Raw genomic sequence first — 288,358 nt, forward strand, 5'->3', positions numbered from 1 at the left:
CTTATACTGCTTGTGTGAACTGCTTGGTGTCTGAGCTGGTATCGAGGATAGAATGTCTCATGACTGACTGGTGATGTACAGCTTTGAATGTCACCAGTCCCTCAGAGATGCTCTAATCAGCCTGACAGTTTAGTACGTTTCAAACGTTAAATGTGTGAGCAGTATTTTTGAGATAAGAAGAGGAGAGATTCCTGAGAAATAAAGTAATGTGCATTAAAACATTGTCATCCCATGATAATGCCTTAAAAGTATTAGCTAATTTAAATTAATGAATGTGCGTCTTATACATAAACTCCTGTGACTATGAACTGTCATTCAATATCATTCATAAAGCTGAAAGACTTAAGAAATTAAGAAAGGAATCATGCAACAACCAAACATGTTTTATTCATGTTTTACGTCTGCCAAATATAAAAAGCAATAGGGTTTTGTGACAAGGTCCTCGCACATATTTAATGGTGCCGGATGGTTTTATTTCATAAGGCTTGGGTCCTTACACTAACATTTCTTAAATATTAGACTAAAGTATGCATGTTTGAGAGTGTTATTTGTGCATCAAATTGTTCTTATGAGGGCCTCCTAAAGTTTTACAAGCAGCCAGATGTCATTGTGTTTGCCAAGTTTCAAGCTTCACAGCATCAAATCTTTTTCAGCAAAATTTGAAAGAAAGCTCCAAAGCTTATAAAGCTTCATCTGCCCATCACTGCGAACAGTTTCTGTTGTCTGATGACAGGGCCATTAAAATATGATGTTTAACTTAAAATATTGTCAGCTGTCCCTCCAGATTTTCACTAATGACTGTCCTTTCAGCTGCTGATCAGTATGGAAGCTCTGAAGTGATAAATATATCTGTCAGATTTTTTATATGTACAGCATATTACCTGGAACAGTTTAACATCAGAGAGTTTGTGCTTCCTACCCTGACAGAATGTCAGATGAAAATGACTGCCATGTGAATATGGTCAATAACAATATGAAAAAGAAAGAGTGTGGTTGTTTAGCAGTTGGATTGTGAACAGTGGGAGTCGGAGGAAAAGGTGAGTTATGACGACTCGAGGATCACAGCTGTAATTGGTTCTTCTGGAGAGTGAGAATAGGTAGGGGTTGTGAGGAGGGACATTACCTCTTTTCGACACACACACATGCACAGCACCTCACGAGCTCCCCCACCCATACCAGGAACCCCCCGCAGAGTCTAATCCCACACAGAGCCCGCAGCTCCGCCTGCCTTCGATTGCTGCTAAAAAATCAATGAAATATTTTCCCACCAAAATGAAGAGGAACAATGGATGAGATCCACACGTCAAGGTCTTCCTAATTAGAGAGTTCACACAAAAGGGCTCCTTTGCTTCCCGGCTTGCAGAACAGAGGGGGAGAGAGAGGGCGGTAGATGAGAGGGGAAGAATGGATAGTGAGTGATGAAGGTCATACACTTCCAACTCATTGCTTCCTTCTCTCTAATATCAACTTCATAACTCATAACCTTGGCTGCCAAAGCACATCGGATGAGCTGACATCCCTCCATGTTTCTTGCTGTAGCTGTGCACACAGCATGCCATGCCAGAAGCTACGAGCTTCCCCTCTCTTTGTCTCCCTCCTTGATGTGTAAAGAGACATGTCACTGTGTTTTATCACATCTAACCCTGGAAACGAGATAGGAAAGCCTGCCATATTCTTTTACTTTTGAAAGGCCGCCTGATGTCTTCGCTCTGGGTAAGTGCAGAAGGTATTCTATGTTGTTCCAGGGTAGAACCTCTGTAAACGCCCTTCACACGACACAACCGCCCTCATAGAGTGATGCAAAAGAGCAGATCAAAACAGACAAAGCTGACCTCTCTATAATGAGGGGTTGGGATGTAAAGTATGTAAATTTCCCACCAAGTTTGCCTTCAGCTGTTTGTGTGAAGAAGGATATGCATACTTTGCATCAGTTTCTCCAACACAGCACATAAATGTACCAAAAAATATTCACTAAAACCTCTATAGATTGCATGATACATAAACCGGTTTATCATAAACAGTTTAGGTAACTTATCAAACCCTGTTGGTCTGGCTGAGTATACACAGAAGTAATGCATGGGGAGCAGTATTATGTATTGCAGTGAAACATTGGTTAATGGCAGTGATTACTGCTCTTAACCAGCAGCTGCCATCATAACAGATGCTCATAGCATTGAGAGATAAGGCTCCATGCACTTCAGCTGGTATAATAGTATTCATACTTGGTGAGGAAAGATACACTGCACAGTCATACTTTATGGGACTCTGTTATTTGGCAGTTCCAGAACTCTTTGGGGAATACACAGCACATTCAGTTTTATGATGCACCTGTGTGGGCTATTGACCAAGGAATGCATAAAATGTATACCTTCAGTCTTCAGTTCTTATTGGCTGAGATACCTAATAAAAAAACTATGCAAGTAAAAGAAAAACTCTGAAAAGTGCTTCATAGCAGGACTTAAGATACTGCAGCTTCAGAGGGTTCTCATGTAGAAAAAAACAGTGAGGGCTAAGGTAATGACCATGAATCAGCCTCTGGCTGGGAAACTTTTTTAAAGGAAATTCCCCATCTCCATCTTCCCCTTCAATTTTCCCACCGCCCTACTTGAAATGCAGAATTAATACTAACAAAAACCAACATACAACAGGGACTTTTGCAATGTTTTGCAGTAGGACAGCTGTGTGCTTGCAACACAAATCAAGGTCAAGCTAAATTAAAATGAAAACCTCGCAGTTGAAGAAAGAGAAACAAAATACAAGTAACAATGAAGAAACATGAAAACAATTAGATAAAAGTGCTTTTGCCAGAAGCAAAAAAAATAAAAAATTACAGCAAAATCTCCACTTTGTTCTATAGTAAGTGGCTTCACATAAATATTTGGATCTATTTTTCAGAGATTTCTGCTGCAAGGAAGAAAAGATGACAGAGGGGAGAAAATTCTAATTGTTTTTCAAGAACACAAAATCTACAGAAAATCATCACGACACTGATAATTGCCCTTAAAGGAGTATATTATGTCAATCTGTATCCTCGTACAGTCCACCAAAAGCCTTCCAAGAGAAAAGAAACAACAGGTGTATGATGGAAACATCCCTGCCATTTTTACCCACTTCACTTAACGAATGCCACTAGATTCTGCAGATTGCTGTGATTACTGTGAAGAGTCAGAGAAAACCATTTGTATCTCATAGCCGCAGGACCCGGAGAAGCTGTTTCTGACCTCTTAGGGTCAACAAAGTGCTGCATGCATTGTTATGTTCTGACTACACATTTAAGTGTCAATTTTTGAGTGTTTCCATGTGTGTGTTACAGTTTGTGTGTGAACGTGTTTGTGTATGAATGTGCGCCCAGATGGCAGCTCCTCTGATGGGCGCATGTGTGTTGCTGTGCTGTAACTCAAGAGGCTGCATGTAGGACAGACTAAGTGGCTCTCTGGGGAGAGTCGATCGGTTGTTAAAGACAGTGGAGAGGGACACAACGGCCTAAGCGTACGCTAACAGCCAAAACAGACACACAGTCCTGGTTTGTGTAATTGCTATAGACAGGCAGCCATCTGAATCACCTCTACCAGTCACTCTCTCGCTCTCTCTGATGGGCTCATAGAAGCCTTTCACCTTCATCCACCCCTGCCTTTAAAGCCAAATGAACAGATGATACAAGTATACAGATTATCAACTAAAATATATTTCCAGAGTCTTTGCTACTAACAGAGATTCATTTATAAAGCATGGTTCTTAAATTAAAAAAAACATATATATGTACTCACAGCTAACGCACACCGTAATTAAACCACTCTTCAAGGATTATAGCCTCTGTAAACGGGGGGCTAACTACCCTGACCCTGACTACTGAGCTAAACTGGCGCACCTTGTGGCAGGCTTTTTGCCCCCTGCATAACAATTAAAACGTGCTCACCAGTTAGCCTACTCAGCCCATAATCATGTATAACTCTTAGCCTCTGTAGAAATGAGCTACATACACAAATAATTTTTTGGCAAGCCAAGTTTATTTATATAGCACATTTCAGGAACAAGTCAATTCAAAGTGCTTCATATACAGCAGTAAAAGAGTTCTCAGCGCAGGGGTCGCTGGTTCGATTCCCGGCGGATCGACCATTTCCTGCATGTCTTCCCCCGCTCTCTACTCCTCCCATTTCCTGTCTCTCTTCAGCTGTCATATCAAATAAAGGCAAAAAGGCCAAAAATTTAACTTAAAAAAAAAGAAAAAAAGAATCATAACAGGGGTCAGAATTTTGTTTTAAATGAAGGCACTTAAAAATGATGAAAAGAAGATATCTAAAAGTCATTATAAGAAGCCAGAGCAGATAGAATATAAAAGGAGCTAAAACAGAGTTAAATTGTAATGAGACATATTTGAAATACAAGCATACAAGTTACAGTGCAGTGTTGTATAATAAGAACAGGTATGCAAAAAAGTTGTCAAGAAAAGTTAATGAAAGACTGCTGTTAACAGGTGAGTCTTCCACCTGGATTTAATAGAACTAAGAGTTTCAGTGGACCTGGTATTTTCTGGGAGTTTGTTCCAGATACTTGGAGCATAAAATATGAATGCTACTTCTCCATTTTTTGGTTCTGACTCTGGGGACGGATAGCAGACCAGTCCCAGACAATCTGAGCAGTCTGGATGGTTCTACTGTGTGAGATTGTCACTAATGTATTTTGACCCTGAACCATTCACTGCTATACAGACCAGCAATGATATTTTATAATGTATTCTCTGACAGACAGGAAGCCAGTGTTAAGACCTCAGAACTGGAGTAATGTGATCCACTTTCTTGGTCTTGGTGACCAGTGGAGCAGCAGAGTTCAGAATCAGCTGCAGTTGTCTGTTTTTTTTAGGGATCCTGGGGATAAATGCTTTTACAAAATAATCCAGGTCCTGCTGAGACATAAGCCCTTTAATCCTTGAAATATTCTTAAGTTTATAGTGGGCCAACTTTTGAATCTCCTTACATGTAGGCATGTTCATTTCTGCCATAAAGTTTGTCATTTTAACATTGGACCTGATGGGGATTCCTTGGCTTTTGCAGCCAGCCTCAAGTGGACACTCAAGAAACTACCATTTTTTGTCCTTTCGCAAAGGCATCCTTTTTGAACTCTGAAGTTTGACGCAAGTATTGACTGGTTGGGTAACAATACCCATGCAAGATTAAGATTTAAAAATATGTGTCTTGTACCTTGTGTTTTTTTTCTAACTTCTTTTTTGATGTAGGCTTTAATATAATTTATTGCCTTGTTTGCATGTGTCTCAACCACAGGGAGAATAGACCGGGTCAATGGGGAAACTACATGCATATAATAAGTCTTTGCCATTATTCTACACTAAATCTCGTGCTGAAATTTTGGTGGAGCTAAGGCGCTATTAGCAGGATATTCTGTTAGATTAACTGCCTGAGAAAAAAAAAAAAAATTCCTCTTCCTGGCTTTACCTCTGGTTTGTCTCCCCTCAACAACGGCGTCTTTGTCACCAATTCATCCCACTGAGGAACATGCATATGTTTGGTGAAGTCGCACTGCAAAAAGCCTGGAGCAACAAGGGTAGCAAGGGAGTAGGAGGAGTACTGCTTTCAAGACTTCAATGCCATCCAACCAATCAAATTCCACCAAGACCAAAGCCCCTTGTCTTCCTTCACACCCACAATACCTCAGCTATTCCCCCTACACTCACATGTGAGCCATTATCCAAGTGATGAAAGCAGAAGAGGAATTCCAAATGATAACTAAGTCCCGCTAGACATCTCCATCCCATTCCCAGCCCTGGCTCCCTTTCTACTGTCCACTCCACTTACCTTCTCCGCCACCACCACCACCACCACTACCACCATCACCATCCTCACTGGGCTGGGAAATGCAGCTGCTGTCAGCTGTTGAAGGCCTCCAGGCTGAGCTCTCACTTTCTGGAATGTGTGGTTCCATAATGAGCTCAGCCCCCTCCTCCTCCTCCATGTACCGTGCTTGTTTCTGAGCTCCCTGTTTCTCCTGCGGTGCAGCAGAGGTGAACAGCAAACGCGAGCTGATAAATGGTGAAACAATGAAGTTAATGGAAAGTATTATTTTTCCAATTTCATGAAGTGCAGCTTGGCAGAATTATATATATATATATTTTTTTTTTTTTAAATAAAAAAAATCTGAAATAATCCTGCAGTCCTCCAGTGAACTGATTATAATGACAAAAACTGCAGCAAAATCATATAAATAAATTAATTGCTCTTTAGAAATAGTAATCTGTTATTATTAATTACCATCTTTTGTTCACAAGTGCTACATCTGCAGAAATTCCCCTAAATGATGGAAACTCTCACTAAATGCCGGAATCCTCAGAGAGGGTGGAAGGTCTGCATGCAGCTGTGCTTGGCCTGTGTGCTTATGTTGACTCGTGACCCTTGACCTTGAGTCATTACTTACACCTGTCAGTCAGCAGAGGCCCGGCCTCTGGAGGGGATTTGTGACAGCTGAAGGGTGAATGAGACATGCCCAGCACCCTAAATCCAACACTTGGGTCACCCCAGCGGTTTTAATAATCATAACTCAAGAGCTGATCTCTAACACGTAACCTATTATACTGGGGATATGAGGGCCTATATAAAGGGCACATTGTGGGATAGTATATCTAGTGAGGAACATGGCTATGGTGTTTCATTGTTGGTGGCAGCCATTTTGATGTATTCTCTGGTCTGGACATAAATATTTGAGACTTTATCCATTCTCAAAGGGAATTCAAAGCATTCCTTGCTCACTCATTCAATGGGATTAGCTTGCTTTACATATTTCCTAGTGCAGCGTTTCTCATTTCAACCTGTAGTACTGGTAGCCAGGATTAAGGTTTGATTTCAGTGTGGCCCACAGACAACAAAGAGCTGTATTGTTCAGGGAGGTAGAGACCTACCATGGCTATAACTTCATGCATTTGCAGAGCTCCGTATTTCTGGGACAAATTGCCAAACACAACACAGCAGGCGTTGTCTAACTTGCCATTTTTTCCCAGGCTTGAACTCAACCTTATCTTTGTTTTGTTCTGCAACATTGGACTCCATTAGCTGTGCTGATTTCCTTATTTCTCTGTTTGTTTATCTGTCCATGCAACTGTATGTATTCTCTATGCATTACATTCTGTCATCCCATTAGCATATTTGTTCATTCCACTCCCAACCCATCACTCGGCCCAATCTGTTGTCCATGGAAAGTAATATTAGCTAAAATGAGCCCCTGAAGCAGCCCCATAGTGTTGATAATAATGATAAAAATCTAGTTCTACTTTTGATGCATGAAAGCCTTTTAGATTTAATAGCCATATGCTGGAGCTGTTGTTGTCTCTGCCGCAGTTATTGTTGTTGATTGTTTTTAATCTTGCAGAGTGTTGGACATCAAACACAACATTCAAAGCTGCCCCTGACTGGGTGATGTGGGAGATAAGAGAAACAAGAGAGTCTTAAGGCAGTGTTTGTGCATGTGCATGTGTGCGTTTGAAGCATGTCAGTGAAAACACATAATAAATATGTGACAGAATGAAAAAGCTTTAAATGTGAGATAATGTGTGACTTTTACTAACAAATACATACATAATCTTGTCTGTGAGTGTTTATGAAATATGTCTTAATTTTGTGTTTGCTGCAGAACTTGCTATCAGATATTAGACAAGCTGCAGTCTTGCTGGATCAGGCCCTCTGTGAAGGTAACCCATGGCAATCTGTAACCCCAGTCAGGCTAAAACATCATGGCTGACATAATGTTGGATCATACATGTGCCTTTTATATGAAACTAGATTTCTATACAAAAATATCTGTGTCCATTCTTCCCTGGCCTTGTGTGCACAGGAGAAAGAGGACACAGTATAAAGTTGCTCAGCATGCTTGTAAACCCAACATTCTTTTTTTTGCCTCGGGCATGTTCAGAAACTTGCTGTTATAGCCTTCCACATAAAAACTAACAATTTCTCTGTATTCAGTGCCTGCTGTGCAACAGTTGATCTGTCTGGTCTTGAATGCTCTGTCCTCTAAGCGCAGCAGCGTTGAAGCTGTACTCTGTTGGATTAAATCTCAGTAATTAGTCAAGTTTCCTGTTGTTATAGCAGACATGTCTTTGCTTTGGTTCTCACTTGGGTTGCTACATGAATATGTTTGAGTGTAAGGGTTGATTCTGATCCACTAAGCAGTCCACAAATCCTGAATATCACTTTTTCTGCTGTTCAAGTCACATCCCATCTTTGCAGCCTTTTCTTCACCAGTAAGCAATCAATCGAGAAAAGGAAATAGAGAATTTGATGGAATACAAACCAGGCATCATACTATCCAATGAAGTTGTTCCTCAAATTTACTCTACTCAGAGGAGTATGTGTTTTAAGGTATAACCTTTATTTACATGCATCTAGAGCATTCAACTCTAAAGGTATTTTTTTTTTTACATTTGAGGCAAAATGCTGCTCAGTGCAGAGGAACTCAAGGTTTAACCAAACCAGTTATGATTTCACACTCAGCACTCATTTCAAGTAATCACCAGGGCTGAGATGTGTGTTTAGTCAACTAAATGATTGAACGCTGTATTGGACAAAACATTATTGCAGTATCAGAACATTTTTGTGTTGGTGGTCTAAGCTGTGAACTCATCACTCCTTCTTGATTTGTTTACCATGCAGAAAAACTGAAGGGTGATAAGATGATATTTGAAACCCTGAGCCTACAGGGCATCTTGCAGCTTATATAGACCGCCACATTGGAAGGATACGTTTGTAAGGTGATTGTAAGAACGACACATGTTAAATGTGAAATCAGTGAAACTCAAGGTGCCTGCCGGAACTAGCTTGCAGGCATCGCTCTTTTTGCAATGTTTTGATGTAGAAAATGAAGATAAAGTTGTATGTTGGCTGTGTCTAGATAAAATAACTGTCGTGGAATTTTCATAGTCTAATATATATGTATGTAGGAATGTTTAACACTTGTATCTTTCCAGTCTAAGTGTCAGGTGCAGAGTTACTTCCTTCCAATGTCAGCCGAGACTACTGGGTGATAGGCGAGACAGGGTCACTGTAGTAATCAAGGTCTTTCTCTCTGTTCCTGTCTTTATCTGTATGTTTAGACTGACGTAGTGTCTCCAGACTAGAGCACCACTCTTCTTCCCAGTTGTTTTGTTTCCTATTGTCCAAATATGTGTATCTAACTGTAGTGTCGTCTTTGGGGATAAAATAGCACGCCTGAGGAATTGTTTGGCAGAACTGACTTGGCATTGCACCCGTGCTCTCCTGCCTGTGTACTGTTATGTTATTTATCCTTCATCAAATTCTACATAAACTATTTCAAGCCGTCAGAGTCTCCAGAGTCTTCTGTGTCCAGTTTATTGATGAATTCCACCACAAAGACTGAATTGGAGCAATGCAACAAGCACAGAAATGTGGACGCTAACATGCAAAAAGAACTAAAAGCTGATGGTGCTAGCTCTGCTAATGTTAGCCACACTTGGCAAACCAATTGGATATTGTTTATCCACAGACACGCTGATTTCATGTTTAATTAGATAAATTGTGCTAAATATTTTCTTACCCTCTAGACTGGTCAGTTAGTCGGAATATAAATTTTGATTTTTTTAAATAAGTCACTTCCTTTCATCCCTTGTTATTACTTAAATCATGTCTGAGTCAATTTGTATTGTTCTAAGAAGTGAGTAGTGCTGTCTTGTATTAGCAGAGAATGATCATGCCAGTCACCAACAAAACACCTGATTTAAAGTCAATGCTGTTTTTTTTTCTAACAAAAGGAGGCGTTATTAATTGAGTAACATTGCTTGTATAGGCAGGTTCACAACACTCTGAGAATAGGTTTATTCACATGGGCAGAGTTTGCTGATACTAAACTACTTCTTGCTTTCTGTGGCTGCTCTGATGATTCCAGAAAATAAAGTTTATTCTTCCTCCTTCCATACCTGCTACAACTCAGGGAGTTCTGGTGGATTTATGCTTCCTGTGGATGGCCTGATAATGAATTTAAATGCATATCACTTTCCCTTGGACAAAAAAAAGATATGTGTATGTAAATATCATAGTGCCAGAGGTAGACACACCTGGCTTTTAAAGGGAATGCAGCATGATGCATAATTGGCTAGATTTATGATGCTCTGATGCAGCCAAACAGAGATTATTTTTCTTTTTTTTCCCAATATGCAACTTGAGCACCAACAGTATACTGGAGAGTTTTATGTTTTTTTAGTCTATGGTCTCAACCCACACTGACTCCAGTGACAGATGATGTGCATCAGTGATCAGATTTACATAGCTCCCTCCGGAGCCATAAAGGCTTTATACATTCACCCTTTTTTTTTTTACCTGGGGAGATTTCTAACCAAGTACCTCTTTTGTCAATTCACCTCCTTCACATGTGCAACACATTTGTGATGGAAAAAATAAAAATGATAGACTTTATACCAATAATATATATATATATATATATATATATATATATATATATATATATATATATATATATATATATATATATATATATATATATATATAGGGATAAATCATTTTTCTACGATAAAGACATGAATCTGTGTTATCTGTGGTAATCTCCCAGAGCACAGATTGTCATAATCTAGGTGTCAGGGAAAAATCTAGTTAATGAAGCTGTCATATATAAAAGCAGATGTGTCAAATTACTTTGTCGGATCTGTTCTGATTTAATGAAGAAGTTGATCCCTGAAGCACAAGAGCCTTAAAATAAAAGAATAGAGCTGTCAATTACTGTAATCCATTATATTGGAAAACAGTGATCTTATCACTTAAGGATGAGTACGGCATCTGATCAGACTTATAATGAGTGGATGTAAAGTTTGTAACTTTGAAATTGCAGAGGAAGTGTGAGATATTTTGTTACTCTATTAGTTAAATTCAATCCAGGACACCATGTTCCACTGGAATGATTTCCCTGGAACCAATCAGGGGTGCTGTGCATAATCATGCAGATGGCGAAGGGCTGACTGGATTTGCTAAAACAAAATACGACTCCAACATGCTTGAATGAGAGGAGAGGAGACAGCAGAGAAGGACAGGAAGAGAGTAAGAAAGGAAAAAGGAGGAAACCAATGAAAATAATACGACAGAAAAAAAAGAAAGATGAAGGGGGTCAAGACTGTAAGGCAAGGAAAGCAGAGGAGAGGAGAGTTAAAGTAATGACCTGTCTGAAATGGATGGAGAGAAGAGTGGAGTGAGCGTGAAAATTTAACAGACCAAATCCTAAAAGCAAGGGAACAGAAGAGTGGCAAAACAGAGAGAACAAACAGAATATGAGAGGAAAATAAATGTGGTGTGTGTGCAGGAGGGGAAAGCGCAGGAACAAGAGATAATAGCAGAGCAAAGCTAAATAGATCTCTAGCATCTGTACCCTGGGAGGGAGATATATGTGTCTGCACAGCCCCGCCACAGAGATAGGACAGCACAAGATGAATGAGATGGGTAAATATGCTCATGCTCATCTTATAACCATCATGAGCATTCTGATGATAACAGCAGGTGTGTTATCATCTGTGTGTGTATGTGTGTGTTCTTTTATAGGTTCTCTTTTTTATCTATGTGTCTGTCTGCAACTTTGATTCACTAAGAATAAGGTGTGGGTATGAAGTTTGTATAAAACACTACTCAACAGTACGAACTCTGTATAGTAGCTGAAATCTTTGCTTATTTTGATTTCTTTATTTAAATAATACAAATAAAAAGACAATGCTTTAAAAAAAAGTATGTAAGCATATTCTTATTTTTCTGACCTTATTGTACCTCATATGATAATCAAATGTTGTTTTATTATTATTACAACTGTGGAGGCAGCTAAATGTGAGCAGCACTCAAGTCCAAGAAAAACTTCCCTACAGGGACAATAAAGTGAATGGATTCGTATCAACCATATTGTATTGTATTGTACTTTATTGTATTGCATCACATTGCATCTTATCCCATCATATTGTATTGTATCGTATCATATTCTACTGTACCAAAATCTTATCATACATATCAGAGCAGATGCTATTGTATGGATATTATCGTCATCAGTGTGGATGTTATTGATGGTATTATATTAAATTGAAAACATATTGTATTAAAGTGTTTTGTTTCAGAGCTGATGTTATCATATGACAGTGTACTGTATTGTATCATGCTGTGTCGTATCCAAGCGGCAACCTCCGGTCTCAAACTATGAAGCCCATGCAGAAGTGTTATAAACTGCAATTCATCGAGAATCCGCTAGAGGCTGGCTGCAGAAACACCGGAAACCACATAGACACCAATTAAAAAAAGACGATCTTTGCAGCATTAATAAACATGTTTACAGCCTGGTTCAAAAAATGGCTTGTTTCTACGTAGCTAATCTCTCTTTCGGCACACACTGTACGGGGGGTGAATTTTTTTCTAACGCAACGGTTCAGAAGATATTAAGATTACGAGTTTTTGCCCAAAAAGGACATGACTGACTGGACTCCGATAGCTGTTGGCTACGAGGCTCAAACTCCACCCCTTTACGTCACGCTATGCCTGGTTGAGTTCCACATTCCCAATATGGCTGCTGCCATCGATTGGCTTCAAAACAGCGCTCAGAATCAGATGGGTGACTTCAAGGATACTACGTCCATATTTTATACAGTCTATGGTCGTATTGTATCGTACTGTCTCATATTGTATCGTACCATAGTGTACCGTATTGTATTGTATCATACCTTATCAGAGTTTTGGGGGTTTTTTTAAGTTATATTTTTGGCCTTTTTGCCTTTATTTGATACGACAGCTGAAGAGAGACAGGAAATGTGGGGAGCAGAGAGTGGGGGAGGACATGCTGGAGATGGTCGACTGGCCGGGAATCGAACCGGTGACCCCCGCGACGAGGACTGCAGCCTCTGCACGTGGGGCGCTCAGACCGCTAGGCCACCAGCACCCCCATACCTTGTCAGAGTTGACAGTATCATAACGTTTACTATCGGTATTATATGGTATGGTATAATTTTGAAATTGATGATAGCATTATGCATTATATGATATTTTATTGAAACATTCAGTAAAATTAAACTATTTTCAAGCTAAATTCTTACATTTGTATCGCTGTACTTTGTAACTTGAAACTTTGGAGTGATAAGTATAAGAATTGAAGTCATACGCTTCTGTGGATGTCAGCTGTTGTAGTCTTTACACTCCATGTTACCAATTCTTGTTTTAGTGACATACATGCTTATATCTTACATTTGAAACAAAGACTACTCTTATATGTATGCAAATAAAGTGGGATGTGGTTCATTTCATGAGGAAATTGTTAAACCAGTTTATGTCTGTTTTGATTTTTCAATGAATTTTTAACTGTGAATTTATTAGATTAAAAATGACACAACTAGAGGTTGGGCAAGTTATGGATCATTTGTGATTTACTGCCATTTTTAGAAGACAATAAAAGAGCTGAAGCGCAGACTGAGATGTATATACAATATTTGGCATTTGACAATCTGGAAAAGAAGAGTTGTATCACAAATACTATACTCAAACACAACAGCTGTTGTATGCTCAGAGCATACGCCTAAAAATGTAGCAATGCTTTTTAAAAATATGCTGTATTTCTTGCAACTACACCAAATATTTCTTTATTTTTTTTAATGTCCTTTTTATATTATTTTATATTTCCTACATAAAGTGTGTTGGAAAAGTTTACAGTCACACTCTCATCTTCAGAGTCTTCTTTTTTTGTTGGCTGAGTAACATTTATCATCAATCCATCTTTACTCTCTCAACAAGTTGCCTGTTGTTATTTTGTGCCTGTATATGCGGGCATGTGCTTGTTATGCTTGAAAAATAAAAAAAATAAAAAATGCTCCATCAAAGTTAGCCTTTGCCGTTTGCCTCACTTCTATGTATAGATCACAGGCAGCTTCTAAGACTGTTTGTAGCCTACATCTGAGCAGCGCAGGTACGCAGCAGGGGGCAGGGACTCATGTCTGCGCATCTCTACAGAGGTCTGTTTGTGAATAAAAATGTGTTGCTTACTTCTATATCAGTCACACCCAAGAGTGAATGACATGTACACCTCAACTCTAGGTGAAAAAGTTACATTCCATTGTTTTGAGTTTATAATTCAGATTTCCTTGAGAGCTGGGAAAAGTAATGTTTGCACTAATGCATATAATTCTTGCAGCTGCTATAACAATCACAAGAGTAGAGGCTTGTTTTTCTTACAATCTGTCTGTCAGTAGCAGAGAGATTATCACTCTTACCACATTGGTGTCATTGAGCTCTATGGATGTTGAGTGAAAAAAACAAACTCTTATCGACGGCTTTATCTCCTTCAAGAATGTACCCCCAGGTGACTTAAAAGAGACTGACTTCAAAAGCTGGAGGAGTCAGCCTGGAGTGTCGAACACTGAGCTGACCAGCCAGATGCTGGTCTCCTTGAATCTATCTCCAGCACCTCTACTATCTACACACCTCTGACTTTTGATGTTTAGGCTACAAGGGGGGGGAACCATCTTAAACTGCTCACTCTCACTTTATTTGCAAAGAGCTCAAGTTTTTTAGAAAACAAAAAGTCTTGATAAGAGAAGACTAATGTTATCTTTTTGTTACAATGTGGTAGGTAATTATCAACACATGTCTGTGTATAACACTTAAATTAAGGACTGTAATTCAAATGCTTCTCAATGAAAACTGTTCCTTACTGTGATGATGCTAGAGCTACATTTTGTTTCAAACAATTCATGTGATCAAAACCCTAACTGTATGCTCCATGGTAGATGTGTACAGAGATGTGGTAGCTGTTGTAGCTCCTAGATATGCTTAGAACATAGCTAGTAAAAGATGTCATAGCCTTTTAAATCTCAGAAAAGGTCATTTATATTTTCCTTTTACTGTTAGTTATCACACATGGTATGACGAACTGCTCTGTTAAGTTTGTAATACTCTTGAAAAGTTTGAGCTAGCGAGCTCAAGTACCAAGCTCCCACCAAGGAAGAGGGGGCTAGTTAGCCTACCTTGCTACTAGGGTTGCCAACTGTCCGGTGTTAGCCGGGACATCCCGTATATTGGGCTTAATTGGTTTGTTTCATATGGGACCACAATTGTCCTGAATATTGACTGTTAACTCTTGTAAAAACAGCAGACTGCACTCTACAGATCCTAGATCAGATAAAACCACAGTGGATCATGTGCCAAGCACACCTGCAAAAAAGTGTGGAGAGGATTTTCTCTCTGATGGCCATTAAATGGTCAGACTCAAGAAACAGATGCAGCACAGAGCTGATCAAAAATTAACTTCAGATATCTGTAAACTGTGACTTGTCATGTAAGCACTTCTCTCTGGCTGTGCAAAAGGACAAAAGATTGTTTGAGTCAGTCAAGAGCAGCAAAAAGTATTCATGGAAAAAGTACATTTGTTGAGTCATACTCCTCTTTTTCATTTAATATTTCTTTTGTCTGTTTTTTTATGTAAAGAGCCAAATTGTGGTTTCTTTGAGGTTTATTTATATGAGGTTACATAATGATAAAGTAAGGATTAAAGGGAATATACACACTTTATGTATTACCAGTTGAATCAGAATATTCTATATGTTGAATTCACACATCATGCTCACACCACCATGGCTCCATGCACCTGTCCCTTATTTAGTAGTGAGAAAGTTGGCAACCCTACTTGCTACCTACCTTTCTTTTTCCAACAAGCTTGCATATTATAGTTTTAGGTTAGGCACCGGATACAGTATGACCCACTGCTCTGTTAAGTATAATACACTTGAAAAGTTGGAGCTTGCTAGCTCAAGTATGTAGCCTACACAAAGTAAGAGAGAGCTAGTTAGCTTTCTTGGCTTGTGCCATGGCTGAGCAATCTCATTACAGTTACTTTGTGCCATATCATTGTCCTTCAGGTATTCTTTTAATATTGTGTGAAGAAAGTGAGTCTTGCTAGTGACACCTCTACCAGCTTTTCTATTTGTAAAAATAGTAGGGGTTTAAATTCACTGTAATAATTTATCTGTTTTTATTTAATGAAGGCTAATAGTTATGCATAATTAAGGCTATGACTAGTTTCACTAACAGGTGGAAGCATTGTAGCTGTTTGCCTGTAGGCTAAAGGCCAATCTTCTGTCCTCTTCCTTGCTGGTCTCTAAACTAGCCAAAAGTTAGCTGGAGTATCTAATTCAGCAACCACCCTCCTCGGGTCTTCTCAGGTGTTAACCAATGGGGGACATCACTGAGACCACTTCCCTGTTTTATAGAATCTGTTATGATGGTCACCAGACCAGACTATCATTACTTACAGCAGCAAGTAGTCTGGTAACTTAGACTCTTTTGGTCTCTATGATTTGAAGCAGAAAGCTTAGTATGTTAAGACGTTTGAAGTTGCAAAAGAGATCAATCAGTTGCTAATGACTGCAACCCTGCAGCTTGTTAACTCACTTTATGGATATAAAGATTTGAATGATGGTCTATTAACAAATTGTTTGAGCCTGTCAACATGCATTTTGCTGTTGTTCTTTTTTTAGCACTACAATTGGTGGAATTCACGTTGTCTAGAAACAGAGGCATCCCTAGCTGGTGATTGTAAACAAGAGTGCAAGGTGAAGGTGAATAACAAATTAACTAGAGATCAAACCCTGAATGAGAAAAAGAAAAGAGAAAATAACACAAGGACAAAGCAATAATAGATGTTTCACAAACCTCTTCAGACTCCTAACTTAAATTGGATTTTAACTCCACAGAGTGCAGGTTGTAGATGTTTATTTTCATTCAATCGTCAAGCGCCACTGATGACAAGTTAACAGCCCTGCCTCAGAATGCAAATCATGTTGGCTTTCTCATTTTGCTGCCAGGTGGGGTTCTCAATGTGTCGTTCAAGCGAGTCTTGCTTTCACCACAGAGCCTAAAAATGTATAATTGAAAAGTGAAATGGTTCCATTGTCAGACTCTGTTGTTAAATCTTGGCTTCAATGCCCGTCATCGTGACAAGCTACCAAATACGTATTTTTAATACCTCAGGCACTTCAACAAATGAAACAAGATATTTCTTTTGAAGTTTTTCAGAATGAAAAAAAAAATCTGCTGTCACCATCAAGCATGTTATTCTAACTATTGTACGCCATCATTAAGAGCTCCAACTCCTTTTAAATAACCAAATGTTTCATACATGACAAAATTACACCGCAAACCTTAGTGTAATCTGATGTAAAGCATTTGAAGCGACAAAATCGCATTACAAGTGAGAAAAATGGACAAAAGGCCTCGGACAAGGTTTCTTTATGAGATAATCTTAGGAGAAAACATAAAATGAGATATTCTATCCTGGTATTTTTTCCCGGTACTAAAGAAATTCGGACCACTCATATGTACCCTGCCTGCAGCCATAGATATAAATGGCTCCCCTGATGACAGTTCTGTGCATTATAATCCCATAAACTGTCATGTAAATCATGCCTTACAAGAGGAGACACAGAAATCCAGCATGGAGTGCTGAGTACAAGGTGTAATTCTTCAGAAAAGAGAGGAGTATGGTATTGTAAGTTTGACAGCTCAGAGTGTTCTCTTTGCAGATACACTTGTGTCTTGAGCACAGACAAAACCTTTCTCCTATTAAAGAAGAACAAACTGATAACTGAGTCACTGTTGATAATTTTATTATTGTAAATCCTCAAAAACATTAGGCAAGGTTAGTATTTTTTAAGAGGTAGAAAAAGCATCTGGAGAAACACGAATTTACCAAAGTGAAGAAATCACGTCTTCTGATGCAGATCATGCTGTAATATGCTTAAGGATATATCTTTATGTGTTGGAGTTAGCTGCCATTTCGGATCACACTGCGTTTTATTTAAATAAAAGCAGAGAGAGAATGATAGCCAGCAGCGCTTATGTAAATGTATGCTTTTATTCAACAGCCCATAGCCTCTTCAGCATGTGTGCTTGGAATTTCCAGCTTACAAATTTGATTTAGACAAGTGTTGAATAGTATCATAATACATGTATGGTTTGTGGACATGTATACATATGTATGTCTGTGCTTCCAGTGAAACAAAAAAACATATGGCAATAGGCCATGTTCTAAATTGTTCATGTTACCCTACAAGAACTGCTCTGAGCACACTGTGTTTTATTGCAATATTTGTTCTCTCAGAATGGATGATATCTGTTTCCAGGATGAGGCACTCTCCCTGAACAGCAAATCAACATCTGTAATAACAAAAACACACACTCATCAATAAACTACATGTGCGGTAAGCCAGAGGCAATGACATATTTCCCTCCCGTCGTGGACCACACAAGATTACTGCAAGGTAAGACACATCTACACATACCCCTGCCTCAAGCCATGAGTCAGAATCTAGCTCCAAAGCACTGAAACAGGATTAAAAAGGGTAACATCCTGTACAAAACCCATGTATGTGTCTAAACATATCCTGCAAAAAACCTTGGCGGTATATTTAGACAGAGACTGAAAACAGCTGATGGGTCATACCTATCACTGGACACTGCAAGCAAATGATACACAGTCCACAAGAGGATGGTTTGATGCTGCAGGCTATTTTACATGAACGCCCACTTACAGGGTGACCTCAAAATGTAGGAATAGAGAAAAGAGTAATAGTCTTTGTGTGTTAGTATAAATGGATCCAACAGCAGCAGAAGAACAAATAGAAATACATTACTAAGTGAGGAGGGGAACTGGAGCTCACTTCACAGAGGGTTCAAACCTAAAGTGAAGTAAGTATCCGCCTGGTAATACTTTTACAAGTTTGAGCACTTGATCATTAAAGTGTGTTAACCAAAAACAATGATCTGTATGTGACCAAAAAACAAGAAAATACTTTTCATTTCTTGGTTAATAAAATCAAATTAGAGAGATTTATTTTGTTTCCAATTACAAGCATTCTAGTTCAGCTGTGGAGTCTCAGTTTCAATGGCCACGGTTACATGATGTTTTTTTAATTCGGAATGAATTATTCAGAATTTGATAATTCCAATTTAAAGGATTCTCCTTCGCGTTTACATGGAAATAGTAATTTCGAGTTGAGGTTTACATGGAAAACACATTTAATCGTCTTTATTCAATTCCACTTAAGGTCTGTGGGTTGGGAAGGGTTCTGATTGGACAGGGGTGCGCGTGACGTATTTACGTCTACCGGAAGAAAACAGACTCCAGTTCCTGCTTCTTTTATTTTCGGTTACAACATGAAAGACCACACAAGTGACAAGTCCCTGGATTAACTTGGACACTACAGCTTTAAAAAGGTCCACATTTTTATGCTTCCGTGCACCAACTCTTTTCATGATCTCCATTTCTTCTAAGGCTCTAATAAATGGTCTTGGCTCGATTCCAACGCTTGCTTCGGGCATCCATCCTGTAATATGTGCCCGCCAGCCGGAATATGTGCGTCATCCTGACAGGACAAGGGAACGAGCATGCGCAGAACGACTGGAATTAATTTAAAGCGGAATGAACGTATACATGATCGAGGAATTATTCAATTCAGATTTAAGATCAGAATAAACCAGCCACTTACTTCGGATTTAAGTTTAATTCGGAATGGTAATTTTCATTCGGAATAAGGTGTTTACAAGGTCATTTTTAATCTTTTTAAAGAGGATTTAATTTTATTCTGAAATTAACATAGCCACTGTAAATAACATGTCACACAGCTGAACTCTGGTTTAAAGAAAAAAATAAAGATTCCTTGTGTTGTAATTGATCCAGATCTAAAGTCTGCCAAAATAACAGCATCATGATCCAAGTTTGAAAAAGGTAAAAACAGGGACTGGATGGAGGGGTAAGAAAATAACTTTTGAAATGCTAGGTTGATGAATGGAGGTGGGATTGATCATTTCTGATGTGGGAAGTAAGAAAAAACTTAGGGTTTAATTTCTTCCCCACTCTCTCCCTAGTGTCCTACTCTATCCTCTGTCCTATCTCACAATGGAGAAATACAAACCCCAAAATAAAATCTGGAAAAAAACAATTGAAAAATTGAAAAATAAATAAACAGATTATGTGTAACTAGCCATTTTGTTGTTTGAGTTAAAATCTTTGAACACACAGAATTAGGGGACTCAAACTTGTTAAATTTGTGTCATTCGCGTCATCTGTTGCATATTTGCATCTTGCCAGTGCAAATTTGCATGCTGCCATTGACTTTCTATGTTATTTATTGAAGCAGCAGCATGTGACAGAACAAACCAGTTTGGCTAAAGATGACCTGTCTAATAACGGCCCTTGTAGGGGCCACCATAATGATGCATCTAAGAGAAGTAAATCAGAAAGTGAGGAAAGCAATCTTTAGCAATAGCATGTCAATCAAACACACACTTGTGGTTATGGTGTGTGGGTGTTAGTGTGTATGTGGCAATCTTTTTCTTTATTATTCCATGTGTGTCAGGCCTCTGGGAGGGACATTATGGTGTCACCATGGGGTAGTGGGCTTAGTCATTACAGCATCACGTGGCCTTGTCTAATTGTGTCTTACAGCATCTTTCTTACTATTCATTGCTCCTGGATAAAAGAGAGGAGAAGGTACAGTTGATGCTTCATTATGTCTGTGTGAGGGATTCAAAATTCAAGGTGGGTGCAGTGAGGAAGAACAAAAGATGCCACAAAAGGCTGAGGTATGGAGAACATAAAGGGACATGGAGAGGGGGGAGGGGAGGCACACATTCATAAGAGCAGATTAAAAAACAGGGTGCTGTAACAAAGATGCTAAAACAGTCGCACATGTGAGGGTCAGCGTATTCACACTCCAGATTTTAATGAGAGACAGATGTGTGTGGCACTACTGTAGACTGCGCCTCTAGTGTGATCACAGACTGTCGCTCAGATATTACACAAAAGAGAGACGGCAGAGAAAAAAAAAGAGCAGACACACGGAGTTATGTTTCCTTTTTTGCTCTGAGAGCTTGTGGGCAGACAGACACGGGTAGAAGTCCCCCCCTCTTCATTTCCCTCTTTGTTTGAACTCCTCATTTCTCAAATTTCTTTTTCTTCTGTGATTAGCAGTGTCCTGTCAACACCTGCCATATTTCTCTGACAAGGTGTCATTAAGTGCAGGGAGAAATTTGTTTTAAATTGAACACAGAGAGCTCTCTGGGAGTGTTTTTTGCAGCACTGTCAAGCTTTTTTAATTAAGGTGGCTTAACAAACATGTTTTCCTGCAGAGTAAAAACAATGCAGGTCCTTTCAGAGTGTCTGACTGTGAACTGTTGATAATGGCTTTACTGTACTGCCAGCCATTCACATTGGACAGCCTCAACATAAAGGGTATACATAAAAAAAACTGGTGTTACAGTCTTTATTCCTGGAAACTCTGCAATGCTCATGTCATGATTGAGAGTTCATATACAATTCTTGGCAAGAAATGAATCTCTTTCTTTTTTCAGGGTGAATCTGAATTTCTGAATGTGGGCACAGCCATAAAAGATTAAATTAACTTTTTAATAAATGCTTCACTAATTGTAACTTCTGACTCTGAACACTCCACTTTGAGAAACAAACACTCTTAAACAGCCATATTTAATACTTTAGATTCTAGTGGGAGTGCATAACACCAAAATAACGCATATTAAAAAGTCTCTATTACAGTTTTTCATTAGCATGCAGTGCACTCAGCAAGCTTTCATGAATTCTTCATTCACTCGGAGATGTAATGAAGTCTTTTCTTGTAATTTGGCCCATCAATAATTAGCAGACCTCACTGAATGGTCCCGGGGAATGGTGGCTGTGAGAAATCCTATACCATTAATATTGCATTGAACTCTTTCCGGCTTATTAGCGAGGCTTGGTCCTTAATGAGCCAATAGTCCTTAGTATTGACAGTATTTTATCTTTATGTACCTCTGTTGATTGAGATTTGGACATTAGGCATTAAGGTTAATGACCCCGAACATGAGGGTCACAGAGGTGATAGTGGGATTTTTTTTACTTGAAAAGTACTGAGTTGAAGAGGAAAATGTTTAAAAGATGATCTTGATGAAAGTTTGATATCAGGTGACTTTAACTATGCACATTTTCCTAACTTTCATTGTCCCCCGTATTGCTGGACCTTTTTCTCTGATAGATAATATAGAATGTTTGGGGCCCAGTTTGGGGTCCAGTCAACCTGTATTTGCATGAATCAGAATTTGTAATTCAGTCTATGCAAACCATTTTTTGATACACAGACTTTTGACTGATTGAATGATTCTGGAATCTGGATTACCAGTGATTTATACTAGACTACATAATACATACTTTGTCCACAATGGCTGCTAAAATCCACACAAAATAAACTTCCTTACAGTTGCTTTAATTTGTATTATTTTGTTACATTCTGACAGCTGTTTGGTGGATATTTTATGAAGATAAAATCGTTTTCCTTATGTCTTCACTATCTTTGTCACTGCAATACAACACTCCAACTGCAAAACTTACAAAATGTCTTCAATAGATTAAACATGTTGCGTTGTTTGACCAATTTCAATGTTTTATCACGTTTCGTTCCTGAAATCCAGTCTGAATCTAATCCACCTGCTACCATCAGGATGAGCAGGATTTCTTTCTGTAAATAGCGAAACAGCTGCTGTCAGTCTGCATTTTGATATAGTACACAGTAGTATGTCTAGTATAAAGGGATGCACTGATTTTTTTGCCAGTTTGTTCACAGCCAGTCCTTGCCCAATTTGAAGTTCTCCACTTAGGTCAAAGATTCAGACTGCCTGAGGCCACAAAACAATGTTTATAAAATGTTTTTGTCCGAAGCACAATTAAACTATTAAATTAACAAAATGATTGCCCCCTACCCTTCCAACCCACTGAATATAACTGTCATGTTCCACTTTTAACTGCAGTTTATGAAATTACAATGTTTTCCAAATCAAACTTTTTAAATCATGTTTTTATTTATTTATGAACTTTGTCGACTGAGGAGAATTCAAAGATTTCAAGCTCTCTTACTCCTTACTTAGTGACTGTTAATGAGATAATTATTACTTTTTTCATTCCAATTTTGTAATTTTTTAAATCTGTTTTTTATTCTTAAACCTTGTGAACTGTGATGATACCAAGAACTCCAAGTACTCTCCTCATCTCTGGCTGATTTAAAATGTTGTCTTTTTTGTTATCCATGTCATTGGTTTTTTTTTTGTGACAAATTACCACATAGTCAAGTTGTATTATTTTATTCTTAATCTGGCAGCAGAGGTGGGTGATCTAAAGCCTGGAAGGCCCATCATGCACTAACACAGACACGCAAACACATAAACACATTCACAGAACACCCCATGGGTTAATCAACCACACAGGAGAGTGAGTGTGGCCATGGCTGTAACAAGCCATGTTTTCTTTGAACAACCAATTTTCAAGATCTGACCCAACCCTTGAGATGTAACCCAGTCAGATTACATTTGAAAAACTGCGCCCTGGTGTGGTGCCTTTAAGTTTTTCTTTTTAAGAACCTTCACTTTCAAGTGCACCCAACTCATTTCTCCTCCACTTTTATTTGATTCTGATCACAATCCATATGAGCGCCTGTTTTCTGTCTTTCATTTCCCCACAGCATTCTAATCAAAACTCTCCCTGTAATTACTGGCTAAGGAGCATCCAGGTACTAGCAACACAGTCAGGGGCATTCTTGAGCTCTTTAATGGCACCACATGTTTATTAGCCAGAGTCCACCTACACACATCACTAATGGGCTGAACATAGGCCAGTTATGAATATGCATTCTCACATTGGCTGATAGATTCAAAAACTAGAGCACAGAATGAAAAGGAACAACAAATAGTGTCTCTCTGTAATTGGCTGTCAGCAAAGGTAATATGCAAATTCGGAGCCTTTCTTCCCATGGTATTGTATGAATAGAGAGCTGCTTTTTGATGTGTGTGAATAGGCCTTGATCAGATGCAGTCACTTGGATAGACTTCCGTACAAACAAATCAGTTTCATGGCTTGTTATGTGTTTTATTTTGTAGTCTGGACTCATAAACATAAGTTTTGTTTCTTTATCAGTGTTCTTCATTCTAATCCTTTTTAGTCCAAAGTCACGACTGAGTTTTACAGCTACTAGATGAAAAAAGGACATTTAAAGAAGGCAAATGGAAACTTTGTGGTGGTATCAAAGACAATTAAGGTTTTGGGGGACACAAAAAGCAACCACAATTATGAATAACATTGTCCATTAATCGTACATCAAACACACCCAGAAAGAAACTTTTTTCATTGTAAGTCAACACTCTGTCAGCATACAATGATGGAAAACAATAAAGATGTTATCCTCTACACAGCACCCTGACAGCTATTGAGCTGTCATTATACCGTTGTGAAGTCATTTCCATGCCTAACTTGAAAGCATATTATTATGATTAAAAACAACAGTGAAGTGTCAATCAATGCCATGCCATTATTGCCTCGTATTTTGTCTCTGGAGATACCCGCATGCTCTGGTTTCATTTTTCGGTCCATTCTCTATTATGATCCTATTATGATCACAGTGGGGGGCACATTATTGCATGGAATCCTGAAAACCTTTGGAAGAGTGTTTTCTTAAACTTATGCTGCGGTAATTCCCAGAGAGAACGGAATGATTTGTGAAATGAAATAGTCATTTATCACCCGAACTAGACAAGTGTGATGATGGTAGAGGCAAAAGTAAGAAATTTGATATAAAGCGTGCCAAGTTTCCACAGATAGTACCGTACCATGACTGGTTTGAAATTGGTTTTGAATACAGACCACAATATTGTCTTGTAATGACACTAGAGCATTCACTATTTCCCATCTAGAATTTAAACTAAACAGTCATCAACAAAACATCACCCCTAGAACCTTTTTTAAACATCTTAATATCTTAATCCCAATACATATACAAAAGGCTGAGTTGAAGTTTGGATGGAACAATCTATTTTTTTTAGTACCAGTCCATGACTCAGCAGATTCCCTTTCTTTTCCCCTTGTCTGAATTGATGGAACAGCCCGTTCTGACTCCCAGGGCTTGGTCGGTGGCCTAACAAGTCAAAATATGAAGCTGTTAGTACCCTTGTAGCGTTATTTCTTGACCCTGCCCTGTAATATTTAAGTGCTGTGTTAGACAGATGACATAGATAGCATGACAGTTTCATTGGGGTAGAGGTCAGGGGAGAGGGACTGAACAAGCATAAGCAGGACAGCATTCAGGACTCAAGTAATGTACTTTTCTTACATAACATACATGATGAAAAATACATCCAACAGATGCACTGGGACACATCATCAGTGATGTCTCCTACAGGGTTCATTGAGTGTTTTGGGTCTTGCAACATCATACACGCACAGAGGATGGAGGTGGCAGTGAGGTCATCCATATAGGCTCTGGTGTGTGGACTGTTGCATACTGGACTTAGTCAAAGGGCCTATGCACTCCACCTCTGCAGCATGTGTACTACCATACTCATTGTAAAGAGGGTGCCTAATATTGTGCACCCCTCTCCAGCCGATGCCAACTTGATGTCACTGACCCAGAAGTGACTCTGGATCTGAAGTTGTCAGAGCAATCCAGGAAGAAGTCCTTGATCTTACTGGGAAACATGATGCCGGTTTAGTGCAGTGTCCACCAACTTGTGCACGTAAGCCAAGTCCAGCCAAAATAAAATCCAATCTCCTTTTCCTTTCGCGTTTCTCTGATTAACCATGACTACCTCTGTATATTCAACATAGCCTGACATCCCTAGAGTTCCACTTTTGTCAGCTGCTGGGACACGTTGCTGAAGAAACATATTGCCTTGGTCACAGAGCAGCAAGATTATTCTGAATTGCTCAACACTTATGGAATTATTTTCCTTGGGAATCCAGACCCTTTCAGCAAACATCCATTGCTTGGTAACAACTCCTCTGCAACAGAGTTGGAGTATCTCTGGACAGCACTTGTAGACTTTGAATGGTACACCGCTTGGTCCAGAGGCTAAGCTGGATCTGACTGCTCTCACTACCTCTTGAATCCCTCTTAGGCTGGGCTCCTGCATGTCAAAGTTGACAGTCTGAGGCTGGTTGGTGAATATGGGCCCTCTGATGATCAAGTTTCTGGTCTCTCAATGGATCATGCAGGGAGGTGTGGAGAAACAGATCGACTTCCTCCTTAGGGCATGTGAGGGGTATTGAGTGCCTGCTACCAAGCAACTCCCTTGTGAAGCCAAAAGGGTATGACAGGCTACGAAAGGAGCCTGTTTCCAGGCTCTTTCCCTGCCCTCCTGTACCACTCTGCCCTCCACAGGGTGATGAGTTTCCTCCTTAGGATGTTCCAAGCTAAGCAAGTGGGGGTCTCTCCTCCAACCCTGCACTCTTGTACTCCTTATTGAGGGCATGAAGCTCTTGTTGTAGCCAGTGGATCTTTCCTGCTTCGCATTTCATGATGTATGGGGCTTTGTTAAGCTCTCTCTCCCCTGGGCCAATTCGCTCTGCTCCATAGCTCACAATGACAGCAGACATAGCTAGTGAGTGACTGTCAGCATCCCCCTTCCACATATTTGAGATGATTGTGGCTGTGTCCTCCCCACATTGATGCCACTCTCTGCTTGCTGGCTGGGGGTCATTTCCCATACCCTTTTTGGACTACTGTGGCTTGTAGTGGGGCTTCTGGTGCTTGGAGATGTTGGGCTCTGAGGCATGATTCCTGGCCAGGCTCCTCCTGCATCTCACCAGGGTTGGACCATGTGGGCTGCACTGTAGACTCCTGCACCAGGCACTTCATCTTGTTCTGACATATCTTTAGACTGTGCTGTTTTTTGCAGACCTCAACACAGCTGCATTTTATGGTCTTGATTCCATTTGGATTTGTCATCATAATTAGATCTGTCCTTGTGGAGTTTGCCTTTATTCTTGTTATTTTTTTAGCTCTTCATTTTTGTAAAGTTATGGCTGTATTCTCCTAAAATTATGACGTGTTCTCAAAATTTCATATGTTTTCCAGCCTTAATGTTGACCCTTATCTTCTGTTGTAGCTCCAAAGTTTAACTGGTACTGCATAATTATTATTGCTACCCTGCCTGAAGAGCAATACGTGTCAAATAAACAAACTGACAAAAGAGTGTTGCATTGAGCTTCATATTCTAAAACTTAGGGCCAGGGACCATACTGCCATATTTGACAAGTTGGAAGTCACTTCACCCCACAACTGTTATTACTTTGATTCCATTTCTTGTAGTGATAATTTGAGCAAAAAAACATGACATCACCTTTTTTCCAAAATGCCGGCCCTGAATCAGTGTGACGAGCAAAAATGAAACACAGATTTCTAATATAATATTCTCAACAGTGTAAGTATAAAAAGATTCAGTACATTTTTAAGATTTCAAGACCTTGTGGATCATAAAAGAAAATTGATTGATAAAATGTGTTTTCAGGGCCTTAGAGCAGAAGTTAGCTGTCCAAAAAAAGCAAAATAAAAAGACACCCTTGAGCAATGTTTTTGAAGTGCACCTATAATTCTGAAACTAATAATCCTTTTAAAATCTCTTTCACTGATAGGACAAGACACTGCGTTCGCTGAAACATTGCTGACTACATGAGCTTTGCTATGTGACAGCGTAGATCTTGACTGGAACTCCTGAGTGCTTTGAGCTGCCTAGGGTGAATTCCTTATCTGCATATTCGTGGCTCTGCATTTCTCCTCCTTTTTTACATAAAAGCATGGGAGTTGGCTAATCAGACTTCCTGGGTCAAAGTTCACCGTGCTGGAGGAGAGAAGGATCCTCCTGGGAAGGGCATGTCCAGATGTGGTTTTCCATTACCTCACATCTCCTCTATTTTCCATTTTTACCTGCTAGTCAAGCAGAACAGCATGCAGACAGCTGCGCATTAGACCTACGAGAAGGGTTAAGTAATGTATTCACGGATGCATGGATTCTGTATTTTCCTCTATTATGTTGAGGTGCAGATGCAGAGGCTATTTGTGGGGTATACTGTATGTTACATTCATACACCACCATTCTGACAATTGTTTCTGACAAAAAGTTTGTCAGAGTTGTTGCTATGCTGTCAATCAAAAGACATGGAACTGACACAGAGGCAAGCTCATATACATCTCTGGTTGCAGTTAGTTTATTGTATGGAGTGAAATTGCAAACATCCTGTATAAAAGTACTGTTCAATTTGGTGTACAAGATGCACTTTTAATACCTTTTTTTAATCCAAAAAGTAGGCTGCATCCTATGTATACCAGTGGAATTCCTACACCAGCAAAAAAAATTACATGGGATGTATTTTACCCAGAAGATCACGCTATGATCTAGCTTAAACTTTACCATGAACATGCATCATTATAGCCACAAGGGAAGGCACCAACATCATCCACTGCACACTACCTGACTTGGTAAAAGTTTTGCCCTGACACATTGTGTATTGCAAGCAGCCGTTTAGCTGCAACAGCTGCATAGAATGTATAAGCAACAAAGCTTCTACCGTCTAAATTGATCTGTAGTTCAAATTTTGGCATAGACACTTGCTGTAATGGAAGACTTGGCCCGTGTCAGAATTGACCTGTACCATGCTGGGAACCTTATGAAAGGCTTAAGCGTGTGACCAGCAGAGTTGGGTGGCACGAGTTTCTGCATATTGGTCACAGGTGATGCAACCTCACAGCTATCAACATGACCATAGGCTGAGCTCAACATCCGCACTGGTACATAGCAGGATGCAAACTACATGGCAAAAACAGATGGTAATAAAGTACCTTGCTGCACAGAAACTGCAGGTTGTGGACTTTTCTGAAGGCAATGAGAATCATCATGCAGGAGGAACACAGTTTAAAGCTATTATCCCTCTTTTAGAACCCCCAAAACAGATTTTGTCTTATACACCAGTGTGACTTTTGTCCTGTAACTACGTACATCAACAATTGCTCAATTTTTTCTCTGAATTATAAGTTGCCCAGTAGCAAAATCCTAACAAATGGGTGGCTTCTTCATGTGCATTTATAGAGAGAAGACATCAGAGCCAAAAAAACACAAGCTGAGTTTGCCTGCTATCAAACATTAGTGGCATAAAGCCGAGCGTACAAATATTGATACATAGTGTTTTGTATAAGCTTGAAAGATACATCTTTGCTGAAAAGTACCACAAGGCAAATGGGTCCAATGATCATGACTTTACAGAGGCCTGGCAGGCATAAGGAAAGAACTGAGGAAGCTAGTCCTCACTCGAGACATACTGCACAGAGTGAAATATACTCCCAATCCTGACCAAACTGCTTTATCAATTCCCATCTATAGCAGCAAGAGATAATAAAACAAGGCAATGTGAATGTTAACACTTTGCCACATGCTGCATAATTGCCCTATTAATTGCTTGTTTGCTGCAAAAACTGTTGCAGGGCTTTGGTACAATATCTCAGAGCGTGTCCCAGTGGGGTGATTCTCTCCTCTTCCTCTGCCCAGCCTTGGTCGCTCTTCTGTCCTCCGTCTTCCTTCCGGTGGCCTGTGTTTATGTACTGAGGCAGAGAGCGGCGGTCTCATCACCATCATTTGGATGAGAGATGGAGTCATCATCAGCCAAGTCCCATCGCTGTGGCCCCTTCACAATTGAAGAGAAGGGGGGTGGGGAAAGGCTGAGTTGCCATGACGACCACATCATATTGGTCAAAGTGAGACCAGTCAGGCCAAAAACTTTGAGTTGTATTTAATTGTGTCTTTTTTCTTTCTATGACCGTTCTGTTATTGCTAGCAGTGGGAGCTGCAGTTGTGGGTGAAAGGGGGGAATAAAATTGTAATGAGGCAGCTGTGAGGGATGCCAATCTGCAGGGAAAGCTACTTTATGCAGAAATCCAATTTAAGAGATTGGCTTAGCGACTGAGTCATTGAAGGTAAATCCAACGGTAATTACAGGTAAATCAAAGGTGAAAGCATGCAAAACACTCCTGTACACAGCTCTCTTTCTCTCTCTCCTTCACACTCTCCATCCCCCTGCTATACTCATTACCACACATCACTATGCTGCTTACCAAACAGAGGCACAGGCAGGGTGCATAGGGTAAAATATAAACAGAAACGTGTATTCAAGCTTTCATGGCTTAAAGGGACTTGACACAAATGCACTCTGTTCATTTTGCATCATGCTGGGGAAAAACTGTTAATATGCTGAATTTTGCGATAATTAATTTGGATGGATGTCAAATCAACATTGGTGGTAAATGCAGCCAATTCAGGCAATAAATTCTTCATTTGGTGCCGAATTGCTCCAGAAATCTGAGTTGCTTTGACTGCAGAGTCCTGCTAGCGGTGTCTACGCCTACAGGGATGCATTACATGCATGTGCTACAGCATCTGCTTCAGTATGCTGCATTTCTCCAGCTCCAACTTCTCACTTTATTATATATGGTGGAAATCAGAGTCGGACAAAACTCCAAATATATCTTTACCATAACACTCTTTACCATTACATTTTAGAAGGCCATTTTTTGTTGTCAGTAGCATAGTTGTGTTGCTTTTTTCAATTCAGAGAAAAAGGAACCTGCAGATCCCCGCTGAAATAGCCAGTGAGTCTCTATACATCTGTACATACACATGTCAAATAATAGCTTTGCTTCAAGAAGAACAGAATATTTTGTGGCTTCACCATGCCACACCCACACAAAAAACCTGCAGGTGTTTTTCATGGGTTTTTGAAAAACTCCTGAACAACATCCTTTCTTTTAAATGCCCCAAAAAAGTAATTATGATATTTTAAACCTGTATTCCTGCTAGCCAAATACAGTATATCCAGTATCATGGACATTATATTCTTTTGATTGTGTTGGCATCTGACCCAAGAATATCCCCATGCCTTTTCTAATCACCTCCAGGCTATATCATTAGCTACTGCTAAAACAGGGATGATAATGATAGCAGAAGTGTGCCAACTCCCGCATCTCCTGCTGGGCTAGCGCCAACTTCCCACTGGAAGAGGAAGCTTGTGCGTGGGAGGCAACAAAAACAGTTGATCTTCATAGCCAAAGAAATGATTTATCAGACAATTGCAATATATATATATATATTAAGAACATTACAACAGGGTTTTTCTGAGACTTTGACATATAATCCATGGTTTGACATTATGGAATGACATTTTAGAAGTTGCTTCCCTGCTTCCTATTTGCTCTGCCCTATGAGACGCACAGGAGCAGTAATGTGACGATTGTAGATAGAGAGCTATAATAAATAGGTGAGCTAGCATCTCACAAGTCATTTATCCTGACCTTTTATTTCAGGCAAATCAATTTTCTGTTAATATGCCCCTAATATGGAGACACCTTTTATTTGTTGGGCTCTCAAACTGAATTGATGTTTTTTAGTAGGGATGAGGCCATTGAATTTTGATTTGTTGAATCCGGGTAGTTTACAACTGTAAAATGGTTCATAGAAAGTAAGGTGAATGCTAATGTGACAGCTGCCATGAGACTGGTGTACAGCATCGGAGTGCAAAAACAAGGAAGGAGAGCATGGAAATTCACAGCAGACTGCAGGGCTAAGTGTTTGTATCCTCTGAAAGCAGCAATGCATGGGATTTACAAGGCCCTGTTATGGCCTTGTTTAGAGGTAAAATAAGCCCATCTGTAGAACTTCAATTTATACAATTCACTACTATACTATCATTCAGCAACATTTTCTGTCAGGATGTTTGAGTTGTGCTATGAATCTTGCTTTCAAAGATTTTACAGTAAATACAAGCAAGAGCAATTCAACATCTTCAATTTGAAAATAACCATCAAGAAGAATAAGGTTACACACTCAAACTATAACAGACATCTGCTGAGGATGCACCTAGAACAGTGAGATGCTTAAGTTACTTGGACTGCACCTACCCTTGCCTTCATACACGAGGGCAACTCAATGTGCTTTACATTAAAACATTAAAAGCATTGGTAACATTCAGACAAGCATACAAGAGCATAATTAAAATGTCAAACATAATAAAACAGAAAAGAAAAGGAAAATTAGAATATATTAAAAAATAAATTTAAATCTGCATTTAAAGCAAGTTAAAATAAGCTAAGATAGAAAGGCAGTGGCAAATAAAAAGGTCTTGATCTTTGATTTAAAAGAGGTGAGAGCTGGAGCGGACCTGCAGCTTTCAGGGACTTTGTTCCAGATATGTGGTGCATAATGACTAAACGCTGCTTCACCATGTTTCGTTCTGACTCTAGGGACTGAAAGCAGACCAGTACCTGATGACCTCAGAAGTCGAGATGGTTAATACAGTAGCAGCAGATCAGCAATGTATTTTGGGCCTAAACCATTCAGTGCTTTATAAACCGTCAGCAGGATTTTAAAGTATATTCTCTGACAGACAGGAAGCCAGTGTAGAGATCTAAGAACCTACAGTGATCCCATTGCATGATGAGTGTGTTTTCCAATTAAGAGAGCAGGGGTGCATATTTATGCAAGGCGCACAGTGCTATCATTGATAATCTAAATATCCAGACATGCTGACAGGATTTATAAGAAACTGATGTTAATAAATGAAATGTATTTTCTACACATCCAAAAGTTTGAACACAGTCCAGTTTCATAAAGTGATTTGTAATTATAAAAATGTGATCCTCCTTGTAAATCCTCAAGAAATGGGAACTTGACTTGGACTCAACTCAGGTATCAGAGACTCGATTCTGGGGTAATGGGCACTTAACTCTGACTCTGTAATGGGGTCTCAGGTAAGCTGTGAACAGTTGTATTCTTAGACTTCTATACTGATGTGGTTGTAAGTCAAATAGTTAATGCATATAACAACATAATGACGGTGACATTTTTGTGATTATAAAAATGTAGGACTGCCATGCCACTGTACCTTACTCACTCCTTGGAAAAGTAATAACCATGGCCCACAGTCCTGATTAGGCAATGCTTCATTTGTACGTGACTCCATCATTCATTTATATCTGGAAATAGAAAAGGTAATGCATCAAAGGCCTGAGGCGCTGCTTTTGTATGTTTGTACTGCCACAGTTTAGTGTCTCGAACAACAATGATTCAGTAACAGCCTAACCCAGAGGGTACTCCACTGCCTTCGTATCTGTTAAGTGTGTATTATCTGTTCATATTTGAATGTCTCTGTTCCTGGATTCATCCTCAGCTGATGCTGTATTCGCTTACACCTCATGGTAAGTAGAGTCAACCTTGTTATAAAAAAGGGGGAACCCTGTGACAGAATCATTTATTTACGCTGTCAACATGACATTTATGCTTATTTCAGCCTATTTCCTTAGCTTGGGTTGTGTAAATAGCAGGAGAGTCACGCTAAAAAGTCAATCAGATAACAAATCTGATGATAGTTAACATTTGGTACAACATCCGCTTGCCCGCTGTTGCTATAGGGAAATCTACACAGGTGGGCCGATTGTTATCTACCATGAGGGATGCTGGGAGTGTTGCCTATGCACAGATCAGCCAATGCTGTAACCAATAGCTTGGGTCAGTGAATGCCGATAACATACAGTCTAAGTCTAAATTTCTCAGAACAAACTAACATGTTGAACCAAAATGCAAGGAAGCCAGTCATGTATCCATAAAAAAGGCGTATTATTCATTGATTTGGTTATACCACATGATTATTCTGCAAGGTCTAGGGCTAAATACTCTCTATTAACAGATTCATCATAACAAACTGCTGTATGAGACAACACTTTTGGCATTGATTTTCTGTTTTTATTCAGAGAAGTATTACCAGCATTCTGCAGGCTTTAGTCTATTATTGCCAACCACTCACTGCAACGGAAGCCCACAAAGTTGTCCATTACTCTCTGAGGCTTTATCATCCTCAGATTATAACCAATGGGCTTCAAGATTTGGGCTTGAAGACATGTCAGCAGATCTGTTGTTAACTATTGTCTCCATGTATTTATTCTCATCCTTATCTTACTGAACATAAAGAGACTTTGAGGGATATATAGGAAGACCACCAGCTGCATTATAGAGATTTCAGCCTCAGAAAACATTTCTGCATACAAGCGTTTGGATCACAAATGCTGGCCTTGCTCATAGCTTAACAACCTCACATTGTCAGTGGCTCCCTCCATGTCTGCATTTTTTACCCTTCTCACTTACCTCCACTTCCCAATTTATATGTAAATTCTCTCTTCCTTAAACAATGCATTATGCACGTCTATCCTTTAGTGGCAGAGACCCAAAAAACCTACAATAAATAGCCTGAGCCCTCACATGGAAAGCAGCCATGTGAGTCATTGCAATTTAGTACCTTAACTGTGGCCTTGTGAAAACACCTAATAGCACCTAGAGTGTGCATTTTCTACCATCTGTGGCTGTTTGTTACAAAAAATATGAGATTGTACATGCTGCAACAAAGCTGGCAATAAAGAAGAAATAGTGACAAGCCGTCAGATTAACAAGTGTGTGTGTGTGTGTGTGTGTGTGTGTGTGTGTGTGTGTGTGTGTGTGTGTGTGTGAAAACAGAAAACCCATCTTCCCTATTCACAAGTACAATCTATCTATCTATCTATCTATCTATCTATCTATCTATCTATCTATCTATCTATCTATCTATCTATCTATCTATCTATCTATCTACTCATCCATCCATCCAAATATCACTGAGAAGGCTAAAATCCTGCCCCAACTTCACCTCTTTGCCTCTTGTTATGTTGTCTGAAAGTTAGGTTGAGTCAGCATTTTGGATATGATGACTGTCGACATAGGCTTCAAAAGTCCATTTCAGAAACAAATTGGCGACGAGCTCTATCTATTAGACCAGTCTATGGTCCCAATCAAGAGGCTGCAATCTTCAGGGGACGGTAGGGTCATAACAAGGATCATAGCCTGTATTGACTGCTAAGGCCAAACTGAAATGGGATGATCTGATCTATAGGGGATTTTCTTGTAGCATCACTAACTGTTCCTGCATTTACTCTTGCTTCACAAAGCTACTTGTAAATGGTAAATGGACTTGTACTTATGTAGCGCTTTTCTAGTCTTTCTGACCACTCAAAGCACTTTTACACTACTCGTCACATTCACCCATTCATACCCATTCACTCACTGCTGGAACAGGCTGCTACAGTAAGGGACCATCAGTGTTGGCTAATCTCATTCGTTCACATTCACACACCTCTGAACAACAGAGGGAGCAATTTGGGATTCATTTTCTTGCTCAAGGACACTTCGGCATGTAACTGCTGGAGCTGGGATCGAGCCGCCAATTGATAGATGACCGACTCTTCCCACTGAGCCACAGTCACCCTAGCAACAGAGAGCTGGCTAGTCAAGAATCCTATAATCACATGACTTAACTTATCCTTATACACATGAGTTTGGGTTTCAAGGCCCCAGTTATTTTTTCAAACATTTGTGTCACTAGCTATACCAATGAATTCAACCCAAATACATACATATAAAAATACATCCTCTGCCACCTCCAAAATGAGACAGCCTTGGACAACCACTGTCCGGCTTGAACCAGTCCTTCAAAGGATCTAGCCCCATAATAAGGAGACAGCTAGCGTCTACCCAGACACATAGCTGTCGAGCTAGCTTGTAGCTATTTAGTTGTCTTGCTAGGTCTTGACTGGTAAAACTAACATCTAGATTATATTTCCATATGTCCAATGCGGATATCAGCTGTTAGTAAGTAAACTGATTGGATACGAGGTAGGTCTGATTCTAAAACACCCTGCTTTTATCTATAAGTATCAACACATCTTCAGTTGTTTCGAAAAACAGTTTATACACATAGGGCCTGATCTACTAAGATCCCAAATAACGAGCGCTAATTTGCATGTGCAAATAATAATTTCGCACGTGCTATTTCTGGGCGATCTACTAAGACTGCGTGTGCAAATGATAACGAGTGCAAAAGTGGTGCGGACCGCCCTATTTTACGAGGATTTTGCGTGTGCTATCGGCTGTCACCATGGAGAGTTTGAGAGAACAGAGTGGCCTTAAGCGATAAATGAAGTTTGAAGCCATGGAGTTGGAGCACTTTGTGGAGGAGGGAATAAACTCATCGGTGAACTCCAGCAGAGACATCTCAGCGTTAGAAACGCAATTTGGAAGGCCATCTGTGAAAAGGTGAATGATGTGAGAAAAAAACAAAAGATCTGCCGATGAAATAAACGCATCTTCTCTACTCCAAAACGCAATCAGTGTTTTGATGGAGTTTAGAGAGCGATTTGATGAGGCTTGGTCTGCCACTCTTGCTCTAGAAAAGTTAGGCGTCACTTGGATGAAGACAGTTGCCTCACTGTCCCAGGGAGCAACTTTTGGGTGAACGTTTTTAATGCCTGATATCATCATCCAGCAACTGTCCCAAAGATTCACCACCTTAAATGTAACTGTGAACATGTTTGAGTCAATTCACCCCAACACACTGCTGCAAGCACAAGATGAGGAGTTACGCAGAGCTGCCTGGCGCAGTTCAGTGAGCGATCATTCTCTAAGTTAAAACTAACTAAAAACCCCTTGATGAGCACAATGGGACAGAATAGACTGAGTGGACATGTCATGTTATCTATTGAGAATGACAGATCAAAGAAAATTGACAAATAGTGCATCGTGGACAAGTCCACGGAGCTTCAGGCTCGTCCAAACAGTGGTGAGTAGGCCTAGTTCATATTGTTTTTTTGTTTGTATGTGAACATGTGGGCCGCTGTGCCAATTTGACTAAACTTTATAGCTGTTGATACAGTGACCTACTGTGCCCTCATTATATGAAAAAGTTAAAGTGGGTGTCAGAATGATGCGGTCGCTATCCGTGGTGCTGAACTGCTTTGAATTTGTGTTGTTTTATTATTATTTTGTTCTCTTGGTTTGATTGACTAAAACATGTAGTAATGCTTGTAAGCCCAGCTTTTGCGGGCATGTTGTAAAGCAATGTTATGATAAGATTTACAGTGACCGCAGCCATGTGTGCATAACGCTGTGCCAGTTTGCACCTGTCTTTCAAACGTGCTAAATATAGGTGCAAATACAGCAAATATCTGCTTCAGGTTTGATAGATCACATTACGTGTGCTAACTGATGACATTTGCATCTCCTCCTCCCAGTATTTTGCGCGTTCTGATGATCTACATGTATTCTGCATAATCATGAAGGCAAACACGCTAAATGATTTGCGAGTGCTATTTTGCTCATTTGACAGACGCAATCCCATTTGCTCCCGGTTAGTACGTCAGCTTTGCACGCGCTATCAAGTTTGCACGTGTTTTTATACACGCAAACCTTTAGTAGATCGGGCCCATAGTATTACTGGTCAAACTGGAACCTCTGATTCACATGTAATTAAAGAAACTGTCAACATTCTCTATTTCACTAGGTGTTAAGTGGAAACACAGAGTATTGTATGAAATGCAGAGTAGTTTCTCTTATTGGGAGCAAGATGCAGGAAAATACTTGGGCTGTGCTTGGCAACAGTCCATCTAGTCAAGTTGTGAAAGGCAGAGACATAGTAATGATGAAATACCCCAAATCTGTACATTCTAAGTACATTTATTTAATATATGCCCTAGAAGACTATTGCATAAAAGCAGTATTCCACTCTGAGTTGTTTAATAACAGCACAATTTGATTATGTAACAAAATCCAAGACATGTCAATATTCAGTACAACATTCCCCCTTTTTAAATGACAATACTTCATCAGCCCAATGACATTATGGTAGTACACTTGAGGTACAAACTTCCAAAAGCAGAAGACACAAGAAACTTCACCTAAGGCTATATTCCCACACAAATGCATTCACATCGGATCGGCAATTCCAAGATCCCATTATTTGCTTCCTCCAAGGAGCGCTCTAGCCTAATGATCATTTATTGATACATTCATTAAACATTTATCAACATTAACTAATTGCCATTTGCTGGCTCTTAATGATTAATGACCCCAAATTAAAGTGGAATTCTTTGTTTGATCACACAATATTGGAGGCTTTGTAACTGCACCTGTTAAAATGTAACACTAAAGTGCACCCTAACAAATTTTGTTTGTCTCCTTTATTTCTGAACTCAGTGGGAAAAACGGAGGAGGAATACTTCTAATGGGACCATACAAAAAAGACATTGTGTTTATTTTGTGAGATAACCCCATGCTGTGCTTCTAGAATATTACATGAAGAGAAATTCTGAGAGCTTGCAAGCTTTACTTGATACCCCACCGCTGGGTGGTGAATGGCCAAATAATAATATTTTGATTGATGTGTTTCTAAATTCTATCACTTCAGCTCAGACTGCAGTTCACTGCTGTTTGTCAGAAGATGGTAGTCAAAGAGGGTTAGGTTTATCAAATATTTATTTTTCACCACTTGCACATAACAAGCTTGTTTTCAAAGCAAGAAGTGTTGAAATAGGGGAAATTCATCTGAATGTTGATTCTGTGATTTTAGGTATTTTATTCCCACAGTCACCTTGATAAACAAATCCATCCAAAGTATAATTCCAAATGATTAAGCACAGAAGAAGTCCTCTTCACTTGTAGAATATGTGAGTTATTTGGCGGAGAGCGGGGACTTGTGTGGTCTGGATGCTGCAGAGCGTTAAACGATGTTGAGAGGCTCTGCTGTGGCGTGCAGCTAATACAATTTGTTTCCTGTGCCTCTGCTGCTCTGCTATGCTGGATTAATTTTCTGCTTTCACTGCGCTCCCTCTGTATCCATCTGAAAAGGGGTAAGCCACCAACCACCAACACAAACGCAGAGACCAGCGTAGAGCCAGACCCAGCACTGTGTCTTCTTACACACACACACAAACAAACACGCACACACAGAAATTTGCTAAACACTCTATTGCTCAAGCCCAGAAAAGGATTAATGTGTTGGCATCTGGCCCTCTAGATCTGTGTTTACAACGCCCACCTCACGTACTCTTGTTTCAATACGAAAGCACATCCTCAGCATCATCTCATCTACACTGGTCTCTTTGTCAGCATTCGTCTTAAGGGCAGACAATGAATCCTGCAGCTACGATGGAGAGACGAGCCAAAAGAGAATGCAGGCTGAGACGTCAGATAGAGAATGGAGAGTTGAAAAGGATGTAGAGAGAAAGAGAGAAATTCAAAAGAATGCAGGCAGGAAAAGTAGGAGGGAGATGGAAAAGGAACGAAGTAAGTTTATGAATAAGGTGAGAAAGCAGAAAGAGGTGAAGATGGAGTCAGATGCAGAGCTGAGGTGGACCTATGGGAAGTAGGGCTGTGGAAACAAGGTGGGTGTGTGGGGAACAACCTTGGTGGGTGGATTAAACCTGTTTACCTCTGTGTGCCACCTAGAGAAGGCAGAGGGCATTCCAAGTTTCACATGTATGTAAGTGGTCTTAGATTTAAAGTAATAGCAGCAGTTATTAATGATACTTTTTTAACACAACTAATTAATCAGATCATTAATTTTGACGCTTTTATGTTTTACAGTGCAGGTGTATCATTCCTATTCCTATATTCACATATCTACAATTCAGACAGGTATTCCAAGAACAATTTGTCTGTGAGAGAAGGGAAATACTATTGACAGCACCAAAAACTCCCTCCCATTGAGAACTGATTTAAAAAGTCTCTGCAGATCAGCATTTGCTGTTTCACTTTCAAATATTCCCAGGGAGATTTATCACTGCATATTTATTGTTGTAATATCTCGCAAAAGTATTTATTGAAGATAACAGCAGAGATCAGGGGCTTTTATTGTGTGCATGTCTTACCAACACTTAAATTATGCAGTAGCTCCCCCTGTGGTTATAGCAGCTCATACAGCTAGATCACTGTGTAAAGTGCAGCAAATCCATACACAATGCAAGACAGCAAGTTAACTGCTGCTGCTCAAGACAATAACATGTACCTTTACATCACGGTGCAATAAATACAATAATAATATTTATGTTTGAAAGGTCCTAATTCAGCACAGATCTGTATGTAGGTGTATAATGCCCCTTTCTTGCCCTTACTCGTCACAGAGCAAAACACAAGTATCTTTCCCTGATTGCTGCTCATTATCATACACTTGAGAGCTGCATGAAGGATGCAGAGAGAAATGGAGAATAATTTCATGCTGGAGGAGACCTCTACCTTTAAAGGGTTGCTTATGTGAGGCCATGCTTTTGGAGTGTTTTGATACCTCGTTCAAGCAGCTGGATCTATTTTTTCTTCTTCAGCTATACTCTCTACAATACATTTCCCCACTGCTATCCCACACTGTGTGCAGCTGTCTACACAAGCTGGACAGAAACACACAGAAAGTGTCCCTCTTTCGTATAAATTACATAAATTCACTCCTATTTGCCTGTAAGGCTTGAACTTGAAATTCAATGCAGGCGTACAAAGACACTTAACTTGTAGATAAGAGCAATTTGCTGGGACCACAGAGGCTTTTATCAGGGCTTTCGTTTGCGGTTCGCTGTAATAATGTAGTGTTTTCTATAATTTACTTATGTTCCAGTTACTTTGTTTATTTTAATGAGTGTAATACATGGTCATGCCACTCTGAAAATCAGTTGTCATACTTACACTTCTCTTGGTAATTAGTCTAAGTTTGGGATTTCCTACACCTGTTAGCACTAGTTTCCTCTTCACACATGTATCCATCATACTCCAAAAGAAGATTCAAAGCTGATTTACACTTACATTTTTGCACTTTGCTCCTACATTTCACAGGCACTCAACCTTTTAGTTAAGACTCACATTATTAATGTGCTATGCTCAGCTGGTCTCACACACACACATACACTCTTGTGTGAAGGGCAGTGCATTATTGTTATTAGAGCACGGGCGCAGTGCCCAGTTGCGAGTGCGGCGTTGAGCGGAAGCAGTCATTAAATTTAAATTGAGCAATATATTTTTCTGAAGCTTTGGAAGCTCTTGCACAGTGGATTCATATTGACTTGCCAATACTTGTTTATTTGTTCCATAAACTCATCTTTATTTGCTCCACCTTAATGGATATGTATGTTCATCACTGAGACACTTTAATATACCGGATGCATGATGCTAAATTGCTAGCTTATTAGCATCCCAGTGCTAATGAAGTTTAATAGTTGTATGTAATTTTTTGGAATGGTTAATCAAAGGTGCAACTGTGTAATTCAATCCAGCAATGGTTTGAGGAATGTAGTTTCGAAGGAAAATGACATCTTTCATTTTAATACGCACTCCCACAGTAAAACAAATTGACTCAGGGACATACACAGGTACTGTATGTATGAAAACAGCTTCATCTTTCATATTCAGGCAGCTCGCACAATGCTCAGCATGTATTATTAGTGATGCCCTCCTCCTCTTCAGTTGGTCAGGTTCACCCTCCAATGCTTGCCAATCATCCTGCTGTCTACTTTGAAAAAGTCTCTGTAGCCTGAGGCTGAAGTAACTGCTGTATCTGAAGCCACCGCAGACTTTGACAAAGCAGAAAGTCAGCTAAATCAACAACAGTAAAAAAAATAAAATATAAAATATATATATATATGTGTGTGTGTGTGTGTGTGTGTGTGTGCATGTGTATATATGTATATACTAGTGCTCATGCAAGTTTTTGACAAACATTGTCTGTGATGCATTCTGCTGCAGAATCTGTCTATCACTGCTTTCCCACAGTTTGGAGAAATGCGGGGCCTGTCCATAGCGCAAGGCAAAGGTAGTATCTTTGAAACATACAAATCAATTCTTATACTTCTACTACAATTTCTTAACAACTTAATGTAAAAGAAATTTCAGCTACATAACATTCAGAGGTCATGGATGTTAGCAGAAATGTTATTAGATTGAAAAAGCTAATTAGATCCCCAATCAAACATTAATGTTTCAATACCTGGCATCCTAATGACTCTGACATCATTTTTTTTGTCATTCACCCACAATGAAATATGACATGTTTCAAAACATGAAGCACAGCACCAGTGAAAAGGTTACACGCATTGCTAGTAGTGAACCAGACTCTGGGTTTCATGATGTTGTACCTTTTAACTCTCCAAAACGTTTTCCTTGAAGGGTTCTCCAGACTTTAGTTTTTAAGGCTCATATGTCCAGCCTTTTTAGAGCTGAACTAAAGAAAACAACTAGAAAAAAAACCACTAAATATAGGCTCTTACTGTGCTTACAATGAAGCATCATCCATCCATCTATTTTCAACACTACTTCTACTCTTCATGGTTGCAGGTTCCTGGAGGCAATCCCAGAAGCCGTTGGGCCAAAGACTAGCCAATCAGAGGGTTGACATAAATGGGTAGATAACCATTCACACTTGCACCTAAAGACAATTTAAAGTTCTCCTTCAACCTAAAGAGCATGTGTTTGGACTGTGGGAGGAAGTCGGAGGGAACATAAGAGTGCACAGGGATATCATGCAAACTCCACACAGAAAGGCTTCAGCAGACCCTGGAACCTGAAACCTTCTTACTATGCAGCAACCACATTAACTACGGCACCACCATGCAGCTGCTAGAATTATGCAATACTAAAATAGTTAAATATAACAGTCTTTGTGTATTTACCACTATGTTCATGTTTTTACTGTGTAATACTTTTGTTGTTGCTATTTATTTTATTAATTTTTTTGGGCCAAGTTCAGCGGCATGTGGAAATTTAATGGATTAATTAATTGTGTTTGGAGTAGGTACAGCTCACAAGCACTTTAGGCCACTTAGGGGTCTTTTTGATTTACAGTGCGCACCAAAGATGTCAGGCAATATCAAGCCATCTTAAAATGAAGTGCCTGTGTTTCTGTAATCTCAGAAATGGAGTTGAATCACGATAAACCAATGCACACCTGGGGGTCTCTATTTGTGTGAAATTGCAGAACGCATGGGAATGTATGTCCTATTCGTCTTTGCTCATTTTGTTGAATAACATTGTGTACAGCAGGTTAAATTGTGCTTTAATTCCACATGGTGTTCTGGAGTCTTATCTTAGATGCCAGCAGAATGACAGAGCTCCTCTCTCATTATCCATTCAGGCAAAGACTGGCAAAGCAGTTAACTGCTTGGCGCCTCTGCCCCTCATGCTTTGATCTTCTCTTGGCATTCTCTCAGCTCAACCCCGTTTTCATCGGTGTGCTTTAGCTAACAAAAGAGAGCAGGAGAGGATAGATATCTCCCTGAGAATGCAGAGATCTCCACCTAGGGACTTCAAAGCAGGCTTTGAAGTTGGGCAGGAGACTGCAGCATCCACAGAAGAGGGGAGCCGCTCCACTGTCCTACTACGCTGCGTCATTAACTCTTCACTGCCACTCATTTTAACTACACTGAACAAGGTGCGACTCCTCTCTAGTGTTTTCTTTAGACTGATAACATCTCCATAGGAAGACATTTCCAAAACAGTGCCATTTTGAATTTCAGCTTCTTTAAAATATTCAAGGGCAAGATCAAGGAACAAACTTCTGTTTATAAAAGACTGAATAATGAGTCCAAAAAGGGGACTCATCCACAGCATCCCCACACACTTTTGTTCTACACACTCTCTCTTTTCAAACAATAGATGAAAGTTGGTCTCACCCTTACTGTCAACTGAGGGCATTCTATATGCTACCACATCATAGCCCGGAAAGTGCTTTGGCTTTGTTGGCCTGAGTGTATTGGAGTTGTCCCACCATTTAGTCAAGCAAACATATTCCAAAAGCTTTGGGGACAATTCCAGTTGAATTTTGTCTGAATTTTCAAGGTCCTCAGAGGATGAATCCACATGGTGATCACCTGACTTATCCTTTTAGTTTCATCTATCATCTATACCACTTATTCTGATCCAGGATAGGGAGCAGGCTGGGGCCCATCCCAGCTGTCATTGGACAACAGGCAGGGTAGACCCTGGACAGGTTGCTAGCCTATCACAGGGCAAACATCTAGAGACAAACAACCATTTATGCACTCATATGGGCAATTTATAGAGACCAATTGACCCAACAAGCATGTTTTTAGACTGTGGGAGTACCCAGAGAGAACATGCACAGAAAGGGTCCTGCACGGCCGGGGATTAAAACCAAGAACATCAACAGTGCTAACCACTGCATTACAATGGAAACATTATTGTGAGCATGTTAGCATGCTAACAATAGCATTTAGCTTAGAGCAGAACTACACATATACATACAGGACAGCCGAAAGTGTGGCAGTTCTCTAATAGACCAGACAATTCACTTATTTACTGACTTAAATGGGTAGAATAAGCAGAGGGAAAAATCAGCTCTCAGTACTCTTTGGTGACATAATGCATGTTGCCAGTCTCTTCTCTTATCTTCTTATTCCTGTACTTCCTGTTATGGGTTGCAAATTGAATTGATTTATTAGAAACAGGACACCCCGTATATTTATATCATTTCTCTGTAATCACTTAGCGAAACTTTACTGAACATAGATCAGATCTGACAGCCAGTGGCCTGTCATGCACTGATCACACCTATCAAGGGACACCTGTCATCCAATCACAGCCTGTCTCATGTGCATCGGATAGGGCATCAAAAGCGCTTTGTTCATGGATGGTGTTGTAAAACTGACAAGTGGTGCACAAGTGTGGATAAAAGTATGGATAAACCTGCAAGTAGGAAAAGGCTCGAGGCTTGAAGCAACGTGGGTCATGCTGCTGGTCAGTGGCAACACAACAAAATTTGTCTGCACTAAAAGTAGTGCTAGGCAATACCACACTTGTATGATTCAATATGATACCGAATACTTTTTTGGCAATTTATTCGATACCTAATACCGACATTTTTAGTGATTTAAAAATAATAATAAAATGCAACTCTTGAAAGACAACTCCCATGACAAATACTGTTCATTTACCAACTTTAATATGCAAATCCTTTGGTGGCCTTTTTTGAAACAATGAAATAAATTTATAAAAACACAAAAATAATTAACATCCTTTACTTAAATTATCTGAGTGGAAAGCTTAAAACAGCCTCTTGAGTACAAAACTTTGGAGTAAGTTACCCTAAAAGAATCACAAGTGACGCATGCGCTTTTATTTAGCATTAATTAATTAGTATCGATATTTTATTAGAGTGATCGATACTCAAATGAGTAGCGTGTGAGAATCGATATATCAATACCACAGAATCGATATGCCCACCACTAACTTAAAGCTTTCTGGACTTTTTTAAAAGGCTACTTTGGTGAACAAGACAGAACAGAGCATGCTGCTATAAAGATGCTCAAGAATATATTGCTAGTAAAAGGTGCAAGTAAAATCTATGAGTGATGGTGTTATTCACTTTCTGTAGTACAAATATCTAGATTTATTCTATTATGGAGGTCTGTGGTATAATTTATCAGTTAAGGGGTACTTTTTGGGGGAAAGGAGAGGTTTATTAATGCAAACTTACATAATAATACAGTTTAAGTAAAACGGCAGATCAAATGCACAGTTTCTTGTTTAAACACTAAGACTTCATGCCCATGCTGCTGTGGCACTGACCTCTAAACAAAATGTTAAGTCCCCTATTTAGTACTGAATAAGTTGGCACCCCTACTCTTCACTCCTATTCCTGATTTCTCCCTTCCAGAAGATTTTATTTTTGTGTGGTATGATCTGCTTCTGGATCTCAATCATTCAACGGAGCTTTCAGACTGTTTCTCAAGCATTTTATTTCATTCTCACTCGGGTTAAGATCCCAGGGTCATTTTTCCTATCGTTTGTACAAGTATTTGCTCTTTCACAATGTGGGTTTTGCCAGTTGGTTTTAAAGATGCATTGTGTTGGTGGTGCCTTTATTTTCTCTGACACCAAACAGAAAAATCGGTCTAATCTAACCTTTGGGCCATACACTAAAAACAGATCCAGCACCCAGGTACCGCTGGGTTTTCAATAACCTTTGCCGTTACTTCGTGAGTGTTTCAGGGTTCTGTTTGAAGTGAAGCAGGAAAAACAGCTGAGGTGCCTCCATAAACTGATCTCAGAGGACTTCTTTCTTTGTCTCTGGCAATGGTTCCACCTCCACCTTTCTCCCTCCTTCCTCTCTACCTTCCTTCCTCTTCCTGTCAAAGCAATAGGGCAGATATTGATTACCTCTGAGTGTTTGCTGTACCTGGGAGTCATATGCATCTTACCATCCTCTCTCTGAGTTTCCACACATCCCTGTTTTATCATCAGTTTCCCACGGGGCAAAGTATCTCAGGCAGAGAGGCTTTCTTTTACAGGAAGGCAGTACAGTTTTGTTATTACTAATACACATAACTGCCAGTCTAATGTAAGATACCAATATATGAGTCTCAGCTATGTTTTAACCTTTTGATATTGATAGTTTATTTTTGGTGGTTCAATCTAACAAGAAAATACTGAACAGTTATGCAAAAGGCGTGCACCAAAAAATGGCAGCCATACAAAATTCTAATCACATGATGGTTTAGTGTTTTGCTTTCTAAATATGCCAGGAAACATATATTTGATACACTGATTTTGTTAAATGTACTCTCTTTATTTAGATTCTGCATCTAAAAAATAAAGAATATATTTAAGCTAGGGAAAAGATTGTGTAGCCTGTTAAAATGCACTCAACAAACAATTTTACAACTGTTGCGCTTATTTCATTTAAATGGTAAAATGCATATTTCTGTTCAAAACCAGTCCCGGACTGTATTGTTCATTTTACTCTCACGTTAATATTAGTAAATGTAAAGTAAGTGTAAAAGCCTTGAATATTGAGCTGTCTTTGAACCTGTCATGCACTGTTAAGGATTGTTTATTAGTTTAGTCATGTGTCAATCATAGAAAAAGAGTCGGTCACTTACCCTTTTTCTTGACCTATACCGTGTGGAGGGGAGGGACAGCAGAGTGGCATGGATACTAGACTGGAGAAGAGAGAGAAACACTGCAGGTTAAGCCTGATTAGTTTGTTTGTGTACAGTTACTGAAGTTTTGTATCCACAAAATTTTAGTTTTTATTTGTGCTACATGACAGTGTGGGCTGTTCTGTATCCGTGTCAGACAGTGAAATGTCGGCTTGGTGCTAATACGGTCACAACGTAACAAGCCACTGCTAATTAGCGGAAGGAGTCGCTAGCATAAGAAGAAAAATATGTATATGGGAGAAACCACGTTTACGTTTCTGGGTAAGTAAAGTTTTTTTTTGTGGGGGGGCATTTTTGCCTTTATTGATAGGACAGCTGAAGATAGACAGGAAATGTGGGCCACAGAGAGAGGGGGAGGATATGCAGTAAATGGTCGAGGTTGGAATCGAACCTGCAACCTCTGCAACAAGGACTATTGCCTCTGCATGTGGGGCGCTTAGACCGCAAAGCCACCAGCGCCCAGTAAGTAAAGTTTCTTATCTAAAAACTATAATCATATGGAAATTCAAACCAAGAAGAACACACAGTTTTTTGTCGACTGTGACCATTAAATACAGTGCTTTTGGCCTGCCGCCCAGCCAATGAACAGGATGTGAGGTGCTTCATGAGAGGTTTACTTCACAGAAAATTAAACAGTGCAGGACATGAGAGTGTCAACTAGTTAATTGTTTAAGTGTTAAAGAAATTGTGTCCACTGACAAACAGTGAAAATCAAGAATTAAAAAGAGGCTTCTACATGTGTGCCTACTTAAACCTTTAGACTAAGCATAGAAATTTTGAGTATCAAGTTTAATTACATTTTCTTTTCTTTGTTCAAGAATAAATGTGTTATTCTTTTGAAATTGTTGTAGTTGAACTTTGTGAAACAGTAATCTCTTGGTTGACACTTATAGTGCGTGAGGGGTTATAATGCGGTTGTGACAATGCATGACAGTTTTCTTTTGCTCCTGTTCTTAGGTTAGCGAAAAAGATAAGCTACCTCTGTCCCTCTTCACTCTTGGCAGAGTCTTATAGTTGACCAATTTTATTTCTAGATGAAAGATGACATAGGCATATAACCGCAGTCCACTATATGTTGCTGCGCTCAACTTCCACAGCATTTTTGTTCCTGCAGTTGCTAGAGAGACTGTAAAATACACTGAAAAAGAGGTCCATCCATCCATCCATCCATCTTCTTCCGCTTATCTGGGTCCGGGTCGTGGGGGCAAGTTGGTGTTGGTATGAAGAAGCAAAGATACCTAAAAAAAGATGTATGAAAGAAAGCTGTTTATGTCTTGTTTACCTTCCATATAGTTTGCATCCAGCATCCAGCATGGTTTCATGGTGTGCGTTTGAAGGGACCTATCAAAGAAAAAAGAGCTAATAAAACCAGGTTGTCCCTCTTAACCACCAATGAGCCCAGAGAATTAGTAAAGATTTTCTCTCTCGTTTGTTCTGAGGCTTATTCCCGCTCTGACCCAACAGACATGGTTGGTGCAGCCAAGGTGTTGATGAGCCATGTCATCCCAATTAGAGGAGCACCAAAAAGCAATCTATTCGCAATTGTTGTCTGAAGAAAATAAGGGTGGAAAGGTGAGACAAAGCAAAGAGCAAAGCAGAAAGGGGTGTTGACAAGCCTTGGACCACTGAACAGAAAATCATTGCTTGAACGCATGCTACCACATTGTGATCAGGTGTATTCAAGCAGGGAGTTTGTTTCACGTTTGAACAATGGGTTGAAAAGTATTTTTGTTTTACACATTCAAAAAAAATTGACTGTTGTTGGGTGATTTAGAAAATATATGCTTTAATAATATTGCTATATTGTAATTAGTGGCTGTATTGTCAGTCATTACATGGGTAAAGTACACAGGTTGAAATATTTATATAGTGCTATTTTTACTCCTGCATTAATCATTACTTCATCACGATTGCTTGAAATACTATGTGATTCGTAAAGGTGTCAACCTAGTAAACAAACATCTGTGTCTGTTGCACTGTCTTGGTTTTTAGATGCCAGTAGTGATGGGCGGATCGATACTGAAATATCGATACTTCCGATACCAGATCTTTGTGCTCTAAAATCGATTCTCAAATCAAAATATCGATACTTTTGATACTTCAGTCATTTGAGGTAATGTATATCATTAACAGGAACACAGTGGAAATAAAGTGGTAACTAAGCCATTAAGATCTTGTCCAAATGATACGCGGTTGGTGGGAACTACTAGTTCTAGTTCTTAATAATTAAACAATAATTTATTTTAGTGGTTTTGTTGTTTTACTTGTTTTCTTTTTTTTGTGTTTTAAAACACCATTTTCACATATTTTGTATGATTGTGTCCTCTGTTTGGTTTTTCTGTTGTCGTATTAGTTTGGCTATATTGTAAATGAGGTCGCTACCTCGATATACTTAGAAGTTTAAAATAAATAAATAATAAATAAACAGTTTACTCAGAAATACTCTACTTTTTTTTAGATTTACCAGACACATTAGGTGTATTTGCAAAAAGTATCGGATCGGATCGTTATCACCGCCTGAATTTTACTCGGTGTCAGAACAAAAAGGAAATCAGTGGTATTTTAGCAAAAAACTAAACCAAAACACTAAAACAACAATACACTAGCATACAAAATGTCATGACTAGTGACCATGTCAACATAATTGATCTGATGACTTGTTTCTTTTTCTTAAATGGTATTGAATTATTTAATTCAACATTTAAAAGGTTTATTAAGCAGAGTGGGGACAAAAATGTTCTTCAAAATATGTTTGTCCTGGGCGCTGTTGGCCTAGCGGTCATACAGAGGCTACAGTCCTCGTCGCAGGGGTCGACGGTTTCGATTCCTGGTCGACCATTTCCTGCATGTCTTCCCCGACTCTCTACTCCCCACATTTCCTGTCTCTCTTCAGCTGTCCTGTCAAATAAAGGCGAAAAAGGCCAAAAATGATATCTCTAAAAATATATGTATGTCCAAGGTTACAATTGTGGGCACCAACAGATGAGAAGGTGCTGCACTTAAATACATAGAGGGCTCCTGCCAGCCTACTACAACAATGAATTGCATAATACATGTCACCCATAGGTTTTTGAAGAGTTTTGAAGCCTATTATCAGTCGTACCCATATTGACAATGCTGCCTCAACCTAACTTTTGGACAACAAGAAGCAAAAAGGCAGAGTTGAGGTGGGCTTTTAGCCTCCTCACTAACAGGTATAGTGTGGCTGCCTGCCAGTCACGTCAACAGTGCCCCTAATTATGCAAAACTTGTAATTGTAATATCTTTAAAACAGATGAGTTATAAAATAATTCACCTCCCAGTGTACACCAATAGAGAAATTAGCTATTCAGATCAGACTTGTTTTTGTGTCTGCAGCCAGTCTCAAGCAGACACTCGAGGAACGGTAGTTATTAGCTCTTCTGCATGGGCTTCATTTCTCAAGAGTGGAGGTTGCTGCTTGGCTCCAACCCAGCCCAAATAATTGATTTTAATATAAGTCCAGTCTCTGACATGGCGTATAGTTAAACATTGTTTAAGATTAGAGCTTCAAGGGGGGCCGGTGTCACCTTGGCCACTCCTCTCGAGTAATACTCATTTTTATTATAACATGAGACTTATACATTTTCATTTCTTAAAGAAAAAGAACATTTATTGTGACACGTTTTGTAACATCCTTCAGTTTAACTTAGGTTTGTTTTCTGTTTAAATTCCCTCACTATTTGACTTTTTATTCAAATCACCCGGCAGACAGTTGGGGCTTCAAGGTTTCCATTCAGTCCAAAAACTGGAACAGCTTCATCCATCAACACACTTATCTGATGAAAGTCATCAATCATAACATTACTTATTATTTTATTATTTAAGCGGTTGTGTTACCTAGAAAATAGCTTCTTAGTTATCTTTCAGACAAAACTTTGATGCTTCAGATGAATAATTCCTATCAAGGGATACTGACAAATAATACTTGCATTCATAATATCTGAAAATATTTTCATCCAATAATATTCCTTGTAAAAGATGACTAGTTTTCTTTTACTCTAACAGACTCATAATATTGCATTGGACTACTTTTAAAAGTGTTCTTCCCAGAAAGACAGAACTGACAGCTGTATCCTGGTCTCATTCCTTTGTGTGTGCGCACTCTGCTGTATTTGGCTGTATTTGACTGTATAAATATTTCTCTCTTCCAAATAACGTCCTTGTTGTAAAGTTTCAACCTTGGAATCTTTTCACAAACACAGAAATAGACCAGATGGGGACTGGCAGGATTAGGTTTCATTTATGTATCTGGGTAAAATGAAACATTTCCACTTTGGCCTTGACTAAGGTCTCAAAAGATTATAAAACTTGGGGAATAGACAAAAAAAGAGGCACGGAAAATAATGAGATAGTTATTCTGGATGGATGCCATTGCACTTCTGTGATTGTGCTTTTTAATTTTTCCTGACCTCTCAGTGGAGTGGAATAACAAATAGACCATTTTGCATTCACAGCTTTGCTTCCTGTCACATTACAGCCACAAATGCACATTTTAATAAGGCAGAGGACAGGGTAAAGGATTGTATGCAAAAAAACATGAAGCATGTATAAAGAAACAAGATACACCCAGTATCTTAAGTGGAAAACTACCTAAACAAAATGCATTATATTTTAAACATGTCCTGAACTCCGTAGGCTGTTAATTGATTGTTAATAAAACAACATATAGGTTGTGTGACGACACCTCCCACTTTGCCTGCATGTCTTGTTTGTTTCAGTCTCCATGTGTTTCCTCAGGCTTGCAGGTATCTGGAGATGGCAAGTGGGTGGAGCTGGGAGGGGTAGTCTGAGCTACCTGCCCAGCTGGGCAGGGCCTTCAGAAGGGATACAATCCCTGCATCTCTGAGCTCTCACTGGGTGCATCTCAAAGCTCTAAACTGCAGTCTCGTCTCTCCTCGGCCGAACTGGAAGTAGTTACTGACGCGCCATTTTAACTTGCATCCCAAAGCTCTAAACGCTGCTGGAGGAGAGAGGAGCGAGGAGCGAGGAGACTCGGAGGAGGGATAATCGAGGAAACACGAGAGCAGACTTTGCGGAAGTCTTTTCTCTGACAGACACGCCCCCTTATCGAATATCACTCACTGATTGGATGCTGCAGCGGCTCGGACTTAACCGAAACTTACCATCAGCTGCGTTTAATAATAGAGAAAAGACGCAAGGAAGAGACGCGAGGAAACGATGTGAGGATGAACATTTAGAACTTTGAGATGCACCCACTCTCTCTCAGCTGGGCCTGCTACTCCTTCCTCATCCTCTGTTTGGTTTGGAGCATGCATCACCACCATCACACAACACTTTTATTCATCCACACATAACAGACTTGACTGATCACTCACACACTGATACATCACATGAGTTATTTGATTAGTTGGTTATTTAGGTTAAATAGGTAATACTTTGAAAGCTTTATCTGTGACTGAAAACATATTTATTTTCTCAAGCGTATGAATGATATAATGACTGTTGTGACTGGATGCATGTGCAGCAACAATTGCTGTTTGTTTGATTGCTGTGTCTGATGTATGTTGGGTGTATCTATTATTTTTCTGTTTTTATTTATCCTATTTGGAAAAATGTTTTTATGTTTCTGATTCTCCATGTAAAGCACATTAAACTTACGTGTAATGAAATGTGCTTTATAGATAAAATTGCTATTGCTATTGCTATTTTGGCCTCCCTTCTTGTTAGCAGCCAGGTGGTAACAGTTGTTATTGTATTTTTGTGACATACCTCTATATGTTTTGCTGGATGTGTCTCCTCCCCACTGGATCATCCAGAGAGTGAATCACTAGTTTTCTATGCATAAATAAAGTCTATATTTACACAAATAAATCTTTGATGTCATGTTGCAGCATCGCTACAGTTAACACTTTTTCTGATGTGCACTTAGTGAAAACCTCAGAGAGCCAGCACCTTGAATATACAATCAAGGTGTAAACACAGAGGCACTGTGTAGCAACGCTGAAGCCTGAACAACCCTTGCCACCTTCCTTTCAGCCTAAGCAATCGGTCTGTTTTTGAATGATACAGCAGCCTTTAGAAAACGCTTCAGGTGTCACCTCTTTCCTGGACAGTTTTAGCTCATATTTTTGGTCTGCCATGAATAAATAATGCAGGGCTTTTACGACAGTGACAGTGAGGAGTCCAGTTATGGCTGACTGCGAGAATGGAAAGGGTGTATGCATGTGTGCGATACAGAGCATGCATGTTTGTGTCCATGAGTGTGTGTGCGCATATGCAGTGTTTAGTGGATGCAGCTGGACTGGATGTATTATTGATGTGCTGTTAGCACTCCCAGGGAGTTGCAGTCTCATCAGAGTTTGCCAGGGGATTAACAGACTCGAAAAAGCAAACCAGGGAAACAGAGAAAAGGCACGGAGCATATCCCTCATCCCACCCTCCTCCTCCTCCTCCTCCTTCTCCTCTCCTTTACTGAGACCAGCCATCATTTAAAGGCAGACGGCATCATCTTCATATGAGACATCTGGCTGGGTCTGACACAGTAGCATTATTGATTACTTTTGATTTCTTTTCTTTTAATGGCCTGCTACTGCGGTACAATTTTCTCATGGAGCCACATTTTAATGACTTTTCACATTACACTTGGCGCAGCTAAGAGATGGTTAACCAGTTTTCTGGTAATGTATCTGTCTCTCTTGTTTACTGAATGTCTTGACCTTCCAGCAACAGTGCATACACACACGTGTATACACACACAAAAAGCAAGCTGTGATCTACAGTACAGGCCTTGCTCGTGTATCAGTGAAGGCCACGCTTCGGCCTGCGTCCTGTCATCTTCTATTATGGTTTTATTATTAGCGGGGAACGAAGAACAGCCAGTGAGGATAAATGGATGGATGGAGGAGCAACATTTCTTTACCAACTCACCAATCACAGCCAGACAGAGCACCACAGAGACTCATCCACCTGGGTTCCCTTAAGGAGGCGCAACTGCTTTCAACATCTCTTCGTTTTCCTGCCTGTTCCATGCTCTCAAAACCACCTGAGCTGTAATGTACATGTGTGTAGCTGTATTTACAGTTGTTTATTGTGATTTTAATGATCAAAGTTTTTTTTTGTGTGTGTAAAATCTTATGATAATGTTAATGGACATGCTCTAGTGATGTATGAGCTAGAGCAGTGTTTTTCAACCTTTTTTGAGCCAAGGCACATTTCTTACATTAAAAAAATCCTGAGTCACACCACCAACCAAAGGTTTTACAAAATGACACATTTAGTCTCTCAATTTATAAATCTATTTATCCGAGAGAGGGACTTTGGCTACTTCTTTAACTGTGTTGGGCGAAGCATCTCATTTACAATGGCTTTTGCAGGTAGTAATAATGTCTCTGCCACAGTGTGTGGCTCTTTTGATTTGGCTACAGGTTCAGCTACTAAGCAGCTAGCTTTGAGAGCTCTCGCAGACACCATTGTAGTTTTTCTCATAAAAGTTACCTTTTCCACCGCCCATATTACGCTCTTCATCCAGGTTAGATTTTTGTCCAGGGCCCTGTTTGGAGTTATCATTTTTCCTTTTTGAATATTTATCCATCAGTGTTGTACACCCACGTCTTGTCACATACACCTGACGCGGGCAGCATTCATTTCTTAAATTAACAAGGTCATAAGTGTGCTTTATTGTCACCCAGTGGGTGGGTAGCGCAGGTCAGTACAGGGACTATTTAATTACTCCGCCAGTCACTACATTGCAGGCACAGACGCACTACATGGCAAATTATTTGCAGTATATGAATAACATTTTTTGGGACTAATTATGTGAAATTTGATAATGTCCCACGGCACACCTGACAATCTGTCACGGCACACTAGTGTGTCACGGCACAGTGGTTGAAAATCACTGAGCTAGAGTACTGCTGTATTTCTGTTGCTGTATCAGTAATGTGAAGTCCAAGGCAAAGTTATCACATGGACAATAAAGTCTTACTCTTATTAATCTTATTTGGGTAATTTGTACTGAGCCCCTAAAGTGACATGGGCAGAAATTTTTTTTTTTATTTGTTCTCATGCGAACCAGAAACTATCCCGTGCTCACGAGAAAATTTCATGAGATCACAAAATATTACTGAAAACTCATGAGAAACTTTCCCGTGAACACAAGAAACTTTTTCAGGAGCACATAATATTTTCCCATGGGCAATTCAAGGTATTACGTGCGCACATGAAACAAACTGCATATCCAAGGGCAGAGCATCCTCAAGGGGCCCTTCTTATAGTCAAATTCACAACTGCAATAACAGCTGATATATCCATCCATCCATCCATCCATCCATTATCTTGACCGCTTGTCCTGTTAGGGGTCACGGGGGGCTGGAACCTATCCCAGCTGGCTTCGGGCGGAAGGCAGGGTACACCCTGGACAGGTCGCCAACCTATCACAGGGCTAACACAGAGAGACAGACAACCATTCATGCACACACTCACACCTATGGGCAATTTAGAGTGATCAATCAACCTGGTAAGCATGTTTTTGGATTGTGGGAGGAAGCCGGAGAGAACCCACGCATGCACCCACGCATGCAAACTCCACACAGAAAGGCACCCGCCCGGCCGGGGATTTGAACCAGTAACCTTCTAGCTGTGAGGCAACAGCGCTACCCACTGCACCACCGTGCAGCCTACAGCTGATATATTTTATCCTAAATATTATCAATACAAACACAAATTCTCACTTAGTGATCCAAGACAGCCCGTGTGTAAGAACACATACAGTGGAGCAACTTTTACAGACAAATCTGTCATGGAGAACAATGAAAAGGCAACAGTCCTGTCAAAAAGTAGCTCAGTAGGGGACCCCTACTGCAAAACACACTTCAGGGAGGCAGAATGTACGTTTCAGGTGCTGTTCTGAGACAATAAAGGCGTGACAATGTGCAAGCAAAGCCGTAATATCCTTATAATGAAGCCCAAGGTCCAAATAAAGCTCAACTAACTGCCATCATTTTTAGATCGAAACTGGAAGAAAATGATGCACTAGTTGATCTCCAGTGCGTACCTGGTACCTTATGCACATGGGAATCTTTGTCGTGAGCACAGAAAACGTTCTCCTCCACATCGGGAATTACCTATCTGCCTATGTCACTTTAGGGGCTCCATATAATTTGTCTTCTGATATTGTCTGGATTTAATATTTCTTTTATTTACTTTCTTTTATTTAAATCTTCCCTGGAAAGGTTTTATACTTGGTGCCAAGGCTTTCATGCACCAGCACTTCTATCCTGTTTCCTTCCCTCTGTAACTTGTGCTGGACAATGTGATCCCAGGAGGGGATTCGCCACTAATAGCACCAAAAATTGTGCATCAGTTGCTCCCCCTAGCTGCCCTGTTCAAGGTCTGATTCACAAAGCATATTGCACTAATGATATTCAGGAGCAAACACACCAATTAAGGTCTGAAAAGTTTGCTGTTGTTTTGCATCTAATTGTCAGAGATGAACCTTCGGTATCTTCACCATATGCTGGACAAAGCTGCGCTGTGCATTCTGGTCCTGGCAGTGGCTGAAAATGTCCCCTTTGAGAAGACGCCTCTTACGTCTTAGTGTATTGTGAAGCCAATTCATGATAGATGTGATACACATTTAACGATTTGTGACAAAGCTTCTACCCTAGAGTCAGCAAGGGAAGCTAGAACAAACTAACAAAAAACTATGCATGTGGACAAAGTGTGGGGTTATTTAAACAGACTTTATTTACTGATATCGTTTTTACTGGACATCCAAAGGCAGAATTTATGAAAGTTTGCACCTGAAATCACTTGAAAATACTGAGGGCAGTTACTACCAACTTTCAGCACAGAGTAAAATTTGACTCTAACTGCTCTCAGATGCTAGAATTGGTGTTTTTGATGGACACATTTTTTGTATTGAGGCATATTTGCACAGAAATGGGTGAATTTTTCCCCCTAATCAATGCATACTCTATTTGCTCTGCAGCACAGTCTAGGTAGCATTAAACCCTTTGCTTTCACTTTACAAATAAGAGGATGTCTGTTTGGCTCATTTGCACACATTTAGGGTGCAAAGGCTACACAAACCTTTCGTGAATTAAGCCCTCCAAGTGCAGATGAGAAAGTAAGGCAGAGACATAGTGAGGGTGTCAGCGCAGAGCAGGCAGAAAGGCTTGCTGTGCAGTTTTGTATTATTTACTTTGTAATTAAAATGGCAGAACAAATCTGCACTTATTCATTGCCTAAAACAGCTACTGTAATTATCTTTATTACCTTTTCTTCACAACCTTTGCAAATTACACCAAGACTGGAGGTCCAAAAGGTGTCTCTGCAAGCTGTACTTCCAGGCGTTCAACTAATTGTTTAACATTGTCGTGTTCTCACTTTAAAAATGATCATCTAAATGTGCTGAGAAAAATGTTTACAATGTTTACCATCTTAGCTAACATTTCCCAATAAGCACAGAACACAAATAACAGCTAGGGCTTAAAAAGAAAAATCAGCACCATTTCACAAAGGTGGTAAAGAAAGAATCAATCACAAAGGCCAAAGACTTTATTCAAAGAGGAAAAATAATGACTTTACACTATTTCATGGCAATCTCCTTTTTTGTTTGTTTTTTCCATCATGATGACCTTGAAAGAGAGTTCAGGTATCTGAAAAAGAATGATTCTGTGCTACCAAAGGGTTCACATTGCCCCCCCCCCCAAAGTGGTATTAAGCTTTGCGAGCAGTAGTTTCCTCTCGGATAATAGCCTGTTTGAAATGTGTGTTCTGTTGTGTCAGTGTGTGTGTGAAGGCATATATATGTTTTGAATCCTAGAATCCTTGAATGTGCACACAGAGGCAAAAACAAACTAACGTTTTATCCATGGGTGTATTTGTGTGTAAAGCTCCAAGGTGCCTCGGCACAGCGGGAGAAATACATTCAGCGTGGGGGCACCTTCAGAGACTTGACGCAGATCTCAGCCTCCTGCCAGGCCTGACTCCAGTGAGCCAGGGAGATGGAGAGACATTAGAGAACGGGGTTCAGTCCTGGGAAATCCAGCTTGAACCCACATTAAAGAGTGACGATGGCAGACCGCACCAGCCTTGAAGATCAAATAGAGTGAATATGCAAGCTGTGAACCAAGATGGTTCTGCCACGCCGGTGTTTAATTATTGACATTTCCAGCGCTGCAAGTCAGTTTTGTCAACTCAGCATGAGAAAACGCACTTATATTTTGCTTTAACCCAATTAGTTTCATCAGACCGAGGCTTGTCTGAGCTGCAGTATGATGAGCTAGCAGTAAATAAAGTAAAACTCCAACCAAACGAGCACTGGATTTACATACACTTTGAAACTGTGAATAAACAAAACAGAGGAAATCAGTGTTTCATCACAGGAATGGATGCATATATTTTTGTCTATGCACAGGCTAACATTTGTGGGCTGTACAGTAGAGCATGAATTATTCATCAAATACAATGCTTTTTAAACATCACACCCCCTACACATGCTTGTAAATGTGAACAATCATATTAGCTGCTAATATATTGTGTTTTGTTAATAGTAACCCTTGAGGCAGCTTCTGTGATATAACCTGCTCATGATGATTGAATAAGCCATATAGGATCCTCCATAGAAACAATATCTAAGCCTTAGTTCTCTTGACTGTCAGCTGACAAGGGTTTCCTCACAGTGTAGTGTCTAAGAAGCCCACATCCCTGAGCGCCATAATCCTAATATAATTCTCTGTGCAGTGTAAAAGCCTGTTGCACTCCAAAGCAAATCATATTAAGGTGCTATGGGTTTTTAGACATGTGCCTTTATCCCACCAAGCAGGCACAGCATGTGGCCAGCCCATGTGTCATCTTGTATAGACCGCAACCTGACTGACACCAAGAAGATAGCAGCTCCCTGAAACTGCTGATTTTACAGCTGAGAGCAATGGGAAACGGAGGCATGGTACTGTAATTCGCACCATGACTGAGGCTGCAGCAGCACGCAGGAGATGGAAAATGTATTACTTTAAAGAAAGTTTAAAGACTGCGGCTGATGGAGGACTAAAAGGAAAGGTCAAGTAGCAGATAAATGTATTGTGCTCTAATGATAAATGTGTTCCAGCCTCTAAAGCCTATGCAAGGGATAATGTATAGTGAAAAGGTGCAAATTGGAATCCCTGAAGGGATTTTCTGCAAAGTTATTTGGTATGTTGTGTGATCAGGTTGTCCCTGGCATTGCTTTTGCTATTGACAATTAATTAGCGTTGTTATGGGTTTTTTGACCAATCAGAATCAAGTATTTAACAAAGCTGGGTAATAATTTGCCTCAAACTTCCACCAAAGCCGTTAGCTGATTAAAGTCTAACAATCTGGATAAAAGCAGATGTTTCTTTTGAGTGGTTCAGGAACACTAAAGTCAATTATAGTGATTAAAAAACCATGGAAAAACAGTCACTTTAGTTATTCACAGCAGAGAAGCAATACATAGGACTTCAACACCTTTGGTCTGGTGGCTGTTGGTTAACTACTTCCAAAGCACTTTATGAGCTTAAATCACTCATTGAAAAAGTATATGCATAACTCATCCTGGAAAGGAAATCACCTGTAATAAACTATCAGTGGATCAAAGAAGCCTCTCTAAGCTGTTCATAGTTGAACATCTGGCTCTCTTGCTGTTTGCACACAGGGACAGGAGCAACAAATCTCTCACAAGTCCTGCCACTTGTTTTTAGTTGAGAGATTCTGAGAATTGTTTAAACCCATGAAGGAACAATTCATCTCTCAATTTATCAGAAAAAAATTAATGAGATGTTAGATGCTGGGTGTGTTGTTGTGTTCTCCCTCTTTCTCTCTTGCTCCCTTTCAGGTGCTGCTCTCTACCCCACTGCAGCAGGTGATTGGGCACAGGTGAGCTCAATCAGCAATCAACGCAGAGTATAAGAGCAAGAAAGAGCCGATAGACAGGGCCAGTGCACCTTCGTTTACATGTCTTTCTACATAGTGCTACTCCTTCTCTTGAAGTGAGGTACTCTTCTTCACAGCCTTAGAGTTACTTATTTATTTTTGGTTATTGTTGTAATTTTAGTCAATACTGTTTGGATGTTGTTTAAGGTAGGTTAGCTACTCTTATGTTAGTAATGTTTGACAGAATATTGTTTTAAATTGTTAATTTTTCATAGTTTGTTAATAAAGCCCTTAAATTTGATTATACGTTGTTCCTCTTTTTTTTTTATCTGGGTTTATATTACACTGGTATCCCTCTAATCCTCTAACTATCTTTGGGGAATGTCATAATATTTCCCAAATTTGGGAGTAGAAGGTAATCAGTTGCAAAAAGGGTATTTTTTTCATGGAGGGATGGGGGTGATGCCTTTGTTTAGAACAGGGGTGTCCAAACTTTTTTCAAAGAGGGCCATATTTGATGTTGTCAGAATACCTCAGCGCCAGTGGATCCTACTGAGACTAGGAATCATAAAAGTTATATATGAAATCTCTATTTAAGAACAATTATTTTACTTTTTTTTTTCTCAATAAAACAGTAACTAGGTAGTCCTCAGTTCTCCACAAGCCATGTAAACATTAGAAATGTCTTTATTTTCTTCTGGAGAAGAATGTTTCTCATTAGGGTCGGGCAATGTGGGAAAAATATTGTCTCGTTATTTTTCTATGGCAGGATCACAATCTGGATTTCATCACACTTCTTTTTCATGTTGTTTTTAAGACTTTTCTGACCAATATTTTTAGAACAAAATAATTATTTTCCTGCATTCCAAACATTTTCTATACACCAAATTTAGCCTTTTCTGCACAATTTCATAATTTTGATCTTGTCTTGTGTCCTCTCTTGTGTCTTCTGAACTTTTAGTGTTCATCAAGAACCTTTTCACATCATGATACAAACATCAATTTGAGATCCTGTCAACTTTTCTTGTTGGTTTTTGTGTTTCTTCTTTATTGCCATCTTGCAGAATTCCCAGAGTTTTGGTTTTATACAAGTAGTCCATGTAAAGCTTTTTGAGACGTTTCTGGATGTACTTTAGTTTTGTTTGTGTGCTTGAAAGGAACTACAAATGTACAGATGATTCAGAATGTGATTAATTTCTGTGCTATGAGTAACACAATTTAAGATGAAAGCTTGGGGCCCTAAATAAATGGACCACGATTGCCCCCCAGGCCGTACTTTGGACATGCCTGGTTTAGAAGATTGGGCAGAGGAGAAAGTAAGAAGCTTGGGAAAGAGTGGGGGATGACATGAAGCAAAAGGCAGTGGGTTGGATTTAAACCCAGGCTGCCCTTTGCAAGGACTATCAACACTGTACATGGGGGGTGCAGTAAGCTTAACCAAAGGTTGAAATGTTCAAGAAAGGTGAAAATGACCCAACAGTTGTTCTGTATTTTCCTGATCAGAAGCTTTCATCCACTGGTATTGTTTGCATCCTGCTTTTTCACCTCTTCATTTTGCAGTTTACTCACATGAACTCAACATTTTTAATCGTATGGTGCTATTTGTACATTTCTTCTCTTTTTTGTTTGTTGGTTTGTGTTTTGGTTTCTCCTCTACCTTCTTATTTCGATCTTATTTTACTATATTTTATCTTTGTTTAATCTTGATCTTTTTAGGGAGCTGTTTTAACATCTGGCAAGGGACTACGGATGTAAACTTACTTTTTGGCTAATTCTGGCATATTTACAGAAGTGTTAATTAATAGGCACAGTCCTTTTAAATAATAAATAAAACATGAGCATTTCTATGACAATGAGGAAACAATCTCAACAGGTTTTTCTGACAAAGTAAGACAGGGTAGCCCATCTTCAGGGGGTAGACTGCTCAGTTTTATCAACATTCAATCATTACAGGGATTTACAATTACTACAGGTTTTATTTATACAAAGAAATAAGAATCAATGTCCCTGTCAGAGTTACAGCTGTATTACAAAGAGTCTATGTTGGTCTAGCAGACAGCTTTCAGACATTGATTCTCAATATCTGCTCATGGTTTAGTAACGGCAGCAGACAAGTTTCTTGGACTGGTAACAGAAAACATTTTTGAAGTACTGGTAAAAATCTGAGATGAACAGAAAAACTGCTGTCTGACCATCACAATGTGACATTTCACAACAGGCCTCAGTTTCAGGTAGTGAGTGACAGCTGTCATTCCCTCAATAAGAGCAACCTGTAAGATACCATTTACCCTCACAGCAGTCAATCATCACAGTTACTTTAACCCTGTGTGTGCGAATAAAGAATATACCGGTATGTATGGATGCATGCAGGTGTCTGGTGTGTTTTTTCCTGTTTTCATACACATTCTGGTAGACTTAAAGTGAAAATGGGGCCAGATTTACAGCAGTGGTAAAACCTTTTAGTTGTATTTTGTGCTGCATTTTAGTGTTATTAAAAATTTCACAGCATCCCTGGGTATAATAAAATGTACAAAACACAGTGTGCTGTGAGATGTAAACAATGTAACAGTACATAACAGTCCCATTCACTTGATAGAATACCATGTGTCCTTTCAACGGTAGGACTAAGTTACTAAGTGCTGACAAGTTTCCTTCATTGTCTGTGGATGAATATAAAAGAAGAAGTAAGATAAGTATAATACAGATACAGTACCAAGGTAAGACCTGGTCTGCCTCACTATGCTTCTTCTTCTTCTCCTTCTTCTTCTTCTTCTTTTTCTTCCTCCGGGTAAGGTGTTTGGCTGCCACAGCGCGACTGGTACGTTATTGTGAATGCTCATAGCTGGCTAATGCTAGTGTGGTCGCAGGTTAGATGCCGGTAGCTGCCCGGGTCTCTCTCTACTTCCCTCCTCTCTTGTGTGTGTGTGCGTGTGTGTGTGCGCTGCTGCTGAGAGGTGTGTAGAGCGATCAACGTAGGTCGCCATCACAACATTGTCAGCTAGATTGATAATGCTAATATTTCTGACAGGTGATATTTGACCAAGTGACTGTAAATACCGCCACTAAGTGTGAAATCACCATCAGCTGACTGGGAATGCTGCTGCTTTGTCTCGAGGCTTCGACTGGCTGTCAATCTGCTGCTTCTTAACTTCGTTTGGTTGTCCGTCTCCTGCTCTGCTCGCTGCTTGTCTGGCTACCAGCTAGAGCTCGCTGCTTCGCCTAGCCGTCTGCCGGTACTGGCTGTTGGCCTCTTCATTCAGAGAGACGGACGGCCCTCAGAACTCTTTGTTGGAACTTAATGTACATTTTAATAGTGTGGTCAGGATATATATATATGTCCCTTTTTGTTTGGATTAATTTGTATAAGTTTACCCCTTTTGTTTATGATTATTTTGATTTAGTTATACCACCTGTCCCTTAGTTTCTTTACTTGATTTCGGGTAGTGTGTGGGTTTTTCTTTGGGTGTGTAGTTAGTTTCCTTTTTGTTTGAACTTAAGTTGTTTTGTTCTGTTTCATTTGGGCAGTTAATTTGAATAGTTTGTTTAATTATTAACCTGCAGATTAGTTAGTATATTTTTGTTATGTTTCTTTATTTGCCTTATTATTTTGACCCCACTAAATGTTTTATTGCTTTTCAGTTGCAGAGGGCTGTGTGCTGTGCTCCCCCGGGATTTGGTTACTTCACAATCGTAGTATAGAGTTTATATTGTTATTATGGGACCACGTCTCTGGGCTCTGAGTAAAACGAACGTGTGTGTCCTAAGTGTTGGGAAAATAAATATATCTCTGAGTGAAACTCCCAAAGTGGAGTGTCTGGCAACTTAAAATCTCATTTAATTTGATAATTGTAACATTATTGGACAGATATTGTACCAATGCTCCTCCACTCGCTGCCACATAGGGTTGGCCTATTTATTAATCGTGCTTTGTTCTCTCTTTATTACAACAAAACCAAGCTGAGGAAGCCACTGTGCAACGTTTAGGACATGATGACAGATAAAGCAACAGAGACCTACACTACGATGACAGCAAAAGCAATGTCAATGCTATGTAAACAGGTGGAAGTGCAGACATCTTCACTGTTCTTATCTTGAAAAAGATTCTCCTTCTTGAACCTCGGATGCTTTTATTCATCATGTTACGTGTCACTCTTCTGGGTTCACACTGGTCATTTGATATGAATGTCATCATCCTGCATGCTTACTTGCCTGTGTTGATCTTTCCAGTATATTTTCCCCTGTGTTCTCACATTGGCTCACATCAACTTCATATAAATGTAACCAGGGCGCTGGCAGGAAAAAGTCCATGTGAAGCCGGGGTGAATATTTTGGCTCAATGCGTTCACACATGTATGTATCTTTTTCCCCTTTTCAGAATTGTATACATGTGTGATTACAGCTTATTTGGATAGGCTTTTTATGTGTTTTTAAAATTTGTAAGACATCTCATCTGCAGTATCCACAATCTTCTTTTCAAAATGTCTCTTTTAACAATAACTTCATGCTTGCTGCAAGAATTAGTGCCCTCATTTTTTACATCCAGCTTTTGCAGCATATTGTTGACATTCATTTGGTTATCTGTCACTTGTATATTTTTTAAATGAATTGCAAATGTTCTAATAATCATAACATTTATTATTATGACATTTACCATTACAGTCCTCCATAGCCTAAACCATAAAATACGTACCGTCATGGCAGCTGAGTATTTGACTTTATTTTTCTGCCTTTGCCCATTTTTCTATCCCTCTGGAAGAAAAAACCAACAAACTTACAAGAACCTTTCAAACTGTCAGACCTTAGTGACCTCTGTCCATGCCAAACTGTTTATCCTGCATCTGCATCAGCTTAACCTTGTCAGTCTGCAGCCTTATTACCAACGCTGCTTATTCCATACATTACTAGCGCATGCAGATGGAGAATGTTCAGCAAAATCAGTCGGGCATAACTAATCACTCTTGCAGATTGGTTCCTGGTTTTGACAGGTAGCTGTGGTGGCTTGAGTGTCTGATTATGTGCATAAATATGAGTGTGTGAACAGGTTGCCATTGTCCTCTCTGGTTCTCTAAAAAAAACAGACTCAGAGGCAAGGTCACAACATTAACCCTCGTTTTTTTCTACCTGCAGGACATGTGTTTCAAGTGTCTGAAAAACGCTCTGAGAAGTATTTTGGAATAACTTTTTCCCCTTGGGCAAATTTACCCAATCTCTTCGTGTGAGGTTTACAAAGATGTCTACTGTTTTATGTTTGAGAAGCAGCACAGTCATTTCATTTGAGCTGCAGCCCAACTAGCAATAACTCTTGATTCTGAAATTTCCCAAATGGAAAAGAAGATTTCAAGCTAAAAGCATCTAATCATTTTTCATTGGAGGATTGATTTGATTACTCTCACAAAGTGATTGTTGAGGGACTATTTTTCCAGTTTTGTGTCAAACATCCAAATCCAGACACAGACAGAGTACACAAGATGCAGACTGTAGCTGTATCATTGCATGCAAAAAGAAACGATTCCAAAGGGAGACATTAGTCTGCAAGTCAGTTTTTCACTGCAGAGTGGCTCCTCTTAGTACAGCTCCAGCCTGACAATTCAATCCCCTGTTTCGTTTTCATTGCAGCAAAAAAAAAAAAAAAAACCCACATCTGAATGCACAGAGCAGTCTCAGCAGCCCTGACTGTAAATGAGGCCCAGGCATTGTTGTACATCACATAAAGACCAATGGGAGAAACCTCACGGTTTTCATTTATTAAAATGCATGAGGATTTTGTGAGGTCTGGTCTTGTTGTTTGTGGGTGTTTTGACTTATGAGAGAACGTGGTCTGCCAAGATTTTTCATATATATGATACATGCTGTCTGATCCTTCTGTTGTGTTCAAAATCATTGACCCATTCTGATGTATGTCAATCATGAAGTGTTACTATTTTGCCATCTTTTGTAGTTGCTTTATTTCATGAGCTTTTAAGAAATAATTTAACAGGGCACTGGTGGCCTAGTGGTCTAAGAGCCCCACATACAGAGTCCGCATTCCTCGTCGCAGGGGTCGCCGGTTCGATTCCTGGCCGCGACTGTTTTCTGCGTGTCTTCCCCCGCTCTCTGCTCCCCATGTTTCCTGTCTCTCTTCGGCTGTCCTATCAAATAAAGGCAAAAAACATAACAAAAAAAGAAAAAGAAACAATTTAACATCCTCAGTCCATGTGCCATAACATCATAGAGATGATCTTGTGTTAGTCTGACCTTGCTGTACAACATCAGAAGACATCTTTATTTCCTGACTTTTATTTCTTTCTCCCCTCTCTTTTGCCAAATTTGAATCTCTATCAAACAATAGCAGGGATATTCCAATAAGACTTTCTCTTTTTCTTTGTAGGGATAGATCCTAATTTGGGGGGAGTAGGGGGGTCTCAGCATCATTAAAAGTAATTGACAAACTGCAAGCTATTGTTGGTCAGCTGACAATAAAGGGCCGTAATAGAGTGGGTTGGTCATTTGCGAGTGAGATTACACAGTAATTTTCAACATGTTTTTCACTGTTAATCAAGGATGATTTGCAGTATCCAGCAAGCTGATCATTTTCTGAAGCATAGTTGTCTTTTGTGATTACTATCACGCTGTAAATGAATTATTTAACAAGGGTGTAGCAGCATCTATGCTTGGAAAAATGCCAGACATCATCCTCATATTATCATGAAACCTTATCAAATACATATTCTCCTCACTATCAGCCAACTAATTGTAGCTGCCGTGTGATTTTTTAGTGGTTGCACTTTGACTACATACTGCACATTGGATATCAAATGTTCTTGTGCCAGAACACATCAAGCTGACATATACATACTGCAAAGATCACTATTGCAGCTAGTTTACATGCACATTCTTGTGCTGCGTGAGTGAACAAAACAATAAATACGCTTTCAAAAGGCACAAATTGTTTTTGTGCAAAGGAGATAACAGAATCCAGACAGCCAAATTTAATAACAAGGTAAATCTAATTTAACATTTGGTCCTAAAAGTAAAAGAAAAGTTTTTCACTGACTCACTGTAAATGGATTTTGTCAGGCCAAAATCTTCTGCTTGTGGGGGAAGGAAAGAAAGAGCAGGGGCAACAAATAAGAAGAGACAGCATCAAATGATGAAATCACTGATTCACTGACAGGCAGAGGGAGTGATTCCTCTGTGCCTCTCTCTGTATCTCCCTCTTTGTGTCTTTCTCAAAAAACACCCTGAAAACTATTCAACAAGTTGAATCATCTGAACCGCAGTCAAAAGACCAAGTGATCAGTTTTAGACAACATAGAAAAACTACAGAAATTGGCTGGCCACAAATGGCCCAATGGCGTCAATGGCTGTCTGTAGTTTTCTTTGCCTAGGCCATGGAAGTATTAAAAGAAATCTGAATACCATGTTCCACATTCATTCCCATTAAAGGTATCTCATTTTTTCAGGCTTTAGCAGGTTCTGCCTTTATTCCTAATCCAACCAAACCATTTGAGAGCACTTTTTTTCTTTCTACACAGCTTCAAGGAATTTTAGGCCTTTTATTTCAAGCATCAAATAACTAATTACTGCTAAACTTTTCAGAAAAATAAACACATGGACATAAACCAGCATGAGAACTATAATGACAGAAACTATGCTTACAAATAACTTATATAATATATGTTTTGATTGTAAAGTTTGCCATCCATCTTTTATACAATCTACAGTTTACAACAAGCCAGTGAGTGGCTGTGGCCGCTGACCTCCAGTCCAGCTCCCTGCATACATACAGTATGTCACAGAACAGAGTATTGCTCAGGCTTTTAAAGACTTTTAGATTTTTATTCTCTCAGCAATTTCTGTTCATACAAAATGTCATATTTGTATGTCTGTGATGATAAGAAAATACACTTTACTTTTAGTAATGATAGTTTATGAAACAAATATTAAAGGTACAGTGAGGAGTTTATAACTGATTTTGAAATAGTCTCATTCTCTAACTAATGCCTCTTCATGATGAAATCAGATTATCGGCAACAAGATGAGAAATTTCTTTACACTGCACTTTAGGGTCTTTGTTCAGGTTGGATTGTCCGTAAAGAAAGTTGAGTCGTTATTTGGCTCTAACCTGGAAATGGTAATGTTTCAGGATAAGGACAAACTTTATTGTTCCCTAAGGGAAATTTGTCTTGGACCACAGTCACACATAAGGTTGCAGTCACAATCTATACATCTCTACGGGTAAAGTTTGGCAATGAGATGTGAGTTAGCAAGCAGGAGGGTCTGTATTCCATTCATTTGCCTCCACAACAAATGCAGCTCTGGCAAGAGCTACAGCCTTTTGACAGTAGGTGGTGATGCTCATGGGAATTGTAGTCCTCATCCTGGGAAACTCGTCCAAAAGGATCACCAGAATAAACACTGCATGAAGACTCCTCACAGAGCCTTCAAAAAATGAAAACTTAAAAACGTAATGGGGATCTTTAGGCTACATGGTGGGAATGAAAGTAGGTCTTCACTTAGAGAGCTAGTGTTACAATGTTACAATGTCATTTAGCAGACGCTTTTATCCAAAGCGACGTACATACACATACATACATAGTGTCGTGTGTGTGTGTGTGTGTGTGTGTGTGTGTGTGTGTGTGTGCGTGCGTGCGTGTGCGTGTGTGTGTGCGTGCGTGTGTGTGCATTTATGGGAAATCTATAAAAGCAATGCATGGCATTCGGGAGAAACCTGATTAGCTTGGAGTTGAGCTCAGAAATCAAAATTAATTTGGGAGATGCTCCGGCTCTCTACTATTACCTGGAGGCAGCGCTATTTAGTTAAGAAATTGCTGCCCAGACCCGGTACATGCACTGTTAATCTAAACCAAGCTAAAACAGGCTTTCTAACGGTCTCTACAGTGCAGCAGCACTATGAGCTCTGGTATGTGAGGTCATTAACATTGTAGCTGTGCCATGAGGCACATGCCTCATTGATACGGTCTCTGAATGCAGGTTATATGCTGTACAGCTAAATAAGACATTACTTATGCCATAGTGACATGGCACAAACAAGAAGATTCATTCTAAAGACTTTAACTCTTAGAAGAAATCAATAATTTGCTGCATTACAGTCTGAGGTTATATGTTTTAAAAGTTAGTCATTAGAGACTAAAGGGGATTTGTGTCTCTCTGCCAATCATTCATTAGCTAAACCCTTATGGGAGCTGTGTGTTTCTGAGCGTTTGCACGCATGCATTCACATATGCTCAGTATCTAAGCATGTATGCTTTTGTGCTTTGGCATGCAGTGACATATTTACATTATTCCATTCCCCCACAGGAATGGAGTTTGAGAAGACATGCTTCTTTGTACTTGCAGACAAACTCCAATGGGACTTGTGCTTTTAGCAATTCTCTCTCATCTTCTTTTAGCCTTTGTGATGGCACGTAGGCTGACATTTTCATTTGCTAAACTTACCCGAGTGGTACAACCAGGCAGCTGAACTGTTTTAAAACGAGACGGATCCATAAAAAGGGGTTACAGCTTTCTTGGAAAAGGTGACATTGTATTTTTTTTTTTTTATCAAGTTATATTTGTGAGCAACTCCATTTAATAAAGGATACGTCTCAGCCATAGTTCAACAAAGGAGAACACACCTAATTTCTCCCCACTCTTGGGCTTAAGCATGGCCAAAGACTGAGGATGTTCAGAAGCTAAGAATGTATTAGTTTTTAAACTTCTTTTAAATACAATTGTGTTTGTGATGTCTTAAACCTCAATTGTCACATTTAAATGAAATAAGAAAAAAGGATGAGGTGTGTAAACGATACACTCAAGTGATGATATTTAAACACCATTATAGTTACAAGAACATGCAGTCTATCGGATGGACAGCAGGTCTGCTAATTAGCATACCTTTGACCCATTTTTTAAGCAACATACCAACATGTGAGACAATCTTTAAGCACACTTATCTTGGGACGTTGCACCGTATTTCTTGGCTGGTCTCAGTCATGAGGGAATCATGCATACTTAACAGATAAGTGGAGCCATCCACTGTATTGGCATTTAATTACTACTACTGCATAAGATGATCCCACTTTTTTTCAGTTGTTTCATTACCAGGTCAATATGGTAGCATAGCATAAAAGCACTAAACACAACAAAAAACTCACATCACGACTAAGGACAGTACGCCCTTGGAGTGGGCTTTAGAAATAACCTGTGATGATATTGTTGTAGATATAAAATGTTTTATTTTTTACAAGGTTTCTTCAAGATACATCCTGTGATTACTTTTACTAAAAGCAGATGTAAGTTACATACATTTTCAGCAGGTTGGTCACATATCCCTCTAAGCTCATTAAGCCAGCCATTACTCCAAAGATTCATGATTTTCAGAATCATTCTGCTGAACTGCTCCCATGGGTCTAAAATCTAGTTATTGATGGATGAAAGATTGTCACGGGTATGATTTAGAGGAATATTTAGCAAATCCCAGGACTCTTTTTTATTTTATTCCAACATGAACAAGACACCCATCCCTCAAAATATAAATCCCGATGGGCTTTGCACTCCGGCTGTATCATGGTCCTTGGTTCTCAAATCAGCACCAGTGTTCAGCCCTGAGAGATCGGTCATATCCATTCAGGAATATTTATAAATCTCCACTGCTGGATGGACTAGATGTGGACATTAATTAAAGAAATGAACCCTTTCAAATGGAAATGTAATAAGAACAATAAAACAAGGAAGCAGAAGTGTTATTAGGATCTATTTTTTGCAGAATACATTTCTTCAACAGAGGCAACAGTTATCAAGCAATTCATTTTTTCAACAGGGAGTTGATGAATGTGATGGTAAATTCAGTAAGTCAAGTCAAGTCCCTTTTTAATCCTGATTCTAAAGGTACTTGCTACTGTTAATTTTCTGAAAGCGTCGTTTCTGAAAGATCAATTACTTGAAAAGTATAAATGCTGTCATGTTGAGTCCACAAAGAATAAAATTACCCTTTGTTTTAAAGTATACAAGTGGTATTTACTTGATTCAAATTGAAGTGTTATCTGTTTATCACTATGGTACAGGTCTGAAGTATTAACATTGATACGTTTTACAATACAAATAGTTCCTAGGGCAACTAAGAGTGCAAATGGTAGTAAGCATGTGCTTTAGTGATGGGAAGTTGGGCTCTTTTCAGAGAGCCGGCTCTTTTGACTCGGCCCCCAAAGAAGAGCCAGCTCTTTCGACTCCCGAACGGCTCTTCATTTAGGATCTTTTGTAGCCGTGTATTTTACCTTAACTTTGCAAAAACTAATGGTTTGTGTGTTGAAAACCCTTTTACGTACGGTGTTTTTATGAGAAGACTTATAATTGCCCAATTGTGTGCATTTATTCTGTTACAAAATCATTCTCACCCTGATCCTAGGGTTATGATTAGGGTTAGGGTTGTGATTAGGGTTAGGGTTGTGATTAGGGTTAGGGTTGGGGTTTTGATTAGGGTTAGGGTTGTGATAAGGGTTAGGGTTAGGGTTGTGATTAGGGTTAGGGTTGGGGTTAGGGTTGTGATTAGGGTTAGGGTTGGGGTTAGGGTTAAGGTTCTGATTAGGGTTAGGGTTATGATTAGGGTTAGGGTTGGGGTTAGGGTTCTGATTAGGGTTAAGGTTATGATTAGGGTTAGGGTTGTGATTAGGGTTAGGGTTATGATTAGCGTTAGGGTTATGATTAGGGTTAGGGTTGTGATTAGGGTTAGGGTTATGATTAGCGTTAGGGTTAGGGTTGGGGTTAGGGTTAGGGTTAGGGTTAGCGTTAGGGTTAGGGTTATGATTAGGGTTAGGGTTAGGATTAGGGTTATGATTAGGGTTAGGGTTGTGATTAGGGTTAGGGTTATGATTAGGGTTAGGGTTATGATTAGGGTTAGGGTTAGGGTTAGGATTAGGGATAGGGGTAGGATTAGGGTTAGGATTAGGGTTATGATTAGGGTTAGGGTTGTGATTAGGGTTAGGGTTATGATTAGGGTTAGGGTTATGATTAGCGTTAGGGTTATGATTAGGGTTAGGGCTGTGATTAGGGTTAGGGTTATGATTAGCGTTAGGGTTAGGGTTGTGATTAGGGTTAGGGTTGTGATTAGGGTTAGGGTTGGGGTTTTGATTAGGGTTAGGGTTGTGATAAGGGTTAGGGTTAGGGTTGTGATTAGGGTTAGGGTTGGGGTTAGGGTTGTGATTAGGGTTAGGGTTGGGGTTAGGGTTAGGGTTCTGATTAGGGTTAGGGTTATGATTAGGGTTAGGGTTGGGGTTAGGGTTCTGATTAGGGTTAGGGTTATGATTAGGGTTAGGGTTGTGATTAGGGTTAGGGTTATGATTAGCGTTAGGGTTATGATTAGGGTTAGGGTTCTGATTAGGGTTAGGGTTATGATTAGGGTTAGGGTTGGGGTTAGGGTTCTGATTAGGGTTAGGGTTATGATTAGGGTTAGGGTTGTGATTAGGGTTAGGGTTATGATTAGCGTTAGGGTTATGATTAGGGTTAGGGTTGTGATTAGGGTTAGGGTTATGATTAGCGTTAGGGTTATGATTAGGGTTAGGGTTGTGATTAGGGTTAGGGTTGTGATTAGGGTTAGGGTTATGATTAGCGTTAGGGTTAGGATTAGGGTTAGGATTAGGGTTATGATTAGGGTTAGGGTTAGGGTTAGGATTAGGGATAGGGTTAGGATTAGGGTTAGGATTAGGGTTGTGATTAGGGTTAGGGTTAGGATTAGGGTTAGGGTTAGGGTTGTGATTAGGGTTAGGATTAGGGTTATGATTAGGGTTATGATAAGGGTTAGGGTTGTGATTAGGGTTAGGGTTAGGGTTATGATTAGGGTTAGGGTTAGGATTAGGGTTAGGGTTAGGGTTGCGATTAGGGTTAGGGTTAGGATTAGGGTTAGGATTAGGGTTATGATTAGGGTTAGGGTTGTGATTAGGGTTAGGGTTAGGGTTATGATTAGGGTTAGGGTTATGATTAGGGTTAGGGTTAGGATTAGGGTTAGGGTTAGGGTTGTGATTAGGGTTAGGATTAAGGTTAGGGTTATGATTAGGGTTAGGGTTAGGATTAGGGTTAGGGTTAGGGTTGTGATTAGGGTTAGGATTAGGGTTAGGGTTAGGGTTGTGATTAGGGTTAGGATTAGGGTTAGGGTTAGGATAGGGTAAGGGTTAGGATTAGGGTTAGGTTTAGAACCAGAACTAAACTTAAGCATACAGAACCAGAACCAAACTCAACCAGAACCGAACCCGAACCGAACCAGACCCAAACCAGAACCGAACCGTACCAGAACCGTACCAGAACCGAACCAGACCCAAACCAGAACCGAACCGTACCGGAACCGAACCAGAACCGAACCAGAACCGTACCAGAACCGAACCAGACTTGAACCAGAACCGAACCAGAACCGTACCAGAACCGAACCAGAACGGAACCGAACAAGAACCGTACCAGAACCCGTACCAGAACCGAACCAGACTTGAGCCAGACTTGAACCAGAACTGAACCAGAACCGTACCAGAACTGAACCAGAACCGAACCGGAACCGAACCAGAACCATACCAGAATCGAACCAGAACCGAACCAGAACCGTACCAGAACCGAACCAGAACTTAACCAGACTTGAACCAGAACCGAACCAGAACTGAACCAGAACCGAACCGGAACCGAACCAGAACCATACCAGAATCGAACCAGAACCGAACCAGAACCGTACCAGAACGGTACCAGAACCATACCAGAATCGAACCAGAACCGAACCAGAACCGTACCAAAACCGTACCAGAACCAAACCGAACCAGACTTGAACCAGAACAGAACTGAACCAGAACCATACCAGAACCGAACCAGAACCGAACTCAAGCAAACTGAACTAAAACAAGAACCAAACTCAAGCAAACAGAACCAGAACCAAACTCGAGCAAACAACCAGAACCAGAACCAAACTCAAGTAAACATTATTTATGTCCTCAGTTGGCATTGAGGAAAATCAGATGCCTCAGCTTGGATGGGCTGATCGGATTTCTCCTCTCAGTGAGTATTTGCCCGGTCTTCAAGAAGACTCTCTCTGAAGGAACAGATGAAGCCAGGATACACTGCCTCCCCTCCATCACCTGTATCCTATATCCTCACATATGATTGGCCGCATGGCCGCCGTGCTGACCAATCAAAACACAGTACTGCTGTGAGCAGAGCTAGGACTGAGCACTGTGAGAGCTAAGCAGCGAAAGGAAAAAACTGTGAGCCAGCTCTCTCTTCATGCGAGCCGGCTCTTCTGATTCACTATAAAGCATCGGCTCTCAAAGCTTTTGATCATGACACATCACTAATGTGCTTAATCTGTGTTACAATTATGTGGGGGCCATGGACAATCTTCTCACCTGTAAGGGGTCCCTAGCTCCAAAAAGTTTGAGAACCCCTGCTCTAGCTAGCAGGAGTGCAAACTCCCGATAGTGAAAACAAACAGAACAAAAAGAGCGACACAGCTTCACAGAAACTCCACATTGTAAACATCACTGATCATAATAGACATCGCCATGCAGGAAGACAGTTTACATTTTTTTAAATCTCTGAGAGATCTTCAAATACAGAGTGCGTCTTTACACCGGTGAGATTTTTTCAGAGTTTACGGTAACTCAAATAAAAAAACGTGACATTTGCTTTGTTTTATATCGACCACTTAGCAGGATGAATATCATGATGAAGCAGGTATATTTTGAGTCTGAGTTGAGATGAGAAACATTTGTGGCCATTTTTGTCATTCAGATCTATTTAGGTCATTAAAGCACTGATCCTCTTATCATTATTATTATTTAATTATTTCAATAAGGCAGCTTCCAGATTCCTTTGCAGGCTCTTTTGTTTTTTTCTTAGCTCATTTTATATTTTTTGAGAAAAGAGAAAGCTGAGATGTTGCCCATCATTGTTACTTGGTTGTACTAATAAAGTGAAGTGCTGTACATCTGTGGTTGCATTATTCTATTATCAATTTGCCATACTTTTTAAGCATGTAAGAGATGATTTCATTGATAGCCATAGACTACATGTCTTTCAATGTAGACTTCCGCTGAGAGGAACATATTAGACTATTTAGGAACTAAATTAGGAACTAAATTTAGACGGTCATACCAGCTTGATCATCAATGAAAATGTCCTGGAAAATGATCTCTGGAAAAGAGTGGGAACCCTGAACTTGTATTCTGCATAAAACTATATGTCAAATTTCTCTGACATGCTTGATTTCAATATCAAAAATGATCACAAGATCTCTTGTTTTTGACTGGATAGAAATGTTTGTTTTTAACCTGTTAAAAACTATTCAAAGCAGAGACATCCTCATTGTGCTGATCTCTCATGACAGAGTGAAAGACAGACTGTGACAGAGGAAATTTTGAGATAAACAAAGCTGGATGAATGGGAGTAAATGTGTGTTTCACTGTGTGTGACGTATGTGTAGTAGGGGGTTGTCAACGTGGTAAGAAAGCTGAGTGCGATGGAGTGAAATGGTGAGAGCGAGAAAAGTTTTGGAACAGCGAATTTGCAGTAAGCTAATGAGCGTACCAAGGGGCACATTAGTTATTTATTTCCTGAGCTTGTTTCGTTAAGAGAAGGGCACAGCAATTAGCTTTGAGGAGATGACATCCCTAAGCGCCCTTGTGCTTGGCTGCGAGGCAACACGAGAGCCCTGTCTGAAATGCTAAACAACCTGTGGGGCCTGATGCAAGGGGAGGGGGGGTATATTGCCACGCATATGACCTGGTGTGACCTCTCTCTGGCGGTGTGGCCACCTGGAGCTATATATTTTGTGGGAGTAAGAGACAGAGTCGGTGGCTGTCTTGAAATCCTCCATACCTGAAAAAGAGAATTAACCCTTCCCTGGACTGAGGGGAGGTAGCTTTGCATTTGAAACAGAGTCTGTTTTATTTCCCTCCTCTACTGTCTTCATTCTCTCCAAAAATCTGTAAATCAATCTGACATTGTAATATCAGGTCAGTTCAGAAGAAATGTGATCATTTTCTCTATTAGCCTGTGTCAACAGTTTGAATCAATATTGTATTACAAATTGTATTCCAAATAAAGGCATTGTAATAATATATTTTAAAGATGTTATTCAACTAAAGTTTTAGAAATGTGTTAGGGTGTCCTCCAGGGTTAAATTCTTGTTCCCTTCATATTGTATTTTATCTCTAAACAATGTTGGAAAGGACTTGCAAACTGCTAAATCACACCTCTGTACAGAAGACACTCATGTACTCAGTTGCTCCTACTCTTTTGGCATCTACGAATTCCTATTCAACAGCTTCAAATGTCACTACAAGACCTCAAAGTATCTCTAAACGTATAGAAGATCAAATGTATTAGCTTTTCTAGGGCTCAATCCATAACCAAAGGTAACACATACATTTAACCAGGTTTTACTGCAACAAAATCTTAATCTGAAATCTCTGTCTGGTTAAATAAATCCGATAAATTAAGAAAATCAAAGTGCAGCATATCAGTTTGTGATTTCTGGCTCAAGAAAAGAATAGTTTTGAAACCAGTTAGGTGTCAAAGGAAAAGATGAGGGTTAAGAAATTAAAGTAATAAAACATTGGCTGCAAATGTGTGTGTCTAGCGACACCCAATTTGAAGCTAATCCTAAGACACTGTTGCACACACATGATCACACACATGTAATTTCCCCTTAATGTTTCCTAATGAAGTCACACCTGTCAATCTAATAACCTGTCAGAGGTCCCCCCAAAAATTGCATGTTCTAAGAGAATTTTCAAAAAGGAACATGTTCAGTACACCTGTTGATATGCCAGAATATGCCAACATTAAAAAAGATCAAAGCAAAACACCTCTTGTCTCCCACACCAGAAATTCCTATTTGTGCACCTTCATTAAAGGAGACGATGTGCTCCAAACAAGAGAGGATGGAGCCTCATTTGAAATGTCAGCCTTCTAAGATATTAATTGGAGCTGAGGCCCTCCAATCAAGGGAACAAAACAGTATGTCCACAGAGGTGAGTGGTAATGAGGTGCGCTTTGTATGTGGGGGATGTTTGGCTGATTGAAATTACACAGCAGTCTCTGACCAGACCATAAATATAGTCATTTAGTCTGCAATAAATACAGCGTCCCTCTAGTTTTTATACTCTATAATTTCAAGATAGGAGGGTAAAATAGTTAATAATAATAATAATAATACTTAATATTTACACCATCCCTCCCAGTGTAGTATGAATGTATCGAAACATATTGATCTGTATTGTTCTGTCTGTCTGTCTGTCTGTCTGTCTGTCTGTCTGTCTGTCTGTCTGTCTGTCTGTCTGTCTGTCTATCTGTCTGTCTGTCTGTTCATCTGTAATCACAGTTTCTTTAAGAGAGCTGAATGGTGAATTTATATAAAAGCTTCCAAAGAAAGCTTGATGTTTCATAACACCGTAGCAATGATTCAGGCAGCATATTGCAATCAAAATCAAGTTTCAGTTCCATTAAAAAACTGTTGATATTTACATCAGCCCTCCCAATATGATATAAATGTATTGAAACTGATGTGTCCAAATTGGTTCGTTTGTCTGCTGCCATAATCACAAATATTTTCCCACAGCTAAATCTTGTAAGCAGTAAATTTTAAAGAATCCACCAACAAAAATTTGCTGTTTCATTCGAGTACAACTCCCACCGTTCTACCAACTGTATGTAGGAAATATTTTACCTTTTAAAACTAGCCCCCTATCTGTGAAGCATTAACATTACCGGCCATTGGGATCCACGTGAAAACCAAGTCCCTACCAACCCAAAAACTGACCCTTGCTGGTAATACATCTTTAAATGAATAGCCAGTTGTCCCTTGGGTTCTTTGCATTTTCCTCTTGGTTTGACTTTCAAAGATTTCAAATAAATTCCTGCCCAAGCAATCATAGTTCGAACCCTGGTCTCATTTCTTACTTTACCAAGTTCACAGCATGCAACAGTACCTTGACGTAGTGGGTGGAAACTGAAATTTAACAGACCAAAACATAATGAAATTATTACCAGGACAAAAAGAGTAAAATATGCTGTGATATGTTTGTTGAATGTTTATGGTTCATGTCTTTACAAGTTTGATTTTAGTGATTCCTAATACAGTAAAATTACCAGTGTTAGTGTAGTCTTGATATTTGCAAATTTGGCCCCAATAAGATATGACACACTCACTCTAAGATGACAAAGTTGCTCTCATATTTCTGTAATTAATTAAATAGTTGTATTTCAGTATTTTTTTCATTAAATCCTCTGGGAACGTGACTTGAAATATTAAACATTGGTATAGGATATCAAAATTCAATCTCTCATGAAAAATCAACAAAAGCTGAGTGAAAATAAACATCCATAACTTTCTGAAGCTCTGTTCAAAAACTGCTTATTTTCCAGTTAAGACCTTGTGGTGGAAATCTGGAAATGATAAACTCAAACTACAACGGTTTGTCTTTGTGAGCTTTATTCCGGCCTTCAGTGAGCTTTGCAAAGCGGTCAGCTGGCAGAGTGATCTTACAACTGAGACAAGGTCTGCTCAACTGACCCAGAGTGAAGATTCAACACCTTACTTATTCTCTTCAGAGAATAAGATTAACACATCATTAAACATCTTCAAAGAACCGTAAGACAAACAAGATAACTTTAACGACCTCTTGCTTCCTGGTCACCTTCCTGACTTATCACCTTCTGGTCAGCACCTCAACCATGGGAGCAGATAAAAGTATGCAAATCACAGAAGGTCTGATATGTGTGAATGTTTCTAGCTTCTAATCAACAGAACAACATACTATCATGTCTGTATTTTTCTCATCATTACCTTTTCCTAGGTCTGTGTGGGTGTAGAAGCCAACGTTTTGACAAAAGTCAATCACACCATGCCACAGCAACAGTTGGACCACAACATAACTGTGAGTGTATTATAAGCCTACATGTTTAAATTGTCTGACAAACCAGATGATAAAAAAAACCTCAGCATCTGAAAATTATTACTTTCAAATGGTCGCTGAGTGCTGAGTTACAAAACACTTCTATAAATGTATTACTGTTATTACTACGTGGTCCAGGTTAGGGTTATCAGGAACATGTGATGCCCAGAGCAGCCGTTTGGCCAAGTTCTAAGTTTTCTGGGCACAGTTGGTGAACCGCTGCTGGGTATAATAAGCCGAGCATTCACTCAGAACTCAGAACATTTAAAAAAATGGATAAAAGTTCAGCTCTAATATTTTTAGATATACTGTATAATATGTACATATGTCCATAAATATCATAGTTAGAATGTTTTTCTTGGTTTAGGTTCCCAGAGGCTTTAAGTGCTCTATATCTTAAAGTTAAAGCTCCAACTCTAACTATTCCAAAATTTTCAAGTGCTCAGTATGTCAGAAAGTTCCAGACACCCACTCAGCCTAACAACTTGGAATATAGTGCACCAAAACAGGAAGGAAAGAATAAGAAACATATTCTCACAAAAACTTTTTTAAAATAAATTGGCTATTACAAAGTCACGATACTGTTGTATTGTTTGCAATTCCCTTTGCAGTGAGCAGCAACAACAGAGGGTTCTTGGCATCATCAAATGTGTGACAGTTCCAAAAAGATTTTAGGTTTACTTATAAAATGATTTCTGGTACAATCTCTGGTTATATCTTTAATTGGGTAATGCTTTTTTTTTCATTTGGCAAAGATAATATGTAAATATCTGACAGTTTTCCTTGTTTTCCAGGAGAACAGCTTATAAATGTTCTCCTGTGATGAGGGTTTAAGTGCTTTTTCAAAAGGATTATTATTTGGCCTACATTTGATGCTATGAGACTCCTTAGGTTGGTGTGTCCATGCTTCTCATAACATCATGTTATCTATCACTTCTTTCGTACTGACCGTAAAATAGGGCAGGGATTCCCAATGTGTGGGTCAGGACCCCCTGGGGGGTCGTGAGACACAAATGAATGGGGGGTCGTGAGATGTCTTCCAAAATGTTTTTTTTTTTTTTTAAGTCTAAAATTTTTACTTTTTACCCATTATGGTAAAAAATATCAACAAAAATAATAGCTAAACTTGAAATAAAACCTTGAAAATAGAAAATGTAATGAGTTTTCTGCCTTTCTTTTTGCCAGATGACTCCTAAGTTTAGGGTTAGTGAACAGTTCATTATCAAAAGCATCAGTAGCAGTATTTTAATTCATAAAGCCACAGGAAACACAGACACATGCTCCTATAGGTAAGCTAATTTTCTGCAGACCAGCTAAATGAAAACACATTATATCACTTAGAGGGACAGTGGGGGTCGCAAGTCTTTGGCACCTTTATTTTAGGGGTCGTGGGCTGAAAAGTTTGGGAACCCCTGAACTAGGGTATGTATAGTTTTTCTCTGTGATTTAAGACCAGTTCAGACATGTCAGTGCCATCAGTTGCTGCTTTCAAAAGTCTCACAGTCAGCCAATCAGTGCAAACATGTCTTGAATGTCTAACACTGAAACAGTGCAGCAGCATTTTGTAAGTATTTCACTGCTTTGGAATATTTTCTAATATATATTTTTGTTTATTCCTTATCCATGTTAAGACGCAAATCCTGTTACAAGCCAAGACCTGCACATATATTTGGTCCATTTGATTCTATCTGCATTCATGTCTTTATGTGTGTACATCTGCACCTGTTAGATAAACACCTCCGATGAAAATGTTTGCCGCATTTTATTCTGTTTGACAGGGTCATAATGACACCTCTGCTATGCTGGAGAAAAAAGGAATTATCCATACGCTCTCAGCTCATCCATTTCTTTGTGTTTGATCCATCTAACAGAGAGATTCAGGTGTCAGGGAGAATTTGATCACAAACACATACACCTGAATGTAGCACAATAAGTCAGCTGTACTGGTAAAACCATTATACACAACTGACACACAGCACCAAACAAAGGATTGTATCCTTGCAATTACATGTGTCGGTCCTCTGGGGCTATAATTTATGCTAGTTACTTTGTAATTTAGATGCTAAGAGGCACAGAGGATAAATTTTAAGAGGAACACACAACAAGTTTGATTATCTTTATAATTACACCTGCAGGCCTCTGCCCCTGGTTAGAGATGATGGACAGAAGAGGAAAAATAAACAAAGTATGACAGACGGTGCTCTATTGTGCAGGGATAGCTGTGTGGCCTTAAATCTGTTACGCCTTCTATATAACACCAAAAATATCAAAATGTTTTATCATACATTTTTGCTGGAGACTCAACTGCTCTTTCCTTCTTTTTCTTTGGTTTGACTGTTTGACACTGCAGCAATACATGAAGAGGCTGAGGTAAGTAATGGACAGAATTACAAAGCTATTTAGGTCAGGACTTTGGAGTTTTCATCATTAAAGAGATTTTTTAAAGTTTGTCAAATTATTGCCAGAGGTCTCCTCCTTTCTACAAAAAAACAGAGCTGGTAATTAAAACCAGTCAAAACAATAAAGCATAGAAATAAAGAGAGAACATTGCTCCTCATCTGGGCTCCCAAGGCAAATAAAGGCTGATTTATACTTCTGCGTCGAATCAACGGTGAAGCCTACGCCGGGGGTCCACGTAGCTTTCGTACCTACGCAGAGGCCTACACACGTAGCTAACGTGCACCTCCTCCAAAATGTAACTACACGTAGGATCGACGCGGACCGCAAGCCCTGTGATTGGTCCGCTCGGCGGCTTGTATTTCCCGCATTTACAGCACTTCCGGGATCGCCGCACATCGGCCGTGTATTTCATCTCCTCCTCTCTATTCTTCATGTAATCATGTCTGTATGATAAACAGCAACATGTATCAGCCGTAGATTAACATAACACGCTCTGAATCGCTGTGGAAAAGTAAACAGAGATCGTAGCAGGACCTAGGATATGTTTATAAAGGCAAGTGCTTACATACATTGGGGTCCACAAAAGGGTGAGCACCAGACCCTCTGCAAAGAAGATCCTATATATGATGGCCTTTTTGTCAGTCTTTTATTTTTAAAGCCCCGAAAGAGCTCAGACTTTTTTTTTTACCTCAGCAGCAGCAGAGTGGAGCAAGTTCAAAATGTAAGGAAGAAAATTCAAATACGATGGGCCTCATTCACTAATAAATGCGTAGAAATGTTCTTACTCTGCGCATAAAATAGGTGCACACGCAAAATCACTGTCGCATTCATGACGTGTGTATCATGTTTTAAATGAATGTCTTCAAGCAAGGCTAGATCTGCTATCGTTTACTTTCTTTGACATAAACTGAAATCAATTTTGTTCACTGCATGCCCTTAAATATACGAAGCCCCTAAAGTGACATGTGCAGAATTTTTTTTTTGTACAGTATCTCGTGCGCACGGGATCAAACATAGTCCTCATTAAATAACTGCCTATAATGTGGGATGATATCGACTAGTCTTGGTCTCGGTGCGCTCTGGTCTCAGTGCGCTCTGGTCTCAGTGCGCTCTGGTCTCAGTGCGCTCTGGTCTCAGTGCGCTCTGGTCTCAGTGCGCTCTGGTCTCGGGCATGGCTAAAGGGATCGCTTCACAACCACATACCCTGGAATCTACACTATGATTGGCTGCATAGGAGTGAGACATCTGATTGGTTACAGACATTGCCCTGCAGTCTCAAAAATTCCATTCACAAATGCAGTGAGGTTCACAAATTACAAACAGTTCGTAAATACAGACTGAACAGTCCGTATATAAATGTAACAAGATACAAGGCAGCCCAAGGTTGAAATAAAGCTCAACTAACTGCTGTACTGTCATTTTTAGATCGAAACTGGTTGATCTCCAGTGTTAACTTGGTATCTCGTGCGCACGTGAAACTTTCTCGTGCTCACGTGAAAGTATCTCGTGCGCACGAGAAAGTATCTTGTGCGCACGAGATACTTTCCAAAAAAAAATTTCTGCACATGTCACTTTAGGGGCTCCGTATAAATAGGCTCAAACTAATCGACTGGTTTTGGCAACAGATGCGCTAATTCATGGCACTGTTAGTGGTCAAAGATTGAATTAACATAAAAAACTTGACATTTCAATATGTACATTGTCATAATTTTAATTGTAAACAAAGTATTTAATTTAAGATTCAATATTTTAAGTTTATAAAGGGTGAAAAGGCGTCAATGTCATGGTTATTTGATACATTTAGTCAATTCACAGTTTTTATTATTGAACTCTATTAAAGGCTTTTTTCTTTTACTGAAGGTAGTTTAAATATGTCGTGCATTTAGTTAAAAGAGTATGTGCTTACATTTTCTGAGAAAGTTTGTTGTCATCATTTGTGTGTACGCATGGTCTGAGGAAGTTCTATTTTTGTTTGCAGTGTAAGAATAAATTCAAGTAAGAATATATTGATTAATCCCAGATTTGTGCTTCAAACGTTCGTATGCACGGTTTAAGCACATATTTGTGCGTGCACAATGTTAGTGAATGAGGCCCAAAGTGTTTACCTCACAGATTAAAGGTGCAGCTGTAAATGTATAGGACTCTCTTTGACTGTGGTGATTCATTATTGTATAGGAGGTGATATAATGTTCCTCACTGGACTTACCAGGAGTTGCACCATACGCCTGCAGGGACTGACTGCAAGAGTACTTAGTCATCAAGTCTACAGTACACAGGCAGCTCTTCATATCATTAACCTCTAGGTGTTAGAAACACAGCTAATTCATATTCTGCAGGGATTACACATGCACTTTATTCCTGTGCAGAGGGAAAACGGAGAGAATAATTGGATTCAGTATTACTGGCTCAAATTAAGTCTTATTGTTTTGATGTTCAGCCCTTTCTGTGTGGTTATTCATTTACTTTTGTCCTCTGCTTGAAATACTTGGGTTGAAATTGCAATTTTTCCTCAAACACCATTGTCCTCGAACCATCCTCTTGTCATGAAAACACAGCTTATCATCGTCTATGCGAATCAATTACACAAAAATACTTTGGCAAATTTACACAGCAGGGCATTAGCTTTGATGAGGGAGCTGCATATTCTAACTATTTACCTCTGTTTACATTTTCTGTTGGTCCTCAAAAATACATTATCCTGTTTTTTTTTTCTCCATGCTGCCCATCTCCAATTCTTTATCACTAGAGCGTTACAAAGACATTTGCCACACTGTATACGTTTTCATTAAAACACTCTTTCCCTTTTCAAAATGCATGAATGTCTTTAATTTAAGTGAAGGGGCAGTGAAGCGCTGCAAAGCTTTAATTTCAGTTTCTTATGACCCCCCCCCCCTCCATCCTCTATCTTCACACACTCGTTACTCCTGAGGGACAGCCACAGAGAGGAGGAGGAGAGAGAGAGATTTGGGTGTTCAAGGCAAGACCTCACCCAGCCAGGAAAAAATCTAACAAACTCCAGGCACAGAGCATTAATAGGAAAGAAAAGCTTACATTTGTATAAATTAGCATTCAGCATAAAACAGCAAGGTCATAAAATGTTGGCATTCACATTAGGTGAATGAAAATTCAAGGCGGGGAGATGGCGGTGGTATATGTGAATTTAAATCAGATCTCCTTTTTCCCCACTCTGTGGCTTCACAATCAAAATGTGTCCCATCCTGTCCCCTACTCCTGTCCTTTAAAAACCCTCCACCTGCCAAGTACTTGTCAAATTATTTCTACTCTGCCTCTTCTAATGTTATGAATATACGGTAAAACAAGGGGACCTCGAGCGGAAACGTACAAAGTGCTCTCAGACGTATTTTAGGCATAATTTACACAGTGTCTGCTGGTTTGCATGAGACGGGTAGCAATAGCAACCCATTAATCATAGTCAGGTCTGGCGTTCTTATCTCCCCTCCTCCTATCAGCCCAGCCAAGAGGAACTAAGACCATCTCCACGGACCCTTCAATCAACCGCTTCAAGATGGCTCTTTGAATTAAATATTGGTGGAATTTCTTTGAAATAAAATCAGAGCCAGGTTTGACCATCTTATTTCAAAACAAAACAGAAAACAGTGACCTCTCCTACATGAAAATAGCCCTGAGGTGATAAAAAAACGCCACTGTGGCTTTGGATCTCTTGAAAACAGATGGTTTTCATGGTTTTAAATGGGATTTAAATAATTGTCCGAAATGAATAATCCTGATACAACTGGCCAGTGGATTGCTTTGGCATCCGATTAAAATCCACATACAGTATATCTGCGTTAAAGGGACATGTTTATGGCACTGGCATTTATTAGCAGGACACAGCCTTGAGGGAATTGGATGAGGTTTTATAACTCTGGTTCAATAATTCAGTGATTTTAAAAAATGATTTCCCCTTAAAGTAGCAATGGATAAGATGTTTGCTTAAAAATATATTTTATGAAGTAATTGCTGATTGAGAAAGTGTAATGGTTGTAAAATGTGACACCATCAGCAGCAACAGCAGCATCTAAATTGGTTTCCAATGAGCCTTTCTTTTACTTCATAATTCTAACAGCCAGGATACAGGATATACTAGAGGATGGCAGACAGAAGAGATAAAGAAAATGGAAAAAAAGAGTGAGGTGAAAAGAGGTTAAACAGGGAGAGTGAGTCATGTAATGGAGGGAGGAGTTTGGATGTTTCAAAAACAACAGTAAACGAGCATGATTTTTACAGGATTAATAGGTAAGAAAAAAAACCCTGCTACATTGCCGATATATATTCTTACTATGCTTTTATGTTTTCTATTTGTGTTTCACATTCAAATTAGAAATCTTGTGGTCAGTTCCTGTTTTAGTGTCTGCAGGTATTCTGAGTAATATGTCCATAAAGGGCTTTGCACCGATAACAGCTCTGGGAAAAATGTTTCAGTCCCCTCCACTGTCAGAACATTTTATAGAATTTTACAAATTTTTATTTTACAAAAAACAAAGTACAAAAGTTCCTGTTACACAAGGGGTCACACATGGAATTTCATGGCCATATTTTTAGTTTTCTGGTTATCATATGTTACAAAAAGGAACATTGAATTTCATCCATGGGGAAACTTGAGTAGTGACTTCTTAAGTGGCATGTGAAGTAGCACTTTGGTGAACTGCAGTTTTGCTCTCACACATGGCTTTGTTTTACAGCTAGCAACCTAACTGTAATGGATGCCTTTGTCTTTTTGTCATTTATAAATACTGTATATCGTATAAATAGTACATATATGGTGATACGTATAGTGTGTTAGTTTTAGAAGTGCTGAACGACATGTTTTGTTACTTGTGGACAAAGCAAATAGCTTTCTAACTCTACTTAATGTGGTTTTGCTGCGTTAAAATAAGCTAACCAGCTGCTTGCTGTAGTTACATATTGGTCTTACAGTCTAGTCAAATTTAAATCAAATTTATTTATAAAGCAGAAGCTGACCAAAGTGCTGTACAATACATAAAAAACACAATGTGAGACCAAACAAGCAATCATTTAAAAAGAGACCAACAAACAACAAGGAAAGCACTGCATTGGAAATGAGAACCTATTCAGGACTCAAATGCTTAAATATAAAAGTGTGTTTTGAGGAGAGTCTTAAAAGAGTCGACAGAGGAGGCGGCCCTGATTGAGGAGGGGAGGCTGTTCCAAAGACGTGGGGTCTTTGCATTAAAAGCGCGGTCGCCCTTCAGCTTATATTTTGACCGGGGAACTGCCAGGAGACCCATGTCAGAGGATCTCAGAGGCCTGGAGGTTTTGTAAGGGCTCAGGAGGTCAGTTATATAGAATTAGAATCAGAATCAGCTTTATTGGCCAGGTATGCTTGAACACACAAGGAATTTGACTTGGTAAGCTGTGCTCTCTTAGTAAAAGAATAAAAATAAAAATAAAAATATAATAATGATAATATCAACTATAAACACAAATATAGGGAGGGGCCAGACCATTCAGAGCTTTAAAAACAAAAAGCAAAATCTTAAAATCAATTCTGAATCGAATTAGAAGCCAGTGGTACAGAGTGGTGTCAACATATTTTTCAAGTCAGCAAGTGTTTTTCTAAAAATGTCAAAGATATACAACACTGCTGACAAGATGTTATTGACCTAAATGAGACAGGGTTTTTCAGCTTGCAATTAATTGACCTTACAAATATCAGCACAGCAGCGTCGTGGACTCTGTCACTTTAACCTGCCAAGCAGAGTTAACATCAGATCATGTTGGATTTCTGTCAGCACCAGTAACCTCAACTCTTGATCGCTGCAAACTGTTTTCCCTTTGGCACTCCTGCTAAGTCTGTCCCCCACTTGACCCGTAACACTGTTTGGGAATGTGCAGTCATAACATGTTATGTCCCAATCATAACATCTGTAGACAGAAGCATATGGGAAAGCTCTTATTATGTACACTAATGACAGCTGGAGCCTTGAACTGAAGAGGACGACAGCCTCAGAAGAGTCATAATAAGCACGTTGTGATTTTTATTTCTCTTCGCCACTCAGGTCAGCTGTTGTGGAGTTTTAGAGGTTTGATTTGGCCAACGTAAATCTGTCGCCTCATGTGGGCAGCTGTTCAGCATAGTCGTGTTTGTCTCACGCCAAGGTCGTGTGGGAACTAAATGGCTGGGTTGGGAGCCCGACACTCACTTAAATGCTAAGTTGGCTCTGAAAAGCTGGCATGTAGACACACAATGGAGATGGGAGGAGTGCTTGCCCTCACAGAATCAATGGATGAGGAAGCTTTTATTGGCAGCCATTCAGTGTCTTACCAATTCATGCAACACTTGGATGATGAAGCTTAAGTTCACCAGATTTCACTTTTATCGTAAGATTGTTAACATCTTAATAGTACTACTCATTTCTGCTTGTCAAAACTAACCATTTTTAAGGTAGATATAATGACTTTCACTGAATAGGGCTTTTAATACAGTCTGTATTTGATCTGCTGGTGTTCAATATAATCAACATGTTTTGCTGTTGGAAGGCCACGGTTCACAAAAAATGGGCTGGACCAAACTGTCCGGCGATGGTAATGTTACATTTATATACAGATGAATCATAAGAGCCTAATTCATCACCATGACAGCTGTGAAAACATCCTGCCAAGCCCCGAAACCACTCCTTCCCCCTCTTCGTCCCCTCCGGTCTTTTCAGCCTCCCTCTTTAAAAAAGGACCACTTTTTGAAATCCCCATGCATGGCTTCAGAATATGTATGGCTATGAGGATATTCATATGCTAATAGCTGTGGAGCTGAGAGTGCAAAATTAACCAAGCTTGACAGAGGCCCATGTGACCCCTAGAAGATGTCGGGAGGCCGGGGGAAAACATCGATCATGTGACACCAGCACAGTTGAGGCTAGTGAGGGTTTGCGGTCAAGATGGATGCTCTCTCAGGCAGCCCAAATAAATCTCTGGGAAGGTTTGAAAATATTGAAATTAGAGCTGAATTATAACAAATAACTTTGGCTGCCGCTGCTCAGGAAATGTGTCATCTATCCTCCCCACTCTCACTATCTGCCTGTGTCAGAATTTGTGCGTGACATAAGGAAGGAAACAGGAAAAAAAGGTGTTTTGTGAGACCAAGAGTAAGAGAAAAAGAGTACATGTGGGTCTCAGCTTGTGTGTTCTGTAATGTGACACTTAAATGGATTGCGGACCCTGCAACTGATTCATAACCTCAGCCAAAGAGAAAACTTTGAGGAATGTGTGTGGGAGAGGAAGACAAAGAGAGCAGGAGCCTCTTGTTGTGCAACCTCACCAGAGCAAGGCTGCATGTGACCTCAGTTTCCCCTCTCTAAATGCTTTCAGGTAATGTTATCTATGTAGCGTGAGAGGTAAAACTACAGACTCAGAGCCACAGTATCTGCTCTGTACAAGTGCTGTACATCAGCAGCAGACCGGACATAGCACCCCCGAGGAGTGAAAGCTACTTTCCTATAAGTACTCCATTCACACGCGGGGAAAATGGATTCATGAATCATTCAAATCTTTCAGCACCTAGCATGACAGCGAGGTCTGAAATTGGCCGTCTTTAAGATCAACTCTGCCGTTAAAAGGGTACAATGCTTTTGATGTAAAATAAAGTGTGTTTCATTATGCGACCATGCTGGAGCAATAAAGCGTTCTGACTTGAAACTTTTTGGTTTTATTCCAAGAGTGTAGTCGACAATTTGCAAAACATCAAGACAGAATAATGGCTGTTTTCAAAAGACTGCAGAGTGCAAATGATCCCCTGCAGTTGGAGAATGTAATGTCACAACAGAATATTGGTCTGTTAAGTGCTAACACAGGCTAATAACATCTTCTCTTATTGAAGATAAGGCCAGGCAGGAACTCTTCTTCTATTTTTATTGTCACTTCCTGGAAATTAATAATTGCACTCGGTGTGGGCAATAGAATGTAAACAAAGAGTTGTAACATTTCCAGCTCTTTTGGAAGTGTGGGTGAGAGACTACTTTTATGAGGCACATGTGAGATCTCTGTACACATGGGTCTATGTGTGTAAGAGAGATGTTTGTAGGATTTAGAGAGCAGCATAGCGCCGAGACAGAACTGGTGAAAGATGTTCTGCTAATTATAGGTTCTTGGGATAGTTATTAATGCCAACATTAGTCATATCCTTTTTATTCCTTTTGGCATTGCTACTTTACGTTTCAACTATCTGTTGATTTTCTTGTTGCTGTCAGTCTCTCTCTGTCTCTATTTTATTTTCCCTTTCTTTCTATCTAACCCTCTATGCCATTTTCTCAGCCCTAGCGATTGCTGCTGACAGCTGTTCACCACTCTGTCTGAAACTGATCAGGGTTTCTGCCTGTGAAAAGTATGTTTTTCCTTACCACTGTGGCCAAATGCCAGCCCACTGGTGTTCAACAGCTCACCTCTGTCCAGGAGAAAAGTGTTAGATTAATTCTCTAGCTTTTCAGCGGCACTCTGTTCTGCTTCTGCTGGACTTGGCTCATGATTTACCTTTGACCATTCAATAACACCTGATTGGTGTATTTGCACTAGGGCTGCCACAAATAATTATTTTGATAATCGACTAGTCACTGATTATTTCTGTGATTAGTCGACTAATCGGATCATATGTAAATTGCAGCTTATTGCACCAGAATGCAGCTGCTCTTATAAAACCAGGTATGTGCTATCTAAAAATAAAGACAATTAAGATGATAGTTCATTCAACTTTTAATGAACTTTGCAGCTTGTAGCAGCATTTCTGACATTTTTTAATGTGATAGTGCAAAATAAAATGAAGGCACAATGGTAACAAAGTTGTCCATTGAAGAGGAACATATTTTTTAGCACTGTAACTTAGCGTTATAAAATATTAGCGTCATTTCCTATTCAAACATGACATCGCTGTTAAGTAAATAGCTCACTGTTGACGTTAATGTTAGCAGCTGACTAGCCAATTAGCTTACCGAGACAACTGTCCCACTTCGTCAGAAATTGAATCCGCCAAGACGTGCTTTCTTTTCAGATGCTCGTGCATTGCCGTCATACTACCATGGAAGGCAAGTTCTTTGCATTGCACATTCTTCTCTTTTATTTTGGAAAAATGCTCCCAAACTTTCGAGCTCCTTAGCTGGCTAGTCATGATACTGTTTGGGCATAACATTCCGGTGACATCAAGGCTGACCCCGATTACCACTACTGCACATGTGCGTCAAGGACAGAAAGGCAGACGAGACAGCGGAAGTTACAGCAGGAGTTTCGAGAGATAAACAAAGCTTCAAAAAGTAAACGATGACGTTGACGACTAGTCGACTAATCTTGGCAGCCCTAATTTGCACATTACCACTTCTCCAAGATAACAGTTGGCTTTTGGTGTTAAAACACATTCAAGAAAATATGAAGTTCCTAGGTATGCAAATCATCATGTTTTAAGAAAAGCAGGTGTAGATACTGCATCTGACATTCAAGATTGCAGTTTTTTATGTTTTTCAAGATACTGTAAATGCAGGTGTTTCATTTTTCTTGTTTCGCAGCACTTGGGAAAAAATCCAGATTTGACTGTGCAGGTCAAGACTTCCCTGTAGCATTATGGCAAAGATGGCAGCAACAATTTATTTCCTGAACAAAAGGTTTTACTCAGCTGCTGCCTCTGCTCTCCTGATATTTCACCTCTGAAATGGCAAGACAAAACCTGATATAAACCAATATCTAAATCTGAACAGTGCTGAGAGTGCAGTGCTGTCAGTTTGACCACTTGTGTTTAATACTAGATGTTTTTGTGGGATTTATATCTATTTCAGCTCCAGGTGTGTCCCCAGGCATGTGCAGCCTCCTGACTTCATTAAGTGAAAACTTCCTGGAACTCGTATCAAGAATTTAAAGACTGTCCCACTAACTAACTGGGTGTAAGAATAGGTTTTTTGAATGTGACTTGTAAGGAAGCAGGGTTGGGGGTTACAATATGGCGCTTTGTGTGTGTTTGTTAGATTTAGAGAAAGAGTGGGGAGTTGATTCTGTACCTCACCGTGTTTCCAGGAACCACCAGATGCAGCCTTTTGAAAAATCAATAAAATCACCCAAGGCAGGTTTGTGCTTTCTTTTCCCTCTTCTTTTTTTTTAACAATACAACAACTTTCCCAGTGGCTACTGCAGTCTAAGAAAGCCTAAATTTACTTCAAATAATCCCTCACACCAAAGGTTTACATAGGGGAGTTGTTCTGTAGGTTTACAGCTTTATCTCTCAACCCCTACAGATGAGCACAAAAGTAAAAGTGGGAACTTAGATACTACTCCCCAGTGTAGAACAGTGGCATGAAGATGTACAAACACTAAATCTACGAAACCTGACTACTGTATTGTGGCCTTTTCAGTTTGCCTTTCACAACCTCATTACATCAACTATGTGACAGAGCTGTCCAGACAGGTGAAAACTAGATAAATCTCTATAAATACATCAGCGTCATTGCAGTCAGAAAGAATAAGAGAAGTGAGGCATTACCTGTGTCTTTGTCTCTGCATTCACGCATAGTCGGGTTCCAAACGAAGCGCCAGCTCTGATGTTAGTGAGCTGACCTTTTGCTGTAATTTGAGGGTGTTTACACATACATTTGAAAGGACTGGGTATAAATCGTAGCCACCCCTGCAGTTTACTTAGAGTGAATTTGAACACCCCTAAAGCTAAAGGTCTAACCTCCTAGTCAGTTTTTTATTTGAAATTCAACATGAGGAAGGAAAAACTGAATGATACAAAGACGTATCATAGTTTTATAGCCGTGGTTTTCCTGATAAGAGTAAAAATCAATTTTTTGATTTTTCCTCTTAGCCAGACAAAGACCCATTTCATAACAAAAGATGAGCTGAGGTCATAGGGTGTCACACAGCGTGCACCTAGTGGTAATTGATGTAAAAAGGGGCATTAAGCCCTGCTTCAGAGCAAACCTCTCACTGCCTTACCATCGCACTGCCTGCCATGCAGCCTGCTCAGTATTTATTGAGACACCTCCAAAGCAATCTGGGATGGCAGGCACAGATGGCTCCTCTAATCCAGGTAAATTATCTTTGAACCTTTCAGAGTAAACAGACGTGCCTTTCTCCTGAAGTCTGGGCTCTTATCGGCATGAAAAGGGTGGCGAATGCGGTCGTGTACGTGCGTGTGCTTGTGTATAACATAAGAAACTGTACAGCTACAAACATTGACCGAGGCTGTGTCAGTGTAGGACTGTGTATGTACCACGGTTATTGATGGAAAATTTTGGCAAGTCATTCTGAGAGAAGCTCAAAGCATCTCCTGTTTGCTGCTGGCAAATGTTCAGCAGCACAAAAGGATGAAGCTGAAATTTTCCAGGTCTGTTTGTGGATAACAGCTGAAACTGCTCCAGTTTAGATGAATAATCTAGCAAATCTTTTCAAGTCTGAGCTTAAAGAGATGTATAACGAAGCTACTGCCTGTATCCTTTAGCTGGAATACTGAACAAATTGTGCTTCACTCATGCGCTACACTAACAGGATCATTCATCTGGTGTTTGGCTTAATTTGACCCATTAAAACAAAATGTTGCTGTACAAGCTGCCATTAAAGCCCTCCAATGTTTTTTACTATGCTGAAAAAACAATGTTGACTCAGTTTGCCACTTGGGTCCTTTCCTTAACCAAAGTTTTTGCCATTTCTTTTTTGAAAAAGATTTAATAAATATATATTGTTTGAGAGCTTTCTCCGATAGGTCCATTTGTTAGCATAAGTGTCTCTGACTGGGATAAAGTGTTTTTAAACTATGTTAAAATGCTAAATATAAGTGGGAATACATTTAAGAAATAGAATGAACATAGACTGGAATCTTAATGTTGTATTTTTAAAATATTTCTGTTGTCATTCATCCAAGATTTTGGGCATTCAGCAAGTGTAATTTCGATTATGCATAAAGTTTCTAAAGTAGCTGTGCAAAAGTAGTACAAAAAGGAGATGCAAGTAAGTGCCTTAATGCCAATATAATAAAGAACTGAAGGAAACTTGTATGTGTTCACACTGAATTGTCTTTAGGACTAAGGTTAGGTCAAAGACATGCTTACAGAGAGAGAGGGACAGAATGAGAGTAAGAGGCAGCACTCTTTTGTGAGAAAGTTGAGCATAATTATTCAAAAGGAATGTACAGATACATGGCCAGAGAAAACAGTACAGCTAATATCTTTATTTACAGAACGAAGAGAGCAGGATGTGGAAGCTTATAAAGCAACCACAGTACAACACAGTCCTCTGCTTTGGCTCTCTTTGGCAAGATCCATTTGAAACAGGAAGAAGCTGAAAAAATAAAATCAGTGTTTCTGTGTTGCACCTCGGAGGTACGAGGCAGAAGATACACGATAGAAGGGGGCAGGACGAAAGGGGCTGTCTGAGATGGAGTTCAGTACAGTCCTCCTCCTCCTCTCCTGAGCATCGGCCTCTGGGGTGTTCAGACTCAGCCCTGCAACAAAGCAAACCTTTATCGCCAGCTTGTTTGTCCTGCCTGCATCCCCAGCATTGATGTTCTCTCCCCAGCACACCACTGTGTGCAAGCCAACACAGATGAGTATGTCTGAAATATCTGAGCCTCTTCGAGAAGACACACACAGAGCACACAGTGCCTCCATGTTATCTGTGCAGGCCAGAAATGGAGTGAAATAAATGGAGGAAATGTTCCAAGGCATCAGCACTTTGTATTGGGGTTGTGTTGAATATGGATGACTGGGAGTTTTGGTAAAGTTTGATCTGAAGAATGCTAAAATGTAACTTTTAAGGAGCTATGCTCAAGAACAAAGAAGTCAGAGAACACTTATATAGATAGAGAAATAATGTGCAAATCAAATTATAATCGTTGCCTAGTGTCTACTCGCATAAAACTACTGTATGTCTGTTTCTATGTCAGTCAAGCATTCTGACTAATCAAAAAATGTGTAATGTCCTGTTTGCATTTTTGGTTTTTATAGTATGAAAATGTAATACTGCTCTGTTCTGTAGAAATTAAAAATATCGTAAGAATTTCATTAAGTGAGTGAAGCTCAGAAATTCTGCATATTTAGGTCAAGAATAAGTGTCCTCGCTCCAGTGTTAAAGTGATTCATTTTATTCCAAATAATCTGATGCTGTGATGTATCTGACAACCTTAGAAAATGTGGTTGCAATGTAAATACGTACACTTGCTCACGATCTGTACTCATATGCTTTTCCTGTGACTTTTATTTATTTGACAGCTTTAGTTATTAATTATGTATAACATAGCAGTTTGTCATGTATTTCTAGTCCAATAGTTTTATAGTGGTTATTCACCCAAATTAAGCATCTACATGATCTTGACCAAATCAGACCATTAGCAATAACATAATATTTCTATAAATCTATTCTAAATGCATGCAAGTACTGCCATTATATTGGTTTCCCTAATACAAATCTACAGCACATTGGCTAAGCACAGATAAGTTCCTCAATCAGTAGTATATTATTGTGGCAAAATGAGTTTTTTCTTTAAAGAATACTCTGCTGAACACATAGTTATAGAAACAGGGTCAACAGCAAGATAAAGGAAGCAAATTGACTCAAGAACAAAGACATAGAAGAAGAGAAAGTGACAGAGCCACAAGCTCAAGAGCAAGTCAACCTTGTTTTGAAAGCAGCCCTGAATTTACCCTCCTTCTCCTTGACAGGTATGTAATACGTCTACTTTTAAACTAAATGAAGCATGAGACAACACTGTGTTCAGTTCATGGAGTACATGGTAGACAATGCTGACGCATCTCACATTCAATAATCTTGGGAAATTGTAGTTTCATCAACAACATCTGTTTATTTCAGCTACCAAATCAATCAGTTCTTTCCAGAACTAGATGTTAAATCTTCATAATAACCATACCATTATTCATCTCACAAACAAAGCCACAGAGAAATTACCTCATGGTTAAATATCCTGCAGACAGTTGGTGTTTGCAAACACTATCCACATCAAGATCTTGATGACAGCTTTTGTTTACAGGATTCAAAATGAAAGTTTCACAAACTTTGTGTCAAAGTTTCGGTGAAGAGCTTGCAGAGCTCTGTCTGACTCTAACATGTATGCGTTATTAAAAGTTACAATTTACAAACGTTTCTGATCGGTCAAAAACACATAACATAAGGCTAATTTAATCTCAAGAGCAAAAGCAACTCCATGAAGGGACACCTTTACCACACAAGTCATATCAATCAGCAGAGAGGAGTTTGGCACATTTTTAACTCTGTCTGTTGACACTGTGGCAAAAGTGTTAGTTTCTGTCTTGGGCTGGTCAGGAAATAATGACGCATCTGAAGCTACTGGGCCTGAACCATCTCATATGGCCCTTTTCCACTACACAGTTCCAGCCCTACAACCCTACTCTACCCGGCTTGGGTACGCAAAACTGCGTTCACGTCATTTTGAACGCGACACAAACACAACAATCACAGACAATGGAGGACGTGGAGGCAATGGTGTACTTGCTAACCCTAAACTCATCAACGGAGCAGGAAGAAACTTTGTGTGCGGACATTGTACAGTACCGATGTTGTTTTTTTTAAATGGCGGGTTTGATTCCTGTGTTGGGCGTCGCGCTCACCTTTAAGAATCGGCTCAGCTCTCTTGGAACCAGAGCAGAGCAGGTACGAAAAACTGGTATCTGACACGAGGTACCACGCCCGTGGAAACGCAAGTAGAGTCGAGTCAAGTCAAATAGAGTAGGACTAAGACGGGCCCCCGGTGGAAAAGGGCCATAATAGAGACAAGTGGAGTAAGAGTTCATCTCTAAATTGCTGTTAACAAAGTAACTTGTACCAATGCAGAAGTGATAATAACAACCATGTCACCTAATTATAAGAGGTGTGTTGACACATCTCTGAGAAGAATGAGAGTTGAAAGAGGGCAGAAATGTCAACATTAATAATCCTGCAGTAGTCCCATTTGCCTTCTCTAATATCAACTATAATGGAAACATTCAGTATAATGTGAACTTCTCACTAAAGAAGGCTGTAAAGAATCCATTGCCATGGAGGCTTTACTGACCATGGAGTTGAGGAGACTATTTTTAAGCTGTATAAATAAATCGTTTTTGAATCAATAACATCCTCTTCAAATCTCAATCATGGGTCAGCTTGTCTGTGCCTTTAGTTAGTAGCCAGAAAAGACAAGATCCCTCCCCTTTGCATTCTGGACTTGCTTACCCTCTTGGGATTCTAATATGTATGACCACTTGCTCACGATCCAGTATCCTTTACTTGTTCTGACCACGTCTTATCACAAGCACTTTTTTTTTTTAAGTGTAATCCTAGTGCAGTACTTTTATCCTTGACAGTGCTCTCCATAAGTAGGCTGTCTTATTAGTAACCCATGCATCTATTATTCAGCCATAGATCTAGTCTGAGCTCAGAATGACTGATAGGCACACAAAGGGTTAGGTCACCATTCATAGGAATGCAATTTAAGTGACACCTGACAATATTTCTCATTTGAAAGATCATTACTGATGCCATTTCAGTGCTGTTAAGGGGCCTTGTCTAGCGTGTTACTGTGTTCTTCTGTCATCATTAAATGGATGTGTAATTGTTATAATTGGCTACATTCAGCAGGGATGGATGTTAATGGAGCCCCTCCATAAATTATTCTTTTAAAAATTGTATTATAGATATTACATGCACGTCTTCTTTTTTTGGCCATCTTATATTCCCATCTCTTTCACTTTGCAATACAAATGGCTCTTTGAACTGCTAAAAAAAGCTAAGTCATTCATCTTTTATTAAATGCTGGACCTACTCTGTTTACAATGTGTTAAAAGATGAGGGCAGAGTTCACGGTAAAAGATGGCTGTCCTGGTATGTGTTGTGTAACTAACGGCTGTAGAGATGAGTGGTCCTGTGATGAATGGCGCCGTCATGCGCAGCTATAATCACGCCTACGCATGGCTTCCTGCATAATTGATTTTTAATCCCCTAATAGAAAGTAAATCACACGAGCAAAGCCTGCTTCAGTGCTGCCCTGGAATGAAGTGAATAATAGCAGATAGAGAGAGAGAGAGCGAGAGAGAGAGAGAGAGAGAGAGAGAGAGAGAGAGAGAGAGAGAGAGGAGTGGAGAATGAGTTGAAAATGAAAAGTAAACACATAAGAGTGTGAAATAGAATTAAATATCTTTTAAAGTTGCTGCATTAGAAAAAACAGATTTACTTGTGTGTGCTTGCAGCTCAGCTAAAGTAGCTTTACATGAAATCAGTGGAATTGAATGTATTATGATGCATCATGATTGTAGGCTAAGATGATATGTTTGGAAAGAGTAATGAGATATAGATTGACCCGTCAGCTGATGCCAGGCTAGATTGCATCTGTCATCTAAAATAAACATGGCTGACACACCACTCATGGGCTGGACTGTACACTGCCAAAGAAGTGACACTTAAACAGAGAAAACAGGCCTGGAAATATATTTCACTCAATACACAAAGGTGAGGCTGAAAGTGGATTATGTTGGTAAAATATTTCTTTGTATGTCAGGCGGGAGATTTCTTGGCTAATATTTGGAATTTGCAGGTGTCTCAGGGGTGTTTCAGTCAACATATGTTTTTTCTTTAAGGGTTAGACCGACCACTTCAGAAATGGATTTACATCTAGCTCCCTTGTTTGCTGAGTCTTAGCGCTATCACAGAGCTGATGGCTTATATTGACCCAGAACTCATACTGTAAGCAAGAAGTGGGGGGGGGGAAATGGCAGGACGGAAAGAAGGGCAAATAGTGTCAGAACCAGGAGTCAGTGCAGGCAGAGTTCTGATAATTGTCCGCAAACGCTCCATTTTATACAAAAGGAAGAGCCAAGGACTTGCTGTCACCAGACGTGCCAGCCACCCAGCCTGAGGAAGATGGAGGAGAGAGGGGGAGAGAAAGACAGAGAGGAAGAGGAGAGGGAGCACAAGAGATAAGAGTGAAACAGTCCAACAGCTGTCTCTCTGCCTGTCTCCCTGACTGATGAGATTAGGGCAGCCGTGTAATTGCCTCCAAAAGGTAGAGAATCAAAATGGTGTTACTCTACGGGGAATGGAAGGGCAAGTGAAAGAGGCTCTAATGACTTAATATTTTGATAATAAGTTATGACTATAAATGTATTACTATAAATGTAATCAACATTTTAGCTGTCAAAACTCACACATTGTCACTGAAGTAACTTAAATTCTGATTTATTTTTTAAACTAAGTTAGTAAAATTAACAAGCATGTTTTAAGTTAAAACACCTCATGGCTGAAGATGTATTTGATCTATAATGTTTTCATTTAAAATTTAAATTTTTGTTTTTAGTATTAGAATCTAGAAATTTCAAGAATCAGAGCAGAACTTGCACCACTGAATTTAACAAGTACTACTTACAGGTTGTACACTACCTGTGAAATACATTTTATATGGTTGACTGATCAATAAAAACAATATTAATTGCAACCATATTCTGCCCCTACCTTTGGTTATGAATGTGCATGTTCAGTCAACTCAACCAATACACGTCAACGCCCTCATTAGTCGGGACTACAATTACTTGTCAGTTAAACTAATTATTGGTGTTATCACTATTGTAGGACTCTAAATGGCAGTCATATGTTGTGACTAAGCTGTAGCTCAGCCAACCAGCACTTACAGTTAATGGCTGCTCCCTTGTTCCTACAATGCTCTGCTATCCAGATGACAGATGATATCTCATAGCATGGCATGGTTTGACCTAGAAAATGGAGACTGACTCGGTCTGGTTAAACTTACATTTAACCACTTGACTGGAGTCAACCTGCATAGGCATGTGGATGATGACCTGCAAGGAGAACCAAAGGCTGGTGGTGCTAGCTCAGCTAACGTTAGCCATACTCAGCAAACAAATGTACATTGTTTAACTGCAGACTGTGATCTGGTGTTGCCACGTTGAATAAATTGTCAGGTCTCCACGTGCGCTTTTTAAAGAGGATCAATACGCAACTGCTGCAAACAACGTCACGGACACGAAGGTTGACAACTTTAAACAGGACATTTTAACCTTTGGATACAAAGCCAACAGACTGGTTGGAATTGCTATGTTGGAATTGTACGCTACTTTTGCAGAGCAGCAACATCAGAGCCGTCTGAGCTTTTCTGCCGCTGAACTGATTATGACCCGGTTGTGCTCCCCGCTGACACCTGACTGAATACACATGTTTATTTTTCTCAATAAGAACGAGTAGACAGAAAGCTGGACACTGTGAGTCTGAAGTACTTTTCTGTTAGTATTATGAGCCTTCACTTTACAAGATTATGTCCACGGAGAATATTTTTATGAGCCTGATCGTTGATGTTCAGCGTGTTAAACCCGTATTCACTACCATCAGTTATATGCATTTTGTTGCTGTAGAAAACATAATTTAGGGGGGAAAAACGTATTTGGTCTTGTTTTTCACATAAGAATAATAATGTTTTTTTTATTGATTAATCGAAAATTGATCATTAACATTTCCAAAAATTGATCACGGAAAATACTTAAAATGTACCTCCCTAGTTTAGAGGATAACTGCTTTGACTTAGTCATTCAAACATGAATACCATGTCCATATACTTGGTACTTATTTTTTTTCCCTTTTAGTTTTTTATGGCCAGACTCACCTGATCTAGCTGTTGCTCACTGTGGGTTCACAAAAAATACATTCCCTCACATTATAGTATGGTAGTGTCAGAGGCTTTCAGAGTCATCGACAATGACATTCTTCACATACATTTTTCTTTTAACACAGAACTCTGACGGTGTAGACAAAGAGAATGTTTGGGAATCCAGCGGGGAGTTGTGGAAACTTAGTGGAAACTCTTGTTTTTTATCCACAGGAAATAGTAACTACTATTGAAGCCTAAATGTTTAAATGTTGTGGCCAATGTGTCTGATTATAGCAATAAGTAACACAACAAAGTAGGGGTGACCCCAAATAGTCGAATATTCGATGATTCGTTCTAACGAGCCTTAGTCGACTGCCAACCCATAGTCGAATATTTGCATATGAAACGTGGATCATTCCATTCAAACCATGGGGGTGCTCAATGTCTAATTTTACATTATTTTCCTGCTTCCCGTAAAAATAGTATCTCATTGAGCCTATTTTTATATAAATATAAACTTATTTAATGTAATTCTGAGAACATCTCTTGAAGTGTTAAATCTCCTTAAAGTGGTAATTAAATCTCCCCTGGTAATTAAAGCGGGGACCTGTGGAGCAGACGTACCTCAGCTGGCCTTTAAATCTTTCTACGTTCATGGTAGCTCAAAATGTCAGAAATAAAACTTCAGTTGATCCTAAAAGATAGTAATGAAGATGAGGAGCAGCTTCATGAAGAGGGCTGTGAGATCAAGGATTACCGGACCACACAAAAACTGTACGGGGCCAAACGAACGAGGAGGGATACCCAAAGCTGCGCAAAGCCTCAAAAACAATCCACAGCATCCCATCCACCTCCACGCCATCAGAGAGGATATTCTCTATGACAGGATTTACAGTCAACAAAGCAAGGAGCGCACTTCTGCCCGTAAACACGATGGTTTTCCTCACGTACAGTTTGAAAAGACTCACGCGGACAAAGACGCGATGAATGACTCTTTTAAAAGGTACTGTTAAGAGATATAAAAACCCTTTAGCTGGTTCAGGTTTGATTTTGAGCATTATAAACATGTTTAGCCTTAAGTTGGACAAACTACCCTCCGCAGCGCTGCTCTCCGTTGTGTGAACACTGTTTAAATATCTCCTGATTCCTTATTCTATAGTGGCGCGTTGTTCCATGTTTAACGGATGGTGGCCTTATTTGAGTTTTCTCTCCATCATCACTTTGTTGTTTTTGCAATATAGATTTAAAAAATCTAAGTTTTATGCTTATAATATTCTGTTGTCCCTTTTACTTTGAGCCACGAGTCTCTTAATTGTAAATGGTTATGCGTAATATTGTCATGCGGTCACCATCATGCAGACTTTGGGTCAATAAGGAAAAACAACAAACATTCGACTATTCGTCGACTATGGGCAAAATCTGATGAATCAGATTCGACTAAGCAAATCCTTAGTCGGGCTCACCCCTACAACAAAGTGCTCTTAAAAAACATATGACACATGTATTGTTAAAAGTGTGTTCCTCTTGACTATTCTCTTTCATACCTGATACAAAGACAACAAAGCAGGGCCCTATAACCCTGTTGTTATCTGATGGAAGAAAGATGCTGGAGAGGCTTATGAAATGGGCCTATGGGTTATATTAACAGAGAGAAACAATGTGTTGATAATTCTCAATAGAACTGTATGAAAGGCTCTGAACTACATGCAAACTTCATGTGGTACATGATGTCTTTTCTTCACGCAGAGTCTTCAAGGCTATTTGGTATTATCTGTTCTTTCCCATATTATTAAACATCTCTTCACAAGGCTCCTATATACACACAAGTGCAGATATGCAGTCACTTAGCCCCTGCTACACTTTCTGAACAGTAAATATCTCTGACCTTGGTGGCAAAGAGACAACTCCACTTAGCTTCTTAGAACTGTCTCACATCCCACATAATGTTTAGTGATTGCCTGCCTCATGACGTTCACCACTCTGCCATTGTGTACAAAGACACTGAATCTATTCACTTAGAATGCCTCACATAATACAAATAATTCAAGAAACAGGAAAAAGGTTACAGACAAAAAACCCACTTGCCATTCATGCACGCAAAGCTTGGGTATCATTGTAAAAATAAGGACAGACACATGCTATAATCCGTGCAAGTCATACTAATATAACACTAAAATGTGTTTTACTCACTGGTGTCTTGAAGGAAACTGATGGGCTCTGACAACATTCGTAGACAGTAAATTAACAGCACCATTCCACAGACTAGATCAAAGACGTTAGATCCAAATGTAGATGTCATAAAGTTACAGAGCATACAGTAAGCCCTTTGTGTTCAGGGATGCTGAGGAGATTTCCATCTGTCTTCTTTGGGTTTAATCCTGATGGTGACACTTTGTGTTCAACAGCCAGATTAGAATAAATAGCCCTCTGAACCAATTTGCTTCAAAAATAGCAGCGGGGAACTGGGTCTGTCGGATCAATTTTAATATTATGTTAATTATTCCTCATGTGCACAGAGCTGTCTGAAAGTTTACCAGTGAAAGTATTAACACTCTCAGCTCCCAGGGTCTGTCAGAATGAAAGCTTGTGTTTTATTGTGAGTCTTTTTTAGTCACAGTTTCTGCTCAAGAAAGTGGTTTTCTTTTAACCTGGCTTGACCTGATTTAAATCACTTCAAACTGATGTGAAGTACTGTACTTGTATTAATTACAGAACCTTAGCTGAAGTAATATGTACAAAGAAATGTTTAGAGTCATAATTACATTGATAAATCCACAGAGGTAAGGACTGCAGGCACATTAGAACATGCCACTTGCATCCCATCATGGCAGCCTCTGCATTCAGCTGAATACCCTTCAGTCACCTTCCTCTTGTTTTTCCCCATTTGAAACAGATGAAATCCCCATACATGCAGTAAAAGAAAAATCACAGCATCTACAGACAGTGGATTGCGCTATTATGCTTTTAGCTACAATCTTGACAAGCCTGTTTTACACTGATAGGTTTGCAATGTAAACACAAATTACACAAATGATAGGTCTTTAAATACTTATCACATATTTAATCAAATCAATAAACTTGATCTCTGTTTGACCACTGTCTTGTGTGTGTGGCTCATGCTGCTAGCTACTCAGATGTATATAGCGGTGGTGATGAAGACAACTGTTTTGCACATTTGAAAGAGTTTTATGAACGGATCAGGACAGATTCCAATAGCCTAAAAGGACGTTTTAAGGATGTGTAGCTTTTTGAGGGAGAACAACTAACTTTTATGTTTGTTCAGTGATTCCTTGCCGACAGCCCTTTTATCTTAGGGATGTGAAAACCGTCATATCCACATGATCTTCTACAAAGCAGATTGTCTGTGTATATTTGGGTGTTAAATTTAGAACCTTCAGCTAAATATTCAGCCAACTAATTACAGTTATGTGTCTACATTTTATTTTATTTTATAAAATATTGTCCATGATGTGGATATTTTTCTGTTTAATTGGGATTCTCTTGGCTTGTTATCTTAATATCTGTCTAGGGTTGTATAGCATAATACAGTCATTTATTTAGGTTAGGAAATTTCCATGACTTAGGGCTAGGGATTGAAGGGTAGAGGGCTCTACTGAAAGAAAATTGAGGTGCAGCTAAAACTGAACTATCTTACTTTTGGATTGTTTCTGTATTCTTTGTATTATTTTCTATTTCCTCTTAGATATTTGTTTTCCCTTTTCTCAGTGTTGCTATGGCTTATTTCATATTCAGCAATATTTTATTATATATTTTAAGATGTTTTGAATTGTGATTGTAAATTACAGTTTTTTATTGTTATGTGTGGACCCAAGACTAGTGACCACGTCGGGGAAGCTAATTGGGATCCGAAGAAAGAATAAAGAATAAACTTAGTTCATAATTTAAAACAATGAAATATGAGGGTGAACTAGTTCATTTTAACTTGTGTGAACTGTGAACAAATACACAAATAGGAGGCACTAGTGGTTTATAATCAATACGCTGACACAAGACTGACAAATTAACGCAATTATTTTCAGCTGCATACCTCCCTTCTTTTACAATTCAATTACAGCAGCAGTTCTTCACCACAATCATTTTTATATATTCGTCATCTCTTCTCATTATGTCACTCTGACTGAGGCAGACTGCTGACGGTGGTTCTTTTTATGTGGAAAAAGTGTCGAATGACGTAAAGAATGCCCTTTTTTGTATAAGTCCTCCAAACCTGAAGCCTAAGTTAGTTGATTTCTGATAGGTGAGGCTTCAGGCTTTGTGGAGCCATCTTACTCAAAGAAAGCCAGGGTATGTCGAAATCATTTCATAGTACACCATTCGGGATGTTCCTGTGCATATTTGCTGATATAAACCAATGTTTTTGACATTTTTTTTCCCAGACAGGATGCTTGCCCATTAAAAAATGGGAAAGGAACGAGAGGTACTAGTGGGGCACATTTTCATCTATTTTCCTCATGAGCTTCCTTAATCAGGGTAAGGCATTAAAGAGTAGCTAACAAGCTCTGCTTTCACTGAAAAAAAGAATACCTGAACCATGCGAATATTTTGAACAAGGCCTTTGAAGACTTTTTATTTTGGTTTGTTTACAAGTGTGGAATTATTTTTTGATTACAAGTATGTATGTGCTTGACAAAGACTTCAAAAAATGAATTTCTGCTTTGACATGGGAAGTAACATCAGGTAAGGTTAAAAGTAAGACTGAACAACAATGAACTGAAACTCAAATAAGCCATCTACAAATAAATCATCTCTGAAACCTGGTGGGAGTGTGTAGGTGTGCTTGAAAAATTAGGGTACTTAAATAAATTGCTCTGGATGAGGTATCCTTGTTCAAACACAGAGAGTCTTGCATTAAATGTTGTTTCTGGCTATGTTGGCAGCTATAATTAGGGAAAGTAATTTGTTGAATATTTTTGTTTACCTACTAACTCAATTTCCACCACTCCTGATATTATCACAGCAAGTGCACTTTGTTCTCTCTCAATATTTCCAACACAAAAACACTCTTATTATTTAAAATTATCCACAGGATTGGCAAATATCAAAGGAGAGGACAGAACACAATAATGTATATTTGTATTTATAAATACTTATACAGCCTTTAAAACCCTGTAGAAAGTCAAACTCAGGTGATCATTTACCAAGTACAGGAAACTCCAGTTAAAGGAAAATAAGGGTTTGCAATATGCTCTGGTGATGTATTATATTATGCAAGACTTCTATCCTCTCCTAAAGACACCTAATTAGTGTGAATCATCCCCTTTCTATATAATTTTCTACAGGCTGTACTAAAATGTTGCTAGCCTAGCTTGTTACAAAACAGAGAGTAATTCCTTGTTATCATTTGCAGAATGAGGGCTGTCTTTTGGCACCTTCAGTCTCAAAAGTAGTATGGGAGGTAGAGCCTCCAGTTATCATGCGTTTCTCCTTTCTCTTTACTTGTAAATGCAGGGATAAAACGTTTCTTTAATAAAGAATAGTCAGGTCTGGCTGAGATTTTCCTTGGATCAGTCCATAGGACTTGTTACACAGATATCACGTCTAACTCTTTCTCTTAAATGCATTAATGTCCCATATATGTTTAATGCTTGTTACTAAAATAAGACCATGCTGGGAAGTTTTGTGCTCTTTTGCCTCACAGGTCTTTTATGGATCATTGCTATGACTGCTTGCTGCCTTAGACATGCCCAGCGTGGACCTATTTAGCTTCAACTAGGTTAACTGTTATTATTAGTCTTACCTAAATGTTCATTACTAAGGTTTTTATCAATACTTTAAGTTTATATTGACCTTGTGTTATAAAGTTGTATTATTTGTCATGGTTTTTGTTGCTTTGTGTCTGTCTAACAGACTGTTCTTTCTTCCTCTCCGTTTCCTTGATTTTCTTTTAATTTCTTGCCACTATCGCTAAGTGCTTGCACATTAATGTATAATGTGAATAACATAATGGAAGAGTATGGTCTACACCTGCTCTATATCAAAAGTGTTGTAAGATAACTTTTATTTTATTTGGTGCTGTGTGAATAAAATTGATTGAATGACTGATTATTTAACTAACAAGTAGTCATCTACAATTGTTTACAGATTAGTTTTTATTATTTTAAGTAAACCGATTCTCTTCATGTTAACAGTGAATCCCTTTGTTGGCAACCTTGGTTCATAGAGCAGTGGTGAAAGGTAAAGCAACCAGACATGAAGGCTGTTTATTGAAACTGACATAAACCCAATGTAACATAGCTCGAGTAGCTCCATCCCCCTTGCTGCTGAGCCTGGTTAGTCATGCATGCTGTGGGACTGATACAGAATGCAATCACCCCCTCTTTTTTCTAATGGAGCTGTCAAGTCAATCACAAACCTCTGCCGGCCACTACATGCAGCTGAGGGGGGATGAAGAGGCCCTAAGCCTGCTGATGAGCCCTGGAGGCCTGATCACTTTCCTTTTAAATTCAGCAAGTGTTGTACGCCATGTATGGGGAGAGAGGATGCCGAATACAGGAATGTGCATTTTTCTTTTTTATGTTCTAAGACAGTTTTTAAATGTTAGTTCTGTTTACTGCCTGTGAGCTTTAGTAATACTTGAATGCGTGAATTAATTTGCATATAAAAAGCTGTCAGTCAAATCCCTGTCTAGTCACTGATGATGGTCCAAAGATGGAGTGTCTAAAGGGGATTGTAATAAGATCCTAGAAGAGCAACATCTCCAACATCAGCCTTTCAAGTGGAGGGCGGCTGGGTCAGACAATGGAAATTAGACTGGGAACATGAGAGCTTGGGCATGACGTGACTGATATGAGCTGACATTACTGGACTGCATGCAGGGGCAGAGCCATCACCCAGGGTTCTCAACTCAATATATCATGGGTCAGATTATGAAGCTGGGTTTGAATGTATAAAATCATACCAGAATCATGTATCTTATGATGAGTTTGAGTGCTCTTGAAGTGGTATGGGGTCATCTCTTTTATGATATAGGCATCAAAAACAGATATACAAGATGTAAACGTGCTGGAGGTAGCAATAATGCTCATTTGCATCTGTAGTCCCTCGGCAGGTAACAGCCAGAAACATTGAAATTAAAATATATACAAATCCAAATTTAGAAAGAAAAAAAGAATTGTGCAAAACATCTAGGTAAATAAAGTAAAAAAAAAAAAAAAAGTTTCATTTTGGAAAAGGTTTGTTTGTGGTGCTTGTCAACACCGATAGTATATGCTGGTCAGCTTGGCCCCTTTGTTGAAAAACTTAGAACTGACATGGAAGCTAAGCTATCAACAGCTACAGACGGAGTCAACTGAAATATGTAATTATGAAACTAATTTTTGGAAGATTTCAATCCAAACATTGAAGTTGGTGAAAGTGACTGCTCTATTTAATATTTTTCAACACTTTGTCATTAGAAAGCAGGTGAAAGTCGTACATGTTCCTCTGCCTGCAGCACACTGCACAGGTCTGCAGACTTTAACAGAGACAACAACACTATAAAAAAGTGATTTGGACAGTGACATGCTGTTTACTGAGGACACCAGAGGACACCTTTATGAACTTGAGTACAGAGAGAAGGAACGAGACTGAAGGAGAAAGGGAAGCAGGAGAGATTCAAGTAACCTGGAGTTGCAAGTGTGTAAACTGTAAGCCAATAAAGAGAGCTTCCACTGTCACAAGTGGGACTTTGTAACAAGAGTACTTCTGGACTTTTCTGAATCAGAGGATACCAACAGCTAAAATAGCAAAGGTCACCATCCAGAGTTTCCTTCAACATTTAAGGTGTTTCCTCAATTTCCAGAATTTGAATTTAAAAAACAGAAAAGCTCAATGTAAGTACATCTTCAAAGTAAGTTTTGTACTGCATAGTGACACCACCAATGGTACGCACAATATGTTTACCTTAAAACACACGCTGTTCGCTGTTGAAGAGGAAGACTGAGCTGAAATAACAAACCTAATATAGCTGTTACTGTGTGAGTCAAACCATGTTTGGAGTTTATTGCTTTAAATGATGTCCTCCTGAGATGCAAAAATTTTAAAATTCACAATATATCACTTTACAGTGCAAAAGTCAATATGTCAGAGGGTTGATGCCAAGCGGCAACCTCCTGTCTAAAAATATGAGTCCAATGCGGAAGTGCTAAAAACTGTAGTTCATCAAGGATCCGCTTGAGGCTGGCTCCAGAAGTACCGGAAACCACATACACACCAATTCAAAAAAGACGATCTTTACAGCAGAAATAAACATGTTTACAGCCTGGTACAAAAGACGAGTGTAGTCTGGATATCTCATTTCTTGATCGACACAAACTATACGAAGATATTGAGATTACGAGTCCTCCAATGAGAGGCACAGCTAACTTTGGGAACACTGTAGCTGTTGGCTAGGAAGCTCAAAGTCCGCCTCTTTATGTCACAATCACTCCACAGCAGCAATTTGGCTGCCGTCGACGATTGGCCTCAAAACAGCGCTTCAGAAACAGATGGGTGACGTCACGGATACTACGTCCATATTTTATACAGTCTATGGTTGATGCATACGCCACATTACGTAAGGCGAATTATCAATAATTAAAATCACAGCTATTCTATCATGTAGTTAGATAAGAGGAGTAAAGCCATACAATCTTGGTGAAAATGTATTATTATATCTAAGCATGTGATGGGAAATTATCTGGTTTGATTATCTGCATTTTTTGTATCTTTTCAGGGCACTGGAATTCTATCAGTATTTTTTTTCTTTTTGTGCATGTGGATCTTGATGGATGCAAAACACAGAAGTTACACCAGCTCATTATTTCCTAAATCATGGCGATGATGCCAAGAAGATAGCACTTTAATTTGGTTGACTGGTTTCTGCATTGAATGTTGCAACACATTGACTCATCCATTTTAAAGACAAGACCAGACAAGACTTGTGCTTCTTCTTTTCACCAGCTTAATTTACATTATCACACAATTTCCACTTATATCCCATTGGAATGATCGATAAAGCTACACATGATCATTAACTGAGATTGGAGCTGCTGGACTGCAACATTCTTGTATGCTTTTAGTCAGTGCGGAACGTCAACATGCATTTTCATACATGTACTCCCTCAGATGATTATACTCAGACTCTTCCCAACAGAGAATTGGCTGATCTGAATTTCAAAGCACAGAGTTTTTCAAATGTATTCAGCACGTGTTGTCTCCCAGTGCAGCTTTGACCCTGCACTCTGAGCCTTATGTTGGGTTTCACACAGACTCATCGAACAAATCAAGCTTATGCCGCCCATGGGGGACACTATCAAAGATTTCAGTTTCCATCACCAGATTGCATGTTTGTGCTGTGCTTCCGACCCTCTGCGCTGAGGCTCACCATATGACAGAAGAAAACACCAATCAGCCACATTACTCTCTAATTGAAAGACTTTCAAAAACAACAACACACATCACCAAAGGTTACAATAATGTAGTTACATCTCTTTCATGTGATGTTTGGTGTCCCCTCGATGAAGACGGAGTAATCTGCAAAGGATTGGACATAATAACACTAAAGATTATACGCTTAAATACCTAAGGGTCCAGTTTTATGATTGTGTTCACTGTTTTGTGAATGTATTGGTGCACTTGTCTGAGAATGCCCAGTTTCTGTTGACACAATTAAAAATTGTTCTGATTTGAAAAAGACTGTCTAGTGCTTTATTTTGAACAAGTTCTATTTATACAGATCAGATTTTTAACATTATGATTCTCTTAAAACAAACATTAGACAATTCTATAAGACCACTAGACCACACACTGAACGATTGTGGTAAGGATTTCACGATAGTGATTCCACAGACACGAGATTCATCAGAAACTGACGTAATCAAAGGTGAGTTTGGGAGACAAACAAGCACATATAGAGAACAATGTCATCAGCTGGCTGTCCTGGCTTGTGTTCTGTTTTTTCAGCAAGAAACAAAAATGAGAAAAAGAATGTGTGTAATCCTGGCTGAAAAGACAGTATAGGGGTGCGTCTCAAAGCTCTTAACTTCTATCCTCCTGTCGTCTGTTTCAGAGCCACCCCTTAGTGACTGTTTTAAGGTCCATCTTTTCTCTATTATTAAACTCAGCTGGTGTTAAGTTTCAGAGAAGTCGGAGTTGTTGCAGCGTCCAATCAGTGAGAGGTATTCAACAAGGGGGCGTGTCTGTCTGAGAAAAGACTTCCGCAAAGCCTGCTCTCAGGTTTCCTCGATTATCGCTCCTCCAATCAGTCTCCTCCGTCCTCTCTCGTCTCTCCTCCAGCAGAGTTAAGAGCTTTGGGACGCAACTTAAAATGGCGGGTCAGTAACTACTTCTGGTTCGGCGGAGGAGCGAGGAGAGAGGAGACCGATGTTAAGAGCTTTGAGACACACCCTAGGTATGGCTTTTGCATCCTTGCCATGTTTGTGAGCTGTAAAAGTTTGTTAGATCTGCTTGGTGATGCTTCCCAGTCAGCTCCTCTCCTTGGTCACTACTGGTATTCAATCGACCTGGAATGTTAAATATTAAACATGTTTGATATTTGTGATCCCAGGTAAAGGAGGCTCTGACGTGGTGCTGTAAAATAGTTGTAAAGACACAACACATTTGAGGATTATTTGGACAAATAATCAGTTTCGACCAACCTTGAATCAGGCCACTCTCTTGATCATTGGGGTGGGAAATCCGGCCTAAAACCGTGTCTCGTGTGTGAGCAGTTTTACAGTGATGAAGAGAAAGTGTTGTCAGTGATTTAAGCAGAAAGGCAGAGCAAGTCCATCTTGGGTGGCAATATAGGCCAAACCATTTTAATCATAAAGTTTGTTTAAGTAACAACATTGGGTATGGGGTTTAAAATGAAGTGGACATTTAGAGGTCAAGATGAAATATGATATCCCACTGCACAATGGGAATTGTGAATAGTAAATTGACTGTATTTATACAGCACCTCTCTGTTCTCCTGACCACTTAACATGCCTTACACTACTCCTACATTCACCCTGCCATGCACTGGAAGCTGGGACTTCCATGCAAGGTGCCTGCATATTGAGATGCAATCTAATTCACATCACACACTTTCACATACTTATAGCTATCTTTTCAGGAGCAAAAGTATCTCTCCATGTGGACAAGCTAGTTGGAGGACACAGAAATAAAACACCTTGATCTTCAGAGTAGTGGACATTCCACTAAACCTCCTGTGGTCAAGGGACCAGAATTTCAGCTTAATACAAGAGAAGGTCAGGACATTTTTAAATCTGTGGAATCATTTTTGACTATCCTTTTTTTAAATCATATTAACACTGTCCCTTTAAGAGACCCTTACACTATTTGAGTTTAGTAGTTCTAAAGGATTTGACCCCTTATTTTTGTCTATCACAAAACATTTAACTTTCCTTTCATAACTCTCTCATAACACAGATTCAACCAATCCAAGGTTCACATTTTGCACATACCAGCAGTAAGCTGAACGTCCTTCACTCAAACCCACTCCACTTATATAATTCATTATAGTACTGTACTCTGCTGCTCCTCTGGTGCTGGACCTCAAGTTGAAGAAGCGATTAGTCTTTCTCCCCATAGAATAGTACAACATTGTGATGCATGTCTACTCGTCTCTTCTTCTTCCAAAACTTTTTGGCCTTGCTCAGCAGAAAGTGTTTCGTTACCTGCCAAAATGACTTTTGCAGAAGTCGCTCCCATGACTACCTTCCCTCTGTGGCTTTGCCTCTTATTCACCTGATAACCGGGAGCAGAACTCTACACTTTAAACTCTGCTGGCACAGACCTGTGCTCCTGCTATCAGCAGCTTTTTTTCCCTTTGAACAAGATCCACAGCAAGCTGCATTTTTTAATCATAGTGTGGCTTGTGGTTAAAAAACCATAGTTGGATTAAATAATGAAAAAGTTAGCTTAAGTGTGGAAGTACAATAGACAATCCACTAATTGGATGGCAATTTCTGTGCATTTTTTCTTAGGGGTACTTCTATGTATCATTTTTCTAATTAAACTAAGATAGAAATGCCTTATTTTCCTCTAATGAACTGCACCTGCTTTCCATCACAGCCCCCATTGTTTTCCCATTATTTTTACATTTGCATTATCTGATGATTTAGCAGCTTTTCTTCAGCATTTGCCCCTCAGTGCCCCCTCCTCTGTGTCAGAGGTGCAAAGAGACATTTTTGCACATTATTTGACAGTCGCAAACCAGTGAATTCCCCTGCTTCTTGGCACCATGTGTATTCAGTTTTTTTCCACCCTGGAGATGCAGCAGAACATATGCTATCCATCATAGTGATCAGAGGGAAATGTTAGCTGTTGCCTTAGCAGTGGTGTATTTGAAAATATTTTTTCGAGCTACAATATAAACTGTAGGAATTCATACTGTATATATTTGTACTATACCAACTCTGATAACTATAACAGTCGAAGTCAATGGGTTTGTTTTGTTCAAGAACCAGCTGGGCCATTCTTAAGCTAGGCTGCATGCAGTGTAGTAACTTTGTGTCTTCAAGGCTGCACTAATATCTCGGATGTGAGAAGGTTCACTGAATCAAAAGTCATTGAAAGATGACTATTATCTTCACCAGTAGACTACTGCCAAGAGTCACAGGAAAGCATGTGCCTGTAAACCTCTACTATGCAACAACCATGCCAAATTAGTTAGAAGGTAGAGCTAAAGTCAAGGGTTTTTTTTTTGGATATGAAAACAAGGCAGATTTTAAGATAGGCTATTAGCAGCATGTAACAGCAGCTTTTTTAAATCTGTACTAACATCTCAGATGTGAGCAGATTCACTTTACTAAATGTCATTTAGAGATGACCAACACCCTCGCTTATTTGGCAAACTACTGTGAAGACTCACAGGAAAGCACGCACTTTTAAAATCCTACTGAACAATGACGTTAAACTTTATTAGCATTAGAACAAGTAATGAAACATGGTTGAGGTATTTACTTGGTTCAATTAAAGTAAAGGTACTGTCATACCATAATAGTTTTCAGAGTATGAACAGTGTCAATGTTCAAATAGATTTTTTTTTACAAGAAGGTAATTATACAGGATCCACTTTAAGGCTATGGAGTGAAATTGAGATAACAAAAAACAGCTTATATTGAATAATTTCAGTCCCTGTAGGCAGTTACCCATACTTCCTGGTTAAAGGTACAGTGTGTAAAAATGGGAACATCTAGTAGTTAGATTCTATATTGGATGCTGCCTTGCACACCCCTCCCATCAGTGTAGCAACAGTGACCTTCAAGAACAAGAAGCTATTGTGATGCTCGTATGATCCTCGTTTTGTGAAGTTTTTAACATCAGTAACATCTATCAATACAAGTTATTTTGCACACAACAACAACAACAATCACTATATATTTTTCTTCTTCTCCACTTACTGAATATGAAAATGTATATGTTACTGGGTTATCTGTTTTGTGCTATAGAATAAACATGGCAGTGCAGGGTGTTGGCCTCCATTGAAGGAAATCCTCATGTCGATGCTCATTGACAAAAAAAAAAAAATTGTATCAAGATGTAGAGTAATTTAAACAAGCCATTTCTGCTAAGTCTGTTCTGCTAAATGCCACTAAGTACTGCACACTGTACCTTAAACACTGCCTTGAAATGATCACTTTATTCTGCAGGAAACTAGAAAAAGTAATCAAAAGTTAAAAAAAAAGACAGTTTCTCATTTTCTTCATCAGCCAAGGCTATATAAGTCAGCATTATGATTACATACCAGGCTTCCCACCCACAGTAATGTGTCCTTCATGTTGTACTCTGAATTACATTACTGATGGGACTAATAAAATGTAGCCTACAGCAGAGGCAAGTGACAGGGAGATTCCTTGGAATAACAACAGACACGATTTTTATTTCTTGATGCTATAAACATTGACCTACACACATTTGGAGGTGACCGTCAAAGAGTGAGCTAGTGTGTGAAGGGAGAAAAAAACAGGTGTGCTTTATGACTTGTTTGGTCTTTAGTCTGCTGGCTACATCCCAAGTGTAGAGTATTTAAACATACAGTATATTTTTGCATGGTGGTGAGTTTACTTTTTAAGAGTGTAAATAGTGCTGATAATTTCAGGCTGGTGGTCTATTAGTCTTGTAAGGAAATTGGAGTAATGAAGAAATCCAGAGAAAAAAAACCCCACTGCAACTCATGGGAAACAATTAATTGCTAATACAATTTTGAGTCCAGCTGAAACCAGAAATAACTTTTTACTTTTGTTAGCACTTTTCAAACTTAATAGTTTTTTTTTCATATTATGATGAATGGTAAGGAAAAGGTATTTGGGGGAAGTGTCCAGTGTTTCTAATTTATTTCCCAGACTGTGGCAGACCACCACAGGTTAATAATGAACCAATATGCAGTGTTGTTACACCAGGTAAGAATTTAACATTATGTGTTCAGTATTTTTCACAATTTATCACTTCCTCACAAGACAGACACTTAAATTAAAATTCAAGGAATTAAATCCAAACCCACAGCTCCATCATGAAACTAAAATATATATAAACTCCTACAACTTGGTTTCCTACCGTTTCCCCTAAGGTTAACACAGGGTAGATAGGTATGTTTTGGCAGGAAATAAAATGCTATTTAATTTCAGTCTGACTGAATGCCTATTGAGTTAGGCGTTCCAACCCTTCTTCATTTCTAGCCAAGACACTCATACTTCCTATCATCCCCAGAACCTCGTTTCTCCTCCTCACACTCCCTTTTTCTTTTACTCTACTTCCTCCGTCACACATGAACATAAACAAAAATTTCCAATCTATCTACCATCCCATTGATTTTTAATTTTGTATAAAACTATTCATCCACCAGTCTCCAATCTAAACCTGAGCTGCATATCACCTCTCTGGCAGCTGTGAGGCTGATTCGTGCCGGCAGCCATGTCATTGATTCTTTGGCGGAGGCAGAACTATGACATCAATCTAGGCTGCAATATCATCACCTGTAACGAGACTCCTCTGCTTTGACTATATTCATATGCACCGACTCACCAATCCCCCCCCACTCCAACACACACACACACACACACACGTACACACTCATACACACACACACACACACACACACACACACACACACACACACACACACAGGCGCACACAGGCATGCACACAGGCATGCACACTCACAGTTACGTTTGCCTGTCATTCAAAGAAGTCTCACTAAGAAGGTATGCGAAGAGGATAGATTCATGCATGCTTGAATTATTGATTAGAAGTTCAGATGAAGATTTTTGCTGTAGGTAATGTGAGCCAATTTATGACAGGAGCCACTTTTTCTGCACTGGAGAAAGTCTCTTCTTGCCCATCTTTCATAGTGTTCCAATCATTTTCTGTTGTGAATGAGCAATCAGTGCTAGCTCTTCAACCACTGTGAATCAGGCACTTACAGGAAAATTGCATCCTATGTGATTATGGCTGTAACCTACACAGTAAAAGCTATTCTAGTGTTGTGGGAAATTTAATTATACCATAAATCTCAGGCTTGTTGAGTCCTCTGATTTCTTGTAACAGTCCAAGTACAGGTTAAGTTAGGTGAACAGTCTGCACTTATGTCTTTCGACATAGAACTGTTGACTTTTCTGGTGGATTGGCAAGCGATCCTGATCTGTTCAAGATTCAAGGGATCTCATCAGAGTACCTAATAATATACAGTAAATACATCTCTGATCTGATCCCAGGTATGTTAAAGATATAAAAAGAAGTACAAATTGTATGGAATACTTATTATATTTTGAAGTTTGAAGTTTTCATTGTATTATTGTGTCATGCATACAATTATATGCCTAGCCCGCATGGGCTTACAAGACACCATAAATTTGTACAGTCCAGGGCCAGAGCGCACAGCACGATCATTCCTTGTTAGGAAACTGAGGGAGAAAATTATAACAGAATAAAATAAAATAATAGAAATAAAAATAAAAATGCACACTACTTAAAAGACTATCTTGTCCTCTTTTCCAGGCTTTTGATACAAAATTAGCAAGTTTAAACACTTAAAAATTAAACAACCAATTTAGTTTTTTCACTACTTCTTATACCTTTCTTTCTAAAGTTCATAACTTTTGTTTTGTTCAGATTTAACTTCTAATCTCCACAGGAGTTTGAAACCAGTCATTAGACATATTATTTATCTCAGCACAGGCCCTGGATTGCTCTTTAGAATCTACCGTCCAGAAGCTTGAATTCAAATAAATATCTATTAATCCATTCAGAGGCTTTCTATTATAAGAAACACATGTGTAACATAAGAAATAGTAAAACAAAATGTAATTAAAGTATGCAAAGGTATGAACATCTAAAACCTAATTTCAACCAGGTTTCAACCCTGCTAAATTTCAGTTGAAACAAAAACTTTTTACCTTTTTTTAAGTTTGGTCATTTCCTCGTTTTCACTGAGTATTGAAAGGATTTGCAAATATTGCCTGTCAAAGAATTTCTCTGAAATCATTTGTCAGTGTGAGGTAAAATACATAGGCGTACTATCAACAGGTTTTTTCTTTCATACAAAAGTTATAAATATGACAATTTCTAGGCTGTTTCATTTTAACAACAGGGGTTAAGAGACATCATAAAGAGAGCAGTTATTAACATTCTCCACAGGAGAATAAAAGAAAAAAGTGCATGCAGTGGAGCTTTTACTGTGCAGCTCAGACCCCTGGATGCTGACGTCATTGATTAATACCTGATGGGCATCAACGTAAAACAACACTTGATGGCTGACAGCACAGAGCGGCAGATCTCTATACTGAAAGTTGTAAAATCGAAGTCCAGCAATAGCCTCTTGGTTTTTTTTCTGGTGATGTATTGTAATACGATCATTCTAACCACATGTGAAATTTGAAAATCTACATTAACATGTGTGTGAATGTGGGACGAATCTTGTGATAGAAGCAGATGTTGCAGTAAAATCTGGTGAAAACATTAACATTTAATCAAATACTACTAACTTTAATCAAAAGGCTGTGAAACTCATATGGTGGCCATATATGTTTAGATGTTCAAAGGAAAAATAAATGTGAACTGGGATAAACATAACTATAAATAACATATAAAAACAGAGGCATCAGTGTTCAGTTTTCAGAGTATGAACAGTGTCAATGTTCAAATAGAATGTTTTTTACAAGAAGGTAATTATACAGTATCCACTTTAAGGCTATGGAGTGAAATTGAGATAACAAAAAACAGCTTATATTGAATAATACAGTGTTTCAGGGATCCCTGTTGGCAGTTGCCCATATTTCCTGGTTAGTCAGAAAGCCTTGATCAGCATAAAATGGGAGGATACAGGGGAGTTGGATTATTAAAACCTTAAGAGCATCAAATTTTAAGAGTTCATCATTTACATATGACGATAACTCATAGAAAGTAGTCCCGTAAAACTTAAATATTTTCATTTGAAATGAAGTAGGGAAATTATATCCTCTTAAAACGGAAAGTAATGCACGCTTTCATTCAAAAATACTCATTCTGTTACCAAATGTCAATCATTAGAAAAATAAAAACAGGAAATCATGTTCAATAAGGTTATACATTTAACAAAGTGGTTGGAAAAACATGATTCGATGATGTTTTGTGCTCTTTAAGAGATTTAACAGGATTTAATACTTTCTCTTACTGATACTCCAGATGTGATGGCAGTGATTCTAAGAGACAAAATCACCAGTGAGTTTAATAAGAGATGAAAACAGCACAAGTGAACACCACATGTGAAATTAAATGTCATTCCTAGAATGTGACAATTGGCTGGATTTTTTGAAGTGGCGTCTGCTCTCAGAAACATGCTAATCCAGCCTGGTAGCAGCATCAGTGTCCATGAAAATCGAAGCCATCAAGTGTTTTTGGAGTACTTTTGAAAGGGAAGCAACACCAGGCAAGAGGAAGGAAAAAACACCACTGGATGAAATGGAGGGCTACATTTTGTCTCCCTTTGAAATGATTCATTCTATATCTGTTAATTAGCAGCCCCACTTGTAAAATGACCTCTGAATCCTGCCTGTGTCTGAACCTCCTACTGCTTAGCGACACCGGTCTATAAAAAGAGAGAGGATCAGAGTGAGAAAGAGAAAGAGGCAGGATTAGACAAAGGGTAGAGAGCAGAAAGAAGGGAACAGGGTGGTTGAAACAGAGAAGAGTGAAAACAAGTGATAACAAACGTGAGGGAGAGAGAGAGAGAGACAGAAACAAAAGAACACAGCAAACAAAATGAGATCTCTGTGTTCAATCTCAGGCGGCGAGTCCAACAATCCAATTATGTTCGGCACTTGGTGACAGGATGCATGACTGTACCGTTGCTTTGTCCATTTGGCAAGAACAGAGATAAGGTCAGGAGACAAGCGGATGATGCAGAACAATGAGCCTCTCTGCGCAAAGACAATACAAAAAAGTTCCCTGAGCGTGCATTTTTGCATTTTAGCCGTTGGTGTGGAAAAATTATGAGACAACACAGAGACCATGTCTGCAAGAAACTGTGGGTAGGTATCAAAGAACAATACTCAAGGCTAGGGCATACACTGTACTATCGTAAAAATGTTGTGGAATGTCAAATGACACTGTAGCAGGACCTGCAGTGGGAATGGCATTAGTTAATACTGATGGGTGCTTTATACAGCAACCTCTGCCATCAGTGTATGACTGTGGTATTAATGGGTGACATGTAATGTGAGGCACTTTGAGTGGACCGAGGAGCCATTTACTGTGCTTGTGAATTGTTTACTGAGGGTCAGGTTGTCAGGCTACCTGATCACTCAGTGTTTGTGTTAAATCAGCACGAAGCATTGACAGTTATCAATAAAGTTTCTAAAAAAAATCCTCACAATAAAATGACTCTGTAATACCTGGTTTTTACTTATCAGCTGTAACATTATGAACAACCATGCAATCTGGTGGTTGTACTTTCTATTAGGGATGCAAAGATATCAAAATCTCACAGTACAATATCATCATAGTATTAAGGCCACGATACGGGATTATTGCGGTATTGTCAAAAAAATTAGATGACTTTGGAAAAATGTCATAGTGTGGAAAATTAAAGATGACATATCATGCAAAATTGACTTTTTAATGGTTCTTTACCTGTAATATGTGTCCCTGGCATGTCTACAAACCCCCAGAGAATGAAAAAAATCCATTCTGCCCCTGTTTTGATTTCTACACCTTTCTGTAAATGTGTGTGAAACGAGCCGTTTCAGACTTCCGTGTTTTTGTTACGTAACAACAATATCCGGTCTGTCACGGAGTCAGAGCTCGGAGCTTGTTCAGCCCATAGACTGTATAAAATAATACTGAATCCCCCCTCCGTTTTTCATTACCTGCACAAATGTGTGGTAACAAGGAGCTTAGGAGGGAGGCATGCTAGTTGTAGGCTGTCTTAATAAGCACAAAGGTTGGTTTTACTCCCCACGTCTGCAGATTTGAAGATCTAATGGATGATTTTTATTTATCATGGATAAGTGCTAGCGCTAGTTAGCATAGCTACATAGCTACATGTCGTAGCTGTAGCTGTGTAGCAAGACACACATCTACATACTGACAAATAAAACAACAAGAAACACAGAATCTGTGACCAATCCTTCAGAAAAGGTCCCGCTGCCTTTCTGGCAGAGGTCGGTTTTACTCCCCACGTCTGCAGATTTGAAGATCTAGTGGATGATTTCTATTTGTCATGGATAAGTGCTAGCCCTAGTTAGCATAGCCACATAGCTACATGTTCGTAGCTGTGTACCAAGACACACGTCTACATACTGATAAATAAAACAACAAGAAACACTAAATCTATGACCAATCCTTCAGAAAGGTCCTGCTACAGGCGCCTCTCCGTCAGGATCAGATTCTGGATCAGATTCAGAGGGTTGAAGTAACGTGATCTCTGAGCAGCCGTGTATATTCAGCCAACATGTAAACATTAGATCAACGTGCTGGAGAGCCGAGGCACATCCACTTCCTGAGGGGGCGTGGTCAGAGGGAAAACAGAGTGTTCTGAGGACTGCTGAAGAAGAGGGATTTTCAGGCAGACCAAAATCTGATTTCAAAGTGTTTTTTTGAGCATAAACTTTAAAGACATGTTTTGGGGACCTCTTAGACCAATATATATTGATGAAAAAAGCGTGATATGTCACCTTTAAGTGCCAGCAATGATCAGGGTAAACACACTTACTGTAATTGAACATAATGCTCAAATGTTCTAATCACATTTATTACTACCAACAGGTATTTTCAAGTGCAAAGAACAGGGTAGGCACATCCAGTGTTTCAAGTAACAAGCAAATAAAAAAAAACTTTCAGTTGAGTGTCTTTAAACTGACAATGTAAACATCCAGTGTATCAACTGGAAAACAATAATGTTCAGTTTAGTGTCTTTCAACTTTTACCTGACAATGTAAACAAGTGTTTTAACAAGAATAAAAACAATCATTTTGAAATGCCTCACAAATTGATGTTTGGCCTCGCTTACTTCTTGGTTCACATCAAGAATCTTTTCCAGGTGATGATTCATTAAATGGCTTCTAATATTACTTGTGTTCCCCGACTTGTAGACGATCGCGGTCTGGCAGTGTCTGCAAACAGTTTTTTTTGCATGTCCGTCATGTTTTCTCCTCGATCATTTTTGTTTACTGCAAAACCAAAATGCGTCCATACTTCTGATTTAAACTTTGCAGGAAGTTCCATTAGTTTAAGTTTTCTGCTCTGCTCCCCCTCTATGCTTTCCACTATCTCTTCCTGCACTGCACAGGAGATCATGGGAGATGATGTTTGCTTCTCAGACCGGCCCATTCAATAGCGCCAGAAAAAAACTAGACTAGCGGGAGTACTCCGAGTTCCTGTTTGATATCGTCACATGCCACGGCATTATTCTGAGAATTTTGAAACCAAGATACCACGATATTTACAATACCGTTACATCCCTACTTTCTATTTATTACTAAAGTTCTAGTGGGTGGTTGAAAGGTGGTCCTGATATTCTTCTCTCGTCATTGACATGCATGAGGTCTACCATGGTGCTTTCGGAGGCTGTCTGCCATTCTGCACAGACACAGTCAGTAGAAAACAACCAAAACAAAACCCTTAGATTGGGGAATTGACCCAACATTTTAGACTTGCATCAGCCTTCATGCCTCTCTGTTAGCTGCACAGCAAATAACCTGCTATGGAGCTCAAATACAGCCTGACTTTGGAATCAGTTGTCCAGCCCAAAAAATCAGTTCAGAATTGGCCTCAGTTGGTACAGTGTATTCCTTGCCCAAGTATTCTGATTAGTAGACACCAAAGTATTGAAGCACAAACAGTGATGCTATCCTTTTTGTGACATAGCTGGATGTAGTTGGTATTTTCAGAACTATCCCACATTTGCAGCAAGCCATGCACATTTTGATGTGGATCCTTTTACCCAGTGGCAGATGGTTTTCTGCCAGTGAGTCTAATGCTACTCAATGTTTCTGAATATGAAGTTTTTCATAGTCACTGTTGCCAGCTGCTTGCTCAAGGTGGATAGGTCTCAGTGAGCAATATATCAAAGACTACACTACAAGCTAAGTATTATGAGGTAACTTTTTAATGATTTAGCACTATAAAAAAAAAATTATGGATTGAATGATTGGCTGAATGATTAGTTGACTGATTGATTTGTTGAGTGATTTACTGATTAAATGGGCTTCATGGCACACAGAGCAAAGCATTCAGCTACGTTGGCTCACTTTACTTAATATAATTAAAATGCAGATTAATTAAATCAAAGGCATCTGCAAGGTAACGAGAGCAACCTCGTGAAACACATAACTCTTTAAATATAATACAGTAATGTATTATATTCTGCAGTTTAAAGTCTTTCATGCTCCTGTATCATGTTATAACCAGTGCAGCAATTTGACTGCTTCACACATTTGTAACATCAGTTATCAGAAGTTTGCAGCATTATTTTTCTAAATAATCACATAGACGCTGTAGTCGACAAACAGGACCCTAATTTTTTGCTAGTTTCGAAAAATTCTATTGAATGTTTTCACATCTTTTCATGTCTATTTATGAAACAATTATGGAGTGTAATTTTGTAAATGTTTTAATACGTTTTGTTGTATCACAGTCCAAGATCAATCTGAAAAAGCAAGTATGTGTAGAAGTTTAAAACTGCAGTCTCACTTAGCATGCAGGCAGTGGCCCATAAATTCACAGGATGATACAAAGAGATCAGTGAATGATAGATGGGGGATTGGTAGCACAGATCCAGTCCCAGATTTACTATTGATTAGATATCAGAGTCGGAGGGTGAAGCAGCAGGTGTCTTTAACTGACCTCAATATGGACAAGGAATAAATTGCTCACACAGGGAATCAGACAGTAGTTTGATCTCCTTAACATATAAACTGTTTTTCTACCTCAGATCCAATGCTGTATCAACCCTCCATCAATTTATCCAACTCACTCCTCATTTTTAGGGCCAGAAGAACTAGATTTAGTATTCGTTGTTAAAAGAGCTGAGAGACTGTTAAGTAGCTTTAATGTTTATAAACAATTTCTGTATAAGAATGCAGGGTCTGCAGGCAGATGACATCGTAAATGTCATGAATGTCTAGCTTACAATACGATACGATACGATACAATATAATACATTACAATACAATATGATACAATATGATACAATAACATACGATACAATACAATGTAAGACGATGCAATACGATACGATATGATATGACACGATACGATACAATATGACACGATACACTTTCCTCCCCTTGGTAAAGTACTGGACTTAAGTACTGTGGATGCTCAACTGCCTCCACAGTGGTATCAATGATAAATAAAAACATTAAAAAACAAACAGCAAATCACATCTGAACAGAGAAACACAGAGAAACACATACCAAAGGAAACCACAAACAACATATGTTGCACAAGATCTTCACAAAACTACATGAATGAGAGAAAAAGATACGATACGATCATCATGACACCATTGCACAAGCCATAAAGCATTAAGAAACATGAGCAAAAGAGACTAATTGCACCAATGTAATGCTAAACAGGAATCTATCAGCAGACATCTGGCAAAGATTTAGCTAAGATATATCTGTAGGCTGTAGGCTAAGTTCAAGCTAGCACCAGCTAACAAGCTAGTCAGCTAACATCTTGTGACTCCCGTTTTTGCCTCTTAAATTGCTACTTCCAATGTAAACAGGGTAAAAAGGGTACTTTATTACTACCTGATGCTTGCAGCCAAAAAGTAAGGAATCACTCCCAGAAGCTTTAAGGTTGTCAGGCGATACCTGATGGATTCTGAGATTGGGTAAACTGTAACAAAATTAATATTTAAGAGTTAGAAACTCAATTGACACCTCAGTGTCTTCATGGCTGCGTATGTAAGGCCCATCATCAGCTTTAAAAATAACTATGTGGTCAAGAACTGAGGCCTCGTCAATTACGCCTGCTAATAAATTGACTTGTGTGTTTAGAGACTGATAGCTATTCACAGTCCATCCTTTCATCCCATCACAGTACACGGCAGATAATGACCTCTTTAGCTAGGAGACCTTCCCTCCCTGCATCCATAATCATCGACCTCTTTCAATCATACTACACACATATTAATCTTGTCTTGTGCAGCCTGCAGTGCACAGAATAACTTGTGAAGAGGAAAGTATGTGCAATGTATTCTGTTATTATCAAATTACTGTCTCCAGTATTAATGAATAATGAAGATTTGCATCACCCCCCGATGCGAACGAAGAGTTCCAACACCATCTGCTATTTGTTCTCTTCCCTGTTACCATCGCTGCGCTGCTTTGAAGAGGTCCTTTTAAAGGCATTCAAATATAATGCTAAATAGCTGTCACTGCCGGCATTCACACGCAAACTGAATACAAATGTACAGTGAGAGAGGAAAGAGAAAATCATACAGGATGAGTTAAAGAAGGGCTAAGGTCTTACAGAGTGAATCCCTAGGGCTCAGGGAGCAAAAAGGTTGAGAGGACACTCTGCCAACCTGTGGCTCTGTAACACCTGAACAACATAACGCACTTTTAAACAATGCATGCATTAGGACAAAGGAAAACAAAGGTACAAAAAGCTGTTAGAGTCTGAAAATGATCTGACAGAGATCTGATTAAATAAACAGAAAAAAGTGTTGAACATATTTTTATTGACAGAGAGCTGATTGTCAAAATAATTCACTCCTCAACAAAACATGACTGATTTTCAAAGACCGATATTGGAGTCATGTGGGTTTGCCGAGCAAGATGGCTGCCTAGCAGGACACATCCCGACATACCCACCAAATCACCCCAAAATTTGGGAGTTAAACTTTCGTTGTGTTGCTACAAGTTTAAGGGGAACTGATAGTTAAAGACTTTGTTGAGCTCTGCTGTATAATACTTGTAGTATGGCAACTAGAGCGTTGAAGAAAAGCGCTAATGCTAGCACAACAGGTGCGGCTAGTGCCAGGCTGGCTGACACTCAGATCACCGGCAAAGCAGAGAGCAGTGAACTAGTGTTCTGTCAGCTATGCAACAGTCTTTGGTGAAAGCTACAGAAGAAATGGCCCAAGTTGGGAAGCTCTTGGTGGTTCTTCAAGCAGACATGGCTGAAATTAAAAAGTCTAATGCTGAGCTAAGAGCTGATGCTGACAGAATTACTCAATGATTAGATGAGACGGAACGCCGAATCTCCCAATTAGAGGATGAGAACTACCAACTTCGTCAAACAGCGGAAAAATAGCGCTAAAAAGAGCGAGGAACCACACCAGGCGGTTGAAGACGCGGCTAATAGAGACAGATGCCAGAACCTGAGACTAATAGGGTTACAGGAGAAGCTCGAGAACGCTAGACAATCTGAATGTGTGCGAAGGATCATTTCTGAGGCAATGGGGATCGAACTGGATGGAACGCAGCTGCAACGGGTGCACCGAGCACAAATTCCTGAGGAAGGTCGGTCACGCAGACCGGTCATCATACACTTTCTGAGCTTCTTGGAGCGTGAAAGGGTGCTGGCCGCTGTCAGAGAGAAATATAGAACTAAAGAAGTGATAACTTGGGAAGGATGCAAGCTCTTTTTCCCTGACATGATGAGAGAAACGGCGCAGAAAAGGAAGAAGTTCAAAGACGTCAGACATCGGCTTTACACTCTGGATGTGTGCTTCACCCTTGCATATCCAGCGGAATTACGCTTCACTTGGAAAGGGAAAATATGGAGAATTTAAACCAGAATTTAAAGAGTGGTTTAGACTCATAGCTGAAACCACTGCATTTGAAAGCATGATTGCTAGACTAAATAGACACACAAAGCAAAACTCGCCAAATATGGAAAGGTTTTCTGACTTCAATAGGGGACGAAACATCCTAGAGAGGACACAATGCACTAAGGGGGGCGGGGCTTATCGACCCAAGGTTTGTATATACTGTCAGAGAATGTGTGTACAGGTGTGTACATTAATTTACAAATATATAAATTATTGTACAATGTGTATTCACTTATTGCGGGGCTGCCTTTTATTGTTCTTTGTTTGTTGTTTCGTTTTTGGGGTTGGGGGGGGTTATCTCTCTTTTTTATTTTTGTAAAAAAAAAATGTGTCTGTTTTCTTGTTTTTGTTTTTCCAGAAAGGGTCTTTCTGCCTAAGACTGGCTGTGTTGTCTATTGACAGTATATGCCCTTCAATACGTATGTATCATTTATATTGTTGGCGTTTCTTGTGATGAAGTCAATAAATAACAAAGACATGGGCTGATATTATCTGAAGACTGTGGCTTGCTCTGCATGGAAAAGAGCAAAAGATTCTGTTATGTTCATTGTTCACTTTCTCATCGATTAAATATAAACCTAAAAAAACAGAATATTATTGCACATGATATTTGAATCAATTCACAGTCAACCCCATTCTTGCTTCTTGATTAAAAATAATTTTTCGGTGATATAACCATACCTCTGATTCAAATCAGTGAGGGGAGACATGAATCCTGACACCTTATTTAAACAGTGGAAGGTGTTATCTGCCTTTGACTGCTCTTTTTTCTGACATCATTACATCTGCAGCTGAATAAAGGTGGACAGACATTACCACAGCAGGTGAAGACTGACAAAATGTATTTGCCGACCATTTAAGATTTTCTCTCTCTCTCTCTCTCTCTCTCTCTCTCTCTCTCTCTCTCTCTCTCTCTCTCTCTCTCTCTCTCTCTCTCTCTCTACTCTCTCTCTCTCTCTCTCTCTCTCATCTCTCCTCATCTCGTCTCTCTCTCCTCATCTCCTCCTCTCTCCTCTCTCTCTCTCTCTCTCTCTCTCTCTCTCTCTCTCTCTCCTCTCTCTCCTCCTCACTTGTATGCCCTGAGTAGTGTCCCCACACCTAGTCTGCAGGTGACAGAGAATGAGAGCGAGTCTTAACAGACAATGTCAAAACAGTGAAAGAGCTTATGCCTCCTCAGGGGATGCTATAACACTGAACTTCTTTGACTGCTGATTGTTCTTTGGGCTATTTAATGTCCTCCTATAACTTCTCAATCTAGTCAAAGTACTTTTTGGGTCTTTTCAGAATCATAGCACGCTTGTTATAAAAACAGGAAATAGTAACACAGCAGTAAAAGGGACAAATAAAACATCACAAATAACAGTTTTATAAGGCAATGGCTCCTTTAAAGTGTGTGTTACTTACACCTTTAAAAACTTTTTTAAAGTATTATAAACCTACCATTGTGAATCATATAGCATCTTAAGTTGAGTGTAACCTAACATCCGTAGGTCTTCGACAAATGTTTGGCAACGTGTTAACATGAAAGTATAAGCAGCCTCAAGGCCATTTTGATCCTTGATGAATGAAATGGATTATAACTTTTTCTATCAAAACAAGTATGAGAGGAAAACTATTATACCTGTGTTTTTATATGATGTGAAGGAATTCTTTTTTTATTAGCCCACACATACGGGTGTCAACAGGACGGGTAATGTAGCTGAAAAATTTATTAATTAACCCATATATCCACAGTACTGTGATATGTTGCATTTTCTAAATGCTTGTACAGTTTAGAGGGCCTGTGTCGATTAATGTTGGCTCTTGCTCTGGCAGTGTCCATGACCTCAATGCGAGAGCACTCCTCCAAGGTGCTTACCCTTACTAGGTTTATGAAAGGATTCTCCATCCCTTTGTAGTGACTTATAAAGCTGTTTTAAAATTCTCTGTACACAACATTTTAAATTATTTTCAAAACAGTTTTTAACAGTTGATTGAAATCATGTTGTAGCATTAGCCGCAGCTAACTGTAAGGCAAGGCAAGACAACTCTATTTGTATAGAGCATTTCATACACGAGAGCAACTCAATGTGCTTTACATTAAGAGATTTAAAGCATTGGTAACATTCAGACAGGCATAAAAGAACACAATTAAAATGACAAATATAATAAAACAGAAAAGGAAAATTAGAATATATTAAAAGTTAAATAAAATTTGCATTTGAAGCGAGCTAAAATAAGCTAAGATAGGAAGATAGGAACTGTACCCTCAAATAAACAAATGCGGTGAGTGTCTCCTCCACACAGACCACAGCCATTGTTGTCCACTAAGTTAAAATCGGAAGTCCCATCCTTTCTTGATTTTGATAGGTCGGTGATGGAAATGTGACATTGTAAAGCTCAGCTGTGTTCCAAAAGTTGATTACTTTCAAAAAACAGCTGAAGCCAAGGGTGTTTTCCACTTAGGAAACTGAGCGCTGTGTTATAGAAAACAGCAGCTGCCAGTGCAAAAAATCACAGTTCAGTACGACAACTCACGTTCACGTAAGATAAAGTTTATTGCAGCATACAGTATTGTGTTTGGCGTATGGGCTCCGAACCTCATTACTCAGCATACATTATTTAAATGCAGACATTTAGGAGCAATGAGATAGGACTAACCCCCCTGGGAGCCCGCAGGTGGATGCCGGGGAGGAGGTGGGTACAAAGTTTGCACACAGCACTGAGCAGGACAGCAGGAGCACTTGCAAAGCAGAGGCAGAGACAGAGACGGGGAGACATGCAGCTTAAATAGACCGCCAAATGAGGATGTTGAGATCAGCTGATAGGGAGGATGATGACATGTCAGTATGACTGAGCGCAGCTCGAGTTGTCTGCCTGAACTAGCTTGCAGGCGGCGCTCCATTTAGTGGACATAAGCCCTTACATGGTCAATAGGCAGGATCAGATAAATTTCCTCACAGTGAGTTAGATATTTTATAACAATTTTTAAGGGAAGAGTTCAGAAAGACGGTAAATAATCTTGCAATTATAGTATATATCGACAGCAGCGTCCCCTGTGTATTATATTCATAATTATCAGTGGAAAATAGGTCAATCTGAGGCATTAATATATTTAATTGACCAAGGCCCTACTTAGATTTTTCACCATCTTCAGTGATTAAAACTATCATCTTCATCACTCCCGTGTCTTAATTTAGCTTTTACATAGTGAAGAGAGTCATCAGAACACATCACTGTTAAATTTAACATGCATTGAACATGTATACAAAATACTAACTTTTACTTAGTATCTGCTGTGTATTCTTACATGACCTGTGGTATCGAGTAAACAAGGTGATTTGTACACAATCTGCTTCTCAGGGACAATGAAGCTTGATAGAGGGCCAGGCCAACCGTGACATTTGTAATTGGGACTAGCTGTCATTGTCACAGTGATTTATGATATAATTAATGAACAATTAGGTGACATATTAGGAAAGTCCTCTTTGTTTTGCTCAGAATTTGCTTCTAAGTTTTTCTTGCTGACTTTATCGATGAAAGCCTTGGTTGTTTAAGGCTAAACTAAGGCCATAGACTCTGTTAATACTAATTAAAATATAACAAATACATCTCATATATCCATGTGTTCTTTTTGGTTAAAGAGAGCAAAAATGTGTGAAATACAAATATGTATTTATTTTTCAAACAGTTGTTATTTATTGTAATGCATTGTTTGACTGGAGTGTATGTTGTTCCTAATGAACTGAAGCCTATGGGACTAAGGGAGCTTACATATAATCCTATTGGTAATCAAACACCACGGCAACAAATAATCTGAATGCATTTTCCTCTCTGGCTTTAGTTGCACAGCTAATTATTTGAGATCCTATCATTGATTACCTTTTCTTTAATTTAGTAATTGTATTAATTAGAATGCACACTTGAATGTTGATTTGAACATGATTTAATTTTCTCACGCTATACTTAATTAAATGTGTAATTTTTCATCCTTCCAAAAATAAATTGTGGCTATGACGGTGGGTGTGTGTGTGTGTGTGTGTGTGTGTGTGTGTGTGTGTGTGTGTGTGTGTTATTTCAAAGTAATTAAAACACAAATAACCTCTGCCCTTGGAATTTATCCATTTTTGCCCCTTCAAAGCCCAGCCAAAGCCCTTTGTTTCTTTGAACCTGTGATAAGCAGGGCTGGAGCTGCATATTTCCTCCACCCGGCTTTCTTAGACTTGACAGAAACAGCGGGAGACAATCGATAAGCTTTCCCACCACCCTCAACAAGATGAACTCAGAGCAAACCTCAGAATGTGCAGCCTTAATTTCTCTCACGAGGACCAGCGGGCTACTCATTAGACTAATACACCTTTGTTAATTACTCCCACTACAACCAGCTATATAAAACCAGCATGAAAAAAAACAGTTGTTGTGTTCTTTACTAATGACCAGATCAGCTCAGGTTTGTTAACCAATCTATTACCAAAGTACCAAATCTAATAGACCCCACACAGCCAAATACAAGGCCACAGTCTCCAAGCAGTGCTAGCCTCAACACAGAGCTTTACTGGACTCTATTTAATGAGGATTTATTTATTATACTGTGCTATTAGAGATTGGGAGTAGGGTGTAAGTATTGGTTCCATTACACAACCAACCCTTGCTACAGTCTGCAGTATTGGGTATCAGCATCAGGTAATCAGTATTGAGTTTTGTGGGTATTGGATATTGGTGAAAATGCCAGTCATTGCAGCATTCTGATACTACAAACAAGAACTCTAACAAAAAAATCATCTGATTCAGTGTTTTGAATAGAATGACACCGTAACTCTGGCGGGGGAGATGGCAACCCTCATCCTTTAAATGACATAATGTCATCTACCTTTCAATTCATTATATTAATAATTAGGCTTTGCTTTTCAGTGTCTTATACCTGCTTGTCTTACTTTGTGTCACTTACTTTTATAACATCAATATAAGAGGGTCATATTTAACATGACACGTTGTATTTAAATCATTGCATTAAAACAAGGGACAGACTGAAGGGACTCTCATTCACTGATCACATGAAGAACACGTGCCAGGTGCTGAGGTGATCAGATGTGAGGGGTAGCAAGCATAGTTCATTGTTCGTGGATGGTGATCTTAAAGGGATGCATTAAAAAAAGCCTAATCTAAAAGTGGGTGGCAAATATTGGGAAGATTGGGCCGCCAACCCTGGTATCGTCTAAGTGAAGAAAACTCTGTGATTTAATTTGAACACCAGCACAAACAGTGCAGTGCTAGCACAGCATGTAATGTGAGTCAAAGCAGCAATTAGTCTTTTAATAATAAGATGCAGTCTGTTCTGGGGGCCCAGAGGTTAAAACTGAAACTAAAGTTTCTGTGCAGCTGTGTGACTCTTGATAGTACAATCTGTTTTCACTATGTGGAGTTTACATCTGTTAAACTCCCCGACAGTAGCTTCAGTAGTTGTGAAGTAAGAACCCACAGACTGCAACCAATTTTCAGAGTTTAGAAAAGCTGTTAAAAAGTGGCACTGTTAGCCTGGTCAGCATATCACACTAAATATCTCAGCATATAAAGTGTCTTGCTTCTTAACCCTCCTGTTATGTTTGTTTCTCTGGAACAGCAATAATAATGTTATAATGTTCCTGCGTCAATTTGACCCAGGAACATTATTATATATATTCAATTATATTCAATTATCCAAAAGTGTCAGAACCCAAAAAAAAATCCCAATACACATTTTTTTAAATCTAATTTTTAACTCCATTACTAACCATTTAAAATCAAGATTTGGTCCATTGGTGTTCTTTAATTCTCAAAGAGCATGGTTCAATGAGGATAACTCACTCATTTTGCATTTAAATTAAAGTGAAAACTTTTTTAAATGTACATTGAAAATCCCTAAATATAAACACAATAGTTTTTATGACATAGATTTTTGTTTATTTTATTTATGTTTTTTTTTTCTTTATAGAGTGATGTTGATAAATCAAAAGGACACCTCTTCTGTCACATAATGCCCAGATTTGTATGCTGCATTTAGCTGGTTTGAAAGGCATATATTGCCTAAAATAGACTTTTAAAAGGGTCAATTTTACCCGCAACATAACAGGAAGCACCATCTTCCAGGTAAAATTCGGTAATATAATAAGACATCACTCCGCTTTTTATCCAGGTTTATTGGTAACATGGGTAAGATAGGACACAGCTGACTTTTAGATAAAGACAATGTGTTAAAAATGTGTCTTATACACCAAATTTGACAGTATATATTCAGAAGCAGCCTTATAATCACACCGGTATCATAAGGGTACTTGATGTTGGTCAAGTATCAGAAATTGATATCAAGAAGTAATAAAATAGTATCTGTAAGAATCTGCTTCAGGGTTTTTTTTTACAAGTAGTGACAGTGCAGCTGCTGCTGTGAATATAAGAGGGCAACTGTTAACATATGCTGCATGTGCTTAACTCAGCGACAAAAAGTACCATGTGAAAAAACCCTTGGAGGATAAAATATCAGCCTTCCTCCTCAGTGATTCTCACTGCAGCTCTGAGATATCCATCTGAGACATCCCCATGCTACACTGTAGGTTGAGTGTCAGAGTGCTGGAGAGATTAATCGCCGGTCACCTGCTGTGGGTTGTCAATGGAACGCCTCAGGATGAGCCATATCAGCATAACTGGAACCCATTTTCAGACATATGTCATATTTTATGAACAAAAGCTGCCCTTGTTTTCTCTTTGAAAGCGGTCCTCAGCCTCTTTCTTTGCAGTGTCTAAGGATTAGAGCTGGTGTCAAGGCGAACTATGCAGCACAGTGTCAACCTGGCCCTGTAGGCTGCAGGGGGTGGATGAGGTGTGTTTGAAAGGGAAACTATCAATACAGAATAAGGCACAGCGGGAAACAACAGCTACCCGCTGGCTATCGGCTCATTACATGTGAAGAAAGAACTCTGCAGAATGCATTTGGGTTCCTCTCATCCTGAGGGAGTTTAATGATGGACTCACCTGGAGAACAACATATTACAGACACCTTTATGTTTGACACTTTGGTTAAAATAATTAATTACCCTTGAAAATGTTTATGATTGGAAGCTTTTTTAGGGCTTGTGTAATTTTCAACAGCATCTAAATGGCATCACTAGCTACTTGTTTTTCTAAGAACAATTCAAAGGTTCAAAATAGATCTTACTGAGCTTGCATTTGCTGCAGGAAATGCCTAAGGATGTGCCGGCAGCATTTCACTGGTGCTTATTAGATAAGCTTAATAGGGTAAGAAAAATCCAGGTTAGCAGTTTCCTAACAAGGCCTGATACATATACAGTCGTTCTACATGACACACTGTCCATTACTCTACAATGAAGTCCAGCTGTTTTCAATAGAGACCTGCTGCTAAGTCAGACTCCCTGGAGATCTGAGAAGATGTATCATCCATAGGAAGTTTGATCTTGTATAACAGACAGGATGTGGGAGAGCTTTATGGTACTATTTAATCATTCTTCCCTTGTTTAATTATCATAAGTGGAGTTGCCTTGTGTCATTAACCTTTTTTTCTTTTACATAATCATCTGTCTTCTCTAAGATGTGTGCTTTTGTATCCAGTATTCTCTCTGTGATGCTTATGAAATCAAATTATCATACTACGTGATAATCTATTGTAGAACTTAATTGAGCGAGAGGTCATGATCACATGCCATCATAGTAACTCTGATGATACAACCTGTGATGTGAGTGTCACTGTGATGTGTTGTAGTCAAAGCTTTTTGATGTCCAGTCAACGGAATAATTCCTTGATGGATACAACTTATTGTTCAAAGACCCTCAGGGTAAAGAAACAATTTCACATAGGAAAATATTGTTTGAATATCCTAGAAGAAGAAAAAAGACCACACTGATGCAATGTTCAATGTCTGCTTGGTTATTCTGGAATCATACTCTTTTTGTTCAAAGAAAGAGAAAAAACTTGAAAGGAATGTATCTGACGCATATCAAGCTCCTGTCTTTTATGTTCCTATTTATCTTTCACAATTCTGAGTTTCATGATTACTTTCCTGTGTGAAAAATTCTAAAACATAATATTTCATACAAAATCACAAACTGTGTCTTTTTAATTTTCTTTTCTTCAGATTTGTGATTGGCTGCAGGTTGCAGGGACTTAATCTATATATTAACAGTTTGCCAGTGTGCATTCCCTGATGTATATGTGTTTCCTAGAAGGATAAATCTTGCAAATCCAGAGGGCATTTTTAACATCTTTGACCAAAAAAACAAATAAAGTTTATTATGTATCTGCTGGTTCATTCGTTTATATACCCTTTAAAAATGCTGCTGCATCAAGCAGCATGGTTGGCTCAGCTAACCCAGCGTAAAAACAAGTAACTGTCTCCAGCAATCAACAGAGATTCCAGGAACTTTCTTTTCCTGATAAAGAAACAGTGTCACATATAACCTTGCAAAAAGCACCAAACATGCCTCCGCTCTTTGTTGCTTTGTACATATTAATGACAATGTAACGATACATAATTAAATGGAAACAGAATGTACAATCCCTGCAGTCCTGATATTCAAACTTGCGCTGTCAGCATTAACGCATTACTGGCAATGTGATTAATTTTTATTCTTAATTCAATCATTTGTTATTTTGTCCTTTTCAGCACACCATAGTAAGCTGCTGCAACTTCTACCTGCTTCCTGCTGCTGCTGTTATGGAACATGACACCATTGTACTTTTAAATGGCACATTCCATGTGCCATCATTGAAGTACTTCAAGTTTGAGCTGCAACTTATGAGCTTAGCATACAGCCATGCGGCAACCTCCAGTCTCAAACTATGAAGCCCATGCGGTAGTGTTATAAAATGCAATTCATCGAGAATCCACTTGAGGCTGGCTGCAGAAACACCGGAAATCACATACACACCAATTCAAAAAAGACGATCTTTGCAGCATTAATAAACATGTTTACAGCCTGGTTCAAAAAACGTCTTGGCTCTACATAGCTGATCTCTCTATCGGCACACACTGTACTGGGGGTGAATTTTTTTTCTAACGCGACGGTTCAGAAGATATTAAGATTACAAGTTTTTGCCCAAATAAGGACATGACTGACATGACTCCCGGACGGGAACACATAGCTGTTGGCTAGTAGGCTCAAACTCTACCTCTTTACATCACACTATGCCTGGTTGAGTTCTGCATTTCCAATATGGCTGCTGCCAGCGATTGGCTTCAAGACGGCGCTCAGGAACAGATGGGTGACGTCACGGATACTACGTCCATATTTCATGCATACAGCTCTAATTTTAGCATCATCCAAATCGTTTAATTTCAATACAAAGTGGTTGTTTTTTTGTGTTTAATTTTTGGCCCTGGTGATTTTAGTGGAGAATTAACTTGACAAGAACAATTCCATGGAGACAGCATATTTTTTTTCCAATTTTACTTCTGTTCTACAGTATATTCAGTCACTTGTGTGGTTGAAATTTTTTCCACTGAAAAAAAAGTCGAAAAGACAAAAATAGTGTTTTCACAGTACCTGTCCCAGTTGCTCAGTGCATAAAGAGAAGAGTGCACAAAGTGCTTCTAGGAATAAAGAGATGTTCACTTTGACCGCCGCCACCAGCCTGTGTCCCTGTGTCACACACACACACACACACACACACACACACACACACACACACACACACACACACACACACACACACACACACACTGTGGATTATACATGGGGCTGTCTTAGGAGATGCAGTATGGGATGTTGTTGCGTCAATGTGAGCCAGCACCGGAGAGCGATAAAAGTGAGATATCACATGAAGGAGATACATATTTAATCTGAAGCAATGGTGTATTATCAGCCTTCTAATGTTTTATTTCCTTTGAGTTTCCCCCTGAAGCTTATTTCAAACTCACTCTGTCATACAGGAAAGGTTTGATGCTATATTTTTAAGCCACAAAGAAAAGTTCAAGAGTATGCGATGCAGAAAATGCTGATTTTATATCTTTTCTCTGACTTTATCATTCATTTTATAGATTTTTTCCCTTTATGGCTGGGGGAAATTAGATAAAGGCGACATCTTAAGTCCCATCTTACTCCAGCATGTTAGTGGAACTGTTGGGTTGTTCTTGGATGATGTGATGAATGCCGACATCCAGCTGAACAGAAAATGAGTCCTTATTCTATGATGGAGGAAGACCAAAAAAGAGGAAGAGGAAAACAAACTATACAAGAGTCAGATAGGGACATATCATACAAAGGAAATCTAGTTAGAATGTAATTACTATCAAAAGAAGACAGTGAAGAAGATGTGTCATTAATAATAACTGAGATGTTGAGGTTGCTGAGCTTTGTGCTTTGCTGTGACTGCAATAATTGCATGAAGCTCTACAATAAACAAAACGTCAGGAGCAATAAATGTGCGCTACAGTAGATTAAAATGATATTTGTTGGCATGTTTGTGAAGCAAAAGGGCTTTCAGTTCACTCTGTGCGCCTTTGTGCATGTTGGAGGGAAAACTCAGTAAACGGCTAAACGTCCATGTTCTGAGGTTTATTCCAGCGTAACCTTGGTGAATTACCTGAAAAAAAACGATTTCACCAAGATTGACTCTGCAGAGAGAGATTGGGAAGAGGGAGGAAAAAAGGCTATTTTATCATTGTGAGTGTGAATATGAGGGGAGCACACGTACAGGAGAGCAAGAAATGGAAAAGTCAGATATTTCTAAAACGTCTTTCACTCTCAAAAGGCACATTGCCACACACAAAGCTTGCAAGACGTCTTTCATTTTCTTGCTTTTTTTTCCCCCAGGAGTTTCTTTTCGTCCCTATGACTGAGACCAAAGGCTGTGTCTTTATCTGCCCCCTCTGTGCACCGCATCGCTGTACTGAACACCATATTTGATCAGTGTCTCCACAGGAGGCTCTTTCGCCCCCTCCCACAGCTCCGTCTCTGGCCCCGCTGGCTCAGCAGAGAACCCACATCAAGAGAGAGCTCATCATAACTGTCATTGTTTTCACTCTGTCACTCCGGCTCTGACTTCCAAGGACTCGCCCCCCACCTCAATCACCACCTATCCCCCTCATAAACAATATGTCCTAACTGCTGTAATCACGGGGTATCCGTCTTTCTGCCTCTTCTCCAGCATTTCATTTTTTTATTCCTTTGTTCCCGTGTCCGGACACAGGTCCTGGTGTGCTAAAGCAGGACGGTAATAAGTAAGACCAGTGCTTCCACGCTGAGCTAATGACAAGGACACGCTGTCCTCTTAGGCTTTGTAGTCGCCGCGGAACAACTGTCCAAGAACCAGGAGGTAACAGAGTGTTATCAGCAGAAAATGGAACAATCGTGATGCTATTTCATGCCTTTGAGGAAAACACACCAAAGACAACGCTTCAATCTGGTGTGCAACAGGATAGTGTCAAAGGTACACATCAAATATCAGGCTTTGTCTCAGCTGACTGAAAACTGTTTGGAGAAGACTATATGCTGAACGGCCAATTCTAAAATGGTACCCAGTGAAATGTTGGAGGTCCTTGACTTGTGCAGTATGCAGTTTAAAACAGTCCTGTTCAGAGATGTTCAATATTTGGAGGGAGCGGGTATTTATTGGTATAAAAATTCAAACAAACTTCTTACTTCTACTACTGGATTTCATTGCAGTAGCCTGGCCTTAGCAGATAACAAAATTCTGAGGTCTAAACTATGGCTGTGTGTTTAGTTGAGTAAACAAATAAATGTTGTCTCTCTTGCTAGTCAGCTCCAGAATTATTGTGATCGTCATATATTGTGTCTATCCTGAGGCACAGCGACCCACCACTAGCTGGGGCTGTGGCTCCGGTTAATGGCTATTACCACATGGATGTAAACAGGCAATATGGATGGATGGCATCTCCTAGTGTGGTAGTATTTCAATCTAGAAAATGGAGATTAAGTTGTGTGTGGGCTGTGTCTGGTCAAAGTGGCATATAACTACTCAACCGGTGCAATCCGTAACCAGCACAGGCATGATGCAAATAAACAGCACAAATCCATGTTATTAAGGCTTTGGACTCAAGGAGACAAAAAAATGTTTTCACGTTTTCTTAAAAAAATAAAAACCTACTCATACTGAGTCACTGATCTTTTTTGGGGGCTGACAAGTGAAACTTTTTAAAATTATACTGCAGTTCCAAGAATGTCTCATCTTCAGCCAATAACACAGATGTTACATGAAAACAGGAAACAGTAACACTACGCATAACAGCCCATATCAGATTATATTAAGTGGCCTTTGGTGTAAATGAGAAAAAATGCACCTTAGTTTATTTACATCATAAAAAAAAAAAACAAGTCTTTTTTTATTTCAATATGGTGTTGTAAAATATCCGCCTGTTACGGTGATAGTAATTCAGTTAATAAGCAAATATCTTACTGTGTGTGATAGGGCCTTCCTACATAGTGTCATCAAGCCACTCCAGTTGCAGAGAGTCCAGCTTGCTTCTGGATAAAACCTCCAGTATGTATTATATTGTCAAGGGATTCAATTAAAATTAGATCTGTGTTTCATGCTGCAATTTTTCTATCGGGTCTCTGCACCATTAAGTCATTAAACCCACTAGACAGTAAATCTGTGTGCCTTTGCCCCTTTCGATAGTCTGCTGACACTAAACGTTTTATGGTCTCTTCTGTATCTGCTATCTGTCAGAACTGTGCTGCTCTATCAAGAAAACACATCACAGCGAAAACACTAATCGTGCGTGTGCTAACCTCGAGGGATTGTCACCGCTGTTATCATGTTTATATACATGAACAAACACACACATAATATACTTTCTTTTTATCTGAAGCTTCTGATTCCCCACGGCTAGGTCATACAATATTAAAAACAGCATGAGGGTGTATTGGGGGGGACCTCAGTCAGGGCTGCCTCAGTGTCATGTCTGGTACTGCCTGAGACTACAATCCAATCAGACAGATGGAGGGCTGTTTGAGGAGCAGAGAGAGTCCAACCCCCCCTTTGCCAGTAAATACTGGCAGCTCTTGGATTTAATTACAATCACAGTATGGTAAACGGAACAGTGCCACAGGCCCCCAGAATACACCTCTGCTCCGCACAGCAAAAGCCGAGACATGTAGTGAGTGAATTTGTTTCAGAGAACTGTGAAGGAGACTAATGGAGAGTCATGCATGGCTGAAAAACAAGGCCACTCTTCAGATTTATCAGTCCCTCCAGGAAGCAGCTACTCCAAAACATAATGCAAATTAAACTAATCCCTGTGAATTCTGTGTGACCTTGGGAGATTGTCCATCACTGTCCTGCAAATGTGACCAATCACCCTATTTTCCTTGTCTGTGTTGTCACACAAGTTACCGGCTCACTTCTTTGTTATACAAAATATTAATCCCCATATGTCAACCATGTCATAAAGAACATTAAATAGCTACTGCTAGAACATTTGTATCTCATATAACTTTGAAAAGCTGCATGCTGGAGAATTACCTTTCTCTCTCGAGCAGACTGCTGCACTGTTTTGACAAGTGCTTCAGTTCAATCGTCTCTCCTTCAGGAGCTTACTAATGCAGTTTAAAACTACACTGGCTTTTCAGAGGTCCTAAATTAGTCAATCATAATAATCCAAAATTAATTAATTAATCAATTAATTTTGTATTGAAAAATATTAGCCATCCACTTAGCCATGGGGTCTTCAGAAGTATCCGATAGGGACCATTTGGCTAGAAGAGCTATCACTTCCATGGTTGCTGAATCAAAAACTTTGGTGAGAGCAAAGTTCTGAGAGGCTTTAGTGAGGGACCTCTGGTTGGCCTCAAAGAAGTTCTGACAAACTGTTAAATGACTCGGGAGGGGAGAGCAGGGCTTGGCTCAGGCTGTTCTCAGCAGGGAAGAAGACCAGAGAACCCAGACGTGGGATATCATTGGGCAGTGGGAGGAACAGTCTGGGGATTCTCCTGCACTTGATGTTGAGGGAGAGTTAGAAGATCGAGGTGAAGCCTCACACAGGGCTTCCACCAGATCCATGTCCGGTCCATCTCCGATCCGCTGTGGTCCGGCTCCGTGCTCTCTCGTCCGTCAACACCCACCAGTTGCTTTTTCGGAATGCAGCACGGAGCAGGACTACCGGACATCTGGAGTCACGTGGCCGAGGTTTTCCCACGGTAATCACTGAATCAAGGATTCTCCTCCTCCTCTCCTCATCCATGTTGTCTTTATCAGCCTCTGAAAACCTCTGACTTGATGACTCCAGGCCTGCCTCCGCTCAAAGTGACATTTTGTTGTCATAGTTAAGTTAAAAATGATCTAACGATAACACAGAGTGTTTTATTCTGAAAAATAACAGGATGTTTTAATTTTGTTTTGGTGCCTGACTTCCTGTCCTGCTCCATCTGCTCTGTACTGAATTGATGCATCATGCTCCGGCATCCAGCAAAAATAGAAGTCTTGCGTATCTGTTCCGTTGTGTTTCCACCTGCCGGATCAGATACGCAGCCGGAACGCAACGGAGCGGATCCAGTGGGAATTAACACATTGACTAGAATAGAAACCTATCAGATCCAGTGCCGTGACAGATTGGAGACGGACCGGACACGGATCTGGTGGAATTTGGCCTTTACCTATGTCCTCAGTGGCAGCACAGCAGATGCTTGGCCAGAGATGCTGAAGCCCCGAACAGTGCTGGGCTGTCTTCACTGAAATATCTCTTTAATGTTACTTGGAGGTCTGGGACAGAACCTGTAGAATGGCAGACCAGGGGTCTCATTTATGAAACAGTATGGATAATCCCTACTTAAAGTGTACATACGTCAAATATCCTGAAATGGTGTGCATCCAAAATAATTGTGCACACACACACATTTACGCAATGTTCCATTTATCAATCACAAACCACCTAGGTATATGTGGATGTGGTTCAGCCTCATGCACGCGCCCACATTCTTCTATAAATGGTCAATGCAAAGCACCTTATGAAGGAATATGTATACGAACGAGCCAACATATTAAAGGTTCTCACGGTGAATCATAGAAACAACACAGAGAAAGGCAGGTAAAAAGTTTCCGACACAGAAATAGCAGTCCTTGTGAATGAAGTAGAGGTCAGAGAGCAGCAGTACCTGTGCATCCACCAGTGTCACTGGTGTGTTTTTCTGTCCACACTGATCTTTTTCACATTAAGACTGAGTGCTCAGGTTAATTAGCGGCCTCCCTCTCTCTGATATTATTTGACAAGTTTGATCCATGAATGTAACTTTTAATGTGTTGGTTTTATCATCGGTAGCTTGGCCTGCACTTTGACTGATTATGAGGATATGAAGGGTAATAATTGTGTAAGAGCAGCTCGTGGATTAACTCCCACACTCTTCTTATTAACATAGTTAATACATGCAGGTAATGGAGATATGATGAGAGTGCTTAGAGCTGCCGTCACCATGTCTCTGTACGCTCTGTGTGGGTTGCATAGCAGTCTTTAATAAAAGTAGCTATAATTAAACTTGGTAACGATGAACAGTACTAGAAATAAAATCAAAAACTACTGTCACTATGCGCTACAGTTTTTTCATCTCTTCTGATGTTACTTTGGCTTTTACCAGCCAACAAATATGTCAGGATACGATATGTTTTTTTTCCTGTACACTTTGAAGAAATGTAAGACAAGGTAAGACAAAGCTGATTAAGTATTTGGCAGATTTAAAGACACGCTTTTATCTTTTGTTGATATAGCCAATTAGAAATGGCTTACATGTTTGTTTTTAGAGATCAAAAGTGTTTTTATGATTTTCATTACCAGGATCGAAGGTGCAGTCTTGGGAAGGATCCTGTTCAGTTTGGCTGCCTCAAAAATTGCATATCTGTTATTTGCAGATGATGTGGTTCTGTTGGTTTCATGAACCTGTGACCTTCAGCAGGCGCTGGGACCTTCTGTAGCCAATTTGGGAAGCAGCTACAATAAGTGTCAGCACCTCAAAGTCTGGGCCCATGGTTCTCTGACTGAAAATACAAGTGTGCTGCCTCTGGACTGGAGTATCCCACTTCTTGAGTGACAGTCAAATGTATCATTACATTGACTGACATGTTGGTGCAATGTCAACAGTAAAGATGGAATTGTGCTAGACGGTAGTGGGGAAGGGGGAGCTAGCTTATAAGACACCGCTCTCAGTTTACTAGTTTTTGAGCATCTGATTAGAACGTCTCCTTGGTGCTTCCTATTGGAGGCCTTCACAGTGGGATTCCCAAGGAAGAGCAGGAAAACGTTGTCGGATTAAGGCATGTCTGGGCTGACTTTTTCCGCCTGTTGCTACCATGACCAAACCCTGGTTAAGTGGAAGAAAACGGTGGGACGTAAAACCTTTTAAGTAGCAACAATCAAAAGTAAAGCCAGCAAACCCCTAGAGGGACTGATAATTGTAGGACTGTCCACTACAGGCTGACACCAGTGACACTTTTCAGCAAGGGTCAGTGATTGACTCCAGGGAGAGAGTGAGAGACTCTGTTTTGCTATTAATGAGCCAAATTCAGAGTTCAGCATGAATAATTTCCACCATGCTCTGTGACTTTATGCTCCAGTGGTGGTACAGCCTCATCATGTGCTGTTAGTACACACTATGCCCTTACCCCCACACAACCCTGACACTGCTCGGCAGGCTCACACTCAGACAAATTACTGTGTCTCCAAGCTGCTCTCTCCTCGGCACCAAACATTTCCTCCTATTTCCAACCCCAATCCCCTAAGAGGTGTACGTCTGTCTGTCTGCTAATACCAGTGTAGCAGGAGCAGCTTTCCACCCATGGGGTCACGGGATGGGTTTCCATGAAGGTCGCAGCTGTCAGATCATTACGTGAGAGGATAGGGCCCAGGTTTACATCACAGCCAAACAAACAGCATGTCTACTGGGAAAAATGTGAAGGCGCCACATGAACATCTTCAACATCGGATCTTCTGAGAGAGCAGGAAATGTTGGAAAGACAATCACGGACTTGCACTGGCTCTATGGTGGGCTGACATGGCTGCACCTCACTCTTCATTAGGGTGGCCCCCCTGTGTGTTTTTCTTCAGTGGGGGAGAATTAGAGCTGTATCTGATAAGGAGGGTGAGAGCAGAGCCCTTGAAAGCCTAATTGATTAGACTGTCTTTTTTTATCCCTCTGCTTCCCTCTCCACACACCTCCTCTTAAATAAAGTGAGATGAATACAAATACAGGCAATGCAAGACCACACACCTGTCACCTCTGAGCTACCAATTTAAACCTTACACTCCACCACTAACAAGCACAATTGTTGGCAAAGCTTTAACACTGGATTTCTAAAACTTTTGCCTTTTTGTCAGAAAGTTAAAGCCACATAAAGAAACTGCTGTGAAAAGACGTTGCTGAAATAACTTTGGGAAAAGAAGACTGGTACTTTTTTTTTTGGCTTGAATTCAAAATAAAAGACTTTTAAATGGAAGGCTGTGAGAGAAAGGCAATCCAAGGCCAGCTGAGTTGAAGTTGTTGTTGTTTTGGTGGAGGAGGACATTGATTCTGGGCAGATGGGAGTGTTGAGAGCAGCAGCTACAGTGCAGCTAGCTAATTCAGCGATGCTCACATGCCTGCACAGAACTGAATAAGCCAGCGGCTTATCAGGACAAACAGACGGCACATTTTTAATGAATAATTAAAGCTACTGAAAACATTGGCGTGCGTCTTCAGCTATTCTGCTGATGTCATAGCACTCTTAGGGAAACTTGACACTTCTGCAAAAACAAGTCTGCTGATTGGAAGTTTACAACATGATGGCTGTCAGCACAAAGTTATAGTGCCAGCATTAAGACAATATGACCAGGGAGAATAAATGTCAGTATTAGCAAGCATTTACAGTCAGTTAAAACAGTTTGTTAATGCTCAGCTGGACAGTAAAGTTTAGATCGATTAGTTGCCTTGTCTCTTTCTTTAACTAACAACTCCAACTCAAGAAGCAATTCACAACTATCCCAGCCAAGAAAAAGTTTTATCACAATAAGTAGCCTTGGAGTCTTAAGGCTCTCTCCTTGCATCCATCAGCAATACTCCAGAACATTTGGTTCGACTACTGACAAATAAATATGAGATATTTATCATGTTGCAGTAGAATGTACTGTGATTTATATGGCACTATTTCAAGTGTATTTGAAGAGAGTGAGAAGTTTCTTGAGAAAATCCATGGTAAAATCCACGGTATCGCTTTTTTTTATAATGATACAATTGTGTTTTTCTTTTTGGTGTTTTCAAAGACCACAAAGTCAACCTGACTCAGAGCATCCTTAACACATGAGTAGGCAACTCAGTGAACACGGTACAGTGGAAAATAATGCTGCTCAGCTGTGAAATGTCAGCTGAGCCCTGAGTCACAAAAGTGGAAAGTGAAAACACAATAGTGTACATACAAAGTGTGGTACTAGTATATTTTACAGTAACCTGCAAAAATATTCAGCCCCTTGAACTTTTACACATTTTGTCACGTTACAAGCACAAACTTAAATTAATTTTATTGGGATTTTATGTGATAGACCAACACAAAGTAGTACATAATTGTGAAGTGGAAGGAAAATTATAAATGGTGTTAAAGATATTTTTTAAATAAAAATCTGAAAAGTGTGGCGTGCATAAGTATTCAGCACCCCTTATTCTGATACCCCTAAGTCTACCTGTGTGTACTTCACTCTCAGTATGAACACAGCTGTTCTGTGAAGGCCTCAGAGGTTTGTTAGAGAACATTAATGAGCAAACAGCATCATGAAGACTTAGGAACACACTAGACAGGTCAGGGGGAAAGTTGTGGAGAAGTTTAAAGCAGGGTTAGGTTATAAAACCATATCCCAAGCTTTGAACATCTCACAGAGCACTCTTCAATCCATCATCTGAAAATGGAAAGCGTATGGCAAAACTGCAAACCTACCAAGACATGGCTGTCCTCCTTAACTGATCAGAGAAGCAGCCAAGAGGCCCATGGTAACTCTGGAGGAGCTGCAGAGATCCACAGCTGAGGTGGGAGAATCTGTCCACAGGACAACTGTTAGTCGTGCACTCCTCAAATCTGGCTGTTATGAAAGAGTGTCATTATTGAAAGAAAGCAATAAGAAGTCCCATTTAAAGTTTGCCACAAGCCATGTAGGGGACACAGCAAACATGTGGAAGAAGGTGCTCTGGTCAGATGAGACCAGAATTGAACTTCGACCTGCATTGAAACGGTATATGTGCCATGAAACATGGTGGTGGCAGCATCATGCTGTGAGGAGGCTTTTCTCCAGCAGGGACAGGGAAACCAGTCAGAGTTGATAGAAAAATGGATGGAGCTAAATGCAAGGCCATCCTGGAAGAAAACCAGTTAGAGGTTCCAAAAAACTTGAGACTGGGGCGGAGGTTTACCTTCCAGAAGGACAGGCGGAGCGACCCTATCCATTTTATATACAGTCTATGGTCTATCACATAGAATCCCAAAAAAATAATTTAATTTTGTGCTTGTAACGTGACAAAATGTGTAAAAGTTCAAGGGGGTGAGTACTTTTGCAAGGCACTGTTTATGGGTGGCTGTGGCTCAGTGGTAGAGTCGGTTGTCTCTTGATTGGATGGTTGGTGGTTTGATCCAAACGTCTGCAGTCTACATGTTGAAGTGTCCTTGGGCAAGATAATAAACCTTGAATTGCTCCCAATAACATAGTCAGTGATGTGTGCATGAATGTGGTGTAAATGGGTGAGAGTGACCAGCAGTGTAGAAGTGCTACAAGTACAAGTCCATTTACCATAATTCTTCTTTTAGTGAGGCATATGCCAGTAAATATTTCATCTTTCCAGCCGTTCAAACATGTATTACTTAACACTTTCAACTTTGTGTAGTGTGTAAATCAATAAGATAGGAAACTGTTCAAACTTTGCTGTTCCTTCAGACTCTCATAAAACAAAAGTATATGTATAAATTGGATGACTCATCATTGCAGCCTCATGATACAACTCCAGATACTGATCGTTAATGCATATATACTAATCATTCCTTTGACCTACGCTGAATGTCTATTAAAACTGTCAATACAACTCACAAAATCTACTCCATAGAAAGTGAATATTTTGCAATATGCTTCCTTTTTTCTGAGAAAGATCCAACCATCAGAGCTTGAAATTGTATTGATTTTTTTGTTCTAGTTTTGAACATTGACATTCTACAATTTCTGTTTTCCAGCTTGCACCATGAAGCATCTTTGGGAGTTAAACAGCACTATATAAATGATGGAATCAATGAAACAACTTAAATTATTTACATTAAATATACCAGTGGATTGTTGATATTGTGTTTAACATGCTGTTTCTTCAAGGTTAATGTATAAGCAGTAAAGAAGCATTATTATGGACAATTTGTAAATTGAGGAATTTTGTCAGAAATGAGAAAAGCTGAGGATTTTATCTTTCTGGATTGAGGTAATACAAGAAGTCTAACAATACATAGTGTTTGTTTTCAGCTTACAGTACAGACCATAATATATCACTTATACGGTCTACTTTATGGGTAAAATATATTCTCATGTAATTACAAATCAGTCAATACAAATTTGGTTAAAAATATCTCATCACCCTTATAACATTCAACATTTACCATCCCTGTTAATTTGCATCACAAACAATTCTTTTTGTATTTCTGTCTCTGTGGCAGTGTGTGTGAGTGTGTGCGTGCATGTGGATGTGCATGTAGATGTGCATGCATTTGTGCGTGGCTGCATGTGTGTGTGTGTGTGTGTGTGTGACTGTGTGTGTGAGAGAGAGAGAGAGAGACAGTGTGGGGTTTAGGTGTAAAGGATTTTATGGTTTGTTGTGTAACACTATCTACATTTCAGTCTGGGAAATGACTGGTGACACAGAGATTGCAAATGGTGATAAAAAACAATCTGCATGACACTGTATGCAGGCTTAGAGTAGATTAACTGAAACCCGTATTTTAGAGGTTATGTTCAGTCCTGTCCTACATATTTGACATTACATCACTCTCACGTAAAATATCCACAATGCACGGTAACACGTCTTGAGGGATTGCATCCATAAATGTGATATACTGTTGCTCTGTGTACAGCGTGAACATCCAAGGACTCCTAGTCTGACTGCAGAAAGCTGCTTTATTCAGTAGTAGGAAGCAGTTATGACAGACTTCAGACACATTCCAAAAACACTGATCCTCTTCCTCCTTGTTTCTAATTCTATTGCAGAATTCTCAGAAGAGGGCAGGTCAAACCTCGTTGAAGGATAATCAATAACAGGTAAGGACCTTGTATTACGGGGCACAGGCTTTTAAGTTGAAAAGATGCACTGTGACAAGAACAAAGACGATGAAGGAAAGTGGTAATGAAAAGTGAATAAATAATGTTTTATGTTTCATACGGATTGACCACAGGAGACTGAACTGTTTCATAATTCAAAAGATTAAAACTCACTGCCATGTGATAAAGCATTTCATTACTGGGCATGCAAATCCTTGAGTCAAAAGCCTGTCACAAATACTTACTCTGCACTTTGAGCTAATAAACATGTTGAAATGAATTCCAAACTAATCACAACAACTTATTAAAGGCCTTCTACAAAAAAAAACTTTAAGATTCTGCATATAAACTATTCATTAAAATTCTCTCAACCTGTCCTTCCACCCACCGTTATGGGGAATAAAAGATATATCTACGATAAGGTGGACGAGCTAACCCAGCACCAAAGGGAATACTGGCAGAGTAGCATCATGCTAACAGAGCTAACACCGGACACCAACGCCACATTGGAAGGATTTCACCTGCTGTGGGCGGACAGGATACAGGAGAGCGAGACTGAACTAACTGGTAAAGAAGGCCAGCTCAGTCCTGGACCCTGTGGAGGTGGTGGCTGACAGGAGAATTATGACCAATCTCTCGTCTTTGATGAACATTTCTTTTCTATATATATTCTTGCTGAAAATCTTGTTCTATATACATTCTTGTTTGCTGCTGTAACTCATGAATTTCCCCGTTGTGGGACGAATAAAGGAGTATCGTATCTTATCTTATCTTATCTTATCTTATCTTATCTTATCTTATCTTATACCTTTACCGAGTACCGTAGCTGAATTTGCATACAGGACAATACTTAGTGCCTATACCTGCTACCAGTGTTATTGTCAAGTCACCAAACCTCAAGTCTCAGGTCCTTAGCATTAAAGTCTGAGTCAAGTCCAAGTCACCTAAGAGGAACCCCATAACATCGTCTTTGACACTGATGGCATAATAATGACCTTTGGTTAAGTGTCACAGAATGATCGTAACACAATGGAAGGTCAGCTTTTGACGTTGTCTCCCTTTAAATTTGTAATATATATACAACCCCCCCCTGTGCAGCACTTTATCTGTGCTGGAGCAGCTGATAGCAAGTCTCTTTCATCGCTATTTACAGACGCTCGCTTTCCTTCTCTTTAGCCAGTCAGCAAACACAAAGTCTACAAGCTAATCTTATCATCATTACATTATGTATTTGTGCTGCTGAGATTACCCACATATCCCCTATAGCTTGTAGAGGATATCTCGGATTGAAGTAAACAGTCCTTGGACACACAAACACATGCATTTAAAGTAGCAAAAGGAATATGCTTGTGCTCGTGTGGGCATGCCCACACACAAAACATATAACGTAAGCCAGAGCTATTTAATGCAATATAAATGAGATAGCTGTTTACATGGCACGGACCAGGATATTGTGTTGGGTTATGTTGAGTTCAGACAGTTGATGTTGTCTAATATCACTCTAATACTCCGGCTCTCAGCGTGCAGGGGCTGTGAATGCATGGGGAACACACACACTGCACAGTGTTTCTCTGAGATAAGCATGACACAGCTTAAAGGAGTCACTAGAAAAATCAAATACACTGATATAGTCAAATAGGATAAAGGAAATCAAACCGAGACCTTTAACGTTCGGTATCATACTGCATTCAAATATGGCTGCATGATGGCTAAGCATAATTTCATTGGCAAATATTGCATTCTCAATTCCATTTTAGAAATTGCTGTAATTTTTTGTGCTACTGTTCAGCCCTTCAAAAGCCATAGAGCTTCTCATTGCTTCTTTAAACAACACACACACACACGGTTTACCCCAATCAACACAATGTCATTGTAATCCTCAATGTCCTCCAAAACTTATACACACCACTGCTTTCTAAATGCATTGCTTAAGGTTGTGTATGGTAAGGGCACAAAGAGTAGGTCAAGGTTGGGGAAGGTAAGCAGAAAAAGGTTTTGGTCACAGTAACAAAAAAAGTCATATGGGGTTAAATCAACAGAGGGTATGCAGGTGAGGTTACAGTCACTGTGGCCTCATTCACTGAGTGACAGAAAGCACTAAAAGCTCTGAGTAGCAGCATCAGCGTTCAACTTGAATACTGCAAAAACACACACAAAAAAAACTCTAAATAAAGTGCAGAGACAAGTACAACAAAGCAGGATTAAAGGGAAATACTGAGTCTGTTGTTTCAGTGTCACATAGCTGGCTCTATTTTAATCCGGCTAGATCACTATGCTAACTGGCTTTACAAAGCTAACCTGGTCAGGAAATTCTGAATAGATCTGACTGTTTTTAGCATGCAAGACACAGAACGAAATACTATGCTTTTTTTTTTTAATCAGAGGAGACAACACACAGCTCACTACCCCTATACAACAACAAAAAAAGAATACTTCAGACTCCAATGAGAAAAAAAAAAGACATAAAGAAAACGTTTTATCACTGACACTGTGAAAGATTCTGTACAAGCTGAAACTACACATATTGTCCCAGGATGCACTAGGCTATGATTCAAACTGTTATTGACAGAGCAGCAAATGAATAAACATACAGTCTCAGTGTTATTGCTTTCTTTTATTAAAAGGAGCACCAAATCTTTAAAAACGTTGATATAAAATTTGCTTATATTGCCTAAAAAAATTAGAAATCCGGGCAGGAATTTAGCCCAATGGTTAAATTGCGCACTCATGTAGTGGGGGGCCCAGGTTCAATTCCCCTTCTACATGTCATCCCCCCACTCTCTCCCAGTTTCCTGCTCTGTCTACTGTCCTTGCCTCTCTGAATTAAGGTGTAAGAGCCCAAAAATAAAACTTTAAAATAAAAAAAAGAAATCCTCTTGATACCACAGGTTTGAAATACTCTTGATGATTTCTAGGGGTGTGAAATTCCAAGTAATACTGGGCCAGAATCACCGATATTGATACCGATACCAATACTTTCTATTATTAAAAGTATCTTATATACTTTGATGTATTACATGCGTGTTAAAACGGGACAGTTATTAAAAGCAAACAACAAATACTCTGCCTGAAGGATTTCCCTCCTCCTGCCTTCTTTTCTCTTGAAACTCAAAGAGTTCTCTTTGACGTGGATTTTTATATGTTTTAACAAATTGGTGGTGTTACCACAGTAGCAAACAGCCTTTCTACACACGTTGCAGTTCGCTACATTTTCAGTGACAGCTGTAAAATAGCTCCAAAAGATGCTCCTCTTACTTTCAGCCATCACGGCGTGCAATGCATGTCTGATTGGCACCGTTAGTCAGGGTGCGCGCACTGTGGCGCGCTGCGAGATGCATGATGCATGATGCGTTTGTTTGTTGTTTGAGCACACAGAACAGCAGCAATGGAGAGGCAAAGAGTGTATGCACTAATGGCCCTTTTCCACTATACAGTTCCAGCCCTACTGGACTCGACTCGGCTCTACACGACTCGACTCTACTAGGTTTGGGTACCTTTTCCACCAGCCTGAGTACAGACTCATGGTGGGCGGGGTCGTCATAACACAGCTGTGCAAAAAACGCGTTCACGTCATTTTGAACGCTACACAAACACAACAATCACAAACAATGGAGGACATGGAGGCAATGGTGTACTTGCTGCTCGGTCTGTGGACTTCTTTGTTGCAGGCCGAGCGAGAGAGGAAAGCAAAAGAAGAACAAAAGAGTACTGATGCCGTTTTTTAAAAATGGCGAGTTTGATTCCTGTGTTGGGCGTGATTGGCTCATGACACTTCGGTGACGACATTCTCTGACCAATCAGTGGCCGGCAGTCCGTCGACGTCACCTTTTAGTATTGGTTCAGCTTGTTTGGAACCAGAGCAGAGCAGGTACGGAAAACTGGTATCTGACACGAGGTACCGCGCCCAAATCGAGTTAAGTCGAGTAGAGTAGGGCCAAGACGGGTCGGTGGAAAAGGCCCATAAGTGTGTTCAAGAGAACAGAACATTGTTTGCACAGACAGCCCTACTCTTTGATGAAATGGATAAAACCTAGAAGAGACAAACTGAAACTAGTATCGATCCTATTGACGCTAGAATCGATCTTCAAAAACGAGGCTTAGGATCTGTAGTATCGATATTTTGGGATCGATACGCCCACCCTTAATGAATTCTCTATTTGCTGATTTTTCCCATGAAGTTACATGTTTTTTTAATCTTTCACTGTCCCTGACCCTTGCTTTAACAGGATTTTATCCTGCTGAATTTAATCCAGGGTTTAATAATAATTTCATATCTACGTTGTGTTTGACAATAGGACGGGACTGCATGTATGGTCATGGTTTCTCTGCAAAATAACATTTATACAACACGCATTTAATACAGAGAGTCTTTTGAAGGATCAACACATCAGTTGTGCATAGTGTTATGTTCTCTGAGAACAATTTGTCTGCAAACATGTCGCATAATAACCTACGTTTTATGGTGAAGGGCATACTTTTTGTGGTTCCAGGTGTTAATGTGATAATGCCTGAGTGTCTATCAGTCATTCCCCTTGGACAGTTGGCTGTTCTTTTTTTACAAGGCTGTATTATCCCTACTTTAATGTGTTCCCACAAAGGACTCACACTGCAATGCTATAGCATTGTACGGGGAAAATTGCAGGCTGCACTTCACTCCTGTGTAACAACTTTATTCAGCCGCCCATGAAGCACCGTACCTGGTTTTCAAACAATGCTTACAGCAGATGGATTCAATGAGCCAAGTGAACAACATGGAGCACACGAAGTACTGCAGCAGACGAGCTGTATGAATGATGGGAACAAACTGTGAGGCATCTATATCCTCAGGTAATGTCACATCTTTTATTCCATTGAGATACGTCTTGATTAACTCTAAGTGTTAGTGTACATTTGTATTTTTGTAACTTACTATCTTATAAAAGTGCAATAGTTATTGTATCCTAAAACTAGAAATATTGACTGGAAGAAAAAGCAGTAACAGCAAATGATAGACCTGACAGTGAGTGATAATTTGCGAATTTGCAATAGTGATCAGAGAGTTCTTACTCCAGCAAGTTTTGACTTCAATTAACATTTTTCTTCCTAAGTAAAAAATAAAAATGTTCAGCAACAGCTTCAAAATGAAGGGCTTGGCAACATGGCCTAAAATTTAGATCATTGTATTTTATTTTCCTTTTGTGAAAAGGATCTTATATCATGTTGTTACAAACTGAAGGGATAAATGAAATGCATGCTCACTTGCTACGACCCCATCTCCCCCTCAAACTGTCCGGCAATGTGATTTATCAACTCATGTCTGTGCCTGCAACCAGAGAGGGATGATTTCTTCAGTTCTCAGTATCCTGTAGCTTCTAACTGAACCAATGTGGTCTGAATTGCATTTCTCTCTTTCCCCCCTGTTAATATTTTTATAAATCTAACTTTGTTTTAATGTTTGAGTTGTGCTAAACTTACTCAGAAATAAAATGAGCTTGTCATCGTATTGACTGAGCTTTAGCAGAGCTGCAATAAGCGAACATTTTCAGGAGCTACAGTATTTACAGTCGTTCCTTTGACCATGCGCCAGATAACTGGATTCTTCTAATCATCTTTGACTAAAGACAACCAAATCATCAGTTGAAACACACTTCCCAGCAGGAAGAGTCATGGTAACTGAGATTCATATTGGTTGAAAGAATGTCAGCACTCGCAATAAGTTCAAAACTTTTATAGTAGAAATAGACAGCGGCTCAAAGAAACGAACGCGTTTCAGCCCTAGGCTTTCATCAGCATCTCCAAAGTTTTTAACTTATTGCGAGTGCTGACATTTTTTCTACTTGTTGTCCTTTTGGGTCAGCACCGAATTACTTTTTGAGTACTTTCGAGTGAGCACGCCATTTCTTTGTCTTATTACTGAGATTCATATGCCTGCCATACTGTCACTCACTTGGTGAGAAAAGAGCACAAGCTTACCTGAATGTTGAGCCACGGTCACTTTCATTGTAAACACTCACAGCTGCTTTGACACGAGAAGGCGCTGCCCTTTGGTTGCTGAGTGTGGATTTGCTCTGCAGTGTCAGAGTGGAACAAGGAGAAGACAAAGATTCAATCTATGTGCGTCACAAATCACTCTGTTACACAACTTTTATTTCCCATCGGTGTTGGGAGAAGTAAATCTATGTTATGTGTGCGTTAAAACTAAAACATGTGTCCCAAAACCAAAACACTTTTTTGAAACGGACGATGACGGTATGGCAGAATCCATGTCATGGCAGAACGACATGTGACGACATTGAAACTAGCACACTGCCCACCCCTTTCTTCATTGTAGACTCAGCTTATTGGATTGGAGTACACAACTCAAAGTAAAAAGGAGTGAATTAGCAGACCATAAGAAATTACAGTTGGTTAAAAGGTTTAAGCAAAGCTGTTCTAGTTAAAAGCAATTCATATTGCATTCAGATGCCAGCCTCCACTTCACTTTAGTCCTAGAGACACAAAGCAGGGACCAGTGTAGTTATTATGAGCAATAATTAGTCTCACACACACACAGAGACAGTACGTGACTGCAGCAGATGAATAAGCTCCTGGAATTGTCCCTGTTGGAATTGCAAAGCAGGTGATTGAGGAAGATTTGGTTTGGTGTATTATATTCATCAAAGTATGCAGAACTGTCCATACAGTACATAGGGAATAAGGTAACTAGACAGAGGAAGAAGCGTAAGTAGGGAGAGAAAAAGGAAAGTATATGAACAATCAGTCAAGGAGAATGTGTATTAAGTGAAGAAAAAGTAAACAATAACTGCAGGCAGCTGCACTATTCACAAAGTATAGGAGCCACTTACAGTTTTACTGCTTTAATTAAAATGTCAATATGGCTTGCTATTTATCAGGATGGGCTAACAGTCAGCTGGTAAATTATGACTTAAAGCTCCTGTGAGGAATTTTTAGCTGTTTATATAAAAGTCTGGACTGATGATGTTAGGACGACAAAGCCAAACAAGCCATTGGCGACAAGAACGACCATTTCTCTGCCCCAGGGGTAGTTATCAGATCAAGTGATTAACAGCAGCTGTAGAGAAAGCCTCTGTTTATATTTTCCATTGTATAGATTCTCAGCGAGTGATCCATTTGACGGTTAAAGGAGCACAAAATGAGATTTTTATAGTTAAAAAATACAACTTACACATGCACAGCACAAAATCAACGAAGAAATAATAAGCATCATTTTGTCCAAAGGGGGTGCCAAAATCAACACAAACGAAAAGTTTGTCACAGGAGCTTTAAGCTTGTTGTCAAACATTTAATAAGCTAGTAATCTAATTTAACAGTGTAAAACAGCTGAACCCCATGAGTTAATTAATTATTTTTATAATAATAATAATAATAATACATTTTATTTAAAGGCGCCTTTCTCTGCACTCAAGGACGCCACACACACATATATATATATATACATACATAAACAAATTTAAATTATAGGAAACAAAATCAAAGTCAAAATGAAAAGAATATAAACTAACAAAGTGGTAAGAAAAAATAGAAACAATATCAAATGACAGTGCAATTGGAGTCACACGGAGTAGGCGGTTTTGAACAGATATGTTTTGAGTTGTGATTTGAAATGGGGGAAAGAATCTGTGTTTCTGAGTTGAGGTGGCAATGAGTTCCAGAGACGGGGAGCAGAGCGGCTGAATGCTGGGCTCCCCATAGTGGTGAGACGGGCGGAGGGGACAGACAGGTGTATGGAGGAAGAGGATCTGAGGGAGCGGAAGGGAGTGGGAACATGGAGGAGATCAGACAGATATGGGGGGGCGAGGTTGTGGATGGTCTTGAATGTTAACAGGAGGGCTTTGAACTGAATACGGAACTGAACAGGGAGCCAGTGGAGCTGTTGGAGGACAGGAGTGATGTGGTGGATGGAGGGGGTTCGGGTAATGATACGGGCAGCTGAATTCTGGACCAGTTGGAGTTTATGGAGGGATTTGTGAGGGAGGCCGAAGAGGAGAGAGTTGCAGTAGTCCAGACGGGAAGTGACAAGGCAGAATATTGTGTACATGTATATTATTATATATTATATAAATATATGACGTGCTGGTACTGAGGTGCAAGCTAAAAAAGACAACATCGACCTGTCCTTCCACCCAGCGTTATGGGGAATAAAAGATCTATCTACGATAAGGTGGACGAGCTAACCCAGCACCAAAGGGAATACTGGCAGAGTAGCATCATGCTAACAGAGCTAACACCGGACACCAACGCCACATTGGAAGGATTTCACCTGCTGTGGGTGGACAGGATACAGGAGAGTAAGACTGAACTAACTGGTAAAGAAGGCCAGCTCAGTCCTGGACCCTGTGGAGGTGGTGGCTGACAGGAGAATTATGGCCAAGCTGTCGTCTCTGATGGACATTTTTTTTATATATATATTCTTGTACTGTACACCTTCTTGTTTGCTGCTGTAACTCCATGAATTTCCCCATTGTGGGACGAATAAAGGAGTATCTTATCTTATCTTATGTTATCTTATGTTATCTTATCTTATCTTATCTTATCTTATCTTATCTTATCTTATCTTATCTTATCTTATCTTATCTTATCTTACCTTACCTTACCTTACCTTACCTTACCTTACCTTACCTTACCTTACCTTACCTTACCTTATCTTATCTTATCTTATATATGTAAGAGTACAAGCGTATTTCTTTTGCTACTTTAAATGCATGTGTTTGTGTGTCCAAGGTGTGGGATTTATGACAGCACAGCCTGATACTTGGGTAAATGTTTAAAAAAAAGTGATCTTTGAAAATTCAGTTGAAAATAATACATTTTGATGAGAGCCCAACCTCATAAAGTGTTCTGCAGAATGTGAATTCCATTGCTCTAGGAAAAATAATAGAAAAAAAAACCGAACAGTGATGGTGTGAATAAACTTTGGCTGGATTTAGGAGAGTAATGTGTTGTTGTTTTTTTAAATTATTCTTCTTGCTTTAAAGCAAGAGCAAAGGACATTTATAAAATACTGATAAGAGTTTATGATCTGGTTGTTATTCATATTTAGATCTTTCTAAAATCCCGCATTACTGGTTTAGGAATCCTATTTACACACATTCTTCTATGGTTTTGTTTGTCATATCTGACTCTGTGTGGTATAAAACAGCATGTTTTTCTTCTTCTTCTGGTTCTTTGTTCTCATGACATTTCCCTCTGTTAATGAATAATGTTTAAGTCTAACCATTCTTTAATTGGTGAGCATTTAAGCTAACAGCCTGAGAGCAGACAGCAATGTGGTTATAAAAAAAAGAGCCAGAGACTTTGAAGGTAATCCACATTAGCTTCTTAGCTATTTTTTCCCTCTTATCTACAAGCACATATATATTTTGTTTGATGCTAAATGAACTACTAAATAAATATCCATGTGGGGATATGCAAATATTATTAGTTACCTTTTCTATGGCTGTAGAGCGTTGCTGTTTTAGAGCTGGCAAATCTGATCAGTCAGTTCAGGAGCCAAATAGTGTCATCCTTGGTTTTCAATGAAACTGCTCATGAAACACCACCAGTCCTTGGCATCTCAGCTATTGATCCACAGAACAGGACTCAGCTGCCAGGCTTTTAACCTGAACTTAAACACAGGATTACAACCCTCCTGTAGGCTTTTTACGGTGGATACCAGTGTGTTTAGTTCACATTTTAAGGTCTTACCAATTTTTAAGCTTTCTTTGGCTTTCCTTCCTGATAAAACCCTGAGCTCTTAGCACCATACAAGATGTGTGTACTTTGAGATCCTAGGGTAAAGGTCTTCATTTTTTTTGTAGCTGAAAACTAAAATGGGACAGGGAGTGTGCTTTCAGGGCTCTAAGGCTTTGGAAAAATATTTCCCTGGTTGAGCCAGTGATCACTTTAAACAAACTGTTATCAAGTCTTTATTTATCTTATAGATACATTTACTTATATTAGTATTTTATCCATTAGCATGATTGCAGTTACAGTTTAGTAAAAAAAAACAACAAAGTACAAATAAGACAGAGCAGATGCAAGCTTTTTTTTTTAGAGAATTAGACGCTTACACGAGGGCATGAGAAGCTCCAGGCTGCAAAGCTTTTATTTTGAAAATTAGAAGCTTGGGGACGTGGTTTCAGGGCACCAGGCAAGAGAGCATGAGAAGAGTGGTCCATACAGTCTGGGTAGTGTTTTACCTTCACACCCCTGTTACTAACTCCAATGTTGACTTGGCCCCACCCTATAGCCTTCATGACATTTACACTGAAGGTTAACCATTACCTTACATATCACCTTTAACTGGCAATAGAAATGAAGTTGGTGTTACCTGTTTGTGTATTAGTAGACAAGTGTGAACCATGAAGTAGTGTACACCACACTGTGAATAAAAAATCACAGTGTAACAATCCACGGTGACCTCATGCCATGTGCCATGAAACATATCTGCACCCTGTATGTAAGTGAATAAAAAAAGGACCACCTCATTCACCTGGGGCTCTTCTATTTCTGTGTGCCACTACGAGAAAAACCTCCACTGACTTTCTGAAAGTGACTTTCAATGCCTAACCATGTAGGCCATGATAATGTTGGCCATTTTCATGGGGGGAGAGCGAGGGGTACTTGGCTTTTTCAATAAACCTCTGATGTGTTTTGTAATGCATTGGTTATACTTCACAGTAAAAACCCATTCTGCTCCTTCGCCAGCCAGTGCACTTCTCCCTAAATTGCCTTTTCTCCAACTGCCATTCGTTATGCTTTCCACTCGGCTGCGCAGATATCATTTATTTATTTTATGAAACAACAACCCCCCGTCAAAACAAAACAACCTCATCCCCCTTACCCACCTACAGGCTGACAGCTTGAACGGATGGAGGGACAGACAGACAGCTGATTTAATGGATGAGCAAAGTCATTATTGGTCTGGATAATGGGGACAAATGAATGGAAGAATGAAAAAAGATCAATGGCAAGAGGTAAGAAATTAACATCCAGCCTGTTGTGTTCGCCAAATACTTCAGAGAAAAGATGGTGGAAGATGAAAAAAAACGGAGTGGCGAAAAGAAGTGGTCCCGAGTTAGTGATTCCCCCCATTATGTGAAACTCAATTTTCCCTCCTGCTTCTCTTTTATCTGCTGCCATTATGGAGACTGTGTTTGTCTGGTGGCAGGGAAATAGGCCTGCTTTGTTTAGACTAGTGTCAGCTATAATGAAAAAGCACCATCAACTCAGAATGGGGGCTGTGTGTGGCGTCTATCGCGACACTCAGCAGATAATAACTATTGATTGCTATCCAGGGACGAGAAAACAGACAGAGTGGAAGAAAGAGCAAAAGAAGATAGACAGGGAGAGGGAGGACGTTGTTCATCCTTTTTTTCCCCCACCAATTGTATCTTAGCGGAATTAAATTGCATTTAGAAAGGTGCAATAAAATAACTCAAGATTCTGGGGAAATAACATTCACACTCCTCTAACTGATAATCAAACTCATAATCATGCCACTTTTTTTATACAATTCCATCCATAATCTTCAATTTCTCCAAGAAAATGTGTACTGCCTCAGCTTTAATCCCACTTCCCTTTATTCCTCCACCCCTCCAATTTCTCTGTGTTCCAACCTCTGCCCTGTATTTTAAGAGCTGTCAGATTCCTGCTGAGGTGCACACAGCTAACGTTAAAACTCGTTTAATATTTCATACCTGGGGGGAAAATAGATCTGTAGTGTTTGCATCTCCTGCTGCCTTTGCCTTGGCCAGTCCTTTTTTTTTTTTTTACAACAGTGAACCCTACATTAAAGGCACATTGCTGTAGATAAAGGTGACACTCCAATAACTCCTCCTAAAACGTCAGAGGTGGACTCTTTGACTCTGCAATGCATCGACCTGACCCTCCAGGCAGTAAAAAGCGCAACCCTGTGGTGCTGTTTTTCCCATAATGAATGTTTGTGGCCATTGATTTTCCATTCTAAGGAGCCTCCATGCCTCTGTATCGATCCCAGAGGTTTTCATATGCAGATACAAGGTGAAGGTGTAAAAACTTACACAAGTATGACAGCTGAATCTGTCAGTCATGAAAAAATGAACACTCATTTCACGTCACTTCAGCATCACACCTCTTTAAATCAAGAGCAATCAAGCATTTTTGTACAAAGGTTCAACTAACTGCATGCAGTGCGCTCTCTGTGATTGATTAACTGGCCTTACAGCAGTGACTTTCTCATCAGAATTTTCATCTTTTATTACACTGTTTTATTACAGAGTGTACCGTTGGTGCCTGACATCGCATCACCTCAAACAGTTGAAAGGAAAAAAAAATTCCACCCCAAATAAAGCTGCTTTTGCTGGAGCTTGTTTTGTAATCATATAAACAGCAGTGAGCTCAGCTACAGCAAAGCTGTAGGTGCTTTTCAGCATGCATCTGCATGTGTATGATGCTATTTCGCTGTGCCACAAATCCAGACACTAAATCCTGCAGATTACATTTAAGCAGCGTGTGAGCTACCTGGCATGTCCATCTAAGAAATACACAGTGTATCCTTTTTTATATAGATATATATTAAAATGAAACGGCAACCAAGGGATTTTGTGAAGCAATGCACAGAAGACAATTTACATAATCACAGTTTTACGACATTAGAATAAATACAGGAACGGGAAAATATTGGCGAGCTTAACAAAATGTAGTCATCCTAATCTTTTCTTGAATATGTTTGTCCAATTTATGTTGTTTTTGTACAGCTGAGAGGGTTACCTTGCAACTGTTTAAAGTGTTTTGTTTGCACTGATGTTCTGGAACTAAAAGTAACAATTATCTAGTTGTGATAGACACATTCATACATTAGAAGTTTGTAGGCTTTCACACTCACCTCATCCCTTTATATTTCCATTTGCAGCTACTATACATAAAATAACACAAAGTCCATTTGTTTAGTTTGGTATTTTTTGTATTACTGCTTTTAACAATATTTTGATTTATTACACACACTACATTTATAGTGCTTGAATCTATCTATCCAGTCCTCCTTTCCCTTGAGTTACAAGGCTGCTTTGTCTCCTTCCTTGGACAAAAGATGGAGCTGAGGGTGGAGCCTGGCTGTCTGGATAACAACCTTATCAAGTGTTCATTCAGCATGGGGGGGATCAGGATTCCTTTATTTAGATTTTTGTAATTTTGTATGTAGTCCCCTATGTTGACTTCTAGGTTCAGTCAGCTGTTTTAGAGGCCTGTGTCCACTGACAGTGATGTTTTTTTGCACTGGCAGCACCCTCAATCTTAAGTTCACAGCATTTCTTTCTTAGCTGACAGCCAAGACTTCCTGTTTCGTGTGGCATATGCGTCTGCATTTCTTGGTTAATTACATTGTATCACACAAATGCAAACTTTTTGATTCCATCTGCCAAATGAAAAAGAAAACAACTTATGAAGTGCTTATTCCTGTAACAGAAGTTGTTTCTTTAATTTCTGTTGCATTCTACAATCTCAAGACATCTAACCAAATCAGGATACAAAGCCAATTGGCTTTATAATACAGCATCAAGTTGATTTTTTTTATCTGGGATACACTGTTAGCTGCATTTGAATAAAGTAATCTGTTTATGGAGTTCTATAAATCATCATCACGTTGCCAGCAATGGGGGCCGACATGTATGTCATTTAGTTGGGTTGCAACCCGCTTTTGCTCTCCATGTGGACTGTTTTTCCTGCTTACACCAAAGCTAATTTGTGATTGGACCATACTACTTGAACTACAAATTAACTGTACATGTTCTATAAATAGAAATTAGAACACTTTGTAAAACCACAAGTCTAGATTTTACATGTTTGTGTAAAATGGAATTCAATAGAGAAAAAACACAAGTAATTGATACAAAACATGTCATAGCATTAGCAGCAGCTCTCAAGCTGGAAAATGTGCCCTTCAAGAAGAAAGGGTGATTTGTTTCTCCTTTGTAGTGGCCTTCACCATTAATGTTAACGGAGTTGATATCAGAAATCTTTCTTGATATTGATTGGTTAGTGATGCAGAGGTGACATTGACTAGCCCGGCGGTATTTTCATAGTTGAACTGCTTTCAAATAATAGTGCGTAAGTGCAGCGGCTAAAAACAGCTGAGAGCTGTGTGTGCTTAGGACGCTGAGCACTGAACATACTGAGCAGAATAGGTTTTATATAAAAAAAATAGGAACTGCCAACACAGAAAATGCTGTTAGTAGACACAGGCCCTAAACGTCCCCCTCATTTTTTAGGTAATCAAGTCAACTATAAAATAACACTAACAGAACTAGATGTAGAGCTAAAAGGAGACCTCCTTTAGGGGCCCTATGACTAGTCTAAATTGATTTAGTCATTTACTTTTGTCAAACACCTTTTTGTTTTTTATATAAAATGCCTGATTAAAATTATATTTATATTTATTTATTAAACCTGTGTTCTTTTGCGACTGTTTGGTCCTCAACATTAATAAATAATGATATCCATTCCCCAAACTGAAAAACTGGATATAGTGTACTTCATACAGTTTTAATAAACCAGCCTACTTCAAAACTGCTGCGAAGAAGAAGAAGAAGAAGAAGAAGAAGAAGAAGAAGAAGAAGAAGAAGAAGAAGAAGAAGAAGAAGAAGAAGAAGAAGAAGAAGAAGAAGAAGAAGAAGAAGAAGAAGAAGAAGAAGAAGAAGAAGAAGAAGAAGAAGAAGAAGAAGAAGAAGAAGAAGAAGTCTCATATTTGTGGTCAGTTGCATTACCTGTTTGCTGCCACAGGCCATGTTGTAGCCTTGATCACTATCTGCACAGGCAGGTCTGGCTAAATATCAACACCCTGAAGGTGAAAGATATGTACTCTTCTCTCTCATGGTTCTTTCTCCTTCAACCTTTTGTATGATCTGCTCTGAGGATAAGGTTTTTCCAACATAGAGAATCTTACTGAGTTCAGTTTTTGGTCCTACATCCCAGTAACCCTTACGATCCCATCCAATGACACACAACAACAAAAAAGAATTTGAAGGCAAAAAGACCAAATTGCATCTAAATGTGTTTTCTTCGGCTCATGCTACCAAAATTGCAGAAGTACCCTCCAAAACAAAAGCTTATTAAGATCTCTTTATTCTGTCTGGCCTTAGTGATCCTCCACCAGATATGCAGATGTCCATCTTCACTGTCCCTCTTCATCTAACTAATTAAAAGAAGAGACTGACTGATGGTGGACACTTCAGTTCAGCAGACTGGTACAGAGGAAATAAACCAAGTCATTCCTACTCTTTTTGCCACCCTCTGTATGATGCTTACACTGACCCCACGTCACAGGGTATTGGTTGGAGGAAAATTGATGATAGGTGGGTTGTTTTATAACAATATAAGTTATGTTTGATGAATCTGCAGCTTTTCAAATCACTGACATCACAGATAATAAAGTGATGTTTTCAAGCAGTGAATTGATATAACTTATGAATGTTTTGTATGCCTTGATGAAAAATGACATCAAATGTACATTGTAGATATGACATGCCAAAAGTGCAGGAACTTAAGTAAAACTAAATCTAAGATTACAATGAAATATGTCACCTCCTGCCATAACCTAGGGATAACCAGTGAAATCTATGAGGGACTCACACACACACACACACACACACACATACACACACACACACACAAGCACACGTGCAAACTAAAGAGTAATAGATGTACCCACAAACACACATAAAAATCACACAAAAACACTCACTGTTGAACACACACAGCAAGACTTCGAACCGTCTTTCAGACACTAACACACTCACTGAGATACGAAAACATAAAGACATACACTACATTCAACAGTCTTTTATAATACACATAAAGACCTGTTAATTGCACTCTTGTCTTTGTTTTGTTGTTGTTTTTAAATGATTTGCATTATTTCTTTCGATTTTAATCTGATTATCTTTTGTTCTTTGTCAGCACTAGTTGTTCTGCGCTAGTGCCTATAAGGTCTTTTGACTTATTCAATTATTACCTAAGAATGGCTCATTATCGTGTACATTGACTTTATTCAGATTTATCTCCGTTAATCTGAGTTTCATAAATATTTGAAATGGCCATGGAATCTTTATTCAATATTTTTTCAAGCATTTGTGTCACAGTATCTTTCTCCAGAGTCCTCTCCCGCCCATGTGCCTGGCCCCAGGCCAAGGTTACACAAACAGGCCACCTGTCCTTCTGCTTGAAGTAGTCACAGGTCACACGGTTCAGCGGGGACCAAGCGCTTGTTAAGGAGCCTTCTGTCAGAACCAGAAACCTTCAGAGTGCAAAAAAGGAACCAATGCTCTCTATCCTTCGTTTTTGTCTGTGGAAATGTATTCTTCCTCTTTCCCACTGTGGACAGCGATAGGCCGGTGCAGAAAAGCTGCTCAGGTGCTCATTTGTGACCACATCCTTGACTATGTTTTTTTTTTTATATCCTCAGGTGGACACAGACTGTCCTCACTGCTTGCAGAGCCACAGCCTGGTTCAAAGACAGGGGGCACTCAGTGGATTTCAAAGTCAGCCTTTTCTGCAGTCTGGAAGTAAGTACATGAAAATAAGATTGTCGATCCAGACTCAGGGTAAAGACCCAGCATGAGCAGACATTCTTGGCAAGAATGAAAAGAGTAAGCTGAGAGGCTGACACAGGGTCAGAGCTTCCTGCAGCTCTCATTCATTGGACAGTATGTATTTCTATAATCAGGGAACACTGGAGGCTCATGGTTACTTATGGGGTGCCATTTTCTGGAATGAATTGCATACAGTGCGAATCCCAGTCAGGACTGCAGGGCACAGGCACACAGGGCATTCCAACTTGATGTGTTAATCTTTTGCCAGAGGCATGTTGTGCAGTTGTTTCACAATCATATGTTTAAATGTGATACTGTACAATATGTAAGGGACAATGTACAGTGAATGGACTGTTAAGGCAGGGAGAGCAGAGGCCCTCGATCCATCATAGCAACCCGCTCAATGTATTTTATTATGCTTATCAAATGGCTACTTTCTAAACACTAATTTAACACAGAATTTAGACTACGAAATGATTTTAGAGATTAACAAGGTATTACATTTTTTAGCATTATGACTCACAATAAACCAATAATTATTTATGATGAAGTATGGCAATGGAAACAGAAGTTTCAGCTTGGATTCAGACAGGTATGACGGATTTGCAGCACTTCTCAGAAAAAGAAACACATGGCTTTTATTTCATTTCATATAGCACACAGGTCTAACATCTGCTTTTTACTCAAATGGAATATTTACATTTTGGATTTTGTTTTATCCTCTTGGAGAAAAATGCATGATGCAGCTGTCACTGGGTCTGCTTTCGAGAAATAGCAGACTGTAGAATGATGTATTTAACCAATCAGAATCAAGTATTTAACAAGGCTGTAAAACAAATAATTGAAGGTGTGATCTTCATAGGGATTGGCAGCAAATTATCTGAACAGCTAATCAAATAAATTATTTCAAGGCCTTAAAAAAGCCCTCTTTGAAACATGTTCAGAAAGATCTACAAAGCTGAGGTACAAAACCAGCATAGCAGCACATACTGTACGGCACTGACTGGAGAGGAGGCAACATATTTGTTCATCTTGTTGTCCCTGCTCCTGGAAATCCATAACTCAGTGTCACCAAACAAGCCCTATATTCAGTGGTGTTATAAAAAAGGCCACAACAAAACCAGTCGCAGTCCACAGAGACCTGAGGGCATCCGCTACATGAGGCTGCCTTCACAATTCTCACTCTGCGTGTCCCACTGCACAGTGACAGCTCTATGTTGGCTGACAGCACACCACATGTTTTCACCAAATCTGATGTCATGCTGATTCAATCAGAGATGCTGGGAGACATTTCTAAATATGGAGACACACACAAGCACACATCAGCTGAAGAGCTGTGTCTAGACAGTAAAGTGTTCCTATTTCCTCTTTCTGAAGATTTCTTCCAGTCTCTGTTTTTCAGATAGTAGTACATTTTTGATTCCCTAATTAGCTATTTTTCTAACTCTTAAAGAGATGTAATAATACAATGTGGAAAATAGCTTTAACACATTCTTATTAAGCCAGCTTACAGTCAAAGCCAACAACTGTGTGACATGAAAAATCTTTTTTATGCTGAGCAATGTTTTTTCCTTTGGAGCTGGTTTTTATATAAATGACACTTGTGAGGTTTGGCCAGTCACATCTGTCAGTACTAAGTGAGGGATGAACTTGTGAAGTTTTTGTTTTTCAAATTTCTGTCCCTGTGCTTGGCAAGCACTTTTTTGATTACAAAATGTAAGTGTTCTGTTTTTTGAGTTATAAAAATATTCAAAGATTACTTGAAAAAGAAAGTTGTTTTTTTAATTAAAGCTCCAGTGAGGAGCTGTCAGTCCATGTAAATTACGGCACCCTCTGTATACAAAGCACTACCTTTTGATCTCTTTCATTAATATGACCTGTGCACCCACAAGTAGTGCTTTTAACCAAAAAATCTCATCCTGCTTTATTCTCACTGTAAAGTTTATCACTTGCGGAGAATCACTGCCATGGAGAACTTAGCGGTTTTGGCAGCAAGCAGTTAGTTACTCACTTTGTCTGACCCCTACCCCTGGCAGCAGTTTCAGAAATCCAAAATAACTCAACAGTAATAGTCGACCTTCATGCTGATGGTCTTGTTTCAAGATTCAAGATTCAAGATTCAAGATTCAAGATTCAAGATTCAAGATTCAAGAAAGCTTTTTTGCCAAGTGAGCTCGCACAGACCAGGAATTTGACATGGTGAATGGAACACTGGTAATTAACAACAAGACAGTAAGGACACAAGACAGTAAGGACAATAAATACATAAACTTTGTGTTACATACGTAACACAAATCCAAATATTCTAAATAAGAATAAAAATACTATCTGTACAAAGAAAGGTATAGAAGTACTTTTAAAGACATGCTTTCTGTTTAATATGTCACAAAGAGGCATCAGTATTATTTTAGTCTGTTTCATAACCTGTTGAAAACTCTTCATAGGAGCTTTAAGTATGAGCTATAGGATAACAAACAATGCTGTAATGCTGCATCATTACTGTAGCTCTCTAATGTGGTTTATTTAACTAAAATGAAGCATTATTAATATTTAAAGCTTATCATTTTATGTTCAGTTTATATGATTGAAATGAAAAAGACAATTAAAGAATAGCTTTATTCTAACTTATTACTATGCTAATTATTTTAGCCTGATAATAGCGAAGGGAACATCAGCAAAAATATCAGTGTCTGTGTAAGATGTAAATGACTATACCTAAATACTTAATCTGCATGACTCTTTTTGTTATTAAAGCGCATCACTGAAAGATCTATTTCATGATGTTGTTATATCGAACAAGTACTGTACTAGAGAGAGTGTAATTTTATAATTTGGATTTTTCTTGGAAAACTTCCCTGGCCTCCTTTCAAAAGAAGAAATAATGGAAGATTAGCTCTAAAACGTATTACTCTTAAGCTTGAGTGCACATGAGCACCGCTGAGTCAGCACTGTTCTTTTGCTGAGGTAACAGGGAACAACACTTCAGCAATATAAACATCAAAATAAGTAATGTTGTATCATACTCCCCAGACAAGCTTAGAAGATAATAGCACTGAAGATAGCCGTTCCATTTTTCAGTAAGAAGTTTCAATGGTCTCCAAAAAATGACCCTGAATGATTACACTGAGATCCAATTAAAAACTCATTTCAAATCCAGATTTTATAGAGGAGATAAAATAAGTTCCTGATGGAGTAAAGTTCACCAACTAGAAGACATTTATTTAGAAAATGTGTAAATGGTGCATTGTAGTGGTTTCTGGTTCAATTCCCAGCCAGAACCTTTTGCTGCAGACCCCCCTCTACTCCCAATTCGGTCTCTCTTCGGCTGTCCCATCAATAAAGGCAAAAAGTCCCCCCAAAAAAATAAATTCAAAATAGGGAGCAAAAATAAATGATCTTCCTATTCCCCTTCCAACCTGTCTTTCCTGTTTTTATAAGCACTTATTGCCGTAGAGGTAGATATAAAGAGGAAGAGAGATTGGGTGATGCATGCAGTTTTGATGGAAACCAGTGGGGTGCAGGCCACAGTGTTTAGCTTCCACACAGCAGAGCAGCAGGAGAGAGGGGAGAGAGGATAGAAAGGACATGGAGGGAGGAAACCTAATCTCTGTTGAGAGCAGAGGGAGCCGAGGGGATGCGGGCAGTAGGGAAGACTGTGTTTGAAGATCATCCATGTGGACTGTTGAAAAGTGACACTACTACTATGTACTTCTTATTTTAAATAAATTAGTGGTCAAGACTGAATAAGGATAGCTCTTTTAAGAGAAAATACTTGCTACTTTTGAGCTTTCTCGTTTTTGAAATTGCTGATGGTGCTAGCTCTGCTAATGTCAGCCACACCAATTTGTCATTTTTTACCCACAGACTCTGTTATCACGAGTTTAGCTGTTTTTTTATTAAATCGTGCACAATTGTGACTTTCTTAGTGTCTAGTTTACCTTTAGACATTTGTTTATGAGATGGAATCTAGATTTCCCTGTATTTTTTTTTTCTTTTAAAGTTATACTTTTAGGCATTTTCACCCCCAATGTATAGGACATCTGAAGAGAGACATGTGGGGAGTGGAGAGTGGGGGAGGACATGCAGCAAAGGCTACAACAAGGGCTACAGCCGCTGTATAGGGGGGCGCACACTTAGACCGCTAGGCCAACGGTACCCCTAAATTTCCCTTTACATGACTAAGGAACTAGCAGCTGTAGAACATCCCATAAGTAGCATCTAACAATGCTAGCTAACATCTCTGTACTTGGAAAATATCAAAGCCCTTTATTGTCTTGAGGAAAACTTTGCATTTCCATAATAATGCTGAGTCACAAAGATAAGATGCATCCCACACCAACGCAAGAGCAGCACTGGACATAGCTAAAGGCTAGTGCTAACAATAAAATTTACTGTCCTGTTTTTATGTGTTTCAGCAGCCCTTCGATGAATGAACCAAGAGTCGGGACGCCCACATCATGTCTCTTGACGCAGTTATCCTGTTTAGCCAAAGGCCTCTGACATCCCTGTTTCAGCAGGGTTCAGCAAATGTTACAAACTTTGAAGGCCAACCCAGCTTATAAATTGTTAATGTACATCAATGTCTCTCACCTGTGGCCAGAAGGCTTACAATTGACTGTCTCTGAGAACAATAAAGGACAGTGAAAATCAAGACATTACTCCTGCAGATCCATTTTTGTTTATCATTGTGCAGTTTCTACAAAGCCTGAAGTTAAAAAATATGCACTTAATGTAGAGTCTAGTGAAAACCAAAATAAAGTATTGGTGTACATGACAAAACAAAGTCATGTCTCACCACCTTAAGAAGGCAATCCAGCATGCAGTTAATGCATGCATCAAGTCTTATCTGTCTTTGAATTCAACGACTGAAGGCATGAAACAATTTATTTGAACTTAAGAGAGGACTAAGTGTCAGAACATTCACGTGGAAAAAGTTTAGAGGACAGACGAGCAAGCAAAGAAACAGATTAATACGAGTTAAAAAATATATACTTATAAACATCAGCCTGTGACAGCACCAGACACAAAACAAGTCAAACTTGAGGCAGTGTGTCTACACCTCCACAGCTGATCGCCCGAGAGGCTGCTGAGTATCTCCAACACACTCTGATCATCAAACAGTGCCACAGCACAGTGTGACAGGTCACAGACCCATGGAGCTGCATCCTGACAGGAGAGATCGGAGGCAGGAAGTATTGTTCAGGCAGATGGAGCATGATGTCACAGCACAGTCACACACATACATCTTACCCTGAAAACATAAAGTATTTATGATAAGAAGTAAGTTAAGATAGAGTTAAAATACTTTTTAGACTATTACTCCTTTTTAACAGATATTAATAGAAAGTCTTCCTTCATGCAACACATTCCTGCTTTAAGGGTTTCAGATAGTGATAGCAAGGATTCCTACAGCCTAGGAGTGATTTAAGGACAATCTCAGAACAACTCTGAGCAAAGAACAGACAGCAACTTAACGAGGGGGCGTGGTTGACCCCATCGCAGGACACATTCTTTCTGGAGCTGTGATTAGTTGAGCCAGAAGCAGAGGGGAAAAGCTCTATTAGTGATAATGGGCATAAAATACTTGCACAGTAGCTTCTTCACATGAAGATAGTTACAGTATAGAACAGTGTATCCACACACAGAATACACCTAAGCATGCTGCCCCGGTACCCGCATACTTTACCCATTCAACCATATTACTGCCATCTAAATCCTGGCACACATCTTAGTAGATTTTGAAAACATGAGAGACCCCACACATGATGACAAATAAAGAATGATTTAACACTTTTGTTCTTGAAGTATGTGGTATGACTGTTGAAACTGAAAATCTTGCTAAGTTTCTTGCAGTCAAATATGACTCTCTCTTACGTCCATTCTTCTTTAAGCTTCGCATTTATTTGTGTTACCATGGCTATATTTGTTCTGCTTTCTTCTACTGTCAGCCTGATTGGCTATCGTTTAGTTCCATTTCACAATCCACAGAATGCATACTCAGCCCCACACAACAGGATTTCTGATTGTACATAGTGATAATGTTTAATATTCACAATTTCAAGCCGGGGCAGCCCCGATCGTCTTGCACTCACATCTCAGGACAGAAAATCCCTCTTAACACACCTCACACCACAGGATAATCTGGTAGAATAATCTCAAGAAGCATCCAATAATCAGGATTTTGCTGACTTTTGTCAGGAAAGGGAAATCCAGCTAACTTTTTTTGGACAGTGCGGGAGGTCCAGAAAGAGAACCAAATTTTGAACCAACCAGGACACATACTTGGCAGTGAATTCTCAATCATGCCCTCAGGTCGGCGGTACTGTGTTCCGGTGCGGAAAACAAACTGCTATGCTAATTATTTTATTCCTTCCGCCATAAGGCTGCTAAATGCACAACAGGCAGAATAAATCGAGAACTACCAAGTATCCTGCTTTGCTGTACGGTCACTGGTTGCAGTAGTTGCTGATGTCACAACGTGTTATTTATTTCCATGACTATATATTTTGTACTATGGACAGGTTGACTGTAAAACTGATTTGCCCTTCTGGGACTAATAAAGTATTCTGAATCTGAATCTGAATCTGAAGCTCAAACCAGCCAGTTTATTTTGTAGAGTGTACCACCCTTAAGATTGATAAACTAGTGTGTGATCTGCACTTGCTCAGCGCTCCTCTGTAAAGGATCAAAGTGAGGTGGAAATTGTTGAGTTTCTCTTTAAACTAATTGATTGCAGTGTGACTTCTAATGTTAATATGAACCTTCTAATGTTGTTATTTCAATCATTTAGTACAGCTTGTTGCTGCCAATGTTATCTGAACTCTCTACATATACTACGTTATGAATAGGAAGCCTGCCTACTTGTGTCTCACCTGTCGTAAGAGCAGAATTGAGAGTGAAAGTGATGCATTTCTTGAATTGTAATATATCAAAATGTTAAGATAACTGAATATCTAGTTATACTGTCTTGTTGAGTTGGCTTGGAGATATGAGCCTGAACATGATCGCTGCATGATCCAATCTGTAGTGTGTAATTAACTTGCCGTCAGTGTTTGAAGAATATTTCTCCTATCTTACCGTCTTTACTCTGTTTTCTCCTCTGCTTGAGAAACTCTCAAGTCTATTAAAAGTCCTCCTCACTGCTCCCAACACTTTTCCCTTTAGGAGCTTGTGATATGAAAAACTTGAATCTTTCTCCTATCTAGCCTTATATTTTAGGGGATATTCTCTCAAGAATTTTCTTTGAATTCTGTGACTGTGAGCAACTCTTTGAACAAGAAAGCTTCATGAATATGGCAACTGCTTGGTTTTCATTCTTATAGAGGGACCTTTAATTAAATTAAAGGGTTGAAACTCCAGCAACACTTATAGTTTTAAGAACAACTTTATTCTTAGACCTTTATTCTTAGGTCTAAAAATAAAGTTGTTTTCTATACTACAAGTGTTGTTGGAGTTTTGACCATTTTAGACTTTAACTCAACTCTCTCAACTCAACTTTATTTATATAGCACCTTTCATACATAAAAACATGCAGCCCAAAGTGCTTCACAGAATAACAGAGAGACAGAAAACAACATCAATGGTAAAATGATGAAAGGCAAGATTATAAATAAAATACTTAAAAATAAAAGAAAATCAATACAGTAAAATTAATAAAAGAAGTAATAGTGGAAAGAAAAGTGAAAATAAGGTAGAGTTAACAAGATCAGATGAACACAAGAAATAAATAGATAAATAAATAATTACATTTTATAAATAAATAAATACATTTTATAAATAAGATAAATAAATGTTAAAATAATGATAAAAATAATAATGATTAAAATAATAATAAAAATAATAGAAATAATAAAAATAATAATGCAGTCCAGGGCTAAAAATCAACTACTCCAAATTAAAAACTAGATAAAAAAGGTAAGTCATAAGTTTACTTTTAAAAACACCCAGAGAGCTCACCGTTTTGATGTCCATAGGCAGAGTTCTACAGCTTAGGGGCGTAAAAACAGAAAGCTCTCTGGCTTGTGTGAGACACACACACACACCCACACACACACACACACACACTCCCTCTATGTGCACCTTGTAAGTCTGTAAAGTTGTGCCAGAATCCTCCACTCTAACCATAATTCAAGTTTAAAAATCACAATTTCCCATTCAACTCATACTTTCTTTCACTTTTTTTTTTTTATCACTTTGGCAGCTTTTCCCATCATCACGTCCACTGAAATGTTTTGCTTCCACATTTTTTTTCTACAAACACAGTCAACAGTGTTTAGGGGTCTAAAAGTATAAACTATAATGGCTGTATCAGCCATCATTGATTTATAAAATGGGAAGTTTAAAAAATGAAAGAGAAAGTGAAGCATCTTTAGCGCTAAAATTCAAACCCTCTGTCAGTTGCCTCCGTCTGGCACTTACAGTGTTAATTCATAATCCCCCTTGTTAAATCGGATTGTCAGCATCTTGTTAATTATGCAGGAAAATGTTGTTTAATGAGTTCATCCACCTAATCAACCATCTCAGCAAACAATAAGAAAATGTGTCCTTGCACTTGTGTTATAATTAGAGTTTCCTGTTTGTTAATCCTGAGCGGCACATCCATATAAGCCTCAAATCACAGATAATTGAGTCATGAGTGAAAAAAGGAAACTTTTAGAACTGTTAAGGGAATATGGACACACTGGTAATTTAAGCTTTTTCTTGTATTTCCTCTTCATTTCCTGGTAGATGTATGCAACATTTTGATACTTCTTTGATAACAACAGTGTTGTCCCTTGTGTCGCACTGAAGTTTAATAATCTGGAGCCTTTAATTTTCTTTCTTTTCAATATACAGTTCGAGCAACACCATGGACTTTTCTTGATGTAATTGTCGAGATATGGTGCAGAGACCAAATCAGAAACAGACATCAGCAGGGTTTATTATTAGTCTTCTATCGCAGCAAAAACACAAGAGGCTTTTACTCTGAATAAAGTATGACCTCAGCGTTTCATCTTTATTATTTTATAGACAGCAGTGCAAGTTTGGTGTTGCACGTTGTCAGCATGCACTTGGCTTTCCCATTTCCTTTCATTTTCTCATCGTCTCAATTTCAGCCTCAGGAGAGTTATTTTGAGAAATAGCTATTTGGCCGAGAACAAACTCTCGTTCATTGTTGCTGTTGACTTTTTGGGTATTCGACCATGTGGCAGAGAGAGACACCATCGGCTCAAATGGAACATTCAGCTTTCAATGATTCATTTTCAAAAGCCAAAAGAAGCAAATACTTGAAAGAATCAGCAGGAAACTTAAGAGGAAACGCTTTTTAGACCAAATAAAATTGCTCTTTTAAGGAAATTCAAACAGAAAATAAACCCAACCTGCTCAAACCAACAGTGGCCTAGTCCAATTTTGACTTAGACCTCATGGCAAGAGAAATTCCCTCATTAGCCAGTTATTGAATACTCTGAGTGAATGTTGACTGCTCTACATATTTAAGGAGGGATCAAAATAAGGATGAATAATCCATACTGCTTTGCACTCACATATTGTGCATACTGTCTTCAGCATCTTAAATAATTCAGAGTATTTTAAATACCTGGGTTAATGAGATTATGTTAGCTGTGTTTCACTGCAGCTCTGTGTCAACAGCAGCTCTGCACCACACATATATGAGAAGATACTGTAATGACGCAAACTGACTATTACACACGGTCAGATTGTAATGTCGGTGCTTAGGGTGCTTTCACAGACTGTAGCTTTTTTCGCTTTGCTCTGATTCACATGGTAAAATGATATTCAGGTCTTTTTGTGTTCACACTGCAATATTACAAAGTGGGCCAAAGCACATGTTATCACAGGGCTGTCTTGACGCCATTACATCATAGTCTCTCACAGTTTCCTTTTCCCAAGTGCTGGTTGTATTACTTTGCATTGTGGGAAGCTGGCCTTAAGTTGGCAACTAACATTAGCTAGTTAATCTACCAACAACGTGAGTTTTGGTTGACTTGGAGCAGCAAGGAGGTCAATGCATCATCAATCTTTGAGCAGATGGGCATATTTTTTAAATGTTGGTCAACACTCACAAAAATTCATAAGTGTACAAACTACTGAGTCAGTTCAGGAACGAGAGGGGCTTTCACTGCTTTCACTAAACTCCGACAGTAGTATAGGAAGGTACAAGGCCATGTTGGCAAAAGTAGCAGATCCAGTGATGAGAGGGAGAAATTCCTCAGACTCTACAAAAAAATTATCAGAATTAAACCACTTGTTGAAGCACTGATTGTTGACTCCTGTGACATTGATATGGCGAGCTCCATCTCTTCTGGTGATGTTGAATTGAATGGGGACTAGGGATGTGTGTGGTTGGACAACTTAAATTCAAGCTTATGTTTTTTTCTGATGGGTTTTTTTCTGAGGTTTATCACTACTTATCATAAAAAGTGAGGAAACAATCTACTGCCTTGTATAAAGTGTAGAACTGTGCAGAACCAAAGAAAGAGGCTTTAAAGTGGAGGGTGAAACGTGTGTTTTAAAGCATATATGGCGTGTTCATTTGTCTAAACCTTATATAATATAGCCATATTAATATATGTCAATATATATATATATCTTAATATCATGCATGCTTACTTAATAACAGTCTAACCTGCATGTTATTTATTCTCTCTAATAACAATTCTGTTATGTACAAGTCAGTTTGCAGAAACCATCTGCAACTGCATACTCATTGAGTAGTTAATACTAGTGTGAGCATTTTGTATCTGCTGTGACTAGTTCCTGTGCACTCCTGGCTCGAGGTGTTGTGGTAAAATCTGGCACCGGCACACAGAGCGATGCGGGGGAATCGACCCGCTCCAGTGCCACCAACCACGCCAGGCTGCAGCATTTCCAATGCATCAGCCAGAGCAGCGAGTGGAACCAATGCTGGTGTGATTAGTCTGGCTGGGGGGTAAATGAAAACCATTATCATGTTTTTTTTCTCTCTGTAGCATCCTCATGCAAAGCACAGGAGAGGTGATTTGAATTGCTAAAGCCTCGATGGTGATGCTCATTTGCCGCTGGACAATCTCTACCGGTGGAAGCGCTCTGCATGCTGACTTTGTTTTTGTTTTGGTTTGTGTCCTGAAATCATCATTTTCAACTGTGACACTCTCAGTGGGCTTGTGTTTTTTACTGGTTAGGTCCTGTAGTGTAGCAGCCTTGTCATTTTGGTTAAAATTTGTCAGCTATGAACAATTTCATAGCTTTGTCACCAAAGAATTAGTAAATAATCCTAAAATAAAAACAACATATCTGCACATTTAAAATACCCTAGCTTATGCATTGGTTGTATTCTTGCAGATATTCACAAACTAAGTCTTGAAACTTTTGTTCAGGGACTAATGTCTGCACATACTCAATGATCTACTATCTGAGGAATGGGTTGTTAACAAACCTATATCTGATAGTACTGTACTGAGAAGATTTCTGGAAGAAAGTCAAAGTTTGAACTTCTGTGAACATTTCCTTTTCTGCAAGCATCTGCCAACTTTTAATGAGCTCCGTATCTGAAACTTCATTCTATTTCCTTGATATGCAAGGCTAGATTGCAATTACAGCCTCCAATATGTGTTAACTCGAAGTGAATTATAATGTTTGAATATAGTCCTGAGTCTGCAGCCTCAGGGTCTGCAAATACAGGACTCAGATTTGAGGTGTCTAACATAACCATTATTAGGGTCTAACCCTAACCCTAACTATTGCAACAACACAAGGGTCCTAGAGATGTGGTCCCAGAATTGTGGTCCTGAAATTGCAGCCTCTGGGCCTGCAGGAACATAATAATGAAGCCTGCTGATATGTGATTGGTCAATGCTGCACGCTCTGTAACCTTCTATGCTGAAAATACAGAACTAAAGAGCGATTCTACATTTTTTTAAGTAGAATTTGAAGTTAAAGACAAACTTTGGCCTCCTGAGGCACCAGCGTGATACTTTTCTGGTTTGTTGTTAGTGTTCCATCAGATGAAGTGAGGGAGGTTAACAAGGGGGAGGACTTTTCGATTTATAGAATTTATTGCCTTCCAGAATTTTGATAAATTTGAGTGAGGGTTGGGGATTAAAGCAAATACAATTTGTTTTAGATGGTAAGTTATGTCAGAAGTCAAACTGCCAGCATGGCCAACAGATGTCTTTTGTCGGACCATTAGTCCCTGTCGCTCACAGTGGATGAGTCATGTGTTTCACAAGATGTTAGCATTTCATTAGTAACATTTCAGCTTACATTGCAAATTTTCAAAAAGTTGCGCCAGGTTCCTCTAAATCCTGAAAGAACTGACTGTATGTTCTGTAATTGCTCGAGATAGCTTATTCCAGAAAACAGAATACTAGATTTAATGACAAGGAATTTTGCTCTGAAAATTCAATCAGCTATCAATACAATATGCTCTGCTATTTTTAATGGAAATAAAAATGTAAGTATAAATTCAAACTTAGAAAAGCAAGTACAATATGAAATATTGTGCTGGTGCAACATTCTTAATGGAACATTTGCTATTGTCCAATTTCTGTCTCCCCTAGGACCCCTCAAAAAAGGCAACAAATGTAGTCTGCCTGGTGCAATCTTTACTTGTAAGCAAGCTTTGCCTGCCAGGGATGGCAGAGGCTTGATTAAAAAAAGGACAGTTATGGAAAAGTGAACACTCTATTTATGAACAATATTCTGGCTTACATACAGGGTATGTGAGATGTGAGTTATTATTCTCTTTTAATGAGCAGCGAGGAAAAGCTTAATAGTCCAAAAGGGACCTGTTTACAATGATGAAAGAGACTTATCCTAAAGACGACACACTTCCAAAAAGGGAACAAAAGCTTGTGCCGAAGAAGCCTTTCTTTGGCAAAAATGATAAGCAACGGTTTGGACAACATGCAAAACAAGCTCATTGTTTGCAGGAGAAGACAAAAAAGCAACAATGCGTTGCAAACAATGCAAAATGGCAGACGCTGCTGGAGCACCCTGTTTTTAGAAAAAATTCCGGCTGGCTTCCTGGTGTTTGGCTACACCTGTTTTCTGTTTAATTGTTGTGGAGAAAGGCCTCTCCCTCTTTCTTTTTCAGTCTTCCCCCTATTACTCCCCCACCCATTCTCTTGTTTTCTCCTCTCTCCCCATTTCATGGCTGGGCATCCTCCCATGTATAATTCATGAGTGACATGCTTGTTTTACACACCACGTACCAACAGCCATGTTGTGCCGCCCTGAGGGGGTCTCAACTATGCCAGCCTGTAATCTGCTTACATACAGAGCAACCAGCTCACAGCTCTCCTCGCCAATTACACTCAATTCCTGGAATGGCCCTCTCCCTGACACAAGGTTGGTTGTGATCATCATGTCCTTCAACACGGCAAAGACAGAGAGTGTAGCAGCAGCACAGAATATGTGTTTACGTCTCAGGGGTTTGTAATTGGTAGAGTGCTCAATGTTTGGGGCGCCAGAACAAGCAGATAAAAGCACCTTTTTCAATTTGATAGTTGGTCTACTGAACGCAAGGTTAAAGGGCCTCACTATCGGACCACAGAGCTCATTCCCCAAGTTGAAGACTGAATGCTATGTAGCTAAGTGCTCACATTTCATTCTCCACAAACAAAATCATCATAAAATGCAACACACGCACTCCGCACCGGCACAAACGCTACACATAGCAGGTAAATGGGGTAGAATGTAGTGCTGTGTAGTGGGTAATGAGTGCTGATTGTTTGTGACGGGGCTGTAGTAAGGCTGATTTCCCAGCTGAGGAATGGGGGCTTTGTACACATCACAGGGCTGTCAGGGAAAAAGACAGAAAATGGGCGCATGCTTCAGCGCTCTTCAGAAATAGACAGCCAGAACCACTTCACTGTTTAGCTTTAGACAGCAGACACTGGCAGGGAGTGATGATGTGAGTGTTTTAAATATTTTGTGATGCATTTCGAGCCCTATTTGCATAGAAATGTGCACCCGGGTGTTATACATTTGAGATGTAGAAAAAAAACATGGCGGCTATCAAATGGCACAATCAATTACTGACTCATAGGCAGTATTTATACTGAAATTTGCATGACACGTAGGTAGAAATTTATGTGGATTTTATTTTTTATTTTTACTGTGTTATTATCACCCCAGGGATTAAGTATTGATTTTTTTAAAACCATCCAAGGGCTTTAGAGGAGCACAAATGTAAGGATGCTTCAAAAGAATGTAGGCACTTTTCTTAGAATCTAGAAGGCTGCTGTGAAATGTAATGATAATGGAGCAGAGTGTTGCTGGGTCTCTGTAGTGATCACAAACAGATGCTTTTTGGATACCAAAGATGTGCTTAGCGTATTCCATCTTATAAAGACCTCATTGCATTGGTAAAATATGATCTCTGTCAAAAATGTATAACACTAATTCCACAAAATGTTGGGATGTTGTGTAGGATGTTGGTAAAAACAGATTTTGATGCTTTTTAAAAATCATTCAAGCTCCATATTAAATTGAGAGTAAGGCAAAGACAATGTATCAAATGTTGAAACTGAAAAATTATATTGTTTGTGAAAAATATATGCTCAGTATAAATTAAGTGCATGAAACACATTTCAAGATAGTTTGGAGACACTAACAAATCGATGTCATTTCTACAGTAAAGTTTAACAATAACTTCTTGTTCTGTCATTTTACAAAGTATAGCTGTAAGTCGCAATGCATTATAGGGTCTGAAATAACTGCAGCTGCTGACAGCATTTTCCACTGTAATATATTGTAAAAGTATAGGAAAGTTGTGTTCTAACTGTAGATGATGCAAAATACAATTATATACTGTTGGTATCGTACCACGCTTCATTTGAGATGAGAGCTGCTGATGAAGAAAGAAGAGGGGCTACAGCGGACGCCATACATCCATAATACGCAAGTTGAATATAACATTAATGTTCCAAATGTGACTAGACATTGTTAGGTTTTAATTTGTTTGAGTCATTTGCAATTATTTAAACTAAGTCATGGTTTGAACGTAGGCAGATTCTATCCTCAGTTAAGCTGAAGCTAGCTAACGTGACATGCATTAAAGTCAGCCTTATTGCCTGCCGAACAGGGGGACTTTCCCTTCAGTGTTATTTTTGTCACCCGACTAAAATCTAACGATGACTACATTAGCCTGTAGCTCTGCCATATTCAATTAGCGGCCCGTCGACATCATGCGGCCCGAATGCAACCCTCGAGTGATTGTGACCTGGGTCCGGCAAGAAAAACATCTTTTACTAACACTGACAAGTTCTTAAAAAATTCCAACATTATTAAAAACATTGAATGCAACATTTATCGTAACCTATCAACTAACCCATAATGCATTGTGTTGTTGAGGAGGCGCCTTTTGAAAAGTTAACATTAGCAGTTCTGTACAGGTGAAAATAGCATGTCTTTATCTATGGTCTTTATCTACACTAAAACGAAAAATCGGCAAGGAACATCGTCTATTTAATCCTGCGTGGACTGACAGGCACCTTTGATTAACAAGTGAAATGTTTGGCAGTTGAATACATAATAATTTCTAGTAGAGATGATCGATAGCTCTGCCACTGCCGAAACCGCCCGGTTGTCTGTGGATCAGCTGTGACCGCTGACTGGCTGATCAGCTGAGAGAGGGTAGCTGTGGGGACACAGACGGAGCTACAAATTAACCACTGCCAGTGTGTGCGCCAAGTTAATGTGCGTCCACTAGAAGTGCGTTTATGTCACTGGCAGCCTCAGATTGTTATTATAAGTGTCTGACAATATTATCAAAAGGAGCTGCAGAGCTGACAGCTGATGTTAACGGAGGTTGTGTTGAGTTACATTATGGTGCGTTCATGTTCTAATCAGTAAAATGAATTTTGGGCAATGTGAGACTAATCCAATATGATGTGTGTGTTTAATACTAGTCTCAATGGTGGATAAATTAATTACTATTTAAGTGTTGTGTAGATTATAACATTTGTTTGGAAATCAAGCAAAATTATTTTTAGCTTTGATCTGTGGGTTCATAACTCTGCCTGACTCATCGGAGTTGCAATGAACACCAAAAGCACCTGAAACCTACAAAACCGAGACATACCACAAATAAATACATAATTACTACTGACTTCAGCTCTATTGTAGTTTTTGTTAATGTTCTGACACAGATTTATGTTTGACATCAGGTATACATTTTCACTACAGAGTATAACTTTATATGCATTTTTTATTTTTATTGTTGCCAAAGTCATGGCTCAGTTTTATGTTGGAGCTGCTGAGAGCTCAACTCTCAGGCGTAGGGCGTCCTGTTCGGCCCTCAGGTGGGAGATGTGCTTTTGGCTTTGTGTCAGCTTGTCAGAGTAAGACTGGATCTCTGTTTCAAACTTCTGCTTCTGGTTCTCAGCCTGCTGTCGGAAACTAAGTACTTCAGATGTGTACTTGTCATTCAGCTCCTGGTGTTTCGCTTCGTACCTCTCCAGGTATTCTAGGAGTTGGCTGACTTTGTTCCTCTCCTCCAGAATTGCTGCTCTGAAAACACCCACGCCCGTGGTCTTCAGCTCTTTGAGCTCCTCGTAGTCTTTCTGGGCATTGAGCTTAGTGTTGACTCTCTCCAGTTCTTTCACCATCATCTGCTTTTCTTGGAGGGCACTCTTCTGCAGGTCAGCCATCTCCTGTGCCATCTTCTGGCATGTGGCATGGTGTTCAGCCTTTAAGGCCATGATGACGGACTGGTCTCGGGACACTTTGTCAGCTTGAGTCTGCCTATGTTCTTGAAGCTCAAGCTGAAGGGCTTCCACCATTTGCCTGGCACTGATCATGTCGTTTTCGTAGCTCTGTTTCACCTCTACCATTTCCTGACAGATTGCATTGTGCTCCACCGTCAAAGCTGCGAGGGCATCCTTGTAATGTGACACGTTGTCAGAGTGAGTCTGGATCTTCTGAAGCTCATGCTGAAGGGTCTCAATCTGCTGCCTGGTACTTTGGATCTCAGCGTGAAGCCCCTTGTTTTCCTCTAACATCTCTTGACAGATAGTATTGTCCAATGTTAGAGATGTTAAGTCAGCATGGTCTTGCACCAGGTCAGCGTGCACCTCCATTTGTAACTGAATTTCACATTTGAGGGTCTTCATCATCTGCATGGCACTGAGCATGTCATCTTTGTACCTGACACCCATCTCATTGTGAGCAGCTTTGACCTTGTCCAGTTCTTCTTGCAGTAGTTTGTTCTTGTTCACCTCTGCCTTGAGATCTGCTAAGACCTTGTTACTGGTCGTGGGGTCTTCTTGCGTTGCTTCAAAGCCATTAGAGGTCTTCTTTATTTTGTCGGTGCTCCCTAAGTGCATGAGATAATTCTCTCCTGTGCTGTCACCCAGGAGTCCCTCCAGATATTTGCACCTGTTGATGAATGTCATTTTGAGTTGTCTCTCTTTCTTCAGTTGTTTCTTGGTGATATCCAAGTCTTTACTCTGCAGCATTCTCGCCATCTTCTCTCTATAGCATTGGTCCTTCTCTCTAATCAGCATCTGATTGAGCTGGTGCACATCTTGTTGGAGTTTGGATGTGGACAAACTCCAACAACACCTCCTATGCAGGTTGGTGGCCTTTATCATGTTGCTCTGCGCAGCTCCTCCTCTAAAGGACCTCTTGTTCCTGTTGAGGTTTCTTGCGTGCGTTTTCACATTCATGTTGTACGGCTCTGTCAGTTTTCTCAATCAGTCTCTCTTGGAAAGGTTTGAAATGATCCAGTTGTCTGGTCAGTTGCCCTCATATATAGAAAAGACCTGTCCTTTGGTCTTTGAGTCACAATGACACATTCTAAGCTGCAGGTTCCGTCCATGTGACACTGTGACACTGTGACACTGCTTGTTTACATTCAAATCGTACTCTGTGATTAAAATGGAGGATAGAGCAATCTGAACATGACCAGAACCCAGATTAAAATGGAGGCCCCACAAACTATTTGCTTGTTTTTTTTTGTTTTTGAAATTTCACTAGACTTGTTTTTAATATTTTTTGATAGGTATTTAGTAGTGATGGGCAAATGAAGCTTCATGAACCATTAGTTGTATTTTTTGACTCCTCTAGATGGCGCTCTTGGTTTAAAAATAAAGGCTCAATGAATGGCAATATTGTGTGCTTTCAACCCTTTGTTGAACAGAGAGCGCCATCTAGAGGGCTCAACAAACACAAGAAAACGTTCATGAAGCTTCATTTGCCCACCACTAGTATTTACAGTTAAGCAGGAAATTTTTCATACCCCTGGCAGATTTTGACTTAAAATTCTTTTAATACAACCAGTACATTTTTTCTTGACTGGAAATGACAGGCATTTCCCAGGCGGTAATAAGACAATATACAAGAAGCATCATTGTGGAAAAAAAAATTTCTCAGCTTTTATTTATATTTGAACAAAAAGTGGCACGTCCAAAATGATTCATACCCTTCTCAATAATCAACAGAAAAGCCTTTATTGGCTATTTACAGCAATCAAACACTTCCTATAATTGTTGACCAGCATTTTGCATGTCTCCACTGGTATTTTTGCCCATTCATCTTTAGCGATGAGCTCCAAATCTTTCAGGTTGGAGGGTCTCCTTGCCATCCCCCTGATCTTTAGCTCCCTCCACAGATTGTCAATTGGATTCAAGTCAGGACTCTGGCTGGGCCACTGCAAAACGTTCATGCTAACCTTTTCTTCACCATTTTTGCTGTGTGTTTTGGGTCGTTGTCGTGCTGAAATGTCCTCTGGTGCCAAAGGCCAAGTTTCTCTACAGACTGATTTATGTTGTTGGTGAGGATCTTGATGTAGAGTGCTTTTTTCATGGTGCCGTTTACTGTGATTAGGTTCCCTGGTCCATTGGCTGATAAGTACCCCCAAAGCATTAGGTTCCCACCACCATGTTTGACAGTGGGGATGGTGTTCTTAACAACAAAACACGGAAAAAGTTGTGTAATGCTAAAAATATAAACACCTGGAGGAACATATCCCAACAAGGTTAAATTGCAATAAGTTAGTGACATGACTGGGAATAAGAAGGTTATTCTAGAGGCTGAGTCTCTCAGTTGTAACGATAGGAAGAGGTTCACCACTCTGAGAGACTGTTAGAGTAAAAAGATGAACACTTCAGAATAATGTTCCTCCATGTACAATTAGAAAGAATTTTAGGGATTTTCATTATCAGCATACAATATCAACGAAAGATTCAGAGAATCTGGAGAAATGTCTGTACAATAGGGCAAGGCTGAAGAACAATAGTTAATGGCCATGATCTTTAGGGCCCTAAAGCAGCACTACATTAAAACAGACATGACTCTGTAGTGGAAATCACTGCATGGTCCCAAAATCACTCCCAAAATCCATTGTCTGTGAACAGATTTCATTGCTGCATCCACAATTTCAGGTTAAAACTGTACTTTGCAAAGAGGAAACCTTATATAAACATGATACTAACCTGTGGTCCTGTGGTCTGATGAGTTAAAATTTGACACTTTGAAATCATGAATCTGTTCTCGAGAGGAAAGGGACCACTCAGCTTGTTTTCAAGCCCATGTCATGGGTAGGTTACACATCTGGGCACCTTTAATATACACAGGTATGTCTTTTTTAGGAAATGCCGTGCATTATTCATCAAGACAATGCCAAACCACATTCAGCTCATACTACAAACAGCACGGTTGCAACACAGTGGTAAACATTCGCCTGTGCCAACTTTTTGGCATCTCATTTGAAATTTAAAAATGTCAGTTTTAACATTTGATATGTTGTCTTTGTTTTTAATCAAATACAGGCTTAAAATGATTTTCAACCATCAAAATCTGTTTTCATCAACACTTTACACAGCGTCCCAGTATTTTGGGAATTGGGGTTGTATAATGCTTGGGTCCTAATTTAAGCCCAAGTCCAAGGTTTCTGCAAAATGAAGTCCTCTTTTTTTTTTTGTAGAGTAGTAGCTTAAACACCAAAGATAGTTTTAGAGTGGGTTGGTAGGACGGTTATTTTTCAACATGCAAACCTACCTGCAATGATAGATATTTTCCTTATGCACTGATAGGTTCCAGGGTTGTAAACCAAATAGATAAATTGTATCAGACAACTGTCATTAAATCAACACTTCCAGATTGGCTTCCAGATTCCTGAACTGAAAAGATCATCAACAATGACAGCTCAAATAGAAATCTGACCATATTTCAAGTAAAAATAACATATTTCACATTCATTGGGCTGTGGGGACACAGACGGAGCTACAAATTAACCACTGCCAGTGTGTGAGCCAAGTTAATGTGCGTCCACTAGAAGTGCGTTTATGTCACTGGCAGCCTCAGATTGTTATTATAAGTGTCTGACAATATTATCAAAAGGAGCTGCAGAGCTGACAGCTGATGTTAACGGAGGTTGTATTGAGTTACATTATGGTGCGTTCATGTTCTAATCAGTAAAATGAATTTTGGGCAATGTGAGACTAATCCAATATGATGTGTGTGTTTAATACTAGTCTCAATGGTGGATCAATTAATTGCTATTTAAGTGTTGTCTAGATTATAACATTTGTTTGGAAATCAAGCAAATTTATTTTTAGCTTTGATCTGTGGGTTCATAACTCTGCCTGACTCATCAGAGTTGCAATGAACACCAAAAGCACCTGAAACCTACAAAACCAAGACATACCACAAATAAATACATAATTACTACTGACTTCAGCTCTATTGTAGTTTTTGTTAATGTTGTGACACAGATTTATGTTTGACATCAGGTATAAATTTCCACTACAGAGTATAACTTTATATCCATTTTTTATTTTTATTGTTGCCAAAGTCATGGCTCAGTTTTAAGTTGGAGCTGCTGAGAGCTCAACTCTCAGGCGTAGGGCGTCCTGTTCGGCCCTCAGGTGGGAGATGTGCTGTTGGCTTTGTTTCAGCTTGTCAGAGTAAGACTTGATCTCTGTTTCAAACTTCTGCTTCTGGTTCTCAGCCTGCTGTCGGAAACTAAGTACTTCAGATGTGTACTTGTTATTCAGCTCCTGGTGTGTCGCTTCGTACCTCTCCAGGTATTCTAGGAGTTGGCTGACTTTGTTCCTCTCCTCCAGAATTGCTGCTCTGAAAACCCCCACGCCCGTGGTCTTCAGCTCTTTGAGCTCCTCGTAGTCTTTCTGGGCATTGAGCTTAGTGTTGACTCTCTCCAGCTCTTTCACCATCATCTGCTTTTCTTGGAGGGCACTCTTCTGCAGGTCAGCCATCTCCTGTGCCATCTTCTGGCATGTGGCATGGTGTTCAGCCTTTAAGGCCATGATGAAGGACTGGTCTCGGGACACTTTGTCAGCTTGAGTCTGCCTATGTTCTTGAACCTCAAGCTGAAGGGCTTCCACCATTTGCCTGGCACTGATCATGTCGTTTTCGTAGCTCTGTTTCACCTCTACCATTTCCTGACAGATTGCTTTGTGCTCCACCGTCAAAGCTGCGAGGGCATCCTTGTCATGAGACACGGTGTCAGCTTGAGTCTGCCTATGTTCTTGAAGCTCAAGCTGAAGGGCTTCCACCATTTGCCTGGTACTTTTGATCTCAGCGTGAAGCCCCTTGTTTTCCTCTAACATCTCTTGACAGATAGTATTGTCCAATGTTAGAGATGTTAAGTCAGCATGGTCTTGCACCAGGTCAGCGTGCACCTCCATTTGTAACTGAATTTCACATTTGAGGGTCTTCATCATCTGCATGGCACTGAGCATGTCATCTTTGTACCTGACACCCATCTCATGGTGAGCAGCTTTGACCTTGTCCAGTTCTTCTTGCAGTGGTTTGTTCTTGTTCACCTCTGCCTGGAGATCTGCTAAGACCTTGTCCAGTTCTTCTTGCAGTAGTTTGTTCTTGTTCACCTCTGCCTTGAGATCTGCTAAGACCTTGTTACTGGTCGTGGGGTCTTCTTGCGTTGCTTCAAAGCCATTAGAGGTCTGCTTTATTTTGTCGGGGCTCCCTAAGTGCATGAGATAATTCTCTCCTGTGCTGTCACCCAGGAGTCCCTCCAGATATTTGCACCTGTTGATGAATGTCATTTTGAGTTGTCTCTCTTTCTTCAGTTGTTTCTTGGTGATATCCAAGTCTTTACTCTGCACCATCCTCGCCATCTTCTCTCTATAGCATTGGTCCTTCTCTCTAATCAGCATCTGATTGAGCTGGTGCACATCTTGTTGGAGTTTGGATGTGGACAAACTCCAACAACACCTCCTATGCAGGTTGGTGGCCTTTATCATGGTGCTCTGCGCAGCTCCTCCTCTAAAGGACCTCTTGTTCCTGTTGAGGTTTCTTGCGTGCGTTTTCACATTCATGTTGTACGGCTCTGTCAGTTTTCTCTCTCAGTCTCTCTTGGAAAGGTTTGAAATGATCCAGTTGTCTGGTCAGTTGCCCTCATATATAGAAAAGACCTGTCCTTTGGTCTTTGAGTCACAATGACACATTCTAAGCTGCAGGTTCCGTCCATGTGACACTGTGACACTGTGACACTGTGACACTGCTTGTTTACATTCAAATCTTATTCTATGATTAAAATGGAGGATAGAGCAATCTGAACATGACCAGAGCCAGGATTAAAAGGGAGGCCCCACAAACTATTTGCTTGTTTTTTTTTGTTTTTGAAATTTCACTAGACTTGTTTTTAATATTTTTGATAGGTATTTAGTAGTGATGGGCAAATGAAGCCAAGTTTCTCTACAGACTGATTGATGTTGTTGGTGAGAATCTTGATGTATAGTGCTTTTTTCATGGTGCCGTTTACTGTGATTAGGTTCCCTTGTCCATTGGCTGATAAGTACCCCAAAAGCATTAGGTTCCCACCACCATGTTTGAAAGTGGGGATGGTGTTCTTAACAACAAAACACGAAAAAAGTTGTGTAATGCTTAAAATATAAACACCTGGAGGAACATATCCCAACAAGGTTTAATTGCAATAAGTTAGTGACATGACTGGGAATAAGAAGGTTATTCTAGAGGCTGAGTCTCTCAGATGTAAAGATAGGAAGAGGTTCACCACTCTGAGAGACTGTTAGAGTAAAAAGATGAACATTTCAGAATAATGTTCCTCCGTGTACAATTACAAAGAATTTTAGGGATTTTCATTATCAGCATACAATATCAACGAAAGATTCAGAGAATCTGGAGAAATGTCTGTACAATAGAGCAAGGCTGAAGAACAATAGTTAATGGCCATGATCTTTAGGGCCCTTTTTTTTAGGAAATGCCGTGCATTATTCATCAAGACAATGCCAAACCACATTCAGCTCATACTACAAACAGCACGGCTGCAACACAGTGGTAAACATTCGCCTGTGCCAACTTTTTGGTATCTCATTTGAAATTTAAAAATGTCAGTTTTAACATTTGATATGTTGTCTTTGTTTTTAATCAAATACAGGCTTAAAAGGATTTTCAACCATCAAAATCTGTTTTCATCAACACTTTACACAGCGTCCCAGTATTTTGGGAATTGGGGTTGTATAATGCTTGGGTCCTAATTTAAGCCCAAGTCCAAGGTTTCTGCAAAATGAAGTCCTCTTTTTTTTTTTGTAGAGTAGTAGCTTAAACACCAAAGATAGTTTTAGAGTTGGATGGTAGGACGGTTATTTTTCAACATGCAAACCTACCTGCAATGATAGATATTTTCCTTATGCACTGATAGGTTCCAGGGTTGTAAACCAAATAGATAAATTGTATCAGACAACTGTCATTAAATCAACACTTCCAGATTGGCTTCCAGATTCCTGAACTGAAAAGATCATCAACAATGACAGCTCAGATAGAAATCTGACCATATTTCAAGTAAAAATAACATATTTCACATTCATTGGGAAATGTCTGACAACAGCAGATGCTAGAACCCAGCCACTTATAAGGATATTTTATCAATACTAATTTGACAGTTTTCTAGCGAGTCCCTCCAGGCAATGTTGAAATTCAGTTCATGCAAATAAAACCAATTCCTGCATCTACCTGAAAACCTCACAATTTTAGAAAATCTCTGCAACTTTAACACAAATTTGACTTATCAGCCTGTTTACCCAGTAGGCTCCACCACGTTCACTTTTTCAATATTTAATGTATTGCATAAACATCAGAGGATATTGTTCCTAGTGTCTTTGAAAGCTGGGCACCAGAGACCAGTTTTTCCTGCTGCACTGTTCTAACAAGGCTCTACTGAGTGTTTCTAAATCAGATCTCAGTCTTTATGGAGACTCTAAACAATACATTTATAATAGAAAATATTAATTCATCTTTTTATCACTTATCTTTTCGTCATTTTTCCATCCATTTCTTCCTGATGTCCTGTGTTGAGTCTTTTGTCCTATCAGAGGCTGTATTCTAAACCAACCGGAGACTGTGTTTGAATGTGAGTCAGCACTGATCCTAAAGCAGGGGTGTCAAACTCATTTCAGTTCAGGGGCCACATACAGCCCAAGTTGATCTAAAGTGGGCCGAACCAGTAAAATCACAACATAACAACCTATAAATAATGACTCTAAATTTTCCCTTTGTTTTAGTGCAAAAAAGAACAAGCACATTCAGAAAATGTTCACATTTAATGAACTATCTTTCTACAAAAACTCTTATTTTCTGTCATGATGAGTCTCATAGTGGGGCCAAATATTTAACTCTTTAAGCCCTGAAACCTGCTGCCAACACACCAAACACACAGGTTACCCATTCACCTGACACAGAGTGTAATGTTTACTGCAAAAGAACAGATAGATTATAATAATGAAGAAGGTAAAGTTGACTATTTAGTAGATCATCTTCTAGTGCTCTAAAAAGTCTTTATGAATCTCAACTGGATTATGCAAACAGCAAGTAGCCTAATCTATTTCCTCACTTTAAGAAAAAAATCCCAGAAAAAAAAGCGCCTTTCAGGTGCGCTCTGTCAACAATATAATTTAATGCGACCCCTAGAGGACAAATCCGAAATCGCAGTTACTTTTATTGAAAAATTGAAGTCTTAATGTCTTCTATGTAACCCTTTAATTTTGCAAAGTTATTCCACGGGCCGGAGTGGAACCTCTGGCGGGCCGGTTTTGGCCCTCGGGCCGCATGTTTGACACCCCTGTCCTAAAGGGTGTTTGTGCAGTGAGATTGCAATTCCCCTGTCTCTAGCTGTCTCTAGCCAGTGGTTTCATAACATTGTAGCAAACAAAATAATGACCTGAACTGCATAAATGTAATGTAAAATAAATAGATAATTACCTTTTTCACTTTCTTACTTGACATTTTGACTTGGAGGTAAAAGACAAACTGATTGCATGTGGCCCAGTGAATGTGTTGTTCTTACACACATTTCATTAAAAAGCCTCCAAATATTGCAATTTTAAGGGCAACGTTTCTAAAAAGTTGCCTTTCATTTCGGTCAACAATCAACAGAAAAAGTTGTTAAAATCCTGGAAGGACTAGTTACTTTTAATTGAAAAAAAAAGGAAAGGCATACATTCCTGGAAAATGTAGCTCTAGCAAAAGTTCAGACAGGAAGAGTATAAAAGCAATCAGCGGCAGTTGTTTAATTCTCCTCTCCCTCGTTAGCTCAATAGCTCACCCGCTTCCAGCTGCGTGCTCCGGAACTGTCACTGGTTAATCAGCGGCAGCTGTCATCCAATAGCTCAGTGGCACACCCTTATCGTCAGCCTATCAACTTTTTGCTGTCTTTTTAAATGTGTCTCTCTTTCCAGCTAGTTCCCTCTTGCATTGATGGCGTGCACCCCTCCACCTCCCCATCTCCACCTGGTCTCTGCAAGTCTTCAATTCCTAGAATTCATCAACCACCACCAATGTCTGGACTCTAGGGGGATTTCTTCTACTGCCAAATTCACACATCCTACGCTCACAAAATTATCCCCATAGAGTCCTTACGCCATAGATTTCTGTCAAGTTTCATTATTCATTAAGTTGTAATAAATAACCTTTAATCTTCAAACTGTGTCTCTTCTGATTGAAATGTTGTGTTAGCTAGGAATAGTAAATTTACAGTTAAGCTAACATTTGGCTAGATATGAAGTAGCTGAATGCTAACATAAGCTGTTGCATTATGGTAGTAGGTGACTTATAATTTATGTGATAATAAAGAGTGTCAGATATGCTTAATTTATTCAACTTGCAGCATTCAGAACAGCAGCACAGAAATTCAACATCATACAAACGTTGCATCCTTCGTGTCACATCGGAGAAAAATGAACAGTGTTTGAATGTGAAAGATTGTTTAAAACCAAGGAAGTGATACACTGTTTAAAAAAGGAAGAAAGAAAGCAGAGGAGAAAGAGGGCTGCTGAGAAATGCGTTGAAGAATTAGTAGACTGTAAAGAAGATTTCTTTGTTTCCACTTTTATTGTGCACGAGTTACATTTACACTCTGACAGGGTTGTAATTCTTCTGATTATTGACCATATAAAGCTAATGGATTTTGTTTGCATACACCGCATCTTGGCCTGGATTGATATCACGTTTTCATTAGGGGTTTCCTTGCTTGATGACACATGATCAATAATTCATTGATCTCGGTGTGTTTTATTCATAAGTCTTAAAGTACATGGAGGGGTCATTAGAGACTTTTTGCAAGCTTTGACGACCACTCAATGGAGGCAAATGATTCCTTCTTAATATGTGATAAGAGCAGCAGCCTGTAGTAATAAAGCAGTCTATCTCTATACTGATAACCTGCACAAAGCTTTGACTTGACAAAAAAGTTACAGGCTAATCCACTCTACAAAAGTCAACAACAGTAAAACAATAAATCTCTGTTGATGCTTGATCTTATCACTCCTGAGGTGCATGCAAACAGTTCATGCAAGCATCTCTGCCAAAGGAATATATTGCAACACAGATAAGTATAATGGACCATTTGTTCACTAAAAGTGGGCCAAAATACAAACACTTTTTCTCAGTGACATGATAATGCTCAGTAATTTTAAAACGAATATCTAACTGCACGCAATAACATATTTTTCATAACGCTGCAAACAGACTGAAGTAGGTGTACATAAATATCACTCAGTAAAATAAAAATGTAAAATCAGAGGACAAATACAGCCTTAACGTTTATGAAACTACGGGTCACTAATTGACCAAATGATATATCTATTAAAATCAACTGGGGCTTAAATGAATCAGATATAGGATCAAAGAGATTAGTGGTGCAACGGATCATCGTTGATCCGTGATCCGTACGGATGCCTCTCCACGGTTCGGTACGGATGTGGTCCGCGGATCGGTTGATGAAAAAAAAAAAAGAGTTTCGCGTGTTCACGTGATGACCGCATGTTCAATCCACACTCACTACGCAGACAGGCTGTTGCTGGGTCAGTTAGAGTCCAATGCTGCGAGTGCAATTTTTAACGTTCACTTTCGTTTATGGAGCAGTTCCCATATTGGCACTTTGCCAGCTGTAAGACCCTAGAATGCATGAAAACGCTGTGTTTACAGTTTATAGCTCAAAGAGGTGTGGACGGTGAAAATCAGCGATTGAAAGAAAAATAGAGTGAAACTTTTGAAGTTCCTCTGCTCCTTCACATGACATGGCATGCCATGAAATGCAGTGAATGAGGCAGGACTGAGCCCACAGATAGGGTGCTTTGCACATGCAGTAAATTTTGAGTTGAATGTTGTTTTTATTTAATGGGCAAAAGTTTAAAAGTGTTTTACAAAATAAACGGAGGACAAAGTTATGTTTGTCTTGTCTTCTTTCTGTTTTTCTTTTTTTTTTTTGCTGATCTGAAAAATGATTTGATCCGTGACTCAAAACCGTGATCCGATCCGAACTGTGAGTTTTTTGATCTGTTGCACCCCTAAAAGAGATACAACTTTTTTTGTGCCTTCTCTGTATTGTTGTTGGTGTACATCTACAATCAGCGCCTATGATCAATGTCAGCACCAAAAGGTTGTGCTCTTGGGTCTTTAACGGAGGCAATTGTTAGCTATGAAAACCATACACAAATATAACAATGTTAGTAAGAAGCAAACTAGTATACTGAAGATTTGCAGAGACTAGATATTCAGCTAGCTATATTTTCTAGCATGTGATGTAATGAATTTTGCAGTAATCAGTGATAGATCAATTTTCAGACCTCAATATAATACAATATTGTACACAGGGTGCACAAGAGTTAAGTAAAAAGTTAAAATATGCAACGGCTGTGGTGGTAGGATGAGCTTGGTACTTAACTACAATCGCTATTACGATATGTTGTTGCTGAGAATCTCTGGTTCATGTGTTGTGTAACAACCTGCTGTCTGACTCAGTAGCTCAATCTCGATGTTCACCCTAAAGCTTAAGCACTGAACCCCCTCAGACTTTAATGGCATCAGACGTGCAGTGGAGAGTGTGCGAGTCTGACATTAACCATATATTAATGTGGACACCACAACGTCATGCTCCTCCCATCTAGAGATGTGAAGCCAAAACACGGCCTCAGTGAGCACTGACATATTGCCCAAGTGGATACAAGATATGCACAGAAGGGATCTGGCAGGTGGAGCCACGTGACTGACATTACACCCGTTTCGCTAACCAAAACACAGATTTAACTTACAGATAAAACATCAAAGATCCCTAAAGTGTGTACAGTCCACAGCAGTACAGATTCTTGTGCCATCAAAGTGAAATGACTCTGGTGTTGGTGTTGGTGTTTCTTACGTTTTCTCTTCTATTTCCTCCCCTACTTTGTTAATCAGGTAAAGAACACTGTGCGAGGCCACCAATTTGTCAACAGAGCAGTCAAATAGTCATCTTTTTAACATCAAACAACCAATTAACGGTATGCTTATTTAACACTTGGAAATAAATCAGCATGACATAAACTAAATACAATGATAAAAAGCATGTTTGCGCAAAAATTGACTTAGCAGTTTGATTGCTGCCGCCCTTTTTACAGAGGCTGTCGTCCTAAAGGCGGGTGGGCCCAGGTTTTATTCCAGCTGCAGCCCTTTGCCTCATGTTTTTCCTCACTCTCTCTTTCGTCAGTTTTCCATTCTATCCACCTTCCTGTTCTCTCTATGGAGTCTTAAAAAGGCCCTCCAAAAAGAGATGCAGACTCATGGACAGTGCATTATGTGCCGTAGTGATGTGACAGTGGGACAGCACAAAGCATTAGAGGTGTTAAAAAATATCGATACAGCAATACATCGTACTTTGACCTCCAATGTGATACTGATATTTCAACTCTTAATATCGATATTTTTGTAATAATAAAAATTCACATTTTAGCCGAGTTGGAACTTAAAGGGGACATATCACGCTTTTTTCATCAATATATATTGGTCTAAGAGGTCCCCAAAACATGTCTTTAAAGTTTATGCTCAAAAAAACACTTTGAAATCAGATTTTGGCATGCCTGAAAAGTCCTCTTCTTCATTCCTCATCAGAACACTCTGTTTTCCCTCTGACCACGCCCCCTCAGGAAGTGGATGTGCCTCGGCTCTCCAGCACGTTGATCTAATGTTTACATGTTGGCTGAATATATACGGCTGCTCAGAGATCACGTTACTTCAACCCTCTGAATCTGATCCAGAATCTGATCCTGACGGAGAGGCGCCTGTAGCAGGACCTTTCTGAAGGATTGGTCACAGATTTAGTGTTTCTTGTTGTTTTATTTATCAGTATGTTGACGTGTGTCTTGGTACACAGCTACGAACATGTAGCTATGTGGCTATGCTAACTAGCGCTAGCACTTATCCATGATAAATAAAAATCATCCACTAGATCTTCAAATCTGCAGACGTGGGGAGTAAAACCGACCTTTGTGTTTATTAAGACAGCCTACAACTAGCATGCCTCCCTCCTAAGCTCCTTGTTAGCACACATTTGTGCAGGTAATGAAAAACGGGGGAGGGATTCAGTATTATTTTATACAGTCTATGGGCTGAACAAGCTCCGAGCTCTGACTCCGTGACAGACCGGATATTGTTGTTACGTAACAAAAACACGGAAGTCTGAAACAGCTCGTTTCACACACATTTACAGAAAGATGTAGAAATCAAAACAGGGGCAGAATGGATTTTTTTCATTCTCGGGGGGTTTGTAGACATGCCAGGGACACATATTGCAGGTAAAGAACCATTAAAAAGTCAATTTTGCATGATATGTCACCTTTAAATAAAACTTCAGTATTTCAAATACAATAAAGTGGAAAATTTGTTTTCAATAAAACAGTTTTGACTTAATTTGTCCTTTCAATTTTGAGTAATGTTGTGTGATTTACATAAACACCATCCCTATTTTTTCTTAGTTTACTGTGTAGAATATCGCAATATATCACAATACTGCGATATCGTGATACTATAGTATCATGGCCCAAGTATCGTGATGCGTATCGTATCGTGAGGTTCTTAGCAATACTCACCCCTACAAAGCATAAGAAAACTAAAGGAATTATTCTTTTATTTTTACATATTAATGTGCTTAAATGATTAAAGGGATGAATCAAGTCATTGCAGAAATGCTGTGAACAAACATCCACTGCTTCAAAGTGTCTCTCTATTTTTGATTCCAGGAGTGGCATCTTTTTTGGGCTGATACACTAGAATGAGAGGCACTTTCTCTTGCAGTGTTTTGTGCCTGCTGTGAAGAAACTCCCATGTGCCCTCTTGTCTGGCTCCCTGCTTGGATGCCTGGATGCTGCAGGATGATGAGGTGAAATCGTCTGGTAATTGTGTGTGCGTGTTTGGTGTGTGTGTGTGTGCGTGCGAGTGTGTGTGTGTGTGTGGGGGGGGGGGGGGGGGGGGGGGGGGGGAATTCATGCAAGCCTTTGAAAGTGTGTGAAAAAGAGAGAGAGAGAGAGAGAGAGAGAGAGAACTCTGAAATCAAAAATCTGCCTACAGCACAGGATGGGAAATCAAGAAAGATAACCATAACACCAATGTCAAAATGTGGAATTTCACAGAACTTCACTGAATGAATATTCAAATGTATTCTTGTAAAGTGTGTCCCTGTGCAATTCCAATTGCAATAAATTTGGAAAGTGCTCCTCCACAGGATATAGACACTGAGCATCCACGGACCATATTTAAAGTAATATCCATTACAAATCAAGTGTGGCATCTGTTGATTACACCCCCAAAGTTGAATAAAAGAATAAATTAAACTTTTAGCCACACTGAATCTTAAGGACTACAAGCATTCACTTCTGATTTTGGAAATAAAGGTGCCCTTTTCTTAATTTGTTACTATTGTTGTCTTTTAAGCTATTCATTGACAGTCTTCATTTGAATCTGTAATTCAAATGAGATGTTTAAAGAACACATTGATTTTTCAAAAAGAAGACAAAGCCAAAATGTAACCACTGCATTTGTTTTTCAGGAGATGCCTGACTGTATATTGTACCTAATAAAACTTAAATTACTGGCAATTGTACAATTATTTTCTAACTGAAAAGTTATTTCTCATGGGACTCGTGCCATTATGCATTATGATATGTTGAATTGATACATTTGTACTTATTGGAGAGTCTCAACAACACAGGACAAATTTCCTAAACGTGTTACTGAATGGTGCCCACGTTGGCAATAGATTTGCCATATTTCAACATTTCTGAAATATGTTTTCGGGGGATTGATTCGTGCCCATAACAGAAAAAAACTCAACCCCCAGTGATTCACCTGTTTTAACGTTAACCTCAGTGTATTTGATACGGTTCTGCCTGATACTGAGCCATCATATGACGATTCCCTTCAAAAGACAAAAGCGATAAAGATAGACTTGTTGACAAGTTGGATTACCGCCATGTGTGTGGGCTCAGATTGCAAAACAAAAGAACCTGGCAGAGTTGAGCTCCTCTCTGAGGTAGAGTGCATTGCCTGCTGGCTGGTGAATAGCTGTATACCTATTGTGGGTCCCAACCTGGTGCAGTGTCAACCAAGCTGTGTGGAACATGACCAACTTTAAAGAGCCAACCACTGTGATGCAGTCGTTTAAGCAGAGGAAACCTGTCTATCTTAATCTCTTAAAGCTCTGAAGTGCCTTTTTTTAGTCATCTGGGAACAATATGTAGGCTGCCAGGATAGCAATCACTTTTAAAATGCTACCCCATAAAGGCTGTTTTATGCTCTAAGTGGCATTAATTTCAAACATGTTTTTGCACTTGTTCTGGAAGCTAGACTAAACATTGCAGTACCACTGGAAATCATAGAGGAAATGTCAACAGTGTAGCCAAAAGTTCTAAACAGACAAAACACAATGAAGAAGAATACTTAAATTGTTAGAGTTGATACGAAACCATAAACTTATATATGATGTTGCCTTGACTGGGCACAGGTACACACAACTACGACAAAACAACTGGGCAGAGATCATGTTACTGCGTAAGCCACCGGATAATTAAATCCATATTTTCTATGTTGATAATGGTAAAGCCAAACTTTTTTCTACTAGTTCTAAGAGCTGTTTTTGGTCAAAACTATCCAAAAGACAATTTTGTCCACCTCTATTAGTCACTCTCAGGATAGACAAAAAACATGGCGTTGAGTAGATGCTGCTCAGAATGACAAAGCTAGAACTCCTCTGACATGTTGTTGCACTTGGTTGGACAATAGATCTGTATCCATTGGTTGAATTAACGGATGCTAATTTGAAGTATTCTCCATGATCGATCTTTGGAAATGTGATAACAATGATCACTTATCGATTGCACTTAAAAATAATATTTTCATAAAGACAATACCAAATGTGTTTCCTCCATATATTCTATATTTTCCACAGCAACGTAATGGATATAACTAACTGTACTGCATAGCTAAGGAACATATAGAGGTGTACAAATAGTTAAACATGATGGATATCAACATGTGGAGCAGGCTCATGAGAATAATCTCCATGGGCAGACAGTATAGTCACACAGAGTGAGGCTCAAACTACTACATGTGGATTTGCTGCAGCAAGAGAACTGAACAGAAAAACACTTCAAACTTACAGTGTTCAGTTTTCTGCCTACTTGTTCTTATTGAGAAAAATAAGAATGTCCATGGGTGTTAGACAAGAGCACAGCCGGGTCACACTCAGTCCAACGGCAGAAAAAAACTTTCACAAGGCACAGATGCTGCTGGTATGCAGATTTACTGACGTTCTAGCTTTGCCAGTCTGAGAAATCTCTGCATGTCCTGTAAAAAGTTATCATCCTTTGTAAGTGGTAGGTGTTGTTTATCTTTCACCCCCCCCCCCAAAAAAAAGCTTGCTGGAGACATGGTACATGGCTGCAGCCCGTGGCTGAGCGTCACTATTGTGCACAACACCTTTAGCCACATTGAAACATGCTCTAAACTTAAAACACCACCCTGATAGCTGAAAGTGATATGAGACAAAGTGTTGTTTTTCTCTACCTGATTGAAAACTGATAAAAAATGTGGGTTTGAGTACATTCTTTACAATCAATTACTCGATACTGGATTAAATGCTACATCATCGGTCAAAATGTATCCTCACTTTAGCTTGATTGCCTGATTGTCCCCAGCAAGGCCTAGATGACATCAGCCAAACTAGCAATCAAGAAAAATATAAAATGAAAGTACGATAAAGCAACATATCAGATCAGAGAGCCATTTACAAATAACAAAACCAACAATTCTCTCCAATCATTCCGTGTTCTTTATCAAATCCCATGGGTACATTTTACACACAGAAGGGTAACAGATGTGTACTCAATTATTTAGCTTGGATTGTATGATATCAGTCTTTCCAGTCATCAAAGGCTCTACATTTTCATAACAACTCTACTATGCAGTCTTTGCTCTCACATGACTTATTATTTCAAATAATGGTGCTATCTAAGTGGCTTTAATTTTAGCCATTCACATTGTAATCTCAGTCCTTTTTTGTAGTCCATGCCATGAGTCAAAGTGTCCTTGGGGAGGCGACGGGGCAAACCAGAATGGCCCTGACCTTTGTCACCATATGCCTCTCAAAAATATCAGTGATCTGCATTCATTCAGTGTAATTTTCCATATGGCATCAACAGCAGGCCAACAGAAAGTTGCAGAACCCTCTGACTACTTACTCACCTTTTCTATTTATTTTGCTCCCAGGTGTAGTACCTTCTTCTGACCTACATCTGGCTGTTTGGTCTCTTGACCTTGGCTCCATGCCTGTCGACAGTGTCTAATGATTCTTTGGCGATAGATCGGCTCCACTCTTCCTCTATCTCACCTTCTGCCCATTGATTGTGGTCATTTTACACCTGAACACAGTCATTAATCTGCTTATGACTGCGTCTGGGTTTAGTTCATTAGTCTGGCCCAGCTGTAATACAGGCAGATGTCTGCAGGGTTATAAGGATTCATCATGGAGCCACTGAGGCCTGAAGAACACACCAGGTAGGACACCAAACATACGTACACACATACGGACAAATACAGATGTAGAAATACAGACCAGACAAGGGGGGCTGTGGCTCAGTGGTAGAGTCTTTTGTCTCTCAATCGGGATTTGGGGATTGGTCCCGCTGTCCTAAGTACCCAAATGTCCTTGGGCGCTTAACCCCAAAGTGCCCCCAGTGGCTGTGCCAGTGGTGTGTGAATTTAGTTAATACTGATGGCAATGAACATAGCAGCCTCTGCCATCAGTGTATGAATGTGGTGTGAATGTGACATGTAATGTAAAAGCATAGAAGACTTAGAAGACATTCCATTTAATCTATTTAGCATGATGGCAATGATAAAAAGGTACATTTAAAATATCAAAAGATAAAATCTGAACTGATTCTGCCTCAAGGTGTTTTAGTACCTATGCTACACAAGGGTCCATTGGAGATCCTTCAGTACTGTTCCTTTATTCGTGAAGCAAAGTAAATGGGAATTCTGTACACTTCATCACTTAAATTTTTAACCTCTGAACTCTTGCTCTTTTACCAAATATAGATCTGCACAATGGTTAAAAATGTAACTCTTTTTGTGACTTGGTTATGTCCAGCCTTGTGAAATTTAGTTGAACTTTTTATGAAAATGATCTGAGGAAATCAGAGGGGATCAGGTCTGCAGAGTCAGTGAGCTCTTTTAAATCCCTTCTTAAAACATACTTTTATCGCAGAGCATTCCACGATTTATCTGAATTTTATTTGACTTTATCTTATTTTAACCTTCTTAAGAAATATATTTTAAAATAAATTGTATTCCTTTAGAGTTATTTTAGGGGAATTTTATGTCTTTTAAAATATGTTTTATTTATTTATCTTGACTTGTGTGTTTTTATGATCTGCCTGTTTTATTTTGCTGCCCATGTAAAGCACTTTGTAAACTGTTTTTTGAAAAGTGCTCTACAAATAAAATTATTATTATTATTATTATTACTATTATTATTACTATTATTATTATTATACTACTAAGATCTATTCAACATTTTGCCAACAGAGAGAAAAGTTAGATTATGGAGTCCACCATAATCTTTTCTAATGTTACTTTTTATTTCTCTACAATCCATACCTCTATAAGAGCTAAAAATGAACAGTGATAGAGCACTGAAGAAAACTTAAAGCTTAGTAGGATACCAACCCTTAATTAAGTCTCCAAGCATTCCTCTGTCACTGGTATGATACTTGTCTGTTGTATAAATAAAACACATGGAGAGATACAATATTGTGTAAAGTCCAAAGAGTTCACAGCGGAACCAACTGTAATTCAACCAGCTTATAACAATACTTCCATGTCTGCTTACAGGTTTTAGTATATTGCTGTTGGCATTTTATTATGAGGTTATGATAAAGTTAATACCTTCTGAAGCAACAAACTCCATGCACTATCCAGATCAAGTACCACACCAAGATTGCCACTGATGTCCAAATAAGCCACTATAATCATTGCCAAGTATAAGTTCCTCAAAGCGGCTTTATATGTCAGCCCCTTTTTTTGTGGTAAAATAAAAATCTGCTTTGCAATGGTGAAGATTTAGATTGTGGTATGATTTACAGGTTGTGTTTGTTCCAACAAATCAGCAGCATTTCTGACGTCCATCAGACTGTATGCTCCATGTTCACTTTTGTAGCTATGGCTGCATTTGTTGTGCTTGACTGGCTACAGTTTTGTTCCAAAGAGTGCATGCTCTGTGGTCCTTAGGGTTGCCCCCATATAACAGGAAATCTGATCCTAGACATCAAACATGTACGGCTCTGATCCTCTCCCCGAGTACATCAGGAGAAGTAAAATCACTCAGGACAATTCCTCGTATCTCAGGAAAATTTGCCAAGATCATTTTGGAACCATCAAAAAATATAGACTTTGCAAACGGAAGGAAGGAATCATACTAAAAGAGAGTATCTTTTGGTGTGTACTCCACTTTATCGATACTGCTATTGAGTCCTGCAACATTATGACATAATGTTGCATGCTGAGGGCCAAGCACATCTGCATTGTGTATCAAATTAAACCAAAATGTCATACCTTTAGTTGTCTTCAGGTTTATAAAACTGCTGCTTCTGCAGAACAGCCATCCTCCAACTCCACTCATAGCAGCCGTGGTAAATGAAGCCAAGCTTAGTCACAAGTCCTGTTGGTGAGAAAGAGTGATCAGGTGTTGAAAACTATGTTGAAATTGCCTGTTTAAAAGCTAGCTAGCTAACTGAACGAAGCGACATATGGTTGCATTATGATGTACTGTGGCCCTGAAGTGCAAAATATACAATGAATAAGAAAACACAACAGCAAAGAAGACAATACTACAGACAAATAAAAAAAACATAGACAAGACATAATCAACTTCTGAAAGGCATGTGTTCATCCAATCAGCAAGGATCCATATTGAAGCATATACCGACCTTTTCGGTTAGAAGTTTATGATCTTGAGTTTTCTCATTTTTAATGTGTTTTCTGTTGATTTTGTTATTTTGTTTTCTGCTTTTTGTTGTGTTTTCTGATTTGACATTGTTTTTATCTATTTAGTTGTTGTGTGTTCTGATTTGCCGTTGTGTTTTCTTTTTTGTATTTGTGTTTGTTTCTGTTTTGTTATTTTGTTTTGGTAATCTGTTTTTCTTTTTTGTTGTGTTTTCTTTTTTGTTGTTGTATTCTCTGATTTTCCATTGTATTTGTTTTTTTTGGGGTTTTTTTTTTCTTATTTGTTGTTGTGTTTGCAATTCCAGGCCTTTGTAATGACGTCTTCAAGGTCAGGTCAGAAAATGACTGTCAGGTAAATGTAGACAACACATGACCCCGATGTGTTTAAATGTAACATCACAAGAAGGAAAATAAAGGTTTTTGATTCAGTTGTTTGGAGGAGAAATTGTCAACCTAATAAAATAAATAGAGATGTATTCAAAACCTGTTTAACACAAGCTTCAATCAGGTTACAATGTAACACTAAAAGTCATGCAGATATTTTTTTGAAACAAATATTTAATTAGAGATAAAATAATTTACTTCCAGCTGACTAAGAACTGACTGACTGAAAATGAAAGCAAACAACATAAAAGAGCAACAACAACTCAGATCATTAAGGAGTCTGTATAATGGTATAAATATCATTAAAAATGCATGAGACCTGTTACTTGCCTCCAAGATTCTGTATTTTTACAGTCCAGATAGGCCAATGAAAGGATCCACAACCAGAATATCCCATGCCTCTGCAAGGTAAATGGACCCTCTACTAGAATATTCCATCACTGTCTCTTTATCAGAAAGCATGTCAGTTGGGGTTAAAAGCTCTTCAAAATGCTCCCTCCATCTTCCAACAATAGCCTCTCCAAATGGGATTAGTAATGCAGGACAATGGTGGTAATGCAATTTAGTACATTTGCACGTGAGTGATTTTATTGAATGATCTGGACAGCATATGAAGTATGCAGTGCTTCACTACTCTAATAAATTACTGAGAGGTTATACCACTCCTGCCAGGCTTTATAATATGTCTGTAATACAAAGTATATGCCTTTAGAAATCATTTTTACATTGATGTAGATGACAGTGTTTGGAAAGTAGTGACAAGTGTCCCTACCCCCTCAGTCTCTCCTTGAAAGGCTTGCAGGGGGAGAGAGCTCCTTTTTTTCTGACTAGTCTGAAGTAAAGGTGGTTATTAAGATCAGGAGTAGAGAAGATAGGACAGTTATTTAACAACTATCCTTAATCAGACCTTAAATAACGCAGTATCCAGGCTTTTATCTCAGGATTTCCTGGTCAGGGGATATAGAATCTCTGTTCAATATCCAATACTTACATTTCCTGGCTAAAAAAGCTCCACAGTGCAGACTATCAGATTCATTTTATGCTCTGATTGACAACAGAGCTTCTCTGCAATGAATGTGTCATCCTTTGCAAATAACAAACTTTAAAATAACACAACATTCTATTATTATTTTTGACCCAGGGAATTTCTATATTCTTTTAAAAGTAACTCTCTGTGTTTAAAGCTTTGGTGCTGAATTTTCCTTGGTTCCCCGAATGCACTTCTTCCTCTGACATCCATTTTGATGTCTGTACATTTTTAAAGTGTTACATAAACTTTAAAAAAGCTTTTGTTAAACTTGTAGCAGTGTGGTGAATCTGGTAGTTGTTTGCTTGCTGCTATGAAATGCCATGCCACCTTATGACAGCAAACACAACAGCATCTCACCCAGCCGAAATGAAACAAGTGCACATGCATTAGGTAAATAACAGAAATAAACAGGGTTTATACTGCATTCTGCTGTCATTTATAGTGTTTGGTGTTTTGCTGCTGCAGAGCTCAGGCACTGCTCAAACACACAGAAGGATTGGAGCGGTCAGAGAAGACTGCTGCAGAGGTACAAAGGCCTTGTGTAGTCAGACAAGAGTCAAGCTGGCTCCAAGATTCATGGAAGGAGAAATGTATGTGCGTTTTATTGTACTATAAACAAGTCAACATAGCTTCTGGGAACAAAAAACGAATAGTAATAGTGAATACGGAGTTGCCTTTAGCCTGTTTCTTTTTTTAAGTACTCTCCATTACCCTACTTTTAAACTGCAACTATATTAACTTCAAGAAGATCTTCTCAAAAGTCATTATTTTAGCGACTAATATAATGTATTGCACGATACGAGCCAATACAAGTAACTAGATCCATGATGTTCACTCCTTAATTATGAGCCCGTTTATATGAAAATCGATGATAAAGTTGGGCATTCTTTAGAGAGTGGTGACTGTCAAAACCACTGAGATCTGTTACTTATTCTAAAGCTGTAATACCGATTTTCCTTTCAGCTACACCCTCTAACCCACATATTGGTGATGCACAATATTCTGTATATCAGGCCAATTGGAGTACTTTACCATTTAATATTCTAGTAACACAATTGTATCCGATCAAAAAAACTGATAAAACATGCTTCCATTCACTTGCAAGCCTACAGATTCTGAAAAAGTGTTGTTACTGGTGTGGACATGTATCATTGTTCCAGAGAAGGATAACACAATTGCATTTTGCAAAGCATGTGCCACAAGTATTCAGAGAGCAGCAGAAGTGGCAGCTAGCAATAGCACAAACAGAAAACTGCGTGCTATAGTGTGCACTGATTCAGCAGACATTTGAGAACTTCAGAAAGTTTACCCGAGTCAACTCAAAGCTAAATTTATTAATGACATAATCACTGAATTTATCGCACTTGATGATCCAACTTTTTCCGAGGTAGAAGACCAGGAATTTCCTCAGCTAACGATGTATTCAGAGAAGTATCCCAAACCTCTGTTGCTTTGCAAATGTATCCAGGTCTGCCCTGTATGATGTGATCCCTACATACAGTTGTGCTCATAATTTTACATACCCTGGCAGAATTTGTGATTTCTTTGGCCATTTTTCAGAGAATATGAATGATAAGAGAAAAACTTGTTTTTCACTCATGGTTAGTGGTCGGGCAAAGCCATTTATTGTCAAACAACTGTTTACTCTTTTTATATCATAATGACAACAGAAACTACCCAAGAAATCATCAATTCTGCCAGGGTATGTAAACTTGTGAGCACAACTGTATATCCACAGTCTGACAGAAGTTATATCTTGGACTTCTTAAGTTGGTCTCGTAAGTATGCTTACAGTGGTTTGAAGACCCATTGGGTGGATGAAGACTTGAACATGAAAAAGCACATGAGTGCTCCAGCTTACTAGAAAAAAAATACATTTAAAGAGATAAAACTGTTCTTTGTATTTTGTTTGATAACACAAGTTATTTCAGATAGATTTGTATCTATAGAATATTAATATATTTACATCTTTACTCACTAAATCTGACCCTTTCTTACCCTAAAGGTGTGCATAAGAATTTCAAAATACAAACAAGTAAAACAAAAAATATCTCTATTCTTATCACATCAGTCAAAAGAAGCGGGATATTATCTGTTGTCGGTACTGGCTCAAAATGAATCCATGTATTCCTATCAAAAATTGTCATTTCAACCTCCAGAAAAACACGATAACTTCATAATGCTTCAAAACAGAAGTACCAACACCAATTTCCAATTTCCATCCAGTTTGACGCATCCTGTTTGTGTCACTTGTTTACATTGCTATTTGTGACTCCTCGTGATTGTTGATTGAGATTATCGCCAGGATTTTGCGGCAAATAAGAAACTGAGTGTTTCACTTAAGCCCATCTCTTTCTCTGCAGTTTGTCACAAACATTTCAAAGTGTTATTCTAGTTTCCGATTATACTTTTCACCCACTTCACGGGAAATTCAAAGATTTTATGTGTTTTGCAGCAATTTTCTTAATAGCCCTAGTTCTTACACTACCACTTTGTATCCAAGATAGAGGGAGTCTATAAATTGGGCATAGTGGTCAAATGATGAGCCCATTTTGAATCAATAGAACACTGCACCCTTGCAACAGCTTTTTCTTTTGACATTTTAAGAGGACGTGTTTGCTTGCACGGCAAGAGAAGGAGGGCTATTGTTCCTTTGTGGTGCTCAGATTGTTTATCGACTAGGCGAGCGTGCACCCATAGCCCTCCGTCAGTGTTTAAGTCCTCTGGAGACAACGGCACACGCCTGTTCATCTGCAAATCAATACACCAGTTGCATCGGAAATGTGAGGCTTAAACTACTTTTTCTTAAAATGCAAACACGTACATGGTGCATGTCCGGCAAACAGAGTCAACACAAACTCCACACACACACACACACACACACAAGCACACACACACACACACACACACACACACACACACACACACACACACACACACACACACACACACACACACACACACACACACACACACACAGAGTTTTACCTCAATAAAAGCAATCGGACCTCCAAGGAAGGAACAATCTTTCACAGCCTGTGTAGTCAACCTGATGCAAGCACTGAGCAAACCATTGTAACAACCTTGAATTGTGTTTCCACGACAGTCGACCAAAGATGAGAATTGTTCTACTCAGATTCACACTGAGTATTCAAAAACGTTGCTTTCTATTTCTTTATATCAGTTCTAGCTGCAAATTAACGAATGAACGTGCCTCACAGAAATCTACTGTAGGACCCCTGAAATGTCTCAATAACACACATCAGCATGCTTTAGTGCAAAATCTGAATGTTCTGTATTGGTGAAGAGGACTTTTTGAGATTAATTTTAGGTGAAATCATTTTTTTTTCAAATTAAATACAATTTAACCCTCCTGTTAGGTTGCAGGTCAAATTGACCCTTTTAAAAGTCTACTTTAGGTAATATATGCCTTCCAAACCAGCTAAAACATACAAATCTGGGTTGTGTTAATTTATCAACATCACTTCATAAAAATAAAAATAATTCAAAATGTAAAATAAAATAAACAAAAATCTATGTCATGTAAAACTATTGTATTTATATTAAGGTCTTTCCAATGTACATTAAAAAAAGTTTTAACATACATTTTTAATGCCAAACGAGTGAGTTATCCTCATTGAACCATGATCTGTGCGAATTAAAGAACACCAATGGACTAAATCTTGATTTAAATGGTTAGTAATGGAGTTAAAATTAGAAAAAAAAAATGTGCATTGGGATTTTTTGGGGTTCTGACACTTTTGGATAATTGAACATGACCAGGGTCAAATTGACCCAGGACCATTATTGCTGTTCAAGAGAAACGAACGTAACAGGAGGGTTAAAATGAAAACTTTTCTTTTAAATGTTCACCACTAAAGGCTCTAACCATCATCTTTTAGATTTCCATGTCTATCTTCTTTGTTTTCCTGAAATCACACTAAGAGGTCCCTTCCTAAATCTGAGGCAGGGAGATAAAACTTAGAAAGAAGACTTCATTTCTTTTCAAACTTCATCTCTCTCTGAAGCTAAATATGTTAACATTTAGCATATTTTTGGGAGGCATAGTAATCATTTACTCATTACACAAGTACTTGATCTATACTTTTGGCTAGTAGGTGAGTACAAATATATGAAAAAACACTATGAATTTTAGATACATTTTAATGCACTTAAAGCTGCTGTTGGTAGGAATGGTGAAAAAAATGTTACTTTTTTTCTGCTGGGTTTGGAGAAAAGGTCATAATGCCCATCGGTACCCATCTGCATGTGAAGTAATTTGAGATTATGGCGAACTCTCTGGGTTTTCCCATGCCTTTGTATCCAGCAATGTTATTATTCCCCTCTTTCCCGTTATCAGGGACCAATCAGAGCTACTCCCCAACCCTCTGTCCTGATTGGTCAAGTAGCAGCCCCACTACATAGCCCTGATTGGCTGGGAAGCCACTACTTCCTCATAGAACGCGCACAACAATTTGTGGGCGGGGTTACGACAGCAGAGAGGGGAGGGGTAGTGTTGACATTCCAAATCTCTCTCAGAAATGATGTTTATATCACAACTACCAACAGCAGCTTTAAGTATACTTTTTTCCACCTGACCTGCTTGAATCATTGCATTCAAACATGTCAACCCTCAATAAAAGATAGTGAAGCTTTTTCAGGTGTGCTTCAAGGGGCAAAAAAAAACCTCTTCTTATCCAGGTCAATAAAGTACTATCTAGTTACCTCATTACCATCATCAGCAATGGATAAGTTATACAGTGCGCAGTTGGTTATACACCAAGGAGATGATTAAAGAAGATTCCAAACATGCACTCACTCACATTATTACAAATTATCTAGCATTTGCATAAATGAAGCAGAGCATCGATTATTAAAACATACCTCCTACCATGCCTATTCTTTATGCATCGCCTATAAAATGTGTTTATTTTGCATTCAGAGCAGAATTAGGCGACTACAAATGAATGCCATTCAATTCCATAGTCTAATCCCCAATATCATGATTAATACTTCCATGGCTTTTATTCGCCTTATCAGCACAGCTCCATGTTGAGATAATTTGAGTCTTTTAACAACTCCGACAAAGTTGCTGAGCCATTTGTAGCTTTCTCTTGTGATATTTGACAGTTGACATTCAAACGTGGGACTTTCTACCAGGTTGTGGCTGCTGACTGTTATCTGTTTCAGCTAGGCTGCGCGAAGGAGGTGCAAAGGTTGGGTGCTGCAGGCGAAGACAGATCTTCAAAACATAATGAGGGTTTGGCACGGCGTCTCTGTGCCTCGTCCCTCAACAGAAAGGAGAAAAAATCTTTTTTTTCCTCTTTCTGTCAGGTCTTTGAGGCACTGCTTTTGGCTAATACGCTGTGGTTTGAATATAAGAGGATCATTCAGTAATTAGAAAAGCAAATACTTTGTCCTTTTGTTTTTCTTTTTTCACTCCCAAAATGAAGCGAAGGTGCTACTAAGTTCTGTTAGCTGACCATTGTGGATCACAACTGCAATTTTTGAGAAGTGGAAGAGACAAAAAAGGACTGAGACACTACTAAGAAGCTGTACCAGGAATGTGTGTGTGTGTGTATGTCTGCGTGCATGTGTGTGTTTGAAAGCTTTGATTGTTCTTACATGCTCGACTGCACAGGATTTTGGGCAGGCAACCTTTCTGCTTCAAGTTCCAAGACTTCTCTCCCCTTATCTTTCTCTCTCTCTCTCTCTCCTCTCTCTCTCTCTCTCTCTCTCTCTCCTCTCTCTCTCTCTCTCTCTCTCTCTCTCTCTCTCTCTCTCTCTCCTCTCTCTCTCTCTCTCTCTCTCTCTCTCTCCTCTCTCTCTCTCTCTCTCTCTCTCTCTCTCTCTCTCTCTCTCTCTCTCTCTCTCTCTCTCTCTCTCTCTCTCTCTCTCTCTCTCTCTCTGCCAGTTTTTCATTCTTTTTTTTTCATCCTCTTCCTCCCTCAGTGTAGAAGCAGTATGCCTCAGCTAAGGTGAAACAGCGTGGATGTGATTTCTATAGCTCAGTTGGAGACCAGCATCTCATCACAAACCGGTCTCGGCTGGTTGGGTCAGCGAATCAAATCCTGGATACCACGACCGAAACGATTTCAGTTTGGAGACCGGGGACCCTGCCTCACATCTCAGTCATTGGGGCACGTTCAATTGGATGCATTCGATTCAATCCAGCTCATATGTGGGAAGGAACAGAGAGATTGGTGATGAAAGGCGGCAGAGGATATGAAGAAAAAAAACAGCTTGAAGGGCATGAAAACATATGGAATGTAACCTGGAAATCACAGATGTTTTCCACACATTGTTTTCATCTGAAACTATCAAAGAATATACAATTTGCATCTAATTCTCCATTTGCGATCATGCTCAGAAATCTCAAGAGGGTGCGCATGCTCTCGGAAAAACGTACACAACAGTCTAAAAATATGACATTTTTGCAGACTTTTTAACTGTGATTTAAGGGTTAGTAAGACAGAGTGAGTCACTCTGAGGGTCTAACGAATGCAGCAAGCCTGCTGTGTATGACATCACCACATGCTCCTCATATGCACCACTTTGTGCATTATTAATTAAGTGACTTCTTTCCTCTGAGTAGGAGGCAGTGAAGTGCTCCTTGCTTCTTGGGCCTCAGTTTTACCTCTCTTCAGTCGAACCTTCTGATTTTAAATATCACACAACACAAGCTCTCCTCTCTAAAAAGGTATTCACAGTACACTTTGGCAATACAATTTCTCACAAGTTTGACAAAAACAGTGATTAAATTAGTGTTTTGGGGCTGCTATGGTCAATACTTTGCAATGAACTATGTATCAAATCACCTGTGTCTTACTTGCATTTCTATTTTCAGTGAAGTGCAGCATCTTTGAGATCATTGTTTTGTTTATACAGCTTTTGACATTACCATTTTAGCTCCATACTCAATGCATTGTTTCCAGCTGGTAACCCTGTTTTAACCAACAGCAAAAGTTAGCAACTGAACATTGATAGTAGTACTTTACAGCTAAAGAGCAAGTAGTCTGGTTTGGCATATCAACTTCAGAAGCTATACCATGACTAAACCGCTTTGTCAGGGTTACAGGTAGGAGCAGATCCAAGCTGTCATGTGGGTGAGCGGCAGGGCACACCACTGACAGTCAATCACAGGGATGACATTTAGAGACAGCCTTTTACACACACACTCACACCTGTGGGCAATTTCGAATCACCTGTTCACCAAACAGACATGTCTTTGACTGTGGGGAAGAAGGTGTAATACCTGGAGGGGACCACTCATGCATAGCTCAGAGGATCAATCAGAGAACCTTCCTGCAGTGTCAAGCAGCCCTTGTTTGGTTATAGTAAATAATAAAATAATAAAAATCTGACGGCCTTTTAAACATGAAATCACCCAACATAAGCTGAGATTGAGGAGTTTAACAGTGCTCGGTCTCAAGTTATTTGGTTAGCCGTAACATTGACACTAAATGTGTTTTAAGCTTCAGCACACTTAGCTAACTAACTGGAGGAAACAAGCAATTTTACATCAGGATACTCTAAGATGGAAAAAACGAAAAGGTACAGGCAGAGAGGCTCAAGAAATTCAGAGGAACAGTTTGAATTCTATTTTATTATTGATTATTAATAGTTTAATTTGATGGCTATTATAATTTAACAATGACTATTACTAATCCTGTTTCGCCACAGTACGTGAAATTAAGTTTGTTACAGTACATCAGAGAGGCTGGGGACCCCAAGCATCTCCCATATGCCATCAGTTTTAATGAACTTTTACTTCTTTTTTTTTTTTAAACTTAATTTATTAAGTTTGGGGTTTTTACAACATATAAACATGAACATACACGAATCGACAAACTGAACTCGTACAGACAATACCCACATTAACCCCACCCACCCCCCTGGCCAAGAACACATCCTAAATACAGAGTCACAAAGGAGATTCAGGAAGAGGAATAAACAGAAATAAACAAAATGACAAGGCAACAAATGGTAATAAAAAAAAAAGAGATAAACAAACAAACAAACATATAAATAAATAAATAAAGATCCAACGCATAAGCATCGTTACCAGCAACAAATAGGCCAACCAAGTGGGCATCAGTCAGCAGGCATCAGAGTCAACTCCTTTACAAATTCAACAAATGAGGACCATACTTTAGTAAATTTGTCTGGGAAACCTCTCAGTGTATGTCTCATTTTCTAGAGTTGGAGCAGAGATAGCAACTCGTGTACTCATCTTCTAAAGGGAGGGGGTTTATTAGATTTCCAATTCATCAGAATGAGTCTGCGTGGGATGAGGCGACTAAATGCTACTGCTTTCTTCTGTGCATTTGTGGCATGAGTTTCTATAGGTATCACCCCAAAAATGGCTGTGAGTGGGTTGGGCTTAAGAGGCGTATCACACAGAGCAGAAAGGCAGTCAAAAACCGAGGACCACAAATTGACCAGGGAGGGACAAGACCAGAACGAACTTTTACTTTGACCAAATAGAAACACCAAGTGATGAGAGCATCCGAACAAAATTAGAGCATGACGTACGACATGCTGCCTCAGCCACGCTCTTATGTCATTGTACAGTTTTAGCAGCAGCTTAAAAGTTTAAACACTTAGCACAAAATGAAGATGCTTGTCAGTGCATAATTATAGTAAAGAATGCTTTACTAAGCTATTTTCAGTTCATGATAAAAAATGAGTCAGCGATCTGTTGTCCATGTGTGTGACGCAAGAACATTTTTTATTTTAGATTCAGACTTCAGTGAAAATACTAAAATCTAAGGACGTCTATTTGTCTCATTTCTGGTCAGAAATACCTCGTTGGACTTAATTTGAGTTACATTTACATGAAAAGTCCAGGTATAAATCTTATTTGTGCAAGAAAAAAGGCCTGAATTGCTTGTTATCTGTAAAATTTCTTCCAATGTGGCAGGCTAAATGTATTTGTTTCTTGAGATAAGACATTATTCTGAAAACAAGAAACGTACTGTACGTCAAACTGCTTACTGCATTGTCAGATATTTTCATTCATTACAAGCAATTAAGGCTTTGTTTTCTGCTTGTAATATCTTGACATAGGATTTCTATCTAGGCTTGTCACATGCATGTGGTTTATATTGAGTCTAATGAGATACCTTTGACTAGAAATAAGATAAATACACCCCCAAAGATTTGAGCTAGGATTGATAGTTCCAGTGTTATTTAGTCCATTTTAGTCATGTGTATAGTAGGAAATGTGTTGTTCTCTCACACACGGGTACCTAACATTGCATGAGGTGCAACAGAATAACTCCTAAATTCTGTCACAGCACAGCTAATGATTTGTTGTGTTTGGAGGACAGAGAGTTGGGCCACACTGACATTGGCCAGTTAGCTCAGTACACCACAGCTTCCCTCTGTATATGTGCCCGTGTCTGAGTTGACCTTTTGCTGATTGAGAATTAAGTGTTGGTGAGTGCTTCGAGTCCCTGGCCTTTGAAGGTTATACGGACTTACTTCCCAGCTCTGCTCACTACCGCACCGATAAACAGCAAGTACACAGGACGGCTGGAATCTGTCTCATGCGCTTTTCCTCTTTTTTTTTTTTTTTGTATCCCCGACCTCCTGCACCCTTCTATCTTTGTGAACATGGGATATCTCCACAGCCACTCCCTGGGAGATGGAGGGATTCTGAAAATGAAAAGAAAAACAATTAGTAGTGCTGATGGGCCTGTGTGAGGTAATGAAATTGCGTGTCTCATTGTAGCGTGTAATGGAGAGCAGTTTGAAGTTAATTGAGGGGAGATAGGACACTGGGCCACTGTCTGCCGGAGTATTGTAGTCAGAGACGAGGTTTATCAGTGAGAGAATCACTGAACCCAGAGAAAAAGCAATTCCTTATCAGACCTCACAAATGAGAATTATCTTGCTTTAACAGACTAGATAGCGCGATCAATTGTTATTGTAATTAAATTCATATTCCTTTCATTTGTTTCTGGGTCAGATTCACAGGCGTGAAAAGTCCATTCAGACTAAATGAATCAACCAACCCATCTCCGCATGTAGTAACATTACAGTTCTTTTATTTCTTAAATACTGATTCCAGCACCTTCTCTTTAACGCTTATTAAATACACAATTTGATGCAGCTTGTACATTTCCATGAGTGGTAAAAAAAAAATTCAAGATGTAGTTTTGATAGTTTGGCCTGGCTGGTAAACCTTAAACCTGGAAGCTGAAGTGATCACAGCTCTGACACTGAGGTAGTTCACTGAAGGATATAGAGCGCCACCTTCTGGTGGAAAGATTGAATGACATAAATGTCCTGCCTGACCAACTTGCAGTACCTCCATGAATGGAGCAATTAAAAAACTACCCTCAGATGGTTAAACTAACTCAAAAAATAGCACAAGATTTCTTGAGGCAAATACAATCTTGATGCATAAATACTCAAGCCTCATGGTTTGACATTTAAAACACCTTCCATTGCTCAGTCTTAAATGATGACCTGTGATGCATTGTATATTTCTTTCCTATAGTCCTTTCACAATCCAACAACTATGGCTTTACCCTGTAAGCTTTTTTTGTTTGGTAGTGAGCAGATTTCTTCCAAAAAAGCGGAAATCTTAGATTGGAGTCCTAAGTTTTTAAGTAAAACTTTGTATCTGGTGTTGCATCAAGTTTTCTGCATCAAAATCCCCATGAAACACCCAGACTGTAATCAATAATGTGGTTTGGGCAGATGTGCGTGGTGGGGAAATGTTCCTTTCTCCTCCTCACACAGAATGTTGACAAAAGACAATTAAACGCAGCTTGCCTACAGTATTGATCATGTCTCCCAGATAGGCAGAGCAGAACCGCAGCACCTGTATTCATTAAACAACCTGTTTAGCAACCATGCGGCAGGAAGGAGAGAGTCAGGCTCTGTTTGTGAAACGAAGCGCCACAGGCCAAGAAAACACCTGCAAGATTGAACGGAAACTTTTCAATAGAGCGTGACGAATAGGAAGGAACGGAGAGGGAAGGGTAGGACAGACTGTGACCTTGTCTTACGTAAAAAGAATGAGGAGGAGGAAAGGACGGAAGGGAACAAAGCAGAAGCATAAACAAAAGCTAAGAAATGTTAAATTGTGTGTGTTTATTCTGATATTAATAGGAACGAGGCGGAGGTTATTTAATGCTTTATTGCTTTATAAACACTTGTTCACTTTGAGGCTTGAGGGTGAAATGTTAACAAGTTTGACTTGTCCCTGTGAAATTAAGAAACGCTTTGGCAAGTCAAATGATTCAATGAATATTAAACAGAAGCCACATACTGAGGCCTAATTTGTTTTGATAGACTTGTTTTACTTTGAAAGAATAAGAGATTGCTTTAACCTATACCTCACCTACTTTACATTCCACAGAGGGACATCTCGCAGCTTTCTTTCACCCTTCAGTGGTAACTCCTCATTCTAAAAACCTCACTGAAAATAGGTCATTTTCCAGCAGACGGACTATAAATGGCAGCTCCTGTAAAAAAAATGCCCCCTTAAATAGTCAGGGGATTTAAATGTAATGTTATAGACCCACTTAAGCAGATAGTATGTCCTCAACATTCATGTACTGATGCAATCCATGCGATAATTATCAGCCAGGTTTGCAAGTGCTCAACTCTTTGCAGTACTTCTTGCCATGTTATGTTCTATTAACTTTCAACGAGAAGAAAAAACATGCCAAGAAGTATTCAGTACAAAACTACTAAATTAGACAAAAGAAAGGAGCACAGAGAAAAGCTCAGTGATTCTGTAGAAAATCTAAGATGGATAAGAGTCCTTGACTGGCCTGCTTTCTTTATTGCCGCTGACCTTACATTGAATCACTGGATTGTATCCATTGACTGTATGAAGGACAACATGTCCCCCCCCCCTTTTCTGTTGCACAACAGTGAAGCCAAAATAATTCCTAAGCAGAGCACTGACACCATGAGCTGGTGATGTTTTGGAGCCAGAGCCTGTGCAGTATGGATCAGACGGTGGAGCCACAGTATTGACGACCCGGCCCTGATCACCAAAACAGACATTTAATTTAACCAATAAAAGAAGAAAGATCCCTCAGATCAGTACAGTCTGCAGCAGAAAAGACTCTTGAGCCAGTTTGAAGAATACCAAGTCTAATGAGTCTTGTGTAAGTGTTCACTATGTCTTCTCTTGCTCTTCCTCCTGTAGGCTGCATATCTAGTGCACATAGTGCGGCAGGAGCCCGATTTGTTGACAGAGCTGTCAGCAAACCCCTTTTTATTGCATCAAATTAAAAAAGTAATAAATGAGCATCTATCTAAGAAAGATAATGTGTACTTTAATTTTATAGTATCACTTATGTCCCATGTGTTAACATGGAGGAGACTGGCTTTATGATCTGTACTTCAGCAAGTCAGTAGGGGGAGCTCGCAGTGTTTTGGCTTCCCTTTTGGAGTACTTTCATGTCATTGATCTTCATATAAAGTTTGAGATTGAAGCCGAAGTTGTCCTTATTTAATGACTATGTTCAGAGCGAGCAGATATAAAAGTAATTGCTTCAAGCTCTCCTTCCTCTCTACTTTCATCACTCTACTCAACAAACAATCTGCACTAACTTAATGCTCTTGTATGAGTATGAGGGTTCACTTATTCTGCACTAATGTTAATATGATACTGCTTTTTAGTTAGTTAATTAGTATGCCACAGTGACATGGTTTCTTATTTTGAAAGTGGGCATGCTATTGTATGTTGGTATGTTGAATGAATGTATTGTTTGTGAGCAGCACTGCACTTATGTCCACGACAAATTTCCCACGGGGACAATAAAATTTATCTTTTCTTATCTTATCTTATCATATGTCTATGGCATAATTATTTAATCCTCATTAATCCCTGAATTTAAATAGTTAACAGAGATAAAGCACACTTTTAAATGTTTAAAATTCCAATATTCGCAATTCAAAACTGTTTTCATGTCCATATCAACAACATTAAGCAATTCTTAACAGCGTGAAATGTACTTTTACATTATTCATCCAAATAAGTGCTGCAGTGCACCACAGTGGTCTGGGAGGGGGGGGGGGTTAACACGACAGTTCAGAAGATATTAAGGTTACAAGTTTTTGCCCAAATAAGGACATGACTGACTTGACTCCAAGACGGGAACAAACTCTGCCTCTTTCGTCACACTCTGCCTGGTTGAGTTCAGCATTACCAATATGGCTGCCGCCACCGATTGGCTTCAAAACAGCGCTCAGGAACAGATGGGTGATTCAAGGATACTACGTCCATTATTTATACAGTCTATGGGCATAACACTTTAACACACATTAAGTAATATATAGGATTACTTGTGTAAAATTTGCTGCGCATTTCAATAAAGTGCATAAGAAAAAAAAAACATAACTAACTTCATTACTATACAACACATTTAGAGTGTTGTTGAAAACGTAGGAACTGACATAAGTATAAGTATGCTTAGCGTGTAGCTGGTAGCCTTAACTCAAAGTACTTCAGTGATAATTTAATTCAATTTGACAAAAAGTGCTTATTACTTTGTACTTGTCATCTGACAGTCTGGGAGTTTGTGTGAAGTATGTTTTTCAGAAGTGCAATGGTGCTGTTATTTTAAATCACAATGGCAAAAGAAACAAGCTAATTTTGGACCTTAATCGCATCGGATTAACGCATTAACGCTGACAGCCCTTGGGTAAGTGTATGATTGAGAGCTTGATGACAGTATTGGAATTAAAGAATTCCCCTGTCCCCGGCTTACCCACGGTGATCCATAAACTGTGACCTTGACCTGCTGCTACAGCCAAAGACAACTCCAGGGAGCACATGCTGTGAAGACACCAGCAGACTCCGAGGAAGGCAGGGAAGATTTTCTTATGCCATTGACTGACCTATTCATAGATCAGAGGCTGCAACGTGGATTGATTTTTCTTTTTTTTTTGGCAGGGGTGACCTTTGGGTGCAAGCCTGGTATAAACTGAGCTCTGAGAGAGAGAGGGGGTGCTTACTCTTAGAGGTGTGGGGAGAGGGAGGTTTTCCAAGATTAGGAGGCAAAAGTTTTTGGAAGGGACAAACCAATGACTAAATACTTTTTGTTTGTCTCTAAAAGCCAGGGCTCATGGTCAAGCTCATATCTCCCCAAGACAGAAGACAATAGCATTTGCAGTATTTCTGGATGCCCTCTCTTGATGGTGCTGTCAAACAAAAGAGCCATCACAGAGGGACAGGAAGTGATATCTGTTTTATGATAACAGCTTACATTTCAGCAGATTGGGCAGAGGGCATCTGCAGAGTTTCACTCCTTTAAACACATCAAAAGTCAAACAAATAGTTGTCTCAAGAAAAATGGTTAATCTTATATTTTTATATTTCCAGCAAATAATTTCTGGTCTCACTTATGGCTCGTTTCCACCAAGCGGTCTGGTATGGATCAGTACAGTTTGGTACGGGTTGGATCGGTAACGCCTGATCCTGTTTGCGTTTCCACAGTCAACCGTGGTGGGCAGCGTGTAAGCCAGACGCCGATAGCTGCGTCAGCTACGTAATGGCGTGACGTCATGGCAGGGCGACAGTGTACCCCACTAATAAATGCAATGAAGAAGAAAAACGTGAGTAAAGTCTGCACCTCCGTGGTCGACCATGGAACGCTGTTTCTTGATGCCATTTTCCAAACAAAAAAAAGTTATCTTCCCGAAGTCCACTGGAGATTTAAACATGGCAGGGTTATTTGTTGTTCTTTATTACCGCTGTTGCACGGGAAGTGGCGATTCTTTCGACCAATGAACTGACTGCAGTGTTTCTAGCTCCAGCTTCTGGGGTTGGATCGGTATGTCCGGCACCCCAACAGAAGGGCACCAAAAAGTGGGACGGTACGGCTCAGTAATTTGGGGACCTGTCCCGGCTTTAGTCAATGGAAACGCCACAAAATGCGTGCCGTACCGAGACGAACCGAACTGAACCACTTGGTAGAAACGGGGCTTTAAACCCAGTATTTATTAAATCTTCATCTCTGGTTGTCTGTACAGGGAAATGCCTGATTTTTAAATTATACTCAAATGCCACACAGAGGGGGCGTACTCGGGAGAAAAGTTAGGACAGTTCTAAGGGCCTTTGACTTACAGGAGCCCTGAAAACAGAAGAACATTGCTGAAGTGAAGTCTTGGGGCCAAATGCAATATTTTTTCATGGACCCACAATTTCCTGGCAGCGCCCCAGGCCACACATTGTATTTTCCACGGTGGTACAGAGAAAACAGAACAAGACCTGAATGGTTTCAGGCTATCAAGTCTGGGCAACAGAAATCAGGAAGAGCAGCAGGAAGACACTTCTCTGATGGATTTGAAGAGAACGAGAGGAATTAAAGCTGTACCACAACTTCTCTCCAAAATAGACAGTAACATGAGCCAGACTGGATAGCATTAAAGATCAGGTGGAACATAATGCGTGCAAATTAATCCCCAGTGTGTGAGCACAGTATTGATCGGCATTGCAATCTCTTGCAAGTTGATCAGAATGGGACATAAGAAATGTATGCCTGTATGACTGACGGGGGCAGTGGGGACTTTGCTGCTTGTGCTGGCTAAGATGGAAAAGGTTGAAATAACTATGAAAACAAAGTTTTCAAGTTTTCAAGCAAGATTTTACATGTGCATTTAATGTTATAGGGAAGGAAGAGAAAAGTTACAATCAACAAATACTCTGCTTAAACTGTATCTATCATATAATACTGTAGATATGGTGTGTTTGGGCGTGGTTCCTGTTTATGATTGTTTAAAGATAGACCCATTACAAAGAGGAACTATGTCTGTATTATATGAGATGATCCATAGAGCTGCAGCCCCCTCACTTGACCGCGTTAAACAGAAGTGGGAAGCAGAACTTGGTGTGGACATATCTGGGGCGGTGTGGCAGAGAGCAGTGGGACTAGTACATACAGCGTCCATATGTATCAGACATGGGTTACTGCAGTTTAAATTGATGCATAGGTTCCATTTGTCCAACAGCAGACTGGCTAAATTCTATCTGGGAACAAATGAAAACTGTCCAAGGTGTAGGTTCCAGGCACCCTCAGTCATATGTTTTGGGCCTGTCTAAGCTTAGACTTCTTCTGGATCAAGGTATTTAATACTCTATCAGAAGTGTGTGACACACAGATTGCGTCGAACCCAGTGACAGCCATATTTGGGATCGTTCCACATGACTGCAGGATCTCAGCTAACCAGGCAGCAGTGGTGGCCTTCTCTTTAATCCTAGCACGGCGGCTCATCGTGCTTTGGTGGAAAAAAAAAACACGCCACCTTCCCACAAGCGCAGGCTAGAAGACATTTTGAGCCAACGATGATTTCAGTTTAACCCAAATATTACCCTCTCCATTATTATGGTTCCTATTCTTTCTCTTTCCCCTTCTCAGTGATGTATTTCAAGCTACTCAGGTGTATGCAAGTGTGTAAGGCCATTATGTATTGTGTTCGGTATGTTTAATATTGTGTGTCTTATGTGTTGAAAAATGTAATAAAAATATTCAAATATATTATTGTACCACTGTATGTTGTTTGATGTAGGCTGGGTGAGATCCTGGAATATGTTGGTCAACTTTCAGTGTCTGAATAATTCCATGAGGGATGGGTCATGCATATGACCAGACATGAAAATAAAATATTCATTCATTCATTCATCATAACATCAAATGAAATTTACAACAAAAAATGCTTCGACAGCTCCATAGGCCTGCATGTCTGCACAGTACTCAGAAGTGATTATTTAACAAGGGTCTCTCTCTCTCTGTTAGTCACTATGTCGGTCTCCCCCCTCTTCTTCTTCTTCCCCTCAGGGAGTAAGTGATTTGATATTCACTGGAGTTTTCTAGGGTTGTAGCATGCATTTTAAGCCCCCATTGTGCTGATAGTCAGATTTTTTTTATGTGGGATAGCCAAATGTGTTATTGCAATAAACACTGGATTAATTGTGCAGCCCTAAAACCAGGTCATATATACAGGGTTTTGAATTTTACATTTGCAAAGTCACCTCTGTACTATTTTAAATGTTGTTGACATTAGTCATTGGATTTTGGAATGCTTATGAATCCTCAAGCCAGGCAATCGGCTGCCACGTTGGTTTTCTGTAGCTGTAAATTTTCATATTTGGTGGAGAAGGTTGTCATGGAAAGTGGGAAGGAATAGTAACCTCCAAATCATCAAAGCTAAACAGTTAAATAGCTACTCTCTCGTGTTTCCCACAGGATGAGATTTGGTTTTGTGGTGGTCACTGACCTCAGTTGTTTATCAAACTAATGAAGTTAAAAAAGCTTATGGAATGTAGTTGACTTGCCACTCACTTGCCTGAATCTCAGTCCAGCAGTTTATATTGGTTAAGTTAAAATAACAAGCCTTCCTACCACTTGCCATCTGCTGAAGCCCCCCTTAAGAAAAAGCTAACAATAATCCTGACTCTTGCACTGGCTGCCAAATACATAAATGAAAGAGAAACTGAATGAACTAACGGGCTAGTTCTGGTGATCACAGTGTACCTGCTACTAAGTGCAAAATAATAATAGTGCAATAATACTAGAATTACACTCATCAAAAAGATTGATCACAGATCTCTTGGAAGGTTTTCTTTTGGCTTTTGGAGCCAGTCTCAAGTGGAAGTTGAAGAAGCATTGTTTTTGTACCTTTACGTTGGCTTCATTTCCCAAAGCTGGAGGATGCAGCCACTTGGATGTTTCAGAAGTACTGAAAAGGTTCATTTTAGTCCCTGTCTATATCGTGTTTTTTGGGCTCAAGGACTAAACTTAATATCTCTGACAAGACAAAAGAACCTTAAGTCATACCTGGAACCCTACCAACCAACCCAAATCTTGTGTTTGGCAAGTACTGCTCAACACGACACCTTTCGTTGTTAAAAGCCAACTGAAAACTTTCAATGAGCTTTGTGTCCAAAATAGAACCTTGGTAAAAGATCACCTGTGTTCACGCATGCTAATCAGCTCATCAAAGTCTTAAACGCTAGAGTAATTCTTATTTCATAGCCAATATTTAACATGGCATATGCTCTATTTTTCCACAACAACATTCCTGTGCTTACTAAGATGTTCTATTTTCACCTTCACCAGACAAAGTGAACCAAGCAGAGGGGAGACTCAATACGCAAACAAAGGCTTATTACCTGTTAGTCATGGATCAGAGCTTCTGGTAGACCACAATGATCCCAAGAAAAACCCGGAGTATATTGCTTTCTACAGGTCCTGGCCCCTTGTTACATTTTTTCTCTCTTCCTGTGGGTGAGGTTGATTATTAATTGCTCTTTCATTTGTTGACAGAAGACAGGAGGTATGGGTGTATATAAGGGTTTATGGATTTATTGGTATGTATTTAAGAAGGAGACGCTGATAGTCGTATGTAGATTTCAACTTATGTTGATTACACAGGTTTATCATTAAGGTTGCAACGTTCGTGACCTTTCTGATTACAAGGAAGATGCAGCATGATGGTTTACGGAAAGCTGGGTCTTGAGTAAGTCAACTGGCTCAACAATAGGTCTTATCACCAGACAGACAACTGCAACTTCACTATAACCTGTTAACCTGTGTAAGTGATTGTCCAATTAACTGGAGTGACGCAGTAGCAAGTATGTGGCTGGTAAAATGCAATGAGTGACTGAGTGTAACCAAACATTAGCTGAATGAAGTCAAGCCTATCATTTTGCATATGTTTGTGTGATTAACATATTGATTCAAGCCAGACGTTGTGGAGCCATATATCTGCTTCATTTTGCTTTTAAATGTCAGTCCCCCCTCTGTACAGATCTGTGCTGTGGGTCAGTTTATGAGTAACTCACTTCCTGTGGCATTCATTACACGCCTTACACACCTGAGACAAACTGAGATAAAAGCTTTATTATCTGTTAGGAAATCAGGCCGCTGTCTTCTTTGATAACGGGGGATTAACACAGTAAGATATTCATTGTATTGCCCTTTCTTTGCCAACACGCATAAAAACTAGGACTTTTTTGTGTTTGTTTTTTCAACTGTGGGTACACGGTAGTTTCTTAAAATTGTTCCATAACAAAGACCCATTTTGTAGGTTGGCCAGCCTTTAAAAAGGGTCTAATATTTGTTTTCAGCCCTCCTCCCTATTGACACATACCAGTAAGCTTTCAGGAATGTCCCAATAGCTGGATGACCACCTCTTTCTTATCGCTCTTTTTCCACCTGTTCTTACAGTGTGCTGTTATCTAGCAAGCGTACACTAAATTTACTCTGGAGACACTTCTTGAAAGCATTTTTTACTACAGCATTATCAGGTCACAATGTCCAAATGCTTCTTCAAGTACTATTTAGAAATATGGATTACATAAGTTGACACTTAATGGCTCATCCTTTTGCTTTATCTTTGCATTGCATGATGGAAGATGAGCTTTGATCTGAGAAACAAAATATCTGATTGCCATCACTGTGCATCTAGCATTGAATACCTTTGTTGAAAACATGACATGAACTGGTTTTAAGATAAGTTCATTTATTTGAATGTGATATTCATTGTTATTATTATTTCACTGTCTTTTGATGCTAATTTATTTTGCATTTCTTTGCAAATGTAAATCACTTTGAGGGGCTTCAGTGTTTGAAATGCACAATGCAAGTGAAGCTTGCCTTGCTAACTTATATCTTTTTTTTTTCAAGATTTGTTTTTTTTTTAGCAAAATGCAAACTTTACAATACAGGTCCATTATTTCAAACATATTTTCATGTTTTAAACATAGTCATATGAAAGCATATATATACACATACAAAAATAAGAAAAATAAATAATAATAATATAAACATACATAAATTGAAATAACTATATATATACTGTATATACATATATACATACATACATACATACATACATACATACATACATACATACATACATACATACATACACACATACACACATACAAATAAAATAAATATAAAAGATAATAATGTTAAATAAAATAATTGTATTTATGTACTTCTAATGAGTAAACAGGTAAGTAGCGTTATGAAGCAATGAATATAACAATGATAATTAAAATAAGAGTAATAATAGTTATAAAATAAAAAAATGTAGATTTAAAAGTATTTATTTATGTAATGTACTTAACACACATATTTAGTTTGAGTTTGAATTATTTAATGAATGCGTCAACTGCAATCAAGTGAAGAGATAAAATAAAATAAAATGCTCAACTGTTATCTTTTTAGATCAACATGCTAAGTGCTAAAACTTCCTATTTTGTAAGGCTGTAATAATAATCATTCCTTAAGAGTTACCATTTCTTTAATATCACCATAATCTAAAAGATGTTTTTAAGACACAGTTGGTTCAGTGGCTTAATTGTGTATGAACAGTCCTGTTTTGACTAACGTGAAATATATATCTGTCCCTCTACCTTTTTTGTCCCCTGTGAAATGTTTGGAAATTTGTAAGCACCTTAACTTTTACATTTTCCTTGCCTTTTCCTTTCCACAGTTTTAAACCAGTCAGTCTGCTCGCAGGTCATTTTTATCTCTCTTTTTTTGAGCCAAGTAAATAAAGACATTCAGTTATATGACCTAGCAACAATAAACCCTAACCTTGCCCAACAACATTTACTGTAACCGCGTCATTGTGGTCACTTTTGGAACATTTTTACAGAACAATCTTAGTCCCATCCCTTCTATGTCCACCAGTCCTCTCTCTCCCCGCCCACCACAGAGGTTACCTGGTGAGGTGTTGGGAGCTATAAAAGCCTAAAAGCCACTGCGTTGCACTGAGACAGACCAGAGACCAGCTCACACCTCTGAGCTGGCTGCCGGTTAGAGGCTCTCATTAGCCGTGTTTCCACAGAGAGGCTCAACAACAGGTACTCCTCATCATTCATTCTTCAGCTCATCAAAGAAGGAGAGTATTAGCAACGGGAGAGCAGCTGAGAGGCTGCCTCTACAGGATCAGCTATGCTTGGAGGAATTCACACAGATTTGTTGGTCACATTGACTCTACTCTTTTTAAGTCAGTCCGGGACTCTGAGCAGGTAAGTCTCAAGATGATTAAAATTTGAACTGTCTAACTTGAGAGGACTGTTATACTTGTGTTAATTTTAGAAAATGGAATTGTGAAGGGGATTTGATTTTGGCTTGATTTCAAGTTTGATTCCAAAGTCAATCAGATATTTTGTATGTAAAATATTATCAGAAAGAATCATATGTGTTCTTCCCATTGTAGGGCTGAAGGTGAATTCTCATTGGTTACGTTACCAGAATGGAGAGCAAATTCAGGTATGACCTCCAAAATGATCAAGCCCTGTAGACGATAAACAAAACATCCTGAAGACAAATTTATCACAACAATAAGATCCACTTAACCCCTTCATTTTTGGTCCTAGAATACCTTACACAGTGTTTCTACGACAGACAAAACTATTCCATTTGTGACTGGACAAGGAATCAACAAAGAACAGGTAAAGAGACTGATTTAATGAGTTGAATGAAACAATGAAGAAAAAAAAGCAAGATATGTTTTTTATGTCATTAAAGTGGGTCAGAGTTCAGTGCAGTAATAGTTCACTTTGATATGAGATAACTTGGCTTATGTCCTGCCCTTACAGAGGAAATTTGTAATATCAGTCCACAGTTCTGTTTTAATCTTCAGGCCGGCCGCGACTGATTCTGTGCCCTGCTGCATATCACTAATTGACCTGGAGTAGGCTAATAATCTTTTATAGCCTGGTTTCCTCCCAGTGGCAGTCAAAGTAGAGGGCCTGCACTTATGGTGCTGTTTTAGCACAGCTATTTTGCATTTATTATAACCACACAGAAACAGATGTACGCCTTGTTTTACTTCAATATTAAAGATGAAGTAATGCTTTGTTATTGCTGATGCGATCAAAATTATGATACAACATAAAAGCTCCCCCCTGACATACATACTGTAGTTACATATTTTGCTATTTCTGTGTGTCATTAAAAAAGATTTGAAGATCCTCAAATGAAAGTATGTTGTGTTTCAATGATCTTTTTTCACCTCTAGGGGATGTTGTTGTGAATATTTTAGAGAGTGGTCCACTGGAGCTGGAGGGTGAGGCATGTCTAGAATTTTGGTATCTGGCTGGGTCAGAGCTCCGAGCTCAGCTAAAAAGCAGCGTTGGTGTGGTACAAATCTGGTCCTCACCAGCCCTTACCGAAGAGGGCTGGAGACAAGTGTTTGTCCCCTTGAACGTCACGGAGCCAGGAACTCAGGTAATAAAATGGCATAACTTTAATTCAACTATATTGGCTGGTTAAGTATAGTATAGGATATATTAAATCAAATAATCTGTTCTTTCTATTAGGTTGTATTTGAAGCATATGAAGCTGTGTCCATGGTGGGAGAGGTCACATTTAACCAGATAGGTGTGAGGAGAGGCTCATGCGGTAAATATTCCTCATCTCTTCTTTTATGATATTTTACAACAGCAAACTTTTGTTCCAACCAGAGGTGTCAATTACCAGAATTTTGAACTTTGATATGATACTACATACTAGTAATAGTCAAATGAAATGACCTGTTTTGATACTGCAACAACAACAAAAATGTAACTCCTGGGCACCCAAAATGTTTTAATCTGTTATGTTTGATTTCTAACCTGCATTTAATGCTTGTGAAGAAAAGATCACTGACGACAGACTAACATTTATCAACTGTTATAAAAGACAACTAATATGAAATATTAATATATAACCAAAATAAATTATTCCCTCTTAATTATCATTCATGCAAGAAGATGGAGATGTGGGTATTTTCAGAGAGTGTGCCTTTTCTTTCTGTGAATGTGCTGTAAAGCTCCCTGTCAACAGTCCACAGGTCGGGCTGATAGGAAACATAAAGGGTCCAGGGGACATTGTTGTCTCTCTCCTCCACTCTCTGTCTTTATTAGATGCTAAAAGGACTTACAATGTCAGAATTTGCCAACCTGTAAATGATAAGAGTTTGCGTGTAGAGGCTGTGACTGAGGGCAGCAAACTAAATCCAGCACCATCCTGCACGTTTGTGCGATGGTGTGGATGTTTTTTGAAGTTCTTTTGAGCTCAACCACTGAAACAACTAGGGGATAAATTCTCACTTTTCAGTTTAGCCCCTTTATCAACTTTGATGGCGTTCTCTCTCTTTCCTTTCTCTCTATGTTAATCAGCCAACACTGCTTGCTCTCGTGCCTTAACTCGCTTGTGACAGCCACGGGTTAAAAATATGAGTGGAGACCTGTTTTTTTCATTAGCTCAAGCGCTATTCAATATTGATCATAAAAATTACAGATATTCTAAGCACATGTATTAGAAAGTATCCGAGTATTGACGTTTTTAGCAATCTCAGTTCTAATAAATTGAGTTCCATATTTTCCTTCCAAATATGGATTCTGATACAGGTTATTGGTTAAAGTATTTTTAATGCAAACCTATCAAAAATACATTTTCATTTACTGACATAAAAATATAAAACAAGGCTACTGAGAAGCAATAACTACATTGTATTGGGGGTATTGGCTGACAACAAGAAGCTATCTCCCGAGAGCTGGTGGGATGTTGAGAAATCTTCACAGTGGAAATACACTGATTGCTTACACTTTGCTAGATTAGAATAGCATTGTACTCTCTGCTAGCACCACACTATTGCTGTTTGTTATTGCCACATTATAATTTCCGTTAATGGAGAATCCTTTATGCTTGATTGGTTAGGTTATCTGACGGGTGAATTGGCTGGCACTCTGTTATTAGTATTTGAACAACTTAATGATAGATAATGCTATATTCAGGTACACATGGTAAGACAAGGCCTTTCCAATACAAAAACCATCAATGTCATGACACTTTGATTTAACTCTTTGTTGTTTCATAATTTTACAACTTAACTAAGTTGGTTATAATGCTGTCCATCTCTTGATGTATGATAATTAAGAAACCAAAAATGTAATAAATACTTCTAACATTGATCGAAGGGTTTCATAAGGAAAATAATTAAGATCAGTATACAGTGTTTACACAGAAGATAATTATATATTAAATTAGACTAATCAGTTAGCCAGATGGTGTTGTGGTTATAATATTTTTGATTACTCTGTCCCATCCCCCACAGGATCGCAGTGTGAATCAAACACAGAGTTATGGACGGATGAGTCCACTCGCTGCCTCTGCTCTGATGGCCAGCTCTCCTGCTCTCCCTCCCAGTGCCCTCAGGGCCAAATCTGTGGCCCTCAAAGAAGAGACTCCAGCGGGCTTTTCACCTCTGGGATGTGCACCATACACAGCGACACAGACTGCAGCACTTTTGATGGAGTGCTGTTCCGCTTCATGGTCCCCTGCTCCTATGTACTAGCTAAGCGCTGCTCACCAAGCGAGGCCCTGCCCATGTTCAATGTGAAAGTGGTCAATGAGCAGAACGGGAACTCATCTCTTCCGACCGTTCAACGGGTTGTTGTGAGTGTGGGGAAATATAGAATTGCCCTGCTGAAGAGGATTACAGGCAGGGTTGTGGTGAGTTACTTTTAAGTGGGATACAAAATTAGGGTGGTTGGATGTGTGTTCCAGGGCATGGTGTCTGTTGGTGTAGAGGCTGTTCCTCTTAAAAGGATAAAATTAATTCACACAGCCTCTGTCTTTTTGCTGTGTTATACTGATCTTTAAACATAAAGAAAAGCTAAAAGTATCTACTGTGCAACTTCCCTTCTGTAATGAGTGTTGAGCTTGGTAATTTCCTGGCTCAAGCAGTTATCTTATCTGCAGCCCGCTTGACTGATAAACTGAGTTTATCATAAAGTGCAGGGTCTAGTGACATAATGACATAATGACATAATGTCCTGGAACTCTTCGTAGACTTATCAGCCCATTCACTTCACATAGATAGATCTATCTCAAGAATGCAGCTTTATAAACAAACTATCAGATACAGTAAGGTCATTGCTGATGACTGTCAGTAATGAAGTCTAAACTTGTGCTGTTCTTCAGGTAAATGGAGTCTGGAGAAGGCTTCCACTCCAGCTCCATGATGTCCGCATTGAGAGCAACCCTGCTGCTGTTTCACTGACGACCAGCTTCGGTCTTCTGGTCTCGTACGACAGAGCTGGTGACATCCACATCTCCCTGCCATCCAAGTACTCTGATAAAGTCTGTGGCTTGTGTGGAAATTTTAACCATCTCATAGAAGACGACTTTAGTATGCCTGATGGTGCAATTGCCAGAAATGCAACAGCTTTGGCTGAGAGTTGGCAGACGGAGCAGTCCAAGTCTTCGTGTGAAACCATTCTGGTACCTCATCAGTGTGACCCACTGGAGATGGCTGAGTATGCCAGTGAGCTGCAATGTGGAAGCCTCGTCTCCAGCACTGGGCCTTTTGCCGTCTGCCTATCAGTTGTGGAGTCAGAGAGCTACTTCAGGGGCTGTATAGCCAGCATGTGCTCTAATCATGGCGACCCAATGGTGCTGTGTGAGACATTGGAGGTCTATGCTGATATCTGCCAGGAGGCTGGAGTTTCTTTACCACTTTGGAGGAACTCTTCACTCTGTCGTATGTTGTTTAATTTCTTCCATCTTTCATTTATTTACCTCAGTGCTGAACAGAAAGAATAAATGACCAATAATGAGTGGAATAAGATGGTGCCTTCTCCTCTTTCCTTCCCTCTCAGCCCTTCAGTGTGGTGAGAACAGCCACTACAATTCTTGTGCTGATGGCTGTCCAGATGTGTGCTCCAGCATGGATATAGCTGGCACTTGTGGAAGCTGTGAGGAGAGATGCGAGTGTGACTCTGGCTACAAACTCAATGGAGGAAGGTGTGTCCTGGCAGAGGACTGTGGGTGCTGGAATAAAGGAAAACACTATAAGGTAAATGTTTGTGCAGTGTCGTATTAAGATATTCACTTCTTAAGTTCAAGAATGAATTCAAACAACTCTCTTTTTTCCTACAGAAAGGAGAAACAATGATGGAAGGAGAGTGTGAGAAGCAGTGCCAGTGTATGGGTAATAACGACATGCAGTGCAAAGCGATGTATTGCTCAGACAATGATGTCTGTAAAGTACAAGATGGAGTTAAAGGCTGCTTCGCTTTCCGTCCTGCCACCTGCCGCGTGTATGGCGATCCACACTACATAACCTTTGATGGGATGGCGTATGATTTTCAAGGCGGGTGCAGTTACATGCTGACAACGACATGTGGAAGAGAGAGCTCGGTCCAGTTTTCCGTGATTGGACACAACATGCATCCTCCTCTGCAAAACTTCAGCCGGTCCAAGCTCCAAGCTGTGGCCTTGCAAGTTGAGGATCTACACCTCACCCTGAATATGAGTGGAGAGGTCTATGTAAGTATAAAAACTCTTTTGATTCCATATGCATCAAAAAAAAAAAAAGCCTAATTTTTAGAATGTAGCAATGACCTACAGTATATATTAAGTGTCCCACTTGCTGGATTCAGTGTCATTGTTCTGTGTTATATGCTAATGGCTTTAATGGCTTAAGTATCAGCACAGTCATATTTGTAGGAGTGAGTTATTACTCTGTGACGGGTCAGTGGAGGATGTAATTTGTTTGCATTCTGGGACTCGCATTGATACACAGACTAATAGCTGACCCACTTGACTTTGCCCTTAACAGCTGGTTGGCAGCAGATTAGTAGCAGTGGCTATCCCAGTAGAAGGAAGCAGGGTTCTTGTATGTAAAACACTAGAGATAAACTGACTTCCAAAAGGAATAAGTTCACAATAAAATATGTTGTTGTTTTCTTTTTTAAGGTAAATAACAACCCAGTTGGAATCCCCTATTTCGCCAATGGCTCATACGGCTCAGTATTGGTGGACATGCAGAATGACTTTATTATCCTGGAGGCGACCTTTGGCCTCAAAATTATGATAGATGGGCAGTACAGACTGTTCCTTCAAGTGGATGACCGCTACAAATATGAACTGTGTGGACTGTGTGGTACCTACTCCGGGTATCAAGATGATGACTTCATAACACCAGGAGGCCTCAATGCTACAGGGCCGTTTGAGTTTGGAGACAGCTGGAGGCTGCCAGGCAGTGATGGGTAAGCAGTTTTATTTTAGATGATATTTGTTCAAATGTTGGTACTCAAGTTCAGGGAATTCTAATACCTCCAAAAGTCTAAACACACCATTCAACAGCTGGTTTATTGTGCCAGGGTTATTAGCCAACCGAGCACCATAGTGCCAATTATATTTCCATCAACCTTGGCTGTGCTTTGTGTTAAGTGCTAATTAGCAAATCATAGGAAACTGAAGCTCCAAAATAAGATTGGGAACATGTTAGCATACGGATAACAGCATTAAGTTCAAATCATCAATGTGCCTGAATACATCATTATGTAAAGATCTATCTCTTTATAGATTGGATAATTTTTGTGCTTCATAAAGAGGTAAAGACTAGGGATGTGCTCATTTAACTGACTAAATGACTAAACCTCATCCTTGTTAGTCGGCACCAGAATTACTAGCTGGTTAAACAAATTATTAACATTTTTATTAATGTTATGCCAGTCATAATGTTGTGTCTAAACTGTAGTACAGCCACCGCTTCTGGCTAGTGCTGTAGTTACGGTTACTGGCTACTGCCATAATACTATAATGCTCAACTACCCAGATGTAAACAAGCACAGATGGCATCGAATAACATGAAACGGGCTTGGCAGTATTTTGACCAGGAAAAACAAGATTAAGTTATGTGTAGCCTGTCTGGTTTCTTGGAAAAATGACTCCAGATGTCTATATTGCAATTTTAAAAATTGTGCTGATTTCTAGTCAATATATATATGTTTACATTTGTATCTATGGCTGTTCCACAGTATAATTTATCAGGTGTTTTGGCTTTATCTCATGTACTAGATCGCTTTTTTTTTATTTAACAGTGATGGGTAGGTGACTTGTTTCTATGACAGATGTAACAAATACACTTTGCCATATTATGAAATAAACAAAACTTTACTCCTTCAGGTGTGTTGCTCACCCTAATGACCCCAGGGTCTGTGATTATGATGAGGAGATCCAGGCTTACTACGAGTGTTACGCGCTACTGGGGGATCCATTCAAGCCCTGCCACGAAATAATTCACCCAAGCATTTATCTAAATAGTTGTGTGTACGACTATTGTGCCACAAGTGGTGACCAATACACCCTCTGTGAATCCTTGAAGTCCTATGCTGCAGCCTGTGAGGTTGCAGGAGTGAAGCTGCCCGATTGGCAGACAGGCACGGCCTGTGGTGAGTGCTTGAATCAAACATGACAATGAAGACTGGCTGCTCATTGCACAGTGTTAGTGTTAACTATGTGCAATGACTGAATTAATACAATTCTTAAACCAAGTGCAACAATGTGACTGATAATGGAAATAATGGAATGGTTTCATCCAGTCTTTAAAGCTTATGTGCCTAGTTTTTATTACTTTTCTGTTTTACAATATCTCTTCTAAACTCCTACTGCTCAAATTTAAACGTAGGCAAGAACTGGCCACTGCACCAGAACATTAAGCAAATAGTTGGAGCTACAGTTTTATTCTGTTGTTGTTTTTTTTTTGTAGTTTTGTTTCTTTATAAATTTGAGCCATGTTTGAGAAATCTTAAGGTTTAGATGTGGAGGTGTTGGCCAAACAGAGTATCTTCCGGGGTACAAGACAGCTATACTATACTCATTCTTTTGTTATTTTAATTTTGTTTGTTTATTTGTTCATTTAGTTTTTATTTCGTTTTTGTCCCATTTTCAGCTAACCCCACAATCACTCCAACACCTCCACCAACTCCAACATCTTCCTCTCCAACACCAGATCAGACTCGTAAGAGCATTATATTCTAAAGGTTTATTTGTGACTAGTTTGGACATGCAGTGGCATAGTCCACTTTATAAATTAAAGTTCTACAAAAAAGAACATATTTAGCAATGCTCTGTTTGAAAGGCTACATAAACAGACATTTGATGTATGAATGTATTTGAATTGCCATGCTGACATTAATCAACAGATTTTATCAAATAGCTTTTCTGATTATGTTAATTCCAAAACAATCTTTTTTGTAAATACTGTACTGTTCAACAGAGAGTGAGCTTGGGCTACTTAATCACAATTTCCTTTGTGTCCTTTTTTCTCGTAGTTTGTCCAATTAATTGTGACTTTGAAAAGAATCTGTGTGGGTGGGATCAGCTCATACAGGACAGTTTTGATTGGACAAAAATCTCAGGATCCACCCCATCAAATCGAACAGGCCCAAACCAAGACCACACCACTGGAGGTAAAAAAAAAAAGTGTTTGGCCATATTATCTAATCACGTATGTTGTCTCACTGATTTTCACTTTTCATGTTGATTGTTCTTTTTCCATCATTTCTCAAGCTGGTTTCTACTTGTATATTGAGGGAAATAGTGCAACACATGGCGACTCAGCCCGTCTGATGAGCTCAATGTGCGGATACGATGGCCCACTCTGCCTACACTTCTGGTACCACATGCATGGTTCAGCTACAGCTATGGCCCTCAACATCTATCTCTTCAAAGACAATACAGCCACCAAGTTATGGTCCAAAATGAACAACCAGGGACCAGAATGGCATCCAGTAAATATTGAAGTCACAGAGTCTGGTCCTTTCAGAGTAAGTTTACACTATTAGCAGACAATATATAGGACAATATATCAACTTGACTATGCTGTTCTAATGTTGCAAATTAAATACTCCTTTTTTCTCTGTCAGATCATAGTGGAGGGAATTCGAGGCTCTAATGATCAATCAGATGTGGCCATTGATGACATTTCTATCAACTTTGGCTCCTGCTCAGGTAATTTTGACTTCTAACACAAAGAACAAACACTGAAGTTGACAAAATTATGATACATCATAACTTTGATTGAGACATTTTTAATTGTGAGAACACATTTTAAAGATCCCAGAGTATGAACATTTCACAAATGTCAGGATTTAATAAAGCTATTTATAACTTCCCTTAGGTAGCCCTCCTGTCCAGGTTAAGCCTTCTGCCCCAACCGCAGATCAACTTCCCTCACACCCGGGTGAGTATACAGGAAGCAATATTTTATGAGCCACTTGTTTCTGCATCAGAAGGTTGAAGTGTGGTTACAGATTAACATTTGTGTCAAGCCCAAAAAACACGGAACCTGCATTTTTTATGGCAACTTAAGTTAAAGATTGTCTAAATTTTTAGGAAGTTATAAAGCCTCAATAATTTGTTCATGTTCTCTTTTTGCAAATATTTCCGCTATAGTCTGCAGACTCAACTGTAGCTTTGACAGCAACCTTTGTAGCTGGAATCAGATGATCACAGACGCTTTTGACTGGACATGGCAAAGTGGTTCTACCCCCACCGTGATGACCGGGCCCTCTGCTGACCACACTGGTGGTAATGCAATCTTTCTCTTTTGAATATTAATTTTGGTTACAAATGATCTTCGTATTATCCGAAAAATTTCTTCTGCTCTTTGACTCTCAAACATTTTTGTCCTTGAACAGATGGCCACTATCTTTACATCGAGGCCAGCAGTGTGACACACGGAGACACGGCTCGTCTCATCAGTTCTGAATGCTCTGACTCTGGTCCACAGTGTCTGCAGTTTTGGTACCACATGTACGGCTCTGCTGATACAATGGGCCTCCATATGTACTTGCTACAAAACAATGTTGCTGATGCTATTTGGTGGAAGAGAGATGACCATGGAAATATGTGGCAGCTGGCTCAGGTGGACTTCACAACAAGTGGAGCTTACAAGGTCAGAGGCCTTCCACCAGTTACCCAGATAATTCAAAGAATGTCAGCCAATTATTTAACAAACATTCAGAAAAAACTAAAATGTTCTCCTTAAAACATAGATCATCTTTGAAGGGCGTAGAGGTTCCAACGAAGAGTCTGATGTCGCCATAGATGATGTAATGCTTTATCATGGACGATGCGCTGGTAAGAAAATGTGTCATCAACGAAATCCTTCATGTGTTGCTTCTTCAAGAGTGGAAACCTTTTTTAACCCCATTTTGCACTGCTGCAGATCTGGGTGATGTTCCGACAAGTTCTCCTACACCAGATGGTTACACAACTGCCCTGGTACCAACCACAGCAGCTCCAGAGACTCCTCTGGTCAATGTTACTGTTCAACCCAGTGTTACAGATCAGCCACCTGTTACAACTGCAACCTCACCCCCCATAGTGGAAGCAACAACTGACTTAGTTCATGTTGACAATGTTACAGAAGGTTCAGATAATAAACCTCTGCCACACCCAGGTAAAGTACTAATGCACTGCAGCATGTGTACACCTCTGGTGTTAGGAATTACATAACTTTTTCCATTCCAAATCCACTTCTGGTAATCATTACCTTCACAGGCGTCTAAAGATATTTCTAAATTTGTTTCCAGAATGCCAACTCAGCTGTAACTTTGAACAAGATCTTTGTCAGTGGAGCCAACTTCTTGCTGATGTTTTTGATTGGACAAGGCATAGTGGCGCCACTCCTACAATGATGACTGGGCCTTCCTCAGATCACACCACAGGAGGTAATCAGCACTCTGAGACATGCCAGGATACATTTGCGTATTGCTGTTAGGAAGCAACTTAACTGTACACTTTTCTTTTTGAATTGTGTAAACAGTCTTTCACGTTGAACCAGATTTGTAGACTCTCTGGTGTAAGTTTTTGAGTGTATTTCACCAATAAACCACATTCTTCAGGCTTTTAGAGGTGTTATGTTTTGCCTTTTACCATTAGAGATATTTGTAAAAAATAACATAACTGTATTTTGATACACTTTGAAATGTAAGAATATAACGGAAATGATCTTAGTATTTTCCAGAAAATGTCCTCTGCTCTTTGACTCACAAACATTTTTGTCCTTGAACAGATGGCCACTATCTTTACATTGAAGCCAATGGAGTGTCACATGGGGACACTGCTCGACTCATCAGTTCAGAGTGTTCACAGACTGGTCCTCAGTGTCTGCAGTTTTGGTATCATATGTATGGTTCAGCCGATACAATGGGCCTCCACGTCTACTTGCTCCAGGATAGACTGGCCGATGCAGTTTGGTGGAAGAGGAATAATCAGGGAAATGTTTGGCACTTGGCTCAGGTGGACTTGACGACAACAGGAGCATTCCAGGTTAGTAACCAATTTTTGCCCTTTAATGTTTGAATCTGAGAGAACAAAACACCACGTGTACTACCTGTAGCCAAAAATGATTGTTATAAATATGTATGCTAAAAAAGGCAAATAGTTAGCATTGGCCTTTGCACTTTATTTCAGATCATTTTTGAGGGGCGAAGAGGGTCTAACGATCAGTCTGATGTGGCCATTGATGACATGTCCCTTCATTACGGCCACTGCGCAGGTAATTCTCTCCACCTAAAGATAAGTGATTCAATTGAAACATAACATTATTTGACTTCATTTGATTGTCTTCATTTTAAAATTAAACAGATCTGGTTAAACCAGTAACCCCTGCCCCAACAAGCTTTGAGTCAGCTGCAACGGAAGGTCCATGGCAGAACCAAACAACAAGGCCACAGCTACCCATAACAGCAAACACCACTTCACCACAAACTACAGCTAAACCCCAACAAACAACAGAATACCCAGAATTTGTAACTTCAGAACAACCAGGAACTGAAACAGAAAGTCCCCAAATAACAGCATGGACCGATCAGCCAGTTACACCTACTAATGAATCCCAAACAACAGCTGGGCCAAAACCATCAACAACAGCTCAACCACAACCACCAACAACAGTCGGACAACAGGAACTGACAACAGTTGGACCACAGGAACCGACAACATTTGGACCACAGGAACCGACAACAGTCGGACAACAGGAACCTACAACATTAGGGCCACAGGAACCGACAACATTTGGACCCCAGGAACCTACAACAGCTGGTCAACAGGAACATACAACATTTGGACCATGGCAACCAACAACATTTAGACCACAGCAACCTACAACATTAGGACCAGAGGAACCAACAACAGCTGGTCAACAGGAACCTACAACATTTGGACCACAGGAACCTACAACATTTGGACCACAGGAACCTACAACATTTGAAACACAGGAACCTACAACAGCTGGTCAACAGGAACCTACAACATTTGGACCATGGCAACCAACAACATTTAGACCACAGCAACCTACAACATTAGGACCAGAGGAACCAACGACATTAGGACCACAGCAACCGACAACAGTTGGACCACAGCAACCGACGACATTAGGACCACAGCAACCAACAACAGTCGGACAACAGGAACCAACAACAGTTGGACCACAACAACCGACGACATTAGGACCACAGCAACCGACGACATTAGGACCACAGCAACCAACGACATTAGGACCACAGCAACCAACAACAGTCGGACAACAGGAACCGACAACAGTTGGACCACAGCAACCAACAACAGTCGGACAACAGCAACCGACGACATTAGGACCACAGCAACCAACAACAGTCGGACAACAGGAACCGACAACAGTTGGACCACAGCAACCGACAACATTAGGACCACAGCAACCAACGACATTAGGACCACAGCAACCAACAACATTAGGACCACAGCAACCAACGACATTAGGACCACAGCAACCAACAACAGTCGGACAACAGGAACCGACAACATTAGGACCACAGCAACCAACGACATTAGGACCACAGCAACCGACGACATTAGGACCACAGCAACCGACGACATTAGGACCACAGCAACTGACGACATTAGGACCACAGCAACCAACAACAGTCGGACAACAGGAACCGACAACAGTTGGACCACAGCAACCGACGACATTAGGACCACAGCAACCGACGACATTAGGACCACAGCAACCAACAACATTTATACCACAGGAACCTACAACATTTGGACCACAGGAACTGACAACAGTCGGACATCAGGAACCTACAACAATTAGACCAGAGCAACCAACCACAGCTCAACCACAACCTCCAACAACAGTTAGACCCCAGCCCCCGACCACAGCTGAGCCATTACCTTCAACAACAGTTAGACCCAAACCCCCAAACACAACAACAGGTGGACCAAAACCTACAACAGTCACAAAACCTAATGTCACAACAAATAGACCAGAATTAACCACTACCTTACCACAATCTACAACAGCTAAACCATCAAATACACCTGCACTGAGTAAGTTATAGATTTTCATTTAAATATGAACTGGGTTTCCAATTATGTATACTCGATACGTCACACGCCATCCACCACAGTTGAAATAAAATGTTAGATAAGATACTTAAAGAGTATGGCATACTGTAAAGTACATGATATAATTATACAGATCTTTTTTGTGGATTTAAGGCTTTGAATGAGTAAACACTGTCTTCTGTCACTCTAGCTCCCTCCTGCCCTGAGGACAGCCATTACACTACTTGTGTCCCTGCGTGCAGTCCAACCTGTTCGTACTTGAATGGCTCACCACACTGTAGTAACCAAGGTTGTGTGCCGGGATGTGTTTGTGATGATGGATTTGTGCAAAAAGGTGGAGTTTGTGTTCCTATCCAACTATGTGGATGTGTGGACATCAATGGCACCAAACATCAGGTGAGTTGCCATCACTAAAAGACACTTCACCAATAACACCAGTCATCTCCATATTTGACTTTGAACTAGCCGTTATAGGAACACTTATTGGAAGTCAAAGCCTTTGATAGTATAGTAGTATAACAGTGAAGTAATGAAGGTCTGGGCAGTTTGATAACTCTCTTTCTCTTTTAGTTCAGTGACGTGTGGTACACCGACCACTGCAGTCAGAAATGTAAATGCAAGAAGGTCCATGGTGTGGGGAGGATTGAATGTGAAGACAAGAATGAGTGCGATGGAGATGCTGTTTGTCTTCAAAATGAAAATGGGGATTATTACTGCCAGTCTACAGGTGCTGTAAATACAAACATTGAACTCCATGATGTTCCTACAACATGATAGATCTTGGTCACTAATTTCTGAATTACTGTACACTTGTTGCTCCACAGGCTTCAGTGAGTGCACTATCAAGGGAGATCCTGAGTACAGAACCTTTGATAGATTAAAGCATGAGTTTGAGGGAGGGTACTCCTATGTGCTGGTCCGGACCAAGAACTTGCCAAATAACCTTCAGGAAGTCTACATCGAGGGCATCAATAGGCACACGGACGACGATGATGATGACAGCCATCATAATCATGACAGTAGCAGTGAAGAAGACAACAGCCGCAGAGTCAGGGATGAGGCAGAGGAGGATGATGATGATGATGATGATGATGATGATGACGATGATGATGATGAAAGCCATCATAATGATGACAGTGAGGAAGACGATGAACACAATCATTTACAAGCGCTTAGGATCAGAGTGTACAATCACACTGTGGAGTTCAAGAAGAAGCGAAAGCTGATTGTAAGTATCCAGGACATTTTTAATGAAACACAGCTCTCTTATTGTTTTCCTGAGCAGCCTTTCCAGCAAACAATATTTTGTTCGTGCAATAACATAATCGTAATTCTGTCAGTCTGCAAACATTTGTTTTAGCACTGAGGGAAATAACAAGCGCCTCTTTGCATTTTCTCTGTGAAGTGTAACAAAAGCAGAAAGACAGTGTGATATGAGCAAAATTATGTTCATCAAATGTTATTTCCCTATTGCCAGTTAACACATGTTTGTGGGTGAAAGAGAAGGAGAGAGAAAGAATGATCTGTCATGATCCTCTCATATAGTTGCTTTATAGAAGCATACTCCTAAAAGTATTTTCAGCTTATGATTTCAAGGCGATTGGAACATGGTGTATTAGTTTGAATAATGTTCAAGTTTAAGCACATTAAAGCAGAAACATATATTTTTTAAACCAGTAAGCTTAAAAACTGACAGGTTTGGAAGGCTGTCTGCCTACAGGCAGTTTTTTCTAATACTAACTTTAATGGCAATGCTAATGTTCTAATATCGAGAGGGTTTACAATGTTCACTGTCTTAGCTAAGCATGCAAGGATTGTAACATTTGCAGTTAATGTTTTGTTTTGTTGGTAATTACCATTAATATAACCCATTGTGATGGTAATAATCTGTATACCAAATTTCCCTTCAAAAAATGCAGTAGTTGTTGAAATATTTCTGTGCAGCAGCATCCCTGCACACAAATTTGAAAACTCATGCAAGAATAAATATTAGGACAAGTCAACTATGTTATTACAAATCCTATTGACACATTCTCATTTCTGTCTCTCTTCAGATGGATGGAAGGAGAACGCACACTCCCGTCTATATTCCCGGTCTAAGCATCTGGCAGCACTCCTCTCGCATCTACCTAAGGACAGACTTTGGTCTCTCTGTGGAGTTTGATGGAAAAAGTGAAGCAGGTAACCACCCTTCACTTCATCTTACTAGTCCAATACAATAGACAGCAGTATGATTCGCAGATATGAAGTATTGGTATGGGCAAATATTGGTCCTATTGATAGATAATGGACTATGAGCAAATCATTTGGCATTGGTCAATTGAAGTAACTAGTGTCTTAGATCAATAACATGATGGCTAGCTAGTACGCCCCATTATTTCTTACCTAAACTTTTGTTTTATACACCTATAAAAATACAAAAACACATTTTATGAGAAAAACAAAATAAATGATAGTTACTATTACTATACTATTTATTAGCATTAATATTAATATTAATTTATATTAATAATTATTAGCTATTCATATTTGACATACTGCATTTCTAACAAATGTTACATTTAATTATTATAATTTTAAAAAGGAAGTCGTGTTGAGTATGTGTAATTACTGATAATAGCTTTTGACTGACTTATGTATGGTAAAGAGGCTTTCTAAGCACTTCTTTTTTTTTCAAAAGAAACCATTTGATGTGAAAGAATGTTAAATTCAATGTTGTTTTGTAAATTTGTATGATGATATTTTTGGCTCCCTGAAAGATGAAGTAATGTGAGTTAAAAATGTTCACTGATGTTTTCATGAGGACAATAAATTAGGATGCAGCCATTAATGAAAACAACAAATTAAGAAATAATCTATGTCCAAATCTGTGTCAGCTAAAGTGTTATTTTTTTAAAAACTGAATCAGTATCAACTATGTGGCCTTCTCAATCAACTCAAATATGTGAATCATAATTAGTTATTTCATCTCATATCAATGAATGGAATACTTTTTCTCTGTGAGAGAGTCGTACAAGTATGAACTAACACTTAATTATTTATGTTTTTGATGCAGAGATCATTCTACCCAACTTATATAAAAGGAAGGTCGGGGGTCTGTGTGGAAACTTTGACGGCAGAAAGCAGAACGACCTGATGAAGCCAGATGGCACCAGGGCCAGGAACGTCCAGGAGTTTGGAGAAAGCTGGAGAGTGTGAAAATCGGACTCATCGAATGATGATACATGGCACTTAAAAAAATCTATTAAAGTTTAGCACTTGTAGAAACATGAGTGTGGTGGTGAACTAGGAAAAAAAAAAAGATATGTATCACCCTGAAATATAAGACTCTTCTGCATTTTCACTTCTTCTTAGTCAGCATGTACTTTCCTAAACCTGAGCTTCCAAACCTGACTTGGCTGGAACAAGACCAGTAGCATTTTGTGTTTTCCCTTTGAAGAAATCTTTGCACTTTAACCATTTACTGTATCTTCTGTATTGTTTATGCCATTGCCATGAAGACTATTTATTCAGAGGATGCTGTTCTTACAGCTGAGCATATACTTCATGCCTGTCTTACAAAGCATGGCCATGTTGAAATGAAATGTTTGATACACTGTGTTTAGACAAAGATTGTTCATGTTGATTAATGGATAATCTCTCATCTGACCATCTTACACTGTTTAATAGATATTCAACATTCAATAAACTAGTCTCCAAAATGTTGCTGTGTGTTTTGCTTGCATGTCTGACTGCATTGTGCACTGTCATGTCTAGTTCCTACTGTGACTTCAGCAACATTCTCAACATATCTTCAGTCTGAGTGTGTAACATGGTTTTCATTGTGAGGTCTGAGTCTAATCATTTCAAAACAAAAAACTGTTAAAGAACTTCTGTAACATGATATCACTGAGAACAGTAGAAACAATAGGAGTGTTATGTGTCTGTGGCGCTCATACCATGTATAAAGGAGGCTCTGTCACACTTGCAGTCACAAAGAGTCATGGACTGGCTTGCGTTATACTTCTTTCTTCTCTTGGGGCTGCCACCTCTGAATAATGGTAGGTCAAATATTATCATATAAGTATTGATTGGCTTCATTATTTTAAGTCAGGGTAGTTATCTAATGATACAAGAATGGGTTTTACTGCTTGTAAAAAGTGCATTGAACGAAATCTAATTTTAACACTACCTCACTAAGCTGTTAATATTCTTCCAATTAAAAATTAAAAGAGTATGAAAAAAATGATTCTGTCCTCATAGGTGCAGTTTCACCTTAAATGTTAATAAAGCTCCAGCTCTACTGGGTTATTGTCCTTAGTTTTATTTTAAGTCATTTCACTGACCTCATTTCTTGAGCAAAAAAAGTACAGCAGATAGACAGCAATGTCATCTACTCTCCTTACTTGAGAATACAAATAATTCTCACAGACAAAGAATTACAAATTATACAGTCAGCTCTTATCTAAATGAAAATATTATATGAATGCTCTGGAAATTGTTGTGGAAGTTTTCGCCGTTACTTCCCGTTTCTGGTGAATAATGAATTTCGCTAAATTGCGTTCGTGGAATCCCAGCGGCAAAGATCTGGGGCGTCCGCGGTCAGTCCTCCCTTCTCAGAAAGAGATTTGAGGTAAGAGGCTGGAAAACTTTTTACTTCCAGGATGGCCTGTCACTGACCGCGCTCCGTCCCAGACGATCGCTCGAGGGATCCCACTTCTGACACCAAATTGTTGTGGAAGTTTTCGCCGTTACTTCCCGTTTCTGATGAATAATGAAATAGAAACTTCTGCCGGCCGACAAGGTTTTATTTTCTTTGCAAGGAAAAGGTCAGTCAACACCCGAGCGGTTGGAATGAAGAAAGACCTCGAACATTAGGTTAGGTGATTTCTTGAGCCTGGTGGGACAGCTCAGGGTGTTGTAACCCTTTTCTGTCCATGGTTATCTGTGTGGCGGGAGGAGGAGGGAGGCAAAGGACTTAAGAGGTTACAGGATACTGTGGACCAAGGCACCAAACCAAAAAAAAAAAAGGAGAGAAAAGTAGAGACGAGTAGAGAAGTAAAGAAATAAAGAGGTACATAAATGAAGATAGAGTAAAGTAAAGTAGTGAGAAAGAAAAAGAATAACAAAGAATAGGGAAAATAAACTTAACTAAGGTAGTGGAATAAAAGTTAAAGAGTGTGTGTGTTTGTTAATGTATGTGTGTTTCATGTTTTAAGTGTGCTGTGTATATGTGTGTGTATGTGTGGTAGTGGTATGGGCTCAGGCAGCAGTGGACAGGCAGATGTTTCTGGGTTATGGAGGGTTCAGTGGGTGGAGGTCTTTTTTGAGTTGAATGATGAGTGACAGGGGGGTGTTGATTGTGGCATGTGCTTCCTTGATAGTTTTCCGGAGGGCAGGGTTGTTGGTTGCAGATGATAGAAATCTCAGGGCTATTGCTTGGTGTCGTTGTTTGATGGTCTGGATGCCTGATATGGAGTGAATGTAGTGGTTGCTGATGAAGGGTGGGAGTCCGAGGCCAGTTTGAGTGCTTTGTTCTGTATTAACTGTAAACGGTGGAGTTGGTGGTCTGAGAGGGTGATCCAGGCTGGGACAGAAAATTCAAACAGTGGACGGATGTATGCGAGGTAGACTTTTGTTATTGTGGAGGGTGATGCGCCATGCTTTCCGCAGAGGGCTTTGAGGTGGTTCAGACGGGTGTGTGCTTTGTGTTCCAGGTTATTGATGTGTTTGGTCCAGGTCATATTGTTTTGGAAGGTGATTCCGAGAAATGTTGCCTGTTTGGTGATGTTTATTGTCTGGTTGTGAAGTGTGAGGTTGATGCTGTTGGACTGTAGGTGTTGGTTCCGGGTGAAGATTACACATTGGGTTTTGACAGGGTTGAGGGTGATTCTCCAGAGGTTGGTCCAGTCTTTTATTTCGGTGATGCATTGTTGTAGTTTGGAGGCGGCGAGCTGTGGGGATTTGGATGTGGACCAGTAGCATAGATCGTCTGCAAACTGGGAAACTTTGGCTATGGTGGATGGGGGGTAGTAAATGTCAGAGATGTAGAGGAGGAAAAGGAGGGGACTGAGGGCTGAACCTTGGGGGACTCCTGTTGGGGGGTGAAGGGGGTGGAGATGGAGGAGGAGACTTTGACCTTGATTTAACGGTTTCTGAGAAAGTTTGAGATGATGGTTTGGGTGGGTTTTTGGAGTTTGAGGTTATTGTCCAGAAGTCTGTAGGTGAGTCCGTTGTGCCATAGTTTATCAAATGCCTTTTCTATGTCAAAGAATATTGCCAGGGTGATGTGTTTTTTGTTGAAATTTCTGTATATGTCTTCTGATAGCCGGAGGGTGTTGTCTGTGGTGGTTCTGCCTTTTCTGAATCCTGCTTGGTGAAGTGAAAGTAGTCCGAGTGATTCTATGTGGTTGGTGAGTCCTGAGGTGAGTATGCGTTCGAAGAGTTTTCCAATATGGCTGAGGAGGCTGATGGGGCGATAGCTTGTGGGGTTGCGGGGGTCTTTACCAGGTTTATGGATCATTGTGATGACTGCTGTTTTCCAGGGTGAGGGGAAGTGTCCGGTTGTGAGGCAGGTGGTGAAGAGCTGTCCGAGGTGCTGAAGGAAGGTGACTGGGGCTTGTTTGATGAGGATGGTGTGGATGTTGTCTTCTCCGGGTGCTTTGTTTTTCATTTTTTTCAGGTGTAGTTGGATTTCTTGGGTTGTGACAGGGTTTGTGAGGGGGTGGGAGTCTTCAATGGGATGGGCTGTGTTGGTCTGTTTGTGGTCGTGTTTGATTATTTCTGAATCTACCTGTATTTTCCATGTATTGTCGAAGAGTGGGTGGTTTGGGGTTGAGTGGGTTATTTCCAGATGGTTGCGGAAGAGTGTGGCCTTTTCTTTATTGTCGCTGATGATGGATCCAGAGTATTTGAGGGGTGGTGTATTGTTTGTGTCCGTGTGTCCATTTAAACTTTTGATTTTTTGCCAGAATGTCCGGGGGTTTGTGTCTTGGTCCAGTTTTTTGTAGAATGTGTTCCATGCTTTCTGTCTGTGGAGGGTGAGTTGGGTTTTTATTGTGCTCTGGAGTCTGTTGATTTCAGTTTTGGTGTGTGGTGATCTGGACCGGATGAATTCTCTGCGCAGTTTTCTTCTTTGTTTGATGAGATGGAGGAGGTGAGGGGGTAGTGGCTGTTTTGGGGCTCTTGCAGACTGTTTGGGGATGGTTGCTTCTCTGGTTTGGGTGAGTAGATGGCCGAGGAGTGTTGCTCGTTGGTCCAGGTTAGGGGGGGTGGAGGCGGGTTGGGTGATGTTCTTGAGTTGATTTTCCATGTGTGACCTGTAGGTGTCCCAGTTTGCTGCTCTGTAGTTGTATGTTGTCTTTGTGGTTGTCTGGAGATGGAAGGAGAAGGTAGTGAGAACGGGGAGGTGGTCACTAGAGAGATGGTCGGTGGTTGAAAAACTGTGAAGTTTTGTAGCCAGGTCCGGGGTGCATATGATGAGGTCCAGGATGTCTGTTCTGCCAGTCTGTGGGGATATGTAGGTTGGTTCATTTGTGTTGATTATTGATAGGTTTGTGTCCTGTAAAATCCCTTTGAGTATTTTTCCGTTTGAGTTGGTTTTATTGCATTGGAAATCTGTGTGTTTTGAGTTGAAGTCTCCCATGATCAGGGAGTGGCTCGGGTCAGAGGTGGCTTTGATCAGGGGGGCAGAGGGTTTGACATCAGGGGGGCAGTAGATGCTGGTGACTGTGATTGGGTGGTGAGAGTGGATTGTGATTTTTATTGCTACATATACGTTTCTGTTGAGTTCTTGTGATGTGAGACCAAAGTCTATTTGACTGTACTGGATGTGGTTTTTGATTAATATTCGACTCCTCCTCCGTGTCCTGTTTGGCGTTCTTTTCTGATGATGTTGTAACCTGGGATGCGGATGCGGGATGAGTTGGATAGCAGGGTTTCATTTATGGAGGCGACAGAGATGTTCTTGTTGTTGAGTAGATGTTCTTCTTTATGTCCTCTGATTCCTCTGATGTTGATGTGTAGAAAGGTTGTGGTGGTCATAGTTGAGAAGGGGGGAGGGATGCGGGTCTGTGGTCTTCTTGGATGGATGATGGTGGATGGGGGATTCATACAGTGAGGTCAGTGTGTTTCCTGATGCTTTGTAGTATGACTTCTATTTTATTGTCGTCCATGGAGAGTTTCTTGAGGTCGTCACGGAGGTGGATGAGGTGGGTGTCGTTGTCGTTAGTATGGTGTGGCCTGGAGAGGTTGGGGGTGGGTGTTCTACCTGGGAGTCTGAGAGGTGGGGGTTTTTTGGTGGAGGGGGTCATGTGTGAGAGGTATACAGGGCAGGTTTTGGATGCAGAAGAGTGTGGTCCTGAGCAGTTGGCACATGTGGCTTCTCTTTTTTCTTTGGTGCAGGTTTTGTGGTGGTGGTTTCCTCCACATCTGAGGCATGTTAACGGGTTATTGCAGTTGATGGATATGTGGTTGAACTGTTGACATTTGTAGCATTGTTTGATGGTGGGTGGGGGGCGTGCTTTTTCTACTCTGTATTGAAATAGGTCCATGAAAAATCCTTCGTGCAGGAGTCCGGTAGCTTGGTGTGGGTCTGTTAGAAGGATTTTGATGAAGGTGGTTGGCTGTTGGGTGGCTCTGCTGGTTATTCTGTGGATTTTGGAGATGCTGATGTCCTGTTTTTCCAGTTCCTGTTTTATTTGGTCTTCTGTGATGTCGGTGTGGATGCCTTTGATAACCAATTGTTTTGTGAGGGTGTCAGGTGGGCTTGTGGATCCAGGTTTGCGGGCTAGTCTGCAGGTGAATTTTGCTCCATTAAATGCTTCTTCAGGCCAGGGTGAGAGTAGAGTGTTTAGTGAGGGGATGTCAATGGGGAAGATGAGTATTTTGCCATTTCGGGTGTGGATCAGTTTCTGGAGTTCGGCTTTGGGTTTGAATTTCTGGATTTCTTGGATGATGGATTGATTGGTGGAGAATGAGCTGATGGGGGTTTGGAAGTTCTCTATGACAACAGGTGTGGTGTGGTGGTTTTCTGATGATTCCCTTCTTGCTCTTTTTCTGCTGCCGGAGTTGAATGTTGGGTATTTGTGCAGGTTTTTATTGACTATGTCTGAGTAGCTGTTGGGGAGCGGCAGGAGGGGGGTCTTTGGGTCTTGTTCGTTCAGGAGGATCTGTTCCATGGTGGTGAGGGTGGTCTGCATCTGTGTGAAAGCATTGTTGAGAGGGGTGGATTGGGTGTATTTATTGAGTTCGGAAAACAGGTTGGTGAGTTGGTTGAAAATCTTCTTTATGATGAGGCTGTCGATGTTATCCGTGGGGGGGGGGGATTCGCAGAGGGTGTCTTGATGAGGGGACAAGAGATGGGGTGTCTCAGGCAGTTGACCACAAAGGAACCGATTTTACCACTACAAAATAAACGAGATAAAGGAGGGAGCTGTTTGGGTACGAGACAATGACATTTATGTTGTCAAGCTAAAAAGTGTATCAGTGTTGACACTGTGAACTGACTGTTTGCCATTTGCCCCAGGATAACTTGTTACATTTAGTTATGCAAACCTCTATACCAGATCTGTTTAACAACCCATTTAATATTTCATTCATGTCAGTTTCATCTTTTTAATCTCAATTTGAAGGCACGGCTCAGCTGCTCCTATTTCTTTGATTCCATTTTTAAAACTATATCCCTTTTTCTTTTCTAGCTCAAGCAGAAGCTCGACGTGTGAGACCAACAGGTAAGGAAGTTGATGTGAATGCAGCAGGTATAAGTCCGGAACATTCACCTGACAGTGAAGGGCAAGTTTGGAAAACATCAGGACCCATTCAGCTGGAAATTGTCTGGATTAGTGGATGTCCTGAAGTGACTAATTTACTAGTTGTTTAAGCAGATATTTGAATTCCAGACATGCTGATCTATAGATAAAAAAAGAAAAAACATTTAGAAAACAGTCACAACTGAGCACAATTTATTCAATGTGGCTAAACATGAGATCACAGAGTCTGTGGGTAAACAATCATCGCATCCTCTCCAAACACCAATGAACATTCAGATATTGTATGACCTATTACTGGGGCTGCCGGCTGTGAGCCCCACTTGTCTTTTTTTTTTTTTTCGTCTAAATCAAGCGGCAACCTCCGGTCTCAAACAATGAAGCCCATGCGGAAGCGTTATAAACTGCAAGAAACACTGGAAACCACATAGACACCAATTCAAAAAATAGGATCTTTGCAGCATTAATAAACATGTTTACAGCCTGGTTCAAAATACAGCTTGGCTCTACGTAGCTAATTTCTCTATCGGCACACACTGTACGGGGGGAGAATTTTTTTTCTAACGCGATGGTTCACAAGATATTAAGATTACGAGTTTTTGCCCAAATAAGGACATGACTGACTTGACTCCCAGAGGGGAACACATAGCTGTTGGCTAGGAGGTTCAAACTCCACCCCTTTACGTCACACTGTGACTGGTTGTGTCCTGCATTACCAATATGGCTGCTGCCGACAATTGGCTTCAAAACAGCGCTCAGGAACAGATGAGTGATATCACGGATACTACGTCCATTATTTATACAGTCTATGGGTCTAAATAAATGCACAAACACTCTGCGCATGCGTATTACCATCTTTTCCCACATTCACCGTACGGCCACCGTAGTTCCACTAGTCACGAACCGTATTTTAAAAACTGTCATAATATTTATAACTAAGAAATTGTGGCAGATATTTTTGCGGCTATGCCCCACCTGCCCCTAATGACCAGTCGCCACTGTGTGTTACATCAAGGTATCAGATCATTAAAACACTGTAGCATTGGCTATATTAACCAGAGTGAGAGCTCCAGTAAGTGGAGGATGATTGTGCTTCAGCTTAGACACCTTACAAATGACGGGCATTTCGAGTCTACAGTAACACAAGTATTAATCATTTCATTAACAATGACAAATCTATCATTGACGAGCAAGGGTAATGACTTTTGATCATGTAGTTGTTTAAACACACAAATCCCTAATCTGGATAATAAATACTCATAATTTTTCATGTCACCACAGTAATCTTCAGGAAAAATGTTAGTTTCAAAATCAGTATAATGTCGATCCTACATACATACAGTTGTTCTCTATGTATTTCAGGCTGTGCAGGGCCACCTGTGTTGTGTTGCCCTGGACAAAACAACAAATGCTCCAGGTCCTTAATATGCTTCTGCGATGAAGCCTGTGTAAGAAATGACGACTGCTGTCCAGACTACAAGTCAATCTGCACACAATGTAAGTAAGTCTGAATGGATGCAAACAGAAAGAGGGTAATAGTTCATTCAGTTAAAGTTTGAATGATTGAAAAAGTGGGGGGCTGGATTTGTTCAAACAAGACCTTATCGGAGCCAGACTCCCAGCAAGGTTCAATTTATTGAATCAAGGGTGTAAAACTGAATCAGGAAGGGAGGCAAATTTAAAAATTTTAAACGGTCAATCTTAAGTGCTGAAAAAGGTCAACATTTACTGAACATACTTAAACTGTGAGAAATCTTTCCTTATCAACTACAGCTTTGACAACAGCATCGACAACAGGAAGCATACTTACAAGCAGAAGTACATCTTCATTGGAAAAAAATGTCACAACAACAGCATTCACAGACTCCTCTGCTACATCAACAAGCACATCTGCACCATTGAATATCAGCACAGCCTCAGCCTCCACAGTGTCTTCTACTTCAACAAACAACACAAGCAGCAGTCCATCTTCACCAGCAAAGAACAGTACAACTTTAACAACAGCACTCACCACGACAACTTCCAATACAAAGCAGGGGGATATTAAAGCCTCTTCAGCATCAACAGTTGCTTATACTACAACAACGAGCTCAACGTGGAGCACTGCAATATCTACACCCTCTGGAGACGACACAACTTCAGCAACCACAGGGTCTACTGTTACAGCAACCAATCAAATGCGCACAACAACTAGTAGCAGTACTGCTGCTAAACCATCAGATGGCCTCACAACCTCAGCATCCACAGTTACTGATACTACAACAACCAGCTTAAAGGGGAGCACCGCAATATCTACGCCAGAAGGAGGTGTCACAACTTCAAAGTCCATAGTCTCTGCTGCTACAGTTACCAGTAAAATCAGTACAACAACTAGTAGCAGTACTGCTGCTAAACCATCAGATGGCCTCACAACCTCAGCATCCACAGTGACTGATACTACAACAACCAGCTCAACTGGAAGCACTGCAATATCTTTGCCGGAAGGAGACAGCACAACTGCAGCGACCACAGGGTCCACTGTTACAGCAACCTATCAAATGAGTACAACAACTCGTAACAGTACTGCTGCTACACCAACAGATGGCATCACAACCTCAGCATCCACAATTCCGGTCGCTACAACTTCTAGCTCAACTGGAAGCACTGCAATATCTACGCTGGATGGAGACGGCAGAACTCCAGCATCCGCAGTCTCTGCTGCTACAGCAACCAGTCAAATGAGTACAACAAGAAATAGCAGGAGAGCCACTACACCACCAGATAGCCTCATAACATCAGCATCTACAGTTCCTGATACTACAACAACGAGCGCAACTGGAAGCACTGCAATATCTATGCCCGTAGGAGACGGGACTATTCCAACATCCACAGTCTCTGCTGTGACAGCAACCAGTCAAATGAGTGCAACAAGTAAAAGCAGCACTGCACCTACACCATCAGATGGCTTACCAACCTCAGCATCCACAGTTACTGATACTATACCAACCAGCTCAACTGGTAGCACTGCAATATCAACTCTGGTAGGAGACAGCATTACTTCAGGGACCACAGTCTCTGCTGCTAAAGCAACCAGTCAAATGCGTACAAGTAGTAATAGCAGTACTGCTACAGCGCAACCAGATGGCCTGACAACCTTAGCATCCATAGTTTCTGATACTACAACAACCAACTCAACAGAAAGCACGGCATTATCTACGCCAGAAGGAGATGGCACAACTTCAACATCCACATTCTCAGCTTCTACAGTAACAAGTCAAACGAGTTCAACAATTAGTAGCAGTACTGCTGCTAAACCATCAGATGGCATCACAACATTTTCGGACACTACAACATCTAGCTCAACTGGAAGCACTGCAATATCTACACTGGATGGAGACAGCACAACTTCAGCGACCACAGGGTCTGCTGCTAAAGCAACCAATCAAATGCGTACAACTAGTAGCAGTACTGCTACTACACTATCAGATGACCTAATAACCTCAGCATCCACAGTTACTGATAATACAACGACCAGCTCAATGGGAAGCAAGACAATATCTACGCCAGAAGGAGATGGCACAACTTCTACGTCCATAGTCTCTGCTGCTACAGTGACCAGTCAAATGAGTCCAACAATTAGTAGCAGTACTGCTGCTACACCACCAGATGGCATCACAACCTCAGGATCCACAGTTTCTGATACAACAACAACAAACTCGAAGGGAAGCACTGCAATATCTACACTGGTAGGAGACAGCACAACTTCAGCGGCCACAGGGTCTGCTGCTAAAGCAACCAATCAAATGCATACAAGTAATAGCAGTACTGCTACTACACTATCAGATGCCGTAATAACCTCAGCATCCATAGTTTCTGATACTACAACAACCAGCTCAACGGGAAGTGAGACAATATCTACGCCAGAAGGAGATGGCACAACTTCTACGTCAATAGTCTCTGCTGCTACAGTAACCAGTCAAATGAGTCCAACAATTAGTAGCAGTACTGCTGCTACACTACCAGATGGCATCCCAACCTCAGTATCCACAGTTTCTGACACTACAACATCAAGCTCAACAGGAAGCGATGCAATATCTACGCCTGAAGGAGATGGCATAACTTCTACATCCATAGTCTCTGCTGCTACAGTAACCAGTCAAATGAAAACATCAACAAGTAGCAGTACTGCTGCTACACCACCAGATGGCATCACAACCTCAGGATCCACAGTTTCTGATACAACAACAACAAACTCAAAGGGAAGCACTGCAATATCTACACTGGTAGGAGACAGCAGAACTTCAGCATCCACAGTTTCTGATATTACAATAACCAGCTCAGCAGGAAGCGATGCAATATCTACGCCAGAAGGAGATGGCACAACTTCTAAGTCAATAGTCTCTGCTGCTACAGTAACCAGTCAAATGAGTCCAACAATTAGTAGCAGTACTGCTGCTACACTACCAGATGGCATCCCAACCTCAGTATCCACAGTTTCTGACACTACAACATCAAGCTCAACAGGAAGCACTGCAATATCTACTCATGGAGTAGACGGCACAACTTCAGTGACCACAGTGTCAGCTGTTACAGCAACCAGCCAAATGTGTACAAATAATAGCAGTACTGCACCTACACCACCAGATGGACTCACAACCTCAGCATCTACAGTTCCTGATATTAGAACAACCAGCTCGACTGGAAGCACTGCAATATCTACGCCGGAAGGAGACAGCACATCTTCAACAACCACAGTCTCTGCTGTTACAGCAACCAGTCAAATGAGAACAACCAGTAAAAGCAGCACTGCACCTACACCATCAGATGGCCTCACAGCCTTAGCATCTACAGTTCCTGATGCTAGAACAACAAGCTTAAAGGGGAGCACTGCAATATCTATGCCGGTAGGAGACGGAACAACTTCAGCATCCACAGTCTCTACCATAACCAGTCAAATGAGTAAAACAATTAATAGCAGTATTGCTACTACACAACCAGGTGGCCTCACAACCTCAGCATCCACAGTTTCTGATACTACAAAAAAAACCTCAACAGGACGCACTGCAAGATCTACGCCGGAAGGAGACAGCAGAACTTCAGCATCCACAGTTTCTGATACTACAATAACCAGCTCAGCAGGAAGCGATGCAATATCTACGCCAGAAGGAGATGGCATAACTTCTACATCCATAGTCTCTGCTGCTACAGTAACCAGTCAAATGAAAACATCAACAAGTAGCAGTACTGCTGCTACACCACCAGATGGCATCACAACCTTAGGATCAAAAGTTTCTGATACAACAACAACAAACTCGAAGGGAAGCACTGCAATATCTACACTGGTAGGAGACAGCACAACTTCAGCGACCACAGTTTCTGATACTACAATAACCAGCTCAGCAGGAAGCGATGCAATATCTACGGCAGAAGGAGATGGCATAACTTCTACGTCAATAGTCTCTGCTGCTACAGTAACCAGTCAAATGAGTCCAACAATTAGTAGCAGTACTGCTGCTACACTACCAGATGGCATCCCAACCTCAGTATCCACAGTTTCTGACACTACAACATCAAACTCAACAGGAAGCACTGCAATATCTACTCATGGAGGAGACGGCACAACTTCAGTGACCACAGTGTCAGCTGTTACAGCAACCAGCCAAATGCGTACAAATAATAGCAGTACTGCACCTACACCACCAGATGGACTCACAACCTCAGCATCTACAGTTCCTGATATTAGAACAACCAGCTCAACTGGAAGCACTGCAATATCTACGCCGGAAGGAGACAGCACAACTTCAACATCCACAGTCTCTGCTGTTACAGCAACCAGTCAAATGAGTACAACAAGTAAAAGCAGCACTGCACCTACAACATCAGATGGCCTCACAGCCTCAGCATCCACCGTTACTGATACTATAACAATCAGCTCAACTGGTAGCACTGCAATATCAACTCTGGAAGGAGACAGCACAACTTTAGCGACCACAATCTCTGCTGCTAAAGCAACCAGTCAAATGAGTACAACAACTAGTAGCAGTACTGCACCTACACCACCAGATGGACTCACAACCTCAGCATCTACAGTTCCTGATATTAGAACAACCAGCTCAACTGGAAGCACTGCAATATCTACGCCGGAAGGAGACAGCACAACTTCAACATCCACAGTCTCTGCTGTGACAGCAACCAGTCAAATGAGAACAAGTAACAGCAGTACAGCACCTACGACACCAGATGGCCTCAAAACCTCAGCATCCAAAGTTTCTGATACTAGAACAACCAACTCAACGGGAAGCACTGCAATATCTACACTGGTAGGAGACAGCAGAACTTCAACATCCACAGTCTCTGCTGTTACAGCAACCAGTCAAATGAGTACAAGTAAAAGCAGCACTGCACCTACAACATCAGATGGCCTCACAGCCTCAGCATCCACCGTTACTGATACTATAACAACCAGCTCAACTGGTAGCACTGCAATATCAACTCTGGAAGGAGACAGCACAACTTCAGCAACCACAATCTCTGCTGCTAAAGCAACCAGTCAAATGAGTCCAACAATTAGTAGCAGTACTGCTGCTACACTACCAGATGGCATCCCAACCTCAGTATCCACAGTTTCTGACACTACAACATCAAGCTCAACAGGAAGCACTGCAATATCTACTCTGGAAGGAGACGGCACAACTTCAGTGACCACAGTGTCAGCTGTTACAGAAACCAGCCAAATGCGTACAAATAATAGCAGTACTGCACCTACACCACCAGATGGACTCACAACCTCAGCATCTACAGTTCCTGATACTAGAACAACCAGCTCAACTGGAAGCACTGCAATATCTATGCCGGAAGGAGACAGCACATCTTCAACATCCACAGTCTCTGCTGTTACAGCAACCAGTCAAATGAGTACAACAAGTAAAAGCAGCACTGCACCTACAACATCAGATGGCCTCACAGCCTCAGCATCCACCGTTACTGATGCTATAACAACCAGCTCAACTGGTAGCACTGCAATATCAACTCTGGAAGGAGACAGCACAACTTCAGCAACCACAGTCTCTGCTGTTACAGCAACCAGTCAAATGATTACAAGAAATAGCAGTACTGCAACTACACTACCAGATGGCCTAACAACCTCAGCAATCACATTTTCTGACACTGCAACATCCAGCTCAATGGGGAGCACAGCAATATCTACGCCAGTAGGAGACAGCACAACTTCAATGTCCACAGTCTCCGCTGTTGCAGCAACCAGTCAAATGAGTACAAGTAATGGCAGTACTGCGACTACACCACCAGATGGCCTCACAATCTCAGTATCCTCAGTCTCTACTTCAACAGGTTTGTCATTGAAACTGATCTTTTAGCTGTTAAAAAATAACTGACAGAGGAGATACAGAAATACAATGTTTCTTTATGTCAATGCTGAGAATACATCATCAATATCATGTCTTAACACTTTCTTTATTTAGATACTCAAATGGTGACTACATACCTTAAAGTTTCTGCTTTATCCAGTAAGAATGAGGAAGAAGAGGTGATTTTAGAGGCTATATCTAAAGTAGGTGCATCAACCTCTAAAATAACATCAGATACTTACAGCATCATACACAAAAACAGATGATTCACACCTGTGTGTCTTACAGTTTGTATCCCAGGTCCTTCTCCAGCAGAACTGTGAGGGCTGCACTACGACTATCAAACTTATTAAGCCAACCTGAAAGACGACCACGTGGAAGCTGCAGTGTGGCTGAAACTAACTGGAACAACAGACTGAAGAAAATAATGGTGTAATTTATAGTGCCTACAAATTGAGACAAAAACCAAAACAAGTAAGAGTAAAGGCTAAAATGCTTACATTTCAAAGTCATCGCTACATTCAAGTCCCAAAAAAAGTTGTGTGCCATAAAACACAGAGGAGTGACATTATGTGCTCCCAGAATGTGAAAGACTCACTACAGCTTGTGTTGCAGCATAAAAAAAGTCAGATTCTAAACCCACTTCTGAGGCCAGGGATAGTCCTAAAATACAGTGCAACTGAACCTGAAATCACACCTTACAAATGTTATTTTATTTAATTGAGGTTCATTAAAAAGTGTTTTGGAGCAGATTGACAAAATACCTACTCTAAGCATATTAAAGTGGATAAGGTTATGCAACACATGAAATAACTTTCCTTGATAGGAACTATTTGACCTCCAATTTAAAACATTTGAATTGTTCAGGTTACAAAAATAAAAGTAATGATAGCAGCAAATAAAAAAACAGGTTTGTTGAAAAAAAAAGTTGCCACTTTTGCAAAAGAAAAAAATAGAATCATTAATTGAGCCCTCTTCTGGCATTGAGTACAAGAAGTAAAACCCTGGAGTCCACAGCCTGCTGACTGAGATACAAATGGCAATAGATGGAGAGAGAGAGAGAGAGAGAGAGAGAGAGAGAGAGAGAGAGAGAGAGAGAGAGAGAGAGAGATGGATGGATGTGGAATGGTGTTATAGCAGTAGGTTAACAGAGAAAATAAGGCACTGGGGTGCCTTACAGTATGTAGCACTTTTAATGCGCTTTGCAAAAATTCAAATAAAACATTTATTTAACACATATTTGTTCTAAATTTGCTTTTTTTGATTGTATTTGTTTTTCCTAAGCCTAAACGACCCTGAGTAGATATACACTCTTCAGCCATGCAGTCTAAAGCTAATCAAATTACATCATTGCAGAACAGGCATCATCAGGGACAACAATTCAGAGTGAACCACTGGATATGTAGTGTCAGGTCTTTCCCAACAGATGGAAGGGGAACCACCGATTAAAAACCCTCTATGGTATGCATTATGGTGCCAGTTAGGAAAAATAGTTTTTTTTATGTCTTAAAATAGAATAAATAAAAATGATCTAATGACTTTTTTTTTATTTTTTTTTAGGAAGTGTGGGTTTGTTGTCTGTAATCAACATTGTACCATAATGGAACTTAACTTTTTTTTTCTTTATGTGAACATCAGTCACTTCATAAACATGTATGAAATATCCAATACCTTCAACAGGTTACAAAACCTGCCATTTTAAATGTCTAAGTATTACAAGAGGAACTCTTTTAGAGGGTTTCTTGTCTGAATGTTGTCCATAGGCAACATTGAACCATTGTGGAAGGACCCATTGAAATTAATGTCTCAAGGAGTCTAGGCATAATTCTTTTAACTTTACACGAACTACTCACAGAATAAGGATCATAACCATTTGCAAAAACAAGAAATTGGTGTCAGTTCCAGTGTTTGATCATCACTGCCTCATTTCAATGTAAGTTTCCGGTCAGTCTCAGACTCAATGAAGCCAGGTCTCCATTGTTAGGGTTAAGGTTAGGGTTAATCGCTCAGAAGCGAATCTTCTGATTGAGTCCAGATGATCCACTCTACCTATACTTTTATTGCATGTCTGGACAAAAGCAGGTAACCTGGCAAGGCAAGTTAATTTGTATGTCCTACAGAGTATAGTAATAGCCTAAACTTTCCTTTACTTCAACCAACATCAAATTTATCTTGGCTAAATTGTAAAGATTAAAAAAAAGTTATGATGAATGGTATGCTTTTGAACATTTCACCTAAACAAACAATACAAATTGCTGCCATGGTGATTCCATTACGGTTCACTGTTTCCTCAAGGCACATGCAACTTTCACAAAACGGTACGCTGTTGTCTCAGGGCAACAGTTGCATTTGAACAAGTTTCCATTGTTTAATTAGTAAATAAATTACATTAAACTATCAAAAATTAAGGTTTAGTCACCTATTTGTGTGAAAATATTTTTTGGGACAGAGAAATTATGTTTTCAGACCCTTGTTGTTTCCTTAGAAAAAGTCTGCAAAAAATAGCTTCAATATGGCTTCCTGAAAGTCATGTGACAAATTCAAGAATTGCTATTGGTTCTCCATGGTTTTTCCACTTTTTTAAAGTATAGCATCATTCAAAGGGATGCATTGTGAAAATATGACAGGCCAAAAATGGGTTTGTTGCCTGAGGGCAACACAGTATCATAGAGGGTTACGAATGAGACTAGACTCTAGGATCACTATGTACACAATACATCATTATTTAGTTCAAGAACTGATGCATTGTCTACGTTTTCCAAGATAGACTGGCCAATTACACCCCAGCCCCCAACCCCAGCTGAGCCAAAACCTCCAACAACAGTAAGACCCAAACCCCCAATCACAACAACAGTGGACATAAACCTACAACAGTCACAAAACCCAATCTCACAACAAATATACCCGAGTTAACCACTGCTAAATAATAGTTACTTAAATTTTGAGTTCAATCCAGGTTTCTTGAAAATCATTAGATAATCGTGAGTGAATCGCATCGTGAACCAAAAATCGGGATTTGAATTGAATCGTGGGTGGAGTGTATTGTTACATCCCTACTGAAAGATGAAGTAACGCGAGTTAAAAATGTTCACTGATGTTTTCATGAGGAATATAAATTAGGATGCACCCGTTCATGAAAACGACAAATAAAAAAATAATCTACATCTAAATCGGTGTCAGCTAAAGTGTTATTTTTTAAAATCTGAATCAGTACCAACTATGTGGCCTTCTCAATCAACTCAAATATGTGAATCATAATTAGTTATTTCATCTCATATCAATGAATGGAATACTTTTCTCTGTGAGAGTGTCGTACAAGTATGAACTAACACTGGAGAAAGCTGGAGAGTGTGAAAATCTGACTCATCTATCAGAATCAGAAAGAACTTTAATCACAATGTATCTCAGGAATACAAAGAATTTGACTCCGGTATTTTTGCATACTCCCTGTACAAAAATAAATAGACAGACACTAAAAATCAAGTACTAATTAAAAATATATATACGTATATATTTATATAAGTACAAAAGGCACGAGTGCAATAAAAGAAACAATAGACAACATGATAATGTGCAATAGTGCAAGGATGAAGGTGGCTCTGTCCATGAGGTAGCTAGTGTATGACACAGTGTTAAGTGTTCATCAGTGTGACGGCCTGGGGGAAGAAACTGTTCCTGTGTCTGGATGTTTATGCGTAGAGAGCTCTGTAACGCCGACTGGAGGGGAGGAGTTTGAAAAGTGAGTGTCCAGGGTGTGAGTGGTCTGCAGAGATGTTACTGGCCCGCTTCCTGGTCCTGGACCGGTACAAGTCCTGGATGGAGCGCAGGCTGACTCCAATGATCTTCTCTGCAGACCTGACTGTGTGCTGCAGTCTGTGCCTGTCACGTTTGGAGGCAGAGGGAAACCAAACAGTGATGGAGAGAGACAGGACAGACTGGATGATGGAAGTGTAAAAGATGAGCAGTTCTCGGGGCAGGTTGAACTTCCTGAGCTGTCTGAGGAAGTACAGCCTCTGCTTGGCCTTCTTCCTGCTGGAGTCTATGTGGGAGGTCCACTTCAGGTCCTGGGAGATAGTAGATCCCAGGAACCGGAAGCTGTCCACACTAGACACAGTGTTGTTGAGGATGGTGAGGGTGGGGGGTGATGGGGGGTTTCATCTAAAGTCCACTGTCATCTCCACAGTCTTGAGCAGGTTCAGCTCCAGACTGTTCTGGCTACACCAGAGGACCAACTGTTCCACCTCCTGTCTGTATGCGGCCTCATCACCATCCTGGATGAGACCAATGATGGTGGTATCGTCTGCAAACTTCAGGAGTATAACAGAGGGGTCCCCTGAGGTGCAATGATGTCTAATGATGATACATGGCACTTAAAAAAATCTATTAAAGTTTAGCACTTGTAGAAACATGAGTGTGGTGGTGAACTAGGAAACAAAAAATATATGTATCCCCCTGAAATATAAGACTCTACTGCATTTTCACTTCTTCTTAGTCAGCATGTACTTTCCTAAACCTGATCCGCCAAACCTGACTTGGCTGGAACAAGACCACAAGCATTTTGTTTTTTTACCTTCAGCTTTCGTGACAATAAATATGGGACTACCTGCAGCTCTGAAACACAAGATACACGGAAGTAAAAAGACTTCCCTACTGCACCTTTTTTATTTAGAGATAAAATGATAGAAAGAATTTGATGTCAAGCTTTCAACTCTGTTTTTAAACTCTATGGCTACTCCAACGTCTGTCTCTTTTTTGAAGAAATCTTTGCACTTTAACCATTTACTGTATCTTCTGTATTGTTTATGCACTGAAAGCTATTTACTCAGAGGATGCTGTTCACAGCTGAGCATATACTTCATGCCTGTCTTACAAAGCATGGCCATGTTGAAATGATATGTTTGATACACTGTGTTTAGACAAAGATTGTTCATGTTGAATAATGGATAATCTCTCATCTGACCATCTTACACTGTTTAATAGATATTCAACATTCAATAAACTAGTCTCCAAAATGTTACTTTGTGTTTTGCTTGCTTGCATGTCTGACTGCATTGTGCACTGTCATGTCTAGTTCCTACTGTGACTTCAGCAACATTCTCAACATATCTTCAGTCTGAGTGTGTAACATGGTTTTCATTGTGAGGTCTGAGTCTAATCATTTCAAAACAAAAAAACTATTAAAAGAACTTCTGTAACATGATATCACTGAGAACAGTAGAAACAATAGGAGCCCTGTCAGATGTTACCTGTGTGTGTCACCTGTGTGTTTGGGTGGGTGGGTGGGGGGTGACATGTCTGTGGCGCTCATACTTATAAAGAAGGCTCTGTCACACTTGCAGTCACAAAGAATCATGGACTGGTTTGCGTTATACTTCTTTCTTCTGATGGTGCTGCCACCTCTGAATAATGGTAAGTCTAGTATATATAATAATGGTAGCATATCAATATTGAATGGCTTCATTATGTTAAGGCAGGGCAGTTATTTTATGATACAAGAATAGCTTGTACTGATAAAAATGTGGACACTTAAAACAAGATTGATACACAGTTAATTAACCCACGTACTTTATTCTATTATTCTTTAACCTGCTTGTGCAAAGTTTATTGAATGACATTTAATTTTAACCCTACCTCAATAAGCTGATAACGTTCTTCCAATTAAAAATGTAGAAATACATCACCTTAAATGTAAATAAAGCTCCTGCTCTACTTGGTTATTGTGCTTAGGAGCTGAGTTTTATTTTAAGCCATTTCACTGACCTCATTTCTTAAGCAAAAACAAGTATAACAGGTAGACAGTTATGTAATCTCTCCTTACTTGAGAATAAAAAAAAAAATCTCAAATACCAGGCATTGCAAATGATCAAGTCAGCTCTCATCTAAATTAAGAAAATATTATATGAATGCTCTGGAAATAAACGAGATAAAGAAGGGAGCTGTTTGGGTACGAGACAATGACATTTATGTTGTCAAGCCAAAAAGTGTTTCAGTGTGTTGAGGCTGTGAACTGACTGTTTGCTATTTGCCCCGGGCTAACTTGTTAGATTTAGTTATGCAAATCTCTCTACCAGATCTAACCATGAACACTGAACAACAATGCCCAGCTTTGATGTTTAACAACCCATTCAATATTTAATTTCACGTCAGTTTCATCTTTTTAATCTCAATTTGAAGCCACAGTTTACCTGCTCCTATTTCTTTGTTGTTGTTTTTTAATTGTATCCCTTTTTATTGTCTAGCTCAAACAGAAGCTACAAGTGCAACACCAACAGGTAAGGAAGTTGATGTGAATGCAGCAGGTATAAGTCTGGAACATTCACCTGACAGTGAAGGGCAAGTTTAAAAAAACGCCAGAACCCACACGGCTGGAAATTCTCTGGATTAGGGATGCCATGAAGTAACTAATTTACTAGTTAATTACACATATATTTAAACTTCCAACAAACCGATCTGTAGATTAAAAAAAACATTTAGAAAACAGTCCCAACTGAGCATGATTTACTCAACATGGCTAAACATGAGATCACAGAGTCTGTGGGTAAATGATGTCCAATTGGTTTGTGAAGTGTGTCTAACATTAGCAGAGCTAGCACTACCAGCCTTCTGTCCTCCTTGCATGTCTACATGTCTGTGCTGGTTCAGGATCAAAATACTGATAAACTACGCCGCAAGTACTAATAATTTGTTTAACTGACTAGTAATTCTAGTGCTGACTAGAAAGGGTAATGGTGTCTGATCATGTAGTTGTTTAAACACACACATCCCTAATCTAGATACTCACAATGTTTCATGTCACCACAGTAATCTTCAACAAAAATGTTCCAGTTTCAAAATCAGTATAGTGTTGATCCTATACAGCGGTTCTGTGTGTGTTTCAGGCTGTGCAGGGCCGCCTGTGTTGTGTTGCTCTGGAACAAACAACAACTGTTTCAGGTCCAAGGGATGTTTCTGCGATGAATTCTGTTTAACAGCTAACGACTGTTGTCCAGACTACAACTCGACCTGCACACAATGTAAGTAAGGCTGAATGGACACAAACAGAAAGACGGTTTATACTTCATTCAGTTAAGGTTTAAATGATGTAAAGGGTAGGGGGCTGGATTTGTTCAAACAAGACCTCATGATATCAACATCAATGTGACTCAATATGACACAGAGGCTGTCAGCAAGTTCAATTTTTTTGAATCAAGGGTGTAAAACTAAATCAGGAAGGGAGAAAAAATTTAAATCTGGGACTAGTTTAAGGGCTGAAAAGGTCAACATTCATTGAACATACTTAAACTGGCTTAGGGTGCCAGTTTTAAAGTGAAAAATCTTAACTTCTCCACTAAAGCTTCGACAACAACAACAACAACAACAGGAATCATGCTTACAAGCAGATATACAACATCTCTAACTTCAGCATCCACAGTATCTGCTGTTACAGCAACCAGTCAAATGAGTACAACAAGAAATAGCAGTACTGCACCTTCACCACCAGATGGCCTTCCAACCTCATTATCCTCAGTCTCCACTGCAACAGGTTGGTCATTGAAACTGATCTTCTAGCCATTCAAAAATACTTTCCAGAGGAGATACAGATGGTGAAATACAATGTGTCTTTACGTCGATGCTGAGAATAGATCATCAATATCATCTCTAAACAACTAAAACTTTTTTTTTAACATTCTGCAGTCTGACTTTGACAGGCTTGATTAACACCTCAAGTATTTAACAAGATCTCTTTAACATTTGAATATGAAATAACACACATCTGTTTTTCTTTTCTTTATTCAGATACTCAAATGGTGACTACATACCTTAAAGTTTCTGCTTTATCCAGTAAGATTGAGGAAGAAGAGGTGATTTTAGAGGCTATATCTAAAGTAGGTGCATCAACCTCTAAAATAACATCAGATACTTACAGCATCATACACAAAAACAGATGATTCACACCTGTGTGTCTTACAGTTTGTAACCCAGGTCCTTCTCCAGCAGAACTGTGAGGGCTGCACTACGACTATCAAACTTATTAAACCAACCTGAAAGAGGACCACGTGGAAGCTGCTGTGTGGCTAGGGTTGCCAACTGTCCCGTATTAGCCGGGACATCCCGTATATTGGGCTAAATTGGTTTGTTTCATACGGGACCTCAATTGTCCTGAATATTGACTGTTAACTCTTGTAAATACAGCAGACTGCACTCTACAGATCCTAGATCAGATAAAACTACAGTGGATCATAAGATACTCCTTTATTCATCCCACAACTGGGAAATTCACGGAGTTACAGCAGCAAACAAGAAGGTGTACAGTACAGACGACAGCTTGGCCATAATTCTTCTGTCAGCCACCACCTCCACAGGGTCCAGGACTTAGCTGGCCTTCTTTACCAGTGTGCTAATCACACCTACAAAAAAGTATGGATAGGATTTTCTCTCTGATGGCCATTAATTGGTCAGAATCAAGAAACTGATGCAGCACAGAGCTGATCAAAAATGAACTTCAAATATCTGTAAACTGTGACTTGTCATGTAAGGACTTCTCTCTGGCTGTGAAAAAGGACAAAAGACTGCTTGAGTCAGTCAAGAGCAGCAAAAAGTATCCATGGAGAAAGTACATTTGGTGATTCATACTCCTCTTTTACATTTAATTTTTATTTTGCCTGTTTTTTGATGTAAAGAGACAAATTGTGGTTTCATTAAAGTGTATTCATATAAGGTTACATAATGATACCAGCAGGTGAGACAACTGCAATGATCTCCTTTCTGGTCTTCCAAAGAACACAATTAACAAACTGCAACTAATACAAAATGCAGCAGCTAGAGTTTTAATGAGCACCAGAAGGAGAGCACACATTACACCTATTTTAAAATATTTATATTGGCTGCCGGTTTCTTTTCGTATTGATTTTAAAATTATTTTACTAGTTTTTAAAGGCACTGCATGGCCTTGCACCAGACTACATCTCAGAGATGTTTTTTGTGTATAGACCTGGAAGGCCCCTCAGATCCTCCAGCTCCTCTCTTTTAGCTGTTCCTCAGAGCAGAACAAAAAACTTTGGTGACACTGCTTTCAGCCACTACACTCCCAAACTATGGAACAGGCTGCCGGAGGATCTGAGAGGAGCTGACAGAGATATTGAGATTTTTAAACGTAAACTAAAAGCATATTTATTCAGTCTGGCTTTTAGGGTTTCACAAAATATGTATGTACAGTATATATATATATATAAATATATTTATACATACACACACACACACACATACACATGTATATATATATTATTACTTACCTTTTACTGTAATATTGATTTAAATGCTGCTTTATTATTTTAGTAATTTTAACTGTTACCTTATTCTATTTTTATTTATCTATTCATTAATTTATTTATTTTATTTATCTACTCAGTTTTTATTTCTATTTTTAGCCTTATTTTTTATTTTCAACTCTTATCCTTACCCTTTTTTAAATTATTTTAACTATTTGTTTTCTTAATTTTGATGCTTTAACTTATTTTAATAACACATATTTTATTGTTGGTGTGCATTAGTCTCTATTTTAGTTTGTATTTTATTATATTTTCATTAGTACTATTTTTATTATTATATCATTATTATATTCCCCTAATGTCTTGCCATTGTTTTTACTTCTGCTTCTCTCTTGTTTTTCAATCGCTGTAAAGCACTCTGGGTTGCATTTGATTTGTATGAAAGGTGCTATATAAATAAAGCTTGATTGATTGATTGAGTGAGGATTAAAGGGAATATACACACTTTCTGCATTTCCAGTTGAATCAGAATCAGAATATTCGCTGAATTCACACAACATGCTCACACCACCATGGCACCGTGCACCTGTCCCTTATTTAGTAATGAGCAAGTTGGCAACCCTAAGTGTGGCTGTCATTTATAGTGCCTACAAATTCAGACAAAAACCAAAACAACACGCAGTAAGGAAGATTTGTTTGAGAGTAAAGGCTGCAATGCTGCTATAAAAAGCAGTACCTCGCTCGCACACAACCAAACACTCAACCAGCAGCCAGGAAATATCAGTCAAGCGTTCATTGCACAATCCCGAAGTCAAAGGATGGTTGAACGAATAAAGACAATGGGAATGCCCAGAGATCGGTAAGAAAGAGAGCAGGCTGAATATGAGTGCTAGTCTGAGAAATCATAACATTGTGAACACATTCAATTTTAACCTACCTGCTTCCTTGACGGCGATATCAAATCCACAAACTTGAGATAATCCAATTTGTCCATTTAAAATTTCTTGATTAAGACGTCCTCCCATTATCAGAGGGCTATCTTTATTCATACTGCAGCGAAAAATGCCCCCCTAAATTAACTGCTAAGCCCCTTACATTTCAGGCATCGCTACAGTCCAGTCTCCAAACAAAGTTGTGTGCCATAAAACAAATAGAGGAGTGGCATTAAATATGTAGGCTACTCCCAGAATGTGAAAGACTCAACAAAGTTCGTGTTGCAGCATAAAAAAGCTGAGTTGCCAGGTCAGATTCTAAACCCACTTCTGAGGGCGTGGATTTGGCATAAAATACGATGCAACCTCACCTCAAATCACATTTTACAAATGTTATTTTATTTCATTGAGGTTCATTTATACTATTGTATTAAAATAACAGTAATAATAGCAATACATAAAAAAAAAACAGGTTTGTTGAAAAAAGTAGTCACTTTTGCAAAAGAAAAAAATAAAATAATTCTTGACCATATTGTTCACTACTGCCAAATGGATCAAGTTATTTTTTTATTCTGTTTTTTTCTCCACTTTATTATAGATGTACATAATAAACAATGGGTACATTCAGCAGGAGCATCATACATAAACCATCATTAAAGACACAGAAACAATACAGCTTCAGTTGGTACTTTAAGGTAAATGAAAAAATTGTACATTCATAAAAATTAAACAATAAAACAAGTTGAGTAAGGAAAGGGAATAATTGCACAATTCATTGAGGAATTATTTTAGGGAATCGTATTTTTTAAGTCCTTTTGGTCCTGCCAAATGGATAAAGTGTGGGCCCTGTCCTGGTGTTGAGGACAAGAAGTATGCAATCTTAACCAGTAGATGGCAGCAAAACCCTGGAGTCAACAGCCTGCTGATCGAGATTCAAATGGCAATAGATGGATAGACATATAGAGAGATGGATTGATGTGAAATGGTGTTATAGCAGTAGGTTAACAGAGAAAATAAGGCACGGGGGTGCCTTACAGTGTCTAGCACTTTTAATGCACTTTGACTGTTCGACTTGAGCATACAGCACACAGCGTCAGTATCACAGGTTGCAAATTATAATTTGCTCGTGATGATTCTCTCTTAAAAAGTTCAAATAAAACATTTATTTAGCGCATTATATTTGTTCCATATATATATATTTTTTCCTAAGTCAACAATGACCCTGGCTCGATACACACTCCTCAGCTATGAAGTATGCAGCTAATCAAGTCACATCATTGCACAACGGGCATCATCAGGAAAAACACTTCCAAGTGAACCACTGGATATTTGTAGTGTCCCAGCTTTACCAACAGATGGCAGGATAACCACAGATTAAGATTTATGACCAGACTCTAGGATGACCATGTACACATAATAATTGGGCTCAAGAATTGATGCACTTAAAAGTTTGCTAATTTACACAATTGTTTGGTATCACTCTCTCCACTAAGATGTATTACTAGGCAGTTTTCAGGTTAAACTCATGGCTGTAGATTCACCAATGGAGGGGAAAATGAAGATATTATTTCAGAGGTTTTTATCTTATGACAGAAGGCTTCATGTAATGTATAAACACCACAATAAAGTGAACACATGTGCATGCATTCCTTCTGTATTTATTAAGTATGATTTCTCTGTTTTTTCACAATGTAAACCAGACTTAAATCTTAGCTCCAACTCTTTGGAACAGTCTTCCTGTATGTATGCGCTGTCCTGTCTCTACTGAAGCTTTCAAAAAAGGACCTTAAGACACATTTGTTTGAAATTGCTTTTCACCATTTGATGTAATCCTGTGTTATGATTGTTATTATTGTGTGCTATCATTTTTATTGTATTTATTCCACATTTTGTGTGCTCTTTGTGAAGCACTTTGTGACTTTGCTCTGTGAAGATGCTATACTAAATAAAAATGCAGTTCCCCAAGCATGTCAGATGATGTTGGTCCTGGGGAAATTCCTAAAAGAAACTGCCGCAAAAACAAAAGGTACTGCAGCGACACCTCAACCCTACATGGGAGTGAGGTTGATTATGTGCAGGCCTCCTGTTTTTGTTTGCTTATTTCCTGTCCGCATGGTATAAAGGCTTTAAAGTGTTCTGTAGTGATTTGTTTGTTGCTGTAATATGTTAACAACTTCAGGGACAAAAAACTCGAGTGTAACAAATATAGTTTAATGTACATTCTGTTGGCTAAGATAAAAAATATAGATGTTTTTAATTGTAATAAAATTGGAAGATTTGTGTGTTTCTTGAAAACAGGATTATGATAGAGCAGGCAGTCCCCAAAGCGTCACCAAGTATCTTCACAATGTTGGCTTTAAAATAAACTGTGAGATAGTGTCAGTTATTTCTCATTAGCATATTAATGATATTTAACACATTTAAAATGTTAATACTCAGGAAAAAAAAATTGTTCAATCTGTATTTTTTAGTTAACACTGCTGGTCAGAGGTAAACATTTGGGTAAGCTCTCCCAAACATAAAGCCAGTGTTGTTCTGCAAAGTAGGAAGTACACGTGGTGACCCCAGCACTTCAAGGCAGGAGGATGACACAAAAATCTGATTATGAGGGAAGTAGAGGAAACAGGTCTACATGGCCTCAGGGGACAAACACAACCTCTACGAGCAGATAGTTCAAATTAGAGCAGCATTGTGAGGCCACAGCCACCTTTGACCCTCCAGATTTAATGGCACAGAAACAAAACATGCATAAAATTTAAATGAGTTTCTCTTTCCTTGTATTTTACCCGTGCATCATCGTGATCAATAAAGAGCTGGGTCGGACCGTCCTCATCCAGCTGCTAATCTGAAGCGTCCTCCTCTTCACCGCAAACGTAACGCTGCTAGCCATGCGTGGTGCAAATCAGAAGCGTGTGTTCTCAATCCACAATCCCACAATTGAAGTTAATTCTGCAGAGTGAGTCTCAAGCTCACGTTTCGCCACAGCTTTGTAAACTTAGATCATGTGGGGTCACTGAGGGGTTGAAACGGCCCGTAGCCGAGTCTACGAAGATCAGTTACAATGTAATGGCAAAGGAATGTCGCTCGGCCCTGCTGTTGCATGGAGCTTTGTGCTTAATTAGAAACTATTTGAACATGTGATATCAACTTTATTTCATCTTATTAGGAAACAATGTTAGCATGCATTTACATTTTGCTAACAGGTTGACAACAGGAAGTACATATAGGAGTAAGATTGCCCATTTCTATAATATGCTTTAAGTTTAGATTGAAATAAATTGTGTGTACATGAATACTTGAATTGTAATACTAATAAAAAAAATACCCTATAACTTTTATTTCAAAATTTTAAAATATATAATCTACATCTACTTTGTTGAATATGTTCAGTTGAATAAATACAGAAAATGGAAAATACATTTAGAGGTCAACACTCTCCCACACACACACATGCTCACACACACACATGAAGTGTCCATGTTGTCCACACCATCAGTCTGCCGAGGTAACCCTGCTTCCCTGCGGTGTGTGTGCATGTCCAAGGCCCCGGTGTTATTGATCCTGATTGGGCCTCACAGGAGGAGATTCCGGCCTGCCATTGACCCACACTTCTCTGTGTTTCCACCCCTCTCTCAGATCATCAGAGGCAGCCAGCTCCTTCAGTCAGCCCGCCTGCTTGCCTAAGGTTTCTGATTGTCAGATGGAAAAGGATAAAAGGGGAAAAATGAACTTACTGCAGGTTTTGCGAAATCACTAGCAGGTCTTGCCTGAGTACCTGCTCTGACGTTTTTCTGGCTTGGTGACTGTCAAAACATCCCCCATGTGTTCAATCTCTCTCTCTCTCTCTCTCTCTCTCTCTCTCTCTCTCTCTCTCTCTCTCTCTCTCTCTCTCTCTCTCTCTCTCTCTCTCTCCTCAGAAAGCCTCACAGGCTGCTCTCGTCTTCAAAGTCAAACTTCTCCTCCATGTGGTCTGCGTTGAATTTCTGTGCTGACGACTTCCCAGTACTCATGAACTCCTCGTAGGGGTCCTTTTTCCCAACCTCGTTGCTGCCCAAACACTTGAAAAGCGCCATGGCGAGGAAGGAGTAGAAGGCCATGACAAACAGAATATAAAAGTAAGCATTGTCGTAGCTCCCTCTTGAAGTGGAGTTGCTGGACGCTGTACTGGTGCTGGACAGAGGGTTCTCTGTGATGTTGGAAAACGTCTCGTTAATTTGTGGTCCATCGGTGTCCATAGCAGTTTCCCTCAGGAGCTGCCAGCATCTGGACAGAAGAGGAAGTTGGAGGGTCCGGTTCATGTTTGTCATAACAGAAAACAAAGTTAGAAAAGTCTCAAAGTCTGACAAAGCAGAGGGACCAGGGCAAGGGACAAGGAGAGTGTGAGAGGTGGGCACTCACCACTTTAGGAAATGCATGCTGTGAGTCATCCACCCACTCTTCAGGAGGCTTGATAAGGAGGTATTTCAGAGATAAAGCCCAGTCTCTCCTAGTGAACACAGCCATAGTTTCATAAAAGCACAGCTCTACAGCCTCAGCATGATTTGTAAAGAGGAGTTTTTTATTTAGATGAGAAATAGATTGTCACACATAGATAATTCTTCAAGAACACTGGCGAAAAGGTTTCATTGAACTCTTTTTCCTATCTGGAACTTCTTTTCTGCTCAAACCTGTCCTCTTTGTGCTCCATTCTTCACTTTCAATTTGCGCTCTTGGAAGCTGCAGAGACGCGCGGATTGTTGTCAGCTCCGGTCAAGTAGTCTATCCATTTCAAAGAGTGTTGAGGTCAGAGGTTAAGTTGTCTCCTGTGTGTTGCTGCTCGACTGACACTCCACTCCAAAGCAACCCCTTTGGCTTTTTCACTCATTGTGTCTTACAAGTTGAGCACTTGTAAAAGAAAGAAAAAAAAAGGTTTGTTGAGAGCTAAGAAAATAGTGCAATGTGATCTTGCCTTGATCTTAGAGCATGAAGAGGCAAAAAAACACGCCAACATACGAATAAATGCCCAGTGAAAATATTTGAACATGTTAAAAACACAGAAACAAACACTCACTTCATACAGACACCGTGAATGACATGGGCAGCTGCATACCTGATCTCCAAACCTCCTAAAGAACAGACAAAAAAGACGACAGGGAGCGATAAAAAATGAACCGGTGATATCTGTAACCTTTTGAGGCGTCTGCCAACTGGTTGAACAGTGTTTTCCTTTCTGTTTGGCAGCGAGAGCCCAAACCTCTCTGAACCCTGTACAGCCCTGTCAGTGACTGATGTCATGGTGTGACTGTGGGCCGCTGTGCTTATATAATTTACAGCAGCTCTGCTTTAGTCATTAAGGGGTGTGAAGGAGCCCCCAGGGAGCAGGAATTTGTCCAAAAGGACTGTTTATGAAAGGGGATATATTTAAAATTTAGTGCTCCAGGAGTGTGCATGAGCCATGCAGCCCATAGAGGGTAGGCATTGTCAGTCTACTTCTCATCTGGGTTTAGATAGAAACGGGGAAACAGCTGGCACGTTTGAAATGGAAAGAAAGATGAAAAAAAAAAGAACAAAGAAAGAACAAATGTGTAGTTCAACTGACAAAGTAAATCACAGGGCCAGACACAGAAAATTGGGAATACTGCAGTCTAAGATCCACAAAGGCATCCCTCACCTTAAAAAAGGAAGAGCCATCAAAAAGGCAGTTGAACATTTTTGACCAGTTTGATTTTATATATTCTATTTATGTATTTATTTGGTGCCCTGTTCAGTTGTATTGAATCTAAATTCTAAAACATTTAAAATATGTTTAAAGGCCTTCTCCACACTGTCAAGAACAACAGTTTGGGGATTAGATGCATAGCATTTAAATGTAACAACGTGTAAGTCACAGATAGAGAGGGTTGGCAACTTTTATTGTTAGCTAAAACTACTTGTAGATATTTAATCAAACAAAATGATAAACCAGGGTGATTGTTGCTTTAATACAACTTACAATACATTCCTGAACATCAAGCTATTTTTAGCAGTGAGCCATGTTTTTTGACATTGTTTTGACGTGGAGACCCCCAGCCACAGAAACGATATGAGCTTTAAAGCCTTTTCTTTCTTTCTTTAATTGTATTGTATATATTATATAGGCCTAAATTTAGTTCAGAACCAAGTGAGAGTAACATTGCTAAAATGATCTTATTAAGGCTGTTAAAAAAAATAAGGGCATTTTAAAAAAAATACAGTTTTAAAATAAAGTTATTCCATTAAATAATGTAACTTTCTCTTTAAGCCACTGGGAGATTAAACTGATGTTGGAGTTCTGTCACTCTTACTGATGCCTCTACATGGCGTATGCTTAAATAAGATCATCAGCAACAAGATTGGTGATTTTTTTTATAGGCTACTGAACTTGAGTGCAAGATTTTCCACAAAAACAAAGTTGATATTGTTTAGAACTCTGGTGTTTAAGTTTTTCAGTGAGGAGTAAGTTAGCAAACAGGAAAGAAAATGTCTTTTGATACATATAGTTTTATATGTTCTGTATTCATAGCTGATGCTGGAGCATGATTAGCAAAGAGAGGTACATTTGCTGGTGGAGTATTGATTTACACGGAGAAACACTACTACCGGACTTTGATAGGTATAACAGCAAAATGGCTTTGACAGGATTTAATATTAATATATGAACACATTATTTCCTTGGAGGACAAACGAGTTAAACCATGTGTACATTTAAGTCATTCAGACATTTATCTGAACACCAGGGCTGTGTTGTGTTACATTAAACCATTACGTCATATCACCATTTGGGAGCTTACAAAAACAAATAAATCAGAGTTTACACAGTTTTGTCGTTGTTATGATAAAGTTAATAATTTTAAAAGCTACAAACTACTTTACCTTATCACTTTCCATCCTGCAAAAAGTTATCTTGACCAAACAAAAGTAGTGAGTAGTGTATTCATTAGTTCCTTCAACAAATGCACACATAAAAGCTGCTGTTGGTAGTCACAGAGTAAACATCTGTTCAGAGAGAGGGACTTCGAATGTCAACACTATCCCTCCCAACCAGATTTCCTCTTAGTCCCCCAACACAGATCGGCGTGTGCAGTCATGATAGTGCCGAACTCATAACCAATTGGAGGACATATTAGGGGCCGCCTCTTAACCAATCAGGATAGAGAATTGGAGATTAGCTATGATTGGTCTGTCATAACGGGAACGAGGGGAATAATAACATTGCTTAATACAAAGGCATTGGAAAACGCAGATATTTCGCAATAGCCTCAAGTTACTCCACTAACCGATGAATAAGGATGGGTATTATGACCTTTTTTCCAAACCCAGCAGAAAAAAGGTAACGTTTTTTTACACCATTCCTACCAACAGCAGCTTTAATAAGCGCCACATCTTTACGACAGTAGGTGACGGTGCTCATGGGAAATGCAGCCTTCATCCTGGAAAACCCTACAGATTTTGTCCAAAGGGGATCAACACAGCGCCTTCGAATTGCTAAACTTCAGGAAAAAAAATGAATCAATTAAATATCAGTCCTTCAGTCATTTCAGAGGTAAGCAAAAGCCCAGGGATCCCATGAATCACACAGACTCAAGCCACAGTGTCCTGCATTTTTTACACAGTTTATTATAAATAGTAAATAGTGCTGTATTGTACACAAATTTATTACAACAAAATCCTTTTATGCAATGTAAATGAAAATTATACAAAAAAAAAGGAAACATGTATACTGAACGTTGTGTAAGACTTACTGAAGCACAGAAGAGACATAACACTGAACACACTAAATAAATAAGAAGTGGAACCATTTTTTTGCAAGTTCCTGCTGAAAACTAATTTAATACAGTACATGCAAACATAGAGAAAAATAACTGTAAGTTTGAATAATGTATGCACCGGCAGAGAATTTTTGGCTTACTGACATCACAGCTACCTTTTGCTTTATTTTTTCATATATTGATGATTTCCCCTGATTGGTCAATGCACACAAACAAAAATGAATGAGATTAACAAACAGAGAGCATATTCTTGAGGATATAGTCAGGGGCATTTGATCCTGGTTGTTCATTTACATCACATGAGGTATGAATGTATTGCACTTTCTTTGGGTTGCAGTGGTTTTCACTATGACTCCAATCCTCCTCTGTCCATGCCTTTCTGCTGGTTTTCCTGGTGTAGTCACATATTCACCACAAATGTCTTTGACAGAAGTCGCATTAATGTACAATAAATGCATTAAGACATTGTGATGAGGAGACACTCAAGAGAGGGCTTACAAAGTCCACCTCAACTTGAGTCTCTGCCACTTATTACAAAAATCAAATACAGAACCTTGAATGTATTTACTCCCGCCCCTCTTCTTTTCCTCTTTAAGCGTGGACAATGAATCGTGCTTGGTCCTTGGAGCATGAAGTGACGCACAAGCAAGTAAAGATTGCCAGGTAACAGGAGAGGCTGTTGCCTTTGGTCCCAATTATTTCACTCAACCCCCCTCCTTTGCCATCACTAAATACACCTCCATCTCCACTGGTTCCCTTGCTGGAGGAGAAACCTCAACCCCTTCAAACCAGCCAACCCTCTCTTTTCTCTCGCTGTCCTCAGGGCTGGGGAGGTTTGGCAAAGGTAGCGACTTTGGGGGGGGGGCGGTGAATGTCAGACAGGCTGGGAAGCCTCCTGTTCAGGCCATGTTGGGGGTTTCATATAATGAAAGGCACCTGAGGAGAGCAGGGACAGAAAGAGGTAGGGTTAAAAACAGCCTTTGCATTTCATACAGGTTAAATGAGAGGTGACAGAAAGAGGAGGTGTTTAAGAGCAGATGAGAGCAGGTGAGAATGGAAACTGGGGTCCTAGGTTAAATAATAAACCTCAGGAAACAGGTGAAGAGCTTTGGGAATATTCTCAGATTTTCTTTGAACTTAATGTGGTTGCTAGACGGAGCCTTAGCCTGCATCTCTGGCTGTGCTATGCTGATCAATAACAACTCTAAATCTGACCTCCAGTGGGACACATGGTTCTAATCCCAGCCTGCCAAGGGCCATAATCGCCCCCTGTTAAAGAGCCTCTTACCCCCCTTTAATACACACACACATGAACTCACAGGCACACACACAATTCACCAAACCCCCAAAAGCTACATGCAGGTCACTCCCAGGATGGGCTAAATTAATGACATCAAGATGTTGCCACTGATGGGCAAGTCAACATGTGGAAGTGTACCTCAGATCAGCCCCAACAACACACACCCCCTCCTCCCTCCCTGCTGTCAAACACGCTTAGGGAAGTGGTTCCTTCCTTTCATTTGGGCGGCTATCTCTGTTACACAGGGGTTATTACATGGCTAAGTGAGCTACACTGCGGGTTGGATGGGCGAGCTCATCATACGGGGTCGTGAAAGGACAGCGAGTGAAAGTGTGCGTGTGGGGATAAGACCCGGACATGCCTCTGCATCGGTACACGTGGATAGCATGATGATGGTAATGTAAACTGAGGGAGCCTGGCCACTAGCGCTCTCTAACTTCATGTAATTTCAGCACGACGCAGGGGGATTCGAGAAGCACGCTCATCAGAGGGGAATGTGCAATTAACATTTGTTTGAGAATAGAAACTGAAAAGAGCGGTTTAATTCCGAATCAAATATAAGCAATTAAAATTCCTGTTCAGAAATAAAAGTACCCACGCACGGTGAAATTCCAGCACACATCGTCATTTTTCAAACAGTAAAAACTTAACACACATCTGTACACACTGTACAGCTTTATAGAGATACATCATTCATATTTGATCAATAATATATGTAGATTTATGCTGTTCATTTTACATTTCTGTACAATATGAGAGCTAGTTCTTGCTTCATTCCTTGGTTTTTACTCTATTTCTGTGTTTACTGTTCTGCACCAACAACACCAAGACAAATTCGGTTTTCGAGTTAACCTCCTTTGAAATAAACTGCATTTCTTATTCTAACTCAAAACACATATTAAAAACACAGTAAATAGTTCTTAATTTCAAGTTTACCTTGCTCTGGCTGTACTGTCCGTACTGGTAGGATGGGTGGTGGTCCACGGCGTAGGCTTGGGTGGTGTAGGAAGGTGGGCAGTAAGACTGGGTGCTGGGAAGTGTTGGCATACTGGTCAGGCCTGGTAGGGCCTCTAGACGCTGAGAACCATGGCAACTGGTGGCCATGCCACCGTTAGGCTCTAGACTTCCAGTCAGAGGAGAGAGGGCGAAGTCACTCTGGGACTGATGAGGGACTCCTCCTGGGTTCAATAGGCCCATTACCTGAGGGGAGACACAGAGATAAAGCAGATTTTTAAAATGGAACTGAACAAAATAGAAAACTTGCACAGGAATGTTTAGCCACACCACCAAATGATTTAACCATTTATTTAAAAAAAATGATGCTACATGTGAAAAAAAGGGCACAAGCAGATCTAAAAACACTAAGTCATTTTTTTTGGTTGCAACATTCAGTCTTTTTCCATTCCACTTAGGTGGGCTGTGAAGTCGGCTCTCGCCTTGTTCCTTGTCAGATGAACATTATTACTGTCTTCCTTCACACATGTGGTTTCTCTTTATTCTGCTTGACTGATCGAGGAGCTGATGCTGGCTAAAGAGCTCAATCCTTTAGCTAACCAGTGCTCTGATACACTTATCCTGTCAAATTTATGGATAGGGAGTATATTTTGTTTCATGATTTTTCTTACCCAAACACTAAAAGAATTCTTATATATGTAACAAGTGTTAAAAGAAATTAAAGGCAGGAGTCTGAATAAAAGCTGATTGCAAATTAGAAATAAAATTAAGCAGCATTTTTCTAAGAATTTTCTGTTAAAGAATTCAAACAGGTAAGTATGTGTCTAATGTTACATTAGGCCTCTTTAGAACAATGCAGTCCCGCTTTCCTTCTCTCACTTTCTCTTGAAGCCCTAAAATCACTGTGTCCTTGTGAGGCCAGGGTGAAGAGGCCAAAGGGTACGTGGGAACAAGGAGCAGGGTGTGTTTATGTATGTGTGTGTGAGCTACCTCTTCTACGTGTGTGTACGGGGGGGGGGGTTAACAGTAGGTGTGTGTGGGGTTTGTGTGTAATATAAGCATTTTTTGCTCTGATGTCTGGGGTTGAAGGGGTATTGGTGATACATCGTGAACAGCTGCACGCAGGTTTGCGTGAGAAGCAAAGTCGTGAACATGTCCAAAATTGAAGTTAAAGAGAGGACAAGATATATAGTCCATGCAATGATGAGAATTTTAGAGAAAAAACGAAAACAAGAAAGATAATCCTGGAAAGAAGGAAAAGCAGAAAATAGAAATAACGCTGTGTGATGTGAAAACAAGGGATTTCCCAACTGAGAGTGAGCAGCCTCAGGTGTCTTTAATGTATGTAATTTACTGTCAGTCTGTCAGGAGATCTAACCACACACATCTGTCAAACACATCACTGCGGTCTACCACTAAACCATCTTACTGCTAAGGATGTGATTTATTCTGATATACAAGTCTGTTTAACACAAAAAGTATGAAACATGTTTTAATGTTTAAGATAAGCACATTTTTAAAATGCTAAATCAAAACAACCACAAATACATGCTAGTCTTAAACTTTTTGAACGTTTTTTTTTTTTCATTTTAAAGTGATATAAAAATATGAATCCTTAACTTGATTATTTTTTGGTCATTGGTGGTAATTTAAGGTTTCCTGGGTGCTTGTTGAAGATACATTTTCCTTGTTTTGACCCCCCCTCCCCCCGAGGTTTAGATTCTATACCCTCTATGTGTGCAGTAGAACAGGCAGCAGTTCCCTGATGGTGTCTGTTTTGAGCTTGTTCCGGGGATTAGGTCTCAGGGGGGTGCAAATCCTGGCCGCTCGCTTCCTTGGTGAGAAAGGGTTCCTTTGGTATGCACCCGATCAGCAGTGAGACGCCACAGATCCCGCACCACAGGGAAACCACCGGCCCCGACTGAAGCTCCAAATACAGAACTAACTGCCCAGACAAGAATATCACCTATCTAAAGTAAACTTTATCCATATCCAAACTCCATGGTGCTCTAATGTGACCATATCTGGAGCTAACTGAACCTCTGAATCTCCTGCTGGATACAGAGTAGTAGATAGAGTAGCTTTTACAGACTGATCTGGAGTTCAGATAGGCAGATAATTCCAGGGGGGGATTTAACACAAAATAGACCCAGCTATGTAGCTACTGGAGGAAATTGAAGCTGTAAAGTTTTCTAAGTGCAGAGAGGTCTTCATGTATTAACCATCAATGTCATAGAATTTAATCAATTCCCATTTCCTCCCTCTGAGTGAAGTTAAAATGAGAAAATTAATTCTGTCCTCATCTGAAATAGAGAAAACTGTATCTCAATAACATTTAAACTGCCGCAATGAATACATGAATTAAAAAAAAATTAGTCAACAAAGTGAGTCATTTGCATATATTACACACTTTGTTACCAAGGAGTAGATTACTTCATTCCAATCAATTAACACACTGGAACATTCTCTGATTGCAATTCCAGACTGAGAAAACATTCCAGGCACGCTGCCTCTGAACGTCCCCACGCAAGATGAGAAGTGCGCTCAGTACGGAGCAGCCCGATGAGGTTAATGCTGAAACCATGCACGAGGCCGCGGCACCTTTGGCCTCTTTATTCGAGGTAGAGTCAGTGTGTGACCCTGTGGGTGTGTGAACGTACACCACGGCCATGTGCTCAATTACAGGAGGAGAGGTCTGCATACCTGTTATGCTACAGCAAAGTCATTAAGATAACTAATTCAGAGTTTGAGCTCTGTTAGCTAACAAAACAGTGAAGGACATATGCTGACAGTCCGCCTCATGCTTTCTTCATTCCCTCTCTTTAACTGTAATTGTTTTATGTAAATAAACATTACGTTTATTAATTAATAAGTTAAATCCGACAGTTTTTGAGGAGTAAACAACAAATCCCTGTCTGTATTTACAGCTTATATTTCAAAGAAGTTAATTATACCTCCAGCAACAATAATACTACGTTTCACTGACTGACCGTGCACCCTGGCAACCACAACAAAGATCTCCTTTTTTCAATATATCTGCATCCTCAGGCATCCACATAGTTACAAACCTGCCCAAGGCATCTTTTTTATCCATGCCATGCAGGAGTCTGAGACTTTTCTCTCATGGGAATCAGTACCCAGCATGCATTGCACGTGGGCCTGCCACCCTTTGTGGCGGTTAAAAGCTCGTTTTCCGCCTGTTAGTCCATCTTCTCGACCGGTGGGGAGCCACTGATGGACACTGATGACTGTGTAATCGACCATAATTGTCTTTTCAGTTTTGATTTGTGTCATCATGCGACGTCCATACATCCGTCCTCATGTCTGGTCCCTTTCCCCCTCCCTGAGGACTGATGTCTGCCACATTTTAAATTCATCAAACAACCCATCAGAATAAACAAAGATGAAAAGCTACCGTATTTCTTAGCCTAACAAGGTTTTCATCAATGTCACTGCAATGACACCTCCTGGGTTGTGCACAGAGACATGTATTTGTTTGTGTGTATCCTCATTACTCCGTATGGTGCAATTCTGCTGGTATAATTACATGTTTGGGAATAACTTGTGCGTTGTTTGAGACAGATGTCGCATAGTTAGTTTGGTAGTTTTAATAGATCATTTTATGATTTCCAGTTATGGTAGATGGCTGTTCACCAATGAGTCTGGTGCCACACAAGGTTTCTGCCTTTTTTTCCCATGCCCTTGTTGCTATGTGCTTGCTTACTTGGGAATTAATGTTGGGTCTCTATAAATGTCATAACAGAGTATGGTCTTTATGTTAAGTGTTTGGAGGTCATTTTTATTTTTATTCTTAGCAATGTAAATTAACATGGATTGATAAGTTGGAAAATGGAGTAGTATCAAACCTGTGGTGAGAGGCTGTTGCTGATGGCAGGGTTGACTGTGTTGCCATGTCCTGTCGGTGCAAAGCTGTCCGAGTATCCTGAGAAGCCGTGACGTCCAGAGGAGAGGCAGTAAGCCGAGCCGCCATCCTGGGAACCAGCTGATGAACTGAGCCCACTTTGGTGCACGGAGGTGGGTGGCAGAGGCTGCGGTCGGTGGACTGTACTTGGCTGCTCAGATGCTGCTGAGGATAAAACATACAACTTAAATCCCATTTTCTCATTCAATTTGACAAGTTACACAAGTTAGTGTTGTATTGATGTTTGAACAGGGGCAGATCCAGGTGGTGGCCATCGACTGCCTATAAGCTGATTGGCCACCCCAAAAGCCTGAACAATGATTGACTGTTTGCCTTGTCAGTGGGAGGATTTATGTTTAAATCAGCTATTTAGGTTTTGTTTCCATTTCTACAAATAGCTTTCTTAGCATTTTAATGTAGCACCTGCCATTTTCTTAGTGTTGAATTGTGACCTTAGACATAAATCTTCATAAATAAGAAGATTATATGTTGCCATTTTGTTGTGTTACTTTTATCAGTTAAAAAATATCCACAGGAATATATTATGTATCATACTTTAATGTTAGTTAAAGTAGATATGATGAATCAGAAGGCCAAATAAATGTTATACATTCATGTGTATGTGTGTACATTTCATGCCAGCCCTATGAAAGTCAGTGACATAGATTGGCCACCTCAGTCAGATGATGCTGGCTCTGCTCCTGCTAAACACAAGTTTGTATAATCCTACCTTGAGCGATAGAAGTGGGAGTGTATGGGCTGTCAGAGAGCTGATACGGCTGCAGGCCTGACATGGCTGAGGGAGGGAAACCACCAGGGATGAGGTGGTTAAATGCCATCAGTTGACTTGCCCCTGCTTGCTTCCTCCACCTGGCTCTTCTGTTGCTGAACCATACCTGAATAATGGACAGAAAAAGGAGTGTTTGTTGCAAAATCTGTGTGGAAAACCAACCGAATAAGTTGGCTTATATGGTCATTTGTGTGCATGTGCAAGGCCTCTCCCAGCCGTTACAGGCAGCTGAACTGATAAAGATCTTAACATCTGGAGTGAAACCATACACATTACATCTTTGTGTGCTACTGCAAGTCACTGGGTTTAGAGGGTTACGCCAGAGGGCTGGTACAGCTGTTAAAGCCCAAATTAGAACACCATCTAAGTCTGGCATATTTTTAGGACCCTTGTTGTAGCTTTTTTTAGCAGAGTCTGACAAAAGGACAAATATAGGAACGGGTCTTCACACACAGAGGGTCCAGTGTGTTTGTGTTTGTATATGTGAAGAAGGGGGCCAGACATCACATTAAGTCTAATGGCTCTAAGGAATGTGTGGCAACATCCCTGGGCAATTTAATATCCACATGACATGTATCCATGACAGGCCGACACATTGCTCTGCTGTGTTTTATTTTGAGGAGTGTGTCTGTGCATTATGTTTCTAACCTGAACCCGGGCCTCCGTCAGCTTGGCCCGCTGAGCCAGCTCCTCCCGTGTGTAGATGTCAGGGTAGTGTGTGCGTTCAAAGGCTCTCTCCAGCTCCTCCAGCTGCTCTGCCGTGAAGGTGGTGCGACTGCGACGCTGCTTCCTCTTCAGAGGCAGGCCTGGCTCGGAGTCCACATCGGAGCCCTCATCCGAGTGACTTGCTGTAATTACAAAAAAAAATAAAAAATGTCATACTCCACAACTCACGGGCTGATACAGAATGAAACTGAAAAGACTTGGATACAATAGATAGAAGTGAGACAATGGATTCTGCTGAGTGCGACACATGGTGCGGAGCAACTTTAAATTGTGTCCCTTAAACTCCTCAGTGGTTCCTGGGGGGATCAAACCCCAGAAGCTGCTTGAACATGGATTAAAGAGGACTAGATCCCTTCAGGGCATCTATTCCCTGGGACACTGTGTCTCTCCCAGTCTTAGCCATGCTGTGCGCTATGCTGATAGGGTCCCTTGGTGCCTTTTTGCAGGTGCTTCTTAATCTGTTTGTTCAGTTGAGGGCAGAAGAGAGCGACTGAGTGACTGGGAGCCAGCTATTGGGATCTAATTCAGCAGAAGAAGGGAATCAATGCAGGCTGGAGACCAGAGACAGAAGACTATTGCTACATTTTGGGGGGAGGTTACCCGTCTATTAAATAATGATTAGGCACCACAAGAAAGCGTGACAGCCTGCCATTGTCCGCCATTACACGTCTCCAATCCCCCCATCTTTTTCTAAGTGATACGCACACTCACAAACATGCATCTGCTGCTTCTCGGCAATGCGCTTTCACTCAATGAAGCAGCCCATGACAATGTGTTCAACACAGATGGACACAAGGCAAAAAGAGTTGGAATCCACTCCCAAATCCAACCCCAGATAGACCTCTTAAAGCGCATGAGGAAGGTTCACTGCACCTTTACGACACTCAGACGATATGTACTCCCAACATCTGAACTGAGAGGAAAGAAATAAGCAACAGAGACAGGTGGAAGTCGCAGAAAGACTGTTTTTTTTCCCCCCAGGCTGCTCACTCTGCCCTCCAGATTTAAAGCTTTAATTAAAAAAAGTGCCAAGTCAGACATAGAGGGGGGTAAGCAGGGATCTCCCTTTGCCTCTGGAGCCTCTGGAGCCAAGCAGGAAATGTTTGTGCCGGTTGCCAGTGTGTGTCTGACCAGGCATTACACGGATTTGCTCCCTGGGAATGCCTATGTGCTCAGGGACCACAGTCACAGAAGACTCTGATGCAGAGAAGAGCTCTTTATTACATTTGAACCAAGGGCGCCACGCTGGCATAGAGGCTCACAGAGGATTGGATGGAGTCTTAAATACTCTTGGAACACAGTTGAGTTTGGGAAGCTGCCTGTCTAGTTAAGGATGAGGCCTTTGAGAAAATGTTATAATGCAACGGGCTGTTGGAGGAAAAAAAAACTATCAAAAAAAACCCCCATACAATCCTTAATATTTCACAGATAAGATAATACAGCTTCTATTAATGAGAAGATAAATAACACTTGTGAAGAAGACTAAAAGTAAGAAGCATTATCAATACTATTTTAGTGACAGAGGGGGAGAAAAAAAAAGAAAGAAAGACAATAGAGAACCAATGACGAGGCAGAAACGAAAAAGATTCTTGAGGGAGGGAGAGGAGCTCATAAAACTCTCCGAGGAGAAAGCTCCCCATTGGCACTGTAACTCATGTTAACTGCAGGGTGGGGGTGGATCCCTCTCCTCTTTCTGCCCTCTTTATTTCTGTCTGTCCCTCTCTGTTTTTTTCTCCCTCCCGTTTTTATTATTAGTTACAACAGAGAAAACACTCCGTCACAGACTCTCCTTTAATGGCACATGACAGTGTTGCTTTTGTCATCCTCTGGCTCGCGCTTTCTCTTTTGCGCTCTTCCTCTCTCACTCCTCTCAGTCTTCTTCTTTCTTTTTTTTTTTTTGGAAGTGATGTGGCTGGGCCTTTGTATCAGAGCAGGGAAAAGCCTGTGGCAGGGCTCTATTGGGCCGATTACCACGCTCCATCTGTAGGAGCCATCAGGGACGCCCGGGCCCGCATTCAGGGGCCTGTCACCTGCCCAGCAGGGGAGTAGGCGGGGGCTGGAGGAGGGGAGGCTGTAGGGCCAGGGGCTGAGTGGGGGAATGAAGGGTGGGAGGAAAGGGATGGGGAGGGGGCACAAAAGGGGTCCAGGGAAGGACCATTGGGGGCTTCGGAGGCACACAGCAGGGGAGCAGCCCTTCATCCCCTCCCTCCATGGCCTGAGGGGCACCAAGTAAGGGGGGGTGATGGAGGAGGGGGTGAAGAGGTTGACATGGAGAGGAGATGGGAGGCTGAAGGCACCTGAAGAGGAAGATGCTGGGGACGGGGTGTGGGGGGTGCTGGTCATTCTTAAAAAAAAAGGACCTGTCCCTTCCAAACTCTTCCATTCACCCATTGCTGCATCCACAACTTTGACGTTTCTTAAAAAGGCTCAACGCTACCGCTTTGGATTGATTTTGAGGCCCGCTGATGCAGAAGCGGCCTCAGCGAGCGTTGTTCCCACACATTCCCAGCAACAAACAGCAGAAGAGGAGACGAAAACCCACAAAGGAAGGCCTCGACCTCCTAACTTAAACACCCAAATCAAATTTTACGCTGCAGCTAAAGCGCCAGGGAGCTGAAAATGCTCCATAGCCGCTTGCTGTTTGGCTGCAGCTCTAACAAGAGTCTTAATATAAAGATAGATTATTATCCCTCGAGCGGAAATTGGGGCTGCTGCAGAATCATCTATAAAACAGAGGTTACAAAATAAAGGGAGGTGTAGGTTAATAAACTCATCATGAGATAGTTTAGACAGTGGAGATGATTTATTTTAAGTAGTTTGGAGGGGAATATTTAGCACTGTGCAGGGGAGTAGGATATTCAACAAGTGAATTCAACAGGTTTCTTTTGATTGCTTAATAAAAACAACTGGTGTATTTGTGCACGCGCACACACACACACACACACACACACACACACACACACACACACACACATACTCAAGCTTCAGTAAGTAAAGAACAGCGCTGCAGAAAAGATAAACTGAACCATTTATCGATCGAAAGAGGAGACTGACAGGCAGGGAAGATAAACTCCAGCAGGTCACAGATGTGAACCTGAGGAACGTCCAGTTGCATTAGCTTCACCTGCAGCCCTAGCGCCTCTTGCAGGCCAAAAGTACCCGGAGAGGACTCAAACTGCGAGAGTAAAGACTGCTCTTGTTTACCGCACAGTCTACATCAGCCAGGGCTCGCCTTTGCCAAGCATTCATCCCCCTCCCATCCGTACAAGAGATGTTAATATGAAGAGACATGCACAGGCACACACACGTCCGTGTATGAGTACACATAAAAATCCATTCATGCATTCACACTGTTTGAAAAAGAAAATAAAAAATGAATGAGAAAGAAAGAAAGTTCATGAGATGATCGAAATAGATGTTAAAAGAAGAAAATAATCTACAACAGAAAGAAGGATGGAGGGAAAATGACAGAAAAGGATGAAGCAGAGGAGAGAGAGTTGAGAAAGAGAAAGAGAAGCGCAGCATATGGGGCTGTTTATAGCCTGGTCTCGCAAGGGGTTGGCTAGCCCTTCCTCCAGTGGCAGTTAATAGAGAAAGTAATTGAGCTGGTGACATGTGTTCGCAACAGAAAACAAAGGGCAGAAGAGACAAATGAACTAGTTATTTGCCCAGGGAAGTAGATCTGGGCCCTTTCAGGCCACAGTGCATAGTGTGAGCCGGGGCCACTGAATAAAATAGTGGCATGACACATAGAGCCAGAGCGAGCAGATGCACCGGGGGAAAAGAATAGTTAACTGACAGCTTATGGGCTCAGCTGGGGTTAACAGTTAAGGGAAAAATGGGAGTGAGTGGGCTGCTCACTTGACTTGCTAAAGAGCCCCCAGGAACCAGCAGCTGCCTGGGAAAACAGGGGGGCAGAAAGAGAGAGAGAGAGAGAAAGAGAAGGAGACGATGACAGGATGGATGGAAAAAAAATTGAGCACAGGAGGTTGGCACTTAACGGACAAAGAAATAGCCGGCGATATGACTTTGAAAGATGTATCTCTGTCTAATATTGGTGGAGTGACAAAAAGGCACAAATGGCCCTTCATGGCTATTATGTGTGCCCAGTGTGCGGTGGTTATTATTTAGTTCCACCGTGGTGCGGTTAGGTGACAGTTTCACGGTGGCATTTCCACCCTCGGGGCAAGGACAAAGCAACGGCACAGAGCCCACGCAGGGACGAAGCAACAGGCCGGTCTGCTGCACGTTCCAGTCAGATGGAGAGCAACAAGCAGAGATCCACCTCAGGAGAAAAAATGTTAAGGCCAGACTACTAACCAATCAGAATAACAAGCACACTCTCCAAATCACAGCAAAAGCACCACACCTTGAAGTGAAGCTTACTCGAAATCAGAATCAACTCCCTGATGAGACATTACTGAGTCAGTCATTTGTCATCTTCACCCAAACATTATTGTAACCTCCTTTTCCTGGGGCCTGATAGTTTTAACAGTCAAGTGACCCCAGGTTAGCCCCTGACCTTTTCACAACTACTGCACAGCACTGCGGTGAAAACAACGGGCACACAACTGACCCTGCAACAAAACTTCACAGGCTCTAAAACAGAGAGAGAAACCATCATCACATTCCACAAAGGCTGTTTTCAGCCCCACAAACAACCATTAAAGGGGTATTCCTTCAGCCTCTCTGCTACAGTTTTAGTGTTGCTTTTTAGGAATGTAAACAACAAATGATGTAACTTGGAGTGCCTCTTTTTTAAAAATCTTACATTTTACTTTTTTCCCCCCTTCCATTAATGTGCATTTTTATTTCAAGGAGAGGAAAAAAGACATTAATCAAAACAGCTGCAGAGTAGTGCTGGCGTGTCCATAATGTGCAATGTGCCGGACGAAACAGCTCCACAAAAAGTGAGGCTAAACAAAGTTAAGTGATTGACAACGCTGTCTGGCTTTACTCAATTAACTATCCCATTGTGCTCCTCTTTGCAGAGCCCCCTCGCCCCCGACCCTTTTCTCTCCTCTCTCCTTTATCCTCCCCATCACAGAGTTTTGCTTGGCTAATACTTCCAAGGAAATAGAGAGTTCTTTTTCTGCCGGGGCTCCTCTCCTTGACCTTCTATTGCTCACTGCTTCTCTTTCACTCACTTCACAGTGTCTTTGGGGTTAGCAGGGAGAATGCGGAGAGTACATCAGCGGCAAGGGGCCGGCTCGGGGCAGGACCCCAGCCTATTACTTCAAAGTTGGCCTGCATTCATTAATTGTCCTTTGAATTAATATTGGGGGATCACAATGCGGGTGCCAACAGAGAAAGAGGCTTTAATGAAGCATAGAGCTGGTATTCAGTTGCAGATCAGCCAGTGTGGATTTTTTCTTTCTTTTTCTGAGGATGAGGGGGACTTTGGAAACAAGTCGACATCCAGAGTAAAAGTGTTGAGTATTTATATTTGAGAAAAGTCAATCTATCTAGTCTACCTATGCTGCTCAAAGACAGAAATAGTTTGAACTTTAGTCTACTTTTTCTCAGTAGTCCACCGTGCTACACTAGCATTATAAACACCATTAACAGAGGGTAACATGGAGTGAGGCCCACTTATAAAATTGTCCATTATCCAGCCCTGAGAGCAAAATGGAAATGTGGCTATAGTCGACATTCCTTGGGGTTGCACATTGAGACCTTCTGTCTCTTGTATCGGTCTCCTCTAAACCGCCAAGTCCTAACTCATTCCCTGTGGAAAGGCAACAAAAGGCACAAAAATCAACATCTACCTCTCCGTTTACAGTTGTGGGTCATGGACATGCCGCTCTGTCTCTATTGCTCACCACGTGAGAGGGCAATAAGTGCTTTCATTCTTAGATTTCTCTAGAGGATATTGGTTTTGAACTTAAAAATTGGATTAGATAGCTGTTGGTGGTAGTTCACTGCAGCTGTCAGCTCCTCTTAAACTATATTTGTGCATCAAAGTTTGTTCCCTTTTTTTTTTGTTGAGTGCTTTAAAGTTTTAAAATCCTAAACATAAATATGATACACCCTCCTCGCTCCTTATATTTCAATCATGCCAAAGTCCCAGGGAGCCACTAACCCACTTTATTTACACAAACAAAGTCCCACTCAGCTCCTGCGACAAAAGCAGCTAAATCTTTCATGTTTTGTCAGCACTTGATTCCTCCTGTCCCTCTGGCTATTTGCCTGCCCGTGAACAATGGAGGCAGGAGAATGGCAGCAGATTGTTGGAATGCACCTCAATGAAACCAATTATTACATGTTGACTGCGTTCACCATGGCACATTTGAAAGAACTGGCCTCATTCAATTTGGCACCGCAGGACTCCCTTTAAAGAAAAGTTATCCCTTTGACTGTTTGTATTTCTGAGCTTTTCTTTTTCTCCTCCATCTTTTCTCCCTCTTCACCCCCATGGCCATAAATGAATCTTGCAAGAGTGGCTGCTCTTCTTTCATGACTTTGGTTACTTTAATTAGTTAAATGAGGCTCAAGTGCTAACATTAATAAGGAGGTAGAAAGAAGGATGCTATCCATTAATTCAGAGCCACTCTTTGACTCAAACATATATTGGCACCATTTTTACAATTAAAATCAAGTTCCAGAGATGAATTATAACTGATCTTCTCCTGCCGTATGTGCTAGTGTGATAAACCACATGAAAAAACGCATTCAAACACATCTCAGGCTGCAGCTTGTACATGCATGTTGTGTAAATTCTGCACCCTTGAATGAATTGTATCGCCATCACTCAGCAGTTAAAGGGGATGTAAACACTCAGCATCAGATTTATCCCAGAAAACATCCCTTTCCCACAATCCTCCAGCCACTTGTTAATGCCATGCAGACCTGGAGCTGCCCAGTGTACTTTATCCCAGAAACCTTAGCAGTCCCTTTTCCCAGACAAATAAATCTAAATGAGTCAGCTTTGATCTCAGCACTTAAGGAAAGCCAACAATAGTGGTAGAGGAGAAAGGGGCAGAGAGCAACAGGCCTCTCTCCAGTACAACAATAGCCTCTGCAAACACCTACTTAATCAATATTTGGCCAGAAGACACTCTCTCAGTCCCTGAAGCAGCCTTTTCACATTCTAATGAAGAGCTATAAAAGAGAAAAACAACAACTACTTCCACAAAGAGACACAAGAATGAAATAGTGGCGTCTTGTATATCAATGGGGGAAAGTTCCCTCAGAGTTGTTTGCATTTAGGATGTCACCTATTTGATGTTTAAAGAAATGCTATTTGTTTTAAGAAATATCATACCAGCCAAGAAGCAAAAATCAAACATATGCCAGAAATTATATTTTAATTTTCAAAGCGAGAAGTATATAAAAGCCTGCTCAAATTTTTGTTTTTTAAACAAAACAAAACAGAATTTTAAAGAGGATGCTTAAAATGACATTCTGATTCATTCAAGAAGTGAGGATTGACCCTTATTTATTAATCAACAAAACTTATTCCAAATTAAAGTATCCCCCCTGCACTTCGATTACATTTCTATAATCATTATTTGGCAGGGAAAAGTTTTAGTTCTGTGTCTGGCCTGGTAGGAGTAGAGGGAAGTACCCGCAGATATCGCATGAATGTGTGCGCCCTGGGCGGAGAGGAAAGGGGCGGACTTTTGTCTGAGATGAAAGTGGAGAGAAAGAAAAGGTTTGGATTTAATCTAGTGGAGAGAAGAAGGGAGAGAGAAGGGTTTCCCTGCGTTCACTGGCTGGAGGCGTCACGCTCACATGCGCAAAGACTGCACAAAAGCTCCGTGCGTAAAAGTAACGGCACCGTTCTATTCGATTACGCAAGGCCTAATGTGATTTTTTTACAAATTTGGGGTAAAAAAAAAATTAGGCCTATTCTCAGCTTTTAAACGAGTTAACTGCGCGATTATTCAAAGTGTGTTTAAATAGTTATTTTTTCGTTGTAAAACAAACCAGAACTAAAACAATAGATACAAGGGATAACTTCTCGCGTATGACAAATCCGAAGCACTTCCTCTGTTTTTAGAGGTAAATAATTAACTACAGACTGCATTAGGTCCCCAACAGCAACCCTTCACTTTACGACAACACTCCTCACAACCCAACAGGTCGTACATCAACAGGTGTTTGCATAAACTCTGCGTTGCTTCTCGTTTTTTTCTGAACAAACTGAAAGCTTCAGGGAGAAATATTAAACGAATTGGCACTTTTTGAGCTGTCTATAAACCAGGTCGCTCTGGGCCCATTGGTGTCCCTGAATAATTCATCGCTCATTGCGGGTTCATAATGTCTTCTCGCGGCCTTTTGTCAGCGCACTTTTTTTTCTCCCTTTCTTTGCTCGGGTTTGAAAGGCGCTGGCGTCTTTTTGTACACCACTGAGCCGCTCTAACCGGAGTTTGGCTTTTGTGCTCGTCAAACTGAGGTGTGATTTTCAATGGACTCTCCCTGCTTTGTCCGCTGAAGTTCATCCTCAAGTGTCCGATTGTGCGTAAAACAAAGTTTCTCAGGCTTGGAAGGTAGACAAATGTTTGCTTATCCACTTTATAAAAAAAATCTATGCACATTTGTTAAATGTCAAAAGCCTCTACGCATGCGTCTGACACAAGAGACTTTCACTTCTCTAACTTCTCTGCATGAAAAGCTCATTTTAAAATGATGATTTCTCTTTGATACATTTAAAATACAAATTAAATCATAGCATCATCATCATCATCATTATTATTATTATTATTATTATTATTATTATTATTATTATTATTATTTAAACAATTCTAATTCTTATTCGTATTCTTATTATTGTTATTATCGCCATTATAAGAACAAGATCAACGATTTTCTCGTCCATTGATTTTGACATCATTTTGGGAGGTTTGTAAATCACACAAGAGAAGATTTTCATTTCGGGCAAAAACTTACATCTGTCTCCCAGAATGCCATCGATGCTGTGTTTTGTTCGTGGCTCGCTTTCCTCCATCTCCCTCTTCACCACATCCTCATCATCCTCATCATCATCACCGCCAACTCCGCCGAATTTGGAGCGCATGATGCGACTGATGGCGCTCACTTTGAAAAAAATACAAACAAAATTAATTTATGATATATTGTAATAAATACATATTACCCCAAAACACACAAGATTTCTTGATTGCGTATTTAAAGAAACATAGAATATATTTGTGTCATCACCTAGATTATTTAGGCCTACTCAAATTAAAAGGATGTATCTTTATCAAATTTTAAAATACAGGCCAGTTTAGAATCAAAACTGCGTTTTCCCATATCCATGAGGGTGTATCTGGGGACCACATCAAAGGCCCAGAAAGTTCCACCCACCTGAGGGAACGTTGTTCCTGTCGCAGATTCCATCTTTCAGTAATTTGTCCCTGATCTCCCAGCTGAACATGCCCGGGTTCTCTCTCTTGTACTCTTCGATTTTTTTGTCCACCTCTGGAGTAGAAGTTTGCTTTGATGCGAGGAAAAAAACAAGAGTTACCTTTAACATCCGAGGCCATTAGCAGACTGGCAAGACAGCGAAGTTTTATTAATGATGTATTTTTTTTCCAAATAAGTATTGTGAACTCCAAAAGAAAACTGTAAAGTCAAACTTCAAGTTGTAAGTTATTCCCTATTACTTTCCCAAATGTCTACCCGCGCTTTATTGCTTTTGTTAATTACAACAATCTCATTAAATATGTAGATATATTTCTAGCATCTCACATCATTCCATATTTTCCGTGGGATAAAAACTTATCGTCGTAGGAACAATTCACATAAGCAGTTCAGTGTTTTCAACTGAATTTCATAAACATGTTCTTCACTTTCTTCGCATTTTAGTTCATGTAAAATTTAAAGAAAATCAATGTCCGTGTGTCTCCCTCACCTTGGGCTTGCTGCCTCCGATGGCACCCGGCCTGATGGAGCCTGTCTCCTGGTACCGGCACAGGATTTTGGACACGCAGCCGTGGGACACGCGCAGCTGGCGAGAGATGACGCACGGACGGACACCGTGATGGGCCATCTCCACGATTTTGTGTCTGATGTGGTTGGGGAGAGGTCTGCCGTTTATGAAGACTCCACCGAGCTGGTTAACTCGACCCTGTCCAAGCGGAGTAGAAACTGGACAGCAGGGCATGGGACATATTACTTAGTGTAAAATTACAGAACATCAAAAACAAACTGCAGGCTTTGTCTTGTATTTTATTAGACTTCTTTATCCATATTTTTTAAAAACCTGTCAGAAGAGTTAAAAGTTAAAAACAACTTTCCCAGCATCGGCAAGAACTCCAAAAGTTGAATTAAGTATTCAAGATGGTTTTGCCTAGAACTATGAAGTATGCAGAATTTTAAAAATGTGGATATGAGTCCAGCAAAAATTAAAACAACATTTCGATAACGACACTATAAGCCAGATAACTGTCAACGATGTCGTATCCAATCATCGCAATATGTTATTTGCAACAACAACAACAACAAAAAAACATATAAACAACTCTCCTTGCAAGTATGAAGATTCAGTAAAAGGATATTGTCAGAGTAGGCCTGCATCATATTCAAAGCAAAATGTATTACAAAACAAAATAAAAATGTTGCATCTGAACACGCAAAGTGAATGCAGGATGTTTCTGTCCTGTTGATTTCTTAAAACTACTTTTAAAATAATAACTAATTGGTCGATGATAAAAAATAACGATGATAATAATAATTAGTCTGTATGCGATTTAAGATTTTTCCACATCAAGTCTCAGACTTAATGTAAAAGTTGGATTTCCTTCGATTTTCTCCCAGCAACTGGTGTGTGTCCTACCTTCCAGAGAGTATCCTCCTCGGGGATAGTTCTGGTGAGGAGTCGGTCTCATCATTCTCGGT

The 288,358-nt window shown here is 39.8% G+C and overlaps 4 protein-coding genes and 2 long non-coding RNA genes across 11 annotated transcripts in view; 2 read left to right on the forward strand and 4 right to left on the reverse strand.

The window, feature by feature from the left end:
* Positions 1-92,834: 92,834 nt before the first annotated feature.
* LOC117827101 lies at positions 92,835-210,201 on the reverse strand. Its single transcript, XR_004634148.1, has 4 exons — positions 210,107-210,201; positions 198,817-198,922; positions 151,883-151,977; positions 92,835-93,307 (listed from the first exon to the last, which is right to left on the reverse strand). It is a non-coding gene; the product is annotated as an uncharacterized LOC117827101 (long non-coding RNA).
* On the reverse strand, positions 178,649-184,875 carry LOC117827099 (GRIP1-associated protein 1-like). 5 transcript variants are annotated; one of them, XM_034703571.1, is made up of 3 exons: positions 184,332-184,875; positions 184,206-184,268; positions 178,649-179,699 (listed from the first exon to the last, which is right to left on the reverse strand). In XM_034703571.1, exons 1-3 carry the CDS (start codon positions 184,755-184,757, stop codon positions 178,701-178,703), a joined length of 1,488 nt encoding a protein of 495 aa, XP_034559462.1. In that variant the 5' UTR covers positions 184,758-184,875; the 3' UTR covers positions 178,649-178,700. The 5 variants fall into 5 exon arrangements, with proteins under 5 accessions (XP_034559462.1, XP_034559465.1, XP_034559461.1 ...); XM_034703574.1 differs by lacking the exon at positions 184,206-184,268 and having other exon boundaries at positions 178,649-179,636; positions 184,269-184,875; XM_034703570.1 differs by having other exon boundaries at positions 184,206-184,875.
* An 11,201-nt stretch (positions 210,202-221,402) lies between the features above and the next one.
* On the forward strand, positions 221,403-238,489 carry LOC117826661 (zonadhesin-like). Its single transcript, XM_034702912.1, has 29 exons — positions 221,403-221,639; positions 221,831-221,883; positions 221,991-222,065; positions 222,635-222,843; positions 222,936-223,017; positions 224,714-225,111; positions 225,583-226,141; positions 226,260-226,456; positions 226,540-226,929; positions 227,359-227,651; positions 228,574-228,839; positions 229,340-229,408; positions 229,722-229,859; positions 229,960-230,216; positions 230,316-230,400; positions 230,570-230,632; positions 230,845-230,979; positions 231,090-231,346; positions 231,447-231,531; positions 231,620-231,853; positions 231,987-232,124; positions 232,469-232,725; positions 232,870-232,954; positions 233,044-234,768; positions 234,977-235,182; positions 235,357-235,513; positions 235,611-236,014; positions 236,841-236,967; positions 237,842-238,489. The coding sequence occupies exons 1-29, from the start codon at positions 221,563-221,565 to the stop codon at positions 237,982-237,984; spliced, it is 7,164 nt and encodes a 2,387-aa protein (XP_034558803.1). The 5' UTR covers positions 221,403-221,562; the 3' UTR covers positions 237,985-238,489.
* An 8,576-nt stretch (positions 238,490-247,065) lies between these two features.
* Positions 247,066-252,248, forward strand: LOC117827098 (mucin-22-like). Its single transcript, XM_034703569.1, has 4 exons — positions 247,066-247,351; positions 250,454-251,861; positions 251,993-252,081; positions 252,167-252,248. Exons 1-4 carry the CDS (start codon positions 247,070-247,072, stop codon positions 252,239-252,241), a joined length of 1,854 nt encoding a protein of 617 aa, XP_034559460.1. The 5' UTR covers positions 247,066-247,069; the 3' UTR covers positions 252,242-252,248.
* A 14,208-nt stretch (positions 252,249-266,456) lies between these two features.
* On the reverse strand, positions 266,457-267,264 carry LOC117827337. Its single transcript, XR_004634190.1, has 3 exons — positions 267,148-267,264; positions 266,726-266,942; positions 266,457-266,544 (listed from the first exon to the last, which is right to left on the reverse strand). It is a non-coding gene; the product is annotated as an uncharacterized LOC117827337 (long non-coding RNA).
* A 2,430-nt stretch (positions 267,265-269,694) lies between these two features.
* Positions 269,695-288,358, reverse strand: part of LOC117826221 (paired box protein Pax-3-like) — an 18,996-nt gene continuing 332 nt past the window's right edge. The window contains exons 1-9 of one of the 2 annotated variants that reach the window (XM_034702132.1): positions 288,297-288,358; positions 287,373-287,608; positions 286,826-286,955; positions 286,409-286,555; positions 277,439-277,638; positions 276,731-276,896; positions 275,945-276,162; positions 272,061-272,324; positions 269,695-270,760 (exon numbers count right to left, since the gene is read on the reverse strand). The exon at positions 288,297-288,358 is cut by the window's right edge and continues 332 nt beyond it. In XM_034702132.1, coding sequence (XP_034558023.1) covers positions 270,743-270,760; positions 272,061-272,324; positions 275,945-276,162; positions 276,731-276,896; positions 277,439-277,638; positions 286,409-286,555; positions 286,826-286,955; positions 287,373-287,608; positions 288,297-288,358 — 1,441 coding nt within the window. In that variant the 3' untranslated portion in view covers positions 269,695-270,742. Of the gene's footprint in view, positions 270,761-272,060; positions 272,325-275,944; positions 276,166-276,730; positions 276,897-277,438; positions 277,639-286,408; positions 286,556-286,825; positions 286,956-287,372; positions 287,609-288,296 lie in introns of both variants that reach the window. The other variant, XM_034702131.1, reaches the window with a different exon arrangement.

The sequence above is a fragment of the Notolabrus celidotus genome, chromosome 15 (assembly GCF_009762535.1).
Source record: "Notolabrus celidotus isolate fNotCel1 chromosome 15, fNotCel1.pri, whole genome shotgun sequence".
Taxonomy (NCBI): Eukaryota; Metazoa; Chordata; class Actinopteri; order Labriformes; family Labridae; genus Notolabrus; species Notolabrus celidotus.

Bases quoted from the DNA above. Each gene is read 5' to 3' on its own strand.
- LOC117826661 (XM_034702912.1), top strand. From the start codon at position 221,563: ATGCTTGGAGGAATTCACACAGATTTGTTGGTCACATTGACTCTACTC. The intron at 227,652-228,573 runs GTAAGCAGTTTT...TTACTCCTTCAG, and splicing joins AGGCTGCCAGGCAGTGATGG to GTGTGTTGCTCACCCTAATG. The intron at 230,217-230,315 runs GTAAGTTTACAC...TTTCTCTGTCAG, and splicing joins CAGAGTCTGGTCCTTTCAGA to ATCATAGTGGAGGGAATTCG.
- LOC117827098 (XM_034703569.1), top strand. From the start codon at position 247,070: ATGAGTACAACAACTCGTAACAGTACTGCTGCTACACCAACAGATGGC. The intron at 247,352-250,453 runs AGCACTGCAATA...AGCTCAACTGGT, and splicing joins CAACAACGAGCGCAACTGGA to AGCACTGCAATATCAACTCT. The intron at 251,862-251,992 runs GTTTGTCATTGA...TTCTTTATTTAG, and splicing joins CTCAGTCTCTACTTCAACAG to ATACTCAAATGGTGACTACA.
- LOC117827099 (XM_034703570.1), bottom strand. From the start codon at position 184,757: ATGAATGTGAAAACGCACGCAAGAAACCTCAACAGGAACAAGAGGTCC. The intron at 179,700-184,205 runs GTCAAAGCTGCT...ACCAGTAACAAG, and splicing joins TGCAAGAAGAACTGGACAAG to GTCTTAGCAGATCTCAAGGC.